At 44.0% G+C, this 284,233-nt stretch overlaps 8 protein-coding genes and 3 long non-coding RNA genes across 41 annotated transcripts; 4 read left to right on the top strand and 7 right to left on the bottom strand.

The window, feature by feature from the left end:
• Positions 1-39,394: 39,394 nt before the first annotated feature.
• LOC311441639 lies at positions 39,395-64,191 on the bottom strand. 2 transcript variants are annotated; one of them, XR_014696106.1, is made up of 3 exons: positions 64,063-64,191; positions 47,403-47,655; positions 39,395-40,453 (listed from the first exon to the last, which is right to left on the bottom strand). It is a non-coding gene; the product is annotated as an uncharacterized lncRNA (long non-coding RNA). The 2 variants fall into 2 exon arrangements; XR_014696107.1 differs by lacking the exon at positions 64,063-64,191 and adding an exon at positions 48,346-48,991.
• Positions 64,192-69,596: 5,405 nt separating this feature from the next.
• Positions 69,597-70,915, bottom strand: LOC311441646. The gene is made up of 3 exons (XR_014696109.1): positions 70,334-70,915; positions 70,026-70,170; positions 69,597-69,791 (listed from the first exon to the last, which is right to left on the bottom strand). It is a non-coding gene; the product is annotated as an uncharacterized lncRNA (long non-coding RNA).
• Positions 70,916-70,925: 10 nt separating this feature from the next.
• On the bottom strand, positions 70,926-75,156 carry LOC311441649. Its single transcript, XR_014696112.1, has 3 exons — positions 75,037-75,156; positions 73,940-74,008; positions 70,926-72,468 (listed from the first exon to the last, which is right to left on the bottom strand). It is a non-coding gene; the product is annotated as an uncharacterized lncRNA (long non-coding RNA).
• A 16,127-nt stretch (positions 75,157-91,283) lies between these two features.
• NUFIP1 (nuclear FMR1 interacting protein 1) lies at positions 91,284-114,482 on the bottom strand. The gene is made up of 10 exons (XM_084512099.1): positions 114,223-114,482; positions 113,989-114,077; positions 112,756-112,860; positions 112,077-112,139; positions 111,683-111,759; positions 105,465-105,557; positions 101,699-101,961; positions 97,891-98,019; positions 96,136-96,368; positions 91,284-93,488 (listed from the first exon to the last, which is right to left on the bottom strand). The coding sequence occupies exons 1-10, from the start codon at positions 114,452-114,454 to the stop codon at positions 93,153-93,155; spliced, it is 1,620 nt and encodes a 539-aa protein (XP_084368225.1). The 5' UTR covers positions 114,455-114,482; the 3' UTR covers positions 91,284-93,152.
• A 127-nt stretch (positions 114,483-114,609) lies between these two features.
• LOC311441637 (GPALPP motifs-containing protein 1-like) lies at positions 114,610-121,922 on the top strand. Its single transcript, XM_084529985.1, has 8 exons — positions 114,610-114,701; positions 116,042-116,186; positions 117,217-117,312; positions 118,928-119,036; positions 119,434-119,568; positions 119,801-119,965; positions 120,589-120,684; positions 121,595-121,922. Exons 1-8 carry the CDS (start codon positions 114,647-114,649, stop codon positions 121,811-121,813), a joined length of 1,020 nt encoding a protein of 339 aa, XP_084386111.1. The 5' UTR covers positions 114,610-114,646; the 3' UTR covers positions 121,814-121,922.
• A 5,644-nt stretch (positions 121,923-127,566) lies between these two features.
• On the bottom strand, positions 127,567-135,307 carry LOC311428764 (GPALPP motifs-containing protein 1-like). 25 transcript variants are annotated; one of them, XR_014687858.1, is made up of 8 exons: positions 134,241-135,300; positions 133,651-133,732; positions 132,544-132,758; positions 131,593-131,675; positions 131,129-131,263; positions 130,762-130,910; positions 130,096-130,199; positions 127,567-127,925 (listed from the first exon to the last, which is right to left on the bottom strand). XR_014687858.1 is itself a non-coding variant. In XM_084505611.1 (5 exons), exons 1-4 carry the CDS (start codon positions 134,472-134,474, stop codon positions 130,235-130,237), a joined length of 555 nt encoding a protein of 184 aa, XP_084361737.1. In that variant the 5' UTR covers positions 134,475-135,307; the 3' UTR covers positions 127,567-127,925; positions 130,096-130,234. The 25 variants fall into 25 exon arrangements, 3 of the variants coding, with proteins under 3 accessions (XP_084361737.1, XP_084361738.1, XP_084361736.1); XR_014687860.1 differs by lacking the exon at positions 132,544-132,758 and having other exon boundaries at positions 130,096-130,310; positions 134,241-135,298; XR_014687863.1 differs by lacking the exon at positions 132,544-132,758 and having other exon boundaries at positions 134,241-135,294.
• Positions 135,308-137,525: 2,218 nt separating this feature from the next.
• Positions 137,526-220,949, top strand: GTF2F2 (general transcription factor IIF subunit 2). 3 transcript variants are annotated; one of them, XM_084529940.1, is made up of 10 exons: positions 137,568-137,683; positions 137,980-138,125; positions 143,497-143,570; positions 144,074-144,092; positions 145,009-145,153; positions 153,145-153,183; positions 174,072-174,153; positions 206,165-206,264; positions 213,712-213,855; positions 220,074-220,949. In XM_084529940.1, exons 2-10 carry the CDS (start codon positions 138,072-138,074, stop codon positions 220,191-220,193), a joined length of 777 nt encoding a protein of 258 aa, XP_084386066.1. In that variant the 5' UTR covers positions 137,568-137,683; positions 137,980-138,071; the 3' UTR covers positions 220,194-220,949. The 3 variants fall into 3 exon arrangements, with proteins under 3 accessions (XP_084386067.1, XP_084386065.1, XP_084386066.1); XM_084529939.1 differs by lacking the exon at positions 137,980-138,125 and having other exon boundaries at positions 137,538-137,683; XM_084529941.1 differs by lacking the exons at positions 137,980-138,125; positions 174,072-174,153; positions 206,165-206,264; positions 213,712-213,855; positions 220,074-220,949 and adding an exon at positions 164,319-165,768 and having other exon boundaries at positions 137,526-137,683.
• KCTD4 (potassium channel tetramerization domain containing 4) lies at positions 164,363-165,604 on the bottom strand (the record flags this gene model as incomplete). Its single annotated transcript, XM_084529973.1, has 1 exon — positions 164,363-165,604. One exon carries the CDS (start codon positions 165,602-165,604, stop codon positions 164,831-164,833), a length of 774 nt encoding a protein of 257 aa, XP_084386099.1. The 3' UTR covers positions 164,363-164,830.
• A 2,756-nt stretch (positions 220,950-223,705) lies between the features above and the next one.
• Positions 223,706-227,261, bottom strand: TPT1 (tumor protein, translationally-controlled 1). The gene is made up of 6 exons (XM_084529922.1): positions 227,061-227,261; positions 226,771-226,844; positions 226,285-226,475; positions 225,463-225,568; positions 224,891-225,007; positions 223,706-223,935 (listed from the first exon to the last, which is right to left on the bottom strand). Exons 1-6 carry the CDS (start codon positions 227,254-227,256, stop codon positions 223,933-223,935), a joined length of 687 nt encoding a protein of 228 aa, XP_084386048.1. The 5' UTR covers positions 227,257-227,261; the 3' UTR covers positions 223,706-223,932.
• A 15,313-nt stretch (positions 227,262-242,574) lies between these two features.
• Positions 242,575-252,412, top strand: SLC25A30 (solute carrier family 25 member 30). Of its 3 annotated transcripts, none has more exons than XM_084529896.1 (10): positions 242,575-242,842; positions 245,364-245,442; positions 246,012-246,159; positions 246,869-246,963; positions 247,244-247,329; positions 249,028-249,123; positions 250,025-250,149; positions 250,547-250,685; positions 250,935-251,015; positions 251,792-252,412. In XM_084529896.1, exons 2-10 carry the CDS (start codon positions 245,379-245,381, stop codon positions 251,831-251,833), a joined length of 876 nt encoding a protein of 291 aa, XP_084386022.1. In that variant the 5' UTR covers positions 242,575-242,842; positions 245,364-245,378; the 3' UTR covers positions 251,834-252,412. The 3 variants fall into 3 exon arrangements, with proteins under 3 accessions (XP_084386022.1, XP_084386023.1, XP_084386021.1); XM_084529897.1 differs by lacking the exon at positions 242,575-242,842 and adding an exon at positions 243,274-243,581; XM_084529895.1 differs by lacking the exon at positions 242,575-242,842 and adding an exon at positions 243,281-243,628.
• A 3,582-nt stretch (positions 252,413-255,994) lies between these two features.
• On the top strand, positions 255,995-283,807 carry COG3 (component of oligomeric golgi complex 3). 2 transcript variants are annotated; one of them, XM_084529874.1, is made up of 23 exons: positions 255,995-256,196; positions 257,549-257,695; positions 258,217-258,278; positions 259,531-259,696; positions 261,214-261,288; positions 261,411-261,503; positions 261,790-261,915; positions 263,312-263,392; positions 263,573-263,616; positions 263,831-263,957; positions 264,428-264,519; positions 266,629-266,768; positions 267,989-268,149; positions 271,438-271,543; positions 273,447-273,571; positions 274,569-274,658; positions 276,524-276,644; positions 278,878-278,966; positions 279,065-279,199; positions 280,439-280,514; positions 281,948-282,075; positions 282,337-282,435; positions 283,622-283,807. In XM_084529874.1, exons 1-23 carry the CDS (start codon positions 256,050-256,052, stop codon positions 283,649-283,651), a joined length of 2,460 nt encoding a protein of 819 aa, XP_084386000.1. In that variant the 5' UTR covers positions 255,995-256,049; the 3' UTR covers positions 283,652-283,807. The 2 variants fall into 2 exon arrangements, with proteins under 2 accessions (XP_084386000.1, XP_084386001.1); XM_084529875.1 differs by lacking the exon at positions 255,995-256,196 and adding an exon at positions 256,426-256,444.
• The last annotated feature ends 426 nt before the right edge of the window (positions 283,808-284,233 follow it).

Below are 284,233 nucleotides of genomic sequence, written 5' to 3'. Positions count from 1 at the left end.
CCAGCAGTCTCCCAAATGATTCCTGAACGCAATTTGGGAGCAAGCTCAGGCCATTTCCAGCAGGCAGTTGGCTTTTGGCCCACCCTCTTTTGGAGAACAAGAGCGTTTAGGAGTACATGGCATGGGCTGTTCACTGCCAGCTGCCCTTAGTGCCAGAGAACTGTCCTGGGAATATTTAAGGTTGGAGTATAGACATCGTCTCTGGTATCTAATAGGAGCTACTCCTTTTCCTCGGGACTACTGATACACTAATAGGGCTTTTATTCATTAATTAACTGCCTATTTATACAGACCTGTTGGAAATGAGTGTGTTAGAAATCTCTGCTCTGCTGCCAGGTTCGGCTGGAATTAATGGAAAGCTTCACAGTTATTAGTAGGTGACGGACAGTAATGGGAAGGGAAATTCACAGACACCCAAATGTGCATTTATGTAGGGCCATTTGTGTATGTAGATGTATGTACGTGTTCCTGCACACAGGATGCAATCACAAACCTCTCCTAAGGAAATCAGGCTAGAAATATAATGGACAAACACAACGTGGTCAAACCTGGCAGAGTGTGCTCCATAACCAACCTATTTTGATGGTGTTCTGTGTTTGGTCATGCCCCTTGAATTATATCAGCTGAACTGAATTTTAAGCAGAAAGAAGGCCACTGTGAACTAACAGGTGCTTTTGAGCACATGCAACGTTTAACTATGTTGTGTAGCAAGAAATCGTTGTGACTGTATGTGTAGATGTGCGTGAGCGACTCTTAAACCAGCCTGGGGACTCATAGAAGTGTAATAATCTGAAGCTCAGCATTGAAGAATAGAAGACACTTGAATGGTGGGATCATTTCTTGTTCGGTGAGCCTGTCCTGGGCTATGTTAGCATATGCAGGGTGGTGAACACAAAGTTAGGTGAAAGATGTCGCAATATGCCTGAACGACCTGCACTGAAACAGTGCCAGCCATCTGCACGGTCTAAAGCTTGTGCTGTTGTTGCTGTCCATTTCCAGCCCAAAGGACCCTCCTGCCTTCTGAAGTTGCAAAGGAAATCTCGAAAATATGACCCGCTGCAAACTTGCATGGCAAATCTTCCCAAGTCTGCAAGCAGCTGAACCAAAAGTTTCAAGCAGCAAGAAAAAAATAGCTTGTATTTTCTGTAACATGAAAACCAGGATCCTCAAAAGGAGGGTTGAAGAGGTCAGCAACATTAGCTGGTTCACATCTGGTCTCTTCAGTAGGTATAGTTTACTCTCACAGTCTGAACCTGCTTCTCCCACTGCCCCTGATACAGCCTCCCTCCTTTCATCTGGCTCCCCCAGTGCCTGTTGATATGTCACCAGCTGGGACTGGTTTATTGGTCATGCCCAAGGAAAAGAAAAAAACATGTCAACACGGTGATTTTTCACCTGCCTTCTGAGCAATTTCAAACCAATTTGCTCTTGAAAAATGAAAGATTCATCATAAATTTCCATAAGCAATCATGAAAATCCAGATTTCTCATAACCGAGATGGTGATTTTTATTTTTATTTAAAAAACAACCTCTGTCAAGAAACAACATCAGATCAAAGTGACAGTCTTAAAGATTGGATGGTGCAGCTGGCATGGGTACAAGGCATTACGGGCTGTCTAGATTAAAGACAATTTTTCCATTACAAGGGCGGGCTAAAACCAAGACCTTGCAACTACAGAAGAACCTAAACATTATAGTAGGCTGGCTGCTAGAAATATCTCATTGACTGAATGTTAATGCATCTGTGGGATTTTCAGGAGTGAGCTTTGAGGGCAGCAGAAAATGGAATGGAGTTTAATCTGGAAGGAGACATGAAAATGATGTCTTTCTCTGTTAGAATCAAAGCCAAGGAGAATTTGGACGCATTCCATTACTTAGGACTGACTCAGCCTCTTTTTTGAATTTAGTGTAGTGTCAATTGCAGAGATGCCAACAAAGCTATCCATCAAAATGCTGGGAGGAAAAAGCACAGGTGCTCTCCTGCTCCAGCTATTTATAGGAAAGGCTCGCAATCACATATGATACAAATGCCCCGATTGAGTTTTTACGTTCCAGAGCCCTAAATCCATCTCTTTGGCTGAAAACACAGCTCAGAAAATTATAATTGGCTATCAGTTGTTGCTGTTTAGCAAAGCTGAAAAAAAAAAATGGGTAAGACATTAAATTTAGCTACAGGGGACTAAGAAAGTAGCAGTAAATTTGGGAAACTTTGTAGGAAGCATACTGGTTTGGGAGAAAGTTACTAAGGCACAGGAGAATTTGCATGGTATGTTGGTGTATAATAATATTTTATTTCAGAAATTACATCCAGTCTTCAGCGTATTTAGGATGCAGAAAATGCTATGGCTCCTCGATACAGGCTCAATACCTGGATCAGCACATCTTTTACTAAATATCCTAGAATATTTCCATTTATTCTCCCGCTGTTTGAGGAAATCTCAGGAAACCCAATATTTTTTCTAGGATGATTGGTGTTGCTGTGGGCTTTTGAAATTTCTCATACTTTGTTAGGTTTTCAAGATAAAAATTTGTAATAAGTATGAGAAATGTCTGGGATTAAATCAGAAGCATTTTCAGTATACCAAAGGAATTATTTAGACCTTTGCATATTTATGTGAACATGTTGCCTCTCTTCTCAACACGACTGCTGTTGTCTCAGTTGCCATAATAATTGTTTCAATATATTTTTAACCACTTCTTTAAATAAGCCAAAGCAGACTGCAAAGGCGGCAACAAATCAAATAATTTCAGATTTTTACCTCTTTCGGGAGTCTACCCGGAGTTCTGCTGAAACTGATGTGCAACACATTGACCTACTTTGGCAAAGATCACCACAGAGTCCTAGAGGACTCAAAGTCTGTCTGTTCTGTTGCTCTTTCTTTGTATATTCTTTGAGACAGTAATTTGTTAGAAAGCCACATAATCAGTTGCTACATTTCCAGTGGACAAAAAGTGCATATTTAGAGAGGAAAAAAAGGAAAAAAAAAAAAAAACATTAAAAAAAAAAAAAAAGGCTCTGCTATTTCTGTGTGAGGGCTTTTGTTTCTTCACGTCAGACTCCATGCAGACTACCTGTTAGTAGAAAAGACACTAAAAACAAAAGGTATGGGCAACGAATCTCAGGATATTCATAATTTTGTGGGAACCCCAGACATCTTAGAGCCTCTGCCTCAGCTGATCCAAAGAAATCATGTCCCAGCAGTGCTCCATCCTGTCTTGTGCAAAGCCCCATCTTTCAGAAAGACACTTGAATAGCTCCAGGGAGCTAACAAGGTGGCTATGACTATATTCAAGTTTTGGTGGCAACACACCACAGACATCATTCAGTCCTGTGCATCTTGTTTCCAGTGTGCTCAGTAACTGGAATTGTTACTGTTGGTGGGAGGTGCCCCTGCCATTGGGATGCCCAGCAGCATTGTCCTAGCGTTGTGTCTCTAAATAAAGTGCTGTGACCACTTTACTCCTTTTGTTCAGCAGTATGGTAGAAAGCCCTACATACAAGGTATTACTTTTTAAATCTACTTTCCAAAAGTCTTGGAATTTGGATAGTTGTCTTTCATGAATACTTGTTTTCCCATTATTTCTCCAAACCCCAGCAATTATTTCTGAGCTATGTGTGATTTCTGCCGTATTTGACAAAAAGGCAGAGGTCCCAAAAATCTTTGGTTTGAACAAGTGTTGTGCAAGTAGAGGAGAAATGTCAGAGTGCAGCATTCATTCCTGATTTAACATGAGGATGGAGAGAAGAGTGTAAAGGAAAGAGAGGGATGGTGTAGATCACAGAATCACGAAAACTCTACAGCCATATAAACTCCCAAATTTCGCAGAGGCAGCAGGAAGGCACACAACCACAAGGCACTGGGCTTTCCTCGCCCTGCTGCAGACCAGTTTGCAAGCCTGCACTGCAGCAGCTGGGTGGTTGTACAGCCACAACTAGCACAATAGCATGGGTTATGGTGGCTTTATAGTGCTGACGTAAGGTAGGTGGGGAGGTGACACGCCAAGCCCCACACCTACCGTCACGTCATACGCGGTGTCTATGGAAGGCCAGCACCGGTCTCCCGCAAATCCAGGGGCTGTCAAAATGCTCCGTGTGTAATTCTGTGTGAGATAAGCAGTGTGTACATTGCTGCGATGATATCAGAAGTCCTCAGGGCAAGTCATGCCATCTGGGAAGGGCAATCTCGGGTGAGTTTAACTTCTGAAACGGGAAGGTGAGCCCGGCACCGCCATCCCACATCCAGACCGCTTTTAAAAATTATGTTCCTGCAAAGATAGCACAGGTTTCCTTAGGTTGTTTAGTAGAAGAAAGGATCCTGTGAATTCAAGGTTCATTGGCACACGGTGAAACCCTGCCATGGTCAGGTGCAATGGCAGTTGTGGAAGGTTGGGGTACCAAACAGAAGAGCACCCCAGAAACCAGCTGCTCACTACTTTGGGCTTATTCTCTTGCCACCAACCTGATGCTTCAGAGAAAGTTTAAGCAACAGCCTGGGCAGAAGTGGCTATCAAATATGTTTGAAGTTTCTGTGTGTTTTTTTCTGTTGTTGTTTGCTTGCTTGCTCCTTTGGCTTTTATGCATTGCTTCCATAGCAATGATTCCAGCACACAAGGAAAGGTGCAAACCTTTGCTTTGCTGTGGTGAAACCGGCTGCTTTCATTTGGACAGCATCCAACGTGTCCAGAACGGATCCGAGTGAATCTGACGGGGTGTGACACACGTTGTTTTCCTTGGTGGAAGTGAGCCAAGCAAAGAGGCAGTCGCAGACAGAGCCTGTGGGTACCTTCAACCCTCGAGGAGTCTGGCGATCCCAAGAGCCTGGGCACGTCTCTTCTTGGGAAGGTCAGTTTGAGAGCTGGCCTTCATTTCTGCTGGGAGAGCTGTGCCGAAGTCTGCCTGGCTGAGCTTGCATGAGGGACAAGCAGCAAAATGTCCCACAGCTCTGAGAAATAAATATTGGCACACTGTATGTATCTTGAAATATACAGACCAAGAAACACAATATTCTGGGGGAAAAAAACAAAAAAAAACGTACTAATACTTCGGTTTCTGGAAGTGCTGAAATAGCACAACTTCCCAAATGAAAGCCTGGCACAACTGAAATCAGTGGGAGTTTAGTCTGTGACTTTAAAAAAAAAAAAAAAAAAAAAAAAAAAAAAAAAAAAAAGGTGATTTCACCATAAACTGTTTTATAGCTTTCACTAGGTAGGGACTACAAAGCGAAACCACATCCCTGTGTGCTAGATAGGTATTTGCCAACTGGGTTTGGGTCGGCTCAGAAAGGAATAAAATTTGCTCTGTTCTTTCCTTTCAGTCCTCTAATTAATTTGTGCTTAGCTCCACACTGCCTTCTTTTGCTGCGAAGAGCAGACATTAAATTGGGATTGTATGTGTTGACAGTCCTGGCTCGAGCCTTCACGCGGGTTGGCTGAGATTTAACAATACATTTTTTTCCCATGGTATTTTCTGTCACATATTTTTTAAACAAGCGCTATTCTGTCAGCTACAGAGGGCAGGAAGAAAAGATGTACTGTAAAGCAGCAAACAAAAGGCAATTTCAGGTTTAGCATTTGCAAGATTGTATGATTATATTGGCAACTCTCCTTCTCTGTAATCTCCTTATGAAATGTATAGTCTGTTTGCTGTGCTATCCGGAGGAATAAAGGAAATTAAGGAACACTTCATTAAAAAGAATGACTCAATTTACCTTTGGCCACAGCAGCGTAAGCTCTGCTGACATTTTACGGAGTCACTGCCAACAGATCTGGACTTTGGCTTCCATCTGGAGGAAATGGGCACCTGAAAACGAGCCCAACCGGGCACCTACCCTGTGCCACACCGGCTGCGAAACCCCTGGCTCCAGCTGGAAGGGTGCAGAGCTGCGTGGTGTGTCACAGGGCAAATGCTTGGACGGTGCCATCACCATGGTACCGCATGGTCAGGAGCAGTCTGATAGAGTAGCCCATTTTTCCACAAGACCAGCCTTACAGAGCAATTGCTGTTGACTCCGTCAGTCTGGGATCGTTCCCTTTGGAATCAGTGATAAAATTCCTCTTGTCTTGAACGGGAGCAGCACGGGGCCGTGAAGCCACTGGGCGAAAACGCTACGCGCTGCTTTGAAAGTTAAGGCAGCGTTAAGGTCGGAATAATAACTTTCATGAAGTGTGACAAAAACCAATGCAATTTGCACCGTCCAGCTATTCGGCCTGTACATGCAGATTATCAGAATCTGGTTATCACATTTAGTAATCCCAGCCTGGCACTGGCTGAAAAAGTGCTTTACAAAACATACAGCCCAGGGCAGGAGACTCCATAAAGTCAATGTTTTTATTGCTTTTTTTTTTTATTGATATAACCCTCTAGTCATGTAGCTTTTCTTTTCTTTCTTCTCGTTTAAAGACAGGGGAAAGAGAAGTAGATGATACGAGATGATAACGTAATGCAACGATTGCTGGTTGTCCGCGGAGAAGCACAAACGTGACCCAGGTCTTGGGATAAAGCCAAGAAAACTGCTGAGAAGACAGATCCTTGTTATCACGTGCTGCAGGTTATTGGGAACCCGTTGCAGAGCCTAGCTCCCCCACAGAATGGGGGAGAGGATGGAGGAATCATCCTAAAAGAGGAACCTGGACTCCTGCTACCTCAAAGACTTACCAGAAACAAAACAAAAACAGAAAGAGAGAGAGGGAATAGAGAATGCTGAATCCATTCCTAGACCAAAAGGTCTCTCAGTTGGGGTGGTGGGGCTGTAGCTTTTGCCACCAGTCCATTAGCTTTTGTGTTGCTCCTATTGCTGGTGCCATCAGCACTTAGCTTGAGATGGTGTCCATGCAAGGAGGAGAGAAAGAAGGGGAGATTTTCCTTGCTGCAGCTTGCAGGAGGGCCCTGAGACCCCATATTCCTGTCCTGCAATCCCATTAAAGACCATTTCTTCCTGAAGAACTTGCAGAAGAAATATTCACAGAAGAAATTATTTCCAGAAGAACCTCTGGGCTTATCCACAGGCAGTGGCTTCTAGGGTTGGACTCCTTCCTGGACAGGGAGGTGAGTGCTTGCAGGCTTTACAAGCTAAAGCAGAAGACCTGGTTAAACACAAATGATGAGGAAAGCTTGGTGGGGTGGGTCAGAAGGAAGAACAAACTTCTAAAATGTATGGGGCAAGGCCTCACTGGCACCTTGGACGGCTGCAAGGGAAAATGTGCAGCACACGGAGCTGGACTCCCCTTCCAGAGGTCACATACTGAAAGAGTCTTTCAAGAGGATTTGCACAAGCCAGACAGACTTATTTTATTTATCTAATAATGCTGGTATTTGTACCTAACCAATATAGGCCACGGAGTGGGAAGTGCTGAGGCACTTTGCTGAGGGCTCATCGTGGAAGGGAGGCCATGCAGGCCGGTTACATTTTTACGTGCTAGGAGCCTGCTGACTGTAGGATGTATTGAATTTCAGTGAACATCATGAAATGTTATAATGTACGAGCCTGCACCGACAGGGCATTTCGAAGCGGGCATCCCCTTCAGCAAGAGGATTCGGGCTGCCAACAGGGCCTTTATGCTCACCTAAACCCTGAGATAAATTAGCTCGTTATTGCTTTTTTCCCCAGGCACCACAGACAGGGCTTATTGGGTATGTCTCTGAGCTGAATGAGGTTGGTACTTTGCCAGCCCTGGTCACAGACCTTTAGCGAAGACATCTCATGCTCTTGCCCGTAAGGAAACCTGCTTTGTAAGTGGGTGATCATTACTGAAATACATTTGATAACAGAGGGGTTATCATTCAAACGCTGGGCTCAATAAAGATAGCTGAACAAGCATGGCTATGGCATTGGTGGAAATGGGAAAACATATCTGCGGCAGGTTTCTCTCTTTCTGTTTAAGGTTATAAAACATGAGATGTAATCAACATTTATTTTCCATACCAGAAGTAAAATGGCTTAAATAGTAGTATTCATTATTTTAAATAAGCAATGAAACAAGCAAAAAAGCCCCTGTTTTTCATGCTTTTTTAAGCAACAAACAAACAAAAAACAACTATCTGTTATTTATGGTCCCACCAGCATTATGTATTATCTGACCATGCAGCACAGCTTGGCTCTAAAAGCTAAATTTGAAGAGGAATACTTTAGGAGGCAGAACATCTCTTTGCACCTCAGTCTAGAGGGGTTAAAACCCATAGTGTCCACGTCCCAGCACACTACAGTCTCTGGCCTTGTTGGATATGAGCCATGCTGCCACATAGGGTCAGGGAAACAAGATAATAACACACCTGAAGGATGGCTCTGAAGATGCAGGGTTTAGGAGCAAAAGATCTCAGGTTTTGTGTTTTATCCAACATTAAATGCAGGTGCTGCCCTGGGATCGAGGACTTGAACCTCATGCTCTCATTTTCTGTGCTTTCCTTGGTCACCAGTGTTGTTAAGAGTGTACCTCCATGAGTTACACCATTTCACATATCATCAGCAGCAAAAAGACTTTCTTGAGGTCATTAATTACAACAGAGCCCAAACAGTTGATGTTTTTGGGGGGGGCAACTTCCTTTAAGCTAGAAGGCAGACTTACTGAATTATACCTCTCCTAAATCCATTTTCCCAGGAAATGCACGTTCAGTTTTTGATTTGGGGGAGCAAACAGCTTTGTTGTATCCTAAATGCCAGCCAGAGGTTAATCCATGATGTCGACCAGAGCATTTTCCATTTGCATTGGTATACTCCTGGAATCACTCTGCTAAGATGCAGCAACTTACGGTAGGGCTCTGTGCTCACAGTTTTTAAGCAATATCTGCCTCCATCCCAGCATTTCTCTCTTCCCAGCAGATGTAATACAAGCACCGTTCTGCAGGAGCCTGTCTATCCTCCCTGCCAGCTCGGGGTCCAGCCTGCCACTCGCTGCAGCCACTGGGAAGTTTTCCACGACCTGAGGACAGGCTGGAGCTGGCTCGCACTCTGCTCCTTTAAAGCTGCAAACTGGTTGAGCTAGCACAACCAGCGCTTTGCAGACAACTCAGCAATTACGGGATCATATAACTACAGTAAGAGGCTGAGCTGCAAATTACTGTAATTATGAATATTTCTGTTGCAAGGCAAATTTACAGCCAGATATGTCATGTCAAAATTATTTCATTTTGTGGGTAATTCTAATTTTGCAATACATTTCTAGAACTTCATTTTCCTGTTAAACAGCATATTAATTTGAAGAGTCTATTACAGTGGTTATAGTGGATTATTGTTAGAATTCAGAGGCAGATTATGAAATGCAAACATGCTCCATGGCAGGCTAAATCCTGATCCCAGACAGAATAGCTGAGATGGGAACGGCGATTAATATCGTCATAAGGGTGTTGGGCAGTGTCTGAGGAGAGGCTCGGTTCCCTGCCAGGGGACTATTTTTTAAGTACATCTGCCCATATCCCAAACCTTGCATTCAGACTCCTTCTGGAGTTCACCCAGGCATTGCTAACGATGATGCCTCGCAGGGGACATGGTGTGAAGGAGCTCTTGGCCTCTCCCGGCCCCATCCGTGACTGACACGGGGCAAATGCAGGGATTTAACCCGGCTCTCCCTCCCGCACCGGCTGCCAGTGGAAAGAGCCGTGACTCGGGGCTGACCGGGTCACCGCCAAAAGTAGGAACGACCTTGTCAACTTTGTCTTCGTATCTGGTTACGTGGCATGGGAGGAGGCCAAAATCACCCCCTCCCCTCTCCGGTTTGCTCATTAGCAGTTCACGGAACGGGCTTGACCCTCGTTTCCCCTGCAGACACCTCTGCCATGTACCAAAGCGGGTCTGAGGCACGCGTGGCATGTGGGGCCAAGCCCTGGGGTACACTCACGGCCAGGCCCAGGTGGAGCTGGTGACCGAGGTGGTTTTCTTGGGGAAGAGCTGTAGGTGAGATGGCTCTTCGGCCCCCGAGATGGTGGTTTGGGGTGCTTCTGCCCATGCGTTATTCCCCAGCGGTTCACAGCTGCTCCCTGCAACATGTGCGCTATTCGCAGATTATTGTCACATAAATATTTCCCTCTCCAGGCGAATGCAGATAAAGCCTCTGTGATCCAGGCTTTCATCTGCAACTGCCAGGCAACTGGACTTTCCATTCCCAAACACTGTGAAGTCCAAGGAGCCTCACAGCGGAGCTGGAAGTGGCCTTTGTAGGGTCCCTCTTGCCCCCACGGACACTTTTCAAGAGCTGTTTTGTTCCAGCAGCAAAATCAGGAGACCCTCTTCAAGAACAAGCGTCGCAAGCAAGTGCCTGGGATAGAGAGCTCTGCCAAGTGCAGTGGCAACTGGGTGGAAATGACTTTTTGGACCCTAAAAGGGTTTAATGAAGAGCAGGGAGTAAAATGGTTTATTAAAATATCGACATATCATTAACTCCTGCATTACGCCCTAGCCAAAGCACTTAACAACAAAACTGCATGGAGTCTGACATTACAAAGGATCCTCCCCTCCAAAGAGGATAATTCCCATCAGACCTTACGGTCCCCTTCATGAGGTATCAATTATTTATCCTGTGCACTCCAAAAGTCAGCGAGTCCTTTAGATACGAGAGAAAACTGCTAAACAAGCTGCTGATCAGGACGGTGAAATGTTAGTCTTTCCCCATGGGATGCTGCCCACGATTTCACCCAGGAGCTGGGCAAGGAGGGAAGGTGCTGGTCCCCCTAAAATTTCCTTCTGATGCTCACCTGCACGGCCAGCTTCTCCAGGGCATCCTTCCCCTGCCGAGCAGCTCCACTCAGACATAACTACTGTCCTTCTTCCTCACGCACGGCAAACTAGATTAAATTCCTCATGAAATTAACTAGCGATCTCTCACAATTAAACTCATAATTAATGTAAATAGTCAATTTAATATATACCCAAGAGGAGATGTTTATTTAAATGCGCTCTTACTGGTCATTTATATTCTATTGCATTACATTAGGCTGGAAGATCCATCTAAGCTTGCCCGAGACTTCTCATTAAATACAATTGTAACAGGAGTTTCAATGCAGATTTTTTTTTATGCCAATTATCTGCCCCAAGCAAGATATCCAACTATTTTAGCTACCTGTAAGAGTGAAAATAGAAAAAATGCAGGTGATTTCTTGTGACATAAATGTTCCCTGTATTCCCGTTGAACATGTGAGGGAAAAACCTATGCATTTTTTCAAGTTCCAGAGTGTAAAATGAGATTGTATAAATGAGATTGATTTTTTTGCTTTTGTCTCAGACCTCACATTTGCACTGGACTGCTCCGACTAAGGGGCAAATATCATGGTAGCTATTCTAGTTGTACAAAAAATACTCATCTCAGGATATGTCTGCTTGCTGAAGTGCCCATGGCCTATATCAGTGCCCATCGTCCAAGCTCACCTGCTCTCCGTGGAGATGTCTGAATACCCCCTGGACAACTCACTTAGAAAAATCACTTCTTTGCAGCTCAGGTCAGAAGCAATGACTCCACCCCAGGGAGTGATTCCACCCTATCTATCTATCTTTCTGTTTACCAATGAACCTACCATCTAGGACCATGCCTATGGAGGCAGCTTAACCTGCTCTCAAACTCCAAAAAAATCACTTTTGCACATTATTTATCTGCAAGAAAACTCTCTATTCTGAAAAGTGGAATTGTAGCTCCCAAGTCCAGGCCCTCTTGCATCCCAAGAGTGCTCAGAAACCTGCTTCTGGCATGGCACAGCACATCGTGTAGGCACAAAAAGTAGCCAGAACCTGGGACTTGAGCAGAAACACTTCCTAATGATGCTGTGTGCACTGCAAAGTAATTTCTGGAACCCAAACTATGTAAATAAAGTCTTCGTCTGACCTCTTTCTCCCCTCTCAGTTCCCAACCTTATAAATAACTCTTACTTCCACCTTCAGATTTTTTCCAGAGCTCTGCTGAGGCTTTTGGTCTGCCTATTTTTAGCTTTGCATTTATTGACAGTGGTTTCCTTCTCGTCTGCCTATTCAGGCTGCAGCCTGGAGAATCAAGAGGTTATTCTCTTTCCCCAAATTGGCTTTCCGTGGACAGATTTGTAAAATTTCTGAAGACAAAAAGAGAGGTCACCGTTTCTTTCCGTCCCACCTGGCATACACATCCTCTGTGAGCCACCATGAGACTCACTCACTGGCTGCCTCCAAAAACTTCCCGAGACACGAGAACATGCTTCTTGATACCCAGGTACAACCAGTCCTCTCTGGGGAAGGCAGCAAGGAAGACGTTAATGCGCATAAAGAGGAGTAGGAGGGCAGGATGTATTTTAGATAACTCCAGTCAAAGAAAAAAAATATATATTATCACTAATGGCTGAAAATGTGTAGGAAAACTGCTAGAATAATAGCAGGTATTTTTTCCTGTTTCTCAGCAGACGGAATCAAATAACTAGCTTCGTACTATGCATGTTAACTGGGTATAAATTGCTGTTAGTTGGGCAAATTTCTTGCTGGGTGGTTGGAGGTGCGTGATAGCCTGCGTGGGATCAGGCAGGTTTAGCGTGCTTCAAAAGTGAAAAGGGTATATTCATCCAGCTAACAGAGCCTGAGAAAAGACACAGGCAGATCCCATAAAATGTGTCTTTTTCTGAATCCCATTAACCAAAAGGAGGTTAAAAACCCCAAGCAGTCTTAGCAGCAGATTTTTATTTTTTTTACGGTGGTAGTCTTTCCTTGTGGGGTAATAATGCAGAAAAAAATGGAAAATGATGGTAGCATCAATTTAAGCCATAAAAAAGATAATTGTTTGATGAACCTACTCATTTATATAAACTGTTCTGTTTGCTCGGTGCTCTGCTTCAGGCACAAAAGTTTAGACAAATCCAACGCGAGGGCTAAAACGACAGAAGAAGTTGTAAATTGTTGTAAAAATTGATTTTACAGAGATACGTGCTGTAAGGCCCGATTTTCAGAGACACACTTAAAGTAGGACACATGATTAAAGAACTTGCTGAATCAGAGATTTTGTGCACAAAAGACCAGTTATGCAGCTAACTGGCTGTGCAAATAGACAGCGTGGTTTCCTTATGCAGTTGTAACTGCATACAGAAAAGCTACTTGTTCATCGCTGCTACAACTTGCATGAGCGCTAATTGGGAAAATGTGGTGTTTGGTATGGCCACAGATTCACAGATTTTCCACTGTGAGTTGAATTTTGGCTCCCACCTTGTCTCTCTACCAGGAAGTTCTGCTTTGAAAAGCCAGCAGGATAGCTGAAGTCTGTGGTAGATTGATCCTCCAAGACTTGAAGTGACTCAGGCGCTTGATCTGAGGAGTAACTGATAACAGCAGAAGGTAGCTATCCAGTCCTTGGACCTGGATATGGTGAGGATGATGGTGGTAGCACAGCTTGTGGGTGTGCTCCATGGCTGTTTCTTACCAACAAAGTTGTTAAGTTGGCAATTTACCAAAGTGCCAGGATGAATTTTGTCCCAGGGCCTAGTGGAGAACATGCTCCAGCCTCTCTCAGGTCTCTGTTTCTTGTCCCAATCTCTTAACCTTTCCAGCCTTTGCTATTTGCCAGCTTGTCAGCTCTTTACCCTTGGCCTGGCCTCTCCTCCCAGTCCTTGGTGTGGTCTCTGCACCACCCCAGCCTGCAGCTGGTGGCTTTGCTCCAGTCACAGCCTCTGTTCTTCTGGAAGGTCTCTCCCTTCCTCCCCTTGAGAAGCTCCTGGGTGGCTCCTTAGCCACTTTCTCCCCCACAAATAGGACTCTGACCGTAACTGGATTAATATGATGAGTGAAATGGAAGGAACATTAGGAAAGGATCAAACCTACCTCTGAAAATGACTTGGATGGTATGTGGTCAGTGGGGCGTTGGGCTATCCATTGAGCAGGATGGAAAACCACACACTGGGCAGCTGCTCACTTGGTGGACACCATCCTTTCTGTGCCAGCGGAGACAAGGCTGGGTGACCGGTGAGGGGTCGGGGTATTGGCAGTGGCTGGAGGATGTCACAGCTATCTGACTTCGGGGCCATGGAGAGGAAGAAGTTAGAAATCAAGTCAGCAGGGAGAGGTCGTGCCCATGTAACCTGAGATGGGAGGTGTGAATACTCCTTCGTAGGTGATCACACAGTCAATGAAGAGATTTCAGAGTCCACTTTCCTGCGGGCCCTTCCTGGGTGTACCCCACCTTGCAGCTCCACGTTCCTTCAGCATGGTTTTGTGTGTGCATTGTACAGATTCAAAGCAACACCTCCTACCACACCCTCGAATGAATAGCTTGGACAGACGATAAGGCAGATGTGTAAGACATTTGCGGTATGAAATGCTACTGAATAAGCAAGCAGCTGTATACTGATCTGGCTTCGTTTTCCAGATGGTCGCAGCAAGCAGCATCCTGCAGAGAGCATTGTAATGGTCAAGTCCTGAGCTGACAAAGGCTGAGTAAGTGTAATAATATCTGCGACTTGAAAGAAGGGATTGTACAATTCCTGCCAAGAACAGATGGCAAGATAGTGTTCTTAGCCACAGCTGATACCGACCTACTAGCAGGAACCACAGATCTTTATTGCAAACATATCTTATGACAATTGATGCAATCCCTTAATCAAAGAGCCTTGACTGTTCCTCTGGTTAATTCCCCCATCCAATTGACATTACCAGGCAGTGTCTGGTATAAGGCTTAGCCACATAAGCAGCTCCTAGATTCCTATCTCTTGAGGATGCTGGCTTGTATCGTGCATTACATCAGCCTGATCAGATTAGATGGAGAAAGGGGTTTTATTCAGACTCCTGATCAGAAGTGCCTCGCGTAGAAACTGTGATCCTAACAGATAAAAGGACTGATGAGTGATCCAGATCGCAGACCTCATGGCATCAAGAGACATTCTTGGGGCACATAAATCAGGCAGGTCCTCTTCTGAAAGTGCCTCACAGGGCCACAGAGACTCCTTGTCTCATACATCTCAACACAATCTGTGGCTAAGACTTTCCGTGAGGGTCCCCCTGGGAAAACCACGTGAGTCCCACGTCTCGATGAGCTCAGTGTAGGCACTCAACCAGTGTTGCAGGTCAGCTGATGAAGGGCAACTTGATCAGCTCCTACAGACTGCTTCCATCCATGGACTCGTGCCCTTCATCCAGGCAAGGGAAACTATTTCAGCAGTGATTAGCCAGCTAGAGCAAAGTTGCCTCCTCGTTAGCCTTCACTTCAGTCTGAGCTGTACCTTTAAATACAAGATAATGAATTACAATTAAAAATATTCTTTAATATGAATGTTAAAAGGTACTGGTTAGAACATGCTAACTAATGCATTTTAGAATAATACCTTTTGTCTTAAACTAAACAAGTACTCCCCAGCCGTAAGGAAACACCCCCAGTGCTTCATTCTCCATTCATTCTAGCTTTCCGTTTGGCTATACGTGCACTCTCCTTTCTTTTCCCACGAGATCTTCCATATTTATACTTGCTTTGGGAAGCTGTTGCTCTCCAGCCTACCATACATAATACCCAGCCTGTGAAATCGTGTTTGCCCTTGACCATTCACCCTGAAGCCAGCAAAGAAAGATGTGAAAGGTGAGGAGGGAAGGGAAGAAGGAATGTCTTTTAAAGAGATACCCCTACCCCTAAAATGCGCTTCAGCCAACCTCCAGCCATCCTCCCAGACCCCAGCAAATGCTGGAGAGATGCTGGTGGCCACAGGGAGAGCCCAGGGCTGCTGTCTGCTCTGGGGTCCAGCTCTCCATGCCCAGAGCAATGCCAGGCTGGGGGTGCAACTCCTTCAGGCTGTGCCTGTCTCAAGGACTCCACCAAACTGACCCACAAAGCAATCTTTTATGGCACCAAGGAACACACATTCATTTACAAACCCCACAAATTTAAAAACAAAAGCAGCACATGAAATGCCAATTGCAGTTTTAAGAGGGATGGCTGCTCCTCTTCCATCTGTATTGCTTTTTGTCTTTTCTGCCATGCATTTATACAAACAGTCGGGGCCGGGAGGGATGGGGGGGGAGGGGGTCATCATTGCTATTGTTTTCTTTTCAGATTAAAACCTTATCCTTGCAGATCAGGCAAAACATCAGCTCAAACACCCTCGGCGCCATCGGAGTCCGAATCTGCCTCTGAGGCTGCGGACAGGGCGTTCGCCTTCCTGTTTCTGTAGCTCAGCAGAGCCTTGGGTTCCCAAAAACCCCAGTGCCTGTCTTTGATCGCCTGCTCTCTGCTTTATTAAGATGCACAGACAATACTGCTGCAAACACCAGTGGGGATAGAAAGAGCCTGCACATACCAGCTGAAAAATAACAAAGTGACATTCACTCAGAAAATGAAACATAATACAACTGGGGGAAAAGCAGCTGAAACGCAGATGTTCAAGGGGATGAGAAACCTAGAAAGTCAGGGCTCTGGAGGAGAGCTGGGGGTGGCAGGAAGCGAAGGATGCATCGAAAGGAAATGCTGCAGATGGTTTTGACCTGGTGTTACGTGTTCCCCCACGGTGACAGGGTGGTGGTACACTCTGGAGCTTCTTGCTCGTGCACGATGCCAAGGCCATAAAGTTGGGTGAGGCTTCTCCATGCTGGAGCCAACCTGCAGTCTGCTTCCCCTGGGGCTCTTCTGGGTTACACACCTTCACTCTGGCAATCCAAGCACATCTCTTTTATCCTTCTTGAACAGTGCAAAGAGAGCTGAACTGGTCAAAAATGGTCAGGAAAGATGTCTTCCTCTGTTACCTGCTTCTCTCTGCTACCCATGAAACCCAGACTGTGTGTGTAGGGCCTGCAGAGCTCTTACACACTCCCTGGGGATAATTTATCACACCCAAATCTTCTGGTGAAACACGTCTGCTGCTGAACCTTTATGACAGCTGCAGGAGTTAGAAAACATCAATGAATCCTAGCCTGAAGGAACTGCTTTGCTTCCTTCTGTGCAGCTGAGGCGCATGCAGAGGGCAAGGAGCCTCATTTCCCAGGCCTACTTCAGCTCATTGCACAGGAGTATGCTCAAAACACGATAGGAAAAAAATGAAAAGCAGTACTAAAAGGTAAATGAAATGCATACTCCATCTCTCTCTTGCACCCAGAATGTAATATAAAAGGAAGAAGAGATTTTACACAGATCTTTTAATTTCTCTTTGCTGGAAGCACAGCCTCCTTTTCCTTGGACTGTCCTTGCTCACAGCTGAGGATCTCATGTGACACAAGGCACTCCCCGTGCCCACATGTCTGGATGTCTTCCCCAACGTCTTTAACTTGCAAGGGCTTTACAACGGCTCTGCTTACAGCCCTTCGTCTACATCTTTTGGAGCATTTTCCCATCCACTGCTGGTGTCCCTACAGCTGTGTGCCCATTCAGAGGACTCATTTCAGAGAAGTTTCTGAATCGTTTCCCATCCTCATCTACTTCTAAAAGCAGAACGAGAAGTGTTATGTATAAATACGGTTTAAGGAAGTTGGTGTAACTACCTTTGATCTCATATTTTTTCATACTTTTCCAGAGGAGCCTGGATAATATTTTCTGGTGGGTGTTTGCTGAGACTGTCAATTTTTTCATTGCGTGGTTCTGTTTTCTGGATAAAGATGAGAGAGATCCATGATTTTCCCAAGTTATTTTCATTTGCAGACATCTATCCAAGGGAGGTAACAGCACTGAAATAAAGAATTGAAGCCTACTAAGGGCTCGCCAGCCTTCACTGCTTTCTATGAACTTTTTCAAAGCCATTCCCTGGTGTCCACGAAAGCACTGGGCTTGACTCTGTTCTGGAAAAAAAAAAAAAATAATAAAAACAATAAAAATAAAAATAAAAAAACTGAAGATGGCTCCATGTTGTAATTGTCCAGGCCCAAGACATTTGAAGGAACAATGTCTTCTTTCAGATTCCCACCATGGTGATCTCGCGTCCGGCTGTGCGGCCGTGCGGGGGTCTGAGCATCGCATGGCCCAGATTCCTTCCCTGACTTGCAATTGTTCTGCTGTGTGACCTATCTCCGTCATCGCTCCCCATAGCCCTGATTGCTGTCGCCCTCGAGTCCTGGGAAAGGCACTTAACCTCCCCGAGGTTCAGTTGTGACCTCTGTGAAAGAAATTGCTCCAGAGCCTCACGCGAGGAGCACTCTGAAAGCTGGGAATGAGCTGCTTTTGCTCGTTAGCGGGAGCTGGAAGGAGTTAAAAGGGGAGCAAGGAACAGCAGATGACCCTGATAATGCTTTCTGAAGTTTGAGCTGGGCCAGGCTGTGGCATCCCGCTACCTGACCTGCCTGTTTCCTGAGCCCATGGCAGCTGCGCATCTCCCCGCTGTGCTGGCTGGCAGGGCCCCAAGCGTGCACGAGGCATTTCGGCTCCTTGCCCTGTGCTCTCACACCCAGATGTTCACAGGGAACATACCGAACATTTTCATTGCTTTTTTTTTTTTTTTTCATTTGTCCCCAGGCCTCGCTGGACAAGCCAAGTTTCTTCCCAGCCCTCCTGGTGCTGAATAAGCCCACCTTCTGGCGCACTATTGCATCGTGTGAATTCAGCCCCAATTGTCCGCCCTGAAAATTTCAGAATTGCTGAATGAATTCCTTCCTCCACATGAAGGAAGTTCTCTCCTTTGTTTAAGGACTGTGGCACATTACAGCAAGTTTCCTGTTAAAATGCCTCTCTCATCCCAGTAACCCTTTGTTTTCTCCAAAACTCGTCTCACAAACCGCGGAAGGAATGCAGTCTTACGTGTAATGCTTTTGAGCATTTCGTTAGTAACAACTCATTCCTCTCCAAGGAGCAGGCTAAATGCAAAGAGCAATTACCCTAAAATCATTTTCCACCAATAGTCTCAATTTCTGCATTTTATTGTGTCATGTACAGATGTGCTTCTGCTTTGCTCTTGAAGAATGAGATGAATCGGCTCAGGGAGAGGAAGCACGGGTTTAATTTTAGCTCTTTGGTACATTTTGAAACTAAATGCAATTGTTTTTATCATGATTCCTCATGTTCAGACTACTACTGTTTATTCACCTTGTAGGAAGCCTTCCATAATGTGAATATACAGTGATACATGACATTGACGGAATATTTCCTGAGAAGCAATCAATAACAATTTGTTAACACTATCACACTCTTTAAATGTCCTCATTTTTAAGAAGTCATCAATTATGTGATCAAGTTCTCATTTATTTCCTAAATACCATTTACAGTAACAAGATAGTGATTTACATGTTTTGGTATGACAAAAAAAAAATATAGAAAATAATTCAGCTTTGCTCGCATCCCTTCTGTGTGTGCTGTTTGACTCACTGCACAGTATCCTAAAAATGTTTTCCGATAATTCCATCTCTGGAACTATAAGTGAATGAGACCCCTGAATTTCTGAGAGTGTCAGCAAATTTTTGCTGTACAAGCAAAAGAAAAAATAACAGTAATTACATTAAGTGTCACTGAGACACAAAATTGCCAAAACGAGAGCAAAATCTCAAACAGAGGTATAGTTTGGAGGGGGGACATAATGGTGCTGCTGAAAGACAAGTAGCCATCATGTATATGCAAGACTTTTCTATTTTGATTGTTTTTCTCTTACTCTTTCCCATTTTGTTATCCAGCTTCACTGAATGTCAAGGAAGCAGCCAGTCCTATCACATATGTTAATACAGTACTAGGTGAAAGGTACCACAACATCACTGGGAAAAATAAAATAAAAAAAAAATAATAATAATAAAAAAAAAAAAAACATGAAAAATAAAATCTCGTAACAAATAAATTTGCTTCCCACTTGAAATACAATGAAAATGTTGCATTAGCAAATAATCTGGTGGCTTATAAAATATGTGCTTCTTAGCATTAAGAAGTAGAAGAAACATGCAGCATAAAACAACTTGAGGTCAATAAGGTATTATATTGCAGCTTATGGATGAAATGAAGTCTCAGGCTCACAGTTTTTAAATGGTGCTGCACTTAATAAAATATGCTTCTTTTTTTAAGTTATATTGCCTATTACATTTCAAAGGCAGAAAGACTCAAGTTTTAGAGCTTCTCATTTCAGCTTGCAATCTGCGTATTCTCTGCTTTTCCACTTTCATCCTGATTTTTGATAGCACTTTTGAGAAGATAATTAAAAGATCTGAATTAGCTGAGGGTGAACATTATGACCAGCAAGCTCGCTGGAGGAAGGTCTTTAAAACCACAAGATGGATGAGAAGTGATACGGATGCATGCTAACATTATTATTCTTTCCATTAAGCCATTTACTGCTCTTGATCTGTGACAGAACTCCCACTGATGTCGAATGAGGATGAGCACATTGATCCAGGGGGAAGAAAAGGCTCTTGCAGGAGGAGTATATATATTTTTTTTCTTTCTCCCTCTGTGACAGAGAATTGATCAAAGTGCCAGCTCTTGGGCTGCAGAGTTTGTCACGGCAAACTTGAGGCCTGATCCAACTTGAGGCCTCCACCAGCCTTCACTCATTCCGATGAGAAAAAAAATGGACACCACGATGGTGGATGGCTGAAACTGCTGTGTTGGAAGCACTCAGGATCTGGAAGTGGCCCTCAGGAGGCTGTGGTGATGGGTGTTGTAGGGCCTGGCGAGGAGGTGGCACAGTAGCGGGTGGCCACCAGGAAGGACGAGCTCCTTGTGCCACTCTGTGGGACACAGCAGCAAGGAGCATCATGGCCTGTTGCACAGACAACACGACCCAAAACATATCAGATATCCTGAGGTCTTTAACCACCAGTCCAGAAGGCTTGCATGGACTGGAAACCTGGCAATATTCAGCATTGGGCATGGCCAAAAGGGCGAGGTGGGAGCTCACCCCACTCCACACAGCCCTCATGCTCTGGAGGCTTCCAGGCCCAGCAAACTCTGGCCATTTTGCCCTCCGAGTAAAGTCTGATTTATACTCATCCCCCACATGTATAGCATTTGTTTATTTCTGTAATATATTAAAATACAGCAACATTCCATACTTGGGGGGGGAGCTTAGAGGGAGAGTAATGACTTACACATGTACTGTGCTACATTGGATGTCTTCCAGTATCATAAATAAGAAAGAAAGCAAGATTTTACAGCTCAGCCATTAATGAGAACAGTCCACTATCACATATGGAAAAATACTTTAGTCAGTAAAAGCTGAGACAACGCTGATGGCATTTAGCTGTCCAGCATGAATCATCTTCATAGAATAAATTCCAAGATAAAATATTATATCTTTAGTTGATTTGTAGCCTCATTGCAGGCAGATGCAAATAAATGTTGGCATTGGTATGTTCTAAAACTGGCTAGCACAGCTCTAGAAATAAGTTAATTAAACTGTAGGTACTGGACAAGCACACGCTTTCAAGGCTTAAACCTTCCAGGTGTTCTTTTGTGTTACCTGCAGGTGCTTTTTCCCCCCTCCCCATGCTAGGTGGTTTGCAGAATGGAAAACTGAATGAATGCTGCAGGTGAATCAGGGCTCTTTTAAGAAATAGGCATGGCTGACAACTTCTTTACAGAATTATACATATATATTAAAAAAAAAAAAAAAAAAAAAAAAGTCCTAAGGAAGGCATATAAACAGTGAAGTGAAAATAGTCTGTATGGCAGAAATGGAGATTCAAGAGCCATTCACCTCTCAGATGTGGGTTACACCGATGCCTCTATCCGCCACCCCCAGGGAGTGAAGCACTGTACTTTTTCACATTTTTTGCAGCTAACAGAAGTGTTTTCCAGCCTCTCCCACGAAATTCCTCTCCAGGCTTGTTTATGGCCCTCACTCTCCAGGACACCGATTATCTTCATCTGCCGTCTTGCACAGCGCTGAACCTGCTCTGAAAGCCTGCAGGCACCCACAGCTGCCGAGCTGGGAGCTTTATATTTGAAGCAGGCTCCCTCCGCAGAGAGCACGTGGAGATGTGTGCCTCTGAGGGGTGTTTTGGGTCTGAATCATGCCTGAAAGAGCCTCTTTCTCCCATGCATCTCCATGATATGCTCACTGCTAGCTGGGGAGGGCCTGGCCACCAGTGCCTACGTGGGCTATAAGTGCCTGAGCACCTGTGTGGATCCGAGCCCTTTGACCTTCCCAAATGAGCTGGTTGGGCTTCATGCCTGCCTCCACATGCAATGCTGTTAGTAAAATAAGAGCTTGCAGTCATCGATACTTTCTGCAGCTAGTCATTAACGTTGCTTGCATGCGTTTGCCTGTGCCTCAGGAGAATCAAAGGACAAGTTTTGCATAAAAATATTAGCACAGCCATCGTCAGTAAACTGCCAATTTTTCTTAGCATTCAGTGCATGCCTTTAAATGTTCTCCAAGCTGTGCCACTCTGAGCAGGTGCCAGCACACTCCTCTGACTGCAGTAACTTGCACCACAATAAATGTAAGCAAAGTCTGAAATCAGGTTGCACCTGTGGCTCAGCCTTTTCTCACTAATTTAATCTTACAAAGATGTTTTATTTCACTTCTTTAAAATATTAAAGAGAATTAAAAAAAAAAAATAGGTAGTGGTGTGCTGTGAAGTGCTTGTGCTAGGAAATAACATGTAGCTTTTAGAACCTGAAAAATCTGAATTCTTCCCTGGGCTTCCATGAGGAGCTGGTTTCATACCCTGCAAGCACTGATCTTCAGTCTGCAGCAAACAGCAGAGCTATCCTTGTGCTCCTTACCCATTAAGTGTGTTTTGGTGATACCTCAGGGGCTTTGAGCAACCTGGTCTGATGGGAGGTCTCCATTTGATAGGCACAATGAGTACCCATGTCACCTTTTGTGTTGACTCCATCAGATAAGGACTTCTCTGCCATGGACAGAAACCATGGGCTCTCAAGAGAGTTCCTTTGAGAGAGCACTGTGTCTAGAGCAGAAGCTCTCAGTAAAGCCAAGGTGAGCATTTCTAAGTAAGCACGATAAGTATGGGAGAAGGACTGATTCTGGAGAGCTATATGGGTGAGAAAAAGCAGGAACAGGAACAGAAAGGTTAAACATATAGACAAAAATAAATGGGTCAGTGTATTCGGCCAAGCCATCTAATTCAGTACAAACTTGTGTGAACTCAAGCCAGGAGACTGCAGCGTAGTGAACCTGATACATCAGTGAGGACAGGCATGCACTCAGCCACAACCCTAAAAAGATTGTTTTTCCTAAATATAATCACAGAATCATAGAATCGTTAAGCTTGGAAAAGCCCTTCAAGATCACCTGGTCCAACCATCACCCTACAACCAATGTCACCCACTGAACCATGTCCCTAATAGCTGCTTATGCTAAACAGGAGAGTTACAGCAACTTTCTAGCCCTGCCATACTCACTGAGATTTTCATCTGCACAGGGACTGAAGCATATTTTGGGTATCTGAAGCCTCTCTGTTCCTTTTCAGTTCACAGCTTTGCTCAGCAATGGTCTTAGTAAGAAGCGCGCAACAATCCATTTGCTTGGATACATAATTGCATTCTGACAAGATTTCCTTATAAAGCCATATTATTGATCAAATTAAAAGTATTTTTCTATAGAGTCATCGCTATATGTTATGCCAGACCTCAGATTTATTTTGGACACTGCCAGCAGGAAACTTTGTTAATGGAATAGAAAAGGGAATTGCACAAATTCTTACTTTATACTACAGAAAAAGATTTGCATCCAAGCCATATTGGATTTTGGGGAAATTCAAGCACTTCACCTCTCTTTTTGTTCTTTGTGAACAAATACCAGGAAGGAGGAAATTAGCTTCTTGACATGATGGAGCAGAAATTGCTGGATCATTTTTATACCACAAACGCCACGAGGAAACGTCAAGTAAATCAGTCAAAATACTCCAAAGGAATTGCTGCCCATGGCTCAGGCTGCTGGATACTCGGCCCTCCCACGTTCCACTTGGTGAGGATGTAGGGGCCTGGGGTTGACAGGGAAGTATGTTTTCCACCCAGACGTTTTTCTCACAAATGTTGCCTAGCTAATTCATCGCATAATTTCTACCCCTCTCTAGCCCCTGCAATTTGTTAGGTGCCTGAATGCGTTCCTTCTTTGATTAAGAGCGCAAACTTTGGGAGACAAATACAATATTCCCTTTGTTTTTGTGCAGCACCACACGCAAGAATAGGACTCGATAGGTAATTAGAATAATGATGTTAATGGTCTAGCAAAGAGAATGAGCTCTTGACTGTCATCGCGAAGTATCACTCGCATTAGGTATTAAGGGGGTACTGCAGAGTAGAGGTCATTGTCTCTGCAGGTGACCAGCAATTTAACAGTAGTGCATTACACTTGCTTTCCATCTCCATGAAGGCCAGGCATACAGTATATTTTTCATGAATCTCATTGAGGTGACTACAAATCTCTCCTTCAGATTGTTCAGATAAGCAGAGATGTCTTGGGGTGCCAGGAAGACATTCTTTTCTCCAGCCAAGTAATAGGTGGGGTGATAGCAAGGGCTTCCACAGGCTGGAGAAATGGTCCAACACTGATGAAGTCCAGCACAGAGGAAAGCACACCTGGGGTCCTGGTGGCCAGTAGCACCTGGTGGCAGCAGCAGAGCTCACCATCCCCTTGGGCTGGCGTGCAGCCAGCCCTCTTCCCTCCCTGTGTTTCCACATCGGGTGACCGGCCACATTGCCCATCAGCTGAGTTGCCACTTCCAAGCGTGATAAATATTTTCCCTGTCCACCGTGTGCTGCTCTGAGCATGGCAATCCCCTTCCAGCTTGTCTCGGTGGGGTCTTCAGGTGGGCTTGGGTACGTGACTCGTCCCGGGACAGAAGGAGGAAAGGGAGCTGCAGCAAACGGCGCTCGCTCGGCCCGCAGATTCCTTCTGCACGAGCTAAGTTTGGGCACGGAGCTCTTAAATAAGCTCTTGAACTTTTCCATTCCCTTTTTGGGCTAGATTATCCGAGAGGCTGAGGCACATAACTACCTGGCTACTCTCATCAGCAGGGGATGTTCAGCATCTTGCAGGCTCTTCGGGTACACATCTCACACGTGGAGGGCAGGCCAGTGTTCAGCAGACGTGGGAATTTGTGCCTACTGCTCATGTGTGAAACGGGGGGAAAAAAAAAACAAAAACAACACAAAACACTTCTATTCATATCTACTACCAATGGGATGTCACAAAAAAACATCAGACTAATGAGGCACTTAATAGCAAAACTCAGCTCAGACTTTTGTTGCAGACAAATCAGTCTCCGTTTTAACAATTCCCCGTGGCCTGTACATGCTCATGATTATGTGGGCATGAGTGCGGTCACTGACTCCAAACACTGCCGTCCATCTGAATACCCCAACTTGGAGGCATTCAGTCCTAAACCCCGGGTCTGCTGAGAACCTGCCACTGTGAGCTGGTCACTCCTCACATGCGAATGCAGGGAAGTGGAAAGCATTCAAAGCCACTTGGGTATGCTTGCATAAACCTTTTATGGCATACACTAACAGTCTGCAATTAAGTGCAAGGAGGAAAAAATAGACTGACCCCATGATTCAACAGCGATGGTGTTGTACAGAGTAGAGGGGGAGTTTCACAACTGACCTTGAGATGCGGGTGAAGAAGTCGCTCACTTTCTGCATACACTGAAGCGGGAGGTAAGACCCTGTCAGTCTGATTTAAGCACTTATCCTGTGCCTAGGCACCAGGTGTATGGTTTTGTTTGATCAAATGGGCATTGTGGATGCCTACGTCTGGTTGTCTGGATTCACAGAGGAGAGAAATGAGCTTTTTTTTTTAAGGCACGGTTGTCTTTGTACTAAGAGAGATGTGTGGAAGAGCTGAGGTGAATGGCTTTCTGAATGTGGCCAGTCTCAGCCATTAACTACAAAGGGTGGCTAGGTCAGGCACAGATGGCCTGGTAATAGATTTTATTAGGACACAGTTAAGAAAGATGAATCAGACCCGGGTCCTACGGTGTCAGCCCTTGAAGGATTCCGGCACAGTGGTCTACACTTAGATGCGATGTCCCTCTTGCTCTCAGTGGGAGCCTTCAGAGCAAATTCCTCCCTCTGTTACCTTTGGAGGACTGCTTCAATGGGTGCCTGCACTGCTGACACAAGCTAAGGGCCAGAAGGAGGCAGCCTGCTGAATGAAACAGACAGGAGATCTCCATCAGCTGTTCCCTTGTGCGAGGGATTTAACTGAGCAAGGGAAGCTAGGAACCAGAAAAGGTCAGAACTGTAGCAGGAGTTATTGGAAAAGCGCTCCGTCAGCTGAGGACCCAGTCCCCTAAAGCCTTTGCCACACATGTAGCCTTTATTCGTGGGGCTAAGCAGTTTATTTGACTGTGTGCAAAGGACAGCGTTTGCTGGATTGGATCCCTGTTCATAGAAAGATTTACTGAACTCAGCAGTTTGTTACGGCATCCTCTTGAGTGCAATCATACAGTCAAAGTTGCAAAAGCGGTTTCTACCCTGAAGCCTTGCCTTCGCGGCACGCCAGAAATGTTGCCTTTTCGGATGGGACGTCCCAAGGTTGATTGCGATCCAAAGGTCGCTGCTGAAAAGTCAGGGCAAAATGCTTTCAGCTGGTGATGAACTGCAACTGTCTCTGTATGTGCATGAAATTTGCTCCGTCGCAACCTTCTCCACCATCCTCTGAGGTATGTGCCACAGGCCAGCATGGCAAAGCTACGGGATGGGGTGACATGAACCACTGGGATGAGCTGGTGGATTGAGAACCATGCTCTCAAAACCCTGTCACATTTATAATCATATATATCCTGTGAACCCAGGACCAAAGCTGAAATGACAGGGAAATTAAAGTTCAAGACATTTTTCATTTTTCTTTCCCTGATAAGGTTGAATATGAGACATTGGCTTGTCTGACAGTGTGAACTTTAAGAGGACACTGTGTACAAATTATCCGTCAGCCTTACGCCCTTCCCATGGAAATCAGAAGTCATTCTAAAAAAGCCTTAAAAATGGCTTAAATGCTTTAAGCACCTAGAAGACTTAATAAGGATTTAAGTTGGCTTTAATGCTTACATTTTACTACCTTAAAGATTTAAGAAAGCTTAAATGCTTATGTGCCTTAAGAAGTTAGGGTAACAATTGTTTTGTCTGCACAAAGCCCAAATAATCAGGATTTACTGGGTGAAACCCTTCAGGGAGGTCTTCAAATCATCTCCTTCATTATTAAAATCACAGGAAAAAAAAATAAATAAATAATGGCTGAGGCTGGCAGGGGGCTCTGGAGGCCCCCGGCCCCAAGCCCTGCTCCAGCAGGGCCCCCCAGTGCAGGGTGCCCAGGACTCCCAGGAGGAGACCCCACAGCCTCTCACTGTCTTAGTATTCAAGGTTTATCCCATCCAAGTGTGTACGTTGCTGCGAGGTCTGGAAAAGCTTTTATCTCCATGTGAAGTTTTGCAGGACTGAAGAACCATCTGGCTGAGGGGCTTGCCCAAGAAGGCATAGGAATGGGCACTTGAACCCAGCCCACCAGGCCCTTGGCTGTTGGTTCACTCCAGACACAGCACCTGGGCTGGCTTTCCCACATTAGTTTCTTCCGTATTTCAAGGGCAGCCCAAACTGCTGGCACACCTGGTGGACCCATCTATTTCCTTGCAACCAAACCCATTTCCACTTCAGCCCCAGTCCCCTTTCCTTCCCCTCTCTATTTTTCTATAGAAAAGCCATGAAAGTAGTTTTTGCCATCTGGCTAGGGTAACCTCCAGCATCTTCTGAGAAGTCTTCTCCCATTCCCTCCAAGGAATCTCTCCTCGGGGCCCATTCCTGCTGCCCAAGTTTGGGGTTGTAGTTTGGATATGTCCCATGTGCCTTCAAACTCTGAGGAATTTGCAGCAGTTACAGAGAAAGCTCATTTCTAGAGCAAAATTCGAGATCTGCTAGCTAATGAGTGCGGTCAGCCCGGAGAGAAGAGCTTACAGCACCAGATAGAAATGCAGTGGGGTCCGGAAGGCACTGCTGTGGGAGTAATCACTGGCAATCGTCAGCCTGTCGAGTAATCACTGGCTTGCTCTTCTTGGATATATCTTTTGGAAATATCTTATAAAACAATAAGCCTAGCCCCAAAGAGTGGGACAAGCTCTATGCACAGGCAAAGCAGGCAGCTCCCCATGGGGAAGGTCAAGGTCTGTGATCCTGCTCTTTCCAGAGCCCTGGAAGCCAGAGACCACTCTGGAGGCTGTGTAAGGAGAGGCTGGGGTATCACTCTTTGTGGGGGCACAGCCTCCCCCAGCAGCAGTTGTTCTGACCAGCCCTGGTGTCCTACAGGCAGCTGCAGCAAATGCAGCTCTCCATCAGCCTTGATATTTCTCCCCTTGCCATGGCAGGAGCCTCTGAGCTCAGCCTTGGCCTGGCCTTTGTCCCTGATCCTTGGGGTGATACAGCACTGCATTCTTTAACCTCAAATTAAAATTACAGGGCCAGACTCAGCTCTATCACCTGAGCACTTTGATCCCTACCTTGCTCCTCCGCAGCATTTCTCCCTGAGGCCAGCAGAGCCATACCAGCTCAGCCTGGGGTGCACCCAGCACCCCAAATTTCATCCATCAGCAGTTTATTCCTCATCCTTGCCAGGCCAAGTAGGGGACAGGGAAGCCCTTGGCCCTGTGCAGCCACTTTGCTGTTGCTGGGCTGGCTGCTGACAGCAGACACCCCAAACCGGGGGCTGCCAGCATCGCTCGGGGCAGGCTGAGCCAACCCATTTAATTTGCACAGGGTTTGCTTTGCAAATGCTCTTTTGAATATGCTACCAAGAAATGCCCCGTTTCTCTGGCTTTTCTTCCAGGGCCCGGGACATGTCCCGTTCCCCAAACAGGCCCCGAACGGAGTCACCCAGCAAGCGCCAGCACCGTGAATAGTCGCAGCACGAATTCCTCGTGTCAGCTCTTCTGTAACTGATGTCCCCCCCGCGCCAAGCAGCGCCGGGACCTGCTGCTGCTGCTCCCAGCCGAGCTTTCCAAGGTAGGACAATCGCCCTGGTATGTAAACGTGGTATTTACCAGCTTTCCATATTTAATGTTGCAGCTAATATCTAAGAATGGTCGTTAGCTATAATTGTTATGAAGATGTCTTCGTTTTTTCTATTAGTGCCTCTGATATAACTAACTTTTCATGTCTTTTTTTTTTTTTTTTTAATAGGCAGCTTCAAAGAAGCAACAAAGTGATGAGCACTTCTAATGGCCTTACTTTGTGTGTTTCAACCTGGGAGATAGACATCCACTGTGCGGGCTGGGTAACAGGTGATGCACGCTCAAGTAAATATATACACACTGAAGAGGAATGTGGAAACCCTTCTAGGGTTTATTTAACATGCTACGGAGATACAAGGTTATGACTCTTCCAGAAAAACTAGAGGAACTAGCTCTAATCCTTCAGAAAAGAAAAAGGGGCTTTGAGTCGTTTACAAAAAATAAAGGCAAGAATTGAGACCTCTAAATATCTTTTATCACCTTCAAATACTGCGGCTAAGCTGCACAAGCGCAGATCCAGTTACACCCTGAACATTGCCTTTCATGCAAAACCCATCTCCGTATGCTTCAGGGCCCTAATTAGGGTGTTACAACCAAGAGAAAAAGAAAAAAAAATAGAGATGTGAGCAAGCATGGGTTCAGATAAGCTTTGAGTAAGGTGGGAGAGGCAGTGAAGCAGAGAGCTAATGTCATCTCCCGGTAGGGGTCAAGAATTTAAGCTCCGAGTGTGCAGGATGGGTGGGCCCAGGAGGAATGCCAGATGACTTTAAATAGCAGAAGGAGCTAACGTACAGATGAGATGCCATGGGGGAGAACACAAGCAGCTCGCAGAGCAAGATTTCTGCCGTCTTTTTGTAAAAAATGAGTTACAGAAGGCAGGGAAAAATACTGCAAGGTGAATGCCAAGGGGGCAGATTCGTGCAGACTCCTTACCTCTGTCATTGGATGGGCTGTCTCCTGGAGCACGCTACCGTATGATTAGTTCTTGAATTAATTAGGAGCATAACGAGCAGCCCATCCTCCCTGTGGTCAGTGCTCTGAACCTCATTAGCACCAGCGCACAGCCCATTAGTGGAGGGCTTGCAACATCAAACCCTCCGAAGGCTGGCTGGTGAGTAGGACGGGATTTGGCAGCCTCTAACAAGTGCAAGAGCTGCAAGCATCCCTGGCGATGAAAACCTGCGCATGCGAAGGCCTGACAGCGTGGCACACGGGAAGCACCTCAGGGACCATCCAGGCCCGTGGAGAATACCAAGCATTTTTTGCAGGCTTTCTCCTTCTGTCCTGCTGGAGAGCGCTGGCATCGCTTTGAACTGCTCGGTGCTCACGGTCTCGGGATGTGTTGTTTCCCAGGGGCCAACAAGAGAGAACTTGCAAATTGCTGATAGCCAAGCAAAAAGAAAAAAAAAAAAAAAAAAAAAAAATGAAAGCATGCAGTAACATTTGGCTTTGCAGCTTATTTTCTGAGGAAGGTGGTTTGGGGTTGCATTTTCCCCCTGCATTTTCACACATAACTACATTAGTATAATCTGAGTCATGTCTGCGTATTTACAAAGAAACAGATCCCCAAGGAGTTTATGGATTTGTCATCCCAGCGCTGAATCCCGGAGAATGATCCTTCCAGACCATAATGAGATATTGTGTTTGCTTCTGGAGACAAAGCTTGCCTTTGGATGCCCGTCCAGCTTTTCCAGAGACGTGAATAAGAGTCATGTGTACGTAACCCTTCTGCCAGGGTTTTGGGCAGCAGTGAGGGCTGGGTTCAAGCACTAAAGCATCACTGCAAAACCTCTAGCTTGAGCTCACACCTGGGAAAAGCAGGCTAAGCTATCTGATGGTCAGTCATCTCTCTGCTTTCTCACACAGGAGTCAGATGGGCAGCACAAAATATGCTTACTTATGCAGAAAGAAGTAGTTGAACAAGGTAAGTAAACAGTGTCACAATAACGAATTCCTAAACTGTATCGGTTTCAATTTCTCTTCCTTTGGGATAAAGCTGCTTGGCAGCTTTCCTGCTGCTGCGTCACCTTCACTGGTGATTTGAGAGTTGGTCTTGCAAAGACATGAGCCTGTGCTCTGCAAACATGTCTCTGCTGCATGCTGCTCTGCTGGGGCTTTCTGTCATGGCAGCTCCTGCACAGAGCACAGGGGGCTGATTGCAGAAGCTCTGAAGCCACATCTACACATCCCACACTCCTTGCAAGAAATGGTCACCAGTGGTCTCCTGCAATTGCTCTATCCAGAGCTGTACCTTCCTTTTGCAGCTCAGATGCTGAAAGCTGTGGGTTTAGGTTGAGGGAGCCACTCATCCCAGGCTCCTTCTGCAAGATTTTGTTGGCCACGCTTGTGCACATCAATGCAATCACCAACTTTCCTGCGTGTAATGTTATTTAATCAGGTGCACCTCTCAGGCATAATAACGCAGCACGTGCAAACCAAATTCTCTCCAGCCACGGCCCCTGTATCTTTGTTTCATTTTACCTGGTAGCAAACCCCTGGATTTGGGTACTTTTGCCCAAAGGACAAAGAGAAGCTTTTAAAATGTATCTGGCTTTCCGTAGTATGTGCATTACGTGCATTGCATCTCCACCTGAGACTGGCTAAGCATGCAGGACCTCAGCTCTCCAGCTGAATCAGTTGAGTTATTTGCATCTAGAACTGCCAAGAAAGTGCAAGGATCCCAGAATCAAGTACATCTGGAGCACAATGTTCATGGATTATTTTTTTTCCCTAATCTTCAGCTACTTCAGTTACTGATTGGATCACCCCTTGAAGTGGCTTGCAGACCATTTCTTTCTCTCGATGTTCCTGCTGGGCCTGTTGGTCACGTTATTGCCCGCTGTCTGCGGAGTCAGGCTGAAATATCAGTTCCAGCACTGCCTTATGGAAATCACTGCCATGAATGAAGCACTTGCTGCTGCTGTCTCAGGAGAAACAAGAAGCCACATATCCATGGTCCTGTGTGCAGGCAGAATGAGAAAATACCTGTTCAGTCATGGCAGGCAAAGCCTGCATTGTTCTCCAAAAGTAGCGCTTCACTCTTGAATGTTTATACCTGCTGTCTGTCATTTCCATCTGATGTCACTTTGCTCTGGTGTTAAATAAAAGCAAATAATGTGTTCAGCTGAATTTCTCTGTGTTACTTCAGCTGACATGTTTTGTACTATCTCAAGTCATCCTGTCAGGTTCCTTCATATTTGCCATCACTCCCACTTGAGTCTTTTAATCTTTCAGTCTCTTCCATGCCTCAGATCTTTTTATTGCTCTTTCTATAACCCTTCAGCCCTTTTTGGCCGCATCTCTGAAGTGCCTCACAGGTTTTTCTAGGTTCAATTATCCTGGGCAAATTGATGTCCTCACCATATTTTGCCATTGCCTGGTTTGTCCTCTTCTCTGCCATACCAGGCAGCTTTTTCTCCGAGCCTTCCTTCATTCATGGGAATATCCAAAGAGCCACCTATCAATTTTTATCCAGGACAGAACTTTACCCACATTGCTATTTATTTTTCTGAGGAGCATTTTTTAAATGCCAATGAGTATGTAAATACATATTTTTAACTGCCTCTGCTGCTTAATGCAGGTGACCTAATAGGACCTAATCTGGTGGGAGAGGCAGAGCCCATCCTCGCAGAAGCCCTGCTGCTGTCCTGCTGCATTCACCGAGTTGTTTTAAAGTAGCATTTCGGTTATCAGTTCAGCCAGTGCTTCCTGTTCCTGATTCAAGACTTCCCGGCCCACAGCGTTTATTTCAGAGGCTGCTACAATCACTGTGCTTTGGAGGGTCTTAGAAGTCCGGAGGAAAATATCCCAAATCCTTTAGGATTTAGGGGGGATGTTTTTACTGGCAACTCAGCCTCATGGCTGTTCCAATCCTTGCTTGTTTCATACACGGAGCAGGAAGGAGGAAAGAAAAGAGGTCTGTGGGTAACGAGCCTCAAAATGCTCAGGCTTTCAGGCTGGAAAACAACATCTGAAGTTCTGCCTCAAAGGCCATCCCCTGGGAGCGCGGGGTCATGATGGAGAGCATTTCTGAAGGCAGAGGCGGCTGCCCAGAGAGCTTCTGCAGAAGCAGCATCTTCTGGTGATGAGAACGTTTGGCTCCACCTGGGACCTGTGAGGATGCTGGCCAACACCGAGGTGACAAGACAACTGAAAAGCCACCATGCTTTGCTGGGAAGATGGGCCACAGCTGCTTCATCCATTGCGTTCCCTCTTCTGTGGCCCATGACAAACTCTTACCAGTTCCTCTGACATTGCTTCTTCCAGCCTGCCAGTTGCCCTTGAAAAAACGCACATCGTGATTTCTCGATGGGTGCACACAAAGGATAGAACTTCAGGGAGGGAGGAGACTCCTCAGAGTAGCTGGTGGTTATGTACGTAGGGACTCTGTACATGGGCACAAACACGGACATCTGTGTAACAGCTGAGATTGCCCGGCAGGAGACTCTCACACAGGATGGTTGGGTGCTGTGAAGCACTCTAGAACAGGGCACGGTCCTGCAGAACACTGCACAAGGCATCTGAGGATGTTCCTGCTCTTCCTTTATCATTTCCTTTAACATAAAAATAGATCCAAGACCACAGAGAACTGAAACAATCACTTCAACACACAATTGCCCATGGGGATGTGCAGCTGACATGATTGCCCTTGTGCTGGAGTAATGACAGGATTTAGCTCTTTTTGTAAACTCTCATTAAAACCTAAACCCACGTGCACATCCTGGTTATATGGTTGTTATAGTTCAGCATCTACTGTGCTTGTCTCATCTTGAAAGTAATTGTTTTTCCTCTGTCTTGTGGGCAGTTCCCTTTTGTTTTATAAGATACAGAGGAGTAGTAGAATGCATGCAAACTCCTCATTGCTGTAGTATTCAAGAGGTTTGGCTTTCCCGCATCTCAATAAATAACTAAAATGTTCCATCAGCCCAGTAGCATGGGGAGTGAGAACAATGTATGACCAGATAATTAAATGTCTTGTCTTTGAATGAGAAACAAAGTCATTCTCACCAGAGGCTGTTAAACCAGGCACCCTTGCTCATCTGACATGCTTCCTGGCCTGTGTTTGGTGTCTGTGACAAGTGATTGTGTGGGGGGATTTTGCTGGATGCAAATGATGAAAAAAATTGTTTATTCTGCTGTTCAGGCTTAGTCATCCCAGATAAGACTTTTACAGTCCTTTTGAGGACCATGGGTGTTAGAGACCATGGGTAACCCCTTCAAGCTCTGCCCTAGGTCCACACAAAGCAGAAACAAGACACAAGTGGCCCTGCATGGGCAGAGTATGCCCTGGTGTGAGAAGGTGATGAGCCATTCTCCATCTCCTCTACGTGTTGCAGGCCACACAGAAGCATCTCCTGGCCTGGCTCTACCCTATAGATGCCCCCACTGAGCGATGCTGAGCTGAACAGTAACAGCCTCTGGGGCCAAATGGGATGCGTCAAGTGAATCACTGCAATTTGACAATGAACTACTGACATAAGATAGAAACTCTTCTTCAGCTGGCCATTGTTATGACCTCCATGTTTCAAGCAGGTTTTTTATTTTTTTATTATTATTATTATTTTATTTTATAAATGTAGTGCAACAAAATTGGTCAGAGCAGGAGCTAAAATATTTAAAATCAGAAGGTAAACTAGAGATAAAGAAGGAAAAAGAGAAAATAGCTGTGAGGGAAGGACAGGTCCTTAACACGGGTCCTGCACTTTAGCTACAACAACCCCATGCAACACTACAGGCTTGGGGCAGAGTGGCTGGAAAGCTGTACAGACAGAAAGGATCTGGGGGTGCTAGTCTGGAGAAGAAGAGGCTCAGGGGAGACCTCATTGCTCTCTGCAACTACCTGAAAGGAAGTTGTGGGGAGCTGTGGGTCGGCCTCTTCTCACAGGTAACCAGTGATAGGACTAGAGGGAATGGCCTCAAGTTGCACCAGGGGAGGTTCAGGTTGGCAATGAGGAGACATTTCTGCTCAGAAAGAGCAGTCAGGCACTGGGACGGGTTGCCCAGGGAGGTGGTGGGGTCACCGTCCCTGGGGGTGTTCAAGGAGCGTTGGATGTGGTGCCTGGGGACATGGTTTAGTGGGTGACACTGGTGGCAGGGGGATGGTTGGACCAGGTGATCTTGGAGGGCTTTTCCAGCCTTAATGGTTCTGTGGTTCTGTGATTCCATGACAGCTGGATTTCACTAATCTGCTATAACTCTTTGCACATCTCAGCAAATTCAAGCAGATGTAGCATTTTGGCTTGGATATTTGTGAATGAACAGCATACACAAGCACACACACCCACACAGAGGGCCATAAAAGAGTTAAATAGTGAGTTGGCAAAAACTGCTAATTACGCTTTGCTTCCAGATGAGTGAAGGCTGTAGGGAATTATGCAGGGACTTAACAACTCGTAGTCACCAGAGCAGCACAGCGTTAAGTGAAGTCCCCAAATGCCAAATGCAGCCTGATGCACACTGAGAGGCACACTCATGCGTACCTCACACAGGGCTTGACGCTAATCAAAACCAGTCAAAAAACAAAAGCTGAGACTCATATTTTTCCTTCATGCTGCCTCAAAGCTTCCCATCATCCATGCAGCTATGTCTTATAAACCAAAAACTGAAAATGTCCTTTCAGTAATGTAATTTTTGTAAAAGGCAGCAGGCAACAGGCTGCTGGCACTGCTCAGTTCTGTCTCCATGTGGTCCTGCATCTGGGTTTGTTTCACTTCGTGATTGTGGTGGGTTTGCTCTGTGTGTCTACAGAACCTGGCTGTAGGAGCCCTGCTCCATTGGCTGTGACCCCTGGCCAATGCAGAGTTATTATTTATAATTATGCAGTTTTATTTAAACTGCAGGAAATTCAAGTACAGCAAACTGAAACATGATTTGAGTATCTTTTTAAGTATGATGTATAAGCAACAGACCACCTCGGACCACCATGCCATAAGAAAACGTTGGGATATATGCTCTTCAATAAGGATGAGAGGTTTAGAAATGAGAATATGATGTCCTTTCTTTCTTAAAAAGTAATTTTTTCTCTCATTTTTCCAATGTCAAGAAACCATTTGTTAACGGAGAGATAAGGAAACTTCACCTGAAATATTAATCCCTAATTGTCGCTTTGAATATTTCTTGCTTTTGCCTTTGAAATATTTGTCCCTGATAGTGCTCAAAAATTGGACACTAGGGTCTCTGTGTCCTGGCTCTGCATGACACAACAGTACCTCTTGTTTCAAAACCTGTTTGGCTGCATTCATCAGTTACCCCCTAAATTCCAAATTATCAAGTTATTTTCCAGCTATTTGAACCCCGTTTGCACCCGGAGCAGTCAGGAGACTGGCAGCCACAAAGAGAATTTCCTCCCAAGCCCCCATTTCCTCTCCAACCCCTCTGCGACCTTAGGAAAAGAGAGGGGAGGAAAAACCCCAAAACCTGCTGGATTCTCTGCCCAATGGAGCGATGTGGTGCAACATCTCTGGCCCGAATGGAGGAGATCCCGTGACCCCAAGCAGCCCCAGCATCCCGCGCCAGCTGCCTCGATGGGCTGAAGTGAGGCTGTCAATAAACACCCCAATGAAAGGAAGTTGTTGGGTTGTAATTAACATATGCCATTAGTATCTGTCGCTCTGGCCAGACGCAGCAGACAGGCTGAACCCATACATACAAATGAGTGTCTGCCCGAGCCGTGCGGAGGAGAGGGAGAGATGATTTCATTGTGAGCGTCTGGTGCTGTCAGCAGCTTTAAATCACGCTGGCACTTACCAGCGAAAACAGTAACGACCATTGTGTCCTGCAACAATAATACGGATTTAAAACCCGGCTTTATTTAATAAACATTTCTAAGCGCCTCTTTGCTCTCTTCTTTTGACCGGAGATGCTGAATTTAAATGATATTTCAAGGCAAGAAGCTCCGTCCCACCAAAGATAACTTTTGGTGAGACTCATTTTCGGGGCTCCTGCACCTACGTCTCTTTCTCAACTCTTTCCAGCGCTGCTGCCAGTGGGGAAGGCGATGACGGCTGTCCCATGGGAGGCGTTATCAGCCCGCTTCCTAAGAACATGATGAACAGCTTCTTAAAAGGTCTGAAGCGAGCCCCCATCCACCCACCAGCTGGAAGGTTTTCCGCCTAATTCGGGGTGGGAGCCGGGCAGCGGTGGGCTCGGGGTGCTGGATGAGCTCGTGCTCATCCTCTGAGGGTGAGATGGGGAAGGCTGTGGACAGCAGACACCTCCTCGCACCTGGGATGCCCATCCACACACACACATCCTCCTGTCCCATCAGGATGTGCAGGATGCCTTCAGGTACAGGGCACACAGCCGTCCCCAAAAACAGCATGCAGTAAATTAATTAAGTTAATGTATCACCAGATATTAGTTTCCCAAAGCGGTCACGATACTTGGGTGTGAGCCCTTTTATTTTTTCTGAAGCCGTCACGATGCCGTTCTTCTTTTCATTCCCAATAATTATCTTTGCACGGCTTTGCACAAATTCCTCTTTCTCTTAGGGGGATGAAAGATGAAAATGCCCGGACAAGCCTCAGCCCATTGGCAATGCCTGAGACCTCCCCGTTAATTGCTATCGCTCTGTTCTCACTCCAAAGAGAAATGTCAGGAATTGAAGGCTTAGCAGCTTTTTATCCCCTCTAAAAATAAAGCCTCGGTGAATTGGAAAAATAATAATAATTTGCAACCCCCTAATATATTACTGGAAGTTAATTGTAATTATTTTTCTTCGCAGTTGCCTCGGCCTTCCTGTAGGTTTTTAAACGTTTATTTACATAAGCGATTAGTTCAAGTCACATCGCTACCAAAACCAGTAGATCCGGGGCTGCAAATGTGATTCTGCTGAATTGCTAAACTGCAGCAAAAACCAACAAAGTCAGAAACATCTGGGCTGTGCTCCAAGACGCTGGATTTATGTGATCACATTCTGCATCTTGGTTCAGTTTGACAGAGTATTTTCCTACTTTCCGCATTAAAATAGCTTCAAAGGTCTCTGCAGGAGTTTCTTGTTGGAGGCATTTGAGATGGCAGATGATAATTAGACATTTCTATAGCGCAGAAATTATTCTCTTTGCATTTCCCCAGTTTGCAGGCAAAGCTGCGGTCAGCAACTGTCTGACTCATCCTCTCATCTTCCTACTTTTAAAACCCCACAGTTCTCCTATTTATTGGCAATTAAAAAAAAAGAAGAGCTTTACTACCTCAAAAAAAAAATAATCCTGTTTTATTGTCCCGGCTTCCAGCTTTCCGCAGCCAAATTGCTGTCACCTCCATTGGCATTAGTGTCCAGGGAGGCGCTGCACAAACCCCTAGGATTCATCCCTGTGGTGGTGCACCCTTTTTAAGGACAGAGGCATCTGGGCAGTCCGACTCTCATCCATCAGCAGACCCAGCAGGATGCAGCTGGTACTCCCCGAAATGCCCTGGGAGAAGCTGTGGGATGGGCCCCCTCAGCTGGCGCTGCTCCAGAGGCAAGGCCAAGGGCCAGAGGGGTTAGGAGGCTGCCAAAGGAGCTGTTTGCTTTGACAATTTTCTCACATTTCATACTAAAATCCCAAGAAGTGGTTGTAGCAACGCATCCTCCTGAGACGGTTTGGATGTGCCCAGCATTACAGGATGCTCAACGGGCACCACCAGCTTCTGGCCCTACCTGAAGCTAAACAATATGAACAGGCTGGTTTTGGTGTTTCCACCCAAACTGCTGCACTGGAAGGATGTCTTCAGATGGGGGCCTCTGCTGCCAGATCTTTGGATGGAGAAATAGCCCTGTAACGCCAGATCACAAAGCTGCTGCTTCTTGCCAAAAGACTGCAACAGCATCTTCTTTTTTTTTTTTTTTTTTTTGCTTTAGATATAAAGTGAGCTGGGGACGTAGCACTGCGACATTTGGCAGGTGGATGAGGACCTGCAGCTGGAGCCCAGCTCTTCTAGAGTCTTCAGCCAGGCTGGAAATAGGTTTCAAACTACTTCTGTACCATCAAGAAAAGGGACAGTCTTGTACTGTATTTTCCCCTGTATGAAGCCCCCCTGCCTGTAACAGGGTTTCCAGGGAGAAAAAATAATGTCTTAAAACAAATTCCTAGACCAAGACCTAAATTTGAGGGCGCTTTATGGAAACTGGTTTCACTGGTTTCATTCACCAAATCTATTTTCTGGATGCTGTGCATTTTCTTTAACCTTTTGATGATGAACTTACCCTAAGTATTTTGACTCAGGAAGCCGTTCCACCCCAAAGCAGTAGTTCAGCCGCCGAGTTCAAAGGCACGAGAAGAAAAGGTTACCAGTGAGAAGTTCCATTAGGAAGTAGATTTAATCTTCCGATATGTATATTCATCAGTGCTTAATGTATTTAGTACAGTGCCTAGGGCAACCCACTGCGTTAGCTGGGGATAGAGCTCCAGCCTTGTGCTTTTGCTTTCTGTAGGTGCAACACCCATCAGTAGGAGCTGGGGCTGCTCTGTCCTGCTGTCCCCTCCACCCATTCACATAGAAAAGGGAAGAAGAGGGGAGACTTAGGGAAGAAGTTAAAAAAAAATCCCTCTACATTTTTTCTTATTTTATTTCAATAGGGGAAACTAGAAACTTATGGAGGCTGGTAGAAGAAGCAGAGCAAGACAGAAATGCAGCAGTTTTGTATTAACATCTTTTCTTTATTAAGTTTTTTGTTGCTTGAAGAAAAGCTGAAGACCTTTTTGATTTGTTTGCATTTTTATAAGACAATCGTGTATCCAGTTTCCAGCCTCTAAACCTCACAAATTAAGTGCAAGTATCACAGCGTGACGGATCTCATAAGACATCATCATCTTGGATCACGGCATTACATAAAAGTCTTACATTTGATATTTCTTAAAATTTTAACTTTTTTCCTCCAAAGCTGTGACTCTGAGAGATACAGAGAGAAAAATAAATAAATCAGTTTTTTTTTTCCTTTTTTTTTTTTTTTTTCAGAAAATGGGTACTTTTTAAAACCCATTTCCTAATTTTGAAGGGATGTGACTCACATTTTCTTGCATGCCTGGATGTGACGGTACAGTTTGGTAGGACGCAGACATGAGTGTGGCAGCTTGAAAGCCCCATCCCGTGTAAGAAGCAAACCAGCCTTAGCGGCTCCCCTCTTCCTCAGTGATGTGGCCTTCTGCAGTTGAAGCATCTGGACATATGAGTGTGCATATTTTTTTAAATGGCACAAACTTTTTATTCTAGACCTCACTGTTCAATCTCTTCCCCTAACTGCATCTCACATACAAATAATCCTACAGCTCTAGGAAGTCCTGTGTTTCTCCCAGGCTACAAGTATATTAAGAGTAAATTATTCCAAAGAGAAAGCTGAATTTTGTAACTTGTCTGAGCTTTATTTAGCTTATTTGTGTGGAAAGGTTTAATTTCTCACTGCCATATTGAAGAACCTCAGTGCGACTTGACTTCTTCCATGGCATGCGTGTTCATCAGTTCCAAAAACCCGACCTCCTTTGAGGATGTCGCAAGATGAGAGGTGAAAATTGCTCATCACCAACAAAAATGCTGCCCTTAGGTGTTTTCTATACATGAGGACGATGAGGAGGGCAGCCACTTGGGTGCCATGGCCATTGGCAGGCAGAAGGATGTTGCTGGTGGCTGCAAAGCTCCTGTGCTGCTGGAAGTGATTCACCACTCGAGTCTTCCTGGGAAAGCAAGGGCAATCTAAATTTCTAATGTAGCAAAACAAGCAGGAAAAAAGAAAAAAAAAAAAAAAAAGAAAAAGAAAAATAAATAACCCACCTTCAAAGGCCCTTTTTATGCCTCATTAAAAAACTGAGAAAGACCCAAGTGAGGTCTCACCACTCAGTCCTTTTAATCTCCTTAACACTGTTGTGGGCTTGCTTGTTGTTTTTCCCCCTGTTTGTGACAGCGATAAGTGCTGACAGCCATGAGACAACGTTGCTGAGTCCCTGGTTCCACATTAAGCAGCACAGCCTGAGGAGCAGGAGCTGTGCCCCCCTCCGGATGCTCCTCTTCCCACCCAGGGCCACCTTTTAGCTCATGCAGGCTGGAGATCGACTTTCTGCCCTGGACATTTGCCCAGGTACTTAGCAGAATTCATTATTTTTGCAAGCTTTGGACACCTCCAGCAAGCTCAAAAGTGGTTGTGACACCATATCTGGGGGAAAAATAAAATAAAAATAAAAGTAGTAAATTCTTTAAGTATTGTAGTGGACACTGGTGCTCAGCAGAAAAGGAAAACTTCCAGTGGGCAGTCAGGAGGAGAGCTATAAATGTCATAGTTTGGCCACGAGAATATCAAAGAACCACTCTCTCCTACAACCTTTTTAAGTATATACCATTCACAATTTATTTGGCTTTTCCAGCTATTTTTTTTTTATATAGACCTGGTTTGACAGTCGCTTTCTTCCTCCTATTTTGGAATGCGTTAGCTTCACAAAAGTTCATTTCTACTCAGAGACCAGATGTATCCTCTAATAACAATTACGTAGCACAGAGCAATAAACCTATTGTTTAGCCCAGTAAATCAGGCTGTTTAATCAAAGAAGGCAGATTGTTATTTCTTCACTGTACATTTGTAATGCTTTGTTTGACTTCTTATATGCTCGGGCATATATACATACATAGGCAAATATATATGTTTCTGTGCTTCGGGCACAGGAATCTGCAGCACAAGAAGAGCAGAGCCCCCATGCTGCTGAGGGGCTGCTGATCCATCACAGGATTACCCATTCAAGCAAGTCCATGGGGTGCCTGAGTCCCCATCCTGTGGTCCTGAGGTTAAGCAGCTCAAGGTTCAGTGATGCTGCCAAACTGAACACCTTAACAGAAACGCCCCCCAAGATATAAGAAAATATTTCATCTTCATTAAGTGCATCTCCATAGGTTCACATCTCGCTCCTGTATGGGCGGCTCTTCTTCTTGTAGGCTTCCAGCACTGGGATTAGCTCAGCTAAGCTTTTTCTTACATAAATCTGCCTGTTGGCAGATAAACCACATGCAAGGGCCACATCCTGCCAATAACTGCTTGTTTCTGCTCTGAACATCCACCTATCCCTTCAGCAACTTGCCTTCCAACCATGCTTTTGCATGACAGCCTTCATTCTTGCCTTGCAGCTGTCTGTTGCAACTTTATAATATACTGTGGGAATGGGATGTGTCTGGTTCTCTGTCTGGGACTTGGCACTGCAGAAGGTCCCTGCCCTCTCTGTTCTGGCTCCCTGTAATGCTACTGGGCAACAGGCAATTAGCACTTGATGTGCTACCCCTTGAACATGCCCATATACTTAAATTCTTCCCCTGCAATTTTCATTTGGACCCCTGTAGCTACTAGATGTGTGGGTGAACTCATATTGGTCCCAAATGGACTGGAAATGCAGAGGTTGGGGTGCACAGCTCTGCTCGCAGTGGATTTTTATAATTTTTCCAGAAGCCACTCCAGGCCATTTCCTTACCAAATCTGCCAGCCAGTTGCAGCTCACGTGGCATGCCCAGCCATGTGTGTGGGTCATATCAAAAAACATCCCATGAGCTCTTTCAAGAGCCAGCACCAAAGCTCCGTTCTGCGTCAGCCTGGCTGTCCTCTGCCCTGGAGATAGGAAGCCTCCCGGATACAAAGCTCCCGGAGACTGGAAAAGTGTGTCAGGCTACAGACAAATAGGAAAGGGCACTAAGAGTCAAGAGGTTCAGGCTTGTTTCCCAGATTTTAAACACTTGTCCTTGTGCAGAACACTTTTTCTCCGCTCCCTCCAGGTCCTTATCAAGAAAACGGGAACAACAGCTTCCTTACTCCCTTCTCCCATCTTCCTTACTCTGAGCACTAGGGTTAATGGGGAAGGAGCTGGGTCTTGCTGAGGATGGGTACAGCACAATCCAGCACTACCAGGTCCCAACAGGGGCAGCACGGCTGGCAGGACCATGTTCTAAATGCCGAGCCCAAATCCCAGCTAGTCCTTCCTACAATCTCCGCAATAAACTCTCAGAGGTTAGAAGCAGACACTCTGTCCTTCATATTGTACTCTCCACTGTGTATTTGTAATTAAAGTCCTGCTTTTTCTTATCAATTGGAAAGTGCAGGGATTGTATTCTGCACTGAGAAGCTGTCCTGGGGTCACAAGAGCTGTATAGCCCTGCAACATTAGGATGCTTTGGGATCTCTGGCAAGGACATGGTTTCTATTGGATGAATGTTTCTGGGAGGAGGATGGCTTTCACCTGGCAAGGCAGGACACCAGCAGCAAAGACTGCAGCATTTTGCACCTCTGTTGTGCCCATCACACTACTGATGTGTTCTCAGTCCCTTAAGGAGAACCTCTTCAGGTTCCCAATTATTTCAGATATCTGCAATGCCCCTGTAAGAAATTACAGTGCAAATATCACCAGGCAGTTTTCCTGCCTGGAGCCTTCCATGTTCTTAGCATGTGAGTTTTGTTCCATGCTGGGGAACATGCCGGTCTCACACCTGGTTTCAGATCGAGCTGAAACACTGCTGTGGGAGGAGAGGAGTTTCTTTTTGCTGAGGTATTTATTGCATATAAATTACATTTATTGGTATTTATTCCTTGGACCAGGTGTTGGATGAATCTTTGGAGGAAGTAACAGACCTGCACATTGCCAGTCTGTGCTGGTGATGGTGGCATCTTGCTCTGAAAGTCATTCATCCCTGTTTGTCCAGCATCTCCACCACTGGTGAGCTGCAAGGTGCAAACATCTGTGAAATTGCCCAGGATGAGCAGCATTTTAAGTCCAGAGAGCCTTTTGGATGTCAAAATTGTAACGTCCCCAGCGAGAAACAAAACCATCCACAATAATGTGCCAGGCAGGGCTGCGGCCAAGTGGATTGGGAGCCGGAGCAGTAGGATTTCAATGGTCTATTAAAGTGCTGCTGCCAGAAGCCTTTGCTGTGGACTTGCTCACATACCACAGACCTCTGGAGAAGATCATCTGCATAATTACAAGGATCGCAGATCTTGCACTTCCCCTATCAGTGAGCATTTTCCTTTCGGGTACAGTATGTTCCTGCAGATTCCAACGATAAACTGCTCTAATGGTCTTTGCAGTCATCTGATTTAGCTACATAAAAATGTCCTAGCGCGGAGCTGGAAAGGCAGCTCCACTCCGCACAAATCTGCATGGGAACAGGGTGTGTGCAGCACGTCCCATCCACGGATAAGCTAATCCTTTCTGCAGATAAAACTTGCCAGCAAAACGTAGCCTGAAAAAGTAGTTACCGAGGTTGTTTATTTTCCAAAGGATGGATAAAATTTCAGAGCGATAAAATCACTTCCTAGAAATACTTTCATTCAAATAATTTACTTCCTTTTGAAAGGCTTAATCTTTCCTCTGGTGTATTATTTATTTATTTTTACTCCTAAGCATGGTGAGGGAGGGCAGAGCTGGCCCTGATGTGATCGGGGGGGATGTGCAGCTGCAGGCGTGTATTTTGTGATGGGGCAGCACGTGCCACGCCAGCTGCAGCTAACGTGCATGGGGGGGATGGCCAGCGCCCCATCGGCCCTCCAGTAAATGTCTCATTGTGCTGCTAAATGTCTCATTGTGCTAATTCACAGGAGCCCTGCAGACCACGACAATGAAAATTGTTGTTTCACACCGCTGGTGGGGATGCCTGCCTTGGTACTTGGGGCATGCTGGTGGGCTACACCTTGCAGGAAGGGAGCCTGCAGGAAATATGGAGAGGACATCGTGTACACATGGTGGCTGTCTCCAAGTTTTGGGCTCAGAGACCGGATCCTCCCGCTTCTGAGCTAAGGATGTATTTCTCAGTGAAGGCTTGAGCTTCTTTGATTAATCGCATGGAACTTCAGGCAAAACACCAAATAGCGCAAGATTTTCTATAAAGCCACAAAAAGCTGGCAGCGCCGGAGAAGTGGTGAAAAAATGAATTGTTTTTTCAAAGTCACATAATTATTTTAGGAAGGCCAGGAGCCAAAGCCTGGAAAACTCTACAGAGCATTAAATAAAAGCCACTAAGAAAAAAATAATAATAATAATAAAAAGAAAAAAATAAAGGATACATCTCTGGCTTAAGTGCTGGCCTGGGCTTTTGTATGGTGTTCTCTATCCCTGCCATGCAGCACAGGCTGACCTGTGGAAGGGGGAAATCAGCAGTGTTGTAGGAGCAGGCCAGGAGCCCAGAGCTGGTGGGCTTGTGTTGGCCGGCAGGATCTGAGGGCCCTCAGTGCCCCGAGGTTGTCATGCTGCAGTCTTGGTGGAGAACAATAAGGGGAAGCAGAAAATGTCACCCAGAAAATAGGTCAACAGAGAAAGAAGCTGTTGAAGCTTCTCCCTGGGCTGGTGGGCCCTCGCGGCAGCCTGCGGGACATGGGGAAGTCGCATCCAGCAGTCTTCAACCAGCAGACGTGTTACAGCTGGTTTGAGGGGCAGTGCCTTCCAGCAGGGGTTTGGAGTGGTGGCAAGGGGATGTAATGGGTCTCCCTGGGCAGGAACCAGGCCGTGGGGGACATTTGTTGTGGATGCCCCATCCCTGGAGGTGTTCAAGGCCAGGCTGGATGGGGCCTTGGTCAACATGATCTAGTGAGTGGCATCCCTGCCCATGGCAGAGGGTTGGAGTTAGATGATCTTTGAGGTCCCTTCCAACCCAAACCTTTCTGTGGCTCTATGATTTGCCTCTGGAATCACCTAATTGCAGAGGGTACCAGGCAGAAGAAGCAGGTGTTCAGCTCCTGCACATGAGCAAGGAAGGGATGGGGATTCCTCATGCTTGCTCTGTAAGAGATGTTGCAGGCTTACCTGATGGGACTGTCTGTGAATGCAAGCTTATATCGTAGCCTGGCAGGGACATAACAGGGGCTGAGAGGAGAATGAGGGTATTAATGCCTCCTCTGCCCCATATTAACCACCAGATTTCAACACCTCTCCACATTCCTCTCCAGTAAATGTATTGGCCATGTTACACACTCCCTCCTGACCCCTCCAGATGACCTGAAGTTGCTTATAGCTATTTTCGGATTGTCTGCTGGCCCATTGCTAGTACTCCCAAAGCACCCAGCAAGCAAAGCACTATATAGATCCCAGAGATGTAAAGAAATATGAAAAATAAGTGAAGAAGCTGAACTACAGAGACAAAAACTTAACAGGATTTGGTGGGGCTTGTATAAGGTTGGTTTTCTAACAGCATAGTTCCAGTGGCAAGTAACTTGTGTAGGCAAAAATCCTAACTGGGCTTGGGTCTGTTGCTGACAGACTGTGAAAGGAAAGCACCACGGGCTGCTGGGCAACTTTCATGTGTCCTGTTTGTTCATATTGTTATTTACATTATTGTTTTTATGTTTCTGTAAACCAGATGGACAGAGATGGAGAAAGCTTCAACAGAGAAAGAGAAGCAAATGCAATGAGAACTAAAATAAATAGAAATGCAAACGCATCTCCACAGGAACTGATCTGAGGCCACAGGAGAGTATTTGGGGGGCTTCTGGAGGACCAGGTTATAGATACAGGTTATCCTGTATCCCACAGGGAGGACAGCAAAGCAATCCCTGAAAAACAGGGGTTGTTCTTGGAGTGACTGTGTTGCATCAGCTTTGATTGTCTGAGGATGCAAATGAATCAAATCCTATCGGGAGAGGTAATTCCTGTCAGCAGATCAGCTAAATACCATTGAGAGAAAACAGCACATGAGTCTCCTGTGGGCACCTTCTCCATCAGGCACTCGTTGTAGAATATAAATTGGCTTAATATAAATTACATTAGGAGAACTAGGTGTAAGTGCCTGACAGGATGGTGGCAGGCAATTGGCTCTGCGCAAAGGCAATACCAGCAGTGATTTAGTTGTAACACTGATGGTCAAATCACATGAGGTGGGCAAGGGTACAGGCAGAGGTGATATTTTCAATCTAAATATATAAGTGCATTGTGTAGCCAGGTACACAGTCTGGTCTATCATCTCCTGTGGCAGAACCACATAAGGTTTTCCATTGTTTCCATCCCAAGATCTTCTAGAACAAATTTTCCTAGAAATGCAAAATTAAGTCAATCATCATACAAATGGGTAGCTACAGGTTAGGTGATTTCTATCTCTCTCTCTCTCTCTCTCTTTTTTTTTTTTTCCTTCAATAGCTTTTTAACAAAGCTTAGCATCAACAGTTCCAAATGTTTAAAGTAGGAACCCATCACTTTTCAAGTAAAACAGGTAAGCCGTTTTATGTGTTTTTGCAGATGAGAAATACAAAACTAAAGGAAGTTAAGACGTTTGTCTGAAGTCCCAGGGCAAGCCTGTGGGAGAGCCTGAGAGCAAACCTGAGGCTTCCCAGTGCCCTACATGCTATCTGGCTGTGTGCCCCTCTCTCCTGGAGACACTGTAACTTGCACAGGATTCAGGACTTCCCAGACCACTCCCAAAGTGATTTCCTATGTAAATCCCCATGTAAAAACTCTCTTTCTGTATTTCTGGAACTAGGAGCTCTGCAACAGAAAGGAGAAATAATTCAACCAGCCTAGGTCATGGGAAATCGCTCCTCCCCAACTTCTTATGTGACCTGAGTAAGCTTGAGCTTTAGTCTCATAAGCTCCAACTTCCCACCACTAAAATGCTATAAAACCATGAAACAGGAATGCTTTTAGGATAAATCCATACAAAATTCAGTGGTAGCCATGAATATACTTTATATGGAGTGGTTACCTCAGCACATGGTGATGAGATCCTTAGCACCAGCACATAAGAAAAAGGGAGATGTCCTTCTCAGGTTTTGGTTTTTGTTATCCTACGGATAACGATCTCTTTCATTTCTGTTTTGATTTTCCACCCATTTCCCTGTGTTCACCTTCTGCCAGGACTGCTTGTTAACATGGGCCATTAGCTGCAGTACTTGGATAGTAGTTGCTTCCTTTGGATTTCTTGCTTCAGCAACATGAAGAAAATGCAGCTTTGTGGCCTGCAATGACAAAGAATTTCCAAAAGCCTCTGGATTTAATTAAAAAATAAAATAAAATAAATAAAATAAAATCCTTCCCAAAACTAAAACCAATTTCTTCTGAGGGAGGTTTCTTTCAAAAAAAAAAAAAAAAAAAATCCTACACCTCCTGTAGACCCAATTCTCCATTCACAGAGCTAGAAATCAGCAATCATACCTAGGTCAGCACAATTACCACAGTGTAAAATTGCACCTATATAATTTGATCTCATAAAAACAACGAGCCCTTTTCCATCACATAAAACACAGCAAAGGCAGGAAAGGGCATGACAGAAGCTCTGCTGAATTAGACAATGCACCTTTGGCAGTGGACAGTGTCTGAGAATGAAGGGTGCTCTTTCTCGGCAAAGGAAAAGCGATAATTTTTTGTTTGCAATGAGAGAATTGCACATCAGCTCCTTGGAGCCACTGAACACACAGCACTCTGCCCAGCTTCACCCTTCCTAAGGGCAAAGGAAAGTCCCAGGGAAGCCCCTGGAAGCCACCTCAGCCACAGACAGAAGCAGACAACACAGTGATGAATGCTCAGAGTAACGCTGACAAGAAGTGTAGCAAAGTTTTTGGAAGCAAAGAGTGGAGCAGAAAGACTAGCAAACAGACTAGAACTAACCAACACCCCCAAAAATGAAAATAACTCCAAGTTCTGCTCACCTCTGTGGTTACTCCCACCATCCTGCCCAGGTGCACTGGGTTGGTGCTCTCGGACATGAACTCTTCCTAGGCTGTTGAGTCCCCGAGTGCGAAAGGCTAAGTGAGCATTAATTACTGCCAGTGGAAGGTCTGTTCATCATTAAAAGTCAGTTAAATGGGTTGCAAGGAGAAGTGGCCAGCAGCATTTCCTTCGCATCATGAAGGCATGAGGGAAAAATTATCATTGTCTCACGTGGCTCTGTAAGCAGAGCCAGAGGGACTCGGAGGGAGCCACCACCCTGTTGTGCTACAAGACAAACACAGAGCCCAGGGAGACTTCAGCCAGGCGGTGTTGGACACATGCACAAGCTCAGGACACACAAAGCCAAATAGTTCCTGAACAGAGCAAGGAAAAAAGGGGGAAAAGGCACTAGTTTATACCATTTATGTACATGATTCCTTACTTTATTAGGTATTCTTTTAAATTGTATAACTATGCAAAAATATCCCACCTTTCCCCTCTGCCTTTGGCTAGCTCCTAGTACAAACCCCAGAGCAGAGCAAAGCCAAGAGTCAGGTCAACCCAAATCTGATACGGGTTGCCTGTTGCAGAATAGCTTGGCTAGCTCCCACAAGGCAGACACGAGTGTACGAAGCAGATCTTGTCACCGGTGTGGGACCAAAAACATTTCCTGCTGCGCTGGAAGTTCAGGATCCCAGGGGCAGAGGAGCTGAGACAACATCACACTGCATCAGCTGAAAAGTGGCAGACCATGATTTGCAGGACGGTCCTTGCAGGGCAGACTAACCCAAATCTTTGTTGTGTGTAGGGCTGTTTTGAGTCAGTATGCACTTTTTACGATGTGTTTACACCACACTCAGTCAGATCAGACCAAAGAGCTTGAATTCATGACTGAGTAACCGGCTTGGCTTCTGAAGAAGTAGATGAACAGGATGTCTAAGCTGCAAAGAGGGCAGGGCTGTCCACGTCGTCTTGTGACACCAGCCGTGTGCTGGATGGCGTTAATGGAGAGGAATGGCAAAGGCCCATTTAATCCCCAGCAGTAAATCTGCTCCTGTAAGACAGCCAAGTCTCACACTGAGTGTTTGCTGCAGCATTTCTACCCCTGTGCAGAAAGGGCTTTGGTGGGAAAGAGGTGTTTGCCTGGCAGTACAGAGGCCATCCCAAGGCTTCATGGAAACATGAAAAGCCCCAGCATTGCTCAGGCAGGCCAAGGGATTTCCATCCAAAGGCCCCTCCAGACACTTCCCCAATCAGCAGGAGCATGGCCAAGCACACAGACACCCAAACTGTGCACCACTGCAGCGAGCCAGCAACCCTGCTAAGCACATTTGACATGGTAACTTGAAAAAAAATAATAAAAAATTAAGCAATGCTGTGAACTTTAATGAGCCTCGGAGTAGCACTCAGTAGCCCTTTGTCTGTGGCAGACAAAAGGGGGAGGTATCGGTGTGCGGGCCTTGGCAAGCAGAAACCAGCTTGTGGTAGGGGGAGCAAAGAGAGAAGAAGTGTTGGCTGTGAGTGATTAAAATGTGGTGCTCTCTGAAAGCCTATGGGAAGGGACAGCCCTGATGGAACAACTGATGTACCTGAGAATCGCTAGATGAGAGCATCATTTCAGGGCAAACAATTAATGTTGAGCAGCACCTGTCACACTGAAGACCCTCACAGTACTTGAAGAAAAAAAAAAAGAAAATTGTAAAAAAAAAAAAAAAAAAAAGTTTGGTCAAAGCAAAGAGCAGTTATAAATAACACCAGCAAGGGGACCATATCAAACAGGATTTTAATCATGCAGGGATCAGCAGCAGCCGGTTGGATGTCTGAAAGGCAAAGAGGTCCTGATGTTCAGTGACAGGGACTTGCCAGGGAAGCAGGGGGATGCGTTATCTTTGGGGATTTAAGCAACCTGCAGCCTATGCCATGCTGGATATGTGTGTGAGAGCTTGACAAAGACATCTAACATGCTTCCTGATGGGAAAAAGTCCTTGAGGCTGCTTCTCTTCAGGTTTGTGGAGCACTTTGTGATGCTTGGGTAGAAAGAGGACTCATGGGGACTGAGAATTGGTTGGTATTTGGGAGCATTTGTACCCACCTGCAGTTATAGCTGCCACCTGCAAGGAGAGCTTGCACTTCCAGCAGCTCAGGTGGCAGCCCCAAGAGTGCCCTGGTTGCTACCCAACCCTAGAAGCCAAACAGAAATCCAGCTTTTATTTCAGTGAGTATGGATGAAACCCTTATGTCCAAACCGCAGCTGAGCAGCTATGGTAGTTGCCAACATGCACAGGCAAACAAGCTTATCCTGGAGTCCTACCTTTCTCAATACTCCCTCTTTTCAATGGCCTGGTCACTCATCTAAAAAAACTCCTTGGCTCTCCAGGTTTGCACCCAAAAAAACTTTCATTCATTTGCCTCTGATTGCACATGGCTAATATCCACATAGCTTCTGGCAGTCTTTGTAACTACCACCAGAAACCACCATACTGTGGTGTGGACATACCCAAACCCACCTTCACTCCACTCCTTGTACCAAGCACATATTCCCTTGGTGAAGAGTCAAACAGGTCCTTCTGATTCCCTGAGAGCACCCATGAATGAAGCATGGGTCAGTCCCCACGCGGCCCTGACACATCAGTCAGGAGAAGACCAAATGCAAGCAGCACGTTTTGAGCTGGCCCTCATTCCTTTACCGTGGTCTTCCTCGCCACGTCAGAGAGATGCCTGCTCTTGCTGTTACCCCATTTTCTAGTCAATCTGGACCCCAGCTCCAGACTCATCCCATTTTCGTTTAATCCTTTTCCTTCATAGCCAGTGAAAGGCACAATGGTATCAGAATCAAGTGCCTTGGGTGACGCTCTCGCAGCGGTGGCATTCCCCGTGAGAGGAAGCAGCCTGGCGAACCTCACAGCAGGGCATTACAGTAATCTAATCAGACGGAGATAAGGGACTGGACGAGCTTTGCAGTGTCTGATATGGATAAACACCAGACCAAAGCTTGTCAGCGTTTGTGTGAGAATAAACCGAAGCCTTCAGATAGCAGCAAAAAAAATGACCATCCGAACGATGAGAGCTATTGCAACAAGATGTAGCTGGCAACTCCATCCTTAAAAGCAGATCAAAACTTGTTTCATCTGTGGCTCTGTACTTATCTGGTTCCTTTGGCAGCAGAAAAGAAGCTCGAGTTCGATGAGCTGACTTAACTGCACACCACTCCGAGATGAGAGAACACTTCCCATAGACTAATTTATTCCACAAATATAACATATTTTTCTGCTCTCAGAATAGCCACAAACACATTGCCATTTCCTTACATATTTTTCTTTGAATTTTTTTGGCATGTCTTCACGAATTGTTCGGGAGTTCGCTGTTTGCTCTGTTTAATGCCTGGAATCTGGGCTGTTGGTTGGTGGCACTTGGTCACGTACATCACATGCTATTATTTCTGCTGGTCCCTGGCTGAGACCATCCCTCGTCATGTCTGATTCAACCTCCTTTGATGTCAATGAGGCTCTTTCTCTTTGACTTCAGTGCACTTGGGTTCAGCTCTTTGTTAGGGAAGGAACTGGAAGAAGCCACTGGTCTTTTGAGCCTCTCAAACTGGGCTAAGATTTACTCGGGAACTCAGCAAACATTCATTCCTTCACACACAGGCCTTCCCCAGCTCTGTTCCTAAGAAAAACTCATGCTTTCGAACATTTATGGGAGCCAATATTTTATTTCCTTGCAACTTGCATAGTTATGCAGACCAGTGCAAAATGGACTTGAAATGGTGCCCTGCTAAACCCCTGGGTTCAGATTCCACACTCAGCAAATATCAGAGGAGTAAAGGATGAAGCTCTACAGCGTTTGCCTTTAATTTTATTCCAGCATTTTTTTGCCTGTACCTCAGTCCATGGAAGTCCACAATTTAGAAGCTCAAAATCCTTTTTTCTCACCCGAAAGGCACAGCCCCGCCAAAAACCTACACTTTTTCCCATCCATCTCTCCAGAATTTTGGTCACCAGTCCCAGGCACCTCCAAATCATGTCCTGACAATGCCTGGAGGTGAGCTGCTACATCAAGACACGCAACTCTGCTTTTTTGCTCCCTGGTCCACCGAGTGCTCAACATTTGGAAAACATCCCCCTGCTTTGGCAGGAGGGTGATGGGGAGAAGCTGGCGTGGCTGTGGATGCAGAGCAGCACGATCCCAGGTGGCTATTTTGATCTCTAGCACTTGTAGGTGCTGTGAGGCAGCAGAAGAACCAGGATGGACATGGAGATGCTCCTCCTGGGCAGTGCTGTGCTGGCAGCTCATTTATCTTTAGGGCTGCCAGCACGTAAAAATACAAATTGTCTTCTCTTCAAAATGTGGCCTAAAAATAGCACTATTTGAGGAGCGTATAAATAAATAATCATTTGGAACACAATATTAGAGCACCCTTCTTTAATTAAACGGTTGCTTGATGCATTTCAAAGCTCTCTTCTGCCTCAGTCCTCCTGCACCTCTGTACTTTTCCTGTTATGAACAGATCTCATCTAGCTGCACCATGAATTTGAAATCGAACTGGATGGCACAGAGTAATAGGACTATTAATATCCTAATTGCTGAGCAGCACTGGGGACTAGTCCATTCTCACACAGAGGCAGGCAGAAATATCTTCTCAGACAGGCTGCTAAGTAAGGATGGCTTCAGTGGCCATCATTGCCTCCGCTTGACACCTGGCTTAAAGAAGAACATGGAGAAAATATTCAAGTAAGAGGCTGCATATATTTTTCCTCTCCACTCCGATAGCATTTGTTAAACGCAGACAGGAATGCAATTCTGACTGTTCAGACCAACCTCTCTTCTGGCCCTAAATACCGCTAAAGGGTGAGCAGAAAGGCCATGCGCTTCCCTTTGTTAAAGTGCATTCTTCGTGTAATCCCTGTATCGGGCCAGGCTTTTTTTTAGTATCACAGAAGTGAGGAATGGGAAAGGCACGTGACGTGAGGCCAGCAGTTCACCCCATCCCCGAGCAGGATTATTGACTCTGTTTCATCCAGCAAGGCTTTGTCTTGTTCGGCTTTAAATTTTAAAATTCACACGGCTTTTGCTTTTCTCCTGGGGAGCTCTCAGAAAATACAAATTCCACTCTTAATAAATATTCCCTGGTTCAGGACTGACAAATTCCTTTTCTTAATTTCATCCCACTACTCATGCTGACCACTTAAAGAGTATCAAATGCTTTCCTTGGACTTTTAGGGGATCACTGTGACCATTTAGCTCCTCTGGATATATGCAGCAGTTCTTGTTTCCTTGCAGGTCCTTGTGGCACTGGGAATCAGATTTCACCAGCACATCACTCTTCACTTCTCATGCAGGCTCGCTAGCAGCTGCCAAACGAGCAGAAACAGAGCATTTCTTTTTCTTTCCTGACTGGCATGAGGGGAAGGACAGGAGGTCCAAGCTGGAAGAATGCAAGGAAAATCAAAACCTCCGCCTTTGGCTGGTTTGTTTACACACTTGCTTTTGGGGGAGGGGGAAAAGGAGAGCAGTTCAGGTTCAAAGATGGCCATTTCTCATCTCACATGCAAGAACTTAAAAATTCCTTGGGGGTCTTTCTCACAAAGGCAACTTCAGCTGGGTGTGATGTGGTCTTGGGTCCAAACATTGATGTTAAAGTCAAATTTGTCATCTAGAGCAGCCTTGGGAGGATGGAGATACTTCCACAATGGGGCTGGGAAGAAGACAAGACATACTTCATGGGAACTCGCTCGGTGTGATGTCTAACTTTCTACGGGACTGTCTGTGGAGGAGCACAACCTCTTAAGCCCTTTGGTGGCTCTCATCCTTCATTAATCCAGTATCACCAAGGAGTTTTTCTCCTTCTCCCCCACCTGAAGCTAATGCCCACCAACCAGACAGGTGCTGCTACAGCTCTAAACAAACAGCCAGCACTTCAGCCTCAAAGGACTGGACTGGTCTTCACCCTGCACATCATCTCCGAAAGCTGGCATGGTGGAACTGGGTGAAAGCTCATATGGGTTGTGCCACACGCATGATCCCACCCAGTTCCTTGAGAGGCTTTGGGGCTCAGCAGTCGGTTTGTCTTGGGATCTCTCAGAAGACCAAGTTAGTAAGGTCTGTGCTAAGATTTGCTCAGACGCCCCACAGAGATAAGCTGCTTCTGAATCCCATGCTTAAATCCCCTTTGAATTAACAGATGACTGCTTTGAGTTGCCAGTCACCTTCTTTTTGTCCTCTAAGGTAGGACTTCTGCTTTAGGATGATGCTCACACACTGTGTAAGTGTGCTACTCCCTTTCATATGTTTTCTTTTGAATTCCATTTGAACGTGCAGAGATATTCAACAGAAGTGCTGATGTTCAGAGCAAATACAGACACACATTTCTAAGCACACCTTGTAAAGCTACCTTGCATTCTTTGTAATCTAACCCCATCTACTTAGCTGCTTTAAACATAAATCTGCTTGGTGTCATCTTCAGGTGATGGAGAAGCGTTGGATGGAGAATTGGTCTGGGAGGGGATCATGCAGAGATGCTTTTGTCTTGGCTCAGGGCCTTCTTGGCTGTGTAAGGGGACAGTGACCGAGCAGGCAGGAGCAATGCAGCACCAGAGCACGTTGTGGGGCTGTGGCAGGGCTGGGAAGCAGCTCAGGCACAGAGGAGGTGCGGCTCAGGAAAGGAAATTTTTAGAGAATAAAAAAATGAGTTGGATTCATCTGAAAGCAATTCTCTCGGTTAAGCTTAAAAAGAGGACACAGAGGTACTGCCTCATTCACTTTGCTCCTTATTTTTGAGTAGCTGGCATCGAGTAACTTCACAGGAACATGGTCAACACCCAGAAGCAGTTCTTCTCCATTACACAGGATCTTCTGCTGAGTTGCTTGAGGCTTGTGTGGTAACAGCTTTATTCAAAATAACCGTGGCCTGTCTTTTATCAATTAGGAGAACAATGACAGAATCATCCTTCATTAATCCCTAATCCTCCCCACAACCGCTTTGGATTCCCATTCACAGAATCCTTGTTTTATTTATGTGTTTGTTAGGGTGGCAGCTGCAGGACTGGATCAAATATATTTCAGATTCTGGTACATTTTGAGCCTCATGAGGGAGCAAACAAAAGACTTCAAAAATGAAATGTTTAGGGAACGATGTGACATGAGTTCTGTTTAAGCTAGAAGTGTTATAACTGCGGTAATTATGATTTATAAATGAGGTATCAAGCACGTTCCACTTGTGCATATTTATAAAGACATCACTGGATTTATTTCCCTTCATAAAAGACCAAGCTGTGGCCAGCTAATTGTTAAGCACGTGTCCGAAACTGGCAATGAGACTTTTGTCATTACCACCTTTGGTTTTCAGACAGGGTGTAGGAAGTTTGTCTGACGGTCCTACAGAAAGAAGGATCGTGCAAGCACTGAAATCTACAGGCACTCCTTAATATGGCAGATGGGATTTAGATAGAAAACTTGGAGCCACTTGCAAGCTTTAGGTTTCCATCCCATCTCAGTTTTCGGTCTCCTGGCATGCCGTGTTACGCCAAAGTGGTATTTGGTATTTTGGCTGGGCGCCTTCTACAAGGTTGATGACCATCATTGCCTACAGACTGAGTAATGAGGGGCAAAGACATTTCCTGAGTGTATTTTGGAACAGCCTTCTTCCTTTTCTGGTCATAACCAATTCTGTAGGTTGGCTGGTTTGGAAACAAAGTCATCAAAGACGATGGTTCTGGCATTGCCCCTTAGCAGCTCTGTCAGCGTTTGCTCAGAAGGCTCTCTTCAGCTATTCTTTTCCACCCTGACTGTTTTTCCAGACAGATCCCTACTGAGCCGATGTAGTCACACAGTAAACACTGCTAGAAGCAGGCCAACATATGGTATCACTTAGGTACAGCACAGTCCCAGCACCATCATAATGGTATTTCATATCTCTGGTTCCACGACTAATCCCGTTCATTTGCGTGCAAAGTGGAAAAACAAAAAAAAAGGTGTTAAAGAAACTTCTGCAGCCCGTGGAAAGAGTTTGCATTTGATACCATGCTCCATGCCTTGAGGAGGGAGAGATTTAAGGTCAGGAGGAGCACAGTGCCCAGCAATCAGTTGGCTCTGTAGTCATCTGATTGCTCTGCTATGGGCTAAATCAGTGAGACGTTAAAAACAAATAGCTTTAAAGTCCTTAAAATTACACTTCTGTTCAACTTAAATAGCTTTGCTGACCTAATACAAGAAACGTGATCCACTGCAGATACAAACAAATCAGGCAAATGTGAGCCACTGGGACTTAATGGAAAACCACGAGTCCCACTGAGACTATTCCTCAGTTTTTCAAGCAGCAGCTGAAGGTAGGATTGCAGGCAATAAAGAAGGAATTTGATGTGTAAAGGGGAAGGAAATTCTGCTGCTCAGCAACAGAGAGCTGCCTGGGACCTTGTCGAGCCGTCTCCTCTGGGCTTGTCTGCAGGACTGCAGCAGCGTTATTTAAGTGACCCAAGACAGCACAGGGAATCCAGAAGTTTGGCAAGGGAAAGATCACCAGGAAGCAATGGGAGGGTCCCGTGGTGAGGAGCACTGGGGTTGCTACAGCACAGGCCAGGTCAGAAGTGGTAGGCTGATCATCTGTACCAGCGTGTGGTGGCAGGGCAGGAGCAAAGGCTGAGGAAAGGAGCGATGCTGTGTTTGGTAACCCCGTACAAACCAGCCCTCTGCCATTCAAGTTGCTTCCACCTAGCACGTGGCACCTGAAGGCTCAGGCTCTCCCTAAACCTTTAGTGGGATCCTGGCAAAGCATGGCCCTAAGTGATAGGAAAGTTTGAGGGGACACCTTTGGTCCTCTGGGTCAGATGGAAATGTGACCAGATGGAAATAGAGAAAAAATTCTTCTGGCAACTTAAAAACAGAGATGAGTATCTGTGGGCAGAAAATCCTTTGGAAAATCTTCCAGAAAATCAGTTTCCTTTGGCAGGAAATCTAAAGGTGCTCAAGGAGATCTCTTGATTTCAACAACGTGATGCTCACATGCACCCCAGCACACACCCTCAGGGGCATCACACACCAGATTTTCAGTTCAGATCTAAAGATATAGAAGTGCAACTATATTTGGATCCAAAAGTGAGGCACATCACAACTACTGAGCAGCACACACTTCTCTTTCCTGTTAAACTGAATTGTTTGCTTTAGCAGCATCAGCTTCCGACACCCACAGTTAAACTGTGAATTTTCTAAGGTTTGTTGGACATCCTTCCACGGGGAGGCCAGCCCAGCAGAATTCAATGAGGCACCTCCTGCACAACAAGATTATCGCTAACAAGAATGTGATATCCTGCATTTTTTGAAATCAATTATTGTCTCAGTCTTTTTTGGGTCCCTGACTTGGAGCAACTTGAAGTAAATGCAGTCTTCCAAAGACAGGTGTTCAATACCTTCTGAAAAACATCAGCTCATCTCAAAAGCACCTGATACAAGGAAAACAAAAATGGGAGCACCCAGAATGGGGGTATTTGGAAAGCTCTGGCTGTCAGAAGGGAACAGTTTGGTTCATTTTCTCTCCGGAGTGCCCTTATATTGACTCAGTGCCCAAGCAATGGGAGGCGCTGGGACCAGTGAGTGGTTGCTTAAACACAAAGAAAAGAGACGTGGTGATCTCAAACAAGATATGAGTGCCATAGGTTGACCTGTTATTGAGATGTTTACTGTACAGATTTTTTTTGGTTTGTTTAACTTCAGTCCTTAAAGAATAAAACTGGCTCCAGAAGGCTTTTAAGAGACCACATCCAGACAGCAAACTGCAGCCTGAGTCCTCACTACCTGAAGGGCTGCTGAGGACTGAGGCAGAAGGAAAGAGGAAAAAAATATGAAAATTATACAATTACACTCATTTTTAGCAAGCAGTGTTATTTCTGTATCACACAAGAGCCATACAAGTCACGCTGAGCCCCCATGATTGGTTTGCATGTGTTTAGACCGGTGTTTCAGGAGAGGGCAAGAGAGAGTCCCAGGACTGTGGGAGCCCTTCTACTTATAGCTATGAATTAATTCCAATTAGCCCTAGAAATGGGCTTCTCTGGCTCTTTGTTCTCTGAAATTGTGCTTTTCAGAGGCAGGCCTCTCAATTAGCAGCTAATTATGATGGTCTTGCCTCCTGATAGAGGGGGTGTAAAAAACCACTGCCCTTGATAGCCGTGGGAGATTTGCCTTCAGCTCGAGAGGCAGAATTATTGATATCGATTTCAAGGGTCTTTGGCTCTGGTCTGTAAATCCCTCACAGACCTGAAACAATGTTGTTTGTGACACTACTGAGAAATATTTGATGCTCTGAGCTCTGGAAAATACATCACGTTTCCAGCCCTCGCCAAACGCCGCGAAAGCAAAAATAGAGAAGCTGCATGTCTGTCGGTGTGTCCCCCCTCTCCCCTCATGGAGCAGCGAATGAGGAAACCAGACACACACCCCATCATGTTTTGGGGAACAGCTAGGTGCTCCCAGGCTGTGCTTTGCTGTCACCAACCTTCCTCTGTCACTGCTGTTGCACAAAGATGTCAGTAGAACTAAGTACCCATAACCTAGATCTGGCATCCTTTAGCACAATGGCCCCAGTTACCCATTTTCCCATAGGCCAGCTCCAGTTTTGTGAAAAAAAAAAAAAAAAAAAAAAAAAAAAACAGCAAATAACACTTTTTAACCCAGCAGAAAGTAGGTTTGGCTTTGAAGTCACGTGCAGGGCAGTCAGGATGGGAAGGAGATACAGCTCATAAGAACATCAGACCTGCTCTACTGAGGTGAGACCAGTGGCCCACCTCAACCCATATTCTGCCTCTGCTGGTGGTGGTAGGACATGCTGCATAAGGATTATTACGAGCTCAACACTGCTTATTCCCTTTGGTATCTCTTCACAGACCTGCTGCCCATGAATTTATCTAAGTGCTTCTTGAACATGCTGCACCCACAGTCTTCTGCAGGAATAAATCCCAGAAGCTCACTACTGATTGCATGAGAAATGGGCTTTCTTTCATCTAATATCCTAGCTCAATCCCCATTTTTTCCAGCGTGCATACCATTCTTCCTTGCATGCAGGGCGAGAAAATGATTTGTTTGTTTTTTAATCTCGCTCTCTGTACTAGGGTCTGTCTGTACAAGAGGTATTTCCTGAAGGACGTGACAGAACTGTGCCAGCGTCACAGTTTGCAGCTACTTGTAGATGTGCAGTTGCTCTCACATAACTGGAAATGCAGTCTGCTCTGCAGTTCTCACGTTCTTCTTGTGTGACTCTTTCACTGAGGATCTCCACGGAGCAGTTATCGTCTGATATTTCCTTGGTAATACCAGAGGAGGATTAGCAACACTGGAAGAACTCTGCAGAGATTACTCTTTTGAGATAAAATTTATTTGCAGCAAAGCTAGAGATAAGACAAACGCCAGCTCCAGTCAGCCACAGACTTTCCCCCACTGCAGATCCACCTCTGGATATGAACTTCATGCAGATGCCAATTATTTCCATCCTGCAGCAGGCAGACTCCCTAGACTCAGGCTAAATCTCAGCTCCAACTAAATCATACGTCCTTGGTCTAGAGCATGCGGCCGAGTAAGCAAGGAAGCCCAGCATGGGATAGGTACAAAACAGCACCTCCTTCCTCATACACCAGACACAGCTACGAACACAGTGAGTGGAAATTTGTTTTCATGTCATAGGTACTCAAGAAATGCAGCATATGCATTACTACTGTAGCATTACAGCTCCGGGTATGTTGTACATTCTCTCCCAGTGCAAAAATCTATGTCCTGGAGGAAAAACAATCAACTTTAGACTAAATTAGATTACAAAAGAGATATGCTGTCAAAACATCTTTATGAAGATTTCTAGCATTTCTCTCTCCTCCAGAAAACTGCAAGGATTGCAGCAGCAAATGAATGTAGCCTGGCTGGTTTGGGGTCAGCTGCATGTAAGCCGTCACATGCTACGTATTTTGGGTCAGATGGGGTGGTTACAGATAGGAAAGCAAACTTCAAGCTCCAAGAGCATGAAGTTTGCACCACTGCAGGGCTTCAAAAAGAGGTTAGGCAAACATCGGTCAGAAAAGGCAGTGATGTATTTGATCCCGCCCTGAGCAGAGAAAGGAACAAGATAAGCTCACGAGGTCCTTTCCAGGCTAATTTATGTGAGCCTGTTAAACAGCGAGGAACCAGCAAAGCAAAAGTCTCTGCTTCCATTTCACATGGCACTTGTCAGGTAGGTCTGCTAGGCGTACCTGCCAAATCTGCTGCCTCCCTAAGTGGCATGTTATAGGGAAATGAGTGAGGAACTTTAAAAGAGGCAACAAGCAGCATCCAGACATAAATACTGCTGCAAACAAAACACTTCCCTAAGTATTGTGAAATCCAAATGTTCGTTCTTAGCAACACAATTCAAACTGGTGATAGCAGTGGAAAAACAGCTGCAAAGAGCAGGGAGGAAGGATGGAGGGAAGGAAAAAAGCACATCAGAAGAAATGCTGAGCTCTGTATACCCCATGCATACCACCACCAGGAAGGCTCCACTCCATCAGCTACTGCTCATCACGGTGAAAGGAAGAAGAAGGCTCATAGCAAGGAGAAACAACAGCCTTACTGATGGCTATGAGAGATAATCAGAGGGAAGCATGAAGAAATGAGACAAAAAGGTTAATATACTTGAAAACACTAGCAAAACAAAAGAGAAATGAAAAGTAACTGTTTGTTCAATAGCATGCAGTGTTCTGTAGCGTACTTACTGCTATATTTTTTAATTACCATGTTACAAGCCTTTCCAAACAAAAACCAATGAGTTCTTTTCCAGAACTCACTGTCACTACATTTCCAATATATTCATACGGAGCCACTCTCCTACTGCCATAAGCATGTGAATTAGCACGATTTATATGTTTAGGTCTGTTTTCTGCTCCTCCTCCTTTGTCACCTCCCATTTTGTATGCCCAGATCTAACTGCTGAGCGCCAAGGACAAGTTTCCAGCCCTTCGAAGTCACCCCCCACCAGCTGAGCTGTAATCACTGACCTTATGCAAAGCCTCCTGCCTGCCTCCTCTGCGAAGTAAAGCACAAGTACTTAAGCAAGCCCATTTCATCCAGCAATCGAGGCAGGCTGAGAGCACGCACATGGTTAATTAGCATGGTTCAGCCAACAGGCAATAACTCATTAAGCTGCAGTAACTCGACTATGTTTGATCATGTGCTTTATGCCCCAAGGCACTTCATAAGTAAAGCAGTAAAGTCAACTTATCTGCCATCTCAATTTCTCTCTCCCTCTTTCTTTTTTTTTCTTCTAACCACACGAAATCATGGTTAAACCACAGAGGATAATTTCTGGACGCAGAATAGTTCACCACCTTCCTCTTTTTGGCAAGCTAAGTGCTCTCAGAGATTGTTATCATGTCTCCCTTCAGCCTTGCCTTCCCCAGGCTAAAAACAAATGCTTTCCTTCATCCCCCATAGCTGCAGCTCTGTATACACCCTCTCGGCCGTGTTGCTCCCCTAGGAACAGCATCCTCATCTTTCCTGAGGTGTGATGCCAGAAACTGGTCCCAGTGATGTAGCCGAAGGGATTAACCCTCATGACATCCCTGCCTGCACCACCCAGCCCGTTCCTTCTTCCTTCTGTTGCTGTGGCATTGCTCCATCACAGCCTCCAGCTGTGCTACCCCGGTGCTACCTGGCTGCCCTGTCCCACTGTGTACCTCTGCAGCTGATTATTTCAACCTAAGTGCAGATTTGCACTTGTCTTCGCTAAATTGCATCCTGCTTATTTACAGGCCATTCCCCTAATTACTGAGCTCTCCCAAGCACTAATCCTCTCCCCCCCTAGCGTCCCTTGCTTTTAGCTGAAACTCTAACAAAGGGGCTCTCCACTCCTTCATCCACTTTATTAATGAAAATACGGAACAGTTCTGAATTCAGGCCATATCTCTAGGGAAGCAGCTCGATAAATCCTCCCAGTTTGACAGGGCTCACTTGATAACAGCTCTCCAAGGACTCAGTAGTTTTGTATAACCTCTTTCCCCCTATTCTTCTTATAAAAACGCTGCCTCTCTAAAGATGGGTGTTGTAGTTACAGCTTCTGCCTATTATATGGGCAGCAAGAAAACGTATATTTTGCATAGTTAATGCTAATATAACATGTAGAAGGGAAGCTAACATCCATATGTCAGAGCTGACTTGAGCTATTTTCTGTTTGGAGGATTAGGATGTGGCCAAGTGCCGCAGTGCATAAATTGCAAACCCATTCCAACCTTCACCAGAAGCATCTACTGGTGCTCCCCACTGCAAATAGGATGATGGAAAAGGTGGCGTGGGGAATAATTTGGTGTAATAGCTCCTAGATCACAGGCTTCCCAACTTCCATGAGATTTTAGTCAAGCCCACGCGAGTCCCAGTTCACCTTCTGTCTCCAAATACAAGGGACAGGTTTTCAACAGTGATCTCCACACCTGCCCAGGTACAGCTGCTGGGCTTCAGAGTCAAGATCTGAGAGGGTTTTTTGTTTTCATGTGTCAGAAAGAGTTCCAAGGAGGGGGAAAGGGAGTCACCTAATTCATTCCCTTGAGCTCTGCTAACATGGTGATTTGCACGACAAAAGGCAGTGGATAACAAATGCAGACATACAGAGAACTTCTTGTACTTTTCACATTGTCCTGGAGAACAGGAGCATGCAAGAAGGTAAAATAAAAATGTAGCTCTAAACACCTGTTATATTGCACAGCGTGGTAATAAAATATTGCTCACTTAAGCAGGAGCCTTTGAACTGCTCTCTAGAGGAACCCTTCCCTCTCCATTGGTTTTTATAGGCAGCCCAGGGAGATTATGTGCTTAAGTTAGTCATTTAAATTTAGATACCTAGAACAAACACTGCAAACTCCCCTTCTCCCTCCCAGTATAAACACCTCATGACGACAGAAGTCTTTCCTTTTTTTTTAGAAAAAAAAAAGAACTGGTACCGCAAGAAAAAGTATTTTGCTCGTCTTTAGTGTGGTGGTTGTTTTTTGGGTTTTCTTGTTGTTGTCCTTCTTCTAACATCAATTCTGCCTAATAACTGAATGGGAACCGAGCAGATGATGCAAATGAAGCAAGTGCATTTCTGATTGCTGGCCGAGCGCTCGCATTGTGCTAACAAGAAACTGAGCTGTAAAATCAAGTCAAAATATTTTTTTCCGCAGCTCCCAGTGGAAGTCAAAGCACATGGATATTTGTGCTTCCTCTTGCTCCACAGGCGGCTTGGCGCCCCTTCCAGTGGCGACGAGTCCTGCCAGAAAAGCCCATCAGGTCTTTCAGGTTCCCACTGGCAGGAAAAGTACCGTGCTCACTGCACCAACGTTTGGAAAAGAGAGAATGTGCTGAGTCTCAATGTCCTTGGAGGCTCCATAAATCACTCATAGAAAAGAGCGGGGTTTTGGTTGGGCAGCGCATTGTATGCCCGAAACGGAGCTGGAGGAGGACCTCCAGAGTCGCTATAGAGGGATTTCATCACGAGGAAGGGAGGCTGAGCAAACAGCGAGGATGACAACAACATCCTGTCCTTGCAAAGAGGAGAACGGCTTTTGAAGGAATGACAGAGCTTTGGATCTCAGCTCCCCGTGGCAAGTTCAGGCAAGTTCAGCCTCATTGCTTTTGTGCGATGGAAGGTTGGGGTTTATTATTAGATCGAACTCGAAAGAGCCTTGCCAAGTTTGAAAGTTCATGATGTTTCGAGCAAAGAAAAGGAAGTGTCTTACCTCTTACAGAGGCTCGTTTCTCCGTTATGAAACAGGCGAGGAGCTATTTAGCTCTAGTTCCCAACAATGTCCGGAGCGTGAATGGAAGATGGTTGGAGGACAGCCTGCTGAAACCTGGAGGCAGCTCTGCCCTTCACAGCTTGGGAGCCAGGGCACTGCCGCGTTTCTCCTCCGAGTGAAATTCCCATTTCCCGGGTTTGTTTTCTCTGCCATGAGTGAGATAAACATTGATACAGCACAGAGCAAACAGAGTCCTCTGTGAGGCTCACAGAGGGATTACTGGCTACTCAAACAGGGGAAGACGAGGTGGGAATTAAATTCACACAGCCTCCAGGCTTTGCTTACAGCTCTTTCTTTCTCACCCTCCCCAAACCCTGTCCTCTGGCCATCTGGGCGCTTGCCTCCCTCTGAAGGCTGAGGGACAGCCCCGCTGCTCTCAGATTGGAGACATCCTCCAGTTCCCAGCCCTAGTCAATAACAGCCAGTTCAAACCCATTGGCTTTTGTGTGCACCATCTCCCCAGCTTATGTCCTTCCTTTGGGGCTAGACAGCAACCAGAGCTCCCCTCAGTTTCATTAAGGAAAACAAGCCAAAACCTTCTATTTTTCATCAGTTAGGTCGTTTTTTCCCCCAGCCCAGTTTTACATCCTTAACTACACTTGATCTCAGTAAAAATTATCTTTCCTGAAAGTGAGAAAATGGAGTTGGATCTGGGCTTGCCAGAACCTTCACTGCTGCTCCAAGTACATCCTTCTTCCATACCAGCCTGGTACCTACTGGGACTACTTTGCATTTATCATAGGCTCCTCACATTCAGGGTCCACAGTCAAGTCCGGTGCTTAGACCTCTCCAGCCTGGGTGACTTTCAGTGGACCGATTTCCCGGAGCACAGCGCAGAATTTCCTTTCTGCACCACTTTGCAGTCCTGTGCTATCCCATTTCATCTCACACGTCCTACCCCACCCCTTAAACTCATCCAGTTCTTCCCAAAAAAATACTCTGCGGTGACAATGCATTAAAGCACACTTCATCAGCACACTCCCATTTGTTTGTGCCAATAGTCATGTGTGTATTTAACAAAAGCAAACCCCAAATCAGTCTTCAAGGAATTCCGCCAGCTGGTTCCCTCTGGCATGATGCTCTCCTAAGGGACCAAAGCTGGGTTTCTCACCGTGAGCCAACTCCTTGCCCATCCCATCATCCTCAAACTAATGTCCATCTTCATTAGCTTCTTTGACAATTTCCCTGGTTTCTCTGTATGAAAATCACCTGTTGAAGTGCAATTTTGTTAGATCTATTGTTGGTTTCATGGTTTCATGTAGCCTGCTGGGTGAATCTTGAGAGGTCCTGGGATGGAGATGATCTTGCCTGCATGGTAAGGTGCATTGACCACACTGCTTTGTTTTCACCTGTGGCATGGCCCCTGGATTTTTCATGCCCTAATTCCTAACAGTTTCCATAGTTTTACCCAGAATATTTAACATTTTATAGAAAACTGAATTATGGTGTGGGTTTTTTTTTTTTTTTTTTTTTGTCTTGATGCCCTACCTGAGTGTTTCTAGTATCTGTCTCTTCCCTCACTGCCTTCACACTCACCTCTTGTCTCCTTTCTAGTTACACCACTGAAAGGACTTGTTGATTCTCTCCTTGTAAACTCCAACTCAGCTTGAGTTACAGCAGCTTTCTCTTGACATCAACCGTGGAGATCTCTTCACTTTTCCCAATTCTTTTTTTGGTCCCTCTTCCTCCCCTGTGTCCCTCTGTGGCTTGGCCAAGTAGATCTGGAGCATTCCCTTGCTAAGTCCCTGCAGTTTCTTAAAGTGATGCGCTGACTTTGGTGTGGCTTGTTTTTGGGAAAGCAGTGTCAGACATGGCAGAGGGGGATATCTGAGCAGCTGAGAGGACAGCACTGGCCTTGGTGTGGAGATCTGTGTTCTGTGAGGGTCAGGCTGTAAAAGGTTCATTCCTCCTGTTGCACACTGGGACCATCCAACAGAGCTGTGCCATGCATACTGCAAAGATTTCTCTCACCTTGTGTGCATGGGAAGCTCAAACTTAGAACACTTACCCCTAAACAGAGGTTAGATTGAATGACGGCTGACTCAAATCATGCAAGATTTCCTATTTACATAGGAAAGCCTACACCATTGCCATCACCTCCCTTTTATCCCAGCCAAAGCTATCCCTCCCATTGTGATATTTGCTCCTGCAAACTGCAAAATACAGTGGGGTTATTCTGGGAACCCCCCCATCCATCTTCTGCCCTGGATATGGAGAGCAATCCGGATACTTGCTGCTTGGAGCATCCTTCCCAGCACTTCTGTGTCTGCTGCACTGTCCCACCGTAGCATCCTCTTCTGGGGGAGGCAGAATTGCTGGAGCAGCAATTCGGTCGCTGCTGGGGTTTCCTTTCCAGCATGCTAACTCTGAGTGATGATGTGGCAGCAGCGCTGATGTTACATGCCAGATCAAATGAATGGGAAAGGAATATTTGTGTTATTTTGAAATGCCAAATTGAATTCACTTCCAGCTGGCGCCAATCTATCTTCTTCCTTTCTCCCCACCTCAACTTTTTATTAAATATGTACATGTATATACTGCCCGGATTGTTTCAGCAGCCCCTTCTGAGGGCTTTTCACAGACACACACTCACTCACACAAAACAAGGTCTGGGATTTTTCCTGCACTGACATTATTAGCCGCCCATCACTTCCACAATGAATATGCTAGTGCTGTCATAAGGCGTATGCTGTCAGTGGGGTTTTCTTCCCACCTCTGCTCTTTAAACACAGCAGAAGTTCCCTTTTCTGTGTAAAGAGAAAGAAAAGAAAAAAAAATAATGTCTGCAGGCACCAGCTGGGGCTGGCACCAGCACAGGCACCAGATACACCCAAAGCCGATCAGAAGCAAGCAACCAGGCTCAGAGGCAGGACTCACCATGAAATAAAGCCCAGATGCCTGGGAATAGGGTCCCAGATACCCTTATTTGGTGTATCCATCTGTCCCATCTCCAAAATGTCATTGACTTTCTTGTTTTCATTAGGCTTCCAGAGAGTTTATCTAATCTTGCCTTGAATACATTGGCTGTTTGGATCATAATTACCTCGCTAGGCAAAGTACTCCGTTATCTGATGTCCTTTCTGATAGGCATTTTTTTCCCATAATGTGGGCTCAGTTGAGCTTCCCTTAAGCACTGGTCATTTATTCCTTTTTCTGCTTGTGATACCCACTATCAGAAGCTGTTTTCTTCCACCCAGGTGGTATCTTCTGCTTGATTTTTAAGGGTATCGATGGGTGGAAGGAGACAATTTTTAACTCATATTTTTAAGCCCTTTGCCCCTGCAGGCTTTTTATTGAAAAACACAAGCAGGCAAAGCATCTTCGAAATGTAAAAGCCACACAACAGGCTGAAAACGAAAATGGACTCAAGCCTTTCACTTCTGTAAAGACAGGTGGTTTCAGACAGGAGGACAGGCATTTAAAAAGATGTGCTCCCACATGTTTTCAAAACATATTCATCACCTATCCCAACGTTATGCAAGTTGAAACTTCATTAAAAGAAAAAGGCTAGAGCAAAACAGACTGAGGACAGTAGCATCAAATACCTTTTCCTCCCCAAATAATTTCTGAGCTCTCAAGCTAATCCTATTAGAGTCCTCAAAAGTGAGCAGAAATGCTCTAAAATTAATAGGAAACTTTATAACTAACCAATGAAAGGATTTCAGAGCCCATGTAACCTGATTAAACACGCTGAATCCAGTTGGCATCCTCCCATATCATTCACTATCAGCTGCAATCTTTTAATAGCACAAGCTGCGAGGTACAAAAATAACATGCTACAATGGCCTACAGTTCTCTGAAATACAATTAAACATTCATTAGTTGAATTACCCCTTAAGAATAATCATTTTTGGCGAAATATGACCACATTACTTAGTCTTTTGCATAAGCCTGATCTAAAATATTTGACATGGTTAAAAAAAAAAAAAAAAGTAGAGTCAGAAAACCCTGTAATGTGGTTATGAAAAGCAGACGTTCCCTGAGGATGTGAGAAGAGTCAGGGAAATTACCCAGTGAAAGGCCGGGTTAAGCCAACGCCGTGTGCCCTTTTCATGGGCCATGTGCCTCCTCTCTGGAGCTGGAGGAGAAGGGACCACTGCATGCAGCACCTCTGCTTCTAGGAAAGCCTCTGCAGAAAGGGTGCTTGGAAATTCAACACTCCCCTCTAGCTTTTCTTTTAAATTTATTTATTTATTTTTTGATCAAAACCAGAGCAGCTTGAAAGGAAGGAGAGCTCCTACGTGCTCGTATTCTGGAGCCTCTTATGTGGGAACAGGGCTGTTTTCATAGTTAAGGTGTGACCCATGCACGTCCTCGAGGTTATAACCAGAAGGCTGGTACAGAGGCAAGCACACTGAGAGGACGTTGTCAAAACCTGGCATTTGGCACAGCAGGAAGCAGAGCTGCCTTGGGAAACACCAGCCCAGCCCATGAATGTCAAGGGGAAGAGCCCTGCCACCAGCCCCCCCAGCCCCATCCTCCTTTGTGGCCATAGTAGATAACAAGAAACTGGATTCGCCCCAGAACTTGGCAGTTTTACTAATTTTTAGCTGCCTCGCATAACTTCGGCAGCAGCTGATTGCACCTGTCATGGCTGGAGCTGCACGGAGCCTTTCATGTCATCGTTACAGCGATCTTCAGAGAAAAATACACAGGAATAAACACACCATGTAGTAGGATTTAAAAAAAAAAATGTAAATAAAGTAAGAGCTCCTAGACTTTGAGTGGGAATACATCAGGAATGGAAAGCTAAAGCACACCGGTTGTTTGCAAGTGCAGTATGAGGAGCAATGTGCAAATTGGAGGAGAATTGAAGCTGAGGAGGGATTTACTTACCCTGAATATTTCCTACCATGCTCATAGACTCAGGACCCACGCTGATATCAGCAAAAAGGGTAATGGTGAAAGTGGCACAAAGGGCAGGACTATTTTTTTCCAGCCCCCCTCAGTGCATCACAGGTATGTAGGATACACACAGCAGGTTCTTCCTTGCCCACACACCCAAAAACACGTGTCGGCCCCCCTGTTTACAATATTTATCCAGACATGTAATTATTTCTCCTTCTTTATGGATGACTGCAGTGCCTCGGAAATACACAGCAACTGCATGCAAGGTAAACAGGCAAAGGTCTGAGCCTGAACCATGGCACCGGACACCCAAACCCTGATCAACCCTAACCAAAAGCTTCATGTTCTGCCTATCCCCCACAGCACCCAACATTCCCCTGTTTTGCAAGATGCCTGGAGATCTCCTCTCCATGTGATCTCAAGGAGCCCCACAGAGAGCAAGTCAGGGTTAGTTTTGTCTAAGTAAACACGGAGACGACTGCAGCTTTGCCACCAGAACTGCTCAAGTGTTTCATATTTCATATTTCATATTTTCATTTTTTCATATTTTCATATTTCATATTTCAGCGTCCAGCCCTATTTCACCTGCAAAACATTAATGGCATATTTCTGCATGGATGGGAAAGATAATTGCTTTAATTAAATGTCAAGGATCACATTATTTTATGGCACATAGAAAATTCAAAATATGCAGCAGCTAAAGCATATCTTTTCCCATGGTACTTTTGGCAAAACCTGCGCTGGTTCCATCGACCTGGGGATTCCAGAATTAACTCAGGTCAGGTAGCTCATGTAACTCTGCTTCACGTCCATGAACACGCCTGGAACAAATCACAAACAATTTTGTAAGCGCTTGAAAGAAAATAAGGTGATTAATAACAGCCAGCATGCACCAAACCAATCTAATTGCATTGAGATATGTCAGACCGATCTAAATTTGTTACAGGATAATGGGAGAATTGGTAAGTGTCACACATCTTGATCTTTCAAACCGAGGAAAGCACAGTCTAGATTAAATTGTAAAATGTGGTTACAAGAGAGGCTAGAAAAATTACCACTGGAGAGTTCGCATGGCCATGGTCTCATCTCACAGTCATACTGAAAGGGCATACAGGCAGTGGTCCGTGTAGTCCGTCCCAATCCACATTTTCAATAAAAACTTGCAATGGAACAAAAGGGACGCATGCTGGTGACGTGAAGCTGAAAGAGACTGTGTGTAAATTAGTGCATAGATTAAGAATTAAAAATATACATGCTGAGGAAATCCCCTGAAAACCAACATGACTCATCTGTGACTAGTTAAATGCAAAGTTCTGCATTGCACAGCAGAAGCAAACTTCACAAAATCAAACCGGGCAATTACCAGGTCAGGAGCAGTTCTGGGGAAGTGGACTATGAGCTGAGCATTATTCAGTGGTACTTTGTCACTGTGAAAAAAAAAAATAGAAAAATAAATAAAAAAAGTCTCATACTGGATATATAAACACAAGTGTCCCATTGTGAAAACATGAGATAATTGTGCTCCGCTCTGCTGCATGATCTCTGAAAGCCCTCAGTGGAACTGAACCACCTGTTTTGGGTAATGGTACTACAAATAGGATCTGTATGACAGGCAAGCCAAGCAAGGAAAGGTCAGAGGAGGGCAGACAGGTCTAAAACAGTATTACCTAATGGTAGAAGTGAGGAGGTAGACATTAGGGCATGTAAGGCTTTCTAAAACTGAAGATGAGGAAGAATTGGAGAAGGTTGCCTGAGAAAGCTGTGGGTGAGAGCTGAGAGAGACCCAGCCCTGCAGACAGACCCCAGGCCAGTGCAGCAGGAGGGCAGGAGGTGCTCCAGGCAGGCAGCAGCAGTTCCCCTGCAGCCTGTGGAGAAGCCCCTGGTGGAGCAGGCTGTCCCCCTGCAGCCCATGGGTCCCACATGGAGCAGATCTCCACACTGCAGCCCCCCCCGTGGGTGGAGGAGCCCCCGGTGGAGCAGGCGGATGTGGCTGTCAGGGTGAAACCACTGCAACCAGAAGCCCTCTCCCTGTAGAGCAGGTGGATGCCCTGCAACTGCAGGCAGTTTTGGAGAGATCAGGGCATAAAGCTAGACTCCTGGCTTGAGGGGACCAGGATATTTAATGTAAAAATGCAGTGGAGGTGGTTCTTCCCTAACTTCAGATCTGCCTGTGCTGGATACCACAGCAGAGAGACCACCTCTGATAGACAATGTAGCTGGTACTGGTGGAGAAGAACAGATTTTAGCAGGAGGAAGGCAACAGCTAATGTTCTGGGAAGCAGATAATTCCTTTATGTCCCTTGGAATATAAAGTTGAGGAGGGCTGTAATGTACCATAAAATGTTATCAACAATAAATCTGTCTGTCTTGCTGCCTGGGAAAGCTGCAAACTCACGTTCATCAGTCTGTCTTTGGAAGGTAACTGTGAGGTCTCCCAGCTCAGAAGTAAGCAGCTTCCACTTCGCACCCAAAGAAGGAACTCTGACCCTGAATTTTTTGTACTTTTTCAAAGATAAATCAGTCTGCCTTACAAAAGGTGCTGTTTATACCCAACTATCACCTTGCCATCTTGCCTTGGAAAATTGAAGTCTCTATGTTTTCTGCAATAACTTAAGGAATTATGGAAAATGTCCTTTTGTCCATGGAAGGACATTTCTGGTGAATGCCCTTCTCAAACACTCTTAAAAATCTGTGGCAATGAAGATCCTGCACATTTCCAAGGCAGCCTGTTCCAATACTTCATTATCCTTCCCTGCAGACAGCTTTTCCTAACACCTAACCTTTACTTCCCCTGCTGTAGTCTAAGGCCATTACATGCTTTACACAAGACACTCCTGTGTACATAATACACTATTGATTCTTCTTTCGAAAAGGCATGATGATACTGTCCTTACCAATTTGATCATTCCTAAATCTAATGCTCCCTTTTACCCCTTTTCATAAACACCTGTGAGGACACCGTGCAGCCAGTGCACCCTGCAGCCGCAGTGATGTAGCCTTTGAGCCCTTGTAAAGTTGAATATGTAGTGAATTATTTCACCTCTTCATTGTCAGATAAAAAGGAAAGCCAAAGCTGACTCCAATTACACATACCAGCCATAGCAGAAAGAGCTGTCATCTCAGGCTTCATGCACAGCTGATTGAAAAGCTGACTGATGCACTTAAAATATGCATATATCAATCATTGCTGAGGTTAAGAGCTCAAGGGGAAAAAAAAAAAAAAAATCTGAAAGAAGGAAAATATTTCTTCTCACCTCAAAAAAAAAAATAAAAAAGCAAGCCATGAGCAAGGCATGTTGTGGATGTCCTCCATCCTTCTCTGCTCCATGTTCCCAGGAAGCTACTGACTGTCACATTGCCTTTCACGTGTCTGGTGGCAAGGTCCAACCAGCGAAGATGGGATGAGCCATACATCTGTACTGGGGATGGCCACCTGCAGCTCCCTCTGTGGTCTAACAACCCTGTCCTTATTCCACAGCTCGCGGGCCTCCATCTCTCCTATAAGGCAGAGAAATGTGATTGCTCAGACTTCAGACCAGGTCTGTCCTGTCCCAAACACTGCTAGGGGATCTCAGCTCGCAGAAGGTGGTGGTGGCTGGCCATGGTTCCTGCCCCTGCTGGGAGCTGTGGTGAGACCTCCTCAACCCACATGCACACCTGTGGTCTCTGCAATTCAAGCTGCAACAGGTACAGAGCACAGAGATGGGCAGAGCAATACGTTTAGCCTTGAATTAATGCTCAATAAAAGCCGTGGAGAAACTCTCATGACTGCGTCCAGATGTTTTTTCATCCCCAGAAACACCCCCAAACCGGCTCCGGTTTGGGAGGTGGAGATCATATGGTAGTTAGTTAAACAGCACACCCGATTAATAATTTACCCTGGCTGTTCAGGACTTAAAGCCTTTACCCACGGTGACTCCAGAGCCGTGCAAGCCATGCGCGCCGTGCTGGGGCCCGCAGACAAAGCTCTGCACGGGTCAGCCATGGGAATGATTTACAGCCGCTTGGGGCTGGAATACCACAAAGCCTGGAGGGAGTGGCAAACCTTGCTAGCTACGATCATTCATCTCTCCTGTCTCTTTGTAAGTCTCTAATTTTAAAAGTCGGTTTCTTTCAAGAGCCATCATTATGTTTTCAATCTTAAAACCTTTCAGTTTCTCTGGGGAAACAAATGAGGGGAAAAAAATAAAAAAGCACAACTTTTCAAATCTCAGGAGGAAATAATGGGTTTAGTCTGACAGTTTCCTTGTAGGAGAAGGATTGGTAAAAGATTTCCAAGAACAGACCCGAATCAGAGTGCATTTTGTGTTCAGCAGTATTCCCGGGAAATTTACACACCTGTCACCTAATTGCCACTTCCTTTGTAAAACAGAAATGACAAGCCCAAGTCATTTGCTTTTATTGTTGTTGGTGTTTTTTTTTCTTTCTTTCTTTTCCTTTTTTCTTACAGCGAAGTGCTCGACACCCCTTTGAAAAGAAATAGCAGATTTCCTCCACACTTTGGGATTCAGCAGGGGCTGCAAGCAGAGAGGGTTTCCTTCGAGTCACGGTGTCAGCCGGTACCATGTATTATTAAAATCCAATTTCAACTTCTTAATCTCCCAGGCGCCAGATGGCCAAACTATGTTTTTCCAGCGGTGCGCAGTCCCGGAGCAGAGCTGGGATGGGCTTGTCACATGCTTCAGGCATTGTCACGTCTGTCTAATTAGAAATTTCGACTGTCACTTTGGCTTATAAGTGGAAGCCTGTTGGCCATTTCAGCCCTAGCACATCTAAATGCTTTGCAGGTCTCCATCCCAGCGCACAAGCATTCCCGCGGCTGTAGAGATCCTGGTTAATTCTTGCAAAGCTGAGGTCGGCCTCAGCTGAGCGGTGAGAATGCAATTGGGGCTGGGCCTTAATATTCGTCCCCTGTTCCCCTGCACTAGTCACAAAGCCATGAGAAAACAAACAGAGAAGCAATACTCACAAAGAGATGACATTCCCAAGGCCTTCGCAGGCTTCTCAGCTAGAGACCGAAAATGAGGTTTGGAACAGTCTGTCAAACAAGAAAAAGAGAGAGGAATTGAGAAATTTCCCATATCTCCGGAGTGCTGGTTCTGCCAGGAAACATTTCTTCACTTTTTTTCATCCCTATGTCCTGCTCGCTGGCATTTTCTATGCTCTGTTACATTTCCCATTGCTTTGTAATTGAGGATTTCAGAAGACCAGACAACTCGCAAGCTGGCAGGGCAACAAGGACTAGAAAATTACATAGGACGTGGCTTGGACAGAATTTAGCCTGATGACCTCATGGCTGCACTGCAACCCCTTCCGAAAAACAGCAGCCACCAGATCACCTACGGGACAGGCCGCCCCCTCCAGAGAGCTGTCCTGTGGGTGTCCCTGGACACTGGGATGGGGCAGTGTGACCATGGGGGAGATGATCCCATGGGCTGGAGCTCCTCCGTGATGTACAACTGCACAGTGTCACCCCAGGGAAGGCTGTGCTGACAAAATAGCTTCACCACTGAGGGCTCCACACCTCTGAGGGTTCCCTGCATTTTCCCCAAATAAAGATGGAAATAAGCCCTCCCTGCGAAAAAGCCCCATGGGCCCTCCTGCAGGTTCCCTCTACGTATTCCCTTCAGAAAAGCAGAAATCAAACCGAGTTTCTCATCCACACAGAGGGGTAATGAGATTCCCGGTGGGAGGGAGGACTCAGGAGAACCCCAGCCATTACACGGGTCATCGCTCGGGGATTGGAAAGCACTTGAACTATTTGGAGGCACAGCCTGGCCCCGCCTCGCGGCTAGCTCATTGAGCTCAGTAGCATGGCAACATGACCGAGCCGTGCCTCTCCAAGCTAATACCGCGTGGAGAGATTAACTGCAAACAAACAGCAACAATAACGGGCTCATTGAAATGCAGGGAGAGCCCGGCCGGAGCTGAGACGCTTCCACCGCCCTGAAATACCCCTCTGTCCCGTCGCTTCCAGCTTCTCCTTGGGCTGCAGGTGCCCCAGCATTGCCCAGTCCCACGTAGCATGAAATCCCCCCTACGTGGTGGTCACCAACAGCTCCACACCTTGCTGACAGCAGCGTCGTGGGATGGTGGGACGATGGCAGGGAAGTCCTCAAACTGGCCCCAAGCTGGGGCAGGAGAAGGGGAACGGGAAGGAGGCGGGATGCTGGAGGCAGGTGGCAAGATGAGGTGCAATCACCAGCAGAGCTTCTGCAAGATGCTGACCGACCCACCACACAGAGGGGACTCATCCTTTCCTCCTCCCCGCAGGCCCCCAGCACAAGTTACACAAGGCCAAACTTCAGATGTTTCTATTTTCAGAGAAACCAGGGAGGCTGGCAACTGCAGAATGAAAACGAGAGGAGGGAAGAGGTTGTCTAGCAAAATTAGCAACACATTTTCCTCCCTGCCTTCCAGAGTGCGTGCCCCCTTCCAGCAAGCTGGGGTCTGCGCAGCATAAATTATTCCTGTCTAAATTTGAGCCTGTGCTGTTGTTCCTGCCAAGTGTTTACACTTGAAGGCCGTATTTTTTTATTTTTTTGCAGGCGCAGATGACACTGGGTGACACGTGTCATCACAGTGCGTGTCCTTGAAAAATATGTGCTGTGCGATCGCTCTGATGTCCTCCAGGACGTGCTGCTCCCATGCGCAGCGACAGCAGTCGGAAGGTCTTGGTCAAGAGACCACTCAGCGGGTACGCCGTGCCAACTCTGGGTTAGGAGCTGGTGAGGCTTCCCGCTGCCAAGTGTCACCGAGTTCACAGATCATCACGGAGCTGTGCGTGCCTTTGACTTGTACAGATAAGGCCTCTGGGCACCTTCCCCCTCAGATATCTCTGCGTTGTTGCTTCCCTCATGAATGAGAGCTGCCCCTCGCACTGCGGTCCGTAAGGCCACAAATTCATCCTCTGTCGCGAGTTCCTTAACATCCCGAAGCTGCTTCAGGTGTGCCTCTCACAGCACTATCCATGGCCCTAAGGGCAGAGCAGAGGTGCCAGCTTGTGCTACAACATTTGATGGCTGTTTCCATGCTCCCAAACTCACATTCCTCTTCACACTTTTTGGCCACATGCAGCACCGAGATGGGAGTGCTCCGAAAAGCCTAGGGGATCCCTTTATTGCTCACATTCAGATTTCTGATCGACACTGTGATCAACAAACCCAAAAATTCGATAGCTGTGCAGGTCTATTTTGGTTGTGCCAAGTAGCAGCCTTTTACGGCCGGGGATGTGGCAACTCTATCCTGTGATCAAAACAAAGATCTCTGAGTTGGGCAAGCTCCTCTGGCTCCTAATCAGCTTTGGCCTTTACCCTCTCGTAGGTCTCTGCCCGCTCTGAGGCATGCGGATTAAAATAAACACTACATTTAAAGAGAAATCTTTGTGCCCCCTGGTACGGGGAAATGTTTTAAGTTACTGTCTTAAGCCCCGGCGTGTCAAGGTTGGAAATGTTTTTGTTTCATTGTTCTGCCTCCCGATGGCCAAAGTCAACAACGGGCTGATGTGAGGGGTTGATATATGGCAGCCCAGCATGATCTCATCGTCGGGAGGTCATGGGATTAGTGCATAAAACGGTCAGATATGATTAATATTAGGCAGTACGCCTGTGCAGAGATGTAGGGGTCTGTCACTGCGACTACGGATGGAAAGCCCAAGCTGGACGAAGGTCATGCAGGGCATTGGGCCTTGCCATGCAGTCAAAAACCAGAGACATCCTGCCCCATGTGGTGCTACTGGAAGGAGAAAGCCACTTGTCCCAAAATGCCTCTCGGTGCCATCCGTCCACCCTGCACACCCATCTGCTCCAGCAGCAGGCAGCAAAAGGAGGAGCACACCTGGGCTGGGGGGCTGGCTTCTGCTGGCCTCGGCTATTTGTGCACAGTGGCTGCAAAAGCGTCCAGAATGAGATGCACGGCCACAATTAAACTGAGCGCATCTAATAGCAAGCTCTATCACAAACTGCAAAGCAAAACCACTTCATATTTCCATGGGGCTTGCTGGAAAAATAGCTCCAATTAATGAGGTACATTGTAGGCTTGTTTATATTCAGCCAACTCTGTTCAAGCAACAAATTATCTGTGTGTGATTATGAGGCCAAATTCACCCTGTAATTTTTCATTTAGCCTTATTTTACAGCATGGGCTCTTCCACTGAGTTGTTTGTGGAGCAAAACCCCCCTGGTTCCTTCCCTGTCCTCACTCACAAACTCCAAAGGCCTTGACACGCATTGCACACACAACACGCCATGCACAGACACCGCTTGGTAGTAGCTGCTCCCAGCTTCAGAGCCAGCAAGCAGAGGACTCTGTCAGCTTTCTGACTTGGTTTGCTTCTCCCTGGACTCGTTAATCGCAGAACCACAGAACCACAGCACGGCTGAGGCTGGCAGGGAGCTCTGGAGGTCCCTGTCCCCAAGCCCTGCTCCAGCAGGCCCCCCAGCGTAGGGTGCCCAGGGCCCCGTGCACGTGCCTTTTGAAGATCTCCAAGGAGGAGACCCCACAGCCCCTCTGGGCAGCCGAGGCCAACACTCAATCATCTGCACAATAAAGTGCTTCTTGATGTTTAAACAGAACCTGTTGTGTTTCAGTTTGCCCATCTTGTAAACCCAAAACCTCTTGCTTGCCAGAAACTAAGCGGAGATGATATTCTGGAGTTAGCTGAGAGCAGTACAATTCACTTCACAAGTGTGTACAAAATTGAAGCATCAGGGTTCAGAGGGCATGATCTTGATCTCCTGTACCACCTGCCTGCAAGCATCCACAGGAGGCATCATCCCCAGCAAGCCTGCTCAGGCAATCTGGGTCCCAGCGCTGTAATTGAAACCATATAATGGTAAAGCGCTCTGCCACGAAAAGCAGCAGAGGTTGCATTTCATCACTAATCTTGTGGTTTTGCTCACAGCTACAAGTAGCGTTCCCAGTAAAAACGGCACGAGCAGATTTTTGTGTGCTCTTCGTTCAGCCGAGTGGGAGGGTCTCTGGGCTGGAGCCTTCCCAAGCTTGAGTATTTTGGGGGTAATTTGGGCCTCATAATGATGTTTCACTGCATGTTTCAGAACAAGCCAAGTCTCTCCCTCAGCCACTCATTGCCGTGGGCACAGAGGAATTTCCGTGCAAGCCACAACGAGGAAGAGATGTTACAATCCTGAATTAGGACGAATGTCCTCAGCCCTTAAACAGTGTCTTCACTTGTGCCACATAAGCACAACCTTGAAATGTCAACCTCCTGTTTACCCTTCCCTAAGCCACTGGAAGGGACCTTCCAGAGCAGCACAGCAGCAGCAGAGCCCATTCATGGGCACCGATCCCAGATGCACACCTTGGCACCCAGTCACAAGCAAAGGGACAATGGAGAGATTCATTTCCACGGTAATAACTGTGCAGACTCCGTATATTTGTAACCTCCCACGTATGTCCTGAAGAGGAAAAGATAACATAAAAAGGCCAGCCAGAGAAACAAACAAAGAAGAGCAGGGCCGTGACTGCGGAGTTCCACTTGTTGCTCGGATGCCTTTTATTTTTGGTGTCTGTCCCAGCAGTTTCCAAGAAATCTCCTCCTATCCTATTTCTATGGGGAGGTATAGTGTTACAGTTGAACCCTTCAGGCGTGAACATCTGAGGACAGAGTCAGGCCACAAGGTCAAGCCTGTGTTTATAATACGGGATGGGAGCAGAGCCAGGTCAGTGGAGCAGGCTGCACTTCCCTGAAAAATTAAAAGATCCTCCGAGGGTCCATGGGACTATTAAGGTTTAAAGGATCAGAGCATGGCTGAGGTTGCAGGGGACCTCTGGAGGACACCTGGTACAACCCCCTGCTCAGGCAGGGACTCCTAGAGCAGGTTGCTCAGAACCGTGCCCAGATGGCTTTTGAAGAGCTCAACAGGGAGGACACCTCACCTCAATGCCCCCAGGCACACCGCACCCTTACCTGAGCAAATGAGCACCCATTGGTAAGGCTTATTGGCTTGCAGCACCATGCAGCTACGGTAATATTGATCCTGTGTTAAATTCTCATTAAATTGCCTTGGTGGGAAGACCCTCCTTTTATTACACCAGAAAAAGCCTGTCAGATAACATTCATCTTTACTTCTACAGGATCAAAGCACAGGCATCTTTTGTCATGTCAGATTTTTCCTTATGTTAAAAGTCATATAGCTTGTCTACTTCTACTTGGCAGCAAGGTCTAAACAGGACAGAAGGAAGACGTTAGCAGCACATATGGGGAGCAAACTTACTAAGGAGCATTCCTGTGGGCAGAGCTTCACCCAAGCCCTTTTTTTAATTATTTTTTAATAAATGTGTCTGAGACATTTTAAAGTGTGGAAAAAAACACCTCTTCAGTTCCACCTGTGGCCTGCTCATTTCTCCCATGGAGCCATAATCCTTTCCAGTGGTAACTAGTTGGGATGTCACAAACAAAGGATTATGCCTTCAGGTGAGGCAGAGCTTCTTATGAGCTTACTGCTAAACTATTATAGAGCCTGTTCTCACGCAGAAATTGCACACACATACAGACAAGTGTGTCATTTAAAACAGAGCAGCAAGACTGCAGATGGATGGATCTTCTAGCTTGGAAAAATAGGAGAGTTAATTATTCCTATTCCTGTGTAGTCATCCAATGCTGAGGTGGAGAAAATGGTATAGGGGGCATTATTTCATCTTTCAGGTGTACTCTTAAAGCACACCACATAGCAGGAGGGCAAAAGTTGGTGTCAGATGTGTTTTCTTCTGGTCAAGTGACCAACGCTGGGTTTGGTTTGGTGTTTCAACAGGCTGCCGCTACCAAGCCGGCAGTCAGATTGTTCCCTTTGGTTATTTCTGACCTTGTGCTAAAAATTGCAAAAACAAAGTGCACTTAAATGTTTAATGCACATCCTGCTGACACAGCACCTCTCCCTGCGGCAGAAGCCGTGCTTGAGGAGGGGCAAACGAGAAAGAAGATCAGGAATTTTTCTCAGTCGGATAAACACATTGACTTCACATGCACAAGATTAAGAAAAAAAAAAGACATCGATGTATGGTGTTTATTATTTGACTACAAGCCAAAATGTCACTTCTAAAAATAAAATTAATCTAGCATGGGAAGCCTCATAATTTTTATCACGATAATTGGTAAATCAGACCTCTCTCTAATGTTTCTCTTCACAGAAAATTACAGCTTTGGAGAAGAACACGTTATTGCGGAGAAGATAAAAGAAAGCGTTGAAGAGTTGACACCCCTGGCTGGAGAGGTTTGTTTTCACTGATAATGCAACCTTTTACCAGCACTTAACTGATTTGAACCACATGACAATCAAAGGAACATCATTTCTGGAGCTTAATCTCCTCCAGGACCCAAAGCGGCACAACAAAGATCGCCCTTTCACTGCATTTACCACCAAAACGTGTAACGTCTTTAAAAACACAAACATGAAGGAAAATCTGCCACAATCATGCATTTCCTACCACTTCACCTGTGGAGAAAGAAAACACAAAGCCATGACACCAAACAAAGTGATGTTTTGGGTCTGTTTTCTAGCACAGAGGGTGCAAAAAGGTGGCTGGGCCTGCAAGTGCTCGGAGCAGGCCCACAGCCTCGGCCACCGCCCCCATCTTGGATTCCCCCCCTCTCTGAAAGGGAAGCCAGACAGCTGGTTCAGAAGCTTTGAAAAACCTCATCAAGAATTTAAAAAGGAGGAGGAGACGGTGTGAGAGCGTGTCTGTGTGTGTCTCCACGTTTTGGCCTGTTTCCAGCTGGCTGACGGAACGGTGCATGCTCTCTTCTTTGTTCCCAATCTGTAGCATAACCATAAAAACAAAAACCTAAGCAATGCATTAATGACTTACTTAATTTTACGTTTTCCTACATATCCAGGTACTCAGTTGGCCTCAGAGATGTGTCACTGTGTTGTTACAAGTAAAAGAGAGAGAAAGGGCTAACCAAGCGATCTCCAAAGACACAGCGTGCACTGTGGAAAAGGACAGAGAAGCTGGTGCAAGTTCACCAATGACAAAAAAAACTCTATGTTTTCACACCTACAGCTCACAAAAATGAAAAAAAAAAAAATACATTTCAGTTCAAGAAGAATTAAGTGTTCTCTGAAGTTTCTTTCTGAGTGTCCGAGAGCATGAACAAAAAACAATTCGATGTGATGTGGTTGCAGGTGGCCTTGGGTACCCAAGAAAACCCCAGACCCTTCATGGCATCAATGGCATCAGATGCTGCGTGGCAGCAGAAGAGCTGTGGTGTTCTTTGATCCTGAAGGCATAGCCTTCTTTTAAGAAACTCTTTCCTTAAGAAAGCAAGGCCCAAGAAGGGCATCAGGAAACGGTTTTGGGTTTGTTTCATTACTTGGCTGAATTCTGTATAATATTTAAATAAACAAACAAACAGTTCTGAATCACTCAAAATCCATTCTGCTATTCAGATCTTCAGAAGCCAGTTCAAACATAGCATCTTGCCCTTGACCCATCACTTTGCAACCTCCCCATAAAAAAAAAAAGTTGCACTCAGTGAGGGTTGTAGCTCAGCATCCATCATCACACATGCAAAGACACACACACACACCTGCACGGCCAAATGCACACCCTGTTTTAAGTGACACAAGAAGCCACTGATGTGACTGTGTTAGAAGCTACAGACAAATATTTTTAGTGATGCTTTTCTTTCTCCTTCTTGCAAACGATGATTTCTCGTGGCCCTTTCCCAAAATATTGCTCATTTTCTATTACTGAGCTGCCTTCTGTCAGAAGAAATCAACAGAAACAGAACCTAAATCCTGACTCCTGTCCTTCTACGGAGAGAGATGGGGCTAAGAAAGTGGAGTTTGAAGTAGCCTAGTATCCAGCTGTATTTTGTGCTGTTTTTATTGGAGCTCCTGTCGTGATATATCTGTGCAAATCCAAGGGATTCTTCTAAAAGCTTTATTTGCTTTGCAGTGAATTCTTCACCCTGCAGAAGACCAAATTAACAGCAATGCTAAATGAGCTACCCAGTCTTTCCCAAGACACATCACGAGCATTTTCACCTTCAGTATCCACAAGTGGAGTGTGATGCCTTTGCCTTTTAATTAACCTATGCTAGAGGAAGTGAAGATCTGAGCTCCTGCTCTGATCTCTGATGGGAGAGACCAAGAGCTGAGGCAGAGCTGCTGCCACCTGCCATACCCCCAGCCATCAAGTCCCCATCGCCATGAAAAAGAATGTGCTTTCTTCCCATCAGTGGGTGAAATCAGAGCCCTCATGCAATTTCTGCCAACAATGACTTGATCGCCCTGTTTCCGTGAAGGTCTGATGACTGCAGAGTAGCGCCTCTGTTAGGGGATTAACCTGTTCCTTAAAAACAGAATGCAACAGCTAAGAAAAAAAAAAAAAATGAATAAAAACATGATAGAAGTACGTGATCTGTTTTTATATTGGAGTGCTAAAATTGCTTCGTATCAAACAAGCCAGGCTAATAGATAGGGCAAATTAAATGCTAAGTCAAGGCTGCCTTGGACGGCTGCTGCAGCTGTTAGTCTGGTTTCTGAAGGCACCAGCTTGCGGGGCCGGACGAACACAGTTTGCTGGATGCTCTCACGGCTCGTGGTGCAATGTAAGCACAACACTTGGAATACAATCCACCAGTGTCCCCAAGCCAGATCCCATAACCTACTTCCTAGGCCCGCTGCCAGTGTTGTGCTATGAGTCACGAAGAGAAACAAACACAAGGAATGTCAAATTAAATAGGACACAAGGCTTTCGCAGTATTTAAAAGCGGAGCAGTTGTGCCGCAGCGTACAAACCTCCCTGGACTCCTCTTGGACCGATTCTCATCTGGGTAATAAGAAACATCCCCTTAATTAGTTCCACCTAATGAAATTCATAAGACAGGGAGTGGGAGTTTTGCTCCTGGGTAGAAACCGAGAACTTCTCTCCGCTCGAGCTGCCCGTTTTCTGCAGCAGTCATTAGCAAATTTTATCAAATCTCTGTGTTAAACAGTAACAACTATTGTTTGCCCAGAACACAAGTCCATTTATGAGCTGCAACACGACACATTGTGGAAACCCCAGACTGAAAGGCACTTCTTAAAAAAAAAAATAATGGGATTGGCAAGAAAAAGTAGTTTCAAATTGTCAAGAACAAACAATGGGGACACTTCTACCTGATCTTTCAGGTTCCTGTGGTCAGAGAGTTTCCTGTATCTCTGTGGGGTAGGGAAAAATAATTTACAAAATTTATTCCTCTTTCCTGCCAGTTAAGGGGCATCTGTTACCTCTCCAGCTGAAGCTCTGGGTGGTTTGTGCTTGCTGCACTGAGGCCAAGCAGAAGAAATCCAGGAAGCCCCAGGACACGTTTGCTCCTATGGAAATATTGACCCAGAAGGGTTCATTTAAATCCACTTTGGTGACATGCCTCTTGTGTCAAAGTAATATCCATGGCAACAAAGAACTTCACTGCAGGAGAGAGAGTGCATCCAGGAGGAGCGTGTAATCGCTGCTTATCGATGACCGAAAGCCCGAAAGAACAAAGTTTGGACTTTCAGGCACAACACCAGAGCCCTTTATCTGGATGCTGCTTTGCAAGTGTAGATCACAGAAGACAGAGAGGGAAATGGAAGCCCTGCCGCCTGTTTTCCTTCCCAAACTCTTGTGCAAGGTGGCACGGCTCACTCTGCATTTGTGGTTGCCCTCCAAGAAGGTAACAGAGGAGGGCAGGAAGGAGGGAGCAGATACTCAGCTACCTTTGGAGACAGCAGCAGCACAAAACACCACTGAGACAGCCAAAAAAAAAAGCACAAAGCACCACTGAGACAAGCCATCGGGATGACCAGGATTCCAGCAACAACCCTTTTCAGCACCCACTGAGGCCCCTCGCGTGCCTTCCTCGAAGCGGCCGCTGACCGATACGTCCATCCTGTTGTTCCATGCTGGGTCCCGTAATTACAGAGCCTGACTTACGGGGTTAGTTATAGCTACTATTATGGGAAACTGCAACGCTGGGCACAGCTGCAGCACTCGCTGAAGGGGGAAGGAGAGAGGAAGAGGCACGCTGCAGCCTCTCTGCTGGTGCATGAACACACGCTGCATGGGGCAAGGCTAACGGAGGCAAAGGAGGAAGCCACAGCCCCCCAGGGTCTTCCCCAGGTTCCTTCCCGCTTATAAAGCCACCTTTGATTTGGGCTGCGAGGAGTAATTTTCCATTTTAGGGCTGTGGGGGAATTTTTTCAGAGCTTTCAGCAACAGCTCAGCCCCTGCTCTCAGGACCTGCTGGAGAAAGGCGCTGGCACAGAGCGTATCTCTCCGTGGTCCCGCAGGATCTAAAGGACTGCTTTGCAAGCAAGTTATCAATGAGTTTTAACTCACGAGTCTGTTACAGTGACCTGAATCCCTGCTGCCTGCTAGGACTTGCTCTGCTCTCCAGCCTCCTTGCTCCTGCTGCACGCTGTTGAGGTAAAAAGCTCCCACAGCATTGCTCAGGGCCTCCAAGACAAACTTCCTGGGGTGTTGGAGTCCTTCTGCCTTCAGACCAGACCCAGCACTCGTTTTTAGCCTCGAATACCTGCAGAGGGCGGTTACAGGGGAGCACAAGAGTCCCAAGGCTAAATTTTAGAGGCAGCGTTTTGATGCAATGCCCTGCCTAAAACACCACGTAGCCCCATGGAAATGATTTGATCAATTACAAAGTACATCAACGCCGCCCCACTGGACATTTTTACCTACAGTGGTGCTGACAGCACTCAACAGCTTCATTTCGGAGAATCCATAAAGCAAGAACCCCTTCCTGCAGTGGTTTCCTTTTCAGCTGCACCAAAGGGCGGTCCCTGGCCCTGCAGCAGCCGTGATGGATTTATTACCCAGCCAGGTACTGACCAGCCTCCACGCATCAGCTTATCTGCTTATCTGCCAAGGTCTGCTCCCATGACCCTTTGTCCCTGGTAGCCTGCTGAATTTATGTGCTTTCTCTGATGTATCGCTACATGAAACTGAAGGTGGATTTTATTTTTTTTTTTTACTGTCATTGCAGTTAAAACCATTAAAAAAAAAAAAAGTCTCACTTGACCAAGGACAGGTGGGATGCAACCTGACCCTCTGGTTTGGAATAGATCATACATCAGTGGATCAAAGCGGCTTTAGGAGTTGCATTTTTAATATAAATTTGAAAGGGCTACAAGGAAGAGCCAGTGCTGTCTCAGGGGACACTGGCCTGAATTTAAAGAAACCTTCCAGAGACTGGAGCTCAGCTACCTGAGTCACAATGAAAATCTCTACTTCAGTGATTCTCAGTAGGTTTAAAAAAAAAAAAAAGCAATATTGAAATATGTTTTTATTATGGTTAACTCTTCTGAGGCTTGCAGCTGGAATTATGGATTTAGACGTATGTTTAGATACAGTTGCTGGCTGCTGGTATAAACAGCGTTTTTTATTTTTTTTTTTGAGACCAGAAACTGATGGCTGGTTGCCATCTGCCTCTGGGGTCCTTTCTCCCAAGAAAGAGCAGGTATTTATAAGCCAGCACCCACTCAGTTGCTTGCCCTTAATAGGGCAACACACTCCCCAATCCATATATCAGAGCTGGGCTGGTGACAGCAACCGAGCCACCTCCTTCTCCACCATCCCCACCACCCTGAGCAAAAATCCCATGCCCATAAAATTAAGTAAGCCTTCCCCCCTGGGCACCCCTGAACCCCACACTGGGATGTTCTCAGTGAAAACCAGAGGCTCAGCACAATCCCTGTACGAATGCAAGCACCGAGATGCCCCGGTCCCACTTTTCTCTTGGCTGCAAAACGAGCTGCACCGGCTGCGGGCGTAGCACAGTAACCCATTGAACCAGATCACAGCAGCAAACTACAGAGAAGCCCAGCAGACCATGGGAAATTAAGCTAAATATAGCCACACATTAAGAAAGGATGGTAATTTAAAGCTCTGAGCCTAATTCATGAGAGAGTAGAGAGGCGTAACACATGGGATGTCCTTCAGATGATGCAACTGTGAACCAGGGAGCTTTAACCAGCTCTCTCCAGGGAGGAACAAAGGCTCTTCACTAGCCAGGAGGACATTTCATCTGGGGACCTTACCTACCAGATATAAAACAAGACCCTCACGGTGGTCCCCTGAGGTTAAATTAGCTTGCACAAAGACATCAGTGGTCACAAATGATCCTCCCTTTCAAACCCCCCTCCACCGTGTGAACCTCCTTCCCGTGATAAGGGCTGAATTACTCTGGGAAACTTCAAAGCCATCAAAGAGCTGGTGGTTGTTGATGTTTGTGTGCTTTGAGTGGATTTGCGCTGCTTTCCCCAGTCACCACGCGGCAGTCAATTAAAAGGCACTGCTCTTTGTAGCCTCTGCTGCAGCATCAAGTTTATTGTCCTATTTATCACCACCGCGCTGCTTTGGGCTGAATTATTTATAGCGCTGAAAAAGACGAAGAATTCAGTGGTAAATCCAAACTGGGTCACAGGGCTGTCTTCTCAGCCTTGCGCTTCAGAAGTCCGGGCTTTGTTGGCTTCACTGGATGGGGCACAGCCATCCTCACCCCCAGCTGCACGCACCCCAGTGTTCCCTTCCTGCCCATGCCCAGCGCTGGGTTGGATGTGTAGGAAGCATCCCCATGGCCTGAGACTTCAGTTCTGAGCATAAAAGGAAAACTGCGACTTAAGCCCAGGGTTTTTAAAAGCATTTCCAGCTCTAAATCCCGACTTTAGCAATCCTCCACCAAGAACAGCCAGTGCTCCACACCACCTCTACCTTGGATTCCACGTTACGTCTACCTTGGAAAATGACAACAATTCAATTGTTTCAAAAATTAAGAGAGTCGATTTTTACATGCAGGTTTTTCTGCACCACCACACATAAAATGCTCACACCTGGGGCTCTCCCTGTTTATTTTTCCATGCCACGAAGCGAGGATCCCTCCTGCATGCACCACTACCTGGCCACCCTCCTGGGGAGGGGGCCATTGGTGGCCAACCCATTTACCAAGACATCATCTTCATCTCCCCCGCCAGGGAATCTGGAAGCCGTCTGAAATCCCAGGAGAGGGCATCGCTGAGGTGCATCCTGGAGACTCAGGCACCAGGTAAGAGCTGGTGATGGCCCCACTAAGGGCAAAGAAAGATTAACCAGGGCTTCAAGCATGAATCATAAATAACATCAGGGTCAAAAATGCACTTTGGGACAGTGGACTTGGCACACCTTCCTCACCACTACTGCAGAAACTGGAAATGTACAGCAAAGCCTCCTGACCTAAGAGGTGATAAATACCAATTCGTAATGCCAAAAGAGGTTTTATTTTAATTAACCTCCTAAGCATTGAAGTTTTATACTATTTTACCAATACATGCATTTGCATGTAATGCATTTAAAAATACCTGCATGAAGTGAAGCGCTGCTCTCTTCACTCCTTAGAGAGCACCAGACATGCTGACTCTGGTTGTCATCAGATTTTTTTGGAGGGTATCACAAGGTTTTGGAGCTCTTGTGCATGGTTGAAGGTCACAAACAAACATTGGGTTCTCAGAAACACCCATCTGAAGATGAAAATGGAAAACATGCTTCTTGCCATGATATCAAGAGGCAATAGAAATTATTCTTTTTCCTGCACTATTGCCATTTTGTCTCCTTGTTGAGAGGAGAAGAGAATTTCATTCTCTTTTGGGAGAAAATCTGTAGTAATGGCATCATCTAATACAAAAGAAAAGACAGGCACCAACTTTATGATGAATTAGCTTATAGGAAAGTTGGGAAACAGCCTCCAGTTTTAAAGAAGCGCAATGATGTTTTGTGGCTGTCTGATGCAATCACCTTCACTCCAACATTGCCTGGTGCAATACTGACATCTTGCCCTCGACCATCAAAATCTCCTGGCTAAGAGACCAAACAGAAATAAAGAGGAACTAAAGAGCATTTAATGAGGATGAGTTTTAGCAGCAGCATGCTCGCCGAGAAGCGTGGTTTGAGTAATCCCATGGCTATTTTCAAATTCAGGCTGCCTCGAACAAGGGAGTGCAGACCAGATCCACTAACCCAGGCAGCAGAGGAGGCAGCAGACAGCTTTAATTAGCAGTCTAATTGGGCAAAGGTGAGCATCCCAAGGATGTAGACCATGGTCTTCCCTCCCAGGAGCACTCCAAGCAGCACACTTAGGGGGGTCACCTCCTCCCACACCAAGAACCTGCTCCATCTCTCTTGGCCTCTGTTTACAATGGTTGAACATCTTCATGCTACATCATATTGGTGATCTGAAGCCAAACCTTCAAAACAAATTTATGCTCTGAAAATAATCTGAGGTTTCTTTACAGCATCTCATGAATTGGACTACTTCAGGCTTCTTCAGGGCTTCGCTGGAACTGCAGAAATCCTGCTTGCACCAGTCCGTCCGCGAGCCATTCCCATGGGAAAGGCAGAGATTTGGCCCCACGTGCTTGCAGAAGGAGCAGAGTTAAAAAGGCACCCTGCCCCAAGCCAGTCACAGGACTGGCACAAACACTGAGAGCGGCGATTTTCCTTCATCCCCCCCCAAACCAGGGCTGCATTTACACCATCCAGGCAGATCAAGTCTTTAGAAAGCTAAGCATCGTCTTGGACTACAAAGTGGAGGAGGCTTTTTGTTAAACACCATGCTAAATCCTCTCACAACTTGCTACTGTGACCACTTAAGAGTTTCAGCACTTGATACACTCCCCAACATAAATTTATGTTACTCATCTGGCACTTATTTTACATGAGAGCCCTTGCCCATACATAGTCTATACAACTTCCTTCATGTATACATTGAAGGAAGATGGAAAAAATTAGACCATGCCAAAAAAAGCTGTCTTACTAGACAGGAGCCACTGCCTGAAGGGTGTATTTAGAAATCGGAGGGCAATTTAGGAACGGAGTCACAAACACAAGCCAGAAGAGGAAGGAGAAGCAGGGAGAGGGGAGTTTTCTTGTGGGCATTGAGCACTTCCAGACTACATCAATAAATAACCAGATGGACCCAACTCTTTTTCACCTCCCCAGGTAACAGCAATACCAAACGTGTCATTTTTCAGGTGCTAGAAACCCAAGTAGGACATGGACTCGTGTCTGTTGTCACAGATGCTGAGTTTGGACCCTGGTGCCTTCTCTTTAAGCCCGTGAGCAGTCTGTCAACCCCGTGTGGGCAGCAGAAGGGGGTTCCTGCAGAGCAGAGCTTCCAACACCATTGTCTACACCAAGAAGGAACTGCAAGCAATGAGGAATTGCAAGCAATGCAGCCACTTCAGCCCATGGTCTCACGGAGAATTGAGGCTGGTGGGCACCTCCGGGGATCACCCCATCCAGCCTCCTGCTCAGAGCTGGGTCAGCTGCATCAGGTTGCCCAAGGCCATGTCCAGGTGGCTTTTGAAGATCTGAGGACAGCAATGCCACCACCACTCTTGACAGCCTGTGCCATTCATCAAATTCACAGTTAAAGCTTCTTCTCATGTTTAAGAGAAACGTCCTGTGCTTCGTTTAGTACCCACTGCCCCTGGCCTGGCGCTGGGCACCCCTGAACAGAGCCTGGCTGCGGCCTCTTTGTCCCCTCCCTGCGGGGATTCCCAGCCCTGGGGGAGATCCCCCTGAGCCTCCTCTTCTCCAGGCTGAGCAGTCCCAGCTCTCCCAGCCTCTGCTCACAGGAAGGCTTTGTAAAGACAACAGGCAACATCCACATCCCTTCTTTCAGCCACTCAGCAAATCATCTCGTAGGAGACCATCCAGCAGATCAAGCACTTCTCCATAAACCCATGCTACTTCCTAACACCTTCTCATCCTTTGGGGATCTGGAAGGAGTTGCCAGACTTACCTGCCACACCACCTTGGCATCAAGATGAGGTTGACAACTGTGTCCATCTCCAGCTCCTCCTTCCTGAAGGTAGAAGTGACATTTGCATTTCTTCCAGCCCTCAGGAACTTACCCAATTCCCACGTGCTGTTAAAGGCATTCAAGAGCAGCCTCACACCGACACTGGTCCATGGCAGGCCAGATACGGCAGATAGCTTGGGGATTGCAATATTCCAGCCCAAATTTCTGCCTTTGACACAATGACCTGCCCAAATAGTTTATATTTGCTCCTCAACACCTTCAAAACACGCAAGACCTGCTAAAACCATATGACTTAATCCTAAATAAACCGAGTCATGCCGTGAAGTCATTAACACAAAGGAGGGGAAGCAGAGAGGCACCCAGCTGTGAGGAGCTGACAGGGGATGGGTGCTGACAGCAGGGACAGCACCTCCCTCCTGCACAGGGCCCAAACCATCCCAGGTGCTCCTGATGCAACATCAAGAGGCTAAATCAGGTGCAAATAGCAGGCCTGACCAAGCCATACTGGTTGGGACAGCACAAAAACACACCACTTGCTCCTCTTACTCCTCTCAGACAGGAGCCACCAAACCCTAGCATGACTTTGCACAGTAAAGCCCGGATTGCCTAAGTTGCACCATCACCAAAACAGAGTAAAGAGCTGTAAAATCTGATTTTTTCAACCCCTCTCAACTGTTCTCTCAATTGATGAGATGGGTTTAAAAAAAAAAAAAAAAAAACAAATCCAAGGGAACCGAATTTAAACTAGGCACTCACAGCTACATTCTCAGTGGCTAAGTTACAAAAGAAGAAAGGTAAAAATAAAATCTCAGAAGCGTGAAAGTTGTCACTGGAATATTTTTAGCTGAAATGAGTCACAAAGCCTGAGGAGGACTTCTTTTTGCAGTGCTGTTGGGGGGAAAATAAAGTCACAACACAAAAACAAAGTTAAAAGCTACAGAGAGCTTAAGACACTTGTTGCTTCTGACATGATGCAAAACCAAGTTTTTTACACAGAGGTATCTGAATGTAACGGATTAAACAAAACCCTTTCAATCCAGGAAAGAACAGGCAAGTCACAGGGACAGGAGAAGCCTGTAAGTATTTAACTGTACCTAAAAACAAAAAGGGCATTATGGCAGCTCTCCTAACCAGAGGAGGAATTCAAAGTTGAACATCAGGAAGGGCAACATGAAGTCCAAACGTGACCTAGAAGAAGAGGAAAGTAAAAGTGGGGAAAAAGAGAGAACTTCCACTTGTTGATCATGACTGCAATCCAGGGTTTAACAGGCCTGCAGCATGTCTCCGTGCATCTGCTGTAGGAAGTGACAGAAAAGGTTCACTCAAAACAAGAGCAATTTTGCATAAACCAACAATTATTTCCTAAGATCTGTGTTGCATACACAGCAACCTTGTACAGACCACCCCCAAAAGCCCACCTCTTCTTACCTACTCAGGAAAAAGAGACCATAAAAAAGATTTTCTTTTGACAAAGTTTTTTTTTTTTATGTGAAAGTTTAATATTAAAGTCTATGACAATGGTATAAAGAATTCAGATTAAAGTTTTTTGTTTTTGTTTTTTTTTTTTTACACAGGGCAGAGCATACAGTCACAGAAAGCTCCGCCATCAACTCGACAGGGATAGAAGCACATTCAGGGTTGATTAAAGTGCAGTTTCATGGCAATTCCAACACCTCCGTTTCCTTTTCCTGCATGTGTGCAGTTGTTACCCATGTGTTCGACAGCGCTGGTACCAATCCCCTCCGAAATCAGGTTCTGCCCGAGTGCCAAATCTCTGTGGCTGAGTCCCCTGCTGCTTTTTCCACGGCAGTAAAGATGTGAGAGCCGTACCCAGGACAGTGTGACTGAGGTGGCTTTGTGGGACCATCATGGGAAGAATGAATCATCTGCCTTGGAAATATGTTTGCGATCACTGCTCCAGTCTATTTACACATTCTTGAGACACGCAACTTGTACAAGGGTGTTGATATTTATGTAATTCCATAAACTTAGTGCATTACAGACACAATATGCAGTTGTAGCCACAAAGAGCAGAGCAGTGGGACAGTTTTCAGCTATTTCTCGTTTTCTATACGCCACGGATGAGATGTATGGCACAGGTTAAAAGTTAAGGAATTAAGAGGACAAAATACAGTTAAGCAACAACAAAACAAAAAAAAGCCATGTGAGTCTGTTTGAGGTGGTGGAATTGAAGGCTAGACTCCTACCCAAAAACAAACAACTAAAATCAATCCCTGAGAAGGTAATTAATCTCCAACATTTAACCATGACTAGAAGATGAAGTGCAGCAAAACATTTTGAAGTGGAGGATTTGTAATAGATCATGTTCATGACATGGTTTCCATGTCAGTGTGAAATTAACACCTGCACAAGGACTCAAATGCAGTGTTAAGACTGAACTCGTTTCTAAACCTTGGCTAATTGGTTTGCTTTGTTTTGGTTTGCTTTTTCCCTCACGTTCACAACCGTTTGTGTATGTACAGCCACACAGAAGGATGCAAGATTCATGGAAAGCCACGAGATGATGTACAAACAGCATAACAAACATCAGAACAGTGTGCCAAGGAAGACTTTTCTCCAGACTAAGAAATTCCTCAAGTATATTAAAGAGGGACAAACAAGTAACTCTTAGCAAACTTTTCAAATTTTGGTAAGTTAAACCTAGAGCTCTCAACACCAAGAGCTTGCTTCAAGAGTTAAATCTGCCTGGTAACAACAGGAGTTAAGGCCTGTGATTTAACAGTGGGTACCTGAGGTCAAACATCAATCTAGCAGTGACACAAGCAGTAAAAGTGGTTACTTTTTAATAATTTTTTTTAAAAGAAAGTTCTTGCATCAGTCTGCACCCTCATTTCTATTTCTCTGCTCAACTCAATTAGTTCAGAGAAGGGGAGACTCCTGGCGCAAGCAGTACTTTTAGAGCCAGGTCAGTTGTCTCTTCATTTATACTTGACCAATAACATGAAAAAATGCAGCAGGTACCGCTTCAGAGGAACATTCAGCTAATTTTAGACACTCAGATACTCACAAACACTCTAGGCCAGAATTTCACATAAGGAGGATCCACCCTAGCACTGCTTTGGCTCTGTTGATGGACTGATGCTGCCCACATCAAAGGAAAACACACAGAGCAATGAAGCTCCGAAGCAGGGATCCACACCTACTCTAGGGAAGCTCACCCTGTGTCACTGCTGCTTTCCAGCCATGGGGAAATGCAATTACCCAGCGCAGCTGCTGTTCTCACAAGGAAATGTGAACCTCTGGCAGAACAGAAACATGGTTTTAAGAGTTCTCAGTATACACCTTATTTTGTTAGACCGATGTCTTTCAGAAGTGTCGGGTAGAAAAGCTGAGCTTTTGCTTTATTGTCCAGCACAGATATCTCCTACGGTGCTTCTTCACACTGAATTGCTGGGGTTTCCCACGTCTCCTCATCTGCTGGGTGAGTTATCCGTGCTGGCTGATCTATGGGTGCTTCCTCACCACAGGCTGTTAATTCATCTTTTTCTCCTCCTGCTAACTGAAGGTCAGAGCTACAGGAACGATGAGATCCATCACGTTTGTCTGTCAAAGTCTCTGCTGTAGTTTTGGAGGGCTGGCCAGTCTCTGTTCCAGCTTCGGGTTCTGCTTTTAAGAAGAGTCCAAACACGTCGTTCCGTACGATGTACCGAACACACTGCAGGATAACATTCCTTTCGTGTCGGATGTCCTGGGCCAGCAACTGCAAAGCAACAAAAGACCCAATAACCAGGAGAAAATTAATCTGATTAATAGAAGCAACTCACAGCTAGGTTTCATGGAGTTTTTTCTTTTGCAAGGTGTGTGCAGGAAGGTAAGAGATGCACTGTCAGCAGAAGGCCTGGCACAGCACAAAAGAGGTGAGATGAGGCATCTGGAAAGGAGGCAAGGAGGGAGCTGCCCTTTGGGAAGCAGCAGCAGCTGCTACAGCAGCACAGGTTGATGGTCAAACACCACTTCTGCAATGAGAGGCTCAGAAGGGCCGCTATACTACTTACAAATGTTCCACTGAAACAGATGAAAACCCTGAAATGCCCAAAATGAAGGCGTTTAAGTGCCACTCATGTAGCACTGTTGATGAACTAAGGCAGCTTGAACATGCTGACAAGTCTCAGGTGGCATAGAAAGCCAGTGAATACACCTAACTACTGGGAATTTCCTCCTCAGTTATCTCCCAGAGTAGACCCAGATGATGAAATTCTCCTATTATGGACTACAAGAGACACCCAAACTAAAGAACGCCTTCTAGGCCATGGGCAGCACAGCAGGGTAGCAAGTCTGTGGGCATCTCTTAAGCTTTGCAGGCTATCCTGTATCTGTAATTTAATAGCCCATGCATCTTTTATTAGCTAATACCTGAGTGAAAGATATTTTAAATACACAGAAAGGGCATTTTTCAGCACCTACTAGACTGGGGGGTTTAAATAGCAGCAACTATTTTGGGATATACTCCACCAAGCTAGGTCTAATAGCTTAAACTGGGCTCGTAAAGTCACAGAGAAGCTTGCTGCTGGGAGTTTGTGGTCTACACCAGTCACTTTGCAGTACATATTTCTGTTTAGGTTTATTAAGAGGTGTTGCAAGCAGCTCTCACCAGGTATTACGAGCACTGGCACCTGTAACCAGCTTTCCTAAGCCTCCTGCCTCAAGCAGGAGGTGCACAGCAGGGCAGGGAGGGGGCAGTGTAATGGGATTCTCTCTGCAGGAGGAAATGCTGAGCTCCCCAACAGCCCGATAAAGGCACAGGTGGGACACCACCACACCACCTATTTTTTTTTTTTTTTACTTGCATTGATAGATAACAGCAATGCAATGCAGGCCTTATTGTTCTGGTAGCATTGCTAAACACACATCGTTAGCGTGACTATAATAAACACGCTTAGTAGTGCCCAAACTGACTGTCTAATGAGTGCCAAGACATCTCCACAGCTATTTCCCTACCTTCTACCCCCTCTCCTTTTCTTTTTTTGAAGCATTTCACTGAGGTGACATCTTTTTCTGAGCCATACTACTACTACCCTTTTTGGACACGTTTTCAGCGGTGATTCACTACCAAATTTCAGCCTCGCTTCCTCAAGGTTTTTATGCAGCAGAAGCCTACCTGCAAATCTCAAGCGCCCCTCTGTGATTCACAGCCCCAGCACACATCTCTGAACAACAATTTTAAACATTAGAAAGCCAAAAAAGGGCAATTTTAAAAGTGGGCTACACTGGCAAGCTACAATTCAGACTTCCTTGTTCTGCCAGCATCTCTAATGCCTCTCCCAGCATGCAGGACCTTCATATGACTTTTTTCCAGAATCTTCACTGCTTTGATCACCCACAACTTTGAAGAGCAAGAGATAAAGACAACTGCGTGCTCGGGGAGCTGCACAAAGGGCAAACACTTCCTTTTTCAGTCACTAGCAGCTTTAATTCTTGGCAGCAAATGCAGTATGTGCTAAGAGGACTATCAAGGGATTTCTCCCAGACCTGCAGCTTGGGATGTGCCTTCCCCAGTATCTCTTGCCTCAACATCCTGTGCTGTATCAGAGCCCTGATGTCAGTGGCACCCGGCTTTCTCCTGAGCTCTGCCCAGAGTCTTCCTTTGGCAGGGAAGCTTCATGCTGGCTATTCACAGGATCACAAGCACAGCCTACCTCCTCTTGCCCTCCTGGCCAGTACTGCTTTGAGCACTTACTAAAAGCTTTAGCATGGTTTTTATCTCTAACAAAGAGAGCTAAAGTTCCAAACAGGGTGCTTCACATCATTACTCAGAACTATGACACCTCAGAACTGCCCCCTACAAATATTTTGACCCTCCTGAGACAGCCTGCTCTTCAAGGCACCCGTGCTGTCACTTCCTCAGAGTGGTCTAAACATGCCTACAAGGAAATCCATGCATCTGCAGGCTGCAGCTCTGCAGTTCAAATCACCAACACCCTTAAGAAGATGTCTGACTGCAGCTGAAGAAGCTGTCTCCTCAGTCAGGTGGCTGAAGAGCAAAGCTGGGCACCAAGGGAGAAGGATCAGCACCAATCTGACAGGGTCACACACAAACAAATTACAGAATGTTACCACAGAAAGGGGAGAGGTAGGAAGAAAGGTCTTATTCTTTGTGCAACTCATTTTAGGCACGCAATTAAGTTGTCACCTCTTGCTCAAGGTCAGTCATTACCTGAACACACACCGGGATACTTGTATGTCTGTTCCAGCATCTACACTCGGAGGGAAACACTCCCTTGGCTATTTTAAGCCAATGCCTTTGCTCCAGCTAAGCTAACAAGGTGCTCTAACTTCCTGCAGGGTAGAGAACCACTCACACAGAGCTGCTCTGGTGCAGCAGCCATCGTTTTAGTGCTCACACTTACCATTTCCAGCAGGGTGGGGCGACGCTTTGGAAGGAGAGGTAACGTTTTCTTGGCCCGTTTATCAGGGCCTCTGGGGGAACCCGCGTTTGTATTTGAGGTTCTCAATGTTGTGTCCACAGATTCTGGAGGTTCTTGCTTCAGCTTTGGATTCTGATGAGCTTCAGGAGTTTGAGGCGTGTTTCTGAGCACAGCCTGTTTTTCCTCAGGTTTTGTTGCAATCCTGACAGAGACTTCTAAAAAAAACATAACAAAACCAACACTTATCTCCTAGACTTAGCATGCTTATATCCCCACACACTGGCAGCTCATTAGTACTCCTCTTACTCACATAACCTGATGTAAAAAAACATGCAAGGATTACTTGAAAGAAGGGAGGCTTTTGTTTGGCTTGGATTTTTCTGTTTTGTTTGGTTTTGGTGTTTAAATGCAAAGAATCTTCTCTAAACAGTCACAGAACAGTGAGATACTTTAATACTTCTGTCTTTTTTTCAATATACCAGAAGGGAGGTGTGGTTGACTTTGAGAAGTTGAATGAGATTTTCAGCTCTGCCTCGTGGAAGTACATTGCTTCCTCTTTACAGCATAGCTTGGCAGCTGAGAGAAGTCACTGCACAGGGGAGAAAATGCTCAGGTTCAATTCCCTGCTCAGTGGATGCCCTCTGTAACTCCAGGTAGACCATCTGGGGCAAGAAAGGGATGTTAATTAACTGCAGAACAAGGAGCAGCAGCTCTACCACACGCTGATGTACACACTCAGAGAAGCATGAAATCCAAGCACTACAGAGTGCAGGTCTTACTGCAAAACCCAGAAGCCTTCTGAGGAAAAAACCCTTAAGGGCATGGAAATTAGTTCACTGCAAGTGTGTAACAGCACTTTTTGGCTCTATTCAAACACGATTTGAAGCAAGACTCAAGACAGGCTGCTTTCCTTCCTCCCCAACAGCACACCCCTAGAAGCCTTGGGAAGCTTGATGATACGCACCCTAACCAAAGAAATTTACATCCACCCTTCAACCCAGGTCACAGTGCTGAGAAAAGGCAAACAAAGCAGGGGAAGAAACCCACTCAATCTTCCAGGAAACGCCATATGAGATGTTCTAAAGTATGCTGTAGGGCTAGAAAAAGGCCAGGAATTAAATTGTGGCACAGCCCAAGTGGACAAGGTCGTTGCAGTGCACCAGCTGACTGCACAAGTGCCCCACTCTGTCTGGGTACTTCTCCAAGATGAGGAGTTATTGCTGTACTTGGGAACAAACAACGGCTCACACCATAACGTAACCCATTTAGTGCTCAAACTGGGAGGAAGGAAGAATGGGGAAACAGACTGGGAGGAGGATGACATATGCTTTCACTCCTCCCTGCTTCTTTATGCAGGACTTGTACCAGTACCAGCATGCCACCGAAAGCACGCTGGAGAGATCTCAACACAGACTGCAAAAACATCCCCGAGAATAACCTTTACCAAGCTTATCTCTTCACTTTTATCTGATGATTTTTAAGCTTATACAAGACAGCTCTGAATTACAGCACCACCAGACAGACCCCAAAAAAATCAAGGCAGTTCCATAAGCAGCTGTTTTGGAGATGCAGCCAATGCCACCGAACTGGTATTATTTTGACAGCTTGGCTGATGTTCACAAGCTGCATTTTACCCTGCAACACCTATGCTTTATCAACAAGTTTTGAGTACTCAGTGCTTGCAGTTTACACTAGCACTGTGAAGGAAAAGAGAGCAGAGTATGAGCGTATACACACCTTCAGGCTCACTCTCAGAGGCACTGCCGTAGTTGGCTGACAACGAACTCAGGGCTGAAGTGACCTGCTTGGGAACAACTGTCATCCCCAGCTTCCCATCTTCAGCTGCTTCTTCATCCTTGTCAGACTCTGCGGGGGAAGAGAAGCCAAGATGATTTTTTCCAAGTTCTCCTGTATGAACAGCCACCTTAACTGATCATGACAGACTGATAGGCACCATTGCTCAACACCATGGATTGATAAAGAACATACCTGCCTACTCTCTACAGATATTCTGTGGAAAAGTTTCCTCACCACTGATTTACAGTTAGCAAAGCTATGGAAGCAAGGTGAAGTTCAAATTCCCTGAACAACAGCTTGGGTTTTCTTCACATATTAAACATAATTACAGGTTTTATTATAAAGCTCAGGGGAAAAAAAGAGAGGATTTCATAATATGTTTTGAAGTCTCGCTGGATTTAGTCCTGTGGAGGCAGGGGTGGGGATTCAGAAAGCCAATAATTTCACAACAACAGTTAGCCTCATGCAAAGCACAAGCAACAAAAATTCTTGGACAGTAAAAGAGATCATAAGGGACATTTTAGGGCCTACGCCACAAATTAAACAAATATGGTTTCAGCAGGACTTCAGGCTGATACTTAAATCCCCACAGAGCATTATGGATATGCATGAGTAAGTGAGGTACTGCAGCCTTACTGTAATATTACTGCTCCAAAAAAAGAATACCAGGAAGGCAAAAAAGAGGCAAGAAGCACAAAAGTGATGAAATGGCTACTAGGAAAAGCCTGGTTGCAGTCTTATTTTCACAAGGAAGTTGTGCCCTCTCCTGCCCCCCATCTGTTTAAGCTTGAATATCACACCCCACAGGAAAGCTGCCCAATACTTTGTAAGCAGATATGCTGTAATAAACACTTTTGAGATCTTTATTTTTAAATCACAAGTGTTTGGCTATTTTCTTCTAATATATCAACAATTGTCAACTTGATTTATTAGAGCTCATGTTGTATGCTAGAATAACTTCAGATAAATACACAGGTCTTTATCTAAAGCTACTTATCTGCCTCATTTTACTCCTTACGTTTTCTGAGAGGTTGATTATCTTTAGTTTAGTAGTCACATCAACTCCCAAACACACTGGAAGTTCAGGGAAACGCAGTGCATTTTCCTACCAGAACATACTGCATTCACATAAATTTAAGCAATTGTAAAGCTCTGACATTTACTCCAAATTATGTTGATTCATAGCTGCTCTTTACTTCTATCGCATTCAAACTGAAGTGCACGCTGGGGTCAGATGCCTTTTTACACTAAGCTTAAAAACCATCTAGCCACATGAAATGAAAAATGAATTAATGAATAAGTTAATGAATATGCAAAAATCAGTTTGTAGAAACTGTTAAAAGTGACAAACTTCTTTGCTTCTTGGCTAATTAGGAAGACACTTACTGCAGTACATTCTCTATTTGACAGTACCACCCTTGGAAGATGCGTTATGAACTACTGACTAGAATTGACTGTTCCGGGTCAGTTTTAGACCTGACAGGCTGATCTTACCTTATTTCTGTTTATAAATCAGGAGAAAAGTGTCCTTTTCTTCATCTCATTCAATTTCCTTAGCTTTGAAGGAACCGGCTAAGGAATAGAACTTCAGTGAAGGCATTATGCAAAAAAGGCATTGCCTCTAGAGAAAGGGCTGCTGCTGTTTGAAAGCTCTAAATACTCCAACAAAATGCTTCTATACAGCAAAATCATGGCTTTCAGTGGTATGATTTTAAAAGAAAATGTTTGTTCTACTTAACTGTATAAAAATTCAACTGCTTTTAATAACATGTGATAACACATTCCTTTTCTACCTATTATTCAGAAGTTACCAGCTGTACTTGGTATAATTCAAATTTCTATCATTAAGCAAAACACAGATGCTGGGGAGAAATGCAGTTCTATTTGATCACCCCTCTTTTCCCAACTAGCTGAGATTAGTGGAATAAACACATCACACAGGGATGCTGAGCTCTTGTTCCCACTAATTGGAGATTGTTTTCCAGAGGAGAAACTCAGCATCCAAAGTCTTTCCAGGGGATGCACTCTAGCCCTATTGCTAAAAATAGAGTACAAGCCAGCTTACTTGCCATATTCTAAGAGCACTACATCATCGCTGACTATATTATAAATAGTTGAATCAGTGGAGTTTATATTGCTGCCAGCACAGGGAAAACAAAACATGCTCACGAAAAACCTAAGCAGCAATACTTCAGAAAATATACACATATGGAAAATATCAAGAACAAGCTAGATAACTTAGCAAAAACTGAAATTAAGGGGAAAATGCTTGCATTTTAATGTCATTTTTAAATGATTTAACTCATAGAAGGCAAGACATTGTTTTCATGCTCTCAGTGTTAAAGGACACAAAGGGATATTAAATAGTCTTTAAAAATGATTGTTGTCACGCTGCTTGACGGTTCCAAAACGCCCTGGCTAGCAGGCCAAACTTCCAGTACCTTAATTCAGATGCTATTGTTTCTCCCCTACCATTGTGCCTAGCTCATGAGACTCCTCTTCACCCCCAAAACATAGGCAGCTAGTCTCCCAGTCAGTCTCCACCTTCCTGAACACCACAGCAAAAAAAAATTGTATCTTCCTAAGAAATCTAGCTCAGACCAAGGACAAGCACCAAACCACCAAGTGTACAGACATTTCTGTACATTGTCTTCGACACTGTTCCATTTACTGATGCCAATCCCTATGGTCTCCTTCCCAAAATTACTGATATCAATTCCCTAAGGCTCAAATCATTTTCCCTTTGCTGCCCTTCTTTTAGTGTTTTGAACAAAAAAGGATTCCTTATCTTTGGAGGTGATGGATAGAATAAGATTATGGTCAAGTATTTGTTTAACAAAAATAGAATTGAGGTGCTCCCTTAAGAGCACAGAAACCCTCTTCATTTTGATAGCTAAATATTGATTTAAAGCTAGTAACATATTTGGAAATGTGAAGCCAAGATAAATATCCAGCGTGGATATTTTTCATATTCAAGACACTCCTACTTCCCGTCTCCCCTCTTCAAATTAAGATGTTTCTGATAAAAGAAATCTGATGCTTCAAGCAAAAACACTTCAGAATAACTTGCTAGATTTTCCCTGTGTTTATATGATTAACTTGGCTTGCAAGCAATCTTATGAAGAAGTTCTTAATGCTGTCAGCATCTTAAACATTGTGTCAGCTTTTCTAAATCAGAACTTTTCACCTTCTTCATTGACTTTGGATTTTAGGTTCTTCACCAACTAGGCCTGTAACAGGAAAGTAGGGTAGAAGCTGCCTGAACTGCAAGATTTACCCCATTTCCTTTAGATAAAGCACAGACCCACTCCACAACATTCACTGAATTTTCTTAGAAGACCACGTCCTGAATCAGGATACATCTGTACAGAAGTCTCCAGATAAAAGGAAGTTCTAAACCCAACCTTCACACACTGGGATGTTGGCCTACATTCAAAGTTATAAATTTTTGACCCTGCTGACCCTAGAATTATTTTAGCCACAAAACTGGACTTTTTTGTTAATAACAATGAGAAGTATGACAACAGGCTCTGTTGTATTATTGTCCAAGCATACTGGAAAGCCTTTCATTAGTCTTCTACTAAAAGAATTTATAATAAACATGCCCAATTAGCCCTCTTTCCATCAAGGACTAAGTTTGCGTGGTGTGTTTATTATTTTTTAAATCCCCAGTTCTCCCCAGAAGCTGCTAGCTGCACAAGAGGTTAGTAATAACTTAAGCAGTGCTACATGAAGTTTTTCATCTTACCAACATCGCTGTTTGCCAGAAGACTGAGAGGGTCCACGTCCTTCATGCATGGCTGAGCCTCCAAAACAGGCTGCTTTTCCTGTTCTTTCTCACACGTGCTGTTCTCCGGTCCATTAGCTTCGTTTTGATTTCTTTGTGATGGTACCTTATCATCACCACCATTTTTCTTAAATTTCTTCCAGAACTGGCGCTTCTGTTTCCTCCTCTGCCTTCCTTGCTGCCCAGGCCTCTCATCTTCAGCTTTCCACATCCCCTTCATCTTGCTGGAAGAGAGAAAGGAAGTTCACAGAAATGACAACCTGACCACACACGCAGTCACAAACCATCTCACTGCCAGGATGTGACCAAGCTGGAACCTTAGTGAAGAGTTTGAAGTTGATGAATTTTATCTTTTAACAAAGGCAAAGGGCTAAGCAAGCTCCTTGATCACCTACCATGTGAAGACAGTGTTTTCATTTCAAATTACAAAATCAATAAACATTCACTGCACTTAAGCAATGAAGTCACTGAAAACAGGCAGAGCATATGTGGAATTAGAAAGTAGGCATCTACTGTTAGCATACTTCCAGTTCTGAAGTCTTTTTCCAGTTACAGCTCAGTGAAGAATTAATTTCAGTGACTGCCTACCCTTGCATCTAGCTACCAGGCCATTCATCTCTAGTAGAAAAGGAAGGAAAGCTTCCATCAGGACAGCAGGGTTTAAAGCAAACTGCAGAACTATAGGATGAGAACAGCATGCTAATTCCACTTGTCTTCTAAACATGTTTGTAGGAAGACAAACCTGGACAGAATAACTCAATCTACAGACAGAATAGGTGTTAAACAACAGAAAAGCAAATACAGAAATGAAAATGTAAGCCTCCAGAAGGTACTTATTTTCAAGTAACAGAAACAGCCACAACAGACAGGTCTGACAACCTTGACTGAGTCCCATGGTCGATTTGGCTCAGCACTCTCTCCCTCAGTCTCACCAACAGCATAGCAGAGATCCTGTTAGCTAGGACCTGTTGAGTTACCCTAGTCAACTGCGTAACACCATGCCTGGTCAAGAGCTTCTTCCTAACACTTCTCCCTGGTTCTTGAGCCATTTATCTTAAAGGACAGCCCCAAAGGTACATTTTCAACCTGGCACCTTGTCACTGATAAGCAACCAGCAGAAGATCTGGTTTTTGTGCTCTTCCTTCCCTCACAAGCAGTCACATTTCTCATCTTTTTCCAGCGTTCAGAAGCTAACTGCTTAGGGACCCTCTCCAACCAGAGATGCTCACAAGACACTGATAGTTTCGTGTCGTGCTGTGGGGTGCTGTGTAAAGCTTTCTATTTCCCAAAGACTTGCAGAAAAGTGCTAAATGTTGTGAAAAAGAATGTCCTCCAGTTTTCATTCTGATGAATAAGATGGCCATTTGACAACTACTCTCCCTGGAGTTAGAAGAAACACTAACTTTTCTATTTACCTCTTCACACCTATGCAAGTTTTCTTTTGTGATACCCTTCTAGGCTACCCACCTCCATTTGCACAGAAGCATTTCCATTTGTAACTCATGTTTCCCTCTTCTACACCTTTCCAGTTGTAAGCTCTTCTTGAAAGGAGAACAGGACCAGGTTTAGCATTCAAAATTGCTTTATATCATGACAAAACACTCAGTTCTCCAGTCATTTTTGACTGTCTAGCACTGATTTCTCAGCCATCATTGTTAACATCACCCACCTTAGCTCTACTGTGATTCAAGAGAAGCCACCTTCTTCCTGTGCATCAGTCTCTCATCCACGACATCAGGCTGATGTTATCTCCCATAACTCACCTCTGTTTAAGACCAAACTGCGTTCTTGAATTGTACAACAGGGCTCCATGTTCAGGATATTGTTATAAAACAGATGCTACTGAGCACGTATAGGCTCAATTAGACATTCCATCCTTGGCCAAGGGTTAAAAAATACCTTGGATTTCCCTGGGGCCCCAAACACCCAGGAGGAAGCCCCAAGGTCACAAATATCCCAACAAACCTCAGCCTGGCGTCTGCCTTCCTCTACTGCAAGCTGTACTCGTCACTTCCCATTCAAAGAGGTGGAAGAGCCACGCTCTATTAATTAGCTGTTGCGAGACACCACACAGACTGCCAGAGTGGTCCTTCTGCATCTCTAATCTCACACGCAGGGATGCTGAGAATTAGCAGTTGTAAAGCACTTCAGAGAACCACAAATGGAAAGTGCTGCAGAAGTGTTAAGTATCTAATCCTTTCTAAATCTTCCTTAGCTATTTGCTTTAATAGTACAGCTTGCAGAGAACAAGCTCTATTCTATTTTTGCCTCGTGCATCAGTAAGTTTGCCAGATAAGCACCAATTCCAGAATCTTTCCTGTTGATACACCAAGCAGAAACGACAGGTTTTTGGACAGCAGCTGAAGCAGACAGGGCTAGCAGTTCAGGGGAAAAAAAAATACCAAGTTAGTTTCTAAAATCAACCAGAGGTAAAAAGTCACAAAGTGGAAGCAAACAGCAACCTCTGGTTTTTAGGGCTTTTTTCTTCCCTAACAATTCTCCAGCTATAAAGTTCCTGACACATCTAATAGATAAGCATGGAATTTCTGACTGACATTTAACACTACATATGGTCTCTGACTCACAGTTCACCAGAAGAGCTACAAGAGTTACCGAATAAACCTGTAGACACCACACAGTTTATTACTCTGACAAGCAAAACTCATCCCTGCTTAGAAGAATCTCCAAACATAATTCCACATTTGTAGCTTTGGTCCCTCCCGCACCTTTTTAATCTTTTGAAGGAAGAAAAAGATGTTATTTCAGTCTTTTATAAGCCTTTCCTTCATAAGAGGCAACTGTGCACTATTGCCTTTAACAAATTATACTAGCCTCACACAAACCCTATCCTGCACTAGTTCACCTTATTTAAAATAGTGAAAGTTCTTTTTTTTTTTTTCCAAGGAGATGAAAAAGTCAAATGTAATTTAGCAAAAGTCCCTTCGAAGTAGGTCCACTCCTGCCTTCTGGCCCAGTCATTCCAGTATAAACAAGTAAACCAACAATCCACCACTCCTAGGTTATCTAAAAGTCTTCCCACAGGCCCTAAAGCAGAGCTAATGGAGCTGTTTCCATATAACACTGACACTGTGGAGAGTAGAAAATGAAGCAATAATAAAGTGAAAAGTAATTCACAGTATCAGGGAGACAAAAATCCAAGAGGACCAAGGACTGGGCCCGTAACAAAGGTAGCAAGTAGATAATGAAGATGGAGGGTAAAAAAAAGCAACAAAAGCACTGCTTAAGCTATGCAAACAGTTAATTCTTCCTCTGCTCTTCACTTGAAGTTTGATTTATCATCTGAAAGTAGAGCGCTAAGAAGCTAAATCCACTCCTAAAGTCTCCCTGGGCCATTTTCAGGCATAAGAGGATTAGACCACTAGATTCATTACGTTCCATCCCCATTATTTCTTTCTAAGAAACCAAGGTTAGGGTGATCTAACAAATGGCTGCTAGAATGGGCTTTTCTCAAACAAGCCGGAGTGCAGAATTCAGCAAGAACATCAGGTTTCTAGACCAATTATTGTTTAATTTCACTGAAGTGGACTGCGAAGCACTGTAAACAAAAGGAACACTACATCTGCAATTTGTCAAGTGGCCTGTCCCCTGCTAAAGTCAGCGAGATGGTGCGAACAGTGAATGCATTGAGTACTTGGACACCACAGTAAGAGAGCGTACCTTCCTCTTCATGAGCTCAGAAGTAACAGCTTTGTTTTGAAATGCTTACCCAAACTGTGGGGTAGTCAGAACTTCTCCCCTTTCTTCCTTCTCCATCTGCATCACCTTCTTCTTCTCGATGTTCGCTAACGTAGGAAAATTTCTAGGAGAAAAAAAAAAACATTCGTTCTTCAGATGTTCACCATAGCTGGTCAATTCACCCTTTATCAAACCAACATCCTCTAGAAGCATAAGAGATTTTTAAGGTGTTTCATGGAAAGGCAGCAGCCCGCTTCTTCCTTTAAAAGGCATGGCAAGGAAAAGAAGCCTGAGTAATTACGCTTACTTACATCAATACCAAGAAATCCCATAAATTGGCATTGTTAGATTTACATAAACAGACAAGCTACAGACACAGTACAGTCATGCTTCTGGTCCCTCAACCTGTTCCTATGCACAACAGGGCATGATTTAGTCCTGCAATTTCAGTTTATGGTGCTTTAATTGGAGTATTTGAGGGATCCTGGGGTATAACATTCCTTTAGCAAAAGGACAGCCAGACTCTTCTGCAGAAAAAGTTTGCAAGAACAGCTTCTGGGTGAAAACAATTCCCTTAATAGGATAGCTAAGGAAAAAACCTACACGCTTCCTCACTATGGGGCTTGCATACTGACCTCTATTACACCAATATTACTGCCCCTTTTTCTTCCAGTTTCAAGAATTGCTAAGTCATGCAGACAAAGAAAACAAACCTACTGTTATAATCATCTCACAAACCACCCCTCTCTTCCCACTCCCCACCCCCCTCACCATTCCTCCCTGCGGATGAACACCACACTGGTCCTAACATGCAAGGCCTCCTGTAAATTGCTGTCAGAGCCTTAACTGGCTGCTCTGTAAACACCAGTTAGCTAAATCCCTGTGCTTTGAGATAAAGGTAGGAAATGGGAAGCACCCCCACCCATCTCTGGAGAACACCACAGAGCATCAATATTTGATAAGTCTATTAAGTTTAGTGATATTCCATTTTCAAACAGCTCCTTACTATAAGCGTAGCTATCAAAAAGGACACCTAGCTTTAATTATTGAATCTTATCACATGCATCTCCTCCGTTTTACAGCAAGAACATTCAGCTTCACACTGATGGAAGACAGCTTCAACCACATACCAAGAGAAAAAGATGAAAAGTATTTTCTAAGACACACCTAAGCAGAACTTGTCTCGTTCAAGAGGATTTGAGTATGGGCTGTCAAAGTCTATTTTCATTGGATTTCTCCCAGAAATCCACCACACAGCTCAAATGAGCACAGGGACATGTCTCTTCTGTTCTTCCCCATTAGCTACATTCCTTCATCCACATTATAAAACTCCCAGCAAACAGCAGGTGTGGAATGAATTATTTAATCTTGAGAGTTTTACATTCAAAGACCCCTGTGTTTGGCAGCTCTCCACAGTTTTAGGATAAAACTGAAGATGCTTTCCTTCACATGAGTAAGGCCCACAGGAAAAGTGCTCTTTAAATGAGTTAACTATGCCCAGAAGAACCCCAAGCTTGTCTTAGGCGCATTTTTATTCTTTTAAGAGGACATATGGGAAGACCCTTAATTCTGGAGGAACAAAGTGTCTTCCAAGTGCTCCTGCAGTTATGCTGATTAACGACATATTCAGACACGCTCTCAAAACGTGGTTTGAGACACAACTGCCTCCCACTCTCATTCCTCTGAGTTACCACTCCCTCTACTGAGCCACCATAAAGGACTCCGTGAATGCTTTTAGTTCAAGATTCAGTGCCAAGACAGACAAACTTCCCTCAGAAAGCCTCTTCAGTTGACAGACAGGAGCTAACAGCTGTAGAAAGCTCAAATTTGAAGGCTCAGTGTTCCTGCAAAAGTACATCTGATAGCACCTGTACTGATTATCTTCTCCAACTTGGACTGAGAGGTTCAACAGCATTTTACTCATTATCTTTACCTCACTTTGTTATTGCATGTGCAAGCACATCGCAGCAGCTAGATCTATCCAAGGAGGCAGCAAGATCCACGTCATCCCAAAGTGGAGGCTGATGCCTGGTCTTGAGGTACAACTACATCATGGAGCCCCATGGTTTACAAAAAAATCAACAAGAACAGCTAGTAAATACTCAAGATAGGCCAGAAAGATTTTTTTGACAGAGTTCTTATTCAGGCAGGCTAAATTTACAAAGACTGCTCCTGAACGATGTGTGACAAGGGCCCATGCTCAGTGCCTCCAGATAAAGGGCTACATAACAGTATCTGATGAGCTGACCCAGGTTTATATCCTTCTCTGAAGGTATGCCCTCCTCCCCCTGTAAGATGTGGTTCCTAAAATGTTAGCTACAGGCACCACTGAAAGAGAAGTAACCCAGCACCCAGGTCCTGTAAACAGCTTGTCACAGCTTGACTACAGAAAGCCTCATCAGTCAACACAAAGGCTTTACAAATCCCGGTGACTTCTTGTAAGAGGGAGTTAAACCAGGCCCTGATGGACAGACAGTTTTGACAGAAGTCAGTACTGCCCAAGGCAGCAGCCGCATTTCGTAACAGCTGCAGGTTCCACCCAAAGATGCTTCTATAACCACGTGGAAGTTTTTCAGCAGAAGGTGTCAAGGTAACACTAGAAAACTCAAAGGCTAAGACTATATCTGCACCAACAAAATGATATGCAGGTAAAGGACACTCTAACCTTCCAGAGACAGGATATGGTAATACAGAAGTGTAACTAACCCAGTGTGCCTTAACAAATGATGATTTTTCAGTAAATGAATCACATATGACATTGGCTACTGCACTCATAGCCCAGCATACTCCATCTTGTCCACATAAACTAGCTCTAAGGAAGCACTGGTCAGAAAAAAGCTTTGCCAATGCCTAGCTGAAAACAGACCTGAGCTGTTTCTACAGCACTTTGCACTGAATTTGAGGAATTCAAACTGAGTTTGAGGAAGCTGATGAAATCCCCTTCCAAGACTCCCAGGCGTTTTATCAGGCAGTGCATCTCCAGGGTGATTTCACCATGAGGCAGTTTTATTACTGGTGCACAGCAGCAATCCCAAGTACTTCTCCCATCCACATCCACCTTAATCTAACAACGCATCCAATCCACTTGGCTTTGTCTTTAGCTTTATCAGACCCTAATAATTCATTTTCCTTATTATGTATTTAACTACTATGAAAGCACCACCAGGGAGGATGCCAAGCTGTTCTAGAACTATCATTATTCAGCTAGAGGATCACAAATTAATAAGAAGTGGTTTGGCTGACAGCACCAGCCCTCCTTCATTAAGCACATGCTCAGCCTATCAGATAAATTGCAGGCTTGGACTGCTGTATTTCCTGAACTGGACCAAAACCCAGCAGATTATAAGAAGCAAGGCAGGCAGGCAGAATTTAGAAGCAATACACAAGATAAAGTCATCCGGTGCTATATTAGAACCTAAAAAAGAAATATATTTAATCATTTGCTTCAGCATCAGAGCAGCTTTGTCATGTTTTCTGATAATCTTTCTAACCAGTTCTTCCTGAGAAAACAGCTGGCCTACCAGGACTCAGATTTCACTTGGAAAGAATGGAAGACAGCAATGCCACATTCTGACACACTAAGGAAATGCACTGCTGGTAATCCCCCCCAAGCTTGCATTTAAAAGTGCTGAAGACAGCACATTTCCCAGCAGTTACAGCAGACAGGACAAATCAGAACAAGAAAAGCAATTGTAATCACCGAAGCCAATGTCCGACTCCACAACCAGTTGTCTGCAAAACAGAAAAACCATTAGATCCTGCACAATTTTGTCTCTATCGCTGCCCATTTAACTTCAGATTGCCTGCCTTATCAGGTTCAGTAGGCCAAAAGCCATTAAAAAAAAAAAAAACTTTCAGGTAGAGACACAAAGACTGAATCAGCAACCAGGGCATCCTATAGAAAGAGTGGGAAGGAGCATTCTGACCTGGCATGCTTAGTGCAGAGATACTCACTCATTACCAGCTTGCCCCTCTCCCTTTCCTCATCATGAGTAATGCTGCACTGTAAACACAGCCTCTTTCCAATAGATGTTAGCAAGAGACAACTGAGCAGCACAGCAGCTGATTAAAGAGAAAATCTCAACTCTAAGTAATTTATGAGAGCTGAAAGAACAAGCAAGACAGAAATGTTAGGGATGCAACATGGAAATAAGTACATTGGATCTTTTTAGGTCATCAGTAGTTTGTTTCTAACTAGCTTGTGATGATTTATTCTTAGCTCTGACTAGAGCTTTTATAAAGAAAAAGGATTTCTCCTTTGACCACAAGCCAAAGCTGCCTACTAGTTCAGACTCCCTCTGGCACCCCCCTTTTCTTTACCATGCAGTGTTTACTGCCAGTCAACAGCAGGTCTTCAGTGCGAAGTTGCTGCTTTGCTGGAGACCCAATTAATGCCTCACAAAAGCTTCCTTCGTTTTTAAAAGAGAAAGTTGGGACAGCTTCCTCGCTGTGCAAAGAGTAACACAAGCCACCCAGGCAGTCATTCCACACACATCCCTTACAGCAAAGGAGCCTGCACAGCAGCAGAAGTACCGAATTAAGCCGCCGCACTGCTCCATCTAGTGGCCGCGGTTCGGAAGGCTCCCATCACACGCTGCCTTTTTCCTTGGTCATGACTACACTTAGGCATTTCCATTTGTTTTACCGTCCCACACAGAACGAAAAGCTCGCAACCTTGTACCACAGCCAAATCATACTCATCTGTATGAAAGAACAGTATCTACCAGAGTCTCTTGAAAGTCAACAGAAATATTCTCAGGCAGAGCATCATCCTTAGTTAACCATGGCCTTGAGTCACAGCACCCAATCCCCAAGCGGACAGGACATAAAACATGATCATACATTCAATTCCTGCTTCCCTACTGTCCTGGTACACAGTAGGGTGTGCACTCACACACCTTGAACACCATTTCAAAACTTACACCTTAGCACCATCCACTTTCCTACAACATCCCAGAACACATTTTTCAATTTACAAAAGTGTGTAAGTTGAAAAGAGACCCTGCATGTAAATATGCACTTTTCCCCTGAGGCCCACACTTCGTTTTTTAACAGTAGCTCTTAAGACAGAAGTCTAAGGACATTGTAAGAAATAAAGTCTTATTGGGATAACTAAAACAAAGACTGTCAGGGGGAGGGACATTTAGAACCAAAGGCACTAAAAAAAAAAAAAAAAAATACAGCCCATCCCTATTCTTTTGTTTTTGGTTTTTTTTTTAAGTACTTTTTTTGAGAAAAAGAAACCTTGGAATAAGAACTAACCCAACACCAAACCTGTACTTGCCCAGACCACAAGCAACTCCAGAATAGTTAACTAAGGCATTTTAAACACAGAAGAAATTTTTGTTTCCTGATCAACAAAAGCTGTTAAACAGATACCAAGCAATTCTCTTCATTTGAGAGAGGAAAATCACACAGGTGGTTGTTATTCTCTTTTAAAGAGACCACCAGTACAATGCCAAAGCTGATCATCAGTAAACTTGATGTGATTTATGTCACTTCCCACTGTGCATACAAGACTCTTGGCCATGGAAGCAAACTCACAAGACTGGATTCCAAGTCAGAGACAGAAGTGAGGAAAACCTGCATCATCTTTCATCAGCTGAAGATCAGACTTTTTCAGAGTAAAAGAGATGAAAAAAGCCACTGTAATAAGGTCTTTGAAAGTACAAAGATTTTTTTTTTTTTAACACTTAGTGCTGCTAAATAAAAGTTACACCACTCACATCACAGAATGTGAAATGAGAAGTAGCACTTCCATGTGAACTTAACCTGGTATCCCAGCTACAACGCGAGTCAGACTGCTTGAGGTATCATTCATGGATTCTTTTTTCCCCATGAGAAGTGTCAAGCAATGCAGGAATGTCTTGAAAGTTAGAACTCCCTAACAGAATCTACCGAAATGACTCCAACTGTGAAAGTTTGCACACAGGAGAAAATGTTACCAGTGCAGTCAGTACAAGAGCTGCAGATTTCTCAGCTATTAACACGCACACACAACACTCTTCTGACATAAATGTCTCTGATCAGGAAAGGAATGGATCATCCACCTAACCTGGGGCACCCAAATCAAACATTTGGGGAACCTCAGTGCCTGCCTGGCTTTCTACTACCTCCACTCAACCCATCCTGATGTGGTACCTCAGGAGTTCTGCAGAGCCAAACAAAGCTGCCTACTGTCCTTCTGGTGCCATCCAGTTACCACTCATGCTACATACATAAAACATGTTCACAGGTCACGATACTCACTTTTTTCTTTCTTCTCTCCATTTAGCAATCTCTTCCGGACTATCTAATTTTATTCTTTTAGCACCAGGTCCATGTACCTACAGAAGAATTTCACAGGTCTTTTAAGGGGGACAAGAAGAAAAAAAAGCACCCAAAAAAAAACAAGAACACAACAATTATATCAGCATCATATTGCTTTCATCTCCAGTAGTGCTGAGGCTCCAGGCAGCAATCACAGACGGAATCCATTAGAAAACAAAAGTATTGGATATTCTCATTTGTAAGATCCCTATAACAGATTCAACTCAGAGGTGCTACATTGTTATTCCAGACAGTGACAAAGCCCCAGAAGAACGAGAAGGGCAGATGGGAAGAGTGTACAGATCTGTATTTTAGGGCCAGCCGGGATACCTACGTTCTTCCAGTGAATCTGAACCAACTTCTCGTGGGCATTGAAATTGCAGCCTTCTTCTGTGCACTGCAAGATAAAGGGAAGAGGTGAACTTAAGATACCAGAACACTTTATGCAAGCAAATCAGAGCAAGCATTTAGGCAAAGGTCAGATGATTGCACAGCTAATTGCACAGAGCATAAGCCACAACTCCAACGGACATGACTAAAACCAGTTAGCAGTGTCAGTATACTTGTAACTTCCACGTGGTTTTTGAATAGCCAATGAAGCCAACATGCCTGGTTACTGGAGAAAATACAAAGTTAAAATAAGAGAAAGATTTGCAAGGCTGTCAAATTTCTAATTTTATTACTTCTTTGCAATAAAGGAACTCATTTTTAAAGTGCTTCTCCTGTACAGCATTTTCACACAGGTTTTTAACATGCTACACTGATATCACTGAAGTAATTCATAGCACTGAGAGGAATTAGCAGTGACTCATGAGAATGACATTAAAGTGAGTTTAGCAATAAAACCAAACTGAGAGCTCCCCCATGACAGGGATCACAAAAAGTCCTGGTATGAGACTTTTTCTAGCTCAGGAGTCTTTGCTAAGTCTCCCATTCAAAGCACGGCTGCAGCTATCTACTTAGGCATGAAATCAAAAATCAAAGTGTAAAGAAAACAAGCCAAGCTCATCAACCTGTGTATGTTGTGAAATATGTTCATCATACTTCTCCTGGTTTTTATAGCCACGGTCACAGGTATCGCAGTAGTGGGAGAAAACTGGCTCCTTTTTCTTTTTATTCTGGGAAGATAACATATCAGGACAGTAGTCAGAAGACAGTAAGACATTTTAATTAAAAATTATTTACATATTTCACATGTAATCATTCAAACATGCTTCAGAGCATCTAAAACAACACAAGGCAAAGTTCAAGTCTCTTATCTTCCAAACAAAACACACTGCACTCAGTCCTTTCCACCACCTTCACCAACTTCCTTTCAGTTATCACTTATGCAAACATATAAGGCAGACACAGATTCATCAGCAGCTGAAAGGAGGACAGGGTATAGCCCAAGTCTCCTGGCCATCTAGTCAGTCCATGGCTGTTCTCACATGACAGGCAAGAAGAGCTCAGGTGGCAGCAGAGATCCTTCCCTCTCCCACCACACACAGCAGTGGGACCAGGCTGAAAACACAGGGGACGAGTAATGTAATTTATACAACTGAACATCACCACAGTAAGAGCTTTTATGGACTCTACCTGTTTTAGAATGTTACAGATATGCCATTCCTTCACTGGGCTCAGGATTTGCAAGCTGATTCATGGAATGGGTTGGAAAAGGCCTTAAAGCCCACCCAGTTCCAGCCCCCTGCCATGGGCAGGGACACCTCCCACCAGCCCAGGTTGCCCAAAGCCCCATCCAGCCTGGCCTTGAGCACCTCCAGGGATGGGGCAGCCACAGCTGCTCTGGGCAGCCTGTGCCAGGGCCTCACCACCCTCACAGTGGTGAATTTCATCCTACCTTCATTTAGCTTCCCTTTGCCCTGTCACTACACTCCCAAAAAAGTCTCTGAACAAGCCTAACTCCTGCAGCCTGTTTTTAAAAGAGACATGCTTCAGTGCCTTGATCAACCTCATCCCCTCCTCTGGGTTCACTCCAGCACATTCATGTCCTTCTTTCGCTGAGGGTCCTTGAGCTGAACACAGTGCTCCAGGTGGAGTCTCATGAGAGCAGAGTAAACATGGAGAACTGCCTCCTGCAACCTACTTTCCATGCTTCTTTGGTGATAGTGTATTGAAAAGAAGGCACACGTGCCCACGAAGACAAGCCCCACGTGGCTGCCACCACCACCAGATTCACACAACAGCAAAGATGAGAAGCGACCCCTGGAGGAGGTCACACAGCCCAACCCACCGCCCATCCTTACCTTCTGCTTGGCATTGCCACCCGAAGACCGCTTACAGAACGCGGGCGCTTGCTCTCCTTGCCAGTCGTGAGGAAAACTACCATTCCCACCTTAAAAAAAGGAAGGAGAAAAGGGGGAGGCGTCAGGCACAGCCGGCAAAACCCACGTGCACCTCAACTGAGGGCCTGGAACGGGGAGGGACCGAGGTGAGGCCGCGGCTCTGGCTCCCCCCCACCGCCCTCAACGCCCCCTCACCAGCATGCGGCCCCCGTGGGGGCTCCCGGTAGGCGGGCGGGTACCACGGCGGCGGCGGGGCGTATCCATCGTGCGGCGGCGGCCAGAAGGCGGGCTCCCAGGGGGGAGGCGGCGGGCAGAAGAGCGGCGTGCGGAGGGGCGGTGGGTACCAGCCGAAGGGGCCCACCTCGGCCAGGCCGGGCCCGAAGCCGCCTCCCCCGCCGCCAGCAGCAGCAGCGCCGCCCGCCTGCATCGTCCCCACGCGCCGCCGGCTTCCGCTCTGCGCGTCACTTCCGGCGCGCGCGGCGCTTTTATAGGGGAGGCGCGGTGGGGGCGTGGCCACAGCCGTAGTGGGCGTGGTCTAGCACGAGTGGGCGTGGTCTCACAGCGAGTGGGCGGGGCGTAGCTGGCGCGCGCGCGCGGCCCCGCCCCCCCGGCGGCCGCCATGCCCCGCCAGGTGCCCGCCGCCCCGCCGGACCCGGAGGAGGACTGCGCCCGCGGTGAGCCCTGGGGGGGGGGGAAGGCTCTGTCGCGACACGTCCTATCGCGATTGAAACGTCCCCTGTCGCCCTGTCGCCGCCCGGCTGGGGAACAGCCCTGAGCGCGTAGGGCTGCGGCAGCCATTCCTGTGCGGGGCGGCGTTTGCCTGATTTTAGGCTCCGCGGCACGGGCGATAATTAATGAATTGTTTATTTCATTAATTAATTAACCGGGCGGGTAATTAGCATCGTTAGGCCGCGATTTCGCCGCACCGAGGGGTTGGGCAGCGTCTGGGCTCGGGCACACGCTGACCCCACCTGGGGCGGGGGGTGGTCCACTCCCCTGGGACCTGGAGAGGGAGCTTAAAAAAAAAATAAAAAATAAAAAATAAAATAAAAAATAAACCTAAAAAGTATGTATAAATGTGTATCTGAGTATTATTTGAGTTTGTAACTCCTCAGCCGGGTGCCTTCCTGCCTTGCCGCAGCGCATATTTTTAATGCCTTGTGTTCAGGGGTGTTTCTCAGCCCATATGGGAAGACTTTGAGTCTTTATATTCATTTGTTTATTATTTGTGTTTGTTTCTCTTATCTTGAACTTACTTTGCTTTTATAAGGTGGCGTGTTTTTTTATTTGGCTTTTTTTTTGCCCTCTTAATGCTAAAATGGGTCTGTACGTCCTGGTTAAGGTCCATCCCATTAAATCAGAGAAAAAGTAAGTGGCAGGTCTGTCTGGGTGCTTCACAAACCAGCAAGCTGCCGTCGTGCTGTGTCTCTTGCTAAAGACAGACAAAAGCTTTATAAAACTCCCCTGAAGGGCTCAGTTTCTGCCCAGCCTTTGTCAGCTGACAGTGGGACCTCAGCCTGCATCAGGTATCAATTTGTGCCATCAAAAAAAAACCTTTAGCTGAAGGGGTAATTTCCTGTTACCCTTCATTTTTGTGGTTTTATCACACCTCATCTTTTCATCCAGCCCTGTTCTGAAAGCTAACAATGCCTTTTCCCCACCAGGCATCTTTTTTGTCCCATCGGTCTCAGGCTCCATGCTCGAAATATTCAAAGAAGGGATGGTGTCTGTGCTGCAGGGCGTTACATCAGCCCTCGCTCAGCAGAGGCCTTAACTCTGTGCCTGCTGTTTGCTCGCTCCTGGGCTCAGCGTGACTAAAACTGGAGTGAGAAAACTCCTAACTGTTAGCCCGTTCTTAGAGCAGGAGGGCAATTAAATACTGGTAATGTGTGGTCTCTAGTGCTGCGTGTGTAAAAATGACAGGCTTCTTCACTAGGAAGCTTCAAATGCTTTGTTAATATAATTAGTTCTTGGAAATGTCTAATAACTGTTGTGCGTACCTCTGTATGTTCAGTTGCAGGACCAGCACTGCCTCCAGACTACAGAAGCAGCAGCAGCTCAGAAAGCCCTGACAGCGATGACGACTCAGGATCTCTTCCTCTACCCAGAGATGCACATGGAGACTCCGAAGAGGAGCCAGAAGGAGCTTCAGTGCCCAAGTGAGTCTCTTCTTAGGTTGTTCGTGTTGTTACATTGAAAAATTTTGCAGAAATAGGACTGAAATTTGTCTGTATAAAATGGGAGAAACTGTGTTATATGAACGAAAAGGTTAACCCTGTAGCTACCTAAAACATGGTGGTGTGTTCTCTGTGTTCTTTGGGGTCAAGAAGGCTCAGCCAACCTCTGTGACTTGTTAGGGTGGAATTTGGATATTTAGGGCAATCTCGTCTGTGTATTTTCATGTATGAATTTTGTTCTGCAATTAAAGTAATAAATTTCCTTAATGTTTTGATTGTGCTGAGGACAGGCTCCACTTACAGTGCATGTAAGTGTGTGGTGCTTGAGCTTAGCCTTGTTTCTATTACACTTACTCATAAAGTTAGAAGAACTATTTAGGGGCAGGGATTTACACGTTCAGCTAAGCCAACTTGAATCAAAATTGTTTAGTAAATATCAAGTCTGCACATGCTCTCATTTTGGGGGGGTCGATGACTCATGATTGCAGTGCTAAAAACTTGTGTGTTTTACACCTTGTGTAAGGGTCTTGAAGCACATCATTCTGTCTGAGAGTGTTAGAGTAAATATTGCTCACTTTTCTCCTGGTGTCTTACTCAGCAGCTTTTCAATTCAGCAGAATTGAACTGGGAAACCTACCAGCCAAAATGCAGTCGACATATAAAAATGTAAAAAGAAGTGTGCTGAATTTAAAATTACTTTGTGACTGGAAAAATGGTATTTTACCAGGCTACTTCTCTTCCTTCTACTGCAAAAGCACTCCTCATGTTGGCTGTTTTGTTTTTTTTTTTCCTTAAATGTCAAAATATCTTTGGAGTGAGGCTTATGGTCTCAAATTTTTAATTGCTTCAAATTATTTTGGAACCCTTTGTACTGTTTCCTTGGTAACAGCGAGACATTTAGTACATAAGACTGAAATCATATTGTTGGTTTTCATTTTTTTTCCCTTCTTAAAGCGTAGATAATTGCTGTGCATGTCAAGGTAATTAGTAAGTGAAATCTCTGTGTTTGCAGAAAGCCAAAAAGAATGGAGGAAAACGATGATGACGATGGCTTTTTTGGGCCTGCTCTTCCTCCCGGATTTAAAAAAGAGGATGATTCTCCAGAGAGGTAATTAAAACGGAATTATATTCAGGAACACGATTATTTTACATAAAATATTTTGTGGCAATGCTACAGAACGCTTCAATTGTACACTGCAGATTCAGGTGATTGGAATTTCTTCCTCAGTTTATGCTGAGGTTATTTGGGAGTGTCCTTTCCATACCTTTTTTGACCAATTTTCTCTGTAATCCACTTGTAATTGTGGGGTGTCCTGCTCAGTGGGCTCATTTGGTGCTTCCACAGCTCCCGGAGGAACCAGCTCTCTTCCTGACATTTCACATGCACAGCTTGTTCTTTGAATGTTATAAAATGTAGGCAGTCGCTAAAAAATAAAGAAGTCCCTAATACAGCACCACAAAGAAGTGCTTGGAGATTTAATATCAGCCAAGGTACATTTCCAGCTTTCTTGCATGAAGCCTGAAGTGGTAAAGTGTTACCTCAAAGTGTGCAAAGGAAAAGAGGGGGAAAAACAGGCATTGCTTGAAGGCTAAAGAGATGAGCAGCAGTCTAGGCGCTCACCTGTCCCAGAAGATCAGGGTTTTGCGTGCTTAGCCACTTTTTCTCTCACCAGGGCAGCTCTCTTCCAAGCTAGCAGAGAAGTTGCAAGCACCAGGCTGTGCGTTGCAGTGTATGGACGTCCTGTTTCTTAGATCAGTGTGACCTGTTTTTGTAGAAAAGCTGTTGTTCCGTGCTATCCTTTCCAGACCTGTCAAAGCAAGCATTCCCAATTAAGAGCAGACCATAATGAGAATAATTCAGTTCATGTCACGTTACATTTGGTTGCCCAAAAGCTCAGAGAGTGGAGATCATCCTAAATCCAGCCTCTGCCTGATGCATTGTGAGGCTTCTGTCACCTGGATATTTCTGCAGGTGATAATTGTTTGGGCTTTCATAAGCTTTGAGGAATATGATGGCAGATTATTAAAGAGCTCTTTCCAGTACAGCAGGCACAGTTTGTAGTCTGCTTTGAGCTGTGCTCACCATTGGAAATAAATTCTCACCTTTCTGTGTTCCTGGAGGTAGCTTAATTATCACACTGCTTGCTGAGTTGCTGTCCAAAAGTGAATCGGTGACGTTAAAAGGCATCACAAAACCTTTCTTCTCTCTTCCCTTCTCCAAGGGAAAGCAAACTGAAGTTGATAGCAGTTTGCTGATGCTGTGCCTTAAAGGGTAGTGAAGCTGTAGTGCAAGACCAGAAGGAGCAAACGTGGCCTTGGTGCTGGAGAAAGAGCAGCGTGCGTTTGGCCTCGCTCCTTTCCTTGCTCTGGAATCTGGTGAAGGAAGCTGGGGAAGAAAATAAGGGGATTTCCTTGACTACGTGCCACAACTTGCCCCGTTTCCTTGCATTCCAGCTACCTGCAGAGGTCCTCATGGGAAATGGAGAGAGACTGTTCTTACAAGTTCAGTCACTTCTGTGGTGTGCTCACAGGAGGCACACTTGCCATAGGAAGGACGGAGAATTACACTTCTCTTAAAACTTTGATCTTTATTTTTATATTTACTTTTTTTTTTTTCCTGCAGGAAATGTAGCCCTTTAATGTACCATCTGTGTTGGTTATGTTGGCTCCTTTGCTTTTTTTCAAACTTGAAAAAAATACTTTTTTTTTTCTTCCCCCTTGAGGCCCATTATAGGTCCTGCATTACCGCCTGGCTTTAGGAAGTCTTCAGAGGACACCAGGAGTGCCAGATGTTCCCCTGGACCATCAGCTTCCTCCAAATTCTGCAACGAGGTTTGTGAAAACAAAAGTCTTTTGTTTTAGTATAAGCTATCAGTGATGCTTAAGCAGGTAGGAGCCTGAAGAAGTCTACTAGGCGAGCTTTTCTGCATGACAGTTTAATTTTAGACCAGCAGGTGTCTGACTTATTTTTGCCTGCATCGAATGCGGCAGCTTAAGTAAGCCTAAAAAAGAAGCAGGCTGCTCTGGTGTGTTGTGATTTTGCTGTTAGACAGATGCAATTCTCCATGCAGCATGAAATTGGGATCCTTATGGTGGGGATGCATCCAAACGTTGCTAGTGATAATGAAGCTCAGAGCACCAAAGCTGTACGCCTGTGTGTTTCTAATCTATCTGCACTCTCAGGGGCTCCATGGCTGCATGACTGAGGGAAATGTTTTGTTTTTGGAAGGTATCAACTAGCAGTGAGGAAGAAGACAACATTATAGGCCCAATGCCTGCCAAAGGACCAGTGGAGTCTGATGTGACTAAAGAATTTGAACGCAGAGCTCAGAGAATGAAGGAAAAACTTACTTCAGCAGACAGTGTAAGTTGGGTTTTTTCACTCATAATATTTTGTTGCTGGAGTGTGTTTCTGTTTTTCTTTGCCTGTCTGAGTCTGCATGAGCCCTGTCACTGTTGTGCTCACAATGCTAAGTGTTAAGACAAAAAGAAGTTCCTGATTTCTGCTGGAAGCTGAAAAACTCAGACAGTAGGTTTTGCTTATCTGCTTGTGTTTTTTTCACTCTTTTTTTTCTCTCCCCATTTCTTTTGTAAAGGATGAACCCAAGCAGCTTACCAGGGAATCATGGATGACAGAACTTCCACCTGAACTGAAAAACTTTGGATTTGGTCCAAGAACATTCAAGAGAAGAGCTGATGACAAATCAGGTGATAGATCTGTTTGGACTGATACTCCAGCTGACAGAGAGAGAAAAGCCAAGGTGAGCACTTACTCATTTCTGTATGTGTTTATATATATAGAAAATATATGATCGCTTTATATATAAATATATTCATGTGCATATTTATATTCAAATATATGAACTATTGTTTGGAGATGTATTTTGTATGTGCATATTTATATTCATATATATGGACTATTGTTTGGAGATATATTTTGTATATATACACACATATACTGCCCTCAAGTTTATATATGCAGACAGTTATTATATGTGTTGTTGGTACTCTGTGAAAACAAAGCTCAGCTGGTCAAAGAAAAAATTCTTTTCATTTTTTTCTCTAGCGACTTGCTAAAACTCCTTAATTGAGACTTAAAAATGAAGGAGAGGAAATAACCATTTAAAGTAACATCAGTATTCATTTGCTCCCTCTCCCTTCTGCAGTAGTCACTTACTCTGCATCAGGTCATCAAATTTCCAGTTATCCATTTTTTTTCCCTCTGTCCAGCTGAGCAAAAAATATCCAGTGGTTTCTGCCCTTCAGATTTAATAAAAACTAAATATAGATTTTATTATCATTATCATCATCATTATTATAATTATTACTTCGGAAGTTCTGATGACTGTGGTGATAACTGTAGTCATTCACTTCCACTCCTCAGGAAAGGGAAGAGACAAAAAAGTCAACCAGTAAGGATAACGAAGTTGTATTATCTGGAAGAGACAAGAGACTTGCTGAGCAGGTGACTTCCTACAATGTAAGTGTAATAGCATCATGCTTCCTCTTACTGCATTTCCTTCCAGTCTTCACTCTCTTCTTGTTCTTGCTAGCACTGCTGCTTTATATGGTGATGCCACTACAATCTCGTTTAGGCCCTAAACCTACTGTTTATGTCATTAGGACATGTACCGTTAAGCTACATGACTGATGGGCTTACAAATCCAGAGCTATTAGCACACTGTCTTAAATGTCATCTTTATTTTCTGTCTGTACTATCATTATGAAGGTAGGGGAATAACTTTTATTTTATTGAAGGATAGGGTAAGAGTAACTGACGTCATTTACGTGTTCTTCTGCAAAGCATTTGACACTGTTCCTCACGATACCCATGTCTCAAAAAACTGGAGAGAGATGGATTTGACAGGTGGACCACTTGGTGGGTAAGGACTTGGCTGGATGGTCACGCTCAAAGAGTTGCAGTCAATGGCTCAATGTCCAGGTGGAGATCAGCAATGAGTGGTGTTCCTCAGGGGCCAGTACTGGGACTAGCGCTGTTTAACATCTTTGTTGGTGACAGGGACAGTGGGATTGAGTGCACCCTCAGCATGTTTACCAATGACACCAAGCTGAGTGCTGTGGTTGACATGCTGGAGGGAAGGGATGCCATCCACAGGGACCTGGGCAGGCTTGAGAGGCAGGTTTGAACCTCATGTGTTCAACAAGGCCAATTGCAAGGTCCTGCAGCTGAGCTGAGGCAATGCAAAGGATAAATAGAGGTTGGGTAGAGAATGGATCGAGAGACCCTTCTGATTTCCAGTTCCTCAGCTTTCTTCTTTCTTGGGAATTCCCAGACTTGCTAATTCCTGGCCAGTCTTTCCACTTGGAAAGGTTGCATTGTTAATATCTTGTAATACGTTTTTCCCTCCTCTTTCTTCCCATTTTTACAGGAGTCCAAGAGATCAGAATCTCTCCTGGACATGCATCAGAAAAAGCTGAAGAGCAGAGCATCAGAAGAAAAGACCAAACCTCAGGAGAGAAGGCCGTTCGACCGAGAGCAGGATCTCAAAGTCAATCGATTTGATGAAGCACAAAAAAAGGCCCTTATAAGAAAATCCCGGGATCTGAATAGTAAATTTGAGCACAGTAAAGGCAATATGTTTTTATAAGATGAAAGTGTGAAGCGTTTTGGAAATGAGTTAAAATTTGAATGCTTAATTTTTTAAGTATTTTTCTGTAAATATTTGTACGCAGAATAAATATCCTGATGTTTAACTAGTATTTCTTGTCTGTAAATACTCTACTATGGAGGACCATCTGTACTAAAGCTAAACTGATATAGGAAAGTGCTGTTTTTTAAAAGAAAGAAAAAAAACTTTGGAAGAAAAAAAAAATGTGAACTTGATAGATTTTTTTTTCAGTGTAAAAAGGAATTAATTAAGCTGTACACACACCAAATCATTTCTGTATTTTAGCAGGAAGAGATAGTGGTAGCAGAAGAAGCAGCAAAGCCTCCAGATTTGCAGATTTCATTATAAAATGCTGGTATGAATGAAGAGTGACTTGAATTTCTGTTTGCAGGGCCTATCATCAGAAAATCCATCTCTTTTAAGCAGATGCTATGTGAAAATTGAACCAAACTAAAGCTTATTTTGTCAGCTGCTTTGCAGAGCAGAACGGCTCTTTGGTATCAAAAAGGAAATAAATTTGATATTTTAAAAAATGTACGTCCATGCTAAGAATTTTTTAATTCTTATATGTGTGGCTGCTCAGCCGAGTTGTGTTACTTAAAACAGACTTGTTTTGTAGTCTTATTTTTTCCATCTGGAGTAATGTTCAGGGTCGTTTTGTAAGGAGTCCCTTAAAATATCTAAATGTGAACACCCAACAAGCCTTTTCTAGACTGAGCTGAATGGGATGGGCTTCTTTTTCAGCTCTTGAAGTGCTCCTGAAGGTGAAGATCCCTGCTGTGACCTCTGCTGTTCAGCCCCAGGTGCACGGTGTTTTGTTTTTCTCAGAGGTCTTTTGAGGGGAGAAATGTGGGGGTTTGGAGGAAATTTTTTCAAGACTGACATTTTGACATTTTTTCTAGGGGGCTTTTTGAGGTTGAAGGTTTTTTTTTTTTAGGACAGTTTATAAGGGACCAGCGTTTTGGGGGTTGGGATTTGAGGGGGGGCTTGTCATATTGGCATTGAGTTGATTTTTTTCTTTTCTTTTATGGGGGGTGAGCCAGCCATTTGGGGGCTGTGAATTTCAAGGGGATTTTTTTTAGGGGGACTAGCTTTTTGAGGCATTGAGTTTATTTGAGAGACTTTTTATGGGGCCAGAATTTGGGGGGTTGGGTCTTTTGGGTCCCCTTTTTTGGGGAGTTGGGGTAGCTTAGGATCCTTGGTGGAGGACCGGCCTTTTTGAGGTTGGGCTTTTTGTGGGGGACTGGCCTTTCCATCTTGTTTTTTTTTGCGGGTCTTTGTGGCATTCAACATTGATGGGGTTGTCTTTGGTGGGAGGAGGGAAGGCCCCCCCCCCAAAGTCCCGGCTCCCGCAAATTAAAGGAAAGGCCCAAATCCTTTTTAGCAGGCCCCAAAGCATATTTGGGCCCCTTGGAGCCCAGGACAGGCCTGGCCCTGGTGGCTGCAGAAGGTGGCAAAGCACAGGGCCTGGGCTTGACCCTTGGGACATGGTGTCAGGTGGTAAGCAGGGTGCTTCAGCATGCCTGTAATGGAAATACCCATAACTAGTACTGTACAGCGTGTGTGCACCCTGTCAGCCTGTTGATGTCCCTCAGGATGGCAGCACGGCCCTCTGCTCAATCAGCCACTCCTCCCAGGGATGAAACCACCACAGGTGGATGACAAGATTATCTGAAAAGCCACCAGGAGAGACGTTATCAATAGGTGATTCTAAAAAGTCACCTTTTTTGAGGTGAGAAATTACTGGACCAGGCTGTCCCAGAAGAGGACAGAGTCTCAGGCACTGAATGTTTCTGGCTTTTGTGCGGCTGGTTCTGCTCTGAGAAGGGCTGCTGCACTCAGATCCCCTCTGTACAGCCCTTTGGACTCGTTCCCCAGCACCAGGAGCTTTTCTTGATGTCTAGACTAAGCTTCCCCTGTTGTACTTGGAGCTCATTATTTCTTTGCTGTTCACTCTGGACGTGGAAAGCATTTGATTACCTTCAGCTCTGCAGTTTCACTTTATCCCTTTACTGAGACAGATCCCTTTGCTTTGTTGCCAGCGTACTCAGCCACCTCAGGTCATCCAATTTGGTCTCTCAGCTCCTGTTTTCTAGACCTCTGGTCACGCCTATTGCTCTCTGCATTCTCTGCCATGCAGGTTCACGTCTTCCTTGAAGTGTGTTCCACAACAGTGAAGGCCATATTCCCTCTGACACTATACCAGCACCAAGCAAAGCATAACCCTGGCTCAGCCTAGGGGACTGCTGGAGGAAAGCACTGTGTACTTTCCTTCAATTTTCATGTGTAAGTCCCAATAACAAATAAATGCAGTGGTTTCAAGGCTACAACTACTGCTGTTTGGATGTGCCCAGCTACCCACTACAGCACTTTTTAAAAGGAAAACTGAGATCCATGCATATAATCACAGGTTTCCAGGATCTGTGGCAAGCTCTTTTAGTATACCCAGCTGGTTTTGGCCATTTGCCTCTTCCAGGGGGTGACCTCTGGAAAACACTAATCAAAATATGTCACCGGTGGTGGGAATGAAAGCCATGCAGAGATGCATCTAATGGGATTGAAATCTGGTGGCCTGAACATGTGCACAGCCACTGTGGCTTTAACAGTGCAATCTTATGATAGATCTTTAATCAACATGGACAGGAAAGACCAGAATCTTCTCCTCCCAGTAATATTTCGTGGAAGACCTTATGGTACTACACACTCGTGTCTTCAGCATCTCTTAATGTGAATTTTGCAAATTTTTCACTGGAAGAGGGGCACAGCTGACACAGAGATCATCCTGCTGAGAAAGGGGCTGCTGCCTGGGCTAAGGAAGGTGGCCATCTCCCCATGAGGCTTTCATAAGGTTTCGTACATCATAAAAGTCAAGGACAAAGAGAATATGTAACTTGCCCCAAGGCCAGAAAGTCAAGGTCCTGGTCAGGTGGAGATGTGCAAGCAACAGTGGTTAAACTCCTGGGAAGTGGAGCAGGCAAGGGCAACATTAAACTGCTGGAACTCCGGGCAAGACACTTCTTTAAAAAAAATAAAATAAAATAATCTGATGATGAGAATTGCTTTTGCATATTTATGTTTGGATTGCTTGTTTGGAAGAAGTCACAGCTGCAGCTGCTCCTGCCAAAGTGATAAACAGTCTGAGCTGCTGTCTCCTAGAGACCTTAAGTTCCCACTTAAAAAGAGAGATTTTTTTTTTTTTTTTTTTTTTAAGGCTAGATTTGCCACACTGATTCAAAATCAGTATAATTTCAAGAGCAATGGGATTTGTTACTGGTATGAAGACACGGAAGGAGGATGGGCTGATGGAGGAAAGACTTGGCTGCTGCAGGGATGCACAAGTGCTGCTGCTGTGAAGGACCAGCTCTGCATGGGCAACACAGCGGTCATCACGTTGGGATTAAAGACAACATAAATGTCATGTTTGCCTGAGTTTTTTTGCTCAGTCCTCACCTCCCATTCCGCAGACAGAGCCAGAAGCATGGGGACCATGTGTCATGCAGGAACGAGTCAACTGGGGCCGTCTTTTTCCTTCCTTGCTGACTTCAGCTAACGAGACACTGTCTTTGTTAACAAGCAGCTGAGAAAAACCCAAATCTGCTGGCTGAGAGACACCACATAACGCCCCTTTTCCAGCTGCTTTCCATATGTTAGCTGAAATGCACACACTTTGCTAGCTGTGCAGGTACACCGTGCTACCCCCAGACAAAGCTGGGGAAAGGAGAGAGGAAGAAATGCCTTAGACTGTTCTTCCAAATGAGACTTTGGGTTTATTTAATACACACTAACTCTCCAGAAACAGGTGTTCAAATTAGGAGAGCAGATTTTTTTTCTCAGGCAAGAGTATTGCTAATCTATCACAATTTTCCTGGATCAAGCGTTAAGGTAGCTCAATACGGAATATGCCCTGAAGATAGATGTGAAAAAAAAATCAGTAAGTTTTCTTAAAATGTCTTTTCTGCCTTTAATTCTTCCTTGGTAACAAGGCAGACTCAGAAGGCTTTTTTTTTGTTTCTTTTGTTTGTTTTAATTAGCGTATAATATTCTTTCAAAAATCCCCTTAGACACCCACTGCAGCAATTCCTCGCCACCTGCCAGCCTCCTTTTCTCTGCCTTCACCACGAATTGCCTTCCGCACCCGTTTGACACCTCAGAAGGAGGGAACCTTACTCTCAAACAGATTTTTTTTTAAAGAAAATGCTTTAAGATACTGTCTAACAGGCTTTTCACATCTGGGAAATTCTTCCTGACATCCTGCTACAAACTGGTGTGTCTTGGTGTGCCCTAAGCAAAGCAGCCACTGGGCAGGCTGGCAGTGCACAGGAGCAACGAAGCCCATTAAACAGGTGTGGGGAGCTGCTTACCAGAATCATTACATACTAATAGCAAGAGCCTTCCATGAAATAAATTCTTTTTTTTTTTTTTTTTTTTTTTTCCTAAAGAGAATCTTGAAAAAATCACCCCCTAACATTTCTGCTTGGCCAAATTGTAGAGGACAGCTCATCTCTTCGCACAAAAGCTTACAGAGCTTGTAATTTACTGAGTTGCTGTTTATTTAAATGACTGTTCTCGGCAACAGCTTGGCATTGGCGAGAAGAGATTAGTTTGTGTATTAACACAATTCAGCAGCTCGCTCAGTTTACACAAGGTAATGAAAAGCTTCATTTGAACTCTCAACAGTTCCAATTTGCCCCTAACTCGCAACGCAGATTTCATCAAGCCTCCGAGAAGCTGCTTTGAAACAGCAGCAAGAGCAGAAAAGATAAAGCAGATGAGAGAAAACACATTCCTGACTCACATCCAGGCTTTGCTGATCAGAGCCGTGCACCCCACGGAGCGAGGGGCAGTGACTGCAATGTGATGAGCACCACACTAACCATGAAGTTGATGTCAGGGCTCCCTGACAGCTCTCCTCTGGAGCAAGAGTCAAGAGCTCACAGCCTTGCACTCACTGCATCCTCACAGAAGGACCAGAGGGCACTTGGGGGGAGCAGGAATGCAGCTGGACTGCAAGATTTGGCCATCTGCAACACCTGGTGACTGCTCCTGCGTTTGGACAAGGGAACGAGAATGAAAACAAAGTGCCTAACAGCAACAAGATCTTAATACAAGAAGCTGTCATGAGTGCAAATATTCCTGCTAATGATTTGTCTGACCAAGTGAAGACTGCTGCTTGTGACATGAGCTAAGCATTCAGCAACACCTGATCATGAACCAATTTCTCAAGGCAATCAGCTTTCCACAAGTGGGCTTGGGGATCATTCTTTCCAAACCAGGACACCCAAGCTAGCCCTGTGGTGCTCACCCTGCCCGTGCTGCGGCTGCCCACACAACCCCAGCTGAGCTGTGCTGGCTGCACATCTTCAAATTGCACTAACCCACCGGGTATTTCACATCCAAAATGGGCTTTAGTGTGGTTTAATTTTCACATTGTATCTGCCTGAAAGAGATGATAAGCCCTGCAAATTGAAATTCAAATTATTTTTCCCTTCATCTATACCAGCATTTTATATTGAAATTTGCAAATCTTGAAGCTTTGTCGCTGCTTCTGCTACCACTAGCTCTTCCTGCTACAATACAGAAATAATTTGGTGTGTGTACAGCTCCCCACAACCACCACTCACACAAACATACAATCTCCACAAGAGACAAGAAACAAGAGCTGGGGGGATGTAAAAGGTGTCCCCGTCTTTAAAAACAAAACAAAACAACAAACAACACACAGCACTTTCCTGTCAGTTTAGCTTTAATACACATGATTCTCCACAGTAGAGTATTAAACATCAGGATATCTATTCTGCATATAAATATTTACAGAAAAATACTTTTAAAATTAAGCATTCAAATTTTGTCTTCCAAAAAGCTTCATGCTTTTATCTTATTAAAAAAATGTTGCTTTCACAATACTCATATTGAGTAAGAAAAGTCAAGAGATATAAATACAAGGGCTTCTTTTTTTGTGCTTCATCAGATTGATCAACTTTGAGATCCTGCTCTCGGTCAAACGGCCTTCTCTCCTGAGGTTTGCTCTTCTGATGCTTTGCTCTTCAGCTTTTTCTGATGCATGTCCAGGAGATTCTGGTCTCTTGGACTCCTGTAAAAATGGGAAGAAAGAGGAGGGAAAAACGTATTACAAGATATTAACAATGCAACCTTTCCAAGTGGATAGACTGGCCAGGAATTAGCAAGTCTAGGAATTCCCAAGAAAGAAGAAAGCTGAGGAACTGGAAATCAGAATGGTCAATTTAACATGCAGAGTGCAGAAAGCACGGGTAATCAGTCTTGGCTATGCTTGGTACAACACCCATAACTCGCTGTGACTGATGTTCAGAATACCCACAACGTGCTTGTATCTCCACATCCAGAGAAGAGAAGTTATAAAACAACACAGAAGAGACATAAGATGTTCTGCCATAATTAGCAAAATCAGAGGCAACATTTCAAGACAAAGATTTGAAATTCATGCCCAGTTTCTTCTACGCTTTCCCTAACCATCTGGTTTTGGTCACTGATAGGAGCAGGAACAAGCTAGATATTCTTCTATTCTCACCCTCACACTCTTAAATTCTCGGTGTCTGAGTCACCTGCTACAAGCCCTGTAGCAGGGCACAGTCACAGGCTTAAGCTAACATGTATTTTGCAAAGTCAGGGACTTCAGTTGTGTCTGATAATGAGTATAGAACTATTAAGGTTGGAAGAAACCTCCAAGATCACCTGGTCCAACCATCCCCTACCACCAGTGTCACCACTAACCCATGTCCCCAAGCACCACGTCCAGCCTTTCCCTGAACACCCCCAGGGACGGTGACTCCACCACCTCCCTGGGCAACCCGTCCCAGTGCCTGACTGCTCTTTCTGCGCAGAAATGTCTCCTCATTGCCAGCCTAAACCTTTCGGTGCTCTCACAAGACTACGTGGCCGCTGCTTTGTTCAAAGTGTGTTTATGTACCCACATGTAACCAAGTCCTCAGACTTTCCAATCACTACTACTAAACCCATTCTCTCAGAGAGAGTATGAAACGAGCAGCTCTATTTTCTCATGAACACAACATCTTTATTCGGAAGGTTCATTTTCCCTTTGTCCTCTGTGCAAACCCTTAGTTCCTCACACACAGTAAGAATTCATATATGACAGAAGAAAGGTTCCTCATGGAAAAAAGAAAATGGACAATACTAACACACGGTGTAACTGAATCAACACTGACAGGATTGTGCTACAGAATGTATCAGCACTAGCTATGCAACGCTGAGAAACTATTACAAGAGTTAAAGCTTCTGTCTTAGGAAAGTGTCCTTGACTACACTCAATGAAGAAAAAGGAAAGAAGAGAGTGAAAAAAGCTCTATTAAAAAAAATAAACGCAAACTGGAAAGTTTGTTTTGTACAGAACGAAGCTCATAGCTTTACATAAATTATTCTTCTTTCTTCATAACAGTAGAGGCAGAAAATACAGAAGAAATGTAAACAGTATGCCAATAGCTCTGGATCTGTAAGCCTCGAAGTCAAGAGGGATGTGATTTAATGAACTACAAATAAATTATTAAAACTGCCAGATAAACTCCAAGCTTTTAATATAAGCCAAGGCTGCAATTCTCAAACTAATTACACTCTCAAGAAACCTGACTTCCTTCCTTAAGGCTTCAGGCCATAAAAACCAGGGAAGAACAGGTTAGAGCAGCTGTAAGGCAGGCAATGCTCCATATACCGGGTTAGTAGCCAGGAAAGTAAGAGGGAATTTGTCGTGGAATTAAGTTTTTACTAATCTGTCTGTGAAAATTACATGCTTCTGCAGAGATTGAGAAAAACTTCATGTAATAATGCTGTTACAGTGAGGTGGTTGATGACAGCACTGATCTACTTAGCCCATGCAGCTCCTTTTGAGTTACTGTGTATGTCATGCTAACGGTTCAACCTTTATTATTTTTTTTTTGTTTGGGATACTTGGGATAATATTTGGGTCGAAGTTATCTACTCCCAGCAAACAAGTCCTGATGCAAGGGTAATAATATACAGACAAACTGAGACACTAGACACCAAACCACAGTATCATAGTGTTTCCAGCAACTGCTTAAAAATGCAATCCCACTGTTCTTGAAGTCAGTGGCAAGGGTTCTGATGACTTAAACAGTAGGTTTGGGGCCATAAAGGGAAGACCATAGTGGCATCACCACAGAAAGCAGCCGTGCTAGCAAGGAGAACAAGAAAGAGAGAGTGAAGACTGGAAGGAAATGCACCAAGAGGAAACACGATCCTATTACACTTACATTGTAGGAAGTCACCTGCTCAGCAAGTCTCTCGTCTCTTCCAGATAACACAGTTCCTTCATTATCCTTAGATAATGGTGGTCTTCTTCCTCACTATCTGCTACCTTCCAAAAATAAAACAGTTCTCTCAATCATGCTGTTAAATGCTGAACTTTTTTGCCTCTTCTCTTTCCTGATGAGCAGAAGCAAATTAAACATTATGGTTATCAGAACATCTGAAATAAAAAGAAATCCGTATTTATTTTACTTAAATCTGAAGGGCAGAGGCACAAGATTTTGCTCAGCTTGATGGAAGAAGAAATTGGACATGTGTTGGAAATTTGATGATAACTGACTACTGCAGAAGAGTGAGGGAGCAAATAAATACCAACATTACTTAAAGGGGTTATTTCCTCTCCTTCACATTTCTGTCTCCATTACAAAGTTCGGTAACTCATTGGAGAAAAAATGAAAAGAACTTTTTTCTTTGAACAGCTCAGCTTTGTTTTCACAGCGTACCAGAAACATATGTAATAACTGTCTGCATATATACTTGAGGGCAGTTATGTGCATATACATAAATGTATATTTATATGAATATAAATACACATGAATATATTTGGACATATAAAGTGATCATATATTTCACATATATACAAATAAATGTACATATGAATAAATGCTCACCTTGGCTTTTCTGTCTCTGTCAGCTGGAGTATCTGTCCAAATAGATCCAATGCCCAATTTGCCATCGGCTCCTCTCCTGACTGTTCTTGGGCCAAACCCAACGCTTTTCAATCCAGGTGGAAGTTCTGTCATCCATGATTGCCTGGGAACTGGCTTGGCAAGAAAGTGAGTGTAAAAAACACAAGCAGATAAGCAAAACCTACTGTCTGCATCTTTCAGCTTCCAGCAGGAATCAGGAACTTTTTTTGTCTTAACACTTAGTATCACGAACACAACAGTGACAGGGCTCAAGCAGACACAGGCAGGCAAAGAAAAACAGAAACACACTCCAGCAACAAAATATTATGAGTGAAAAAACCCAACTTACACTGTCTGCTGAAGTAAGTTTTTCCTTCATTCTCTGAGCTCTGCGTTCAAATTCTTTAGTCACATCAGACTCCACTGGTCCTTTGGCAGGCATTGGGCCTATAATGGTGTCTTCTTCCTCACTGCCACTTGTTACCTTCCAAAAATAAAACATTTCCTTCAGTCACACTGTTAAGAATCTGAAGAAACAGGATAGTGCCTTGGAAGCAAAGCTAAGGAGCTGATATCTACAAAAGTGAAATGATGCAACCTGAGTGCGGGCGGTAGAGCAACAGGAGCAGGATGCTAACAAGGCTGGATGCTCCGGATGCACAGAGCTTTACTTGGGAACACGAGGTGGCAGCAAAGAAGTTTTAGTTCAAGCTTAATGCTTATGGCTGCTCACGGACAGCAACTCACTGCTGTTGAGGGCTTTGGGCTAAGGCAGTCAGAAGATAGCAGGTGTGAAATCACTCCTGTGGGCACCTTGTGCTACCCTGGTGTGCTGTGATGACACTGCTCCGAGCCAGCCAAGCCAGTCAGCTCCATCTGCCTGCAGCAGTCAGCAGCTGTGAAAAGAGCAGAGAAGGCAAGCCTGCAGTTAGCAAGAGACACAGCCACGTATGGACCCCAAGGCGCAGGAAGAGTCACAGAAAATTCAAATGCCTGTATCACCAGCTGCACCAAAAGGCTCTGAAAGGCTGCGAATGGTAAGAAATAACCAGGCATTTATGAACACGACCAAGGCGAGTAGCTAACACCAATTTCTCCTGTAAGTTTTCTCCAAAAGATTTACAAAGCCAAATATTCGCTAGCTAACCACCACTGCAATAGCGCTTTTAGAGACTGTGGAGCCTGCATTTCCTCTATTTTCTAAAGAAGGAGCTGGTGGAGAAGGGGAATAACTACCTTGAGAAGCCAAGCTAATAAAACAGTTCCCTCTCTGTATACAAACAAATGGAAAACTACAGAGATATAAAGCTTTCATAATAAATTGTGCTGTAAAGTAGTTAAGGATGAAAGACACTCCATGCTGGGTTTTAATTGAGGAACCACGTCTCATTTCCCTTCTTGTTAGTCTCAAGTTCAATTCACTCCATTATCACCTGCTGCAAATGAGATGCAATTAAACATTAAAAAATACAGCCCCATGTTTGAAGGGGAAATCGATACAAAGTCAAGAGTCAGCAGGGAATACGCTGTCTCTAAAGGTGTACTGAAATACAAAATAGTGAAATAAGATTAAAACAAAATACAAGATTACTCATCATAGTCAAAGGTTAGAAAAATAAAAATAATACATTATCAAGAAGAGGAAACAACAGTATCATAAACTAAGTTCTCTGCAGCAAAGCTGATGCTTGATTTGTTCAGGGGAAAAAAAGGCTTTTCTGTTGTTTGTAAAATACAGGAGCAGACCAGTTTTGACATCCCTACCTCAAGAGATCTGTCATGATGATAAATTGCTTAATCGTTATTTGGAGATACAAGATGATGTGTATCTTAGAAGTGTCAGACAATCATTCTTCATGATAGATTATGACAACTCTCACTGTAGGAGGCTGGTGAATGACACACATCACAGATACAAATCAAAATTGAACTTTCAGAGCAGCCCTCGTCTCATGCCTTCCTCGTATGTCCTGTAGCATCTGGGGGTTAAACCCAAACATTTTCAGTATCTTAGAAATAAACAGAATAGCAGCTGAAATATAAATTAATTGTCAAAAGCTTGCTTACGAGGTACTTCTCAAGAAGGTTGTGGGTTTCTCCGAGGTGCCACTCGCCATCTGCCAGCCCTCTGCAGGTGATACACATCCCTCAGAATGGTACCAGGGGCCCTACTTTAGGGAGCTGAGGCCAAACGCACGCTACTCTTTCTCCAGCACCAAGGCCACGTTTGCTCCTTCTGGTCTTGCACTACAGCTTCACTGCCCTATAAGGCACAGCATCAGCAAACTGCTGTCAACTTCAGTTTGCTTTCCCTTGGAGGAGGGAACAGAGAAGAAAGGTTTTGTGATGCCTTTTAACGTCACCGATTCACTTTTGGACAGCAACTCAGCAAGCAGTGTGATAATTAAGCTACCTCCAGGAACACAGAAAGGTGAGAATTTATTTCCAATGGTGAGCACAGCTCAAAGCAGACTACAAACTGTGCCTGCTGTACTGGAAAGAGCTCTTTAATAATCTGCCATCATATTCCTCAAAGCTTATGAAAGCCCAAACAATTATCACCTGCAGAAATATCCAGGTGACAGAAGCCTCACAATGCATCAGGCAGAGGCTGGATTTAGGATGATCTCCACTCTCTGAGCTTTTGGGCAACTAAACGTAATGTGACGTGAACTGAATTAATCTAATTATGGTCTCTGAGCTGACGGACAACCTGACCAGTGCAGCCCTGCTGTAGCGATGTTATGACCAGGATCTGAGGGGGGGGAAATCAAAATCCAGCCACAAGCACGAACGTGAGCTCAGGCCATGGCAAGGGCAGCGGTGAACCCCCCAAACCCAGAGGGGGGTTCAAGAAAAGCTCTAGCTTACCATGAATTAAGCTTTCCTTTAATACACCTGGGATTTCACAGATGCAAAGGACGCTTTCATGGTGTTGGGAACTGAGTCCTTCCTAAGACAAGCAAGAAGATGGGCGTTGTGGCATCTTCCTGATGGCTCACGTACACATTTTAAGATCACCTGTGCTCTTTACCTTCATGCACGAATACCTCTGGAAAACTTACAAGTACCGGACTTCTGCATAACATCGATAAACAACAATATCCCCTCTACAAGGGAAGGAAATCTATTCATACATGTATATATTTTACATTGGAATGATTCAAATACTTTTGAAAAGCCATAAATTGCCACTCGAGCTGCTCTTAAATTGGGAATGCTTATTTGAGAGATCTGGAAAAGGTAACACGGAACAAGCTTTTCTACAAGAACGGGATACAGAGCTAAGAAAAAGGATGTCCATATATAACATGGCACAGCCTGGTGTCTGCAACTTCCCTGCCGGCTTGGAAAGGAGCTGTCCCGGAGAGAGAAAAGGCGGCTCAGCACGCAAAACCCCGAGCTTATAGGAAACCCCTGGCTGCTGTTACAACCCCCCCGCTGTCAAATAAAGCGCTCACCTTGCCGAGCCACATGCCGTTGCTGTGCCTGGCCCCGCTCAGGTCCAGCTCTCGCCCCGCTCGCCCCATGGCACGGCCCCGGCCGATGGCGGACACGGGGCTGGAGGCTCCGAGCGCCCGCCCCGGGGACGCCCAAAATGGCGGCCGGGGGAGGGGAAAGAGGGAATAGGTTCTGTGAGATAGCCTGGTGCTCAGAGGGAGCCTCCTGCCTGCCCCTTGGTGCCCACTGCCCATGGCCTGGCGCTGGGCACCCCTGAGCAGAGCCTTCTCCAACAAGTCACAAGCCAGCTCCTCGTGCTGCCTTTGCTTGCCCCCATGCCACTCACAAGCCACGCTCTTCACCTGCAATTACCAGCCCTAGGGAAGGGATGTGGCATTCACAAGAGCAACCCAGCCGTAACAACACACTGCTGGCCATCTTATGTGGGCCAGAAAAATTCCTTCTGTCCTCTTTCTGGTTTTTAAGTGGTGGTGGGTGTGACCTGAGCACACCAACAGAACTGAAACAGGAGGCAGGGAGACAACTTTGTCACTAACTTGCTGCCTGTTCTAGAGGAAAATGATATTGCAGAGCTCCACATTTGTGCCAGACCATCCCTGAGCTGTTTTACAGCAGGGCAGGGAGCAACATGTCAGCTGGGAAGTGCCCAGAGAGGATTTGGGTGCAGTTGTGGGTGCAGCGTTTTGTGGAGTTACGCTGGAGGAGAGTGAGGTCACGGCTGCCCCCATATCGCCTTGGCTATCCAGCCATGCCTCTGGGCCTCCCTTAGAGGGATTGCGCCCAGGTCATCCTCAGAGCCCCCAGGAAAAAACTGCCCTATCACCAGCACAGAGCATCAGCGGGGCATGCCGCATCCAAAAATTACATCTTTGTATTTCAGGAGATGTTCTGAAGTGACTGTTGTCTTAATGAAATCTTAATGAAATCTGGTTTTAGTGGCAGCTGACTAACTGTATAGATTAAGCCACCCTCCCAGATGAATTCTACAGACACATATAGTTCTAACATAAAACTAAACCAACCCCAAATATATGAAACATAATTAATCCTTATCAGAGTATTTCCATGTTAGTTGCTGTCCCTTCAGGCATACAAAAAGCATTACCCTTCTTGGTTAGCTAGGTGCTTGCCTGCAATTCAAAAGACAGACTGCCCTACCTGGGATGTCATACTGAACCTGCTTTCAAGCCACGTGAGCAATGCCTTGCATAACGAGCCAGGGTTATGCTTTGCTTGGTGCTGGTGTAGTGTCAGAGGGAATATGGCCTTCACTGTTGTGGAACACACTTCAAGGAAGACGTGAACCTGCATGGCAGAGAATGCAGAGAGCAATAGGCGTGACCAGAGGTCTAGAAAACAGGAGCTGAGAGACCAAATTGGATGACCTGAGGTGGCTGAGTACGCTGGTGACAAAGCAAAGGGATCTGTCTCAGTAAAGGGATAAAGTGAAACTGCAGAGCTGAAGGTAATCAAATGCTTTCCACGTCCAGAGTGAACAGCAAAGAAATAATGAGCTCCAAGTGCAACAGGGGAAGCTTAGTCTAGACATGGAGAAAAGCTCCCAGTGCTTGGGAACGAGTCATACAGTAGGGCCCAAAGGGCTGTACAGAGGGGATCTGAGTGCAGCAGCCCTTCTCAGAGCAGAACCAGCCGCACAAAAGCCAGAAACGTTCAGTGCCTGAGACTGTGTCCCCTCTGGTGCAAGCAGATCCAGTGCTTCACGTCCTTAATGGGAGTAAGTGCCCTTTTCTGCTAGCCAAGCTGAATTCTCCACTTTCTTTCCAAGGGGAACCTGGAGAACCCATTTCCCTATTCCCTTTTCCCCTGCACACATACACATGTGAAAGCTATAAGCATATTCCTGTCCTCCTTTCCCCCACTGCCCTTATGCTGGGGAGTCCTATGAGGAAGAATTTGGTTTCACTGCTGGCTAGAGCTCCTGGTGTCCCTCTGCCTCCTGGACAGAGGAACTGGAAGTCATGGAAGGGAACATGCACGGCATTGCCATTCCCTGTCTGGTTGTTTTTTGAGGTTGTTGTTATCCACTGCTATTGTTCCATGTGGCACCAGTGATACTGCCAGGAGCAGTCTGAGGAGTATCCCTGAGTTTCATCAGGGACCCAACTTAAATGTCTCTATGGTAATGCACGTAGCATGGGGAATAACCAGGAGGAGTTAGAGATCTGCTTGGTAGAGCACCATGGGGACAAAGCCCTGGAGGGAAGAAGGACCCAAGAAAGCTGGTTAATATTCAAGGAACACCTCCTCCAAGCTCAGGAACAATGCATCCCAACAAAGAGGAAGCTGGGGAAGAACGACACATGGCCTGCATGGAGGCCTGCATGGATGAACAAGGAGCTCCTGGCCAAACACCAGGAGGTGTTGGTTGTCGAGAAGCTCGACATGAGCCAGCAGTGTGTGCTTGCAGCCCAGAAAGCCAACCATATGCTGGGCTGCACCAAAAATGGTGTGGCCAGCAGGGTGAGGGTGTGATTGTCCCCCTCTGCTCTGCTCTTGTGAGACCCCACCTGGAGTGCTGCCTTCAGCTCTGGGGCCTTCCATGTAAGAAGGACAAGGACCTACTAGAACAAGTCCAGAGGAGGGCCATGAAGATGATCAAGGGGCTGGAACACCTCTCCTATGAAGACAAGATGAAGGAGTTGGGGTTGATCAGTGTGGAGAAGGCTCTGGGGAAACTTCATAGTGGCCTTCTATTGCCTGAAGGGGGCCTGCAGGAAAGCTGGGGAGGGAATCTGTCAGGGACTGGAGTGATAGGACAAGGGGGAATGGATTAAAACTAAACGAGGGGAAATTTGGATTAGATGTTAGGAGGAGATTCTTAACTGTGAGGGTGGTGAGGCCCTGGCACAGGCTGCCCAGAGAAGCTGTGGCTGCCCCATCCCTGGAGGTGCTCAAGGCCAGGCTGGATGGGGCTTTGGGCAACCTGGGCTGGTGGGAGGTGTCCCTGCCCATGGCAGGGGGCTGGGACTGGGTGGGCTTTGAGGTCCCTTCCAACCCCACCCATTCTGTGATTCTGCAATACCCTCAGGGCGCACCCACCCTCCCACGGCCTGAAACGATACGAGCACGATGCTATTTATTAATATTTTTGTATTTATTTTAACGAATACATATTGTAACGCACATTCTCGGGGACGTGAATTCTCTTTGTGGTGTTTCCCCTAACCCCTCCCCTCCCGGCCGCCATTTTGGGCGTCCCCGGGGCGGGCTCCCGCAGCCTCCACCCCCGTCCCCTCTGTTGGCGGCCGGGGTCGTTTGTCCGCCGCGGGCCGCCGTCGGTGCAGGGGGGCCGGGGGAGGGCAGCGGGAGGAGCCGGGGCAGGAGCGGGGCCGGTGGGGGCCGTGGGGGCCGAGCCATGAGCGAGAAGGGCGAGCTGGACCTGAGCGGGGCCAAGCACAACACCGGCATGTGGCTCGTCAAGGTGAGCGGGGCGCGGGCCCGGGAGCCGCTCGGTGCCATCTTAGGGCTGGAGGCGGCTCCTGGGGGCAGGCAGCAGGCCCTGGGCGTCCTCCTGAGGGGATGTGAGAGGGGAAGGGGCTTCCCTAGTGCCGGGTCTGGGTGCTGAGGGGTGTGACACAGCCAAAGGGCTCGGTGTGCCTCTAAAATAGCGCTGGGGGGGGGGGGTCAGAAGTGCTGCACAGCAGGGCCAGGCTGGGGGTGGTGGGTTTCTACATCTTCCTTCCTCTTTTTTGCTGATAGCTGAGTGCTTGGTTTCAGGAGACTGCTGGAAAGTGCTTGGTGCTCTGCTTGGGAAGGATGTAGCTGGCCTAGAAGCAGCTCGGAGGACAGCATGAGAAGTGATCAGAGGAATGGTGTCTGTGCAGGGAATTCCTGAATATGCTGTTACCTTTCGTGCTAGGAAGGTGATTGATTTCTTGGTTATACATACAGACGGGGGGGTGAGAGGCTGAAGAGCAGTCCCACAGAAAGGGATGTGGGGGTTGTGGTCCCAGCAAGCTGAACAGGAGCCAGCAGCGTGCCCTGGCAGCCAGGAGGGCCAACCGTACCCTGGGGTGCATCAGGCCCAGCACTGCCAGCCAGCCGAGGGAAGGGATTGTCCTCCAGCACTGTGTGCAGCTCTGGTGCCACGGTGTAAGGAGGGCACAAAGCTGTCAGTGCCCAAAGGAGTGGCTGAGGTCCTGGGTTTGCTCAGCCCCGAGCAGAGCAGGCTGAGGGGAGGCCTCATGGCGGCCTGCAGCTCCCTCACGAGGGGAGGGGAGCGGAGGGGCAGGCGCTGAGCTCTGCTCTCTGGGGACAGCGACAGGACCCGAGGGAACGGCATGGAGCTGGGACAGGGGAGGGTCAGGCTGGGGGTTAGGGAAAGGGTCTGCACCCAGAGGGTGGTCGGGCACTGGGACAGGCTCCCCAGGGCAGTGGTCATGGTCCCGAGTCTGCTGGAGTTCAAGAAGCGTTTGGGCTGCGCACTTAGTCATAAGGTCTGAATTTTTGGGTAGACCTGTGTGGAGCCAGGAGTTGGACTCAGTGATCCTCATGGGTCCCTTCCATCTTGGGATACTTTGTGATTCTGTGAAATCTTACAGACGTCTGTAATGTAGTAAGTGACATTACAGGTGGATAGGAGAAACGTGCATAAGAGAAGGTGAGTAGGTTAGAGTCAGTAATACAGCAAGAATGAGGGGTGAGACAAATTAATTCATGTGGTGGACATGGAGAACAAACAAAGCAGGTACAGTTTTGCACAATATTTAAGCTTTGGAGCTTTTTTGCAGTAGGAAGGTGTGATTGACATTAGACAAACTTGTTCCAGGATAATGTATTGAGGTATTAAAAGTGAAGGTGCTCCCCTACTTCAAGACCACTGAGTCAAAGATCACAGAAAGCATCCTAATTCCCACATGCTGTGGAACATTCCTGTTCTTGTCATCTTCTGCTCTTCCTGAAGCACCTGCTGCTGGCCACGTGTGGGGAGAGGATGCTGAACTGGGCTGACCTTCAGTCTGCTATGGTTTGCTGGTTCCTGCGGCAAGGCGGGAGCTCTCAGGCGCATCAGAGCTTGCAGTTGTCACGGCTCTGTGAGCACGGGCTATTGCCTGCTTTAATGAGAAAAATGAACTAAAAGGAACGCTGAAATACAGCAAACTTTGCTAGACCAAAGCAAGGTGCGTGCAGGATTTTATCCTTTAAATCCTTCGGACCTGAACTTGGATACAACCAGCCTGTTACTGGGATCTTCAACACGCAGAGTGGTGGCAGCGTGTAGCACCAGTACTTGCTGCCCTCGCTAGGTGGGATAACGAGGCTGACTTTAGCCTTGCTTTCAGGGAGAGAGCAATCAGGTCTGCTGGAGGAGGGGGGAAAAAGCTTATTTAATCGCCCTTTAGCATGTATTATGCTAGCACGGGAAGTATTCCAGAGGGACTACTTAACAGGCAATAAAAAATGTGGTCATGAGTATTTTAGAAGCACGAGACACAAGAAACACAGTGGGCTGTTTTAGTACAAAACCAGAAGGCAACTTCGATAACTTTGTTTTGTGTTTTTAGGGAAAGCTGAGAGCATCATGACAACTGTTGGGTATGCATCGGTAGCAAAGTGAAGCCCATTTAGTGTTAGCCGTTAGGGTTGTTAATTACTTGCTCCCTGTGCGATGTGTTTGTGTTATCTTTATTTGTTGTAATTTAATCTGCTGTATTCATTTATATTTTAAAGGATGAGAGCTTTAACTTCTTGTTTATATGGTCAAAAGAAAACAGAATCACAGGTCCTGAGATCAGCCTTACTTGATTTCCGATACATGCAGCATGCAGATAACTAGATAACTTCATCGAATGCAGAATATAGGCAGGAGTTTATTAAAGGTGGAGGCTGCTTCTGTGTTTTGTTCCAAAGGTAGCCAAGCAGTTGAGAAAAAGCTGAGAGAAGACATGTGGATCAGGGGCCCTTTTGTTGTACAGCACCTGCAGGGCTCCTCGTGTGCCGGAGCCCTGGTGTTCCTGTGAGGTGAGCAGCAGGAAGAGAACAGCAGTCGTAAGGGGTCTTGAAATGGTGTTACTTAGGATGACAGATTTCTTTTTGTTGTTATCTTGTATGTTTTTTTGGAGAGAGTTTTCATCTAGAACCCCAGAATAAAGGCCACTTGCCTACAAGATTTCAAGTACTCTGTCAGAAGGGCAGTTCCTCTGTCCCCACATCGCTCATTCCGTGACACTGTGTTTTTCCAACTCCTGTTTAGGATTCTTTGAAATTTCTTTTTGTTCTGTATAAAACAGAACGGCCGCTCTCGTTTTCTGTACATTTATTTTCAGATGTTGTACATTGTTACATTTTCTGTACATCATTTTAAAGATTGTGAAAGCTGCCTGTTGTCAGGAAGTTACACTTTTATCATGCTAAACTTAAAAGAAACTGGCCAGTTAAGACTTCTGTAGCGTGTAAGACATTCCTTTCCTCTCCTGTGGTTGCTTACACCATTAGCATGGAGCTAGCAATTTCTGAGACCATTTTAATGGTTTTGAGAGTGCCATCTCATTTGAACTGAAGTAACCACGAGCAGATAGAAATAATCCTTTGATCTCAGCCCTTCACAACCCCTTTTCTTCTTTTTCTCTGTGTAGCCATTGAATCCCGATGGGCTGGCAGAAAGGTAATGATTAATTGCACTCTTTGAGGCAGCTGAAAGGCGCGGGATTGATCTGCAGCCTCCCAGCCTGAATAAATTCCCTGTCTGATCCTATTATGTGGCAAGTCAGCGACGTTAATGGCAGCGGAATCCTTCAGTCCTTCTCCACTGATAATGTGTGTCTGCCTTATCACCTGGCAGTATAAATTAGACAGAGATGAGGTGCGAGCACATCATAATATTGCCATTGAGTCAGCCAGAGCACGTGCCGCAGCATTTATCTTGTCTTTAGAGAGAAAATGAGGCCTGATTTGGCATGAAATCTGCTGTAGGAAGTCACCACTTCAAAAACTATGAAAAAATATATCAGTATAGTGTGCCCATTCAGTGCTTTGTCACGCATTTGTGACGGGTTTGACCCAGTGCCAGCCTGGATTGACATTGTTTGGGTGAATGGTTGGAGGGCATGAGGATTTCCTAGGTGTTCCCCAGTTATCGGGGTGCTGTGAGACTGAAGGCAAGTGTTAAGCCCCAGTACTAAGACGTTTTCTGTGGGTTTTGTTTGTTTGTTTTGATTTAAGGAAGGATGCAGGATAAACGCAAGGTTGTTATTAAATCAGTCAGAGCTTTGGGAACTTTGCAGGCTACTGTTTGTCAGCGAGTTCCTGGGATAGACTTCGCTTCCTTAGTGTGGGGTAAAACTTTGCTTACTTCTGTTCTCTGCAAGACAAAAATCAGGCTGCAGAGAACCAACTTGGTGCCTGAAACATACCAAGGGCAGCATGTGGTACGTTTCTTTTTCTCAGTGGCTGCACCTCACAATGTTTTTCGACATGGGCACGGATGTTTTCAGTAGCTGAGGACTGCGTGAGCTTTGTGGTACCAGGAATGTGAGCTAAGCCAGGACTGCGAAATTAAAGAATGTGAATTTGTCCAGGTGTGTCGTGAGCATGTAAAGAAGGAAGTTATTAAATTCTGGTGTTAAAATACTTTTTTGGTACGTGGTATTGGAACAGTACAGGGATTTCTCCTTTAATAATTCACTATTTTGGGTCTTTGAGGTACGTCCTTGCAGTGACTGCTACATCCTGAGCAGAGAGGAAGGGTTTCTGGGAAGCAGGAACTTCTGTTAGGCTGCTTTCAGCTATTTCCTTTAGAAAAGAAATACATAGTTCTCATATCACTTGAACATCTTACAGATAGCTGCAAACAGTGGGATGTGATTGCCCTTGCTGTCTTGGGTCTATTCCATCTCTTGATGGAATCAAGGAAGCTCCTTGTGCCCCTGGGGCTGAACTGGCCGGGGGCTGAAGGCACCAAATGCAGGGGCTGGGTGGGGAGCTGCTCCCCAGGGGGAGGCTGTGGCACCTTCTGAAGTCCTGTGGAGATGTGCACTCCTCTAGTCAGCGCTCAGCTTTTTTGCTAAACAGAGATGGAGGATGTTGACACAAACACTTAACCTTCCGATCTCCCAGAATAAATGTTATTCATCTGCCTCAAGCTCGTCTGCTCTGTGAGAAGAACCCGGTAAGGCTGCCGAGCGCTGGGCGCGTTGTCCTGGCATCCTCATCCCCAGAAAAACGAGGCGCTGCTGCAGAGGCACAGCCCTGCCTGCTGGGATGCGTGTGGGAGGCTGAGGAGCGTGGGTGGACGGACACCAGCTGCAGCGAGGCACGAGGCTGGCCGTGGAAGCGCCGGGTTTCAGAGCCTGGCTTACCCCGCAGTACTGAGCTGGTCTTTTCTGGCCAGGGAGCAGCGAGGCAGGCTGTGATTTCAGCTTGCACTGCGGTAGGAAAAGGAGAAAGCCAGCCTTCAGCTTGTTGGTTCATTACTTGTGCCCTGAGGCACCTTGCTGCCCACCAAGAGCCCAGGCTGCCTGAGGCTGCGGATACCAAAAACTTTGTAATTGAAGGGATCTGTGTGGCTCCCAAGCTCTAAACCTCCTCTTCTGCAGCACCTTTTGGTCTCTGAGCTGCCTGTCTTCTCACAGTCCTCATAGTTGTGGTGTTGTTTTTTTCCCAAAGAGATGAGAGTTTCTAGTGAATATTTAAAAGTATAGTTTTATCTGGTAGGATTACTTCATTTAAGAACACGATGCTGATCTTTTTTGCTTTTTATGATTGCATAATAGTATTTGAGATTCAAGATAGTCCAGGTTTTCCTTCATTTGGGACAAACGTACTGTACGCTGCCCTTATCTTTATGCTGCATTGTTGGGGAGCGAATCTGTCAGGGAGTGGAGGGGTAGGACAAGGGGGAATGGATTAAAACTAAAAGAAGGGAAATTTGGATTAGATGTTGGGAGGAAATCCTTCACCCAGAGGGTGGTGAGGCCCTGGCACAGGCTGCCCAGAGAAGCTGTGGCTGCCCCATCCCTGGAGGTGCTCAAGGCCAGGCTGGATGGGGCTTTGGGCAACCTGGGCTGGTGGGAGGTGTCCCTGCCCATGGCAGGGGGCATTGGAACTACAGTCCCTTCCAATCCAAGCCATTCTGTGATTCTTTTTGCTCTCCCTACTGGAATATATTGCCTATGATGTTTAAGTGATACCATATTTTGAAGTGGTCAGTGAGAAAGCATTTAAAGTATGTGCATGTACATAACTTATATAGAACTTTAAAATCTGCTTTTCCTGAGATCAGTCATCTTGTTTTAGGTCCCGAAATACTTGTCGCAACAATGGAGTAAAGCATCAGGAAGAGGTGAAGTGGGAAAACTAAGGATTTCCAAGTAAGCCTTTACTGTACCTTTCCTGGTTGCAAGTTTTAGACTGTTGACATTGCACATAGAAGAAGCCGTCGGCAGTCAAATAGATAACGTTGCACCTTTTATATTACATAGTCCTGTTTCTCACAAACACCGTGTGCATATTTCTCTGCAAACTGAAAAATACCTGCCTGTGTAGTGTTATCAATACCTAAATACATGAAATTATACTGGGGAGTGGCAGTGTGCCATCATGTGATGTCTGATTTCTTAAACCTAAGAAATATGCACATCTAACTGGAGAATCTCCTTTAATTTATGCTGTTTTGCTACTTCTGTTCTCACCTGCTGACTTCTCCCACTTATTCTTGGGCATCAGCATCCAAAAAAAAAAAAAAAAAAATTGAGCAGTTCGGGAGTGAAGATGAGTAACAAAACCAGAATTTGCTTTTTGCATTTTGATCAGGGAAGCTAAACTTGTGGAAGTAGATCATGGAAACTAAAACATTAAATATTTTCTTTTGCAGAAATCAAGGAAGAACAGAAGTAAGTAACTACCACATCCAAAGGCTGTGGATGTGTTATCTTTTGATTTCTAACAACTGTTCAGAGCTTTCTGGGTTCTAATATCGGATATTTTTTGTTACACCTGTAATTATACGTTGTACCAGTGAGTTGGGAGTAGAGAATTCTGTTCCTACCTATGCCCGTAAGTTTATTGTGGGACTTCTCTTTCAAGGGGGGTTCAGGTTGGAGGTTAGGAAAAGGTTCTTTATGGTGGTCAGGCAGTTGGAACAGTGTCCAAGCGCTCACAGCACTGACCCTGCTGGAGTTCAAGAAGCATTTGGCCAGCTCTCTGACACGTGGTCTGATTTTTGGGTGGTCCAGGAGATGAGAAAAGGAGTGTTAGTTAGAATTAATTAAAAGATCACCTAGGTCTGTCACTTTGAACTGGAAGGAACTCTGGACCAAGCAATGAGTCCCTCTGTAGGATTCTTGCTGCGCCTGGCACTGGGCGTTCAGCGAGTTCCTTTATGGGCATTGCTGTGTAAATATGGCAGGGGAGCTGGATTTGGAGTTCCCAGGCTAATAACGCTTGTGGTGCCCTAGCGCTTTTCTTGGGGACCAAGCTGGCTGTGTGAAACTGTTTAAATCACTGAATGATGCCTGGAAGCCTATTATGCCTTCCATTTTAATAAGGAAGATCAAATTATTCTCTGACTGCAAGAGAAAATAATATACTGAAAAGATGAGTAAATTCTATTAAATACATTAAAGCTTTGAATGCTTTATTTCAAAACGCAGTCAATGTGTTAAGATTCTTACCCACTCTTTTTTGGAAATGTTTTTGAAGTAGGAATGTTCTATACTACTTGTCTTTTCTCTCTTTCTGTTTCCCCATAACTCTTAGAGCTGTGTCACTGAGTCTGTTTAGTAACACTGTGGTCATTGTGACTGTTAGGTGTCATTTACTTTGAATGAAGAACTTGCCAGCATCAATGATATTGGAGGAAAACCTGCTTCTGTCAGCGCACCAAGGGAACATCCTTTTCTTCTGCAAAGCGTGGGAGGACAGACCTTAACGGTGTTCACCGAAAGTTCAGCAGGTAAGTCAGAATTTGTTACAGCCCTAGCGTACCTGATTTCAGTAAGCTGGGTGCTGAAAAGGCCAGAAGACTCAGAATAAATTTTGGCTTTGTTTTGTAGTAATCTGCATATGTATCGCTGTTGTTTTTGTGTTATCTCGTACATTTCACCTGTGGGTCTGCTGAGCAGAACACAGAGTGCAGTACATTGTGCGTTTCCTTCTCGAATTTACACTGGAAAAAAGTGTTTTTGTGTTGTTTCACCTCAGAAACACATGGGAACACATTTTCCTCTTGATCTCTACCTTGAATTTAGATTTATAAAAATGATGGTTCTACCTCTGCCCAGTTGATCAGGTCCATTTTAGCAAACACATCTGTTTACCACGTTTTCTTAGAATCTAACTGTGGTTTAAGCGTATTAAATCTGAACAAGGTCCTATTACCAAACACTGCAGAAGTAAGGTTACCATTTTTCTCACTGGATTCCAGTTGGTTGGCCTGTCTTAAGTGAAGCTCAGGAGCTGAATGAGCGGTTAGGATGTTTGAGGTAACATGTCCTAAATTGCATGTTAGATTTAAGGTACGTGGCAGTGTTACAGTGTACAATATGTTCAGCAGACCGGCTTGCATGCAAGTCCCACGTGTTGTAGGGTTTTCAGCTGAAATTACATGGTCATGTTTTGGATGTTGGAAAGAGAGAAGGAAAGTAAGATGTCTGCAGATCTCATCTTACTGTCTCTGTTTCAGGTACTTAGGTTTTGGTTTCCCTAGGAGACAAACAATAATTTTTAATACTTCTGCCTTCTGTGGGGCAGCAAACTCTACAGCTTCTGATGTTTTCACATTCATAGGCTGGCAGGTAATTGCTGTGATGCTTTATCAAATAAAGGAGGGTGCAGAATCATAACTCACAGGACAGAGTTAGAATACTCAGTAAGTTTGACCACCTCCTTTTTAAAATCTATTTTACAGATTTAATGGCTGGTAATAAGGTATAAGGAGCTCGACTGTCGCTGTTGGGCTGGAAATTTAAGCTCTTCACACTACGACTCAGGCACTTTTCAGTTGCTATCCCTTTCTCTGAAACTAATTTAATCTTTTAATCGTTTTTTCACTTAAAAAAAAAAAAAAAGATTGTATTTTCATGTGCATAACCTGCAACACGTAAATATTGTTTTTTATATTCTATAGATTATAGACGTGGAAAGAGATAGGGGGACAAGTTTTCATGAACCTTGTAAGCATTTCAGTTGTGCCTTGTGTCTTGTTTTTTTTTTTTTTTTTTTTGTTTGTTTGTTTCTCTGTGCCCTGACCTCAGAATGCTTGAAAGAAGAGAGCTACTTCAGGTGTGAAGATGTTTCAAATTTGCATTCTGAGATTTTTGCATGTTTGCTATCTCATGGGATTTTGTTTTCCAAGACACTTTTTTATACAAAATACTGCTTCCAAAATCTCTCATGGTAACTTGAACGTCTGCAATGACTGCAGTTTAACTTGAATATGGAATATTTGCCATCAGTTATAATGGAAGTCATTAGACTGTGGTAGCCAGAAGATGCCCTTTTATTTCTGTTTCACTATCTGTAATGCCATTGTCTTGAAGCCTTTAGGTACTTAGAAGCTATCCTATTTTTATCTAATCAATTAAAAGTTTGGCATTTCTTAGCAACTCCAAGATGTTATTCAAGGACCATCGACCTAGTGAGTGGAGTAGAAGTTATAATATTAATCAGGGGCAAAGGGAATTTATTGAAGTGAGAAATATTTGGAGTGAAGCACTGAATAAGCACAGAACCTGTCAAAGTTGTTTTTGCTTGAGTTTAGCAAGCATGGCATGCAATTAGTGAGTTTTCAGGAAACCGTGTTAAACTGTGTTGCTGTTGTGTTAAAGCTGCTATTGGCAGTACAATCCAAAATAAACATTAGTGTACTTTTCTTTCTTGATTTTGTTTGTAAAAATGAACGTGACAAATATATCCCGAATTCCAGCCTGGTTGCTTTCAGACACAGTGTTCCTGCAGCCACTCTGGTCTTGGAATGTGGATCTCCAATATGGTTTGAGCTCCGTGGCCAATTTCAGCAGTGTGAGAACAGGTGTCTGAAGAGCAGAACAAACGCATGGATATACTGCCCAAAAGAAGGGCTGCTAAACTATTTGATGCCAGAAAGTCCACATGGAAAAGAACTCTTAAAGTTGTATCAGCCATGGGAAAAAGGCTCAGTAAAAGCTTATCCCTCTTTACACACCAGTCAACCCACAGTAAGAGGCAGTCCTAAGAAACTGAAAGGCATTAATTCCTATTCTCACAGACCAATGCTTGTTTTCAAGTTATAACTGGCATATTTTTGTGGAAAGCACTGGTGATCTTGCTGCTTTGTCTTTTACAAAGTGTGCTGTGTTACAGGTCTGATATGCCAGCTTGAACCATGGTTCAAAGATTAAGCTGGTGTAGAACTGCAGGTGGCATTTCTGGTGATGTATCTGGAAGGATGTATTTGACGGATAATGGGGGTGAAAAATGGATAAAAAAAAAAAAAAGTGCTTTGTGTGCTGTTGCTCTCAGTCAGTACCTTTCTTGAGGACTGAGCTCAAGATTCCCTCCTAAAATGGAGGGAATTCATATAACAGTTTCATTTCTTTTATGAAGAGGGTTTTGTTTTTTTCTGCAGCACATTAAAAGCCCTAAGGTCTTTTATGTCTGCTATCCTGATATGCTTACGTAGTGACCATCTTCACCCAGAGGGTGGTTGGGCACTGGGACAGGCTTCTCAGGGCAGTGGTCACGGCACCGAGCCTGCTGGAGTTCAGGAAGTGTTTGGACAACACTCTCAGACACATGGTCTGATTATGGGTAATCCTGCTTGGAGCCAGGGGCTGGACTTGATGATCCTTGTGGTTCCCTTCCAACTTGAGGTACTCTGATTTTTCTGATTCAGAAAATGAATGAGAGATGCCAAAGTTTGCTTCTGAAATCTTCAGTAATCAGAGAGGATGCTGCAGGGTGTCCACCCATCTGGCCAGTTCAGCACTTCACGTTGACTTATCCAGCCACTTAGAGCAAGCAAAAGAGATGAAACTTACCAAGTAATTTAGTATTTTCTGCATGGTGTGATTTCCAGATTGCTGAGTGGGTCTCCTGTGGCTTTTGTTTTGTCTGAATCGCAATTGGTTCTAATACCTGTTGGAGTTGGAAGAAATTTGTTCTTGCATTGTAAATCTCTGCATCCTTGGCAGTCCCCAATTAGTTAATGGATGGAAACAGGCTTTTCTGAGGTGCCATTTGTTACATCCAAAATCTAATGAATTGCAGTTCCTTGGTCTTCTACTGCTTGTACCAGATCTGAGCTAATACAAAGTTGGATAAAGTGGATCCCATCCCAGATACTGCTGAAAAGCTGGTCTCTGCTTTCACACACGGCACTCTTTCTGTGTAAACTAGCTCTGTTTTTTCTCTTTGTTTCTTTTCTTTTGCTATTTGTGTATTTTGAAACAGCTCTAGTGAATTACAGAGAATGAGCAATATGCATTCAAAAATACTGGTTGCAAAATAACACGTTCAGCTGCTGCCCGGACAGCTGTGAGGAGTGGTTACATCGCAGTTGTGTTGGTCCAGGTTAGGAGCAGATGCTCATTTCCCACAAATGATCCTCGGCTGATCTTCCGAAGCCTCTTTTTCTCTCCCCATCTCCTTTGCAGTGCTGTTTGCATCTGCGAGACATCGGAGTCCTCATTGCCAGGCAGATCACCGAGACCTGCAGCGGTGTTCCTGGCGATCAGTTCAGCACAGCTAGTGGGAAGTGTGGCTTCCCTGGTGACTGCAGAGGGACCCGAAGCACGGTTGCCTCTCGCTGTCTAGGTCTTGCCGTCTAGGCTGATTTCGGTATTATTTTTGCATTAGCTCTGAACTACATTCTGTTCCATAAACATCACCATATGTACATCAACAGTTGCTATGCAACAATGCTATTTGTGCTTCCAGGCATTTTAGCTTATCTTTGTCATCAGCTATCACAGTTGTAATTTTTTGGGCGGGAGGAGAGGAGAGCGTTTTGCATATATTTCAGTGTTCTGTATCGAACAAAATGAATTTTCCTTCTGTGTATGGCTAAGAACTATGTAGGGGCAGATCATGAACTTGGTATGGGATATGCTGGATGAAAAGTGTTTTTTCTGAGCTTCCTACTGGCACTCCCCCTGGCATGAGGAAGTGCTGTGATTTGACAGTTTCTGTCTTGGTTGAAGAAACGAGAACGTGCTTTTGTTAAACATTTAACAGCAAACTTTTCAGATTGGGGCTATAAATTTATTCCCTTAACTGCTTTAATTGCCTCCTGCTTATTTTTCTGTCAGCAGGTAGCTCAGACTTGCTGGCTCTCAATACAAACAAAAAAACACAGCTACGTTACAGACAGTGAGAAAAGTTTCGTACTGAGTTTTTTTTGGGGGGAAACGTGTTACTAATGTGCCATGGGAAAACACAGACCTTGGCAGGCGGTTGCATCCCTCCTGTAAAGGACTGATGGATGGATAGAAAGATTTCATGCCACAGGAAAAAATAGTGTTAAGATATTTCTGTGAAGTTGGGTGAGATGACTCATTTTATTGAAGTTTCGAATATATATTCGCAACTCCCCCTTCGTAAGTGGGATTGCCTTGATGCTTATTTTAGCGATGTTCAATTCCTTCCTACTTGCCCCAGCTCACTGCTGTTTGAGTAAAATGTGTTCAGAGAAATCCGTGAGGTGGCAGAATGACAGGCAGACCTTTGGTTCTTTCCGAGAAGCAGTCGTGCATGGGCCGTTTCGCTGTTTCATGCCTCGCAGAAGATCGCTGGCTCGTAACGTGACATTCATGTCCAGTTTTCTGTGTCTTCCTTCTCTTCTTTCAGAATCTCATTTCATGAAGTGCAACTGTTTTTTTTTTTTATGTTTTTGTAACGCCGTTCAATAATACAGATGAGTCTGCCTGAATACCAGCTCCTGGATTCCCACTGCCTTCCAGTATTCTCCTCTTGTTTGTTTTGTTTTAACACAACCACTAATGTGAAAGTCCCCTTTTTGGGCTGATACATGAATCATGCCTACTGCATGGCTTACAGTGAGCCATTGTATTCCAGTGAAAATAATTATTCAGAGTTTGAGTTTTGAAAGCAGACGTATCTAGCCATTTAAAGAAATGTTAAGGGGAGCAATGGCTAATAACAATCTGGGAAAGGTGTTTCTTTCTTTCATTAAAGCAGTTACTGCTGTAATTACATTTAATTATTTCCATAGTACTCAGAATCTTGTGATATGACTTCCAGTCTTATTAGATGCATGTTTGACTCTTCACACTTTCATCTAACTGTTATTTGGGAAGTAAATGCCCTCATCTGCTGCCTTAGTTCTGCCTGGTCAGGTGTTTGGCACGTACCCGTGTACCTCGCCAGCACTTCCTGATCTCCTCTATTTATTTGGGCTGTCACTTAACCCATATTCCAGACTCCAAAGTGCTTTGCAGTCTTACTTGATGCTTCCTTCTTCATTTATGTACTTCAATCTTTTATGGGCTGGCTGGAGAGTAGTCAGGTAACAGCAAGAGAGGAAAGCCTCTTGGCAAGCCTAAGATCAAAAGAAATACAAACAGCTGCTGCCTTTCAGCTCTCTGGCATTTATGCAAATTTCAAAGTATCTGTGAGGATCACGGAGAGGATGCAACCCATCATCAGAAAACCAGAATATGTGACTTGGACTGGTCTAATTACAGACAGCAGCTTGATGGGTCAAGATTTCATAGGTATTATTGTGACACATTGTCCGTTAATAAACAGCAGTGACACTTAGAGCATCTTTCTTCTGCATCTCTGAAAAATGGAAATGATACGTGCTTACCAGCATTGTGAGGATTAGAAAATGAATGTAAAGTGGCTTCAGCTGGTTGTTAGGGGTAAGCTAATTTTCTTTTCATTTTTGCTACTAAAACTATAGACTGTTAATTCCCGTACAAATATAAATAAGTGTTTTGAGGATATAATTCAGAGTATATGGAATAATAAATTAAGTAGACATGGTACAGCTGCCCTTACCTTCTTTGTGCTATTTGTACTCAGAAGATTTGTAAAGCAGGGACACGTGACCCAATCATAACAAAAACAAATTGTCTGATGAGGAGGAAAAAAAGGGCAATTTTTTGCAAGGTTGAATATTTATTTATTGTTTGTCTCTGTTAAAGGCAAATTCACCTGCTGCATGCAGGCAGGCTCACTCACTCCTCCTGTAGACATGGTACACATTTATTGTTATTTGAATCAGAGATGCAGTAAACAATTTTTAAGTGTGATGGCTTCTTATGCAGGAGTTACGGTTAGGTGGCAAGTCTTTCATTAAAACAAAATTAAAAAGAAACAGAAGCAGTATCTGAATTTGAAAACTATCTCAGCCCAGTTAAGGGCTGATGTCTCAGTGTGTTTGCCTGTTCTTCTTTTTGCTTGTTAGGTAGGTTGTGAATGTTTCCACAACTAAATTAAAATTGAGTTAGAATATTGGGTGGGTAATAACATCATGCTGCATAAATATGCCAAATACACTCAAAAAAGTAAGTCAGTGAAAAAATAGATGCTTTTCTTCAAACAGGCTGTCCTGCATGTATGTCTGGGATGTTACCAGGGTTTATAACTCACTTAGTGAATGCTTATGGGTGGGAAGAGGCCACATACGGACATTTTCTGAGTGAGAAGATGTATGCCTTCAGCTGCTAGGACTTCACAACAGCCTCTGCTCGGGCAGAGAAAAGCAGCATCTCTCAGATCCTTCTATTTGCATCAGTCCCCTGGCTGTCAGCCTTTTCAATGAGAAAATAGGGCCGTCAACCATGAAAGCCAGCAAGAACCAGTGGCATGAAAAAGGTTCTGTAAAACATCTCATGTTTTCAAGTTCTGTTAATACCCAGCCTGTAAATGGCAGAAATGATCAAACTAACAACTCACAAATTTCTCTCTGGATTATAGCAGTAAGTCCTCCTCGCCTGTGAGTAAATTGTCCATAATGATAGCTGTGACACGGCTGAGTTGGAAGCAAAAGACAAGTATATTTTACCATTTTTAACTGTATTGCAGATAAGTAGAAATATTCTTCTTGTTCTCTGCCGTAGAGGAGGTGCAAAAAGAACAAATAATAGGAGAAGCAGTTGAACTTGAGGTTGAGAAATTTATGTAGGAGTGTATCTTCATAGGACTTTGTAGGTGTTAGAACTTGGTTTACCAAAATACATCTATTGGCTGCTGTCTTCTGAAAGGCTGAACTGAAATTTAATGTGGAAGCTGTTCCTGATTTTCACTCCGCCATTCACCTGAGTGATAAGTTTTATGGCAAGCCACTTTGCAACATGTGTCTTTTTTCTTTCATGCATACTGTGCATGAAAGTGCATGCATCATTCTCTGTGGAACAGGATGTGTTTCTGATTTTTAATCAATATATTTTTATCTGACAAGTCAGGCTCTAGTACCAGCTGTGGGCCAGTGATGAGAAGGTAAGAAGACTGAAAAAAAATAAATCCTTGTGTGATCTAGAAAGCTGCAGAAAAACTAGAGAGGAGGTTGCCCATGTTCAAAATTGGTCTAGTGACAAGCACGTTCTTTTGCAGAACTTTGTTTTTGTTTTAAATACACAAAAATGATATTTATTTGTCTACAGAGACTGGTAAGATAAATGGCCATGGTTTATTACTTAAGCATAATCCCACAACTGATTTTCTATAGCTGTGTAACTTCGTTTGTGCAGAGCTCAATTAGAGGTGTAATGGAGTTTATCCCATTTAAGTCATGAGTTTGGGTACTAAAGGGGACTTCTTGTTGCTCTGTGTGGTAATTTTTTCTTCAAAAAGCACATCTATAAACATTAATCAAATCCAGTAAGTATGGTTTTTATCCTTCTTTGTGGCCCACTTTTTAGTTGTAATTTCAAATAATCAACACAGAAACGTTATGTTTCCCTTTTTGTTCATTTGTTTGTTTTTTTTCTTTTTTTCCAGAAGGTCAATCAGACGAAAAATCTGAAAGCAGCGGTGCTGGTGAGTGCGAACACTTTCTCTGAAACACTTAAGTGATGACTTATAGCTGCAGCTTTTCAGTTTTACTTTCCAAGAAATTGGTAGCTTAAAAAAATGGTTCTTTTTGTTATATTTCTCGGGCAGAGTGTCATGAAATTGACAAACAACTTAATAAACTGTATGCTGTAACCAGAAGCTTAAATTATTAATATTTTTGATTTTAATGGAAAAAATAGAATTCTGAAGGAGAGCATTAGAAATGTAATGTTCTTTAGAATGTCATTGTAGGTTTTTATTTGGTGTTTCTCATCTATTTTTTATGTTCATTGACTCACAGATGAGTTTGGTTTCTTTCCTCTTGGTTGGAAAGTTTGTAGCCGATTTCCAAATCTTTGTTATCTGGTTTTAATTGCATAGGCTAATCAGTCAGAAAAATACTGTTCTAGTATTGTGCTTTATTCAAATTGTCTACTGCTTGCAAAAAATTTATAAATTCCTTGGAAAGAGTGAAAGAAAAAGTTGTTCACTTGTGTCACCTACCAGTCGCATGTTAGTCAGTCTAACAATGTCTTGAATGCAGTTAGTACTTCTAAGGCTGCTTCCCAAACTGCAATTGCTCTAGTAAAAATGGTTCTTTGCACAGTTCAAAGAAGTATTTTTTTTTTTTTTTTTAATGAAATGGTCACCATGCTTCTAGGAGATAAGATATCAGGCAGGCTTAGGAGTGTTAAGATTTCATTTCAGGTCTAAGCTAGTCTGAGCAGGCTTCTTTCACAGTGAGGAGGAAGGAGACAGCTCCATGAGGTATCTTAGAATGAGACAGGTAGGTGCAAGTGCAATTCCCCAGCAACTCAAGCAGAGCTCTCTTGGGGCTGTGAGATCCTAGGCTGCTCCTATCTCTTCTGCTAAATCCTTTGGGCTTACATTACTGAAATTGCCAGGTATTACATGACAGTACCAGAATCTTGGTGTCAAGCAGCATTTAATAAAAATTCCCCTTTTTGCTTTTATGAAAGATGTTTCAAAAATATCACTAATGTACTAGCACGAGTAAGTGCCAGGGTAAGCAAGAGCCTGTGATCCTGGGAAACTAGACGCAGCTAATGTAAAACACATAGACAAATTTCAGGCTTGTTAGCAGAAGGATTACCCAGGATGCATGCAGATTAGATAGTACTGGCACTTGGAAGTAGTAATGGCAGAGACAGCAGATGGACTAGAAATAGTCTTACAACCCTGTCCTTCTTAAAAGCACTTCCTAAATATAAGTCTAATGCTAGTGGCCTTTCCAAATGTCTTCTGGAATGTAATTTGTTATACACTGGAATATGGAGATGCTTGTTTCTTCTGTGTTCTGTTTTATTTTTCATGTATTTGACTTTTATTTGAACTGCATTTAAGCTTCAGCTGCTGCCAAAAGTGTATACTTTTTGTCTTTTTTTTTTTTTTTTTTTGGAAGGAATTCTTTTTAACACTGAGATGCTTTTATTGTAGTGGCTTAAATCAAAAGATTTATGACTAGTTTTAGAAATGTTATATCTGCATCCTCCTACTGAATCCAAGGTATGTTTCTAGCTTGCAGTTTTCCCCATTGTTAAAGCCTGTTCCCTCTGATTATCTGGCAATAGTGATGTGACTTCAAGGTGATGAAGGGCGACTTTCTAGAGATCAGTATTTTTATACCCCTTGAACAATGAGACTCATTGCTGTGGGATGTCACATTTTAAGCAGATTTTAAGAGTTTAACTTCTGAAATGAGTCAGAATTTTAATATTTATATTGCATTTCTCTGCTGGTTTTTTTTTGTTGTTGTTGTTGTTAGCACGTGTGCATGTTTTTGCTTGGCTTTGGTGTTTTTTAAAATCTGTTTTGCTTTGGTTTTGCATTTTGAATGACTTACAATTGATAAGTATTGATATGAACGATAGTTATAGATCACCAGTATTATGTAGGATATTTGTAATAACATTTATCATTGGACCAGCATTGCCACACTTCATTCCATATGGAGGGAGACAACGTGATACAGATTCAAACCAGAGTTCATGTACCCAGTATCTTGTCCTCAGTGGTGGCCGGGAAGTCTTGAGAAGAGTAAAAGAACAATGCAAAGCGTAGTGGTGCCTTCCCCAGAGTACTTCTTCCACTCTTCAATGATTTGAAGGTCAGAGAGATAGAGCCAGGGGTGTTGGTTCTTCTCTTTAATAGGACTTCATGGATTTTTCTTCTGTGAAGTATCTCTGTTGGTTTTTGCGCCCATGTAAACTGTCAATATCCATAATACCTTGAATGATGCTAAGGTTACAGTCAAAATATTCAGGAATTAAGACATAACGTGAAACAAGTTTACCTAAACAAAATAAGAGCTCCTTCTGCATATGCAGTTTGATAATTCGAGGTCACTCTTTCCATACAGAGATCCTATTTGGTTAGTGCATGTGGTAACACTGCTTAGGGATTCAACCAGTGCCCTAAGGCTGGGTTTTGCTGAATGTAAAAGAAAGGAGCAAATAAAGTGTCAGCTAAAGGAACGAGAAATGAGAACTGGCTCTGCTTTTTCCCATGTGATGCCAAGCAGCACCATACACTTTCTGAACAAATAATTTAAATCCAAACGTGTGTATATAGTTCCTGTTTACTTATGGCTTCTCTTGCACCTACCCGTAAGTGCTGTCAGTGGTGACAGAAGCTGTGAAAACCAAGTGTTTACGCCACTTAAAGTCTGACCTACCTCCCCTCACCCCAAAGTGAAAATACCCAGAAGCTGCTGCCCTGAGTCTGTGTTGTCTTTGAAGAAAGGTATGGTAAAGAAGTGTGTTCTTCATGTGCTTATGCACTGTCCTTGTGGAAGCATGTTCAAGTAATGTTGCACAGCCAGCAGTTATTATTTATACATCTATCTATCTATCTATATAAAATCATAATATTATTATTCATAATAATACTATTATAATATTTAATATTATAATGTTGCCTAAGCTTTGAGAACATCATTTTGAAGGCACGCTATTTCTTTCATAGGGGTGTGTGTTTGTTTCAGTGATGCACACAGACTACAGATGCATATTTTTCTTCAAGGATGTGTGCATCAAGCAGCATTGCATGTCTCAAACCTGCGTCTAGCCAATTGCACTCCTGTTCTTTATAAATTTCCTCTCTCAAAGTCTTTGACATTAGTTGATAGCGAATAGCAGCCATCGGTACTTCACAAGCTTTAGGACAAGGTGTTAGTCATCTCTTTCCCTGTACGTGCTGGTGAGTAATACTAAAGCCTTCTAGCGAGGGGAGAGGAACCGCTGGGACCATTTCTTATTTAATTTTGTGTGGAAGGAATAAATTACCTGAGATACTGCAGACAGTGGAGCACGAACCTAGAATTAGCATTTTGCCCATTGCGAATGTACACGTTTGGCTGCATACACAAGTATGTAATGCTTAAACTGTCTGAGGATCACACTTGCTTCATTTTTCAGTGTCACAACAAAGAGTTTCAGGTATTGATTATACATACGTTGGTATGCTCAACATTCAGTGTAAGCACTTTGCTTAATGCTGAGCAGCGTTGCAGCGAAGTCAGCAAGTTTTTGGTAAAGGCACAGAGTTCTCCTGTTAGGACACAACTGCAGGAAGCTGCAGAGCGCACACTTGATTTCATCCGCTTCCAAGCAATTAATGTATATTAATTGCACTTCAAAAGCAAAATCTAACTAAGGACAAAAAATATAATCAGGAGGAGTAGAGCCGTAATTCTTAATTTAAATATTAGCGCAAATCTCAGTGTTGAAGATAATTACAGAACCTGCCATTCTCAAGCTGCGGAAACAGTTTTTGTCTTGGAAATTAAACTTTGCTGTTGGCAGCTGAATGCAACAAAACTTAGATAACGGACCTCTTGGTGGTATTCCAAAAGTCATAATCAGTAATGAGGCTCCATTTGGTGCTGTTAAAACAAATAAAGACGCAACCATTCCTGCGTTATGGTATGTGGAGTCAGTCTATCATCCTGGTTGTAACAGATAATCTGGAGAATTAGGAAGGGTGCACTGGTAGAACAGCAAAAAGGACCTACAACTTGATGTAGGTCAACGCTAATTGGAACTAATTTTTTTTAAGAAACTTGCATAAATATTGCCCTTAATGTCTATTTATTTTAGAATACTGTATGAATATTCTAATATTTGCTTTACTGAGCAGTCCTGATGAATTTAGCTTGCTTTTGATTGCATTTATGATTTGTCTCAAATATAATGAGAACAGAACCACAGAACTGAAGGGGTTGGAAGGGACCTTAAAAGATCATCGGGTCCAACCCCCCTGCCAAAGCAGGTTCCTTGGAGCAGGCTGCCCAGGTAGGCGTCCAGACAGATCTTGAATATCTCCAGAGGAGAGTCCACAACCTCCCTGGGCAGCCTGTCCCAGTGCTCTATCACCCTCACCGTGAAGTTCTTTTCACATCTTGGTGTGGAACTTCCTGGGCTCCATCTTGTGGCCATTGCCCCTCGTCCTGTCCCTACAAACCACTGAAAGGAGGTTGGCCAAATCCCTCTGTCCCCCACGCTTCAGATCATTGTGACTTTCAAGGAATCCCAGGAATTTCAACCACGTCTGGCGTTGCAGAGGATGACTCCACAAGTTGCTTTTCATCTTCTGTGAGGGATTTTGCTGCTGATTGGAGTTCGCCCTCCTACCAGCACGGTCACATCGCACGGGCTCCATCCTCAGCCCTTTGCAGTGCTCCAGGACTAAACCAGAGCCTTGAGTGGTGGCGGATCAGAGGGGCAGAGGGAAATCTGCTGTGGCCAGTGCAAGGCTGGTGTGTAGCAGCTGTGAAGCTGGCAGGAGGCAGTTTCAAATAAGAGGTGGTTCTGCCCACAGAACGTAATTAAGCTATTAATTGCTTGCCAGAGGATATGTACATGAAGATGGGGTTTACGGGGCTTTAGAGGAGACCACAGAGGTGCAGGGAAGAATATCCACTGAAGGGCAAGCAGGCTGAGGAGACGTCTGGTTTGAGAGAGCTTTTTCTGTGTGCCTGAACCTAGGAACAGTCTAGCAGAGCTCATTTGGTGCTTTCTCAGAGCTAGAAGGCTTTTCCAGCCCCAGCACCTTGCCAGCAGGAGCAGGGTGTAGCTGTGCGTGTTGTCTTCCACATGCAGGCTGTCCTGGGAATTTCTGCACTATAATCTGTGGGCAAACCCTAAAATCATCATCTGTGCACAGCAGAAGAGTATCACAGGTGGATTTTTATTGTCCTAGGAGAAGGCATAAAGCAGTTTATACGTTAGATTTCTGCAGTGTAGGGGAAGAACAGGACTTGCTATTCATTTTAGAAAACGTGTAGGAAATCTCACGGGACCTGGCAGTGCTGCCGGCCTCAGATAAAGTCAGCTGGTAACCCGAGAGTGCCTTTTTCTCTGTTTAGCTGATTCTTATCTGCCTGGCTTGCAGGACCTTCAATTTGTTTCCTACGAGATGACCAGGTTCAGATTGAGAAAATGTACTGCTTTATCCCTCGTGCTTGCCAAAGGCTTTATTTAAGTAGGAAAGAGGCAATAAACGACTGGGTTTGGTGTTACAGTTGCTTATTCTGTTTACGTTTTTTGATGCTTAGGCTGTTCATTGCTAGTTTGTTTGCCTAATTTCTCCTTCCTAATTGGGAGAGTCTGTACCCACCTCTGACCTGTGGGGTTTTTTATTCATCTGTTCGCTGTGGTACAAAATCAAGAACCTTCTTTGAGTTAACAATCAGCTTTCTGCGGAGCTACAGCAGTCGCTTTGTAGCTTGATATTTTTCTGTTAAATAAAGAAATGTGTTTTTCCATTCCTCTTATTGCTGCAGAAAAAGAAAATTGTCCTCCTGATATGTGACACGTGAAAAGCCAATGGAGAATTATTAATAGCAGTAATTTCAGGATAATTAGAGTTAGTTTCTGGTGTTGTCCAACCTCACTGCTGTCCTGTGCCTTCTCCGTCAACCCGAGGTGGCTGTCACCCTCACGGAGTCCTTCTCCCCTCCTCGGTCCTTCTGCTCAGGTATCGTGAGCTGTCTCACCGCACTGCCTCCTCCCAGCCCTCGCTGCTCGGGCAGCCCCTGTGGAGCCTCATCTTCCTGGAGCTGCAGCTTTCCCTGGCAAGCAGCCTTGGATTTTAAAACCTGTTGTCATCTCCTTGCTCTTTGGTCTTCATCTCCAAAAGCTCCTGCAGCGGGTAAGGTGCCACCCTCCCTAAAGAGGATGCTGCTGCTTCTTTCGGTGTCAAGAGTGGTGGTAGTGGAAGTGTCTTGGAAAACCATATGGATCTAGGTTTTCAGGTACCCGAAATAATGCTTGGAGTGGAACTGTGGGAGTCCCCTTTTAATGTCCAGACAGATTGTGGGCTCTATGAGTGCTCCATACACCTCTTGGATTCCCCAAAGCTGTAACGCCAGTAACCAAGGCAATGCTGTACTTATTCCTAGCATTAGCACAGGTTTTGCAGACCTGCAGAATGGCTTCATTTTGAAGTCCTCTTCTAATTGCTTGGTTCTTAAACCTTTTTGTGCCGAACTCGCATGTCACCGTGTAATAATGTTTTAAATGAGTGGCTGTTGTTTACGGCTGTAATTATTGTACCAGTTCCCTGACTGGTTTTGTTTCTGAAGCAGTCGAACAGTGCTCCTTTCTGAAGCTTAAAATGAACAAACGTGGTGTTAAATGATAATGGCAATGATGTTAAGCTGTTACCAGCGCGGATAGAAACAGCTTTTTGGTAGACTGTTGCTTTTAGCTGTGTGTGCTACTCCTACCACACACATTTTTAGGAGGAGAAGTCAACTGTCTCGTTCTGCAGGATATTATGCAATTTCTTTCAGAAAGGAAGGCAAGTGTGTTTTCTTTTGCAGAGTGCTTGCTCATCCAAGTTCCTCAGGTGCCATTAGACATCTCCCTCCTACCGTCCTTGCCGTGCTGCTTATTTTCTGACATTTTATTGTGAATGGTGATTTATAGAGGCAGTGCTTTGAGGCAGTGTTCTGTGCGATACCTCGTGCATGGTACTTACGGAATGGCCGTTTCAAAAGAAGCTGAAAACCATAATATTTTCTGATCTTAAATTCCTTCTACCTTATCAGTTGCTTTTGTTTCAACCTAACCACTTATACAAGCTTCTCTCTTCATATGAGGATACCTTTATTTTTTAACTAGTACTCACTTTCCTGATAATCTATGAGTTCCTGCCCTGTGTTATAGGACAGCAGACAAGACTTGAGGTTAGGTAATAGTTATTCATCCAAGATGAATTAATTCTTGCCTAAGAAAACAATGTTTACTTTGTCATAGACCCAAATGAACCTGCCTCTCCCATCCCTGCTCCTCATTCATTACTTGAATCAGGACACCATGACCCTTCTACTTAAAAAAAAACAAATTAATGGATGAGGCACTTCCAGTATTAAATTGCAATAATTTTTGCAATTTGTCCTTATTCTGCATGTATGCTAGTGGGGAGGGGACCTGAGTTTCTTCATATCCTTCCATCTTATTGAATGGAAACCTTGCAATGCTTGCAAGAAAGAGGTGAAAACAACATCACTGATTGCTGCAAATGAGGTTGTGATACTTTTTTTCTTTCAGGATCTAAATAAATATTATCTATCTTAGAAAAGAGATGGCCAGTTGTCACTTGCACAGTCATACCAAGTACAAATGCAAGAATACAGTTAAAAATACGACGCAAGTACATGGAAAGGTCAGTAAGGCAGTTAGGGTGCTGGGAAACACTGCTCACAGGGCAAGCAGGTACTGACAGTAGGGAGAGGAGAGCTGGAGCTTGACCTTGATGCACAGCCTGTGGGTTTCAGAGCATCAAGGCTCTCTGTAGAGACCACTCTGGAAGTGGCTGGTGATGAAGTGACTGGCTCTAGAAGTCACTGGGCAGTGAGCTGTTGGAGTCTGACTTTAGGGGGGCATCGCATGTGTTCCTCTGCTTCCTATATTTTTTTCTAGGCACCTGCTTTTAGCCACTGTCTTTACTTACTTGCGTTCTAGGAGAGGGGAAGGTCAGAGGATCAAAAATGGGAATCGTCACCAGAGGTATGAAGAGATGGAAACAGAGTTCACAGTTATGGGTAGCACTGGGCTAGACACATCTTAATCTGACCTAGTGCAGCCACTCGGAGGTTATGTCCTCACATAAAAATAAACCAAATAGGTGAGTGCTATAATACCATGCTGCCAAGTGTGATCAAACAGCTGTTGCTTGCTCCTCCACCAATGGAGAGTATGGGCATGCAAGCGTGGGAGGAAGCAGTACAATGGGTGTTTTGAGCAAATTGACATCAATATATACATATATTTTTCCACGAGCATTCACAGGGGCCAGAAAGTTTTTTTTCTGCAGTGTGTGTTGGTCAGCCCTGCCTCCAGCTCCCTGGCCTTTCTCAGTTGCCCACTTGATGGCCCTTTTCTCACCAGGAAAAGAGGCAGGGAGGCAAGTGGAGGTGTCTTAGAGTGAGAACAGGTTGAACCCCCTCCGTGGGGAAGTTACTTTTTATTCCTACCACTGCAGTTGAAGGTAATTCACAGAAATTATAAAAATTACAGTTCCTACATGATGTTATGCAGCTTCCAACTGGAAAGACAAGGCAGAAAAGGTAAGCATGCTGTTTAACTTGCTTCCTTTTCTGGCAACCCTACAGCGTTGTAACACGAGCACCCACCTGAGTGAACATATGCAAAATAGATTTGTTATATTAAATATTTATGGAGCGAAGAGGAAACATTATGGAAGCTTTATGTGGTCATTTTGTTTATATATAAAGCAAGCCGCTGCCATCCTGGTTTGATAAATTATTCAAGTTCATCACTAGATCAAAGCATCTGATTGAACAAAACCACAAATACATCGAATTATCTCATATCAGCTACAATGTGAACTGGGAAGTATTCAAGTGTTCTTTTTTTTCGTAAATTAAGAGGGAATTAGGTACTCTGAATCAAACGCCTGGCAAATGAAAGTTTTCCAGTAAATCTTGTAAATACAAAAGCTAAGAAGATATTTCAGGTGTTTTGAATTTTACCTGTGATTACCAGCTTGTGAATAGCTCATATTCCAAAAGTATTTCCTAGAACAAATGCAGAACTGTCAAATTCTCTGCTGCTTTCTCACGGGTGAAGTCACGCTACGGTGACCAAGTGGCACTGCTTTCTGATACAACCGTGCTAACGGTTCCTAAGAGCCCAGCTGAAAGGCAAGCAACCACAGAAGGTTTTTATTAATTGTTTGGGATCAAAATTGATTTTATTCTCTTTTTCTTTCTTTTCAACTCTAATGGCAATTTAAATCTCAATCAAGAATTAATTATAAGTGAAGGTTATAACCAAAAGCACTTAAGTGAAAATGGATGATGTGACATCTGAGGAGCAACAGCCTCCTCCAGACTTTGTGCTCATACAGGCTGTGTGTTTGACAGCACTGAGAGCACACTTCTTTAAAACTTGGAGATTAGTTGAGAAGCTCATTAAGATTGTCTCGTCACTTTTTTTTTTTGCTCATGTAGAGAAATGAGTCCACGAAGGGCTTTTCATGTCATCGTTCTGTGTGATGACATTTCTAGTTCTTGTCCTAGCAGATCAGCAGGAATCTGAGTTTCTCTCAGGTGAGCTTTCACATTTACTTTCTGCAGAAGTCCTAGAGATTGTTTTAGGTACAAGATGAATGGTTAATGAGAATTTTTGAAGGCACCACTCTGAAAACAATTTATTGTGGTGTGTGGAGGGGAAGGAGAAGGGATCATTATGTACACAGTGATAGAGTTCTAGTTGGTATGGCTTAAGAATATAAAAGAGGTGAGCATGTAAAGAATTGTATTTTTCTATGTATCTTTTGTAGATGGCAAATGTATGTGGACAAAGTCAGAGAAGTTCTGGGACAGGCAAACTCTTCTTCAGTTTGCATGCCTGAAATTTCAGGTGATTTGATTTTTAACAGTTTGGGAAAACTCAACTTAAAAGCACGTATTTTCTGATCCTTAACTTTGTAATACAGAGAGGTTAAAGAAGTTGATAGTTTCTAGTCTGTGGGTATTCCGGAGGGATCAGACTTACCCACTTGATAAAACCATAGTGGATTGTTTTGCAGTCACTGCTGCCTGGTCTCCCTCTGGGAATTCATCCCAGCAAGGGACCCAGTTACCTACAGTCATCGTGTGTTACAGGTGAACTGGGGTTTCACACAGAAGGATAAAGGGACATTGAGTTTGTATTCCCAGTCGCTATTACTGAAAATGGATTTGTTCCCTCTAAAAGCCGAGACAAAATTGTTTTCAGCCTACCAAATGTTATCTCTTTTCCTCAGTTGTCACTTCTGGTATGCATTGCAGTGCATTTCACTTGGACAGTCCTAATGTTTATTTCCTTTTTTCTCTACAAAACGAATATTCTGGGAAAGTTAAGAAACTGCTTGGTTGGATTTTCTGTCTCTAATGATATTTTACTTGAATTTTTGATTTCATTTGAGCTGTGAATGATGGTAGAGCCCAGGGTTGGACGAAGCTTAAACTTTGAGTTAGTGCAGCTTCTTTTTGTGTGGCATGTTGATTTTTCAGTCTGCTTCTGTGGAGTGACTGGTTTGTAATGCTTGTGGTTAAATTAGAGCTGTTCCGCCGAAGCTATTAAAACCTTGTTTAAAATATAAATTAGCAGATTTGATAAATTGTGAAGATGAGGAGAAAGAAGATATTTATTCCATTACTTATATTGATGCATCCTAAATGCCAGCAGGTGGTCTATTCAAAACTAATATTGCGAACTGCTTTTAGAAAGCTATTGTGCAAAGCAAGGGCTCTGTTAATTGCCTGTCTTTATGAACACCAATGATTAGTAGAAAATAGTAACTTGAGCATTGTAGGATGTCATTGCTGGAAGCCTGTTATGTCAAACTTTCTGCCAAACATTTTTATTAGCCGTCTGATAACTATATGGAACCAGAAAATGTTACGTTCTCTGCAGATTCAGCTCGTTTCCCAGCACAGAAGTAATCCCTCCCCAGCATTATCTGTTGGTTCACGTGCTTTAGCAATTGTTAATGCAGCAGCACCGCTGTAAATTTGATTTTAAGTGAGTTGAAATAATGAGTTCAACTTTCAAATCGAGTTGATTAATTTTTGAACCCTCTTTCAGTGTCACGTTTTTGGCAAACCCAGTACAATAGCATGAACACTAACGACCGTTCAGAAGAATTTATTCCATTTCAAATCCAGTCTGAGAGACTTGTTAGAAGCAGAACAGATTTTCAGCCTGCCTGCTCTATGGAAATACTCTCCCTACTGCTTAGCAGAGCAGTTAGGTGTGTGCGTGGCAGTCAGACAGGTACACAAAAAACCCAACTAGACTCTCCGGCTGAACGACAGCATGAAGAAAACATATTACAAACAGCACAAAGCATTCAATCTGCGTTTACAGTGGTTAGCAGGTAATTTTTTTTATTAAATTCAGGCATAAAATTCTCATTCAGCTTTAAGTAAGCCAGAGATGGATGTCGTTATGAGATTTACATACCATTAGCTCACATTAACTGATTAGCAGCCGAGCTCTGTGGCACGGGGCTGGTTAGATACGGTGTTTGTGATGCCAGGACGCTGTAGTTACAGGAGGTTTGCTGGCTGCATGCTCATTTCCTCTGCCTTTTGCAATTACTTGATAAAATGAAGTGCATCGCTGTGAACAATAGACCCTTTCGAGCAATCCAGGCTGGTCAGCAGTCTAAACCCACATTTTAAAGCCATCATGATAGCCTCAAACTTAAGAGTCTCCAGGGTGCAGACAAAGGTGTTGTCCTCCTTCAGCACGAGCCGCGTACCGTTTTCGGACTTGATGAAGTATTTGAATTGGATGATATTCGAAGACACAGAAAACTCCTCGGGAAAGCCATCCAGCCTGCTTTTGGACACCAGCACGATGCGGGATTTAATTTTTGCTATGAAATCGGGAGCGTTACAAAAGATCCTGAGACCCTGGGAACGGTCGTGGCTGTCAGTGATCTCCAGGAAAGTAGTCTCTCGAGACGCGAGCTGCTCCTTCTCCCACTTGGATTTCACTGCGTCTGATAACACCTTAAGCTGAAAAAAATCTGCTTCGTGTGCCAAAAGTTGATTTTCTCGAAACCCTTCCGGGAGCAGAAGTTCTCCATTTCGGAGGAAGTTCAGAATGTGCCTGAACAGGAGTCCATCTCTGTCTATGAAGTAATGTCCATCTGCATCGAAAGGGCACATTATCTTGCCGTTGATGATACCTTCAAGAAACGAGTCTGGATACTTGGTTAGCGTCTGTTTCTGCGTGATGTACAGATAGCCACCGACGTTCAGGGTAACCAGAGACGTTTTATAGTCCTTGTCTTGCTCCGAGCCTTCGGAGGCACCGTGTTTTTCCTCAGATTCCTTTGCTCTTCGGTTTGATTTTCTCTCCATTCTCCAAGCGAGCACAAAAAGCCAGCAGTCCTGCTTTGTTCCCGTCAGCCTGAAAAGACGATTTTTTATTTTTTTTAAAAGCACCTTTCTTCAGCTCCGGCACGATGTTGGAATGGAAATGCTGCTAGCATTGCTTGGTCTGTCAGCTGGCTTTTGCAGTAGGTGGCGTATCAGCTGTGTATGCAGGGAGATAGCAGGAATATGACTGTAAGGGGGAATTTGCATTTAACTGTGTAAGGGAAGAAGGGCATAGAAAGCATTTCTCTCCCTCCCTTACCTTTAAGTCTCAGAAGTTTTGAGGGTTCCTGACTGAAATGAACAATGCTGTTCTGAATGACACCTTGCTTTTAGTACTTTGAATGTATTTGTAGTAGCAGCTGGCCAAATCATGTGCAGTGCTTATGGTGTTAAACAGGACAGCTTCATTTATGTTTCAAGGGTTTTAATCTCCCGTTTTCCTTGTACTGCTTATGGCACCTGATGGGTGCACCAGGACAAGGCTGAAATTAAAAGCATCCCCCTTTGTAGGAGGGCGGGGGGGGGGCTCATTTATCAGGTGTGTGCACATACTTCTCACTTACAGCACACGTGCATGGCACCAGGATGTTTCCCCAGCAGATGCTTTGGAAGGGATGTTGAAGACGTGTTGGGCTGACTGGTTTTAAGTTCGTGGCGACAGCTTCCATCCTCACTGAGGGGAGCATCTGCACCAGTACAAGAACTGCAGCCTAATGAGGTTTGGCTTCTTCCCTTCCCTATGCCATAGAAAAAAACTGTTTCAGGGAGGAGATAGGTTTAAAATGGTGATTTTCTTTAACCCACCAAGGCTGTCGAGCATCAATTCCTCCCCTCTCGGTAGCAACAACTGTGGAACAAAAGGTTTGTGTGCCTACAGATCCCGTGGAGCATCGCACAGCGCTATAGCTTAGCAACACTTCTGCACGGGGGGGAAGCAGCAGAGCACGCGAACCAAATGGCTGGCTTCCCTCTGCGAGACTCTGCTCTGGGGCTCGCCTTCGGTGCCTTTTAGAAAAGGTTTCCCCTTTAAGCACTGGCAGCTCGGAGCAGGGAAGGGCAAGCTCTGCACTCCTCTGTGTGTGCATTTCCTTGGGGACAGGGAGGGGGGAGCTGCATGCAGCCAAAGCAGGGGCAGGAGCGAGCACCTACCTCGGGCTGGACGCGGGGAGGAGATCCCATCTTCTTCCAGATCTATTGTTCACTTTTACAGGTAGATTCCTCCTGCTTTGCACAATTAACGACAGAGAGACAGATTATCCCTTCAATTCTTCTACCCTATTCCTAAAGATATTATTCATACCGCTCCCACTGTCTCTAAGGCTGTTTATTGATACCGTGGAGTCATCACTGTAATATTTTATTAATTGGTAACTGAATCTAGTAGAAATAAATGCACTTTTTTTTTTTTTTACTCGCTATTCTACTTGCCAGGGTGTCCCTAGCACTGATACGCTATTTTTTTTTCTGCTGCTGTATGTGATATATTAGGAAGATATTATTCATTAGATTTGATTTATCAGGAATTAGTCATGGTTTTATTTTTAACTCTTTGATGCCATTGAAGTGTTTAGTATTGCTTCAGTCAGAGATTTCAACTAATTTCTTCCGATTTTTTTAAACATTTAGACTTTTTTCCAAAATTAACTTATTTCGTAATTATTGAGTGAATAATCAAGGAAATGAAAGAACAGAATAGTTTTAAGTATTTCTTTTTTTTTTTTTTTTTTTTTTTTTTTTGCATTACAAGAGGCTTCTGTTCAAATTCAGTTTAATGTCAAATGATGGAAAATTTGGTTAACGTACTTAAATCATATAGAGCTACAGCATTGAACCACGTTAGTGGCTGTTAAACCCTAAGAAAATCATTTTTATGACGTTTTTGCCTTACGCTGTGATCTTAAAATGCTTTGGAGCTGAAAAGTGATGTCCTGGCAGAAGTAAGCAGGGATTTCGAAGGAGAGCTGGGGTTTCTAAAGGGTATGATTCTTTTTTTTTTTTTTTTTTGTGGCAAGCTGATCTCTCTACATTTTACATAATCTTCTGAATGTTTTAACACTTGCAGTTGAAATTTTCTACTTTCCCGAATGAGTACGTATTCTTCGAAAGATCACGCAAAATCATTTTATCATATGAACCACTAAAATATTCAAAGTCTATCTGATGTGGCAAATATGCTGTGGAGATCATGAATATTTACATTCAAACCTTTGAGGCTTGAAAAATGTGGAGTTGACGTAAAACTTTCATTGCAACAAACCCCATGTAACTTTACTTCACACGCGTCTGTAACATGAAATTTGAAACAGGCACATCTCTGTGAAAAGGATATTTTGAAGGTGTTTGTCTAGAAAAACGGAATTTCCTTTTTTCCCCTTTTTGTTCTCCCTCTAAAATATTGTCCAGAAGTTCATTTTGGTAAAGGTTCACAACTTTAGAGACGTTTTCCCCAGTCTTTTCACCCCAGAGTCTTTGCGTGGTGCACCGGGAGAGCAGTGAGATGTGCTCGGTGTGTCTTGGTCCTTTCTGCTTCCAAATGGATCGGGAGGGAGCGACTTGCTGCTGAATGCTGTCCCGTGCCGTCAGTGAGCTGCCTGTTTCTGCCCTGTACAGCTGAGTTGTGCTTGCTGCTGTGGGTAGGTAGCAATCCCAAAATAACCATCGCTTCACAAATCGCTGCTGTGTCACCTGGTTGCTGGGGTTGGCCATTCAAGCGGCGCTATCACACTAGTTCAGCTTCTTCTCAGGCAAGCCAGCCCAGAGACAGTGAAAATTGCAGTGCTGCTATCTGTCAGCTACACAGAAAATCAAATCTGAGAAGCAGGGCAGGGATCTGCCCCTCATTTTGTGATATGTGCTTCCTTTTGGAGAAAAACCAACCTTGCTCCTCCTCAGCTTCCTTCTCCTCCTGAACCTCCTGGTCTGGAAGTAGCGCTCAGTGGAGCTGAGGATTCAGTGCTGGAGCACATGACAGAGAAGTCAGTGGTTTACCAAGGGTTGAGCTTACTCATGCATCTGAACAACATCAGCTTCACGGAGAGACTGTTATCAGGGCAAATGACCCAGGTTACAGAAAACAGCTATTTTTATTTATTACAGCACAAAAGGCTATGAGGAGAACTCTACAGCTGAAAGAGGTGGGGAATTTTAGAAGTGTGTTAGGAAACCCTCCTAATAAAGTCTGTTTGGGTTATCAAGGCAATGTGGTAGTTATTTAATGTCATAACACAGAAAATTGGCCAGGTTGTGGGATAATTAAACCGTTCAATAGTTACTGTCTCACAGTAACAGTAGCACAGGCATTCTCATCCCAGTAATAACTCCAGGATGTTGCTTAACAGCTGTTGAAGACAAGCTCTACACGCTAATTAAAATTGAAGAACTTCAAACGAGGAAGTCTGAACAATTTGCATTCAAGAGTTTTAAAGGAGCTGTCTAGGAAACTCCATCAGCAGTTGCTGTTGATATTTTTCAGTAAATTTTGAGCACTGCAGTGCTCCAGGACTGAAGAAACAAATCCTGTGCCAGTGTTTGAAAGGTAAATCGGACGACTCAGGTACTCAGGAACAGAAAGTGACTATGAGAAACAGTAGAACATCTGACTTGGAAGTCAATTAGTTGAAGATTAAGGGAGAGTAATATAATGCTAATCAATGTGGGTGGAAGGAAAAGGGACTGTACCTTTTCCTTGTTGTTTTTGCAATTTGTTCAGCAAGGAGGTAGTGTTTTTTTTTCCCGTTAAATCTCTGAGTAGGTCCCATTTGTCAAAATACAAAAATTATATAAATTACACAATTACATAAAATACCAGAATTATCTGCCAGGTTTCAAACTGGTGCATTTAAGCAGCGAATTATCTCTAAAGTGTTGCTGTGGTTTGGGTTCTCAGTCCTATTTATTTTTAGTCAGCAGGAGACAGCTACTGATAAAGTCTGGAGATGATATAGACTGGGAATGTAGTAGACAAGGAGACGCTTACTGATGCACAATCATTTGGGTAGCCGGGTAGGGTATCTTAATATGGCCAAGTAGGAATTTTTATGCCTAGGAATACACCATAGGTGGAGCTTGCAGTCCATATGCTTGTGGGAGAGGTAGGGCAAAGGCTCTGGCCTGTGGGCAGTGGATGCGTCCCCAACAACTGAAGGGAACTGCTGTGGGAAGTGGTCAGCAAACTGGATCCTGTCCCATCCACCATCAAGCCTGCCTGTGAGGATGACGGCTCAGGAGAGATGGTAATAAAGGGAAATTTCTCAGACCAATTAAGCTGAAAAACATGGCTATTAGAAGATTTGAGGAAACATGGTTTGTTAGGCTTAATAGAGGGTGAGAGTATGTAAGTGCCTGGATGGGCAGAAAACTTTTATTCCCAGCTCTTCAACTGAGCAATTACAGGTCTAACAAGATCTAGGGGCTGAAAATTAGAGCTAGGTGCAGTCGGACAGAAAAATTACCACAAAAAATCTGCAAGGCAAGCTGTCTCTTTCTTTCTTTCTCTCAAAAAATAAAATAAAAACATCTTCTGCATCGTTCCAATAAATTTCTCCAGTGCCTGTTTACTAAGATTTCCTTAAGTGTTTTCATGGAACCATGGACTAAGTGGGCTTTGGAAGGGACCTTAAAGATCATCTAGATCCAGCCCCCTGCCATGGGCAGGGACACCTCCCACATGCCCAAAGCCCCATCCAGCCTGGCCTTGAGCACCTCCACGGATGGGGCATCCACAGCTTCTCTGGGCAGCCTGTGCCAGGGCCTCACCACCCTCTGAGTGAAGGATACCTGAGGAACTGAGGTATTTTTAAAGGGAAATTGCTACTTTCAAGCCTTATTCATCCTTTGGATTCTAGGTTAACGTGATACGAAAGTGTCAAGGCAGACATATAGCACTTTGCATGTCTTTTCATTGCAGCTCTGGCCTTGCAGCAGGTGAGAGGAGACCTGTTTCTGAAGTTACCAAGCATCAGTTGGTGATTTAAGGCTAAGTAGGCTGTGAAAGGAGTAAAAATAGTGTTTCCTCACTAGATCCTTGCATTTGGCAGTTTGCGTGCATCTTTGCAGATTTATTCCAATAGCATCTCTGGATGTTTTCAAATCCCCAGGAGAGTCCAGGGGAAGTGGGACACAACCCTCAGCTTCTGGACAGGGGATGGGTTTTGACAGCAGGCTGGGCTAGCTGGAAGGCCACCTTGTCAGACACTGTGGGCAGCCTTGTACTGGGAAGCAGCTGGAGCATTAAAAACCAAGTCCAGACCATTGGTAATTAAAAGAAGTTATCTCTGAAGACATAAACCATGAGGTAGTACTAAGGATAAGCATGGTTAATGGGTAGGTTCAAACAGCTGTTGCTTCACTTCCTGAATAGTTGGTGTGGGGGACCTATTTGGTCCACTGATACTAATTCTTCAGATTTTAAGAGTGTGGCTTCAAAATAAAAGATTTAAACTTCTTTACCGAAATGGTTGTGAGGCATTGGAACAGGCTGCCCAGGGAAGTGGTGGAGTCACCATCCCTGGAAGTCTTTAAAAGACCTTTAGATGTAGAGCTTAGGGATATGGTTTAGTGGGGACTGCTAGCGTTAGGTCAGAGGTTGGACTCGATGATCTTGAGGTCTCTTCCAACCTAGAAATTCTGTGATTCTGTGAAAATTCAGCAAGAATTTTGTGCAGAGATCGACAATGGCTTGTCAGTATTAGACAACTGGCCCAGATGGCTTGGGTAAGTACGGGCTAATCAGCCTTTTTCCATGCAAACCAAGGGAAAAATTGTCATTGAGTTGAGTGGATAGAAGAGAACAGCAATAAAACGACTAGCATGGCTTTACATGAAGGTTTTCCAGTCAAGTATTTCATTTCTAGTTTCAAGTATTCAAGTCAGGTATTTAATTTCTAGTATTTTATTTCTAGTGTCGTTTATTTTGGAGCTGACAAGTCCGTCTCATGAAGCACCAGCACGTTTGCAGCCTGCTTAGCATTTCGTATTGCACGTAATCTGAAATCTTAAAACGTTCTGCTTTTTGTTTAAAAAAAAAAAAGAAATACCAAGCATGGAATAAGATGAAAAACTCGCTGACAGTGATCAGAAGGCAATTACCAGTAGGAAGGCACTTGGGTTGTAGTTTGAAGGGCTTCCTCCAGCATTAGCAAGGGGGACAGCAGGAAGTGAAAATGCCTGCTTATAGGATGTGTCGTGGTTGACACAAACGCTGGTCAGACGGTGAATAAATATGGCAGGACTGTCACGGTGTGACCTGGATCACTTAATTCACAGAATCCGGTTAAAGAAAATGCATTTTAACCAAGCCAGAGGCAATTACATACCTAGGAACGGGGAATGCAGAGCACAGAGGTAAAACACGAGGTTTTGAAAGACTCCAACTAGATGCATTAGTGATATAATCAGCACTCAGCTCCATCGAGCTTGATTTTCAGAGAGCAATTGATCTTGGGGGGCAACCACCAACACGGGGCAGTTCATTGAATCCTAAAAGTGATGGGGGAATTGCCTTCTGAAAGTCGTCCTCCCTCTCTTGAATTCAGTCTGCTGAATAACCTTACGAAGGCTAAGGTGAGGTGAGATAAATTGCAACCTCATGTCCTCTATCTGTTATTTTATATCCATCTCTCGTTTAGGCAGGACGAGTACAGGAGTATTACATCCGTTTTCTGGCCTCCATATTCGTAAAATGTCAGCGAAAGATTGAACAAAGCGCAGATATGAACCACAAAACTTTAAGTGTGGCATAAAGTGCCTTATGGGGAGATAATGCACGAGCTTTAACTACTTCATTTATTGAAAAGATGATTGAGAAGTGACTTGATTACAACGTCAAAGCGCTTTCCCAGGGTGAAAATACCAGGTACTAAAAGGCTCTTTAGCATAGTATAGAAAGACATAATAAGAACCGAATGCCAGAAGCTGGAGACAAATTCCTATTAGAAATTAAGCACCGATATTAGCAGCACTTTAGTCACATGCAGGTTGCTAGGTTCTGTGCAGAAGAAAGAAGATAAAATTTAATTGCCTGTAGTACACGGGAGTTCAGGCAAATTGGCCGGGTTGTTTCTCTTCCTCATGAACCTCAGGAATCAATAACAACAGAAATGTTTTCATAAAAATGTTGCTTTGTGTTCAAAACTACCTGCAAAAGCGTGGTATTCTTCTTCCTTAAAAGGATCTAGTGAATTTCTAAGCCAAAGCAAGAAGTTTTAAATTAAATCATTTTTTAAATAGTTGGTGTTGAAGTAATTGCTGTCTGCATTATTCAGGGGGAGCAGGCTTAGATTTCCAGATGTGGTAATATTTCAGCCGATAAGGCATTGGAAAAAAATTACAGGCATCTCAGAAAGAGCCTTGTGTTACGTGACATCACTTCTTCTACATGTTTCTGTCCTTTCGGTGACATTGTCAGCAGGAACTGGCAGTGACGATGTGCTACCCTACGCCAACAGCAAGACGAGAATGCCTTTTGGAAGGAAATCTCAGATCATGAGAGTTAATCAAGCTATTAAAGTGAAGAAACTCATATTTTCTTGTTATCCAAGGCTATTCCAAAGGTGTACATTTTACACATATTGCACTGGCTATACCCAAAAGAAATGGTAAAATTTGACACCACCACCCCCGTCCATGCACTAGAACGTTGTAGTAGAAATACAGACCCCAGAAATATTTTGCCACGGCCATTTCTTTCTTCCTTTCTGCATAAAGTTGCTCTCAGTTTTCAGACTTTTAAACTTTTTTTTTTTCTTTTAGAGTAGGCTGGTACTATCTTACTGCTCTGGTAGGCGTTGTTGCTTTAGGCAAAAAGGTGTTCACATCGGATGACAAAGTGACTGTTAGAGAGGTGAATGTGGGGAGAGCAGTATTGACTAGAACCTGGTGGGTGATCTTCTGTTGTGAACAGCAAGATTTTATTTCTTTTTCCCCAAGTGTTAGCATATGTATTACTTGTTTTTTATCATAATAAGATGATTATTTTTTTTCTGAAAGTAAAAATGAAATTAAAACTTATCTTTTATGCCGTTACTTTAGGATATTTTGGTGGTTAGGTTCTCTGTGTTTTGTTTTTTTTTTTTCTTTTCTTGGACACTGTGACTGTATTCAATGCACATTTTTGGAAAACTCTTCCTAGGTAAGTTGAGTGCAACAATCTAAAGAAAGGAAGACCGCCCAGTTACCAGCCTTTTATTTAAAATTTCATCTTTGTGATTCATTCTTGCTATGTAAAACATCTGATGGCCAAATAAAGATGTGTTGGGGATACCTGCTGTGCAAGCATGTTTTGCCTGCTTCTTTCTTCGCTGTCAAAATAGCAGAGATTTCAGAATATGATTTGGGAACTTACATTATATTTCCTAAATGCTGAATTAGAATGCTGAAACAGAATTCAAATATTGACCATGTTGGTGACTTTTATTTTAATGTCCAATTTTGCTTTGTTTTTTCCTACTAGATAAACTTTCCCTGGAAGGAATAGTGGTGCAACGTGCTGAATGCAGACCTGCAGCTAGTGAAAATTACATGAAGCTGAAAAGGTAGGACAGCGCTATTAGAAATGGATATGTAATATCTTACGTTGATGCTTTTATTATTGTCTTCCTAGGGATGGACAACTTCAGCATTTTAGTGGTTTTATGTAGGATTTATATAGGATTGGAACTGTTCTTGATTTTGGAGTGGATTTACGGTAAAGGAATGGAGGCTGGCGTGAGGCTTATGCCTCCCTCTGGTGTTGTCTGGTGGGGTGATGTGGACTTGTGTGTTTCTTTGTGTACAAAACTCTTATTAGAGCACTCGTATAAATGCATGTCTGTATTTAAATGTGATCAAAACAGAATTTACTGAAGCCTTAAGGGTTTGTTTGTCTGGTTATAGGACCAGCTTCTGGTATATAGGTGTCTGTGTGGATTGTCCAAAGTCAATTCCACTGAACACTTAAAACTCTGCTATGCTAGACAAAGAGCACCTCTGGGAAGATATTTTAAATAGCCGGAATAGGAAAGAATTTAGGGAGAAGTGCTCAACCTAAACTGGGATGCTTGATAGAAAAAGTAATGGAGGTGACATGGAAATCACAAGACAAATTTTACAGTCTCAGTGACTTTGGAAAATTTCATGCAGTGCATCTAGAAGTCACCATGTGATTCATGTATCATTTGCATAATTAACTGGCGATGCTCTCTATTAATAAATCAGATTTGGGATTCAATCATGCACTATATTAAATACATACTTACATATTTTAAATGTGAGTTTTCATTACATCATCCTCTTATGTTGTTAGTTGGTTGTATATGGAGAAATGCAAGGCAGGACATTTCAGAAAGACAATTGCCAGTGTTACAGACTTGGTTTAAAGACCTTCAAAATAAATGCAGAAAAGGCAAAATGATGTTTTGATGTTTTTCCCCAATTCCTGATCTGTTTGCTGTGCATCGTATACCACATTTACAGTATCTTATGTTTTATTAACTTCCTCTGCGATCCAAACTGCTCCAGTATTTCCTGATTGTGTTTATTCAATTCGGAGACGTTATGTTCTAGCTGCTGGCACATCAGTGCCATAACTTTGCTCATGTGCAGTGAGCTAGTTCATTTCAGACTGTGTTCTCTGATTGCTGTCATGATTTTTGTCATCAGTGTGAAATGGAGTATGAAGCAAAGGCGATGTTACTAGAACAGGACTCATTTCAATCTGGCTAATTTAAATGTATATGAATATCGTCTGTGCAATGTATTTGCTTCATAATTGTTTTAATCACAGGTTGCTTGATCCAAGCGCTTTTCTGCATTTTGTACACAGCCTTCTGTTCCTCAGCAGAAAAGCTTCCATGGTAAGGCCACAGCAGGAGGCCAAAACCAAACTGAAACATTACCCAAACTTCACATTTTTCAACACATGCGTACCCCTTCTGATCTCTGATTTTCTTTGTGTGTGGAGCTCCTACAGGAGCAACAAAGATACAAACCATGAAAGCAGGTTTTGTCTTTGGAAGCACTGAAGCACTGAGAAGCTGAAAACTGACTGCACCCTTTTTTTTTTTTTTCCTTTGCTGTGGAGGAATTGTCAGGCTGTCTATGCCTAGTTTCTAACTTTGCACGTTGTTAGAAGAAAAAAATAATCTCATCTGGTGGAAATCAGCGTGAGATTTAGCAGATCTAGCAGTCAGAGCCTCAGAAGAAATTGGTTTATGTCCAAATACCGTTTCTGGTATTTCAGCAGCAGAATCTAACTTTTCACTCCCTTCCTATTCTCTCCCACCCTCAGCATGGTGCAGTGTGTATTTGTACTGGGGGAAAAAAATAAAAGTGAGAGCATTGAAGATAAACCACATAAATTATAGAATTGTGTTATATTAAACCATTTTTATTCCCTTTTTTATTTACTATTGTGCTGTACGTGAGAGAGACTCTCCAAAGGTGGAATTGATAATATTGAGAAAACAGCAAATCTGTTGTGTAGGCTTCGAGTGCTACAACAGCAAATTGACTTTGGGAAGGAAATAAAATTAAATGATAAGTGCAGTTGCTTCAAACTTAGGAGACCTGGAAAATGAAGTTAAGCTGCACACTCCAATAACTCTCATCGTTTGTTTTCCGAGAGCTGGCAGTGACCAAAAGGAATTAGATGCCTCCCTGGTATTGAACGAAGACACGGATCCCTTCTCTTTTACCCTCTGGATCTGGGTCAAGGAAATAGGCTAATGGGGACGACGTGCTGCCTCCCGTTTGGTTTCTGGCCTGTTTTGTCGAGTTTTGACTGGAGGACGGAGCGATGGTCTTGTGACGGGCCTGCCAGCAGTTAGGTGGGAGATGAGTGTGATACGTGGGTTTTAGGATGGGTAATGAAAGCACAGAATTAGACACATGCATAGGGGTGCAAACGTTGTCAAGCCTAGCAGATGATGGCTGGTTTTCCCTTAGGTTTGATTATGGGAAGGCTGTAGACAGCTTCAGTTCAGAACCATTTAAATACAAGGTGCAGAGGGGTCTCCTGCCAGAAAGGTTGAACAGAAGTTGCGTGACCTTCACTTGGTATTACCTGTTTTGTTACTTACTATCAAGCTTTGTTGTTGGCAGATTTATTTGTTCCATTTCCCTGAACTTCAGGCCCTAGAAGGGGAACAAATGCCATGAAACACTCGCAGCACCCTATGCAGGCTGCCTTCCCCTAGGCAGTCTCCAGATCCGCTCAGCTGGTCCCACCCAAACTGGATTATGTTCTCCATCTCACCGTGGTCGGCTTTACACCACGAGGAGGTGTTGTCTGTCACTTAATGTTGTCTCTTAAGCTTAAGAGATGTTCATTTGCATTACTTTCATTGTGTGGTCCCAGCGTTTCATTGCCTTGGAGTTAATGACTTCCCCAAGAGAGAGGGCCCCCAGGAGGCTAGAACTGGGCACAGGGAGAGAGGAGGCCCCCAAGCAATTGCAAGGTGGTAGCTGGGTACCAGACTAACAGCTCTCGGAGGAGGCTTTGAAGGCACGTGCAAGTGCTGCTCAAGTAGATGATGAATGTGGTGTTTGATAGAGCTTCCCCAGCAGCAGTGCACGGCATGCAGAAACTAGGAGAAAATCCCAGTCCCTGTTTCATTCTCAGTGCTCTCCTCAAACGCTGATTGCCTTTCACAGGTTTTTTGGAGGCTCTGGCTCAGGTATACGTAATCTGAATTACTGAACTCTCCCAAACTGCGTGCCGGATTAAAAAAAAAGGAGTCAGAAAAAAGATTTCGGAAGGCGAGACTTGACATTTAAAACTGCAGTGGGGTTGTAATCTCCACGATTCTCTCAAACAACTTAAAATACAACTTGAATTATTAGTAGTGAAAGCGGTGTTTGCCAGCGTGGCAGCTCGTAATGAGGTTACACGAATTTTGTGTCGTCTTGCTTTTTCTGTTCAAAGGTTTCTACAGAGAATGCGATGGAAATCCATAGAAAAAAACTCCTGGAATAAACACGTATTGGGGGCTTTTAGGCAAAATACACTGTTCTGGAATAATTTATCATCTTCCACCTTCGAAAAGCCACATTTCTTTATAATCATATTAGATAGGTTGCCAGTAGTCCTGACATTTGCTGGTCTAGGCCAGGCAAGTGAAATGTAATTAGTGTAGACCAGCTGAACTATTTGCTTGTCTTCTCAAAAACTACTGCTGAGAGTATTGACTGACAGTTCAGAATATTGCTGAAAATGAACATTAAGCCAGCTTTTTCTTTCCTCCTTTTTTTTTTTCCCCGCGTACCCCCTACTAGGAAAAGAAAATGAATAATTTGACCAGCATGCCACTTCGTATATATTTTGGTAGACGTGCTCAGTTGGCTGCGCATTCCCTTTCAAAATAAATATGTATGAAGAAATGCGTGCGTTTTGCGCAGCAGCTGACGTGCTCCTCAGGTTGCCTGCAGTGGGAGGCCGTTCTCACGCCCAGCTGAGGCTGCGTCTCCTGGAGTCGGTGTCACCACGATTTTCGAGCACTGGAGATCAGTTTCTTCGGCTTGAAATGAAATTCAGCTTAGTTCATGAAGGTGTTGCCTAAGATGTTCTAAGCAACTCACCCAATACCGTTCTAGTTGTGAACCATTGGACTGCGACGTCTTAAATGCTTAATTTCTTGGTCCATTTTTTTCAGATTTTTGGAATAAAGGAAGGAAGAGAAGCAAGTTAGAAAAAGAGGGTCAAAGTGAGATGAGTGGAGCAGCATGGAGGAGCAGTTATTCCTCAGTTCAGAGTTGGTGGAGTTGATTTTGTTGGTTTGCTACGTATTGCATTGTAATCTTAGGATCTTTTCTCTTTTCCCTTCCATTTTGTGTGTCATCTTCTACTGTTCTTACAAGTGCTTTTCAGAGATTGGATTTTAATAGGCCTGTTACATTACCATGCTATTTGGTGCAGTGATCTGAAACAGTTGTCATTTTGGATGCTGCTTCTGCCATTATAATAATGCTAATAAATTAGGAATAACGTACTGTTTGTAACACAGCAGGTAATTTTTAGGAATAACGTACTGTTTGTAACACAGCAGGTAATTTATCACATTTCTCTTAAACTCGCATAGGTCAACAGAACTTTTATGCCCCATCATTGTCTTCAGCTTCTCTTAGCCCGGTGTATACAGGCTATTTGAGGAGAAGAAAGAAAAAAACATCAATTTCTTTTGTTCAATACACTGCCTAGCATATGAATCATATTACTTATGGAAAGCAGCTACTCTCTTAAATTTTGCATAGGTAATTGTCGGATCTCAGTTTCCTTCCCCTTGCAAATGCACGGAGACACAGGATGAACAAAGCGGGATTCCTTGCTGGGTAACCTCCCCTTCTCCTTTCTCTTTTGCCTTCAAATGGCTTTGTTACCGTGCAGCATGAAACGTGTCTTCTTCATGGCTTAAAATGTTATCAATTCCAGGTGATAGGCATGCCTGCATCTCTCTGGAACTGCGGTCGTGTGATGAGATACTGCTGGGATGCTGTCGTGCGTCTCCACAGCTGGCATACAGAATGTTGCCTGTGCTTTTTGGAGGAGCCTGGCATGAAGGTCATTTTCAAAAAGAATTGAGATGTTTAGGGGCGGGCATTTAAGAAGGGCTTATGGCAAATATTGCATGGATTTTTCCTCATTCTCTGGGGAAGGAAATCGATAGTTGAAACTGTGGAGCTCTCCTCACCGTGTTTCTTTCATACAGGCTTCATGGAACAGCGCTCCTCTTCTGCTGGTTGCTCTGCTCCTCTTCCCCTGCTAGCACGGGCGTTGCATTTAAGAGCATATCTAGTTTGCCTTTGTGGTAATTAGCCAAAAAGCATCCATTTCCTTGTTATCTGCTGAAAGGGGCAGGGCTAAAAATAGTCCCTCTGTAATATGTTCCGGCTGGGGTCGTAGCCAATTTCTTCAGGCTGAAAAAAGCCGCTTTCAGTACCAGCACCCAGCACCACAAGTTCTGGGTACTTGTGTTTCCAGCAAGCCTAAATGTCACTGACACAGAGTCCTTCTCTGGGAACTAAAATCTTTGGGGTCATGCAGCGCTGGAGGTCTTTTTACCTTCCTGCTACCAGCCCTACAATACTTAGAAAGACGTCTCTTCCAGTAGGGTGCTCACCAAATTTCAAGGAGGTATTTGGTTAGCAGGAGGGCCACCACTTAGGGACATCATTCCCAGGGCGTAAGCAGCACTGATTCCTTCTTTTCATCTTCCTTCCCATCTGTAGCGTGGATGTCACAGCATAGTGGGTGAACACCTCTAAAAGGGAGCGTCATGACTTACCCCGTGTGATTAGCCACACTAACCTTCTCTTTTATTTGTTTACCAGCATGACTGACCCTGTCAGGGGAGGTGGGACAGCTCGTTGCTGTACCGAAGGCCATTTCTCCGTCGGGGGCAGAGTTCAGATGTTAATCTCAGGTTTCTGTGTTGCAGAGCAGAGCCCGGGGAAGCACACGGATCTCTCCCCAGCCACCGTGCCAGATGCTCCCGTCACGCTGAGCACCGCGGGTGTTCTGGGTTCTGCAAAACTGCTTTGGCAACCACCAGCCTTGACGAGCTTAAATTTACACAATATGTAGAATGTCAGCACCACAGTACGTCTTCTATTTTTAAGCAACTTTGTTCGCATACTACCGATGGTATTTGCAATTTGGGGAAGATCAGTAGACTGGGATCATCCAACAGCTCCCCTGCTGCCAAGGAGCTCCAAAACTGGGGTGATGTCACCGAGTACTAAAAAGTTACCCTGGTGCAAAATCACCAGGTGGCGAGCTCTGTTGGTACCGTATTGATTTCCTGTCTTATTCAAAGATTGCTGATTTTTTTTTTTGACAAAACGACACCGAAACAACTGTCAGAAGAGTGACAGGTAGCACGTACCCTCCAAGTAGCGCTTGTTACTTGGGGTATAACCGTGTTCAGAACAAGTTCACGGATGACAAACCATCCATCCTCTGTTTCTGGTTCTTTTTTTGCAGGAATGTCTGTTTGTAGAGCTCCAGTGCTTCTCAAACTGGGGTTCCCTGTGAGCTAGAGTGCTTTAATTTCTTGAGACATGGGCAAAATTCCAGCAGGAGCTCAACTGCTCAAGTCCCATAGGGCCAGCTGCGCCATGTGGGAAGCAAGCGGAGGTATCTCCTGTGCTCCTCACAGGCTCTGTGGGTGGAAAAGATCCCAGCTTTAGAAATTAATTACAGCATTTCTTATTATGGGAGAATCTTTCATTCTCCGAGAACCTCAGATACTCATACATGATGTTGAAACACTGCGTCAGTTAGTACGCAGACACAATCCAGAAACGTTTGCAGAGGGAGAATATTATGCAGTCACCTGCCAGTGCCCAAGTCTGGGACGTTTTTAAAAATGTCTTGGGAACTGAATTCAAATGAAAACCATAAAGTGAAAAAGAATAGTAAGTTTTGTGGGGTTTTCTTGTTTTGTTTTGTTTTTAGAGTTGTGTTGTAAAATACCTTAAATTTTAGTAATCCAGAATTCTTCAACTCACTTTTTTTACCCCCAGATTAGCTGGATAGGGAAAATGAGACCGAATTATCAGAGGCCAGCAAGTTGTGCTGAAAGTTGCCAATGTTGTAAAAGGAACTTGTAAACTCTAGTGTGGCACAGATCTACCTTTCTAGTTAAATAATTTTCAGTGTTATTTTTCACAAAATCTCTTCTGCAGAAAGTTACTTTTCACAGCTTGAAAGAAGCATAAATGACTAGAAGGGACAAATGCCTAAAATATTTCTTACGTAGGTTCGTTTTAAGCAAAATTTAACAATTCCATAAAAATGATGGTTTTCAAGCTTTCTATTTTCCACGTCTTCACTTACATACAGACACACCAGCTTATTGCCTTAAGGGAAATACACACTGCTATTTTAATTCTGTCACCACTGCAGAAGTAGCATGGCGGTGAGAGAACGAGACGATTTCTCTTTCAAATGGTATTTTATCAACAGAATGTAACTTAAATGTCAATGTTAGTGATGTGCAAACCATGAAATTATTCTTTAGTTATGAGTCTATATTGAAGCTTGCAAGTCACTTTATTTATTTATTTATTTTTAATGGAATGCATTTCTTCAGTGAACCTTGTAGAAAATAATCCTACAGTTCCTTATTATGAACGACTGCGGTATTTCTGCCAAGCCATCGCCTCCTTTGTTGGCAGTTAGTGGTTTTGGCTGGGATCTAATCATTGTCGGGTCAGTATCTGTGATGCTTCACAGAAAATCTTATGCTCTGTACCGTCAGTGGAGCTGAACACGTATGTATCTGCAGTGGTAGAAGGAGTTACTGCAAATCTGCACGAAGGTATGTTTGCCATATAGTACAGTGTGAAACCATCGTGGGGCTTTATCCATAGCTGAGGACGGAATGGGAAGTTTTTCCTGAGCTACCCTTGTGCCTTGAGTCATGTATCCTGCCAGGAAAGCGTAAGAACACTGTGGGCTTTCTGCTGCTCGGCTCCTTCCTTTCCTGCTGCCCGTGGCACAAAGCTGGAGCTGAGCAGTCTTCTGCCAGCTCCACATCTCAATCTCCATTGAGCAAGAGATTTCCAGAAGCCTGGCTTGATGCTTTGCAGTGCCTGAGGCACTTCTGGAGAGCCTAGCCTGCAGGTCAGGCACTTTACAGGGCATACCTTCATTTTCCTTTTGTGTCCTAATAGGTTAAAAACCTGATTAAGACAGTCCTGTAATTGGTACCAGTTCTTCTCCTAGGACCTTCATAAGGAGATCTGCCAGGTGTAGTGGGACTCACGGCAACACGTACACAGAGAGGGGAGTTCCTTGTAGCACAGCAGGTGGAGAACACGAGCATCTGTCTGCACTGCTGCTGAGCACAGTTGTGTTAGGGTTTGTACTGGCTCAAAACAGCCAGCAGGCTGTCTCCATCCTTTTATGTTCTAAGACATGCACTTTGAGAGCATCTAGATTTTGGATATGGGCCTAATCGATGGTGGTGGCAACAGTAATCCAACCGTTTGTTTATAAAGTGTACACATTTCCATGTTTCCAGCGAGATCTCTGTAGACAAAATATACAGAAAAAAAACAGTTTCTGGATAGTGCAAAACTAACATTTTAATGGTATGTCAGATTGTGGCTAGGAGAATCATACTGCTTGCATGCCTTGGACAGCAATGTCACAGCTGCACAGAAATGGTGAAGGGGCTAGAAGAAATACAAGGTTACACACTGTACCTGCTGGGAGTTAGATGTTTTTCAAACTTTTCCCGCCGTGCATAATAATCAAAGCAGGTAAAAACAGTCCATTAAATGTATCTCATAAAAATAAATGTCTGCACCTACATTTTTTCCTCTACAAAAGCTGAGCATCCAATTTATATGAAAGCAGGGGTAGATGATCTTTTCTGACAGACCATTTCTTTTGGTCAGTGGTCATTATTATACTCCATATTTTTGTCTTAAGGTACAGGTGGTTTTATAGTTCTGCAGAATTAGTGGTTTCTCAGTGTTTCTTCTGTCAGCTTCATACATTAAATGAGTACCCAAGTAAGACACGAGGGTATTTGACAGGTCTGAGTAAAAGAAGACTTCTGAGTGAGCAAGCTTTGGAGGCAAGGTATAGTATAAATTGGAACAGAGATTGCGTGCTGGTATGTGAGATTAAATTTTCTAATAGAGTATAGTAAAGCAAAGCTGCTAAATGGAAATAGCAAAAAAAAAAAAAAAAAAAAAGAGAGAGAAATGTGCTTATTTTCATCCAACTTTCCAACACACCTGAACGTTGATAATGTTCTGCATCCAAAGTGATTCTCCACAGCTGCCTGCATATGCTATTGATATCCCTATGTATCATTATATATAAACATACACATATGGTCAACTGCTCTGTCAAAATTATTTCATTTTTTTCTGCTTGGGATGTGTTCTCTTTATTAAGGTCTTGTAATTTAGCTCTCTAAAGCCATTTCCAGCTGGTCCATCTCTGAACATCCTATGTGTAACCTTGCGAGGCAGAGGTGGGTGGCAGGGCAGGAAAGGGACTAAAATTGGGGTGTTTTGGAGCACATGCAAATTTTTCCCTTGCGCTCCCTGTCTGGCTCTTTTCTTCTGTCCCTCGCTTTTCCTTTCCTTGTCAACCTCCACAGTTATCTCACTCAGCCTTTAGGTGTGCCAGATGCTCCCACTGTTGCCAAGCAACACCAAGATTTGCTGATAGGAATTTTGGGTAGCCCTTTCTTTACTCGGATGGAACTGCAAGTGACTTTATCCACGTTGACTCCTACAATGTACTTTATTTATGGTTCATATTTCATTTTACAAATTACTAATGACAGAGGTAACAAACTTCCAACTTTATTAATGTGTTAGTGCAGCCATCCTGGCAGACATTGATTGAGAGCAGCCCTGAGGAGAAGGACCTGTGGATGTTGGCTGGTGAGAAGCTCACCATGAGCCAGCAACGTGTGCCTGCAGCCAGAAACCAGACGTATCCTGGGCTGCATCAAAGGACATGTGGCCAGCAGGGTGAGAGAGGGGATTGTCCCCCTCTGCTCTGCTCTTGTGAGACCCCACCTGGAGTGCTGCCTTCAGCTCTGGGGCCCCCAGCACAAGAAAGACATGGGCCTGTTGGAGTGGGTCCAGAGGAGGGCCGTGAGGATGACCAGAGGGCTGGAGCACCTCTCCTGTGAAGATGGGCTGAGGGAGTTGGAGTTGTTCATCCTGGAGAAGAGAAGGCCCTGGGAAGACCTTATAGCAGCCTTCCAGTGCCTGAAGTGGGCCTACAGGGAAGCTGGGGAGGGATTCTTTGTAAGGGAATGGAGTGAGAGGACAAAGGGCTCTCACAAAGTTTAAAGAATGGCTTTAAACTAAATGAGGGGATATCTGGATTAGATGTTGGGAGGAAATTCTTCCCTCAGAAGGTAGAGAGGCACTGGCACGGGTTGCCCGGAGAAGCTGTGGCTGCCCCATCCCTGGGGGTGCTCAAGGCCAGGCTGGATGGGGCTTTGGGCAACCTGGGCTGGTGGGAGGTGTCCCTGCCCATGGCAGGGGGGTGGGACTGGGTCCCTTCCAACCCATATAATTCTTTCATTCTGTGACATCCCACAGAATCCTTTCTGCTGCAAGCCCCAAAAGACCTGCCAGAAATTAACAGGTACATCACCATCTTTCAGGTCCCAGACACTCAGGAACAGTAACTGAGAGAAGCGTGAACAGTCTCTTTCATGCAGTCCTCGCCAAAGTTAATGCTGATTACGTGTCTGTGTTAGGCTTTTGAATACTTCAGTATTTTTGCAGAAATATCTAGCTAACCCTGTTTTAATCCTAGTGGCAGAATCAGGAGGCACTGTACCCTGCGACATGTAATACAAATTTGAATTACTGTCCTGCTGTTCCCTCAGATTGTGTATGTGCCTGAGTGCTGACTGAGACCTTGCCAAAGAGGAAGATAAAAGAAGTAGTAATGCATTAGGAAAAGAAACAGCTCACCCAAGAGCTTTCCTCTGCTCCTTCTGCTCTTGGACTGTTTTCAATTCCGAGGCTTTGTACAGAGCTCCCATTAATAGACACAGAAGTTGGGGATTTTACAGGATTCATTTTTTTGACTAACTTAAGGCTCTGGCGTTAGGATTCCAATCTACAGATCATGGAGACAAATGGGACGTCCGTCCTCCTACGTAATCAGCTGAACTGCCTTAATTCAGGTTAGAATAAGGTAGAAATGTGATAACAGCTTTAATATGAAGAAGCTAAATGGAAGAAATAGGCCTATATAAGAGCTTGACTTCTCACAAGTCCAGCCTCTTTTTCATCCCCAAACCATCTCAATGACAGCAACGTGACTGCTTCGAATTCAAGAGCTGAGGGAGGTGGAAAAAAGATGTGAAATTGTTCTGGTTAAAAAATAAAAATAAAAAATGGTTGGGGCTAGAAGCAGTGAGACGTCTTCTGGATGCCAGGCTTATTTTTAAAAGTTCTGGTGTCACGTCTGAAAGAAGGAAAAGAAAGGAGCCTCGTTGTCTGACACTGTTAACTATAGCTCTGTTTCTGATGTGAGGAGAAAGCCCTGTGTTCAAAACCCGGTATAAGGCTGAATGTTACCTGTATTGTAGTTCATTTTTTCCAGCTGGAAAACAGACAGGAGAAATGAGAACAAAAAATCTTCGCGGCTCGATTTCTTTATGTGAAAAATGGAAGAAAATCCCAGCTTTCTGGAAGATGTTTTGAATTGAGAAGTCATCTTGAAAGAGACATTTCAGTGTATGTGAGTGTAGGCGGGAGTATAAAAACGTGCGATAAAAATAGCAGACTACATGGAAATCAACACTGATATGTGGATACATACCTGGAGATGTTATATGGCAACATCTGAGATAGAAACATGTCTCGGGTCTGTATTTGTGAAAGATTTTGTAAAATGGAAAGCTCAAATTATTAAGTCTCAAATTATATTTGAAATCATTTATTTTGAGTTCTGATTTCAGCTCCGACATTGGCTCCTGTTGTCGCTTTTGGGAGCTATTTGGAAAAAGCAAGATCATTGAGCAACATCACATTTGGTGGTCCATTGTGGAAAAAGGACTTTTCAGAGAAGTTCTTGAAAAGTAGGTGCTCTTTCTGGGAACGCAGGGAAATAAGTACGGCACCTTAAAAGGCTGAATCTGTGATCAGGTTGCTCAGAGCACTGAGAAATAGCTGCGGTGGAGAAATGACCTTTTGGTTGACAAGAGGTAAATAGATCAAAATCGTGGCTTTCAAAACAAGTGGATGTTTTTGTAGGCTCTTGTAAAGCCTGTATGGATGCAGCAAGCGGAGGCTTCTCATGCACGGTATTTTTGGTATCAGGAGCAAAAGGTGATTTCTGTAGATAGATGTAACTTTGTGAAACTGGAAAAGGTTGATTTGTTTATATTTATAAAATAAGCTGCCCTTCAAGTCGATACGGTAAACCAACTGGGAAAAAACTATCGGTACTTTTATTCAGCACTGCTTAACGATTCTCTTACTGTAATGTCTTCAGAAAAACACATTTCAGATGATGTCTTCAGTGTCAGTTGGTCTTTGTTGTTATCAGTGTGATGCAGTAGCAGCAGCTGTCCATGGGAATGAAATTTATGATAAAATATTGCTAATTATATCCCTAGGGAATTTATATTCACACATCTGATGAAACTGAATCATACCAGTACTTCTTGCTAAACTGTAGCAGAATTAAAGCGTCCATTTTCATTTCTACCTATGTAGCAAAAGTCAAATGTGCACCTAACGCCTTTACCCTGTCACAGAACCACAGAACCATTAAGGTTGGAAAAGCCCTCCAAGACCATCTGGTCCAACCATCCCCTACCACCAGTGTCACCGCCACACTGTGTCCCCAAGCACCACGTCCAACCTCTCCTTGAACACCCCCAGGGACGGTGACTCCACCACCTCCCTGGGCAACCCGTCCCAGTGCCTGACTGCTCTTTCTGAGCAGAAATGTCTCCTCATTGCCAACCTGAACCTCCCCTGGCACAGCTTCAGGCCATTCCCTCTGGTCCTATCACTGGTTACCTGTGAGCAGAGGCCGACCCCCAGCTCCCCACCCCTTCCTTTCATGCAGCTGCAGAGAGCAATGAGGTCTCCCCTGAGCCTCCTCTTCCCCAGACCAAACACCCCCAGCTCCCTCAGCCGCTCCTCACAGGCCTTGTGCTCCAGGCCCTTCACCAGCTTTGTAGCCCTGCTCTGGACACGCTCCAGGGCCTCAATGTCCTTCTTGTAGTGAGGGGCCCAAAGCTGAACCCAGCACTCACGGTGCGGCCTCACCAGAGCTGAGCACAGGGGGACGATCACCTCCCTGCTCCTGCTGGTTGCACTATTCCTGATACAAGCCAGGATGCCTTTCTACCACAAATCAAAAGTAATATAAAATTCACTTTATTACTGTAACACAGACCAGAAAAGATACCCTGGGTAACATGAAGAGGAACACCTACAGCAATTACACTGCTGCATAACGGAGTAGGAGTAATGGTGTAGGTTTTATAAATTGGTGCCTAAATCATCCAATCCAAGTAGTAGATTATTAAAACTTTTTATTGCTTTTTAAAGACTATTTTTAGCTCTATTTTGTATTAGTAGATAAATATCCAATGCAGTGTCCGTTGCAGGCAGAAGATGCTTCCCACAAACTGCATTAGTTTGTGGCACCATAGCAAAGAAAATGCTAGCAAATAGTTCTTTCAGATTTGAAACATTTAGTTATGAACACATATTTTTCCTCCTTCTCTGTCCTGAGGACTGAAAGTTCCATGGTGTGGCACCATGAATTATCAATTAATACATCCTTCTGTTAAAAGAAAAAAAAAACACACCTATAACTCTGATTTTTTATCTTTTTTAAGCTTTAATTTTAATTTCATTAACCTCTACGTTAAGTTAGGTTAGGAAATATTTTGTGTACGTGTGCTGATTGTTGTTTTGAGTGTGCCCAAGAGTCAACACGTGGAAAATGATCTGTATTTTTATGTATTCAGTGAAGTATATTAGCTGCTGTGTAGCCTGTGCCTTTATAATCAAATTTGTCTGCACACAGATTGGAATATGGGAATTATTTCGTTTCATTACTTTGTTCTTTTAACCTAAGAAGTTGTTTTCTATTGCACACCTCTTCAGATTTATAAATGTTCATAGTACAGCTGGGAGGTTTCACATGCCTTAATTATCTAAGCATATAATTTGTGAAAGTGTAGAAGCTGGCAAAATGGAGGAGATGGAATACAGTTCTGGGGAAATAAATAGAATTGTATTTTTATCTTCTGTGCCTGCACTGGGACTTCCGATGGATGAAGGAAATCAAAATTTGTGAGGGCTGCTTGAAAAGCAGCTGCCTGGCCTGAACAGGGGTGCAGTCATTCATTGAAATTGATGAGAGGAAAGCCAGTAAGTTATGAACTGACCTATTGATACTGTTTTCCAACAAAGATTTCAAACTTCAAAGAGGTAAAAGCAGAGGTAAAAGAGGTAAAAACAGATTTTTTAAAGATAAGTAAACAAAAAAAAATGTAAACCAGTATTTTTAGGCATCACAGGTAAGGTGTTAGCAGCCTTAGTTAATTAGGTTCTAGATAAATATACACAAGTTAAGGAAATAAAATGGCATGTATATTTTATTTGTGGTCAGTAAACTCAAATGAATTCATGCACCTCAGTGACTTCATGGTCCCTGAACATCTGGGCTGCGAGGAACAAGGCCCTTGAAAACAATATCCTCTCTTGTAGAGGAATACAACCAAATTAAACATCAGTAATTAGTGATATGTTCCAATCTGTACAAGGGCAGCTGTGTGATCGGTGCTGTGTAAACATCACAGAAAGAAACACGAGTAACGAAAACAAGGAAGTGCCTAATTATGCATGAAGTAATTTGGAGTGGCACAGATTATGGGTAGATCAATTTCAGAAACTAATGGATGGAGTACAGGTGTCCTGTATATCATCCAGAGAAGATGATGTATAAACATATTTGTCCAAGCCTTGCATAGGCAATTGTTTTAATGAAATAATAAACACAGAGTTCAGGCCTGGGTTTTAGGAGGTGTGGAGAGTGCAAAGTAGAAGTGATATTTAGTAGAAATACTTGAAAATTGCTAGAAAACAAGCACACGAGCTCATACTAAATTCAGAAAGACCAATGTCCTTTGTAGAAGTAAGGGAAAAATCTTGTTAATCCATTGGCTTGGATGTTTCTGTGGGCCTTTGGTGTATTTGTATGTCTCTATATAAAGTGACTCATGCGCAAGATATTCGTGTGGCAAAATTTAAAGGCAAAGATTAAATGATGTTTTGAATTTACTGCTGTGTCGTGACATCCTGCACCAGTGAAGTGGTTTTGATCAAGGAAAACTTCCATCAGCTGCAGCAGGTATTTAGTCTAACTCTTCAGTGGTGGTACAGTCACACACCTGAGATGTATTTCGTGGTCGTACAGTACATACTGCTGTCCGTACTGGTCTGCCTCCACGATGTAAGTGAAGAAAATAGTGCTTTAAGGTTGTTGTGTTTTATTTTTTTCCCCTGAAACAAACTGCAAGATTGAGGCCACCCGTGCTGCAACGCAGAATGACTGAGCATTGCTTTGTCACCCGAGTGCTCTTCAGATAATCCGGCTTCTCACACTGGCTTGACAGATAATGTCTTTTCTCTTCATTGATCACTTCAAACACAAGCAATTGCCCTGGACTCGGCTACTGTCTGAAGCAAACAGATTGAACCTGGCTTTGTTTTCAGTTTTGAGTACGAATTGAAAGACCCCAGCGAGAGGAATTAAGGCTGAAAACAGTTATCTGATCGGAGCTCTTGGGGAGCAGGCAGTTAGCACATGCTTCCTTATTGCCCTCTATTAGGAGAAATTAGTGGGTTTCATCCAAATAATAGACATCTTTCCTACTTAAAAAAAAAAGTAAATGTTTGGTTTCGTTCAGAGTGTTTCCTAAGTTAAAGAAAAAAAAACCATCCTGAAGGTTTGGCATGATGGAGAGGTATTTGCACTTCATGGCAGTATTAATAAAAAAAGGGAAAGAAAAGTCAGGCTTTAGCTATACAAAACCCAGCTGACAAGAGAATCCCTCCCGTTCAGGCATAGCTCCTGCCTGCAGCAGAAAGGAGCCTTTTGGAAAAACTGTCAAAGTAAATGACTCAAAACAAGCAGCTAGTAGGTGATCCCCACAGAAAATGAAGCTGTGTGTATATATATATATATATATATATATATATATATATTTTTTTTTTTTTTTAAATAAACAAGATTGCAAGAAAGGAATATTTGATGCCATCAACCATTCCCATTCCTCATTAAGAAAGCCTCCAGCATGCTGCATTTTGACTTCTGGGTGGAGAATAAAGGGCAGCAGCAGCTTCAGTGTCTCTACCTCCAAGTGGATGTGTTTCTCCTAAGAGCCCCTAGTACAACACAAAAAATCTGTCTGATCTCCCCAATCTCCCACGTGAAGTACAGAGGATTAATATCCTACAACTGCTGCCTGTTGGCCCCTTTCTCTATTTGTTGGTTATCTTTTCTCCTCCTTATTGCGCCGTTACTCCTTTTAGAAGAAATTACCCTTTTTTTTATTTGCAGCATTGTTTCTTGGCTATTTAAAAATGCTCTTCTTGAACTCCTAGTCTTCTGCAGCATCTTCTGTCTGCATTTTCATTCTTCATGAGGCTCCTGTCCTGAGGAGATTACTGGTGAGAAGCCACGCGGGTGTCTGCACAGATACACAGGGTTCCCTGCTTGAGGCATTGATCTGGTTACGAGCATGGTGCTTTCTCCTACCTAAATGTAGTAATTCTGAAAGTTTTGTTTTAAACTTTTAGTTCTTTGTCATATCAGAGTGTAAATACCCAGTGTTGACATGGATGTACGCCCTGAGCAGGTAATTTCATTCCTTTACAGTTTCATTGGCAGGCAGGAAAAAAAAATATTTCATGTTTTTATCCTTCTACTTGGTTTTGGCTGAATTCTTTAGCCTGCTTGTTATTCCAGAGTGGTATCTGTCTATTCACTTAGTCAGGGCATGGCCCAGTGGGGGTTGTTAATGCTCTGTATCGTACGGCTGTGTTCGGGGGTCAGGAAAGGCATCGCGTTTTAGGTGGTTGATTTTGTGCTGCCTTTTCAGCTGGGGAAATAGATGCACAAAGAAGCCGACCAGACCAGATTTGAAGAGTGAAATGATGGTGTTCCTCTGCATGTCTTACCAGCAGCTCTGTGGCACAAGCATTTCCAAGCTTCAAGCAAAACCAGATTCATCTTTTTTTTCTTCTTTTTTTTTTTTTTCCCCTTTGTCCATCTGTGTCTTCTGAGATTCTTCCCTCTAAGACTCCCAAGTCAAGAGCCACGCTTTCAGAATAATGCTTTCCCAGCTCACAAAGGCTTCCTTTCAACGTCACTCTCAGATTTATTTCCAGCCATAGGACTGCAACAATCTAGGCCTTTGTATCCGTGTATTAGATCCCGTGCTTCTGTTGAGATACCTCCGAGCAGCAGCTAATTAAATCCGCCACACATTTGGAATGACATTCAATTCTTTTTTTTTTTTTTTCCTACTCTACTGTGGCTGTTTATGACACTTGATTACTGGCCCAGTAATTAACATTTCTCAGGCCTGTCATTTCAAGTGAGTGAGAAGAAATCACATCGTCTTAGGCTTTCTCTTTCTGGACTGCCAGCTTTGTGTAGCCGGAGTGAGCACGTAGCACGTCCAGCTCGTCAGCTGCTGCTTACGGACCCGCGTGGAGCTGTGCTGGAGCTACAAAGGAGGCACCGAGGTGGATTTGTGCTCACTTTAACTACATGATCACTGAGTTGTCCCAGTGTTTAACAGCCCTCTATACTGTTGTCCCCTCTTATTTGTCTCTTCTCCAGGCCTGAACAGTCCTAGTCTACTCTGCTTGCTCTTACACCACTTCTTCCATACCTTTAAGACTTCATATTTAAGAATTCCTAAAAGTGGATTATTTTTTTTTTCTTCACTGCCTTTACAAAGAAGAGAAAATTGCCATTCTTAATGAAATACTGTTGTATTAATTAATCTTCCTGCCCTATCATCCCCACTACCGAGAACACACAGAATAATAACCTTGAAATCTCACCCTGGCCTCTCAGGTGTTTAACTCAGATGCATTTTTGCAAAGCTGGCGGATCAGGTGAGCACTTAACCAACACATCAGCCTGCTTTCTGCAGCAGGCATCGAGGTTTCTGAAATGATCTGGCCAGCTGCCCTGGGACCGCTGGGCTCTGGCATCCCTGCGCAGCTCCTGCGGTGGGGACAAGTCACCGTGCTGGGGCCAGGCTGGAATCTAACCCACTTTTTGTCGCTTTTGTCACCACAGCAAGCCACGGAAATGACACTTGTGAAACGACAGGAATGGCATTAATTTCAGTCGGCAGCTGCCGAGGATACTGGGAAAGCATATTTTGTTTTGGGAACATCATGTTTGGGTTTCCAAAACAAAATTTTGAAGGATTTCTGTTCCATGAAAACTTTAAATGTTGGCTTACCTCCTGATTCAAGATTATTTTTTTTTTTTCTTGAAAACACAAAAATCATGTAATAAAAATTCACATTTCCAGCCAGCTCTACTTATGCTCCAGTTGGGAAATTATTTCTCTTCTTTTTTTCCCTACATGTTATTGGTTAAAACTTTATTACATCTATGCTTCTTGCACTTGTAGTTCTCTCATCAGTGCAATAATGGGTAGTATCCCAGCGTGTTTCTTAATTTATTTTTATCTTTTTGCCTGATTTCCTCTCATTACTTCATTGCACAGCTTTCACATAACCTAACTGCTTTTTGTGTGCACCCCTGACATCCACAAATGATAATGTTTCGCAGCTATTCCGTAGCCAGGCTCTACCTATTTATCTCGCAGACTTCTGATTAGAGAGTAAATAAGCAGCTATGGAAAATACACATTCTCTAATGTATATTAGTAGAAGCAGATGGTGCAATCTGTTCATCGATGGAGTTCAGTTTCGAGAACTGATCCCAACTCATTTGCAGCAAATACCACTCTGGTACCGTCTGTCGTGGAACATGTGCAAAGAGAGAAAAGTCCCATTTCAGGTCGTTTGCGTTTCATGGCACTAAGGTGTTTCTTTTCTGTGTTACGCTGGGTGTTGCATGCGAAAATACCCATTGTAAAGGTATGTTATTTAAATTCACAAGTGTGTTCTTTGTAATTTGGCGTTTTCTTACTCTATTTCCTTACTCTTTTCTGCTTAAAGCTGTGGATTGCCAGTCGCTTTTTCAGATTTAATTTTCATGCAGCCATTAATAGAATTTGCACTTGAGAAGAAGTGATGGCAAATTATTTTCTTAATTTGTGGAGAGAAATTTTAAATTAATTATAACAGCGTTTCACATAAGTTTGGCTTTTTTCTATAGTAAAAATAAGAAGTTTCCTCTTTCCTTTGCAATGGAGGATTTTCCAAAATTATTCCATGACCCTAAAAGCTGTTTGTGTTCTGTTTTTGCTAAGGCAAGTACAGAAAATAATGCAGTGTATAGGATCTATTTCCTGCAGCTCAGACAGATCCTGTGACCTCTAAAGCAGGAACTACTTAGGCTGAAATGATGAACTGCCATAGAAGTCTTGATCCTGGGTGTAGCTTAAAGAAGCAGGCTGGCAGAGACAGCTTTCTCTATTCCCCACTCACCACAAACACAAAGTGTTTTGCAGCTCTAGATACAGATGTTGTAAGCAATACAGCTGGGAAAGCAGTACATGATAAATAAATAAATAGGTGATTTATTATCCATTCCTTTCAGCACTGAAAGATGTAAGAAGCCTCCAAAATCCTGGGTAGTTAATAAAATTAAAGGATGGCGGTGGAGTAGAGCAGGTACTCTGAGAAGTATTGCAGAAATAGTACAGTACGAAAAGATCTAATTGGAAGAAACTTGTTGGTCTTTTAAAACTATTTTCTGCATTTTCAGAATTAAATGTTTGTTGCAGCTGTTTCTTTCTTTTAAGTGATTCTGTTTTCCAGTTCTTTCCTCTAGAGCATCCTTAGCTCCTCTGGACTTCAGGCTAGAATTTAAAATTTCATCTCCCACGCAATTTCAACACTGTCCACCAGCTCCAAAGCTGTCAAACATAACAACTTTGGCCAAAGGTGCTTTGCTTTCCCTGTTCTCCTAGAGATGCTCTTAACTTTATTTGCGTACAAAGCCAGTAATTAATCCAGGAGGAACGAGTGCTTTAAGCTGATGGCATTGTGTAAAAAGAAAGGAACGTAGCAGGGGACATAATGAATTGGGAAAATAAAAATGGTCATTTTGTTAAGTGGCAAGTGTATGGGATATATAGTGATTGTTCATAAAAATATGTAATGTATGCCACTGGAAAGAGGAATTCACGTCACTTTGAGCTCACAAAACATTTTGATAAAATTTACTGCCGTGTAACCTCTACAGACAGTGTATTATTTAATACAGGATGCTCCTCATGTTGGTGTTAAATGTCTCAATATCTCGAATCCCAAGATACTTTTTATGAAGTTACACATCAATTAGCATTTCTAAGATGCGCTGCTTTAGGCTGCCATTTGATACAGATTTGCATTCTGAATTAAAAATTGAAGAATTCTTATTCTCACAAATAATAATATTACAGCTTATTATATTTCATGCTTGCATTACTGATTGCTAGATTTGATTCCATACAGTTTTGTGGCAAACAAATGAAACTTCCACAAAGCATCTCTTTTTGTATACATATATATTTTGAACTGCAGCTGTAGGTGTAATTAGGAAAAATTATGCAGAGCACTCTTTAAAATACAACGGTTCTGAAGCTACTTTCTTCACTTCTTTGTCTTTTTTTTTTTTTTTTTTCCCTTCTGTGGAGGATTTACTCAACTGAATTATCCTTGCATAGAGTCTGCTTTCACACAGATCTTAGGGACAAACCCAATTATACAGCTTCCTATTCGGGAAGCTAGACAACATTTGTGCCTCAGCCATTAACTGGTTTTGGAATTTGTCATGCCAGATGAATCTGTAATCAAATCTGTTGGTTTTTTTTATTTAATAACAGAATAGGTACAGCTTCACAAAGTCTGGGTGAGTTTCAGTGTATTCACAAATAACAGACACTCTTCTGAAAGTCTCTAATTAAGAGGAGAATACTGATGTAGCAGAGCTGACTAGAGCATGGAGCTAAGTTTATTTCTTAACAAATAAGCTCCCTAGGGAGTGTTCAAAAGATAATATTCTGAACTACCAAGCTCATGTTGTGTTTTTTTTTTTTTTTTCCCCCAAAACAAAGGCAAAGTTAGTTTTAAAAGTTATATTATTGAAATTCAGAATTTTGTCTTATGCTTCTGTGCTCAGTTGCCAGAAAACCTAGCCGTTTCTTTGTCGTGCCTTCTGGTCATCGGGGCGTTTTTTAAGAAAAAAAAAGCATTGGAAAGCTTTTTTAAAATAACTTTGAGAGTTGCAGCAGAGCTTGAAGCTGAAGTCTTGAGCCAGAGCTTCCACATCCTGAAGGTATTTTCAAAATCTTTGGGAGATCTTGTAACAGGGCTAGGGTCGGTAAAGCTGTGGCTGTGATGAGCACTATATGCCTCAAAGATGCTGCGCAAAACCCAAAGTTTTTATTTATTTACTTTTTAAAAGAAAATAACACTAACATTTGCCCTCTGCAGCAAGATTTCAAAGAGCAGACCTCCAGGAAGGTGATTGAAGCTGGGTTGAACGATGCAAGGCTGGTGTAAAACCTTTCACGTAACCCGGAGGGCAGAACATGTCCCCTTGCTCTGCTCGTGGGAGCACGGTCCCCAGGCAAAGGACAGGCGAGGAATGGCACGGCAGCGGCTTGCAAGCGGAGGTGGGCAGTGTAGTGGGAGAGGGAGCTGGGGAAGCGCCGGCCTTGCAAAAGAGGAGGAGGTAAAATGTAATTAAGCCATTTGAACAAATAGAGCACAGCGGCAGAGTGCTGTACAGTTGGCAATGGACATACAGTTGGCTGAAAGAATGACGATCAAATTTAAGAAAAAATCTCCTCTGCTTAAACCGATGCGTCTTTCAGTCTGCTCTTTGGTTTGCTGTGCTTCGTTTCTTTTTGGCGGCTAGCACCAGAAACTGGTAAGTAGTTTTTCCCATTAGAGGATAAGCAAGACTGCTTTTTCACATGGACTAAGGAGAAGGATGGGTTTCTTTCCCTTTGTGTGTTTGCTCATTTATAGTGGAGGATTCCTAGGCTTGCTGAGAATACGCACCTCGTCTTTTAACCTAATGCTGATTTTGCTTTTAAGGGTGTTTTCACAGCTCAACAACTGGGTATCTTTGCTTCCTGCAAAGTGTTGGGTGGGTTAATTCAGCAGCTTAGTATGAGCATAGGATTAAGCTATTGAACAGTGATGAACTGTGCAGGTTTACCTTTTCAGCTACCAACGGCACGATGTAGTCATGGACACATTTACACACATGCACGCAAAGTGCTTCCTTGGAGCAGCTGCATTTCAGTGCCCTTTGCAGCAGCCCCTTGCTGACTGTATCCAAGTCTATTTTAGCAGAAGTGAGTGGATGTCCTCAAAAAGACAATCCGCTTATCTGGCATTTTTAGGTCTGCAGGCTAAGGAAGGAAGAGGCAGGGGAAAACCTGAAGTGTTTGGAGGCAGCGAGGTTTTCTAGGGCAGTAATCCAAATGCTTCCCAGCTTGCCACAAACTGTTAAATTGTTTACAGTAAATTTTAACTGGAAGATCCCCAATGGAGCCAGATGCTGTGGCTGTTTGCAGAGCTACAGGGGGAGTGACGAGGTATCTGGTAAGTGGCATTTTAGGGATGGAAGTGCCTAGCTGGAGGCAGAGCGCTGGCAGCTGCAGCTCCCTGAAGACATTGCTGAGCGAAGGGGAGCGCTGTTCCTGTTGTCACTGGAAGAGGAGAGGTAGCAGAGATGCTGTAGATTTTATACATATATTTTTTTTTCATTTGGGGACTCTTAGCCAACAGTCTGTCTCTTTCATTATAGCTTTTCTTCGGATACCTGAGCAATTTCGTCAAAGAATTGCAGAGCGACTTGACTGAGCTTGTAAACCATCTACCTTTTTACCAATAATTTTAGTCTTAGGCTTTTTAGGATTTAGTAAAGACATGGCTCTTCTGTCTAAAAGACTCCTTCCTAAAATTATTCTTTCCCGTTGCCCATAGCGAAATGAAACAGCAATTCTGGAGCTGCAGACACCAGGTTGGGGGCTAACCCTGGTAGCAGCTAAGCACCAGAGAGCCGTTCATCCTTGGTGGGATGGGGGAAGGGGAAAGAAAGAGTAAAAGCAAGAAAACTCATGGGATGAGGTAGAAAATGTTTAATAACCAAAGGATAAGTGGAAGAAGAGAGAAAGAAAACAAAACAAGGCAAAAGTGATAACGCATCACCTCCCACCAGTAGACCGATGCCCAGCCAGTTCCTGAGAAAAAGGTTAACCTACCTAAAACCCCACTTTTCCCTTTTTTATTGCTGAACATGATGTTGTATGGCCTGGAATATCTTTCTGAATAGTTAGGGTCATCTGCCTTGCTTTGTCCCCTCCTGATCTCTTGCACACCAGAGGGTGAGAAGCAGGGATACCCGGGTGCAGTGCAAGGACTAAAACACGGGTGTGTTATCAGCTTTGTTTTGGCCACAGAGCTAAACCACAGCACCATACAAGCCGTTATGAAGAAAATTAGCTCCATCCCAGCACACTGGCAAGAAATGTGTAGCTTTTTGTTGACTGGATTTGCAAGTCCCTGTTACTTACTACCACAGTTTTCCAAGCAGCAAGTGAAAACAGATTAGTTTGGGCAAGAAAACTATTTATGATTTTTCAGACTATGGATTTTTTCTTACTTTTTAAATTTTAGAAATAACTAATAGTTAAGAATTTAAATTTCATCTTCTAAACTCTGAGTCTACGTAGTGTTTAACAAAACCACCCTTTGTTATGAAGAAATTTGGGGACTGAGGAAAATGGGATCGGGAAAGGAAACTACATTTGAAAATGGAAGTGGGAAAGGAGACTATCTTTAAAAAACACAATAAAAAGGCACAAGCATATGGTGATTCTTCATCATTTTCATTTTTTTATTGAATCATGACAGGACGTTTTTCTAAAAATGATGTAGCATAGCAAAATTGACATAATGAGCATGAACTATCACTAGATACTCTTCAGTCAGCAGTACACCAGAGAAAAATTTAGATTATCATTTCATGAATATAATGGCTATTTCTGTCTTTAAAATAAATAAATACCTGAAGGTAACTTCATTTTTATAGATCTATTTTGTCTTGGTTTTTACAGCAGGAAGTCAGTGTTTTCCTCTTATCTCCTCAGACATCCAGGTCTAATGCTGGAATCAGTTGCTTTATGATATCCAGGAAACTCTTCAGGTTGAAGTTTTTCTTAAAACAGTAAGTGATTTAGAGGTGCTTGTTTCCATTACAGGCACACACGCTTTCAAACAGGTTGTTTATTCGTGTCAATGGGAATCCAGGGTAGGATGGGCCTGAGGCACAGGGCCTGGTGCAGCTGCCAGGGCAGGGCCCCTCGGGTCACCTCTCCTGGCCTTCAGAGGCCTCCTCGAGGGGTGGCAGAGGGGGAAGGGGACTTTGTGGTGCAGAACACATCAGTGGGAAAGGCTGATGGAGGGAAAAGGGTGGGCTGGGGGTGGTTAAAAATGAACTCAGCCCTGCCTTTCCCCTGCTGTAGGTGGGGCGGATGGGCAGCTGCCCCTGACGGGAAGGGCAGGGTAGTGCAATGCAGCTGGTGGCCATTGTCTCATAGCACAAAAGAGGAAGAAGTGGTGTTGAATAGTTACCTTTTTTTTTTTTTTTTTAGTAGGAATGACTGTGAAATCTATGTGTTTGGATATGTATGAAGTTAAAATTGTATGTCATCCTTTCTAAAGGAATTCAGAAATTTCTGATGTCCCAAATCCCACCTTCACTCTGATTTCTTCCGACGTGTTGCCTAATTCCTTCTTCCCGGCACACCTTGTCACCCTGCCAGTTTTCTGCCTCGTCTCACGTCACTGCTTGAGGTTGCCTGCGTGCGCTGGGCAACACAAAAGCACGCTGCTTTTACTTCAGCCTAGTTTTTAGACCTTTTTGTTGCTGGAGCGAGTGACAAACGTAACAACCCAGTACAGAAATGCATTGTGTCCTGCAGCTTTACCTCCTTAGAATTTAAGATGAATTGCAAACAAATTTGTATGCACGCAATGGTGCTTGCAGGGATGCACCTGTGCCCTGGTTTAAGCCTCAGAGAAGACCACCCCCTCTGGTTCTGCTTTTGTTTGTTCTTGAATTTGCTTTTCTCACTTCTGTTGGGATTTGTATCAGGCTGAAGACTGGACAGAGACATTTGTGGTGTGTGTATTAATAAGAAAATGTTGAAAGTATGGTAATAAACCAATAAAAAAGGTTTTGTTTCCCTTCTGGGCACTAAATGATTGACTGTGATGATTGTGGTATAGAGAGGACTGCAAAATCTTGACATTTACAGCAATTACCAAGCCGCAGACTTCTCTGCCCTTCCAGCATATGTGAATCATAATAAGAAAGTGTTCATTTCTTTGCAGTAAGTATGACTGACTGCGACAGGCCTTCCCGTTGATGCACAGCACGCATGACAGCTGTGGAAGGGGCTTTTCACGTGGCTCAAGGTCCATGCTGGCTTGAACCAGGCCCTCCAGGGAGGACAGGGAGGGCACAGAGTGTTTTACAGGGCTGAAGGGTCATCAGGAAGGCATGTGGATGGAGAGAGCATCTGAAAAGAGTCCTTATTATCCCAAAGAGGGATAATAAGCGAAGGGGGGAAGCAACAAACAAAATGGCTGAAGACAGCAGCCACTTACAGCCTTCATTAACCTTCATTAACAGTCATATTTCAGGAAAGATAGCTGTAAGTTAGGATTCCTTCTTAAGCTTAGCCTCAGATGATAAGCCTCTACCACATCCCCAGTATGGACCAGCAACCACCAGAGCCCATCTCCGTCAGTATCCTCCAGAAGAATACAAGAGACATACATGAGCTTGATTTCAGATATCCAGGATGCCAAGCATTTTCTTCCTGCTGGTTGCGTTAGGGCATCGCTTAAAGTGTTTGAAGTTGAGCATCAAACACTAGGGAAGGTTATTCCATTGTATCATGCCTAGAATGCTAAAGGCTGTCTTACTTTATCCTTGCATTATTTATCTTCACAACCTCAGCCCAAAAGGTTTTCAATCCTTTGCAATACTAAACTCAGAGGAAAAAATGGGAGGTTGTTGGTTTTAATCAATTATTTCAATTTTATCAAAACAAAACCCAAACCATATAAGAAATGGCTACTTCTTGACAAATTGTCATTCGTATCATCTTGTGTTCTGTGCTGGAGAAAGATACAAAGAATTGGAGTCTCAGTGATGACTGTGGTGCCTGTCTCAATATTAGGCCTGAAAATATCTTATGTTCAAATGATTCATTGCTCAGCCTTCAGCATACATCCTTGGAGATGACAACTTCAGAAAAACCTTACAGGTTTCCTGAACGTAAAATAATCGCAGCACTCTTCTTGAAATGCCAAGACTTCAGGACTTCAAATTAGTTACAAATCATGTACCGTGCTAATAATCTGAAATGTTTCAGTACTTAATGCTGGCAAATGCACTTCATAACGCCACTTCCATTCAGCTCATCCTTGTCTCTGTCTGTTCCTTACACCCGGGGCTGGGCTCACGTTGCCTTGACTCGGTGTGTGCGCTGTGTCTGAAAGAGAAGGATAGACAGAGCTACACAGCGGGCTGCAGTCACCTGCTTCCATGTAACAGGGGACGAGAGGATTTTTCTGCTTGCAGCGAGACGAGACGTGCTGAATTTGCATCTCGCTAGTTGTTAGCTTTCAGAATAAATGACAGATGGCTTCGCGTGGCAACAGGTTGTCGTCGTTCTGGTCTGCTCGCGTGCGTTTCTGCAAATGAAGTCATTCTGGTGGTTTCTGGTGCTGCTGCTGGTGGTTGGGTGCTGCCGTGTATCAGGAGGATGAGCCCCACAGAGTGATGAGTTTCCTTAATTCCCACAGAAGTACAAAAACTTTGTGAAATTTCAGCATCTCTTAGGAATATTTGTCTCTTCTCTGCCATTGACTCTCATGCAATTTACTCCTCCTTGGAAGAAAAGTCAGAAAAGGTGCTACCTGAACCTAAGCAAGGTGTGGTCCACATAAACACAAGACAAGCTTGTGGGAAGCTATATTATTATTATTACACATATATTTAACTTCTTAGCTTGTTTTCTACATGATTTTGCAGGACACAGCTACCTCTGTCACGTTTGGGGTGCTTAGCAAAGTATGAAGGCAAAGAGAAAACCTTGGTTGCCTTTTTCAGGTATTGTGAAGCTCATGTAATGCAGCTGCCTGTGTCTTGTTCGAGTACAAAATTGGTACAATAAGGTTCAATAAAGTACAGTAAGGTTGGCTCCTTCCTTGCTAGTGCCCTGTATAAATAAAAGCAAGCCCAAAAAGGTATAGAAACTTTTCGGTCCCATCCTCACAACAATTTCTTTAGAAATGTCAAGAATTCAAACGCTAGCAATGCTTCTGATTAATACCTGTTTCTAATCTCTGAAACATTTGTTGTGTGACAGAAGATTAATCAGAGGAAATCATATATTCTAAAGGTTTACTTTAAGGCTTATCTGTGTTTTATTTTCTTGATGCTGAAAGATTCGTGCATTTAAAAGCCAGTAAGCATCTCTTCATACGAATGTAAATATTGCCTTCATCTGTCTTCCCCAGAGAGTCTGCTGCATGTTGACAACTCCTATACAATTATTTCCAGCCTGCTTGAATATTTTTCCCTTTATTCAACTCTAGTCACAATGACAAATCAGAGTTGCGGTATAAAATGTATTTTGCTGGGAAATGACTGTGGTGAATTTGATGCCATGCTGCTTACTTGCTGGATTTCAGGGCAGAAGAGCTATATTTGATTGTGGGGGTGGAAGAGAAAAGCCACAGTGTGCAAGCTGGTGGCTGCTGTATCATTAATTTTTTGGCAGTTTTAGAAAAAAAGATCTGCATTCTCTTTTTATTTTTTATTTTTTATTTTTTTTAGGCCAGATACTAGCATGAGTTATGGTGTTAGCTATTGCAACAAGAGCCATGTGGAAAATTTAAGTCCTCGGAGAGTTGTGTGTAGTTCTGCTCCACGGCTAAGGCTTTTAACTCTCGCACGCATGCAAATCATAATCAAGAGTAATAGGTAAAAAGCCCCTGCTCCTTTAAATCAGTGCCACCAGTGACTCAGAAAGTCTATAGATTTTTTTTGTTTTATTCCTACCAACAGCTTCAATTAAGATTCAGCAGATCCACTCTGAGAACACCCTGTCTAAAATGCTTCATAATATTTTTGGTTTAATGTTGCTTTTTAAAATTCTGTTTAGGAAATGAGCACTCTGAAGTAGTGTTATCTGTTACATATTTAAACAGCAGTCTGAAAGGCAAAACTAATGTGTAATTCACAGCTTTTGTTATAAATTTGTGTAATTATTAGAATATGTGAATATATATGTTTCCTTAACTTTCTTCAAACAACGGCTGTACAAATTAAAACAAAAACCAATTATATTCACCCAGACCTACTACTTTTTGAAAATGGGAAAATGATGTCATAGTTTTGAACCCCCCACACCACATTTTCACCACAAAGAGCATCTCTACCAACAAATTGCCTGGATAAAGCGATTGCAGGGTATTTGTTTTTACCCCGCAATGCACTAAGCAAATTTCAGCGCTTCAACACGCCAACAATTTGGTAATTTGTGACCATATTCAGCCCGGAAATCTGGCAGAAAGAAGGCAATGTGAGGCTCTGTCATCCTCCAGGAGATTGTGAGCACTTCAGAAATGAAATGAGAAGGGCAGCCATCAGGGAGACGAAGAGCAGCGTGCATGGGTAGAATAAATGCATATTAATAAAAAGGTTTGCCTCGTGAGTCACCGTGCTTCCCATTTAGATTTCCATAGTGGCATGTGGCAACTGCTGTAATTGCTGGCATTAAGAAGTGATCCCAGGGATGTGATGTGCTCTTGCTTTTCACCACAGCAGTTTATCAGGTGGGAAGAGGAAGAAAAATCAGCACCGTAGTGTTGGCCAGCTTCCTGAAGATGGGCTGAGATCTTTGGATTAAAATTTGAAAACCATTGGCACAAATGCAAGAAATTTTGAAATCTAACACTGATATCTCTGAAATTTCCACCTGAGATGGCAGACATGAGATGTAGATATTTTTGTTAGTTGGCACGTGGCCATCTTTGTGATTTTTTCTGTCATTTCACACACTTAGATACCATTTTATAACTCGGTAGGCTTGCAGCCTGTTTCCTCAGAAGGCCAGAAGTTTTCCTTTACTTTCTCTGCTGTGTTCTGGGGAACTGTACATGTTATGTGTAACTTAACTGCCAACAAGCCTTTGGAGGCCTCTCAGAGATACACTAGTTCGACACTTTTGGTTTTCTACGTTTTGCAAATTAGCAGTTTGCAGGTTAAAATAAAAACACTGAAATGTGCTTCCTGCGCAATGAGTCCTCCTAAGTGAAAAATGTGAAGAGATAAATTGCTGGTGTTCTTCTATGCAAAAAAAAAAAAAAAAAAGAAGTAGGAAAAAAAAATTAATTTATGGAAGCTTCACTGATGAAATTTCCTGTGGTGTAATTTTCAAATGCCAGAACAGGGAGAGCCCTTTAGCATTCGGCGGTGTGAAGCTCTCATTACAGGCTCTAGGCTAAAGAGCTCTCCGTTGTTTGCATGCTTAAATATCTAATTTATTAAGAAGTTAGAGGGGGGTTGACACTACCATTATAAAGCATTTTCATCTAAGGAAATGTGTTCGGTCCGTACTTGCAGTCTTCTGGCATTTCGTTATGGAAGGGCTAATATTCTCTGGCTGCTTTCCTGAGGAAATGGCGGATATTGGACGTTGACCCTGTTAAGAGGAATGAATATAAAACCCTATGAAAGGGGATTTAATCATGGAAAAGTGCCACCCTCCTAAGCCTCGTGTTCCTTGAGAGCATGAAGGAGACTTTCTGGTGTACTTCAGTGGTGTCGTGAGCCTGGTTTGTCTCTTATCTGTGTTGTAGTGAGAAGGGCTCTGCAACAACATCGCCAGACAAATATAAAATTCTGGGCCACGTGAAGGTGGTGCAGTGGCCTAAAAATGAAAAGGAGAGACGAGTTTCCAGGCTGGGGCCTTCAGCAGTCACGGCCTAGCTCTTTGGTTTTGTGTGAGCCATCGAGTGGCACTGGGGTGTGAAGGAAAGAAGGGGACGGCTGGTTGTTGGGCCTACTAAATGTCCTACCAGAAACTTAAAGCGTTACGTAGGAGTTCCTAATTGCTAATATGGAAAATCTTGTAAAAAATGGATAAATAAAGTTTGTGGCTTAGTCCTCACGGTGGCCATCCTGATGCTCCTGATGCTCTCCTTCTCCTCTCCTGTTTCAAAGGCTACCCTGGAAGGCTGGAAAAGGGCAGGGAGGAAAAACAGAAGAGAAATTAAAGCTATTAGAGAAAAAGAAGGATGCTAGGAGGTCTGGAGAAGGTTATTTTGGAGGCTTAATGGTGGATTACCACCATTAGTCCTTTGCAGTCAGGTGATGGGACATTTAGATGCGTAATTCTTCTCCAGGAGCCCCGGTCTCGTGAACAGAAGCAATATCTGTAAAAAGGTTTAGCAGGAAATGTATCTCTGCTTCCTACACTGAAGGAAAAGACGGAGACAGGAGAAGTGAGGTAAAAGATAGGAGGGAGAGGGAGAACAGAAAAACTCCCCGTGTAACAAAAATTGGAAAAAAGATAACTGCAAGAGAAGATTTTTTAAAAAGACACGTCATATAACCAGGCTTTTACAATAATAAATAATAATAATTAAATATATATATATATATATTTATTGAGACCACAAAGAAAAAATCTGGAGATGAGGACATGGAGAAAAAAAATTTGGACAATATTGATTTAGCTTTCCTGTAATGTCTGTGCTTCTTTCTGAAAGCTTAGAGTTCAGGAGACCTTTGGCAATGAGGTCAATAAAATCTTTAAAATCATTTAGTTAGACTGAAGGCCAGATGATAAACTCTTGTGATAAAAACTTCTACCTTTATTTCCTAGAGCAGTAGTAAACCCACTCATTTACCTTCAGATTGATTTTCCTTCAAGCTTAGAAGAAACATGCTACATTTGGGCAGAAGAAGGCATTGATGTACCTTCTGCTGATTCAGAAATCTAGAGTACAAGGCAATGGTCCATTAAGGCTAATTAAATCTATAGAACAGATGACGAGTTTGCAAAGATTTTTCAAAAATTTTTCTTTTTCAAAACCATCCTAAGTAATCTTTAAGTTACAAAGAGATGAACTTAACAAAATCTGTTCAACCTCTCTGCTTCTTATAGTCCAAACAGGACTAAAGGTCACCTTTTGTCAGCTGTTTCTTTGAGACTTGATTGCACGTTGTTTTGAAACTGGGTGGATTTCTCTGTCTTCATGTTTGTAAAAGTGCTTTTCAAATAGTTATTTGTGCTCTGATGCTATATTAGAGTGCCAAAAGAAAGGTCACGGAAATCTTTATTTTTACATTAAAATATCTGAGAGAAGATCATGGAGTCTGATTTTGCTGTTGTCTGGCTGTCAGCAGAGGTAAATTGAAAGCTTCTTCAATTCTCAGCCAAGTAAGCTGATTTGGGGTTCATTTGCTTTGGTTTTGATAATTTTTATATACAAGGGCTTTGTTTCCATGTGAATGTGAGGCTTTTGAAGTCTGTGTTCAGACACAGCTTTTAGTATCTTCCCTTCACAACTGCTTGGTTTTCAGTATCTTCAGTAACATCTAGTGTCCTAATAATCCACAGTGTCCTCAAGCAAAAGGAGTAGGAAAAAAATCAGAAGTGTTCTTTTATTTTGCCTTATTATTTGTTTGCAGCTCGCCTTCGATAAGGGATGGTTCATACTTGCAGATTTGGGGAATTCATTTCGAGTGTGTGCTTGTCTGAAGATTTTTATTAATTCTATTCTTCTTTTCTTTTGAAGATTACAGATAGAAGAATCTTCTAAACCTGTAAGGCTATCACAGCAGCTGGACAAAGCAGTAACCACCAATTACAAACCTGTGGCTAATCATCAATATAATGTAAGTAGCTTTGAATATTTGCCCTTCTTCTGGCCAGGAGGTGTCTGGCTCAGGACTCCCAAATCATGGTGCTACTGTTGGCAGTCCAGGCTTTTGCTTACAGTAGGACAAAGTCTTTGGAAATCTTCCATGTTATCTGTTTTCTCTCATTGTTTTTCTTCTGGGTATCTTCTTTCTCCTTCAAGACCCACACACCCTCTCTTGTTACCTGGTAGAGGATAGACTGCCTTTACCCAAACCTTTTCTAATATCTTTACTGCTTTCTTCCTCTAGTCTTTTTTTTTTTCTTTTTTTTTTTTTTTTCTTTGAAATGTAATTTTAAAGTTTGGGGATAAAAGGCAATTCTTGCTTTGTGCTATAAGACGTGGAAGCACTCCTTTGAGCCAAATAAAATATCACATGGAGGTGGGCAAAAGGCTTGAATCTTTATTTTCTAGTCCTCTGCAGGAACTGGCATGAGTAGGAAAGAATAACAGCTGATAATTTTTCACAGTTTCATACCTTCATAGTACGTGTTATTTGCATCATTAGCTTTGTCAATATTACACCCACGCTGCTGTTCCAGATCAGTTGATGTACATACAAACTATAATGTCCTTTTTCTTAAAGATCCTCTTTGAGTAATTTGTATGTATGCATGTATAATCACTGTTAGTGTTGAATGTGAGGAATGTTAAGTCATACCAAAAATGAGTCAGTGTGTTAGTCATTTAAACTTTTACACTTTTTATTAAGATTTTATTTACATAAAACAAATGATAATATACTGGGTGATATTTAAGCATTATTCTGAAAGGCATATCTACAGAACCCAAAATAATCATTTTTCTCTCATGGGACTGTTTTATAGTAGTTGCTGTACAAAGTCTGATCTATACGGAGATGATCAGAGCAATAAAGCTATTCCAGCTAAGGGAATGACATTTAATCAAAATAGTCACACTGGTGTATATACAACCGTATAACTTCACCCTGTAGTCAGTCTTCAAATCTTCCTGCCGGTTTCAAACAGCTTTGGTGGTATTGTTACAGAAATGTAAGTCTTGTGGATAATTCAGGCAATATAACTGGGATGTAACCAGGCCTCTTAAAAAGTTATGATGCCCTGGTGTACTAATTGTAATGTTCTTAGCAGTTACATAGCTGTCCCTCTCCATATCCATCACTGGTTTGGTTTTCCTATCTGCCTTAAAGATGTTCTGATGGGAAGAGTCTAATGGGACATTCACTTGAATCATTCTTGGCCTTGCCTTGACTCTGAAGACCCAGGCGGGACTACTTCCTACCACATTTTTCTTTTCATTAAGTCTTTTATTAAGGTTCAGCTTAGATGACTCAAAGGATATAAGACTGGGAGAACAAGTCCATGGACTTTTTAAACCTCTTCATTACATCTTTCTGGTGGTTTCAACAGCAGGTAGTTCTTACACTTACACAGACCTGTTCGGGACAAGACTTCTCACAAGAAAAACAGGAAAAATGTCCAAACTGCTGTACATGCTGATGCGTTTGGTTATCTTCCTGGGTGTTTCTGAGGAGAGAGTGAGCATCTACTATAGTAAGAAACAGGTAAAATTTCCTCAAGAGAGAGGTGATAGAATATTAGATAGGGCTTAAGTGTGACTGCTCTGTGTACTCCTAAATTAACATACAAATGGAAGGAAGAAGGAAAAAAAATACTTGTAGATGAGAAATCACAGAATCGTGGAATCACAGAATGGTTTGGGTTGTAAGGGACCTTAAAGATCATCGAGATCCAGCCCCCTGCCATGGGCAGGGACACCTCCCACCAGCCCAGGTTGCCCAAAGCCCCATCCAGCCTGGCCTTGAGCACCTCCAGGGATGGGACAGCCACAGCTCCTCTGGGCAACCTGTGCCAGGGCCTCACCACCCTCACTGCAGCCCAGACTGCCTCCAGGCTAAACCTCTTCAATGAGTTCATCCCCACTGGTGAGCACCAGGCCCAGTGACGCTTCTCCTCCCGTTGGGTTGTCTCATACCTGGGCCAGGAAGTTATCCTCAACACACTCGGGGAGTCTCCTGGATTGCTCATAGCCTGCTGTGGGGCTTCTCCAGCTCACAGCCAGGTGGGTGAAGTCCCCCATCAGCTGAGAGCATGTGAGCATGATGCTTTTGCAGATAAAGCAAGAAAGCCTCGCATGGTGGGGTTGCCGTTGCCTTGCATAGAGCTGAAACCTCTGATATTCAGTCAACAGAGCAAAAGAAAAATGGTTTCAATGATTATCAGGTAATTCCTTAGTTTAAAAAAAAAAAGAATGAAAATTTAAGACCTTTTAAAACTTTCTTGAGATGTCTTCAGATGAAACTTCATATTTGGTCTCACTTATCAGGCCTTCTCTATCATCTGTGTGCTATCTGTCTACCAAAGAAGTGTAATGCATAAGCTTCCCTATTAATGATACCTTCAAGAAGGCAATTTTGGCAGCTTTTCAGCAAGCTTAGCAACATACTGCGAAGGTAAACAAAGAGAAATTGATTTCTCTATGAAGTCTTGCAGGGATAAGCTAGCAACTTCTCCATTTGACAGCTTGTTTTAAAATGGTTCGTCCTTGAAATCAAAGCGTATTTTAATGCTCTTTAAATTTAAAATCTACGCAGTTTTAAATAAATCTAATTAGTTCACGGTGCACATGTATTCTGTAATGTGGCTCTCAGGAAGTGTTTTAAACCTGCTGCATAAAACATCTTGTTTACACAGAAAACAGAAAGGGGAAAAAAAAATGAAAGGATGCATTGTAACTTGCTAGGAGCAGCGTGAGTACAAGACAAAAGAAGAAAACAGCAACACATAACCATGTTTTTTTAAAACACACTTCACAATGCACTCAGTGTTTCTAGACAACAGTGGGAGCTGTTGCTGAAGCTGGAGGTAAACGCCAGTGTTGCTAATTAAAACACAGGCGACTGAGACACCAGTTGCAAATAACTTGTTTGCAGCCAAGGAGGGGGTTGACAATCAGTTTTGTGTGCGAGTTGTTTTTATACATTAAAAGTGAAGAATTTTAGAATATTCACGTTGCGTTCTTATAAAAAATGCAAACACTTCTCTTTGATTTACTTCAGATAATCCAGAGGATGTAAAATAGAAGCTCCTACCTACTGGGGAGGGTTTGCTGAGCCACTAAAATAATAGAGAAAGAAGAATGCTGAGCAGTAGTCTACTAGCAAAAAAAAAGATTGTGCTTCAGTTCGAAATACCACTTTGTGTTATTTTACTGGGGACTTTTATTCATATAATTAGGATTTAATACCCAATCGTGAGATAATCCTGTCAGAGACCTAACATCAGCGGAGACAGTTTTGAGAATTTCCTTATTGTTACTTTTTCCCCATGCGTAGGAAGCACCAATTTTATAAGGATTATTTTTTTCCCTCCACATGGAGAGAGTTGTAGCTGGTTGCTAGCTAGGCACATTTTCCATGTCTCATTTGGAGAGGTATGAACAGCCCTGTGGATTTTTTGTATTGCTTTTAGAGGTAGTCTTGAGAGTCACAGTAGCTTTCCTCTTTGCCCCTGTAACTTACCTGCTATTCCCATAGCTCTGCCACGTACAGAACAAATAACCTCTGAGCCTGGCTCTTGTTCTTTCTCCTTAAAAACAAACCAGAAAACAGAAAGGGATGAGATTGGTTTCTTCCATCCCTTCAGCTTGACTTTATTGAGGAGGTTGCAATTTGTTTCTGGTTTTCTTCTTCTTACTCATTTTGGTTTTGTTTTTTTTTGGGGGGGAGGTAGAAAATCACAGAAGGGTTGGGGAGGACAGACCTAACAGCTGCTCTTGCAGCAGACTCATGCAGCCTGTAACGGGCTGCGTCTCTCACACCACATCTTTCAGCTGCTGTACTGTGCAGTCAGAGAGAAGGCACTAACCTCAGAAACAAATTCAGAGGTCTTTAGACTGAAAAATGTCCTCAAGTGTTTGCAGGGACCCAGAACTCAGTCAAACACCGCAAACAGAAATGCCTTCATCTCTCCTACCATCTTCTGAACTTGACCTTTGAAGTATCAGCTCTTTTCTGGCACGTAGTTAAAGCTGGATGATCCAGCTCTTCCTCCTGTAAAACGTTAGCATGTGGCTATCTCCAAAACCTTGTGATGTCCCCATAACAGCAGCGTCTCAGATGTAGTAGTGCTCTATTGACAGCTCAGCAGAGTGTTGTTTACTGCTGCCAGCCATGACCTGATCAGCAGCTGCACAGAAAAGCTGGAAAATATGTGGATGCCTCAGTCAAGGAAGATTGAAAAGTCAGGCTCAGGAAAGCCCCTTGCGGTTGATTGAAGAGACTGTTCAGAAAAGTCTGCTGCCAGGAGGATACAGTGGCAGCGTCTCGGTTTTTGAAGAGGATCTCATAAAGGCGTAGCTCTTTCTTTCCTTCGGATGTGGAAGGAAACACACAATACACCCTACGGAACAGCGGATCCTGTGCTTGACTGTGAACTACCAAAGGGAAAGAATCTGGACCAATTTTTGAAGAGGAACAAAAAATATTTGGTGTACCCAGCTAGATTAGTGTATTTTCAGCAATATTTGGGTCGCTGCTGTTTACTGATTTTCTTCTGAGAACATAATATAACACGGCACTGCCTGCAACTTTGTGCTTGCCAGGTATTTTCTCCATCTTGGTCTCATTCCATGGAAAATGCTGCTGCTGCCATATTTCATGGTGATCTTACTCATTAGGAAGCAATTTCAGTCTCATTACCTACGTTACAATGGGTTTTGCCATTGGCTCTCTCCAGCTTACAAAGCAAAGAAATGGATTTCAAATACAAATGCCACTAAAAAATAGAAACCCAAATGGTTGCTGTGGATGGAGATACGGCTCCCAGGCTAGACATTGTGATGGGGTTCTGATCACAAACAGCCCCTTTTCAGCGCTAGCCTGGAGTATAAACTTTAGACTGTAGCCTGGGATGTGACATTCATGTATTTTTCAAGACCAAAGGGACAACTGTCGTACTAAAATAAATTAAAAATGCATGTCCTGAAGTCTGCATGCTTTATTGCCCTCAGTACCCACACACGTTCGAGTGGCACGTCCCTACGTTTCTGCACTGAGTCAGGACTGTGGAGAGCTGGTTTCTCTGGCAGGAAAAACACATCATAGATCCAAATGTATCTTAGGAAATTCTGACTTGAACCAGGTATAAATTAAGGGGGAATAAGGAGAAGCCCGGGGCTTGCCCAGGTGCCCAGGACCCCGTGCAGGCGCCTTGTGCCGCTCTCCCAGGAGGAGCCCCCACAGCCTCTCTGGGCAACCCTGAGTTCCTGGTAAAGAATGCAGCCTTCCAGCCACAAAAACATTGTCATTTTATAAGTCGTATAATTATTTTCTAATATATGAATGGATCCTGACTCTTTTTTTAGGCTTGTAGTTTTAAAACATCTAAACCGAGTAGACTTTTTAGGTACATTTCAGCATCTCTGCAGTTTTGCTTCCTGCATTTGCAGCGAGACGCAGTCTGCTTGGCACTACCCTCGGTTGTGAGACGACACCAGCAGAAGAAAGAAATTGAATCCACAACACGGTTTCCAAAGCTTATAATTAAAATCTTTCCAAGGTCAGCGGAGGGCCCAAATGATTTGTCTGCTGGACTTTGAGAAGAAGCAAATGTTTTGACAAACTGTTATTTATAGCAAGACCGATGTCCTAGATTTATGTTCCTACTCCAGTTTCTGTGGTGTAGCAGCTCTGTTACAGATCATGCCAAGCGAGATGATGTTACGAAAGCTGTTTTATTTGATGCTGCAGTTTACTATCACTACAAAACTATTACTGTTTTGAATGGCTTTTTTTTTTTTTAATGAAGAGGCTAAATAATTTAAATAATTGCCCCAAAATGTATCAGTGGATGAAAATGAACTGGATTTGAGCAGAGATGCTGCATCCTTCGTAGCACTGGCATAAAACTGGAAAAGCAGATGAGTATTTGGATGCCCGAGCCCACCCCCAAGTTTTAAGAAGAAGAAACAACCTTCAAGTTACAGGTTGGGAACCATTGCGCTGCATTCGATTTAGTGATGACATCTGCTCCAGAATTTGAAAGGAAATTTGGCTGGCCAGAGACCTGTGAGCAAGGGCAAAGGTGGTGATAGTCTTGAGCCTCTTGAGACGGATACCAAAAGGCAGGATATTATCTCTCAGAGAGCAGGAGGGAGTTAGCTGGCTGTGAAACACAGGCCATAAAACTGATGTCTCTCATCAAAAATACGATTTCTAGTATCCAGAAGAACGTTAAAGTTTCATTTTTAGCCTTCTTCTCTGAAGGTCTTCCTTGAGGATCAGGTTGGAGACACAAGAGGCAGGATGACTCCTGTATAAAATTACCCTGCTGGCAGCCAGGTCTTTATCCAGTGCCTAGATCTGTTCTGCTGTGTCACGCCGGTTTGCAGCCAGCCATGCAGTTTGTCTGCAAGCACCTGCTGATGACATTAAATATATTACATTCTGGGACATATTCGTCATTTCCATGGAGTTTGGGGGTTATTAGGGGTGTCGGGGGGTGGATGGGGTGATGGACGGGTACATTTTGCACTCGGTGGTTGGGGTTGGTTTGGCCTGTGCTGGTCTGTGCAAGTCATGCTTTTGATGATGGCTTTGGTGAATGATGATGGGTTTGGTGAAATGCAGGACGTATTTTTGGAGACTGGCAGGGATAAAAGTTTCTGCAAAAACCTTTTTTTTTTCTGCAAAATAAATCTTACACAGATTATCACAGTTATATATTTTTCATACACATCCTGAAATAGGATGATCATTGGCAATGAGGGGCCCGTGCTTGCTCAGAGGTCTCTTTTTGGACAACAAACAGTAAGTTTGTGCGTCTTAGTCACATTTCCCCTGAAGAGTTCCCAGCCGATTCCTAGAAGTGTGCTGTTACTTGGAGAAGGTTGTTGTTACCTGGACGGAGTGGTTGTCTCGAGTGCCATTTCTGGAACAGATGAGGCAATGGCTAGGGGCCGTCGGAGCGTGCTCTGAGCAGGTGATTGCTGTGGTTGTGGGGAAGCTGTTTTGGTCTCTGGATTTTCCTGGTCTTGCAGGTTGTTTATTATTACTCTGTGATATCAACAGAGTGAAAACAGCAGCTCAGTTCAGATTCCTGTATTAATATGAATTCTCTCTTCAGGTTTGGGCACATCTTGCAGGCTCTGTTTCTGCTTTTTTTGTTATCCTTGTTGGTTTTTTTTACTGCTTAAAGCAGAGATACATATCTGAAAGGCTCATTGTACTAAGGACAAAATGCTTAGTCTGTGTTCATAAAAGAACATTTGAGTGCTCAAAAGAAAAAAAAATTTAGATGAAAAGCACTGAGTCATTGAACAATGTTTTATTATAGTTTTTTTATGTCTTAATGTTCAGCACTAAGAATTATACAGCTTTCCATATGAATGTCTTTAAAACATGTTTTGTATCTAATTGGTAGATTGAATACGAGAAGAAAAAGAAAGAAGATGGGAAACGGGCTCGGGCTGATAAACAACAAGTGCTGGACATGCTCTTTTCTGCCTTTGAGAAACATCAGTATTACAACATTAAAGACCTGGTGGACATAACCAAACAGCCAGTGGTACGTACCTGTAGTCTTTTAATAGAAGCATTTTCTGTAGTTGCTCTTATGTTTGCTTTCCATACCACATCTCTAAATGTGTTTACAACAAATGGAAATCTCCAGGTTTGAAGTAGATTCTGGTAGAACTGTATAGGAGTACACTGCAGTGAGTACACTTTTCCTTGGCAGAGGTGGTTTAAGTAGCCTCAGTTGTCCCTCACTTGTTTAGGTTCTCTTTAAGACAAGAAACCAAACTCCCTAATGCTGTGATGTCTCCCGCGAACATTATTTGTGTTAGGAATGTATGTTAGGAGATCGGGCATCCCTAAAAGCACTCAATTTCCTTTCCAAACAAAAGAAATCTTAGAGTAGAGTTCTCCTTTATGAACATGAACGTCCCAGTTCTTTCCTTTCTCCCCCCTCCTCAAGCTTTCCTTGTAGACTAGGCAGGAGTGAAGGGAGACAGCAGCAGACGAAGTGGGTGATTGTTGCTTGCCAACCAAACGCAGCTGTAGTTCTTGAGAAGATGGGATGACAGGTCAGGAAATTGTATAGCTGATGCTTTTATCTCCTTCTGTCTGCTGGCTTTATCGCAAACAGGCACGCAGAAGAGATAAAGTTCTAGCAGAGTGAAAATTAGAAGAGTTTGCAGGAGCTGTGTGCTTTTTCTGCATGCACAGGTTATTTGGTAGGACTACCAAAGACTTTTTCCCTGTGATTTGCATTACCTTAGCCTCACCCACCATCGTGCTCTCAATCCCTGCCCACATTCCTGGAGTCGAGTTTGAAACTGGCCTCGTTTTATGGGTCACTGGCTTCTGTTGCACAGCATTTGTAGCAGCTGCTATTGCTTGTTTTCTCCTAAGATGTTGGTATCTTTTGTACTTTTGGATGTGTTGCACAGCTGGCTTTGATGTCTGCCCACAACCCAGCTGCAGTTTGCAGCAAACTCAAGGGAAATTGATTATGTTTGAGTCTAAACGGAGCAACAATTTCAAAAGTTGTTAGAGCTAAGGGCAGAAGAAGGAGCAGTGACAGCTGGATTATGGAAAAATCCATTGCTCTGAAAAAGAGGAAGGAAAATGGAGATGCTTACCAGTTTTGCTCATTTTATGCTGAGGAGAAAGTATATCCATACCAGGGGATTTGTGTAGTATAAGGTGCACAATCCGTGTGGTTATGAAGCTGCACAGAGATGTTACTTAATTCAAATACATGCAGCTTCACAGTGCTGTAGTATCCTGGAAGAAAGTAGCTGGATACTTTATTCATTTTTTTCTATTCCATTCATTTATCTAATGAGTCAACTCCTTATCTGTGTGGCAGAGGCGGCGGGTAGATCATGGAAGCTGAGAAGGAGGAAGGAATGGGAGGAAGATACGAAGGCAGTGGCAAGAAAATGTTAGGATTTTTCTTTTTAAGTAAGAGATAGGTGTGACAGTCACTATCTGGATAATTTGGAATGCAAGTAGATGCAGATTTATCCCACCAAACATGACTTCAGCTAGAAATAGTCTTCTGCAACTCCCACTTAAGCCATGGGAGAACAAAAGTTTTCTTCTCCCTGGGAGGCACTTACCTCTGGAACATACCTGGCGCTGCGTGAACTCAAAGCAGCCTGGAAGAACTGTGTTTCTGACACAGGTTTCTTCACTGAGCACCAAACGTGGGGCAAGATGATCCAGCTTTTGTCTTAGTCATCTCCCCAAGGATTAAACATCAAGGGTATTTTGTGTTTGGAAAATACCTCAGATGAATTTTATTACTTGATAAATGATTTTATGATAAATTTCCAGTCGTGACTGTGGATCTCTGCTGTCAGTAGATGCTCCTGAATGCCCACAGCATGGTACACCAGCTGCATAGGCAAGGTCTAGATGACAGCCCCCCTGTTCTTATTTACCTGGGGGTTCCTACATCGTTCCAGCTGTTAGACTTTTTCCCCTGAGTGATCTGTGCAGTCTCAGTTTCATCCTGTGTGCGAGGATTAGGGATCTGCTGTTAATTCCCAGGTGGATCTTTGCAGTAGGTGTCAGTGTCCTTCCAGCATCCTCATGCCTGGATTCTCTAAACGAAGCAAATCTTCCTGATGTCTTTCTTCATTCAGTGGGTAGCCAATACGCTGATAAAATCAAAACTAAGCTGTCACAATTTCCTAACTGGACTCTTTAAAAATTTCTGTAGGGACTTGCTGGTGGCATTCATTTCCATTTAAAAATGCTGGCTGTCATCTCCCACTGCGCTGCCAGCTTCCACCCTGTGTGCATATTTCCCTGAAGCTGAGGAACTTCAGCCTCTGGCCTGAAACTTTTTTTTTATTTTTACTTTTCTGAAAATAAAGTATTAGTTTCTGGCTCCCACTGTGACCCCATTGCTCTCAGGCTAGCAGGGCCTCCTAAAAAACCATGCAAATGCCAACAGGTTGAATAGGCACGCCATCCCCGTGCCGCACAGAGGTTGGCTGTTAATTAGTCTCTGCTGGGTGTTCACTGCTTTATTTTCTGTCAGAGTGTCTCAGATTTTCTGTAATTTCTCCTCTGGTTTCTAAATGTTGAGGTTATTTTCAGAAGTGAGAAAAAAACGTTGCTGCTGCTGTCTCGGCAGCTCTGGTTAAAATGAAGTCCTAGGTGCCTACATCGCTGGTTAATAGTATTAAAAATACTCTTCTCCAAGGGAATCAAAGTCTTTTTTAGGGAAATAACAAATAAATAAGGGTATTTTTCATACCCAACGGTAAGTGCAAACAGCAAGTGGAATCCCTGCTGCAGAATACATTGCATGTTGCATGGGAAGTTGCTGCCATCTTTATTTTGAGACCATGATCTCCCAAAGCGAGTTGTTCCTGAATGCAAACTGCTGTTACGTTAGGGAAACCCGGCTTTATTTGTTTCTCTTTTTAATGAAAAGTAACGATTTGCATTAGTGGGCAAATCTGTTGTCATCTACCCAGATGAAAATACAGAGTGCTCCCTGGAAACGTTGCGGTAATTCCAGATTTGGGCCTAATGGCTGAGAACAAAACCTGCTTTTTATGTCAGCAATCAAATATTTATAAGAAACGGAGCCAGTGGTCTAATAGGAACTGTATTTTTTCAAAACAGCGTATACTGGTTGCAGTTTTTTCTTACCTTTCAGCGTTAAGTAATGGTTACGCTCAGTCTGTTTGGGGTTTTCTTTTGCTGAAAGTTTCAGGAGGGTTTTCAGAGCTTGGAAGTTAATGCCTCCTTCCGCTTTCCAAAAATGCTTTTATCTCATAATTCTACAACAGCGTTTCATTTTTTATGTAAAATAGAGGATGTGTAACAGAGCAGAGGCTGCCTTAACCATACAAACAGATTACCCACAGATTAATTTATGTATTATGATTACATGTATACAAATACATAGAAACTTTCTGTGAGAAGCAGTTACAGGTCCCTGATCAGTGCTCACCAGGTTCAAACGTGTGGTTTTTGGCACTGCGGAGGAATGTGGAGGTGAGTGGCTTCTCGTGATGCTGTAGCATCAGGCTGAGCCTGCCTGAAGATGCAGGTGGGTCCTGCTGCCTGGGGAAGAAGGGATCCCACGGGAGGAACCATCGTGTCCTCTGGGCACGCCGCTTGCTCTCCGGATGGGTGAAGAAGAGCAGGATTATCCCTCGTGCTCCTCCCATCCCACCTGGAGCCCTGGCTCCCAGCTGAGATCAGCTCTCTCAGCACAGTAACTGCATTTTGCTCTACTTCACCTGCCTAAGTGCATTTTTATTCATTTTTTACTCTCACGAAGCCGTCTGCATGGTGAGGAGTGGAGCTTAACCTTGAATCTGAGTGCCTTTCTCCCTCCCACATTGCCATCTCCTGAAGTATCTGGCGGTGGCACCAACAGCTAGCTCACATGCACACACGGGGATGGCAAACAAAGCCAGGGAGATGCAAGCAAACACAGCTACACATCAGTTTTGGGCCCCTCGCTACAAGAAGGACATCGAGGTGCTTGAGCGGGTGCAGAGAAGGGCGACGAAGCTGGTGAGGGGCCTGGAGAACAAGTCCTACGAGGAGCGGCTGAGGGAGCTGGGCTTGTTCAGCCTGGAGAAGAGGAGGCTCAGGGGCGACCTTATCGCTCTTTTTAGGTACCTCAAGGGAGGCTGTAGCGAGGTGGGGGTTGGCCTGTTCTCCCACGTGCCTGGTGACAGGACGAGGGGGAATGGGTTTAAGTTGAGCCAGGGGAGTTTTAGGCTAGATGTTAGGAAGAACTTCTTCACTGAAAGGGTTGTGAGGCACTGGAACAGGCTGCCCAGGGAAGTGGTGGAGTCACCATCCCTGGAAGTCTTCAAAAGACGCTTAGATGTAGAGCTTAGGGATATGGTTTAGTGGAGGGCTGTTAGCGTTAGGTTGGAGGTTGGACTCGATGACCTTGAGGTCTCTTCCAACCTAGAAAATTCTGTGATTCTGTGATTCACCTGCTCTCATCACCTCTTAAAAAACACGCTGGGCAACAGCAGCGTTGTCGCACAACAACGCTTGCACCCTCCTTGCCGCTGTAGTGAGCACATTTGTTTGAGCGACCCGGCTGCCAAATAATGACAGCAGCACTACATCAGCTTGCTCTTGGAAAGGTGTGCAGGGACAAATCGATCTCCTGCTGCCACCTGCTGGGCTTTGCATGCTCCAAGACTGAAATCATCCCAGCAGTGAACACCCTCGTCTCCATTTGTGGCCACCTTGGTTGAAGAAATACCCTAAGAAACCAGAAGTGCATCCCATCTGGTATATAAATCATCCTGCTGGACAAAGTGGTCTCTTTTGGATAGCCCTCGATGCTCTGGGACAGGTTTTTAAGGATCATTTGACTACGTGCACCTAAACATCATTGTTAGTGTAGGATCAGGATGGTTTGGGTTTCCTAAATTTTCATATGTAGCACAAGTGAGAGTAACAATCCCCTTCTCTAAAAGACACTTGGATTTTTAAAGTGTATTTTTACTCATTTCCCGGTTTTTCCATTTGGCAAAGCACAAGCAGAGTGTAAGGAAGAGCCCGGGCGATTCTTTTTTGGGGTCATCGGCAAAGCTTTGCCCTGTTACAGCCTGGAGTCGGTGCAGCCACAGAAAGCAGAAGGGTGCCCGTAACTCCTGCTCAGTGTAAGCACTCGCAGAGGATTAAATTGTTCAGACGAAAGCAATTATGAATTCAACGTGGAGATGCTTAAACCGTGGCCTGCGGTTGCCATGGCGATCAGCCCAAGTCAGCGCTGATTAATATTTAAACAAACAAGCAGGCAAATGGCTCTTGAAAAAAACTGCAGCAAATTGCCTGTGTTTAATACAAGGAGGAAAGGAGGGGGGGAGCTGGGAGCTGTCTGGTGTCAAAGTTCATACTACTGGTTAGCAGACCTCTGCTTTTTTTTTTTTTCCCCCTAATTTCCCTTAATGTTTGAATTTCCCTTCCTAGTCTTAATATTTGAGTGTGTTAGGAAATGCTCTGGCACCTACTCAACCCTCCTCTAAAAACGAGGCAGCAATAAAACGCCTCAAGCTTTGCAAAAAGGCACAAAACCCAACAGCTCGGGGCTTGGGTGGGATCAGAAGAAGACAGGGTTTTGAGATACCAAAAATCCCAGTGCAAGGGAGCTGATTCCTCTACCGACAAGCCAAGAGCTTTTAGCCGGGCTCATGAAATCCCAGCAGGATTCTCCCTGCCCTCTGTGGGAGAGGGGAGCCTGGGTGAGATCTTTGAGCACCTGGTTGGGTGGCATCTTGAAATGTCTTGCAATATCTGGTGGTGTTCATTTCACAGTCACAGAATCACCTAGGTTGGAAGAGACCTCAAGATCATCGAGTCCAACCTCTGACCTAATGCTAACCAGTCCTCCACTAAACCATATCCCTAAGCTCTACATCTAAACGTCTTTTAAAGACCTCCAGGGGTGGTGACTCCACCACTTCCCTGGGCAGCCCATCCCAATGTCTAACAACCCTTTCGGTAAAGAAATTCTTCCTAATATCCAACCTAAACCTCCCCTGGCCCAACTTTAGCCCATTCCCCCTCATCCTGTCACCAGGCACGTGGGAGAACAGACCAACCCCACCTCGCTACAGCCTCCTTTAATTTCAGTGGGGTCCTCATCAAAGCAGTGCTGCTCAACTGTGTAAAGAAATGTGGTTTTGCTGTCTTTTGGGTTATTTCCTAATTGGTCGTGCTAATGAAGTAAGCGTGCCTTTATAGCTTGTTCATAACTTGGGTTTTGTTTCCTTTCAGATATACTTGAAAGAAATCCTCCGCGAAATAGGCATCTACAACGTGAAGGGGACCCACAAAAACACGTGGGAGCTGAAGCCGGAATACAGACATTACCAAGTGGAAGACAAGAGCGATTAACAAAACCCCTACAAAGCAGAAGAGGACTACAGAGGAGTGACCGCACCGAGGGAGCTGCTGTAGGTTTCCAGACAGAACTGAGCACAGCCCAGCTGCGCAAGGCTAAATTAAAATCCAAACAACCAATCCTTTGTAATTTTCCGTAGCCTCGTTTCTTTTTCACAGGAATATTTCTTGTAAGTTTCTATAAATGTTTGTCTTTGGACAAAAAAAAATAATATTTATAGAGTAAACTTGTATTAGATTTATCTTTATTAGAAATCCGGTGAGTTCAGATCTTGCTTTTTCTGGATAGCTTCGTGCTTTTTCTAAGCCTCGATAACTCAGGAGGAAAACGTGTCCTGGAGGAAGCTGTAACTCTGTTTGTTGCCTTCCTGTAGAGCCGAGTTCCTGCTCTTTGCTCCTGCTGGGATCCGCCAGGGCTTTAGCTGCGAGGCTGCAGAGATGCTCAGTGCTTTGTGTAACGTTTGGTGGCACGGACGCTGTGCTCCTTTTGGGAGAAACGGCCCAGGCGTGGTGCTCAGCACAGTCCTCAAGCTTCGTGGGAGCAAATAAATAAATAAAAAAAATAAAGGAAAGGCAGTTTGTGGGGGAAGGAAGACAATCCCTTCTGGATGGCTACTGGGGAAAAAAAAAGGCAATGTCTGTCTACTAAGTACATCAAGGAACAGATTTATCTTTTTTTTTAATTATTAATATTATTTTATCTATGTTTCATGCTTCAGCACACCAATAAAAGCATTATTTTAATTTGTACCCAGCACCGTTCTGTCTCATTGACTGAAAGCAAGTTATGATCTTGATAATTTAGGTATGAATTTAAAATCAAACATGTATTTAGTGGTGGCGTTGTCACAGGGTTTCTGTGTCTTTGGGGGAAGATTTCTTAAGGTATCTGGGTCCTAATTCCCCAATTTCTGAAGTGTGCCTTGCAAGGTTGTGCATTCGGCATCCTGTAGGGGTGGAGCAGGGAGGGAGGTGGCACAGGACCGCTGAGTTGTGATCTCAAAGCTCGTGTGTTAGAAAACAGAGCAAAGAAAAATGGAATGGCAAACACCTCGTTGGTGTGCCTGTAAATGAAACAGGTGAGGTTTTGTAGCGTGGCTCTCACTTCCCCCTGGTCCTTCAGACATGTGCATCACTTCTGCACACGGTAATAAAATAATTGGGCTATTGTAAAAGCCAACACACCACTACTGGTGCACTTGGAAGGAATAAAAGCTTGGGAGGGGGTCCAGTGCCCTAGGAGCTTTGTAAAACAAACGCCCCGCTCTCTGTGCATGTTACACGTTGTGGTTTTGCTCGGATCATGTTTTTCAGAGCTGTTCATCTCAGTCCCTGCCTGCTTCCTGCCGGTGCCCAGCCTTCTGTCCAGGCTTCAGGAACAGCTGAGCGTGTCCCACGGACCCGGAGTGATCCCACAGATCCTGCCAGTGCCGCGAGCAGGAGGCCCCAGCCCGCCGGCTGCGGCGGAAGATATTTGAAAGCTGTGAAAAGGAGCCCAGGAAGCCGGCGGTCACGGTACGGCGTGTGCTCCCCGGGCATCCTCCAGTCCCCTGCAGGGATATTTATATCTATTTCTATTTATGCTAATATTTAGCATTTTGGGCAACCTGGTTTGGAGCCGGCAGGTGAGAATGAGCCCAAACCTGCCGGGTCTGCACGCTGCCAGCCAGGGGGGAGCGGAGCACAGAGCCACCCCCAGGGCACAGGCAGGCAGTGAACCCCCAGGAGCAAATTTCCAGGAGGTTTCTGAGTGTGACAGCTGAAAAAAAAAAGCAAGGGTACGGAGGTGGAGAGGTCAACGGGAGGTGTCTTGCCCACCCTGGGCAGTCAGCAGCAGTGCAAAGAGCTGAGGTGGCGTGAGGCAGGCTTTTCCCAAGCACATCGCTGCACGCAGGCTGGAGAGATGTATTAAAAAGGGAAAAAATGACCCAAAAAGTGGACTTGCAGACAGGGTTGGGCCCAAGCTATCAAAACCCAGGTGGGGAGGTGAAGCTGTGAAGAGGCACGGAGGGGAGAAGCCGAGGAGAGCCTCAGGCACACCCAGCACAGGATTTTCTTCCGCCAGCCGTGACGCGCCACGTGGTCAGGCACAGAAGTAGGAAATGATGAAGGAAGGAGGGAGGCTGCTGGCTTTTTTTTTTTTTTTTCTTTTTATAACCTGTCAGCTGGCTCTGGGCTGGTGAAGGCGTGCGGGGCTGAAACCTGAGCTGCCAGGGCAAAGATTGCTCCTGGAGCCTCGTCACCCGCTCCGGGGGTTTGGACTCTTCCCATGGCAGAGCCCTGCAGCTGCAGAAATGCTTTCCCGAGGAATGCAGGGTACAAGGCTGATAAGTGTGTTTAAAACAGGAAAACAAGCTGCAGCTGCTGCCGAGCTGTCCTGCAGTTCCGTCTTTTGCTATCAGGGTTGTTTGTTGTGAGTGGGGACTCCTCCCACAGAAGCAACCCCAAAGCACTGCTACAAACCCTGGCCTTGCCCTGCCCCTGCAGTTAGCAGCCACAGCACTTCCACACCACCTTAATTGTTAATTAACCAAGCAAGCGCTCACTCCCCAGCCTTTAAAGGAACTCCTTTTTTCACTGGTGTGATCTTTCCTTTTTCCTCAGCTGGTAAACGAAGCCCTTTGCTGGTGGAGCAAGGACCAGCTCGCTGATTTTTATTTTTATCCCACATTTTGAGCGTACCTCCCCTTGGCTGAGGGCAGGGGAGCGTTAATCCCGGCTGCTCAGGTTACCCCACACTCGTACTGCAGCCAGAGCAACAGCTGCCCCCAGCCCTTCCTGGGCAGGGGCTGGGGATGTAAAAGGAGTTCCTACAACTGCAGCCGGGTGTGTTTCAGATGGGCACCCCTCAGAGAGCTCCTCGGGGCGCTCTGCTCCCACCTCCAGCCCCTATCTCACTCCTCCCAACCCGCTCCTTATCTGACCGCTGCACAAACCTCCCTCTGCTTGCACTTGGGATATCTGTGAGGCTGTGCCCGGCCCCGTTCAAGCCCTTTCTGTCCCCAAACCCCTGCTGGCACTGCAGCTCGAGGCTGCCTCGGGGCCTTTGTGCTCCCTTCTTCAATCCGGACTGCCACGGGGCGGGCAGGCGGAAAGCGCAAGGAGCCGGTTGCTGTCGCATCTCCACAAGAACCCGAGAAGCAACGGGTTTTTGCTCCAGGTCTGTCAAAGGATGCATTTCCTGGCAAGAACGGCGAGCTGTGAGCACCTGGGTTGACCCCAAACCCTGCCCCACACCCAAATGAGGTCTGCTCAGCGCGCTCCTGGCTGCCTGAGAGGAGCCAGCGCCACCGCTCAGTGCTGGTGTTGGGCTCCTGCTCCATCCTACCTTAATCCCGCAGTCTGAGGATGGACCCAAACATCCTCACCTGACAGAGCAGCTCAGCCAGCACTTACTCGAGCAGCACATATTCCATCCTCTTTTTAAATTTTCCAATTACTTCTGGTGCCTCTCCCAGAGGTGGAAGTCTCTGCGCAAGCGCTAAAGATGAAGGTCCGCGTCACGATGGGTTTAAATGAGTTTTATTTTAGACAACCTACATGACAGATGTTTTGTTTTTCTTTTTTTAAAACAATGCCTCCACTCCAAATCAGGGTCAAAATTAAGTGAATAAAGCTCAAGATGACATCAGTCCAGTTGTTAGACATCGCCGATTCCTGGTGTTGTGCTGATGAAGAAGAAACAGCAGCCAGCTATGAAGACGGGTGATCCGAAGCCAAACTGTTTGATCCGTTACTGCAACGAGAGCAGTGAGCATTAGCTCAAGGTCGCGACCGGCACAGCGAGCTCCTGCAGCTTATTCCTGTGTTCCCCAATTCAATCTGAGCTGCCACGGCCAGGCAGGCAGAAAGCACAAGGAAGTTCTTTTCGCATCTCAGTGCAAACCAGAGAGCCACTGGGAAATCGCTCATGGTCTATCAGAGGATGCTGAGCGTTTCTGTCACCCCGCGGAGCAGCTGCCACCAGCTGCTGGCCAGGCCGGACCAAACGCTCACTCCCAGCCTTCACACACCGAGTTTGGGATTTCCTCTCAATTTTAGGACAGGCTCTAAGCTGTCTCTTACAGGAGCACTCCCAGAATAAGCCAAAACATACTGGGATCTAAATAATGTTTCACTGCTATCATATTCAAACCCAAAATTAAAGAGAGAGCAGAGCAGAGGCGCTGCCTGAGCACAGAGTAAGGCAACACAGTCAGGTGTTACCACATTCCCAAACGCAGGGCAGTATTTAAACAGCCCTCGCATAACAAAATAAAGGGCAGATAAAGCAAAAGAGGGAACCACGATAAAGTGCAGCGCTCCAGAGTTAACCTACAGCAGAGGGATCCAAAATGAAAGCGCTCCGTTTCAGTCAGGGGCATTGTTTCCAGACTGACAGTCTGAGGACACGGCCAGCTGCACACCGCTCCCCGCGGCGATTCGATTCCTCCCGCATTTCTCGGCGGTTACGTCAGGGTGAGTCACGGCGTGAAGCCATGCCCCCCGTGAAGCCATGCCCCCTTCGGCGTGATTCAGTGGCACACAAGGGAAGCCTCGGCCACTTTACCACTTTACGTAACACAGAGCAGCCACCAGCCCGTACTTGGGGGAACTTCATGTTTTTAAAGCTACCCTTCAGGTTTTAGCAGAGATACTGAAGAGCCAGTGACATATTTGGGCACGTTGACCCGCTTCAAGTCAGCACTTACACATTTCTCGATTTCTAAGCCGTCCTTAAAGAAGATCATATAGGGGGTGACGCCGTCCTCGCGGAAATCCAGCAGGGCCACCATGCCGTCTGGATTCATGTTCTCTCCTACGAAGAACTTCAGAGAAAGGCGTTACTGAGACACTCTGTGAGCTATCACCAGCAGACACTGCCCAATACACAAAAAACATCTCCAAGCCAAGATTAAAAGCCTCCCCGACCAGCTGCAGGGGGGTTGCTATCTGAGAGCTGTCCATTTTAGTACCACACTGCCATGAACATTAAAGTATGAAACAGGGGCCAGAGTGATTCACCTCCCACACCTTTAAGCCCACAGAACTTGTAGTTGTCACCACAAGCACCACAAAAGTTGAAGGAAGATCCCCATACACTTAAAAGTCCTCCAACTATTTCTCCTCCCTGACTCCCAGGACCCCAAACACCCTCAGAGTGAGTCCAAGTGAGACGTCCCTACAACAGGGGCCCTCAGAACTCAACAAGCCATCGAGCAGATAAACCAATCTCAGCTTGTATGACCAAAGCACTGCTGTGAGGAAGCACAAGTTGTGTTACCTGGTAGTTTTTGAAGTTGGCGAGGATGTGTTTGATTTGTTCTGCAGCCCCTGTCATGAAAGGCTTTACTCTCTCTGGCTTGTGTTCCTCAAGTCTGGCTTTGATTCTGGGAAGGAGAAAAGCAAGCTTTGAAAAACACATTTTAGCCTGTTGACTTCAGCATCCCACCATAGCAGGAAGTTACCAGCAGTCACTGGTTTTGTTGTATTTCCCCCCACTCCTCCAGAAAACCAACCCACAAAATTTTAACTTCGTTTTGCTAGGGAATTAGAAGAACAGTGCCTACCAGTCACATCAAGCTCACTTTACTTGTAGCTTTGTGCTAGACAAAAAAAAGAAGTCATTTCCAGAGCACCAAGAGTGTTATCCATCAATATCACAGAAAAAGCACTTTCACCTGTAATGCCAGCCCACTGAAGTCTGAGCAATAGGAACTATGTTTTAAACTAGGAAACAACTCCTTTTTACACACAGCTTTGGGCATTTAGGTTGTCCAGCTCAGGAAGCTCTCCTTTGCCACCCCACCCCCTCCACACAAATGTTTGGCACAGAGGAACCAAAGAAAACAACAAGGTTACAAATAATACCCAGAGCACATGATCTGCTCTTCCACCTCAGCCAAGATAAGCTTCGATAGTCCAGTATTGATTCTTTAGAGCTTCAGTTTTGCCAGGTATTAAGACATCACCGAATTTCACAGCCAGTTTGGCACCTGCACCAGAGCTAGCATCCACTAAAAGTAAAGCTCAATGCTATTTTTGAGGTCTGTGCCCTAGAAGCCCAGCAGTCCTGCCCAGAGAACCCCCCCAACCCCAAACTTACGCTTTCATGTAGTCCTTGATGTACTTCTTGTACGACTCCTTTGTGAAGCTGGTTTCCTGCAGGTGGTGGTTTATCACTATGTCCACACCAGTTATGACCGTGGCTTCTGTCCCCTCTCCCTCAGGACCTTCGGCAGAGGCATTGCCACCAATTAGAGAGTCATCAATTTGACCCTCTGTCCTGGTGACCATCTAGATTTAGAGACATCAAAGAACTTCAAGGCTCTGCGGAAAAGCCCGGCCCTCCTGCCCTTCTCACACACCTACAGACAGCAGGGCAGGGCTGCAGAGCCACAACCAGAGGCAGGGGCTCTGCAGCCCGAAGGGGGGTGCCCCGAGCCCAGGTCCCCTTTTGGTGGCCTCACCACAGCCCTGTGGCGGGCTGTGGGTCCCCCCAACCCCTCTGAGGCTACCCCATTAAAAAAAACACCCTAAAAACAGCTTTTCACCTCCCCCTTAAATAAAAAAGGGCGGTGTGCGCACTCACCTTGCCCTCCACTTCCAGGCACAGGCCGTTCGCCACCTCGCGGATCTTGTAGATGTCCGAGAACATCTCGTCCTCTGCGGGGACAGACGGACAGACACACACACACGGACACACAGACAGACACACACCGGGCCCGTCAGCCGCCGCCATTTCGGGGCCGCCCCCCCCACCTCAGGCATGCGCGGCCCCGCTCCCGGCCTACACCCGAGCCTCTCCCCCCCCTCCCTCTCCCTCTCCCCCCCCTTCCCTCCCTTTTTTTCCTTTTCCCCCTTTTCTCCCCGTCCCCTTACGGCTGATGCAGTCCCGGTAGATGATCATGGTGGCGGGGGCGAGGCGGAGGGCAGGGCAGGGCAGGAGCGGCCGGAGTGCTCTGCGCGGCGGCGGGCGGGCGGCGGCGGGCGGCCGGCAGCGAGGCGGAAAGGGCCGAGTCAGCGCCTGCCGGGGCTCATATAGCGGGCACGGCCCCGGCGCGTCACCGCGCCGCATGCGCGCTCCCGCCCCCTCCCTCAGCCGCCCGCCCGCCCTCGCTCCCTGGGCCCCGCCGCGCACGCGCGCGCGCGCGCCCCCGCGCGGCCGCCATTTCGTGACCCCCCCCCCAACTCCCTCATCTTCCCCTCACGGCGATGCCCCCCCCCTCGCCAAGGGGCTCGGCTGCGGTTTGGAAGTGACAGTAAACGGTTGTAATGAGCGAGTTATGATAATTAAATTAGAATAATCAAATTATAATAAATAATGATTAGGAGGTCGTTAGGCTCCTCCTCCTTCCCTCAGATACGTCGGTTTGCACACAGACACGCCACTTCTTGTTGATGGAGTGACTGGGGAAAGAGAAATGTTCCTTTCCTTTCCTTTCCTTTCCTTTCCTTTCCTTTCCTTCCCTTCCCTTCCCTTCCCTTCCCTTCCCTTCCCTTCCCTTCCCTTCCCTTCCCTTCCCTTCCCTTCCCTTCCCTTCCCTTCCCCCTTCCCTTCCCCCTTCCCTTCCCCCTTCCCTTCCCCCTTCCCTTCCCCCTTCCCTTCCCCCTTCCCTTCCCCCTTCCCTTCCCCCTTCCCTTCCCCCTTCCCTTCCCCCTTCCCTTCCCCCTTCCCTTCCCCCTTCCCTTCCCCCTTCCCTTCCCCCTTCCCTTCCCCCTTCCCTTCCCCCTTCCCTTCCCCCTTCCCTTCCCCCTTCCCTTCCCCCTTCCCTTCCCCCTTCCCTTTCCCTTTTCCCTTCCTTCCAAGGATTAGGCCCAGAAATCTGCCTGAGGTGAAAGGCAGAATACTACGGGCAGTGATGCTGCCCAAGGCCTCATTTTACCCCCCTTGTATACACTTCCACATCTCACCTCAGCTCCATTAAAATAGACATAGACCTCCCTTGAGCCCTGATTCTTTGGGGACGTTGACAAAAGACCTTCAGAAGACATCATGGGGCTTAAAACACTTCATGCTGCTAGCAATCCCAGACTTAAAGGAGCTCTCAGAATCACAGCATTGATATACAGAGTACCAGGGCACAGGGTGCAATTCTTTGTCCCTCGTCCTCCTCACAGGTTGCAGTTCCCTGTCCCTCACCCTCCTAGGCAGTAAATAACTCATTGCTTTCTTCGTGGGGGTCAAAAGAGCTCCTCTTTATATCTCCTCCTCCTCTGCTATCCCTTCCTTTGCTTCATATCCCAGTGCCTTTTATTTTTTTTTTCCTTTTCATTTTTTTTTTTCAGATGGCCCAGCTGCTTACATAATCTAAATCTCTACGTGGTTGTTCTCCACCGTGTTTTGCTTTCTACGACCACTTCAGACCCAAAGAAGGGGCTTCTGCCCCCAAACTCGTGCTTTTAATCGGTGTCAGCTGGCCTGATAAGAGCTATTCCCTGTCTTTGCGAGCCTTGCCACAGTGGAAGAAGAGCAGCTTACGTCTTTAGCAGTGGGCTGAGTGATGGGAGAACATTTGGCTCCTTCTCCGCAGCTTAATATGCAGCTAAAAACATCCACTTTGTAGGTGTACGTCGACTTGGTTTCATCTTGAAGAGACTGTTCTAGAAAAAAATGAATATTTCTATAGTAGCATCAGTTAACCTCGTACAAATTCAGTGGTTGCCTGTTTATTGGAGTGAGGGTAGAAACCCTTTGGTGCTCCTGGTAGAGTATATGGACCTCCAGGTGGTTTTGCCTGCAGTATTCAGACCTGCAGCCATGAAATGGGAGGATTTGTTTAAAATGCATCAGTTAAATAGGTCAAGGCTCCGGTGCGAACACCAATTTGATGTGGAGTTAAGCTAAATTGATGTCAAATATTAAACACTTTAAATGAAACCAGGAGCGTTGACAAGGTTTTGCGTCCTGTTAACTTGAGTTGCTTCTAAAACTGATTTAAATGCAGACAACTGTGAATAAATTCTGGGACTAATCCTGGTGATGTTTAAATTGCTGTAGGCTTTGCTGTGGTCTAACCCGGGTGGGCAGCTCAGCGCCATCCAGCCGCTCGCTCAGTCCTCCCCCAGCAGGATGGGGCAGGGAATGAGGAAGGTGGAAGTGTGAGATCCCGTGGGTTGAGATAACGCCAGCTTACCGGGGAAAGCAAAAGCTGTGCGCACAAGCCCAGCAAAACAAGGCGTTGATTCACCGCTTCCCATCGGCAGGCAGGTGTTCAGCCACTTCCAGGCGAGCAGGGCTCATCACGTGGATCTGTTTCTTGAGAAGACAAATGCCGTCTCTCCAAACACCCTCCCTTCCTCCTGTCCTCCATCTTCTATCGCTGGGCGTGCTGCCACATGGCGTGGGACATCCCTCGGGCCAGTTTGGGCCAGCTGCCCTGGCTGTGTCCCCTCCCAGCTCCTGGGGCACCCCAACCTCCCTGCGGATTAGAAAATGCAATAAAAACATTTTTTTATATATATATTTTTTTCTAGAAAACAGCATTGTTTGAAGAAAACTTTAGTGTTCCTCACGTGCTTTCCATGTAGACACCTCACACATGGAGCCAGGGTTAACACATTTCAAAGCAGTTGTTGAAGGAGTCAGTCCCTCTGCAGCAGGGGGCATTTTAGATGCTGATTGACATCTAAAATGACATGACAGGTTTTCCCGACAGTGCATCTCATCTCTGGAGACATGTAAATCCCCAGAGGCTGGCAAATTCCTGTTTTTTATAGATAAGCCTTTGAATATCGCTTGAGCAGGATTTTCTAGGCAGGTGCCTACAGAGTTGTGTGAGAAGCCTCTTGCATGGAAGATGCATCTCAGCTAGTCATGAATTGCTGCAGTGCTACTCAATTCCACTAAACATTAGCATCTGGATATGGTTGTGCTCAGCTAATTACTTGTGCCTTGGATTAAAATGGCAGATGACAGCTGCTACTTTGCTATTCTTTCTCTAAGCAAACAGTACGCTTTCAGCCCATCATGGTGACTTGCCTTGAATGGTCTGGAAAGCGAGGAGATCCTGCCCACAACTGAGCCTCCTGCAAGGTGCAGTGTGTTAATAAATGAGATGTGAGGCTGAGGAAGAGAGGTGAAGCAGGGCAGTGTGTTCTAACCTTTAAGGAGGCTGTGAAAGTCGCGTAGGAGTGATAACGTTTTGTGTCCAATACTGGATGTGGGGAGAGGGCCCTGAGATGTGTATGGCCTGGTGGAGAAAAACTGAAGGATTGAAGACGAACCAACACAAGACGAGTCAGGCAGTCACCATGGTTCTTTACGTAGGGTTTACACTAGACTTGATAGGACATTTTTGGTTCCCCAGGACTTGATGTCAATACCCTGGACCACCAGTCCCTGCCCCCGTGAGGCCACAGCAGGGCCGAGCCCCAGCTCCCCACAGCCCTGCCCTGCCCAGCCATGGCCCCACCGTGCCAGGCCCACGTCCAGGCCTCGGCTCATTCCCCAGGGAGGTGCCTGGGGTGCCCCCCTTCAGTCCCTGTCAGTCATTGGGAACTTTTGGATTTCAAACCAAAATTTGTAACCTGGCGCTCCCTTGAGAGCATACTAAGCCAGAATCCCAGACCACAAGACAGGCACTGGAAAGAGTTGTGCTGACTGTCAGTGTAGTTTGTCTGGTTCAATGTACTCACAGTGGAATATGGATTAGATAGATAAGGGACTGGATAGATAAAGGATTGGATAGATAAAGGCTCCACTTTTCAGAATGCTAGAAAGGTCTGTTAGCAATCCCACCTGCACTCAGAAGCAGTGCAGATGCCCATTTGACTAGAACTGTGGTAGAAAAGCCTAATTCTGCTCCTGGATCTTGGCTGATTTTGACACATTGGACAAACGGCCTGGATAGGCAGAAGACACTTTATCGAGACCATCAGGCCAATTTTCTAAAGGAAAATCCATTGAGGGCTTTTAAACACAAAACATGAGGTTGAGACAGGCTGTGAGCCACACGCTGCGGGGGTGTGCTGGGGGAAGTGCCACCTTATCCTGGCCCTGGCCCTCTGCTCCTCCCCAGCCTTCCGCCGCTGGCAAATGCCAGAGGACAGCAAGCAGATGCTGCACCAGAGGGATCTCGGTTTGCCTCCGTATGGCTCCTCTGGTGTCATGTTCCTGAGCGCAGAGCAGGAACAATCAAGTGCAGGCACAGGACGGAGAACTGGGCAGTTCCAGGACTGTCAGTAGAGAAGCAAGGAGTCAACAGCATTCCCTGTCCCTGCAGGCTTCTGAGGACAGGCTAGACTAGAAACTGCCCGAGGTGAGATCAGGAAGCATGGCAGATCCATCTTGAATGCAGATAATATCCGATCCTGCCCTGCAACACAGAGACAGCCTGCCCCCAGGTCCTGTCTAGCCCTATTCTGTGTGGCACGATGACTCTTAGATGAGCCATATGCTGTCATTTACACCTGTTTAGTATGGTTACACAATGGGGATAAAAATAATTCCCTCATATCCCTATTCAGAATGGACAAGAGGGTTTGGAAAAGGGATGTTGCCAGAGAGGAGTGTGCTCATTGTCCTGCATGGCAAGATGGGTGTGTGTGGAAATTACATGCACAGAGGGAGAAGCTTTCAGGTTCAGCAGTGCCCACAGCTTTAATCCTGTTACAGTTTCATATTTTAGCCCTATTTGAACATAAAATTATACGGTCCTTTGACTCAGATTAGAGATATGTGGCAGAAAGGGCTCCTTCCACACCAAACTGAAGGAAAAGGGGAGCTGTGATTTGACTGCTTGTGCTTGCAGTGGTCAGACTCTGCCCTGTCTGCATGCAGCAATCCCTAAACTCACCGGTTGGTCTTACAGCAGAGCAGGAGAGCTATAAATTCATCCACCAAAAAAAAAAAATAAAATATATATATATATATAAAAAAAAAAAAAAATCGATGCACACCTGACTGACTCAGCTGCTTTGCAAAAATAAAAATTAAAAAAAAATAAAAACGAGGGTATAATTCATCCATTCATCCAATTTAACATCACAGCTCCATCTCACATCTTAGCTGTTTTTTTCTGGAGTTTCACCCAAGGTCATGACTTCTACCTCCAGATGCGAACAGCTTTTTTTTTTTTTATTTTTTTCTAAGGCCAAATAACACCTCTGCCTACGCTGATTTGTCTCCTTGGTTAGCCAGGCCCGTTGGGAGGACTTCAACAAGCCTGTCCACCCCCACTAGGTGTCTGTGTTTGCCCTCCAGATGCAAGGCTCCCTGCTTCTCGGGGTGCCTGTGATGTGCAGAGATATCCCACTAGGTGGCAGGACAGGAGCCGGAGGATGGCAGGCAGGGCACTCCTCACCCTGGGAGGAGGCCAAAGATTTTGCCACCTCACTCCCACATTACCTGGAATGCCCCAGGACCAAAGTAAGAAGAATTTAATCTTGGGCCAGTGACTGGTGCCACCTCTCTGGGCTCCTGGCCAGGTGGATGCTGCGCACAAATAGCAGTCTCCCCAGATAATTAGTGTCCTCATGGGGTCTATCGAGCTTTTAACCATTGGAGGGGCTAGTTCTGCCCTGTTAAAATCACCAGGTTGTGATTTAATGAAATGGAATTTGCTCCACAGGTGTTTTCAAGCCTGAAATCGAGTTCTGCGAAATTTTAATTCATTCATTGTTATGAGGTGTGAGCGCTGGGAGGATTCGTCAGTAGAAAAATAATCTGTAGAGTCTCTAACATGTTGTTGGTGTTGTTCCTAAAATTCCGACACTGAATTCGCCAGCAGGCAATAAATAATATTAAAAATAAATAAATAAATAAAGGTGCATTATAAGTAAAAGGGTAGATTAACTTTTAGGTCTTTCCACTTTAAAATAGTATAGAGGAAAGCAGGGAAGGGGACTCAAAGACGGTGTTTTGGAAAGCAGCTTCTTAAACTTCAGTCCAATAACTTGAGTTCTTGATGCTTGTCAACTGCAAAAACAAACCTGCTGTTGTTTTCAGTGCCAAATCTCAAGACAGATTTATTATTTATTATTTTCTGATAAGGATTTTTTTTTGTGTTCTCTATTCCCATGCCCTGTTAAAATCAAAAGGGGACCTGAATGAAAAAGGATACATCTGAGGGTTAGGAGATATTGCCCAACTTCTGAGAGATTTGGGTTTGTTCTGGTTTATATTGTTTTAGAAAGCCACAGAGACATTATGAAATGGGAAATGTTGATGGAAGGATGGCAGAAGAAGCTCTTTGCAAACTGTCCCCCACAGATGTGCTCTAACAAAACAAGGGTTTATCTGTTTATCTGTGAGATAATCTCAGGCACGTCCAGGCTGGGGGAGGAAGAGACCTTGAGAGGGTCAATTGGGCAGTCTTCTTGCTTCAGGGGGATTAGTCAGACATGCACCACTCTGGAGAGATGTTTGTCTACATGGTTTTTCAGGTCTCCTGATGATGGAAATTTCCATGCTCTACAGCACAAACATCCACTGGAAAAGGGGCTGGGAGCTGGGTCCTCCCATTCCGCTGCTAGTGTTGGAGATACAGGCTGGATCCTGAAGTGGATTTAGGCTTCTGTCTGATGCTCAGATCCTGATGGAGCTCAGCCAGCCTGGACACGTCTGCCCAGTTTCCATATTTACCTGAAAATTTGCTGTATTTTTTGTCAGCACTTTGCCACAGGATGGACCAGGATGTCCCCCACTATTTTGTTCCTTCTCTGGGCCCACAGGCACATGGAAGCCCATCTTCAGGGTCATGATACTGCAGGTAGAGAGGACATCCCATGTGCTTCTACCAAGAAGTTTTACGTATAAAAATCTTGTACACAGAGTAAATATATATATATATATTCATTTATATATGCACACACAGGTTGTGTGCTCACATATCAAATGGTATGTGGAGATCTGGCTTCCCTATGTCAAAAAGGGTGCGATGAAGGTCGTAACAGTACCAGAAGAGAGGCAAGGAGTGAAATAATTGACCAGAACAGGGCATAACACCTTTAAAAAAGGGTGTGATGGGGGTCCTTGAAATTAAAAGTGGCATGGAGAAAGTTACAAAGGGCCAGTTATTCACCGCTTCTGCATAGAGGAGTTGCAGGAACATGGAGAGGATTGTGAGGCGACAGGCTCAGACCAGCCAGAAGAAGGTCACCTTCACCCAGGGTGTGGTTATGCTGTGGAAACTACTGCTCCCGGGCGCTGTGGTTATTGCAAAAGCAATTAGAGAGAGTCACGGAGCTCTTCCATGGAGAGTTAAGGCCTGGGGCCTACAGAGGCCACTGAATTACGGCCTACAAGGACCCCGATAAATGCTACCACCGTGAAGGAGCAGCAAAGAGGATGAGGGAGGCGAGGATGAGGGAGAATAAGGACATGAGAAGCGCAGGGAATCGTCTCTGGCCGCCTGCGTGGCCTGAGATCACCCTCGGCGAGCTGCGGGGCCGCGCTGAGGTGAGGGGGGGACACCTCTGCCGCTCTGCCTCGCCAGCTCCCAGCTATGCTGACCATGTTGGCGGCTGCCCTGAGGACTTTCCGTCGGCTGCTTTTGCTGTCTCACAGCTCTGACCTGCTTCTGACATTTGAGGGAGCAAGCAAGCCCTCCTGCGTGTCAGGTGCACCGGCCGCCGCCAGCTTCCTTGCTGTTTAATTAAAGTGGCCGAGAGCCCGGCCAAGGCGGTGTTGGATATCCCTGGGCAAGCGAAGGATTGCAGGGGTGCTGTGAGGTCAGGCTGCTTTGTTTGAGCCCTGCCAAGAAATCATAGCAATCCTTCACAGACTTTTGGGCAGCCACAGGCTCCCTCCGACTGGATTATTTTTGAGTTCCTCCCTAATATCGTCTACCCCTGTGTTCTTTTACACTCCCCACCTGGACCATCCTGACACACACGCACACCTCACCCCACATACATTTACATGTGTGCAGGTGAAATGTGGTCCACCAGAGATAGAAAAACCACGTATCCATACCCAAGCTGAGCACACACATTTCGCTGCTGTAAATGAAACCCGCTGGGGCCGTGCTGCACGTGGTAGCTGCCGTGTTTTGTTTTTTATTTTCCTTTCTTTTTCCTAAAAGCTTATGCTGTCCTTCAGTTTCGAAAAGCTCAGCAGAGCATACCCCTGGGAGGCCACAAAGCCATCCCCGTGTACCCAAACCGGTGCCCACAGCCGCTCGGCCCCGTGCCTGCAGCCAGCACACCGCCCCTCTGCCTCAGATTCCCCATGCGTGAAATGAGGCCAGTAATGTTTATCCACCCACTGCGAGGGCTGATAGGACAAATCATCGTCGCTCTGCAGGGACAGAGAAGCAGGAAGAAATCCCGTTGAAATAATTAATATATACGGGAGAAAAGAGAGGCCTGGGGGCGTACGCTCTCAAGCACAAAGCAAGCTCTTCTCCACTAGGAATGGCATGAATATGGAAAGCACACACCAGATGCAGCGTGCCGCACATCAGATGCATGTAAATTATTCCCATCATCTTTTTGGTGCATTTAGGTTTCGTGCTTAACACCCCAGAGAGAATCAGCAGGGCTGCTTTTGGTCACGGCGGGCACTGCAGGCACACAGGACGGTGCTGCCCGGAGCCGTGGTCGACCCCAGGAGCACCAGACCCGCTCTGCTTTCAGACTCAGAAGAGCTCCTCCGTGGCAAGGCAAAGGACTTGAGTCATGTCCAGGCTCTTCAGAGTGATGGCACGGGAACGAGGGCTGGTTTTCTTCCCGCTAATCTGTTTGTTATCTGCTCCTTTGGATCCCCCCGCTGGTGGTCAGCGCTATTTAGAGACTCTTGGCTGTTAGCCAAGGCCTGCGCTCACATGCTTCATATAAGAGATGCTGGCAGAAAAAAAAAAAAAAAAAAAAAAAAGAAAATTCTCTGTTGGTTCCTCTGCTGCTGAACACAAAAAACACCATTTCGTATTTTTTTTTCATGCATCTTCCACTTAAATAGAAGCAACCTCCCTCAGGGTCAGCTTCTCCACTGGAACGACCTGACCGCTCCTGGTGCCACGTGGCAGTACTGACACAGCTGCCTGTACACAGCCAGTGATTTTTATTTTATTTATTTATTTATTTTAGGATTTCACATGAAAAGCACCCCCACAAAGACCGCATCTTTTGATTGTCCTTCACTGAGAGGTTGGATGTTAGGAAGAACTTCTTTACCGAAAGGGTTGTGAGGAACTGGAATGGGCTGCCCAGGGAAGTGGTGGAGTCACCACCCCTGGAGGTCTTTAAAAGACGTTTAGATGTAGAGCTGAGTGATATGGTTTAGTGGGGACTTGTTAGTGTCAGGTCAGAGGTTGGACTCAATGATCTTGGGGGTCTCTTCCAACCTGGATGATGCTGTGACTCCGTGAAAGTGAAGGGCCATGAAAGTTCTTCATCACTTCCCTGATTTCTGCTGATATTCCCTGTGCCTGAAAACAACCATGGCAGCCAGCAGGCACACTGACCTCACCTGCTTATTCATTCACAGCCTCTACTTTGGTTTAACACAGTTGTGACGAATTATTACATTTTTCCATAGGCAGGGAAACAAAAATGCAAAGATCACAGTTATTCAAGGATAACAAGAATGTGAAATGCTACCATGATGAAATTTATCAGGGGTGCTGTTGCAGGAGTTAAACCTTCAGAGAGCTGCAGTGTTTTCACAGTGTGGCATGTGGCCTTGCATAACTAACATTCAAAAGGTTAATCCTGAAAGAGAAGGCTGAAAAGAGGGCTGGGTTTTGGGCTGCCAGCTGGGAAGTCCCACGTCTCAGCCCTGCTGGAGCTGCTTTCTGGGGGCTCGTAAATCTGTGGTTAGGAATTAAAGTAATTTTCCTCTACTTGGAGGTGGTAGGGGCTTCTTGTGCTGTTTGGATCTTGCTCTTGGCACTGAATCTGCCCTTCCTTCTTTTGGTTTCAGTCCCTTTATTCATCAAATGTGCCCGTTGGCAGCAACTTTGACCACACAGTGCCCTGAAGACTCACTGCTGGCAGCTCAGAGGCGCCGTGTATCGGATGAGATCTCCCTAAAGCCTCGAGGCAGAAGGCTGAGCACTGCCAAGCCTGTCAGACGCTCCTCCTTCATCCATGCCCAGGTGCAGAAATGTGAAGAGCAGCGGGCGCTGCTCCAGCCTCTTTGCACTATTCCTGAGATCTCAGTCATGGTCAGGGTTTTGAAGTCTTCGATCTTTTAATCTTTTGAAGACTTCAATCTTTTAATGCAAGTATCCAGTAGAAGCCTGAGAGAAGGAATGCTGAGGAGATGTGTTTTGTTTTCGTCTGGTGTGTGATACAGTGGTAATATTAAAGTCCTTTTATGATTTCCTGCTTGTTTTTCTATGCTTCTTCTGCAAGGTAGTGTATTTGGGCATTTTTAAGCTGAGCAAAAGGTCTGAATTATTACTCTGTTTGATCCCAGTTGTCACAACATGTTGGTTGATGCATCATCATTATTGCCACGGTTATTTTTAATTAATACATTGAATGGCTTAAATGTGGAATGAGTTTGTATTCCGTATACAAGGTTTATGCTAAAAACATGTGGGATTAATGTACAGCTGATACAAAACCCAGCACTACATTACCAAAAGTCACACTCCATTTGCTACGGGATCTGGTGCATTCCCTACAAGCATGAAAACAGCTTTAACTTGCACAACTTGTTGCAGTTATCTCATGCTCACACTTTTATTTTGTAGGTGCTGTATTTACTTCTCTTTACCCTGCTTGCAGTCACCCAGACGTGGATCTATTAATGTAGTTACACAGACGTGAGGCAGAAAGCAAAAGGCTTACTTTTTAATGTGCCAGCACGGAGTGACCCACCGTAAGGTCACGGCGCTTGCACTGGCTCCTGCCTGTGGTCGGGAGAGGTCTCTGGGAGCCGGTTTTGGAACCTGGCACAAACTCGCTCTGTCATGTGCTACGCGGGGAAAAGTTCAAAGATGCAAATCTGGGCTGAAAACACAGGCAGCAGGAGAGAGATGCAGTCCTTAAAGAGAGGGCTGATTGTTTATTTTTACCTGTCCCACGGATCTCCTGGCTGCCCTTTGGAGGCTGTGCCTTTTAAAGTTCATGTCTGGAAGCACCTCTTCGAGTGTGAAGTAGGTTGGGGAGTGGGGTGGAGAGTATCAGTGTCTGGGAACGTGGTGTTCAGCGGCGAGGAACATCTCAGGGAATGCTCCAGAAGATTTGAGGATGGAGACATACAGGAGCCCACGTGGACCAATGCACTAGCATGAATACAACTGGCCAGGCTCTGCCATCAAACAGCCAAACCTCAACTAGAATCCACAGAGCAAACCCTCTGTGGGCTGTGTTTGAGCCTACGTCCCCGGATTTACAGCGCAGGACTCAGTGGTGGTGCAGCAGCGTGGCTTCAGGCTGAGTGTAGGCGAGGGAGGTGCAGCTGCCCTAAAAATTCATCTCCGTCTTCTGCAGCAGCTGCTGAAGTGTCAGTGCACGTGAAATATTTTAACATTACCATTTCTAAAACAGTATTTGAATATCCTTGGTTTAGGATGAGTGGTGGTTAGCATCCGGGCAAAAAGCTTTCCCTGTTTTCACTCCCGAAACTTCTGCCCTGAGAACTTCACAAAATAATAATCAGCTTTCTGCCTGATTATTAAGAAATTATTAAGAAACGTTTATTATAATGAAAGCTCTGACTTGCCAGGTGTTCTTGCAGTACGCTCCTCACAAGGCTAAGAGAGATCAGCTAAAACTAGGTATGTTTAATGAGCCTTTTGTTCGTTAGCATTTACGTTGCCTGTTGTTGCAGTGCATTTGATGCTGATGAAGTGGGAAAAAAAAGGAGAAAGCAGCAAACGACAGCGAGAAGGCTGAGGGACCGATCCCATCACCACTGGCCAGCAAATGGTAAAAAAACCTTCAAACCTGGCAAATGTGCTCCATTGCTAAAACTATTGTGAGAGAGCACGGGATGGGAGAAAAAATGTTGTGGCCTGTTTTCCAGACAGCTCATGCGTTTTGCAGTGGGTTTAGAAGACTCAGGAAGGAAAGAAGCTATTCAGCCCAGCTTTCTGAGTTAACTTTTGACCAAGAATGTTGTTCACGAGGATGCCAAATGCTCTCGTTGTTTCTAAGGCAAGACACCAAAACAAAGACCCGTGGCACAGACAGAGGGGCTTTGATTGTAAGAGCCCCAATTCAGATTTCTGCTGCCACGAGAAGTGCTGCACTGATGCCAGCGTGCCGAGGTGCTAATGCTGTCCTCTTGCAGCATGTAAAGGAAGTTTTGGAGGTCTCGCTGCTGCCTTTTATTACCCTCCATAGGGCATCACAGCGCTGCTGCAGGAGCTACGATGTTTTAAGTAAGCTCTTTGAACCATTTCTGGGCGGCGATCCAGAAGGCAGTGTCTGACTGAGCTTGTAAATCTTTTCAGGCACAACTAACCTGCTACTCGACACCCTTTGAATGTAGGGGTGTTAGCATTTAGATCAGAAAAGGCTGGCACATAGGAATGCGTGGCATGGTCAGATGAGAGGGCAGCTCGGTCTGCGAGCCGTATCCTTCTGCGGTGGTGACGCAGGCAGGGCTTAAACAAAGATCTTTTTTGCTGATTAGAGACTTGCTGAGCTAATTGAACGAGCTCTGTTCAGATAAACCAGATGGAGCTGCAGGAATCTGCACCCCACTGAAGCTTTTCCCCACCACCTACTCTTTAACCAAACCATTTTAATGCCTGTGCTATGTGCCAGACAGCATGGAGAGGATAAGACCATCTATACTGTGCACTACCTACATCTATCTACCTGCCTCTCAGGTAGAGATTGCAATTTAAGATACAAAATAATAAAAGCAGTGGATATACATCTTTTGGAACCGTATAAAAACCCTAATGTATCAAACTACAAGAGCTGGGCTACTTTCCCTTAAAATTTACAAATATTGCAAATCCTCTAAGTTTATCTCCAATCCAGGAGGAAACACATAACTTATTGCTAAGTCCTGCAGCCTGAAGGGTGGCTGTGCTGGGTCTCCTGAGGTGTGTCTGCATGGTGCTGTGGCCCTCTAAGGTCCCTCAGGAGCTCCTCTAAGATGTCCAGCTCAGCCTCCAGCCACTTTCCTTGCTGTATTTTGGCTCTCAGACTGCAAAAGAAGTAGCTTTCACCAGTAGTGCTTTCCTCTGGAGCAAACTACCTAAAAACCTTGATACTCATGCCACCTTTCGCAGATCTTGCAGCTTACCTGTTTTCAAAAGATCCCTTATTCTTTTCCTTTATGCAAAGCATCTACTCTTTTGAGAGTCTAACACCACTGAAAGCTCCTGCACAATTCATGCATACCTGTTCCCCTCATGTCCCCTGACACTGCCTTCATTTGCACTATCCAAAGACTTTAGCTGAGGTTTTAAACCTGCTCCAGCTGGTAGCCTACAGGCTCCAAGCTGGCTCTGTCTTGTTTGCAGTCACTGCTCTCACCTTGAAGATGGTCGGAAAATGTTAGGCACTGCATGAAGTCTGGTGGTTAATGCCACCTCCTGCCCAGCCAGGAGGCCAGAGATATCAGGACGTGGCTTTAAAGGCAGGATGCACACTGCAGCCCCTCAAACTTTTTCCTTTTTTTTTTTTTTTGTTCTCTGCCAGGCACCTGCAGCTAAGTCCTATGAGCTGCTGAGTCAGTCTTAATAGCGAGATGCTTCCAAAAAGGGTGAACTCAGTGCAGGTCATGCACTCCTGCTGCTTCTGTTACACCGGCTCTGGTGCCAATTTCAAGGCAATTCAGGTCCATCAACTGGCAAAAGGCTATGTTGCTGAGGGGAGCATAAACTTAGGGAGCTGCATCTGCTCACGTATCAGACCAGAGCCATCTCTGGTATGAGCATAGGGTCAGGACTGTGTCTGGGAATAATGGCTGAAGAAGGATAGTGAGGTTCTTTTGTACCCTTTAAAGTTCAGTAACAGCACTGAAAGTTTGAAGTTTTCCTCCATATGCGTTTCTGCAGCCTAAATCCGGTACTGGGATGGACTTGGCTTGGGGTCATCTGCCCCCACATCTTTCTGTCTATTGTCTTATACGAGTAGTTATTTCTGTTCTTGCAGAATTACTTCAGCTGCAACCCTGCTTTCACAGGACTGTCAAGAAATGTATTTCACCCAGCAGTTGCTTCCTATTCCCAAATACTGAGTGCTGCCAAGAAAGGGGTAAAAAGTGGCAGAAAACACACCATTTGTGCCACGTGTTTTGTGGCATAGCACCGACTCCTCTGTCCTTCGTTCAACATTAGATCATCTCCTCTTGTGCAAAAGGCTGGGCCGGGATCTGACACCATGTGATGCCTGGCTTTTCGCAGGGCACAGAAACGTGTTTGCTTTCCTTTCTATTACATCTGCTGACATTCAAGTTGGCAGCATTTCGTCCAGCTGCTACCTGTTCAGCTGCGGTGCCGTGCTGGACAAAAGCTTCCGTGAAGCAATTGTGATTGATCTTTATTTGACAAACAGTCAGAGGACAGCAGCATTTCTCAGATCGCCCGCTGGAGTTGGAAAGCACTGGATAGTAGCGAGTAGACCTTCTGTCACACCTTCCTATTAGATAATCTTTAACACCTTTTCATTTGCTCATTCAAATACCATCAAATCCAACCCTGTGACATACACAGGAATTATTATCTCTGCAGGGAGTCTCCGAACTGAAGAGAAATCAATCTCCTAGGACCTGCTGGATGATTGCAACACTTTCAGAAAATTTTGTCTGGATTACAGGTTTGCGTTTACTAGAATTGCCTTGCTGGGAACTCATGCTGTATGACCTCTTCCACTGAAAGCCCAGAACTAGCCTCAGTTCCTTCATCCTCTACACATTAAAAGTGAGTTAACACGTTCCTGTTATATCCACAAAAACAGGACATGATAAAGATTTTTGGCTCCTGCCAATGCAAGAGCACAAATCAGGTCATCAATATGTATTAATAAACAGGCTGTGAAATAGCATTTACTGCTATTCCTGCTTTCACTTTCCTTTCTCCTTGAGCTCTGTCACTATGTCAGAAACTGTAAGATGGCATCCACGGTATGCCTGCATGACATACGTGAGAAGCTGGAGCAGAACACCAGGCTATTTAACATTATATATTTTTACATATGCCAATAACACATCAAAAAAAATATATATATTTTCCCAACAAAGTCATTTGCTGTATGACTAAAGGCCAGATTAATTCCTTCTCAGTCAATGCTGTGGCAGGGCAGGGAGCACTTGACTTCCGTGTGCCAGGTTTGCTTTCACCATGCAGCCAACGTGACATGAGCAAAGCCAATGAGTTATCTGAGTAATGGTTATGATTATGATTGAAAAAGAAACATAAAAATGTGTGAGGAAAACCGGGAGCAGTAAGGCTAGGGGCCTGGGAACCGGGAACCAACGGGTCAAACCGTAACACCTACACAGTCCTGCAGAAAAGAGCTGGCTTTTGGACAAAAGCACTGTAAGAGCGGGTGACCAGTGGCACACAGGGATCGTGCAGAGCCATGTGAAGAGATGCTGAGCACCAAAGTCAACTGCTGATATGGCCCTGATGTCAGGCTCGAGGCAGCTCGCCAAGATCGTTCTGCTGGCGGCTGATAAAGGCATTACGTATTTTGTAGCACAAACTGGGCTGAAAAGGCAGGGAAAGAGGTGATTCAGAGGACCCATCCAAAAGTCGGTGAAAGCAACACGAGGTGGCCTGAATTCCCTTTTATCTGGAATTACGTGGGTGAGTATTAATGGGAACTTAAGAAACGCAGCCAGGTGCAAGCTGCAATGCCTGAGTGCCTGAGCAGGACCCGCTTCACATATTCGAGATAATAAAAACCGGCTGCCTGCAGAAGGAGCTGACTGAAACCCCAGGGACAAATTAAGGTCAAACTGGAAGCCAACCCTTTCTTAAAAGGAGGCAGCAGCCTGCAAAGTCTGAACACAGCACCCTACCGCTCCGTGTGGTGCCCCCAACCCCAGCTCCCTCAGGGCCACCCCAGCACGGGGCGGGGGGGATCCTATGGGCAGGATCCTCCTCTGGAAGCCGTGAGGCGAGGCAGGGGATGGGGACAGGGCTCCCACAGGGCAGCCTGCCCCACATGGCCCCTTTAATGTCCCCCTCCTGCTCTCCCCGGGAGGCGGGGAAGGGGGCACGGCTTGGGGCGGGCGGGAGCCTCCAGAGGCCGCCCGCTGGCGGGGCAGCCGCAGCTTGAGGGCGGCCGGAGCACGGGCTTTGGGGTTTTTTCTCCACCTCTTCGTGTCTTTTAATCACCGACCCGGCGGCTTTGGCAGAGGCTGTGTGGGGGAATCTCCCCGTTCCCAGCCTGCTGGGGACGGCAACACCGCCCTCGGCACCTCAGCTCTTCCTCGGGGGGCTAAGAGTGACTCCTTGAGCCGCGCATTTATTTATTTATTTATTTATTTTTGTGGGAAAACCCGAAGAATCCGCTGCGTTTGGAGGCTGAGAGGACGCTTAGGTACTTCGCCATTGATGCATCAGACGTGGATATTTTGGAGAGGCTTAGTACGTTTCTGAGCAGTGCCGGGAAGAAATTCAGACTGAACGAGCAAGAATTGGGAAAATGAGAGAGCTGCAGCAATAGGGCTCGGTGATATCTGTCTGTTTGGTCGTGTGTCTCGAGATAAGCTCTGCTCTCTGCTTTAATTCCTTCCCATACTGCTGGGCGAAGGGCTGAGAGGCTGAAATAATCCCAAATTGGAGGAGAGAAGAGTGGTGCGGGGAGCCCCTGAGGGGCACGGGGCTTGACAGCAGTCTGTAGGGTCTTGGCTCTGTCAAGGGAGCAGCACACTGTGGGGTTTTTGGGGTCAGGTATCCTATGTGTGTATCAGGACTAAAGCCAGCGTTAGTGAGTCAGTGTGTTAGTGAGTCAGTTAGTGTGTAAATTAAATCTTATTTGGTGGGGCTTGCACGCTTCTGTGTTGTGTGATTCCAGTGGGCTGACACAGAAACTGAGGAGCCTTCATTGCTTGGGCAGGTTGACGTACGATGCAGGCAGAAGTTGGGCTATATTTTGGCTTTATATCAGTTAAATTATATCTGTTGTAAGTAAAAAGTTTATCGTGATGTGTTGAGAGTGGGGGGAAGTTAACTGCTGTCTTTAATTTTGGCAGTGCAGCCTTAAAGCGAATGTTGTGTCTGTGGCTGGTAGTGGGGAAGCAAAACTTGGTTTTGTTTTAATGAAGCAAAGATCCTCCGATCCTGATGGCAGGACAGGGGGCTGTGAGGAACTTGGAGCTGGATTTGCTCCTTCTCTGGCACCGTGTCGTGCATTCCTGTGGCTGTGGCGCTTTCATGCGGAGGTGCTGGTGGTTCATCTCTGAACTGCACTGTTTCTGACAAAGTAGTGGGTGCCCTTCTTTGCTTGTATTTCATTTTTACATCAGCAGTGTGCATTGCAGAGGCCTGAGGAGTAAGCTGGATTACCCTGGGCTTGGTGGCAGAGTATTTGTTTGGACTTCTATGGTTTGAGTTCCTTTGTGCCTCTTTTGGTGTGTCGTGTCAGAAGAGAGAAGACCCAGGTAACTTCCTCGTGAAGGAAAGATGAGAAAAGGAAAACCAGGGCTGCAGTAACCACTCATCTACCTTCGGTACCTGCAGCTCGTGCTAACTTCATTTGCACGCTGGATTAGCAGCATGTCTAGAGGGAGGAAGTGGCCCAAAGCAAGTTCATCTTTCTGCCTGGTTTTGCACTGCTTCCTGATAACATTAGCAAGAAGGAACCCTGTAAGCTGATAGCAGAAACAGGCCTTAGCAGAAGCAAAATGCCTTCATATCTTCTGTCTAAGCCTACCAGGTCATGCTAATGTTGATAACATCGGGAAAAAGGGGAGAGAAGTTTAATGGTGACCGTGTTCAAATGCCATTTGATGTCAGATGTAGTCAAACTAGTTCGGCTTGGTGAGAACCACTGGAGGTGCTTTGCTGCAGTGCTCCTTGAAATCCTGCCCGAGGGGCAGACTGCTTTCCTCCTGTATGATGGGGGTAATGGTTGTCCAAATACGCAGTGGAGACAGATTTGAACTCAGATGCCTTTAAGTGTTATTGTCTTGTGGTCGTCAAAGGTATTAATTAAACATTTCTACCCTTAGCATGTTTGGAAGGTCCATCTTAAGAGGACAAGGCACAGCACTTTATTAAATGTTAGCATATACATTCATGTAATGTATATGCTAACGTAGTTTTATTTGTAGAAGTAGTTTTATTTGTAGAAGCTTTAAATCCTTGCTTTCTTTCACAGAAAGAAGAATCAATAATGTCAGCACTGAACTGGAAGCCCTTTCTCTATGGAGGTTTAGCATCAATCACTGCAGAATGCGGTAAGCATTTCTGGAGCTGTCTACATGATTTCCTTAATTGATATGGGTGCTTTTAATGTAAGCTTGGTTCCCAAGCTATTAATGACACAGTATTATAAGGTGTTTTTTAGGGTACAACACAGGAGTGTTGCTTTAATGCTGTGCGATGAGTTGCTCAGAATTTTGTTAAAATTTTAAAACTTCAGTCTGTAAATTCATATACCTGTCTTGTTTTAACGTGACCTTTGTCTTTGGATTCTATTATTTGGTGTGTACAGATTTGGTCATAAGTATGCACAGCTTTTGTTTTGCTAGAGTGGATAAGCTTGTCATGTTGCCTGTAAACATAGTGAACACAACAATTGGATAGGAAGCAGGCATGGCCTCTGACAAGCTGTCTAGGAGAAACAGGGTGATGTAGAATGAACTGCTTTAACAAAGTCCTGGTAAGAGACTGTATGCTTTTCTTTTCGGGACTGTTTTTATATATTCTGGTATTTAATAAAAGCTGCAGTTTCTTAGGACATGTTCTTTGTCTCCTTTGGTTAGGTAAGTCCTTGCTTAACTTTCTCTAAATTTCTCTCTTTAAGGTACTTTCCCAATTGATCTGACTAAAACACGTCTGCAGGTTCAAGGTCAAGTTAATGATGCTAAATATAAAGAGATCCGCTACCGTGGAATGATGCACGCACTGGTCAGAATATGCAGAGAAGAAGGACTGAAGGCCTTATACTCTGGGTAAAACAAACTGACTTGTAGTATTAGCTTCTGAACGCTTTATTGCTGATTATAAACCCATAGTGGTTAAGCTCATGGGTTTCAGATTGACAGGTATTTAGAGAAAATGCAATGTTCTCCTCAGTGTGCAAGTGGAAAGCCCAAGCTTAGATTACTTAAGACTTCGCACTCTGCAACAGCACTTGATGTTTCTAAAGAAAAGTAGGTTGACTTGAGAAATAATATAGTGAAGCATAAAGTTCTTCTGTACAATAATGCCATGGTTTTTCCATCTATACAATGCTACTATAGTGGTTCAATCATGCAGCTGGAGAAAAATGGCCTTAACCTTTGTTAATTTACTTTTTTCTGCTTGCACATATATTAGTGTGCATGCTTCTCTTTAGAAGATGTAAGATGGGGGGGGAAAGGTGTACTTTGCAGCTGTCTGGGACAAGTTTGCCAGCTATTTTAGAGATCCCAGGTTGAGGTATGCCCTAACAGCAATCCTGCCAGAGTTCATTTATGTTCTTACAGTCTTTATTTAAAAAACAAACAAACAAAAAACCTTGCTTTGTCTGCAGTGAGTTTAAAGTATAGATTTAAATGAACAAACCTTTAATACATGTCTTGTGTTCAGTCCCCTGCTTAAAAAAAAAAAAAAAAGTAGTTTGCTAATCAGTCTTTTTTCAATTTTGAGCATAAATATTATCATTACCTATTTTTACAGGATTGCACCTGCAATGCTACGGCAAGCTTCATACGGAACTATAAAAATAGGCACTTACCAGAGCTTAAAAAGAATGTTTGTTGAGCGTCCAGAAGGTGGGTGCTTTTTTCTTCCAGTTTAATTGAGGACTGTTTTACTTGAAGCTGGTTGTTTACCATTTGCAGTTTTACTGTAGAAGTTTGAAGAGGTCTTCTAAGAAGACATTCCTTGTACCATTTAGAACAAAGTGAGCCAGCAGGGAAGTGGCAGTGCTGATTTTAAGGCTTTTGTAGTCAGCGCTCTTTCTGGTTAAAGTAGAGGTGGCATCATCCTGCCTGGATGCATCTTAAACTTTGTAAATCTGCAGCTAATCCCTTTCTCTTGTTTTTGGAATAGATGAAACCCTGATGATAAATGTTCTATGTGGCATTCTTTCGGGAGTAATTTCATCATCTATTGCCAACCCTACAGATGTCTTAAAGGTAATTAATTATGCATTCTGTAGATTTTGTCCTTAGTTTCTTCTGTCTTTTAATCGAGGAAATACAGAAGTTGATGAATACAAGATTTACTGTTTAGTAGCACCACTAGTTATAGTCTCTTATATCTTCAAAAAAATAAGTAAGGCTGTTAATTCTTTGAACCTCCTTCAGATCCACACGTATTATTTGGAAGTATGCACTGAGAAACTAATGGTTGGGGAGGTAGCTCAATGCATATTTTTTCTTGGGAGTGGGCTGGGGAGAGAGTCATATAAGATGACTCTAATTTTCATGCTGTAGTGTTCGTGTGGAAGCTCTCCTGTGTCTTTTATCTGTATGGGTTGATGCTTGGTAACATTAAAAAAAAAATAATAAAAAATTCTAGAGTGCAAAATAGGTAAGCATCAATTCAGAGGTAAGAGTTTCAGCATGTGAGTGCTGTTGTACTATATTATTCCTGAAATCCTGTAGGAAAAGTTGTTTCTCTTAGAGGCTTTGCAATCCAGTGTCCTGTGGAAATAGTGCTGCCACATCATTCATTCAAAAGTGAATTTGTGAAAGCATCACCTCTTTAGAACCTGGTAACTTAATGGTAGATGGTCGAGGACTTCTTTTCCATGTACCTTAAGGGGTTGTTGGTATTTAAATTATAAAGCTATAGCATTTGAGTTAATGGATGCCTCTAATGAAAAATTAAGACAATTCTTCAGGTAGTAGTTTTGAAGATATTCTTCTAAAACCACTAAAAACTGAACTTAATCCTTCATGGGGCTAGTGTGGTTATTTAGAGGCATTTCTAAATAACCAGCTTGTGGATGATCCTAAATGAGGCAGAGCTGTTAGAGGGTGCCCAAAGGAGGGCTATAAATGTGGTGAAGGGTCTGGAGGGCAAGGTGTGTGAGGAGGGGCTGAGGTCCCTGGGTTTGCTCAGCCCCGAGCAGAGCAGGCTGAGGGGAGGCCTCATGGCGGCCTGCAGCTCCCTCACGAGGGGAGCGGAGGGGCAGGCGCTGAGCTCTGCTCTCTGGGGACAGCGACAGGACCCGAGGGAACGGCATGGAGCTGGGACAGGGGAGGGTCAGGCTGGGGGTTAGGGAAAGGATCTGCACCGAGAGGGTGGCTGGGCACAGACTCCCCAGGTTTGATTTCTGGATGGTTCTGTGTGGAGCCAAGTGTTGGACGTGATTATCCTTGTGGGTTCCTTCCAACTCAGGATGTTCTATGATACAAGAACTTGGTTGTCACCGAACTTGTATTTGGTTGTTACCGTGCCAGTGTCCAAAGGACATTCTCAGAAATCCACAGGGTTGAAGAACATGGCTCCTAGTAGCTGAAATCTTAATCTTTTTAACCTTTCATTTTAAGGTGCTCTTGTGAGAACACTGTAAAGGATATCCTGCAGAACCCAGCTGTCAGTCTAATCTAAATGGCGTAGTGTGCAAGTACGGAAATAGAAGTGACTTAATGCAGCTAAAAACTGCAGCCCGTAGTGATTCAAAATTAGCAGCTGCATTTAGATGGCGAAGGTACTTGCAGAGATTGCATCATGGCAATGGTAATGTCAGCTGTTACCTTGTATGCAGAGAAATTGACTTTACTGTTTCAAAGATTATAATTTACCATGTTTGTAAAATTGTATTAAACTGTTACTGGTCTTCTGCTTGAAAAGCATTTTTCTCTTTCTCTTTCAAATAATCTCAGATCAGAATGCAAGCCCAAGGTAGTGTGATTCAAGGGGGAATGATGGGCAACTTTATACAGATCTACCAAACAGAAGGCACTAAAGGATTATGGAAGGCAAGTTTTTTGAACTACTTTTTTATCTTACTCAGGTGAATTTCATATATTTCTACAGTATTCTCTAACAAAATATGGGTAAGTCAGTAGCTAAGAAGTGCGTAGTTTGTGAGGACTACTTCACTGCTGGCGTCTCGGTGCATTTTAACAGTGTTGCTGCAAGTATTGTATTCAAGCATTAGTCCAGTCTTATTTAAAAAAAAAAAAAAAAGTTAGGGTGACTGGCTCTAGCATTAGTTAAAGAATGCTCTGTAAAACACATCTCAATCTGTATGCTCTGCTCTTTTTATTAAAAAAAAAAAAAAAAGCCAAAACAAAACTAAAAACAAACAAACAAAACAACACACAGACATTTGGAATATTTGGAGGTGAAGATACTAATGAACATCTGCTGGAGCTCAGGAATTCGTGTACTCAGTCTTGTAGGTTGTTCTGCTGATTACTGTCAGCGACTACAGTAAGTGAAGGCTGTAAGAATGGACGATTGTTGTGAAACAGCTGGAAAGTAGAAAAGATTTTGCAAAAGTTTCATCATCTCTGTGTTGCTTCTCTGTTCATGTTCATCACCTTGTCAGTTTTTCAGGTAGTGTTAAGGGGAGCTGCTACCACCTGGCTGTTGAGGTCTTAGTTGACAATTGATGTACAAATTTGGAGGTTAAGCAGAGAGATGGAGTAGCATAAAGGAACTGGAATTAACATTCAGTGTGGGCAAGTGATTTACCTATTAATTTGAATCTGTATTTTTGAGCACATATGTCTAAGACTTGCACTACTTAGTGCTATGTGAGCATACAGTGTTGTAAATCTATTTGTTGTGTGCTGTTTTGTAGTAGAGAAGCTAGGCTTGTCTGCTGGTGCATGAATGTAAGCTATACTTTTTTTTTTTTTTTCCCTCCTCTAGGGGGTGTCCCTGACAGCACAGAGAGCTGCTATTGTTGTTGGAGTGGAACTGCCGGTGTATGACCTTACCAAGAAGCACCTAATCATGTCTGGCTATATGGGAGACACAGTGTATACTCACTTCCTGTAAGTTTTTATAATGAAAGCTGCTTGCATCACTCTCCTTTGGTTAGTAGTCGTTATGTGGAATGAAACTTCATTTTTTTTCTGAGAAGATAGGTATTCACCAATCCAATTCTGTTTTACCAGTTGAAATGTGTTTGTACACCTTAGTGCAATAAGACTTCAAATAGCCCATAATGTGGAAGCTAATTTTATTTAGGATTTGAATTTAACCTTTCTCAAAGGTTCAAAATTCTGTATTATAGTAAATGAAAAGGGCTTTCCAAGTCTATTAGCTGATGTAATTTTTAAGCATTAAAAACACTCATTGCTGCACTTTTTTTTTGGAGGGGGGTGGAGTGATTCTTGTGCTTCTTTAAACGTAGTAGGTGAACCTTTTATTAAAACCTTCTTTTATTAGCTCCAGTTTTACGTGTGGGCTGGCTGGAGCCCTTGCATCCAACCCAGTTGATGTTGTGAGGACACGCATGATGAATGAGAGAAGCCAACAAAACGGGGCACACTCAAACTACAAGGGCACTCTGGATTGCTTGTTACAAGTAAGTAGCTCGTGTATCAGCTTAAGTAGAAACTGGTGCCCAAGCAATAATTCTGGTGTGGAAGTTGAAATTGTTCTAAGTTTCACTAAAAATGAAAGCAAATCAAGATTACAGCACTAAGCCATCATTCAGTATTGTGGATTCCCTGTAGCTGACATGATGTCTGGATTTCTCTCACTAGTAGAGTTCTGTAAATGTGTTCTTGTTGTTTATGTGGCTTTGTTTATTTTTATTTTATATTTTTTTCAGACCTGGAAGAATGAGGGCTTTTTTGCTCTCTATAAAGGGTTTTGGCCAAACTGGCTAAGACTTGGTCCTTGGAATATCATTGTATCCTTTTAAAAGGCGTTCAAAAGTGATGAAACAAGTCATACAACAGCAAGCGTTGACAGACAGTTCCAAAGCTTTGTATGAAAGGTGTCATGTCAGCATCATTTTTTATTAATGGAACATCATCTAGTTGCCCATTTCCTTAGTCAACTGCTTCCAGTCAGATTGCCTATGTGATGTGTTACACAGTGAATCTTCTCATAAGATCCTGAAAACCACTTTTCAGTTACTCCCTCAATTTCCTACCTGTCCATTTCCTTAATTTGGAGCTTAGTTTGAAATAAATGAGTCGGGAAGGGGGGTTGTTTCTGGACCTGAGGAAGCTGTAGGCAGCCTTCCATTTATCTTGGCCTAACACAAGTTTGTCTAGTTGTGCTTTAACGGTCAAGTGGTCAGAGCCCTGCCAAATGAGTTCCTGGTAACCATGCCACCATGCTCTTCCTGTGAGCAAAGCTACTTAAAGCCAAGTAAAGAGCCTGAGGGCTCTCAGAGGGGTCCCCTGCCTCCTCAGTTCTCTCTTGAAGATCTGCAGAAATAGGGCTGAGTAAACAATTGGCCTGGCCAGGCTTGAAGCATTCCTTTTACTGCATTGCTCTGAAGCAGGTTGAATTACTCCGCATAGAACTGCATGACAAAAATGATCAACCAGCACTACCACAAAGGAGGGAACTAAAAGGAAGTTTCCGTGTTCCAGCACGTATGCTGCTGTCCTTTAGTAGTGAAATAACCATTTTGCACTGAGTGAATGCAAAAGTTTTCCTTAATAATGGGTTCAGTTCTTCCTGACATACGAACAGCTGAAGAAACTAGACTTGTGACGTACTGAAGCCTGTACTGCATTCTTCTACCACGCTGTTTGAATGTAGAGCAACTTGTAAGTTATCTCGAGTATCTTCTCTTCTTCCTGCCTGAGATCATGACCAAAGGAAGAGGTCATCACAGGACTGTGGCCAGTCACCCAGAAGTGATGTCGAGGCTCCTGTACCATTGGCTTGCTCACATGATGAAGTGGATGACGTGCACTATTTTCTAGACTGAGCCAAATGGGATGGTATTCCTTTCCAGCTCTTGAAGTATTCCTGAATGTGAAGATCCCTAATGTGACTTTCGCTGTCGAGACCCAGATGCACAGTGTTTTATAAGTGTCAGAGGTTGAAAACCATTTTTATTTTTCTAAAGGAGGATAGGTACTACCAAAGCATCGGGCTTTTACTGTTTTCAGAAGAGTACAATATTTGACTGCAATAGTTCAGTTCTTATTTAACTGCAAGTGCCATGCAATGTCTTTACAGCCTTCCATTTTACCTGCTGCAATACAAAATCTGCTTCTGATTTTATAGATTACCTGTGTTGCAAGTTCTGCTGAACTTGCTGGGAATAAACCAGCTTCACTGGCAGGTGGGGTTGCTACAGCTCTCGGTTGTGCGTGGCGTGAGGAGAGCTTTTTCCACTGTATCGTTCTTGGTTTTCAGAGTAAGTGGTTTTTGAACATATTCGTATGTAAACTTGAATTAGGAATGAAGTTCAGACAAGCCCATGCTCATCTGCCTGTCCTAGGAGGACATTTCTGGTGTTGGGAAGAACTGCTTTGATGTATAGCTGCTATGGGCAGTTACAAAGGTGGGGGGAAAAAAAAATTCTGGATGGAGCAGTTCAGGCCAATTAATGTAGGTGCAAATGTGAAAAGAAGAAAGGTAAGTCCAGGAAAGACTGCTTTGATTACTTAAGGAAGTAAAAACAAACAAAAAAATCAACACCAACAACTAACAAAAAAAAAATAGATTTTGACCCATCCTGGAAAAGAAAAAACAAAAACTCTTACAAATCTGCCAAAAAATCTTAACAAAAAAAGGCTGGTTCCCCTGCAGGAAAAAAAAAAAAAAAAAAAAAAAAAAAAAAAAAAAAAAAAGGCAAGAAAAAATTGAAACAACAGAATAATTGCATCAAAAAAAAAAGACAATCAAAAATGTGCATCAAAAAATGAATCCCCCAAAAGACTTAACCAAAAAATGTCTGGCCAGACCAGAATAGTTCCCCTCAGAAAAACTCAACCCCCAAAAGGCCAGCCCCCTGCAAACAACTCCTCAAAAATACCCAACCCCCAGAAGGCTGGGACCCTGATGAAGACACCCAAAAATATCCCACCTGAAAAATGGAAAGACCAACAAAATCTCCCCAAACCCTAACCTCCAAAAGGCTGGACCACCATCAACAATCAAAAATAAATAAATAAATAAAAATCCAGAAACCTAATCTAATGTAAGAAAAAAGCCCAGCCCAAATAAAAATTGAAAAGGCTGCCCCCAAAAATAGACCCCCTCAGAAAAAAAAAAAAAAAAAAAAAAAAAAAGACCAACCTAAAAGGTCTGCCCCCAAAAGACTCAAAAAAAAAAAAAAAAAAAAAAAAAGAAAGTGCCCCAAAAGGCTGGTGACTGAAAGAAAAAAAAAAAAAAAAAAAAAAAAAAGGCACTCCCCCAAAAGACCTGCTTAAAAATTAAAGAATAATAATACAAAAAAGGTCGCCATGCAGAAAGAGCTCCTTCTCACAAAAAAAGAAAAGACCCAAAAAGGGCAGTCCCCTCAAAAAAGAGCCCTCCCCCAAAAAAAAGGGAAAAACTCTTTCCAACAAAGGGCAGCACTCAAAAAAGAACCCCTCAAAAATAGGTAGAATCCAAACAAAATAGGGCAGCCCCTCAAAAAAATAAAAGGACCCAAAAAAGGCACATCCCCCACCAAAAAGAGCCCCTCAAAAACAACAGAACAGAGACCCCAAAGGAGCAGATCTCCAAAAACAGCCTCTGGGGAATAAATAAAAGAATTGGCTCTTGGATTATTCCCCATTATTGATTTTTCAGGTAGGCAGTGATGAACTTTTGCTCATAAATAGAGAATGACTTGGTAATGGGAAGGTTGGAGGCCGTCTTGGGCACAGTGATCTTGAATTAAGTGTTTTCAAGTCTTGGAGAAGTAAGGATTGGGGTTATAAAACTTCTGGAGGGCAGATTTTGGCCTGTTAAGGAGTCCTGGCGTGTTGGTGGAGTCCTGAATGAAGGGCAAAGGAGGCCGGGAAGGCTGGGTGCTCTTCAAGAAAGCCTGCTCCTATGCTTTTAGGATTTGTCCCCATCTGCTGAAAGATGAGCCGTCTTGGAAGATGACCGGCCTGGCTGAACAGAAAGTTTGGGAAGAAGAAGAGGGTCTGCGACCTTTGGAAGGGGTGGGTCACTCAGGAGGACTACGAAGATGTCGTGAGGCTGTGCAGAGACAAAATTAGAAGGGCCAAAGCCCAGCTGGAGCTCAATCTGGCTGCTGCTGCTAAAGACAATAAAAAATATTTGTATAAATACACAAAAAAGGAAAACTGAGGAGAATCTCCATCCTTTATTGGGTGTGGGGGGAACTTGGTGACGAGAGATGAGGAAAAGGCTGAGGTGCTTCATGGCTGCTTTGCCTCGGCCTTTGGTTGTTCTCCAGGTACTCAGCCCCTGGGCTGGCAGGTGGGGACAGGGAGCAGAATGAAGCCCTCAGAGCCCACGAGGAAATGGTTGGGGACCTCTTGCTCCACATAGGGGTACGCAAGTTGATGGGGCCGGGTGGGATGCCCCCAAGGGTTGTGAGGAGCTGGCTCCTCTCTCCAGGCTCAACAGCCCCAATTCCCTCAGGCCATTGTGCACCATGTTCAGCTGGCTGTGCCCATCTCCCCCATTTCCTCATCTCCCCCAGTTCACCACTTCCCCATTTCTCCATCTCCCCTATTTCCCATTATCTCCCCTGTTACCCCATCTTCCCCATTTGCCCATGTCCCCCGCTTCCTAATTTCCCCCATTCCCCCATCTTCACAACTTCCTCATCTCCCTTATTTCAACACTATCTCCCCCATTTGCCCATCTCCCCCACTTCCCAATTTCCCCATCTCCCCCATTTCACCTAACTCCCCCTTTTCCCCAATTCCCTGTTTCTCCCATACCTCCATCTCCCCAATTTCCCCATCTCCGCCATTTCCCCATCTTCCCCATTTCCCCATTCCCCATCTCCCCCAATTCCTCATCTCCCCTATTTCCTCATTTCCCCCAATTCCCCATTTCCCCATTTCCCCCATTTCTCAATCTCCCCTATCTCCCCATCTCCCCCATTTCCCTTAATTCCCCATTATCTCCATTCCTCAATCTCCCCCATCTCCCCCATCTCCCCATTATCTCCCTCATTTCCCCCATTTCCCCATTATCTCCCCAATTTCCCCGTTATCTCTCCCATTCCCCTATCTCCCCCATTCCCCCATTACCTCCCCCATTCCCCATTATCTCCCCATTATCTCCCCCAATTCCCCATTCCCCAATCTCCCCCATTCTCCAGTCTCCCCCATCTCCCCCATTTCCCCATTATCTCCCCAATTTTCCCCATTCCCCATTATCTCCCCTGTTTCCCCATCTCCCCCATTCCCCCACTATCTCCCCCATTCCTCATTATCTCCCCATTTCCCCATTATCTCCCCCAATTCCCCATTTTCCCAATTTCCCCATCTCCCCCATTCCCCCATTATCTCCCCCATTATCTCCCCCATTCCCCATCATCTCCCCCATTCCCCATCTCCCCCATTTCCCCATTATCTCCCCAATTTTCCCCATTCCCCATTATTTCCCCCGTTTCCCCATTATCCCCCCCATTCCCAATATCCCCCATTCCCCCATTATCTCCCCATTATCTCCCCATTTCCCCATGATCTCCCCAATTTTCCCCATTCCCCCATTATCTCCCCATTATCTCCCCCATCCCCCATTTTCTCCCCCATTCCCCATCTCCCCCATTTCCCCATTATCTCCCCGATTTTCCCCATCCCCCATTATCTCCCAATTCCCCCATTATCTCCCCGATTTCCCCCATTATTCCCCATTCCCCCATTCCACCTCCGACCTCCCACCACCAGGGGCCGCTCCCTCCCCCTTCCCCTCCCTCCCCTCCCTCCCCTCCCCTCGCCACGCGTCCTCCCCGCGCTCCCCCCTGCTCCTGTCCCCCGGCTCCCCGCGTTCCGCCGCCGCCATGGCGGAGCCGCCGGGCCGGGAGCCCCGGGACCGCCTGAGCCTCTGGGACCGCCGCCCGCAGCCCCGCGCCCCGCTCAGCGAGCGCCAGGCGGACTCCGTGCTCCGGCTGAAGGCGGCGGCCGAGGCCCTGCCGCTGCCAACCGAGGTGAGCGGGGGCTGAGCGGGGCGAGGCGCCGTGTGCCGCTCCCCCAGGAGGAGCCCCCGCAGCCTCCTCGCCTCACGGGGGGCTCAGGGGGTGCCCCGCGCCCGGGGAGGGGTCTCGGGGGGCTGAGGAGCCTCAGGGGGGTAGGGGAGGGACCGGGATCCGCCACGCATCAGATCCTGGCTGTGCCTTCCTGGGCAGAGCAACGCGACCAGGAAATCACGATTTTTTAATTAGCGAAGGACTTGCTGGTGAGATACCGGGTTGTTTTGAGCTAGCACTTTCTGGTTTTATGCTAGTCATGTGCTTAGCAATGGCACTGCTGTCAACTGAATCCAAAAGCCTGTTTTCCTAATATCACAGAATCCCAGAATCACAGAATTTCTAGGTTGCAAGAGACCTCAAGATCATCGAGTCCAACCTCTGACCTAACGCTAGCAGTCCCCACTAAACCATTTCCCTAAGCTCTACATCTAAACGGCTTTTAAAGACCTCCAGGGATGGGGACTCCACCACTTCCCTGGGCAGCCTGTTCCAATGCCTCACAACCCTCTCAGTAAAGAAGTTCTTAACATATATAACATAATCATAATAACCATATTCATATCATAATCATATAACAACGTTTGTGTTTTTTTTTTTTCACTTGTTTTCACCATATAGTCATCTCCAGTTATATTTAAATACCATTTCTCTCGACTTGCTCCTTTCCATATTTTTACTGCTTAAAAAATAATCGTGGCTGCTGATTCCTATCAAGCCAGCGCTATTTGATCTTCTAAAAAAAAAACAACAAACTTTAGCTTGACTTCTTCACTAAAAAGTCTTGGAAAGAATCTGAAATGGTATTCCCCAAATGTGTAAAGTTACAGATTTTCTCAGGACATCTGGCAAGGAGATTTGACCATTCCTGTGCTGTGGTCTTGCTGTGTAGCGTAGACAGTAATGGCATTTATTTTCGCTTCTACGTAATTCTGAGTTCTTAGGTTCTCAGATACTTTGCTAGGACGTTTCTCTGAGTGTATAACCAGTTAAATTGGAAACTAATGCATTGGTATGTCAAGTAGATGCATATTCAGTTTCGGTTCTTACACAAATAAGTACTTAGATAAATTCTTTTATTTTTTTTGACGCTAAGCAAGTACATTTGTTGGGTGTTTCTGAGTATATAGCTGTGCTGGTGGTTGGTGTGTTATCATATTGATTAATAAAACATCCATTGCATCGATTACTTCAAAAGTAAATGCTGGTAATTTTCTTAAATTGACGCTTTGGATTCTGTAACTGTAGTTGAGCTGAATATACGCATTTTTAATAAAATGCCTGACTAAAGTTTGTGCGTTTTTTGTGAGCAGCTTCCAATCGAAGACTTGTGCAGCCTGACATCCCAGTCGCTGACTGTTACGCTGACGGCCGCGGTGCCAGAATCCACAGAGGATGTTCTCCTGAAAGGATTTGCCATGCTGGGGATGGAGAATGAAAGAATTGAAACAGCACAGCAGGTAAATGATTCCGGATAACGTCCAAGGTGCAGTAATCTTCTTCAGAGGGTTCTTTGATTTTCTTTTTTGTCTCTTGCTCAGCTTTTGGTGGCTTCATTAATTTTTTTTTGTCAGTTATTAAGAAACCTGTGGAAAAAATCATTGGAGTCTGAGCTCTTAAGTAACAGATACGTTCTCCATTTTGAGTGGAGCCTTATGTGAGAGTAAGGTGCTGTGGCTCCTAATGTAGAAGAATGGCAGATCTCCCCCTTTTTTACTGTTAAAACCTTGCTTCTTGCATGTTCTTGTGCAAATAAGAACAGACAAAATTCAGTCTTTCATGTTTTCCTACTGATGGTGTATTTTTTCTTGATTAGTCACTAAGTTCTCGAACCTCTCTATTTTTAACAAAAGCTTGTCTTCTGAATTTCTGCTTTCTAGATCCGTTGTTTTGAGGGGTGAGAAGGAGGGTGGCTTTTTATTTTTAAAATTAATGGCATTGCGTGTGAGGTGAGTTGTTCACACTATAAAATCTCTTCTAGTTCTTCTCCTGGTTTGCTCAGCTACAGACGCAGATGGATCAAGATGAAAGTGCCAAGTACAGGTAAGTGTTCTTCCGCAGTTTCTTTAATTGTGAGCAGTTTAAATCCTGAAGGACTTCATCTTGTCCCTGTAATCTTAGCATGCATTGGGGTCACCTGCTGGGGAATGTGTTGGAACAGCAGAAGCTCTCTGAGGCCGAATGCCCCACTCCCTTTCTGAAGCCTGTTGCCCTTGTGACAGAGCAGTTAGAGATGCAGATTTCCTAACGAACTGCCTAGTATATTAAGAAAATTTGGAGTTAGTTCTGGCTTACAGCTCACTAGCGCCTGTATCTGTGAGGGTGTAGCTGCATTGCCAGCATTCCTTGACACTTTGTTTGGCTCCGCTTTTGAGAGGTGGCATTCTCATCTATTTTTGTCTGCCTGACTTTTCCATCAGGCTCCGGAGAACCCCTTTCCACTGGCTTTCGTGAGAGTCTGTAGCAGGGCTGAACGGCGTAGCCAAACCTGCTGTGGCTTCTGTGGGAACTGGGCCTGGGTTTTGAAACTTTACCAACCTGCCCTTGGCTATAAAGAGATTGTGCTGAACTCCTTCTCTTTTTTTCTATTTATCTTTGGTCTGTCTCTTCTTCTCTTGCTCTGACATTTGAGGATGTGGCATTTCCTGAAAGCAGAGATTTAGGCATACTCTACAGCCCACGTTCAGATCATTAACACCCTGTAGAGAGTGGCAGCCTTGCCCTTTGGTAGTCGGCACGTTCATGATGCGCGCAGACACCTGTGTGTGTCATGAACGTGGAGTGGTTTGTAGGATGGCCAGGGGGAGTAGTTACATGCAGGAGGCCAAAGAACAGGAAAAAAATAAGTTGGTTCTTTGCCTGTTGTATGTTAACGGTGAGTGGTTCACCCTCTGGTGAAATGCAACAACTTCGGGAGGGTTCTAAAAGGAAACTGAAAATTGTGTAGAAAAAGAGACCCAAATTACTATGCCCCTGCTGGACACAAAGCAGGTAGAATTTGGCTGCTAGCAGCAGCCTGCAGTAATTGCTACGTTTGTTCTGTCCATTTAGGCGTTATTTGCACGCTCTAGACAGGCTGCTGTTCCAAATCCTATAGCTTTGTTATTTCTGCAGGTCATGAAACATCTGCTTACTGTGCACGTGAGCTTGGTGCCAGTCTCTTATTCCTCGAGTTAATTTGTCTCAGGGAAAGGTACCGCCAGCGTCCCTGTGGGCAGCTGAATTTGTAAATACGAACAGTGAAATTGTGCTCGTTTTCTGTTGATTCTCCCCCTTTCTTCTTTTTTTTTTCTAGGCAGATGAGGGATTACTTGTCTGGGTTTGAGGAGCAGTGTGATACTATACTGAACGACGTCAACAGTGCCCTCCAGCACCTGGAGGCCCTGCAAAAACAGTACCTCTTTGTGTCCACCAAGACAGGAACGCTGCATGAGGCCTGTGAACAGCTTTTGAAAGAGCAGGTAAGCTTCCATGCGAGGATTACTGGAAGCTTCCAAAATACCATAAACTAAAGTTTCTTAGGCTGAGGAAACTCGTGAGCTGTGGTGACAATCCCTCTGTTTCCTCTGGAGCACTTTTTCAGTGCTTCACCTGCAGCTTTAGGGTGTAAGGCTCTGCCTAGTGAAACGTTGAGCATGTGTTGATACGTGCTTCAATCAAGAAGGGAGGCTAGCTGATAGGAGCTTTGGTAAGTGGTGCCTGACAAGTACAAATCTTACTGAGATCAATAATTCGTGTCACAGAAATATTTTGAGCTGGTTGCTTTAGAGAAGAATTTCTCCAGTTATTAGCTTAATTCCAAGGTACTCTCTTTCTCTTTCCCTTTCCCACAGGGATAAAAGCAAGCAAGCTTTCTTAGCCCTCAGAACTTTAGTGATACAAGGTTATTGAGGCATGATATCACACGTAACTTCTAATTATAAAATATCCTGCTCTGAAGTTACTCTCAATTCATTGTTGCTTTTCAGGGGGAGGAGAGGGAAGGACAAATCACAAAACTCTTTGCTTTTACTCATAAACTACAGCCTCGTTTTAAACAAGGCATGATTATCTTTAATAAATAGCAGAAGCATAACACATACTCATGGTGGAATCAGAATTTCTTTAAAGGAATGGTAAAGAATTACCTTGTAAAAGAGGGCTGGTAGAGAAGATGTACTTGTCATCTCTTTTGAAAACAAAAACTTCAAAGCAAATTTATGGTGGTGTGTGCTGCCCTCATCCCCACCTGCTGTAGTAGCTCTACATCTTTGTGGAAGAAACAATACCAATTTCAGATGAATCAATAGAATAAAGTTCATAAATACATAGATGAGAATTAGAAATAATGCTTACAGTGTTGAAATTGCCATTTTTGTACACTCTGAGGAATTTTTGTTTGGAGAAAAATAATCTAAAGACCAAAATGTAGTTCCAAAAACCTTTGACCTTTTCCATGCTTGCTGGATACCGTGGGCTGTTTTGATGTACAGGGAAGCAGGATTTACAAGTTCAAAGAGAAAGCAGCTTCCAAGTTACTGTCTCTGCATCTCTGTGCTGACTTTTAAAAGTTCTCCATTTTTGTGGGTGATCTGAGATGTTCCAAACTGGTAAAGGGAGAACTTTTAAAGGCTCCAGTCCTGAAATACAAGACTTGGAGTTCTCTGAAATACGGATGTCAGCACTGCTATTTGTATGCGGGAGTACCTGTGGAATGGTGACAAACCTGCAGAATAGACTCTTTAAAGACACTTCTGAGGGTAAGGTGTCTTTGATGAAAGAGGGAGACAGAGAACGTGCACTGTTGTGTTCTGTATATTTTGTTGTATTTATTTAGGTGCAAGTTATTTGGAGATAGTTAATATTAGTGTGTGTTGAGATGCTGAGAGCATTTTATGTCTCAATTTTGGGGAAAGGGAGGCTGATTTTTTTTTCCATATTTAAATTACTTGCTGGGTTATTGGTTTTCTGTAATTTATTGCTTTTTTTTTTTTAACAGTCAGAACTAGTTGACCTGGCTGAAAACATCCAGCAGAAACTTTCTTATTTTAATGAGCTGGAAAACATCAACACAGTAAGTATATTATTTCACTGGTAATAGTTTTAGAAAATGAAAATGTACTAATCTTTTGAACTACATCACTAAAACTAAGTTACATTGGTTGTTGCAATGATGCTTTGTCTTGTTTTCCAAAGAAACTGAATTCCCCCACGTTGTCTGTGAACAGTGAAGGATTCATTCCCATGCTGGCTAAGCTTGATGATTGTATTGCATATATTTCATCACATGTAAGTAATTCTGAATTGTTTCCAGTTAAATTGAGACTATGTATTCAAACCATTGGTTTTTTTTTTTGCCTCTACAATATTCTGTTTGCCAAATACAGTCAGAAAACAATGATGGCAGTTTATATGCTTAAGAATATATATTTTTTTATTGAATATACTCAATGTTTTTTATAGACTACTGCTTTTAGTTTGTGTAAATCAGCATTTCTGGCTAGCAAAAGTATCTTTTGATAAGCTTTTGACTCTTTTTGTTCTTATTTTAAAATGGATTTCTTGTTTCTTTCAGCCAAATTTTAAAGACTATCCTGTATATTTGACCAAGTTTAAACAATGCCTTTCTAAAGCTATGCACCTTATCAAGACGTACACTGTGAACACACTACAGAACCTCACAAGCCAGTTGATGAAAAGGGTAAGGGGGATCAGTAAGTGGTGACTCAAGCTGTACTGAAATGTGTGTTGTAAGTCTATACTGTTTTCTTCTATTGGTTTTATTTTGAGGGTGGAAGGTGTCAATAATTCTGTGAAAATAGGCCAGTCCTATCATGGGTACCACAATGTTTATGTGGATTGGCCAAGTTTCAGCCAAAATCTGGCAGAGACTGGGTGATCCAAAAGGAAAAAAAGAAAGAGGGAAGTTGGAGACTAAGCAGATGAACTTGCCAAAGGCCAGGAATGGCTAAGCAGCTGAGTTAAAACTGCTGCGAGGCAGCAAGCAGCTTGCCAGACGGCTTGCTTCCCTGAACTGGTTTGTGCACAGCAGCTCTGAGTCAGCCACAGCACGTGCTGCTGTCTGTGTTGACAAATGGGGAGGTGAACAAGAGAAGTATGGTGCTGTGGGGATCAGCTCTGGAGGTGAATAGTTAGAGACGTGGAGAAGTTGAGGGGAATATTTGAAGGGTGAATGCAAGAGCCGGGAATCAAAATAAAACCTGTTTTAAAGCACAAAAGATTTGAATTCCTGACACGAGTCTTCTACTGCCATACCAGAATCTTGCAGCAAGAATTTTGGGGTGCTTTTGGTCATCTAAATAATTCTTTTTTTTTTTTTTTTTTGGTAAGTCTGCGGTGCTTAGCGTAGCTGCAGAATAACTGACAGGTTCCTCTTGGTTTTACTCATATCTTTTGGTCAGTTTTAAAACGTTAACAACGATGTTCAGGAGTCACAGGGAACAGTTAGGTGCTTCATTCCCACTCACTCCAGGGAGTTCAGGCATAAAGGTGAGTAGGGAGGTTTTTTGGTCTTATTAAAATGTTAATAATCGTGACGCAGTATTTTAGCAGAGCAGAAAGGAGAGGGGAATGTCATTTTCTGTCACAGCTTCTGCTGGGCTTTTTTAGTGCTAGAGTTTTAGCTGTCTACTGAGATAATGTAAGGAGCCACAGGAGCAAGCACCTAAAAACCTGATCTTCTGGTTGAAGCTCAAATGTGAGTTGAAATTTTTCTTCCCGGGTCCGGGACTGAGAGGTACAAGGGAAATTTTGTTCCATTGTAGTACCATGGGTCAAAGAGCAATACTCAGCAGTACTGTGGCAGGTCCAGAGGAAATGGTTGTCTCAAACGGAGAACATCCTAATTACTGGAAGTTACTTTTGCTGTAGAGACTGCTGGTTGGAGCTTTCACTGTGGCTTTTGTTCTTCTATCTGCCTTATCTGAGTTCTGAAACAAGCACGCCTTTCTAGGTGGAAGTTGTCAAGGACTGTAAAAATCCAGTTCCCTGTTTTAGAGCCTGATTGTCTCAGATGGTTGATGCTAGAAGCCAAATACAATTTTCCATTTTAACCAATTATTCACGTCTTCTTCCAGGATCCTTCATCTGTGCCAAATTCTGACAATGCCTTCACGCTGTTTTATGTAAAATTCAGAGCAGCTGCTCCCAAAGTCAGAGTAAGTAGACTGGTAGTTAACTGTTGGACATAAAGCTTTGAAAATGGGTTTTGAATTTATTGGTAGTGTGAATACAAGGGCTGCATATTAACTGTCCAGGGAGAAGATAATTCTCAACTATTGTGCAATGATAAGAAAAACTCATTTACTGCTAATAACTTTTTTCTTTTTATTGATTAGACTCTTATTGAGCAAGTAGAGCAAAGATCTGAAAAAATGCCAGAGTGAGTATATATATGGAATTTATTTTCAACTATTTTAAGGTTTGAAAATCTTTACTATATTAAAATAGTTTAACATGTTATTTGCTCAAAAGAAAGATTTAAAAATTGAAATTGTGTAGACTTGAAAGAGGATATTAGAATTAATTTTTTATTTTACCAGAAAATAAATGTTAGGATGCAGTCAGTGTTCTAATCTCTCGATTGTTTGGCCTAGGTATCAACAAGTTCTCAATGAAATCCATCAATGTTACCTCGATCAGAGGGAGCTTTTGCTTGGTCCCAGTATCGCCAGCACCGTTACAGAATTAACCAGTCAGAACAACAGAGATCATTGTGCTTTGGTAGGCAGAGATGGTCATGTGTTGCATTTTTGTTTGTTTTTTAAATATATTTTCATTTTCCCTTTCTCTCAGTAAAACGCATTTATTTAATTTAAGTATTTACACACACAGTTAACAAGGTTTTGTTTGTGGTTTTGAATCATATGAAGTTCTTAGTGATTTTTTCAGTTAATGTGTTTTGTGAAAGATTCTTCTGTAGAAACTGCTCTGCTACAAACCTCAGAAAAGGTTGTTTACAGAGAAGCATGAGATGTGGTTACTTACATTGCATAAGAAACAAAAAGGGGCAGTAGCTGCACAATGAGCTTTTATTTGGCTGGTAAAAACTTCTTAGGTTTGTAGTTGATTTCAATTTTCAATTTCTTTAAGCTTCCATTTAATCACAGCTGTAGTGATATAATCCATGTCCTTTGGTATCGATGCAAGGAAAACCATTTAATAATCAAGCCTTTGTATTTCTCTGAACACAGGTGCGAAGTGGTTGTGCCTTCATGGTCCATGTCTGCCAGGATGAACACCAGCTTTACAATGAGTTCTTCACAAAACCAACACCAAAACTGGAGTAGGTGGTACATGCTGTTTTTGTTTTCCTGCATATAGAATTTACTGTGTTGTGGTGTAGCAGCCAACGTTATACGGCAAATAGGGTGGTATTGAAGTGGTTTGGTAAGAGCCAGTGTGAAAAAAAAAAATATCTTGGGTTCCTTTATACATCAGAATTTGATGTTCTTGTGTTTCTTCCTTCAAGTGAAGCTGATAATTGACTTTGTAGTAATCTGAGTAATATAAATGGTCAGAAATAGGTAGAGACACACAATTTCTGTGGAAGTAGCTGTACAAGTTTTCAATTTTAGAGCCAACAGCTGTTTTTGTATTAAGCTGATAAAGACAAACAAAGCCTGGCTAAAAATCCACCGTATTGCAGGGTTCTGAAAGATGTCTGAACCTTACGGATGGACTCCAAAGCCTAAGAAATTCATCAAAGCATGGAGGTGTATTCCTCTGAGCAGGAGCATGGGAGAAGGGGTCATAGATAAGGGGTCACGGTTACTTTTGAAATATATATCTCGGGAAGATAAAGTTCTTCTCCCAGCTCTCTCATTCCTTTGTTGGAAGTCTGAGCGAAGAGTTGCAGTAGTTGTGATGCTGCTCTTTTCTTTTTCCTTCCCTGAGAAGGAACTGTTCACTGAGAAGCTGAGGTCTCATGTGAGATGTGCTCAGGATTTGAGGAGACCTAACTCAGTTGACTTAAGAGCCAGTTTAATCCAACTCCTAAAGTAAATTTCAAGTCCTTGTTTGAAATCAGTACAGAATATTGTTCAGACAGAAGTTTTATCACTGTTGCACTACATGCCAAGAATGAGAATAAACTTCTGATTATTTTTGAGTCAATGGAACGTAGTTATCCCCTGTCATAAAAAAAAAAACAAAACCTGTTTCCCTTTCTTGCTTATATTTGAGGGAAATGTTTCAAATACATTTGAAACATTGTACCCTTGGTACAAAAGTACCTTTTTAGGTTTTTCTTAAGTGCATAATAAACAACCTCATTTTTTCTAAAGTGCTGAGATACTGTGAAGAAATAGTAGTAAGGTGTCTGTATACAGTTGCAAGAGTCTTGACAAGAGATGTGAAATCGAGTGATCTGTTTAATGATGCTGATGAAAGTTTCTCCTTTGTTCCTGCTTTTAGCGTAAAGTGGGATAGTCTTTTTTCAAGTTCCTTGTAAAGCTACAGAAAGCTTGATGGAGACATTAATTTTTTTTTTTCTGTGAGCATTCACTTTTTTTTTTTTTTTTTTCAAACCCTGAAAGGAACTTGGAGTGTCCTGTTTCTGTTGTCAGATATTCTTACTGAATTAAAAAATGTGTACAGCGCAGTAAACTTATTAACTGTAGTACACTGTGAGTGCTTACATTTTCTTAGTCTTTGTATTTCCTAGTCCAACTGGGAGATTAGCTGATAAAGCTGCTGACATGATCTGAACATTTAAATAATCTGTGACTAATGAAGGGGTCACTGAGTGGCAAAAATGTCTAGAATGACTGCTGTTCGTATCTTAACCAAGACACCCATCTATGTGAGCAGGAAAGAAATATTTAACAAATGGAAGTGGAATTTTTGTGTTTCGTACTGCCCTGATTCCATAACTTCTGCTAGATTGGGAAGTGTGTCCCGCGATGTTGGAAACAGTTATAGTAGAGATTACCAAGATTTTCCTCGTGTATTTCCCCTTCATGTGCTCGTGGTTCTAATGAACTGTTGAGTAGTTGGACTCGGATGAGTCTGTCCTCACTGGAGAGTGGAATGTGAACTCGACAGGAACATTTCACTACACAGAATCAGTCTGGGGTACCTGCCCTTTTGTGTGTCTTTGTGTGTGTGTGTGGGGGGGTGTCAAGGTTTTTTGTTTGTGCTCTTTGTTTTTAGAATTCAAAATTGTACCCCTAATTTAGGGTGCCTTGACTTTCTGAGAAAACTTGCTAGGAACTTGGGCTTGTTTTTCAAACAGTCCTTTATTAAGACTTTTGTGATAGCATTTTGCATTGTTTTCTCATGCTCATTTAAAAAAATAATCCTTGCCATAAAATAATCAGTATTTGTGATACGATTTTAGGTTGATGCTGAAGGATCCTGAAATGTTTTGCTGTGCTTTATTTTTTCTTCATAGCGAGCTCTTGGAGAAGTTGTGTCTTTCGCTATACGATGTCCTGCGGCCAATGATCATTCACGTTATCCACTTAGAGACACTGTCTGAACTCTGTGGGATCCTTAAAAACGAGATGCTGGAAGATCACGTCCAGAACAATGGTAACTCAGAGATGGAATCTAATTGCTTTTAACTGTCTTCCTAACTGATAAAATTATTCAAGTGCACAGGCAACAAACTCCCTAGATTTTTTTTCTCTCTAATGGGTCTTAAACATGTCAAAGATGAGGTAAGGTTATTTTAAATAAATTATGGCTTTTTTTTTTTAATAATAGAAAGGTCTGTGTTTTATCTTCACTTAAATTAATATCCCAATGTTTTAGAGTCCCATTTTCAGTAGATTGTACAAATACAAGCAACCATTCACCCAGCGAATGGCTAACTCCAAGACTGGTATAAACGAGTCTTTTCAAATGAATAAAGTGCTTCATTTGGCTCTGCTGATGCAGCATTCGTACAGCTTTCTGTATTTCTTGTCTTTTATCAATGTGTATACCTGATTTTTGTTCATTTTCCTCAACGGAGTGGTTCCCAGGTTAGAAATTGTAACTTCAGCAGTGGAGTTGACAGAGGTTTTGGAATTTTAAGTGTTCAGTGTCCATGTTCTATTAGAAGTGGGCTGAAATTCAAAAATACCTGGTGACTCATTTCCTTTCTCATTACCTGTGTGTGATGGAATAATTTTACAGTCTTAGCCTTGCACCAAGTGATAAATAGAGATCAGACTTGGTAGCAGGTATATAACAGGGTAGCTCTGTCTCTGAACTGTGCTAATATCATGAAAGATTGTAACACAGTTGGGAACAAGGAAAAAAAATTGTAACATAGTCTTTAGGCAAATCTTAAGAAGTGATTGAATACTGTTAAACACAGGCTGATACAATAGTTGTGAAGCTGGACTTGAGCTGCTTGGGATCATCTGCTCTGTTGGGTAGGTAGGTGAGTTAGCGTGTCAGCTCTCCGTGGTCATACTGCAGGCATTGGCTATGATAAAACCAAAGCACAAAGGTCTGGTATCCAGGCAGAAATGCCCCTCTGACCAGCTTTTAAGTAAGCAGAACTCTTAACTCTGACATGGTGTCTGATATTGTGAGTGGGAGATCGCGTTTTCACACATGATACAAATTTGGAGAGCTACAACGACTGCAGTATGGAGTTCAGCAATTCCTCATTTGTCACCAATTTGTCTGCATGCCACTAGTCCAAAAATGGTCTGCCTTCTGCGGCAAGTCAGTTTTGTAACGGTTCTAAATGTGATGCTTAAACTTCTGCATCTAGAAACTAGCTACGTAATGAAATTAACTTTTTTTTTCTTTGTAAGCTGAACAACTGGGTGCGTTTGCTGCTGGTGTCAAGCAGATGTTAGAAGATGTACAAGAGCGCCTTGTCTATCGGACACACATTTACATTCAGACTGACATCACAGGCTACAAACCTGCTCCGGGGGATCTTGCATATCCTGACAAGTTGGAAATGATGGAGGTATCCGATCAGCTTTTATTGTCCTTGATTTGGCTTTCTTTTTATATGCAGTATATACATTTGTATGGTACAGTGCTTTGCAGATGGGATTTTCTGTTTTTTAGGTGTATTTAGTATTACTGGCGCTATCAAAGAGGCACCTGCTGATGAAATTATGACCCTAAACTAGATGTCAGAAAGCACTTTATGTCATGCTCGATAAAACTGGTGATAGTTGTCACTGTTAATGGTTTCATCGAAACCTGAAGCTTCTAAATTTTCTCTCATCACAGTAAATTTTTATTTACTTTCAAAACTAGTAGCTGGAATTTGGTGTTCTTCAGTGGGAGCTGGAGTTGAGGAGAAGCTTTAGACAGGCACAGTTAGCTCCTGGTGTGTTTTCAGAACTACTGGTCAACTAGTGTTTGGCATGAATGTTGGTATGCTATGCACAGATGATATATGGGGAGACTTGGCTTTACCTGTAGATATTTTAACATGTTATCAATGGTTTTCAGTTGCGTTTTTCAAATTCTTCCCAGTATCAGCCATTTTAGCAGTCATCCCAAGCCCTTTGACTCAGTGGTCCTAGTGAAAGGAATCAGACTAACTACTTAGTTTGAGAGATCGATACTATATTGATGAAATATTCAGAATGAGAGTACTCACAAGATTAAAAATGTGTCCAGTGAAAGACTTTAAAATTGATTTTTTGGCTAGAGGAATCTGTGTTTTGATATGCAACTGGAAGGTAGCATTACTTGGAAGGGATTAAGCATCACAAAAATCCCTCAAAATAGCTGTTGCCATTCATTTCATAATGAGGCTCCGGAGCTGTCAAAGGATGGGGCTGGCAAAGAATGATAATTCCAGCCTGGATTGGCAAGATGCAGATTTCTTTGGTCCATTCTGCTTCCCATTATCTACCAGAACAGCTGCTGGTCCTTAGAAAATCATAGGACTTAATTGCAGCTGATGAGTCAGTAGAGAAGCTGTTGTTTGACTCTGGAATCAGATCATAACTTAGCTCTAAAGCTTCCGTGTTTTACGTATATGTACACATACAAGTGTGTATTTCTTTGGGCTGGAAGACATTAACTTTGTAGAACTGTATCTTACTGTGTTCAATTCTTGCCTCTAAACATACAAACACAGTGAGAAACCTCTTAGTACTGAATTTGCATCGCTATAATCTTGTCATTATATATGTTTAAAACTTTCTGCTATGTTACAGTTTGTGCCTTTGTGACTATAAATGGCATTTGTAGGTTTTTAGGAAAAGATTTACAAATCCTGAAGATAGTAAAGGTCAAGGAGTCTACAAAATTAACTATGAAAGTTCAATGATCAATAAGTTTTTGAAGAGGCAAAACTAGTAATTGAGAAGCCCACCACACAAAACATAGCTAAATGGGATCCCTACATTCAGGGTAGCTCATGGTCGGAAGTTTTACCAGTATGAGTACTTGTAGTGCAGTATGTTTACTAAATCTGAGTGCATATAGCTGAATGAAAAAATGTGATAATTTTCTAATGTTAGCTATACCTTCCTTAGGCTGGGTTTCTGTGTTGTTTGCTTACATAAAGCCTTATTTTCATAGAATCTGAGAATGGTTTAGGTTAGAAGGGACCTTAAAGCCCACCCAGTTCCACCCCCCTGCCACGGGCAGGGACACCTCCCACCAGCCCAGGTTGCCCAAAGCCCCATCCAGCCTGGCCTTGAGCACCTCCAGGGATGGGGCAGCCACAGCTTCTCTGGGCAGCCTGTGCCAGGGCCTCACCACCCTCTGAGGGAAGAATTTCCTCCTAACAGCTAATCTAAGTCTCCCCTCTTTTAGTTTAAGGCCATTCCCCCTTGTCCTATCACTCCATTCCCAGACAAAGAGTCCCTCCCCAGCTTTCCTGTTTGCCCCCTGTCGGTACTGGAAGGCTGCTGTAAGGTCTCCCTGTGGCCTTCCCTTCTCCAGGCTGACCATCTTCTGACAGGTCCATGTCCTTGTGCTGGGGGCCCCAGAGCTGAAGGCAGCACTCCAGGTGGGGTCTCACGAGAGCAGAGCAGAGGGGGACAATCCCCTTCCTCACCCTGCTGGCCACACTGCTTTTGGTGCAGCCCAGGATACGTCTGGTTTCTGGGCTGCAGGCACACATTGCTGGCTCATGGTGAGCTTCTCACCAGCCAACACCCCCAGGTCCTTCTCCTCAGGGCTGCTCTCAATCCATTCTCTGCCCAGCCTGTGTTTGTGCTTGGGTTTACCCCAGCCCAGGTGCAGGACGTTGCACTTGGCCTTGTCGAACCTCATGAGGTTCGCACAGGCCCAGGTCCCCCTGGGTGGCATCCCTTTCCTCCAGCATGTCCGCACCACTCAGCTTGGTGTCACTGGTAAACGTGCTGAGGGTGCACTCGATCCCACCGTCCCTGTCACCAACCAATATGTTAAACAAACATCAAGCAGTGCTTTTTCAATTTTCTAATGTGTTCTCTGGCCATTCAGTTAGGAAGAGAGAGAAAGTGTGCTTTACAGCTCGTTCTACAGAGAACTGTTTGCTGTTGAAAGTATGCTGTTTTTCATTTGTCCTCATAAGACTGTTTTTACCTGGTTTGGGACTCATTTTGCTGTTTGATTGCTTTTAAACCTCAAAACCTTACTATTTAGGGAGGCCTTCTGTCTGAGTAAATTAATTATTAAAATGTTAAAAGCATGGGGCAGAAGTATTTCTTGTGCTGGTCTGCTCAAATATTAATGCAGTTCTCTGCCCATTCCCCCTGCCTGTAGTTGCTGTGACGCAGACCAAGCGGTGGCAAAAGGTTGAAGCATGCAAAGGTTGAGTAATATTAGCGGGAAGCTCTTTCTTGAACTCCTGCAGGGAATAAACTAGAGAGCACTTCAGGACCATCTGCACGTAACAGTCGTAGGAATAAAGCCATCATAGAGATGGTCTCTATGAAATCCAATTAAATGTTGAGCTGGGTTCCTCTATTCTGAGCTTCTCTTTCTAGGTGTCTTGGCTGGTTAATCTTTAGAGATCAGTTAAGACAGGCAAAAATGGAAAGAACAGTACTTTGCAGAGATCAGTTCATTGCTTGTGAATCTTTTAAGTTTGTACTCTAATATTTCATGTACTGTTTTGGAAACCGCTGTCTTTACTTTGTTTTCATTTCTTTGAAGTACTGGTGACAGTCAGTATAGCTGACTCCTTTTGCAATTTAGTGCTCTTTACTGTATTCTAATCAAAACATAATGCTGCTTAAATAATATATATATTGTATCTATATACATATATTTTTTTGTGGTGTGTCTTCCTCTGCAGCAAATTGCACAGAGCTTAAAAGATGAGCAGAAGAAGCTGCCGTCTGAAGCTTCATTTTCAGATGTCCGGCTAGAGGATCCTGAGTCCTGCAGTTTAGTGAAATCTGGTATGAAATACATCTCGTGTTGTCAAATGAACGCATAAAGCTCCCAGAGAGTGCGCATTAACTTGAATCATCAGTGAGAAACTTGCACATATCTTAAAGGGCTGTTTCCCTAAAGGTTTGGAGGGGAGAGCTTTGTCTTGGAGTTCTTAACATTTTATTTTTCGAAAGAGGAACAACTTATTCTTGTTCCTTCAGTGGCTGTGGTGTTTCCTTGTGCCCTCAACTCAATCAATTCTTTGCAGCAATTATTTTTGTAGTTGTATATAATTATTGTTCTTGGAATAAAATGGAGCTTAGGTATTCTTTACTGCAAAGTAGCCCTGCCATCAAGATGTATGCTTAAAGGGTGATGTTTGTTAGCTGTGCTAAAATGAAAAAGGTGGTTTTGGTGTCAGGCATGTCTCTTAAATTAATGCTTTTAACATTTAGGAGTGTTTTTTTTTTGTGTGCCTTTAACTGGGAAGTCAAGTTCTTTCTTTGAATGCTTTTCCACTTACTGAAATCAGTTAGTAATTTTAGCTGTTACAATAATTCGTGGTGCAGTCCTTGACTTTTTAAATGTGAGCTGTGTGCCTGTAAATTACAGTGAACTGGAAGCGTATTCCATGAAACCCAGTTCTTTTAATGCCAGTGATAAGTGTTACAACCCTTTAAATTTTTCCCTAAGGTCCATGAAGGATTTCTTCCTTTATTTTATCAGCGTTCAGAACGGTGTAGTGTTGTGTTTCGCACAGTCCCATATGTTTTCCAGAAGATCTTTCTGGCTGTTTCTAGCTGGACTCCACAAATGCTATTAAGAGCAGAGTCCCTCTTGCTTCATGCCAAGCGTGTGGCATTAACAAGCCCTGTAAACCCCACCTGCGGTCAGGAGGAGGAAGGGACCTGTGTGGTGTAATTTGTCCCATTACGAGATAAGTGCCTGAGATAACTGGGGTTATTGGCCCTTCAGAATTCCTCACTCCCACTTCAGTGCCTGCAGGAGTAGCTGAAGTAACTAAAAAGTAGCTTCAACCTGATAGCTGAGGTCTTACGGGCCTTCTAATTAGTGACAATAAATACATGGTTGCAAAAGGGAGAAAGATATTGCTGATTTAATTTAGACAGTTCCCACACTTACAAAATCAGCACCACACAAATGCTTCTTCCATCATTAGGTAAAACGTCAACATTTTTACTTTTTGAGTGGTTGCTGATGGCAGTCTGAGTTACGACGCTATTGGCTTAGCTATTTCCCAAAATTTTAGGAGAAAACAAAAATAATACAAGGCTTCTGTCTGGCAGGTGTTGTGGAAATCCATCTTGAGCATACAGAGGTATTACAGAGGTTACCCAGGAGGTGGGCTTTCTTATTTTTACAGTCCTACCCCTGCCCGCCTCTCTGAAATGTTTTTGCCATCAGTTTTGAGGTTATTAACATGATGTTCAAACCCTACACTTCCTACAGCTCTTTAATCCATGTAGGATCATCCCCAGCAGAAAAGAAAACATGAAGAAGTAAAATTTATGGAATGTTTTTTTTTTTCCTTTTTTTTTTTTTTTCTGACCATCCCTTGTGGTTTCATGATCACTAACTATTTGTTTTTCCCTTCTACACCTCTCAGTAATTGTTTGACCATTTCAGCTGTTGAGTTAAGGCGGGGGAGCCACTAGAGACATGCCTGTAAAACTAATTCATTAAAAAAGATTGAGCGGGGCCATTGCTGAAAGCAAAATTGTGTCTTTCACAGCCATGTGTGCTCTGTACACGTCAGTAAACTAGTTCTGACCTGCTCAGAAAGAGAAAAGCTAACCTGGTTGGGTGCAATATGTCATGTTACTGTGGAGTCGGTATGAAGTGAGTTGATATTGCAGTTGAAAGGACAGATGGATGAGTTTTTCACATGTGCATTTTACTTTTAAATAGGTTCGGCGGAATCCCTTAATCCCAGACACCAGTCCACGGTTTCGCCAGCAGATCTGCATGGGATGTGGTATCCCACCGTCAGAAGGACGCTAGTGTGTCTCTCCAAACTGTACAGATGTATAGACGTATGCAAAAATTTCTTTATCTAATATTTTTAGGGAAGTTATGAAGCTTACAGCATCGGTTCTGAATATTTTTATCTAAGAGGAACGGACAGTTACTGGCCCCTGTTATCTCCTATTAGGCTTTTTGCTGATATCTTTACATAAAATGTGAACTGACAAATTTTGGTCATTATTTCCAAGACAATTTTGGAATTTTGTAGAATTAGAAAAAAAAAATAATGCTGGTTTATCCATCCATTCCTTTTGCCATTATGGAGATATTTCAGTATCTGATGCTTAAGTTATTTACCACACCAAAACTGAGGAATGAACAGGAAAGGATAGAAAACTCAGGCTCAGTTATACAGAATGATCTTATTGCTGAAATCATTGGGTGAATATATTTTTTGCTTTGTGCTTTTCAGCACATCAGACAGGGTGATGTTTCTGGTCTTAAAAATGCTGGCTCTGCTGCTTCTACGTTTTGAACGTGTTCCCAGTTTTTTTGTGTTGCACATCTTTGAAAAAGTAGGAAACTGACATACCAAACAATGTTTAAATTATCCAGAGTTTAAGACAGTAGGAATCCTCATGTCTAAGAGAAACAAATGTGTTATTTACTTCACAAGTATTTTGAGATTTGCACTTTAAAGTCTGACTTTTGTCTGTCACCTAACAGAGCTAGTAAGTCTGAGAAACGTAATGTAAATGGTTTTGTTTCTCCGTATGTGTTCTATCTTACTTAGTACGTGCTTAATACCCAGGTACAAATTCAGAGCTGGATGGTGGTGGACACAAGCATACGTTTAGTGTAGACCTGTATCCAGTCTAAGTGCTGTAACAAACTTTTATGTATCAAGGCTTTATTCTATTGGATTGCATTTGTCAGTATGTTTGTAACTAACTAATCTAGAGTTTTATGTGTTGGTAAGCATAACCTTCACAAGCCACAACTCTTAAATTCTGTTTAGGCTTTGCTAATGTTTTATTTTTTGGTCTGATTTCTTCTTTCCTGCAGAGGGCAGTGTTTCAGGGATTATCGCAAGAGGCCTTATCTGCCTGCATCCACTCACTGCTGGGAGCTGCTGATTCTATCAGCAAAAACAAGGTCAGAGTCTGTGCTTTGGGGATAGGGTGGTTTTTCTCCTTTAACTTTTCCCCATGTACGTGTAAAGCCATGAAGTAGTCGTTCCAAATTCCATTGAAATCTTAGTGAAATCATGTGGCTCTGACCAAATTCCAGACTTGATGGAATTGCTAGCTGATTAATGTATTCTAAAACGTGCAAACCTATCTGAAAAGGTAAAATACAAATCACAGCAATCATGTTTACGGGCTGCTATTACTCATGTGAATTCATTCAAGTGATGCCTGAATAAAAATAGTGCTGGAAGTCTATTCTGCTACCAATTTGCCTGTTAATCTTTTTTTTTTTTTTTTCCTGCTTCTTTTTTTTTTTTTGAGTTTTCAAAAATCTTTCCAAGTATTAACTTCACTGGCAAGATTTGATAAGTCTTTTCTGCTCAGAACTATCTATGAATAAAAAGCTTTGATCTCGTATGTGTTGTTCAGATTTTGATGCAGTTTCATCAAGTCATTTTTACCTTACGTGTTACTTTAATTGGAGTAAACCTGTGTGGGTCTTTTTCTCTTGCAGTTTCTTGAATACAAATACTGTAGTATTTACTAATTCCTAACAGCCAGGAAGTGAAATTTATTAAAACAACAAAAAAAAAAAGAAAACTCTTGATAGGATAAACTTGCTGGATTTGTATAAGCAATAAATACTTAGCAATGAAAACAAAATAGTTGCTATTAGAAATGAAGAATTATTTAGAAGTATTTGTTTTGAGTGTCTCATGAAAAATATCTGTTACATGTAGCACCTCTAAAAAGAAATTCAAGCCACATTTTCCTCTCGCTTGAGCATGTAACTATTTGGTATGTAAATGATTCAGATTTATACAGATCCATTCCAGCATTGTACATCAGGTCAGACCACGAAACTGATCCCACAGTGAGCCCTGAACAGACTGGCCTGGGACTAGGATCTGTACCAGTTTGCTGTTGGTGCATGTTAATATAACATTATCTGATGAAATTCTGCATATAAGAAAAAAAAGCCTCAAGAAACCAGTGCACCACGTATTTTTAGTGAACGCTTCCATTTGTTAAAACTGTAGATTTAAACCTATTTTCTTGACTTTCTCATTTAACATTATATCAAGGAAAGATCTTTTCCAGCTTGCAAAGGCAAATACACCTTTAATCCTCCTTCATTTGCCCCAATGAGCCATGAACTTGAAAGATTAAAAACTGCTTGTGGTGTATAGCATAGCTGAAATAACAAGCAGTGCAAAACTGATCATCTCGGTGGTGTGAACCTGGCCTTGGTTTATTCTTTCTATCTTTGCCATACAGTATAGAAATTAACTAAGCTTTGTGTTTAATGATATGAGAAAAATGCCTCGTAAGACCTTTGCACAGTAGCAAAGTTAATGTTTCTGTAATAACCTTGATTATCTGTCTTTCTGGCTTTTTTAAATCATCTTAACGATGGCAAAAAAAAACACCCTTGCAATTTCGTATTTTTCAACCTAAATCATATGAATTACATGAAATAATTCCTGGCTTTTATGAAGAATAAGTTTGTGTCTTTCAAATACTGGATACCTGTACCTAATGTGGACATTTAGAAATAGAGCTGTATATAATCCAGGTCTAAGAAATAGGAATAAAGTCAGCTTCTGCAGGGCAGTATATTCAGAGCAGTACAGAAGTGAGTCTTGTTGATCCTAGAATGCAGTTAATGGCACTACAGACTAATGTAAAAAGCTTGTTTGGAAAATTATTGGTAATAATTTTGTTGCAGGAAATTAACTAATAAAAAAGTGAAGGTGTTGAAATTGTGTTCTTCATTTAATGGTTGCTTTTTACATGTAATGAGTATTTTTTTTTTTCCTTGTGCTGTAGACCCAGGTTGATGGACAGCTTTTCTTAATAAAACACCTTTTGATTCTTCGTGAACAAATTGCTCCTTTCCACACTGATTTCACCATTAAGGAAATTTCCCTGGACCTTAAGAAAACTAGAGGTACTAAACAGTTGCTGGCTACAGAACGGGATGGCGTTGTCATCCCTTCATGTGCTAGCAAAAGTTCTGGGTTTATTTTATGTTCACCTGCAATGACCTGTATGCTTGTGCTAATCTCTTGCTTTGTTCTTACCTTCTCTGAGAGGAAAAAAAAAAACAACAAAACAAATGTTCTTTTTTAAAGGGCAATTCCAGATGTATCTAACAAGTTCTTTATTTTTGTATGGAATGCGTTTGACTGCCTTTTGCTGCTCACCTAACTTCTTTATCCAGTCGTTTTTAAGAACAGCTAAATAACCTCTGTTTCTGCACAGAAGTGTCTCTTCCCTCTTCTGATCTTTTAAATGAATATCTGTTGTTATTGCTGTTTAACAGGCTAATTTAAAAAATACATAGCTGACTTGCCTGGAACAAATTAAGATTTCCTAAACTTTTCCGTTTTATTTTGTTTAGGAAAGAATTCTTTTTTATATTGCAAGTCAAATAAGCAGTATTGTTGTATGTTTTTTTGTGACAACCATGTCTGTTTTTAGGAATAATAGAAACTATGTGTTTGTTTTTTTTTTTTTTTTTAAATTGTGCTATGGCTCCTTTGTGAAATGCAGGAAAAAAAAAGCCCTACAAAAATAAAAGCGAACAGTTGTGGAGTTGTCAGGTTTACAAAGATAAGGGGAAGAGTAATGGGAAGCATGTCAAGTTTCTCCTCTTCTGTTCTGGAAGAGAAAGCTGAAGAAATAACTTTTCTTTCCTGCCATCTAATACGCTGCTCTTCTAACTCTGAAGCGAGCGATTCCCACACTAACCATTTCATCTGTTGCATTTGAACATCAATGAAACCACGTACCTGTTGAGTAGTTTCTAGTTGACTGGAGGTTAAAGGGTAAATACGTCCTTTTGGTGTCTCTTCCTGGCTGACACACAAGTTTGTTCTCCCTCTTTAATTAACTGAATAAATTTTTGTGCCAGCCAGTGCTTCGCACACGGTAGTGGTAAGTAATGGGAAATGCTTTCTTTATGTTGGGGGATGGAGGCTGTTGAAAATGTAGACTGAGCTTAATTCTTAATGTAGCGTGGCACAGGCCAGCAGGGCTGTTATATTTGGGATGAGTTGTAGTAGAAAGATAGCATGGCTAATAAGAGTTTTATTGTCTTCCAGCCAAGCTCTCTGCACATAGATTGTACTTTGGGATTTATATCTGAAAGGAACACTGCTTAATGTAAAAGTCATGCTTCCACTTTTTTAAAGTAGTTTAATACTAAGGTTATTGCAACTGGAAAATATAGCGGGGAGAGGTGGCTTTCACACTCTCTGGCTTATAGGCATCTAATGAAGAACTTAGGCTCTCTTTGGAATCAGAAGTAATTCAGAGAACAGAATGAATCTTTCTCTGCAGTCTCCTTTAACTGCACGGAGTTCTTAGTTTAGCATTTAAGTGCCTGGCATTCCCTCTTTGTTTAATGCACTTTGACAGCACTTCTTTAACTCACACATCTTCTTTCCCTCCCGTTGTTTCATCCAGCACCAGAGGCACAGAATTACTTTTGATACGAAAGAAAGCAGATGGAGGTGTAGGATGGTAAACGAATGACACTGGGGCAACAAGCTACGCAGAAACTGTATTGATGATTTTCTTTTTCCCAATTTGATTAGATTTCAGGTTGACAACATTCCCTTAATTCAATAGGAACAATTTCAGGATGACGTGTTAATTGCAGGCATTGTTGTTTTTATTTCTTGGTACCATAAATATGAATGTATTTCAATATGTTGATGTTTTTGGTTTAGTCTTAACTAAAAAATTAAGCACACAGGAAAAGAGTGCCAGTTCTGAGTCGCTTTGTGCAACCATGCTTGGTTTTCCCAGTTTAACTGCTCAACTACGTAGCTTATGTAAAAGTCTTTCACTTGTAGATGCCATTACAAAAGGAAAAGAGCTCACACACTTTGCGTGCTGATAGCACTACAGTTGTTATCAATCATCTTTTAGTTTGATGTAAAGTATTTTTCTGTTTGAACTGTGTTAATTGTTAGATCCAGGTGTACTGTGTGTGTTTCTGTGTGTATGCATTTGTGTGTGCACGTGCATGCACACCTACTGGTCGTGGGATCTGTAGTGTTACAATGATGCTAATGAGGCTTGGCCATCTTAATGAGTAAATAAGTGAATAAAGCTTTGTGTTCCTGGAGCTGAAGCCCATTTACTTACAGTGTGAGTGATTTTCTGATTCACAGATGCGGCGTTTAAAATCCTGAACCCTAAAACAGTTTCAAGATTTTTTAGACTAAACAGCAACAATGCCTTGATACAGTTCTTGCTGGAGGTAATACGGAGTCTCGTTGCATTCAGAAAAAATTGGTCGTTAAGCGGGTGGTGATCTCTGGCAAATAAAAAGGAGGGATTTGTTGTCTTCTCTTCAAGGGTACTCCAGAAATCAGAGAACATTATATTGACTCGAAGAAAGATGTAGATCGTCATCTGAAATCAGCTTGTGAGCAGTTTATTCAGCAGCAAACCAAACAGTTCATAGAACAGCTGGAGGAGTTCATGACAAAGGTACAAGCATGTTGTATATTTGTTAACTTAACTGAAATACTGATAGGTCAGTGAAATTAGTATTTAAATTGGGTACAGGAGAAGCTGTTAGATCTCTCTGATTAGCTGAAGATGTTGGCATTTCCCATTTTAAAACTGTGATTCCTTTTAAGTTTCAACAAGGAACTGTCAAAGCATTTTCAAAATTAATAGATTAAAAGAACAAGGCATAGTTTGTTTTTAAAAGCAACTCTTACACTCTTTTGTTCAGAAGCTGTACCTGTTTCAGTGAGTTGAAATAGGGCTATGAAAGTCAGCAGGAGCTTTTCTGTTTGCAGGAAAAGCACTCTCCAACCTTGACTGAATTTGTAAGCCCTCAATAAAAGTCTCAGGTTGTGCGTGTTCTTAAGAGAAATCTCAGATTATGGCAGCCATGCTCCGGTATACTCTTAGCAGCCAGCTAAGTTTGCTGAAGGCTTTTATTTTCAGCATATTTTACAGCAGTGAAGTGATTGCTGAGCAGGGCTTTCCTTCCAAGTCTTGTTTTGTCAGGAATTTCTGTCACAAACTGAGGCAGGAAGATTGGGCATCCTAGAGGACAGGAACAAAAGCTGTCCTGGTACAATACACTTTTTTATAGAACCTATCCTAGGGCGCAGGATTCGAGACACCTTGAGAAAAGCACGAAGTGTGAGCTATTATTTCTGGAAAACAAAGCACGATGCGGATCCATGTTGCACTAAGATGTGTTTTTATAGCACAACAACTCAGAAATTGGGTCCTACAGCATTGCTGGACTTCAAAAATCTTCCAGCTGCTGGCTTTCTGAGAATTTAGAAGATTACAATGTTAAATTTTCTGATGCCTGTGATGATGGGGCAAGGGGCTAGTACCATGCCTAAAATACAGGTGATTAAAATGCAGATGATCAACTGAGATTGCTAGATTGTTGAAGTTATTCCAATTTGGGGAGTTTGACTAACGTGATGAAGTATAATTCCCTTTTGAGGTTTCTTTGGCACCTAAGGACACAAAGAATTTTTGTAAATTTAATCCCATTTTGATTTTTTTTTCAAGACGTGTTTATGATTGTAATTTTGAACTGCATTTCTGTCAAGCTGTTTCCCCTGTGTATTGTTAAGTCAGGACCTAGAAAAAAAGAGAGTTCAGTAACTAGGAGACTTGTGCAATTGTTACTTGGTTAGTATGTTGTGACTTCAGCTGAAAGAAACATCATTTTGTTGACTGTCATTGTTTTAGGTGGCTGCTTTAAAAACAATGGCTACTCAAGGAGGTCCCAAATACAGCCTTTCACAGCAACCTTGGGCACAACCAGGTATTTGCTTTGTTTTACTTTCATACTGCTTCAGAGATCCTTGTAGGCTGCTAAAGCCGTGATCATTTACCTGTTTGAGACTCCCGCAGGAAACTCATCTTCAAAAGATGACTTTCTCTTCAGAACTTTCTCTTCAAAGTCCTGGCTTATATTTTTACTTGCGTGCCAGTTTAAATGTCTTCAGATACTTCTAAATCAAAACCTGACAAACTTAAGAATATGCGTTTAATTGGAACAATAGCTGAATGAATCGAGTGTTTCTCAAGCTGTGAGTGCTCTTGCATGAAAACAGCATTTTCACAAACAGATGCAGAATGTGCCTACGGAATTACTTGATCACGTTGAGATGAAGCTTTGGCTTTTGTAGAAAAAAATCCGAGTCTGTATTGAAGCTTTTATTGTCTGTAGCTGTGGCAAGTGCTTCCTTTTCAGAACTCAAATGCTTCGTAGGAGCATTTGGAGTAGTTCAGATGTTCCTGGGTTGCTTTGCTGTTCGCATTACCAAGTTGAGCTTCTCGATGACACTGAGAAATCTGTTTATTCCAATTCATACATCGAAACCTTCTGTTGCTGCATCACGTTCTTAAAATGCAAAGCCAGCCATATTCATTCATAATTCAGTGCTGCTCCATGGTCAGACACTCTCAAGGGCTAACTTGAGCTTCTGCTTAATATTTCCTGCTTCTTCAGGGGTGTTTTTAATGTTTGTCTGGAGATAATTATGTGTGTAGAGGCAGATCTAAGCAGATCTTCTGTTGTTTCTTGGAGTCATTTGTGTGGGAAGCAGGAGTAAGTAGGAGAAAATTGAGGCACAGTAGAAAGAGAGGAAAAACAAACATAGGATCCTAACTTGGGGGATTTAAGGCTACAAAATGTATGTTACCCCTGCCCTTTAAGCAAAGATCTTGTAAAGCCATTAAAATACCTAGCAATAAAGAAAGAAGGTCTTGTCTGAGAGAGGATTCCTGTCTGCTTGATTCAAAATGCAGAAGGCTGTGCAGCCCTTCTTCTTCCAGACACAGCCTGTGGACAGTAAGGAGAATTGGTGCTGCGCTGTTCTGTTTACTAGCAGTATTTATTCCTGGCAGTTTGACGTGGGGGTGGCCTGTGTAAAACTTTGTTGCTCCTTCAGTTGGAAGGCTGCAACTCCAGGAACCTGAGGAGTCTGCGTTAGCTGGCAGAAATGGGTTGGGTGCTTTTGATGCAGAGTAAGAGGCTGATGTCTCGAGGAGTTCCTGAGAGGCGAGCCTGGTCTGGCGTGTGCTCATATGATGGAATGATGCTGTGCTGCCCAGTCTGCCCCCCTATTTCCCCTTCAGTCCACCCCGTGGTTGTGATCACCCCTAGTACAGGGGAGATGCTGTTCAGTGACGTAGATTTCCAATTGCAGCATGATCTTCTGCTTCATTAAGTATGTTTACTCTTATTTTCAGCAAAGATCAACGATATGGTCTCTTCCACTTATAAGACAATAAAAACAAAGCTGCCATCAACGTTACGAAGCATGTCCTTATACTTGTCCAATAAAGATACGGAATTCATTTTGTTCAAGCCAGTTAGGGTGAGTACTGCTCTATGTACCTCAGCATGATTTTCTCTGGGTGCGAAACCTATTGAAAAGGCCTGTGAAATCAAAAAATCTCACGGTATCTTTTAGCCTAAAACCAAAATTGTCCTGTTTCCTCTTATATTCAGCCTGCATAGTATACATTGCAGGGACGGAGGTGGGTTCTGGTACTTATTCTGGTCAATGTTTGGGGTGAGTTCTGTGCGTTTTTGTTTTTTGTTTTAATAATGACTTTTTCCTTCTTTCCTTTAAAAGAACAACATTCAGCAAATGTTTCAGAAACTCCATGCTTTGTTAAAGGAAGAATTTAGTAATGAAGATCTCCAGATCATAGCCTGTCCTTCAATGGAACAGGTATGTACCGAATATATTGAAGATCCCTGCTTTTAATTGCTTTTTCATGTGACTGTCTTTATTTTTAAACATTAACTTTTCACTTTTACTATTTTTAGTGTTCAGATATTTTTTTTAAATCCTCCTTAATCCTGGTTGATTAAACTCAGGACTTTCTCTGAACTCCAGGGTGTCAGATAAAAGGTTTTGCTTGTTTGTTATGAATATTCAATACATTTTTTTAAAATTGAAGGCAGTGACTGATGTTGTTGTGGATTGGTTTGTACAACATCATGGCAGAGTCTTGCCATTTTTGAGCAATGTCTTTTTGAAGAGATACCACAGTTAGTGAACAAGCTTAAAAAAAAATCTGTGTACGTGAAGTTGGTCTCGCTTTTGACAAATAGGAGAAGCAGCAACTTTTTATGTTTGGGAAGTAGGGGAAAGAGTTACAAGGGTGCATTTGGAGTAAACTGGATTGGGAAAATGTGCAGTTTTTTAATTGAAATTTAACCTTACATAACCCTTCTCAAGAGGTGAGTGGGGTTGAGAATTCTCTGACAAAAACAAGGAGGTTTTCAAAAATCTGTCTTTGACTTTAGGAGTCAAGGGAGTGTGGTTGAATACTGGCAGCCCATGATATTAAGATTTTAAACTGAATGTGGTAGAGGAGTTTGCCCACAATGAACGTGGCCACAGGGATGTGTGTTAACTATCCTAGAGCACAGAGTAGGTGTGATGCACTGGAAAAGGTGGGGTTGTCCTAGAGCAGTTGGCTTCTTCTAATGTTGTTTATCTGTTGATCCTGAGGATCATTTCCACAAGCTGAAGTGCATCAGAAGCAATATTCTAGTTTGTGGGAACCAAGGATTGCAAAGGACCCCAACTGTGTTTCAGATATCTAAGATGGATGTTGACATTTTCTCCAGTGCACAGATTTTTATGGAGTTCCTTCACAATGCCAGAAGTTATCCTAAAAAAAATCTAAAACAATAGGTCGTGACTGCTGAAAAGACTTGTCAACAGCTGTGTTTTACAAAGCCTGTGAGTTGGGATTTGACTGGAAGTTTTGACCAGTTCTATGGGTGTTCTGCTTCATATATGTCTCTGTGTGCTTCCATGAATTCCTGCCTAAAGGTTAAAATATGAGACATCAGCTCCTGACTTAGCTGTTCTGTCTAATGTGGGCTTTTGCTTTGTCTTCCAGGTGAACTTACTTTTGTCGATGTCCAAGTAGCCAGTGAGGCTGCTTCAGACAAACTTCAGCTGAGTGGCAGACAGTGAAGGGGATGTGAAGACATTTGCAGACATTTTGAAGTAAATGAAGGATCCCCCCGTGCAGTCCAGTCTGCATTAAAACCCTCCAGGCTGTTTCTCCCTGTTTTAGGAAAAAGTTTAAAAAAAAGAAATCAGTTTTATTGATTTGTTAAAGGTCTTCCTATTTGCTGGCGTGAGAAGGGGGGGGGGAAAAAGCAAACAAACCAAACCTTTTGCTGATCACTCTTATGGAAGCTCAGTTACTGCCTTCTCCAGATATTCTTGAAGTCCTGTTTTGTTTTTTTTTTTTTGTATGTAAAATCCTTCCATACTTTAAGCTGATGAATGGAGTGAAGAGAAGCACTTTCAAAAAACCCACTGGAAGTAGAGTGCAGGGAACAAAATGGGAGCAGTGGTAGGTATTTGCAAGGCTTGGAGATAAGCACGTTGATACGACCGTTTGACTTAAGCAGGCATGCTCCAATTTTTTAACACCCCTGAGAATCCTGATAACTTACCAAGTGTGTGAACATAATTCAGAGGTTTTTAGCTGGGAAAACTT

Source organism: Aythya ferina, assembly GCF_964211825.1.
Source record: "Aythya ferina genome assembly, chromosome: 1".
NCBI classification, from domain to species: Eukaryota; Metazoa; Chordata; class Aves; order Anseriformes; family Anatidae; genus Aythya; species Aythya ferina.
This window is presented reverse-complemented; position numbering and strand designations above follow the sequence as displayed.

Bases quoted from the DNA above. Each gene is read 5' to 3' on its own strand.
- NUFIP1 (XM_084512099.1), bottom strand. From the start codon at position 114,454: ATGCAGGCGGGCGGCGCTGCTGCTGCTGGCGGCGGGGGAGGCGGCTTC. The intron at 105,558-111,682 runs GTGAGTATCGTG...TTTTTCTCCTAG, and splicing joins TGGAGAGAAGAAAGAAAAAA to AAATTTTCCTACGTTAGCGA. The intron at 101,962-105,464 runs GTAAGCATTTCA...TCTCTCTTCCAG, and splicing joins CTGACTACCCCACAGTTTGG to CAAGATGAAGGGGATGTGGA.
- LOC311441637 (XM_084529985.1), top strand. From the start codon at position 114,647: ATGCCCCGCCAGGTGCCCGCCGCCCCGCCGGACCCGGAGGAGGACTGC. The intron at 116,187-117,216 runs GTGAGTCTCTTC...CTGTGTTTGCAG, and splicing joins GAAGGAGCTTCAGTGCCCAA to AAAGCCAAAAAGAATGGAGG. The intron at 117,313-118,927 runs GTAATTAAAACG...TTCCCCCTTGAG, and splicing joins GAGGATGATTCTCCAGAGAG to GCCCATTATAGGTCCTGCAT.
- LOC311428764 (XM_084505610.1), bottom strand. From the start codon at position 134,474: ATGGGCAGTGGGCACCAAGGGGCAGGCAGGAGGCTCCCTCTGAGCACC. The intron at 130,915-131,128 runs GTAAGTTGGGTT...TTTCTTGCCAAG, and splicing joins AACTTACTTCAGCAGACAGT to CCAGTTCCCAGGCAATCATG. The intron at 130,200-130,761 runs GTGAGCATTTAT...TATTTTTGGAAG, and splicing joins ACAGAGACAGAAAAGCCAAG to GTAGCAGATAGTGAGGAAGA.
- GTF2F2 (XM_084529939.1), top strand. From the start codon at position 137,618: ATGAGCGAGAAGGGCGAGCTGGACCTGAGCGGGGCCAAGCACAACACC. The intron at 174,154-206,164 runs GTAGGACAGCGC...TTTCTTTTGAAG, and splicing joins AATTACATGAAGCTGAAAAG to ATTACAGATAGAAGAATCTT. The intron at 213,856-220,073 runs GTACGTACCTGT...GTTTCCTTTCAG, and splicing joins ACATAACCAAACAGCCAGTG to ATATACTTGAAAGAAATCCT.
- TPT1 (XM_084529922.1), bottom strand. From the start codon at position 227,256: ATGCGGCGCGGTGACGCGCCGGGGCCGTGCCCGCTATATGAGCCCCGG. The intron at 226,476-226,770 runs GTGAGTGCGCAC...CTCTAAATCTAG, and splicing joins GCCTGGAAGTGGAGGGCAAG to ATGGTCACCAGGACAGAGGG. The intron at 225,569-226,284 runs GTAAGTTTGGGG...TCTCCTTCCCAG, and splicing joins ATCAAGGACTACATGAAAGC to AATCAAAGCCAGACTTGAGG.
- SLC25A30 (XM_084529895.1), top strand. From the start codon at position 243,596: ATGCATCAGACGTGGATATTTTGGAGAGGCTTA. The intron at 243,629-245,363 runs GTACGTTTCTGA...TTTCTTTCACAG, and splicing joins GGATATTTTGGAGAGGCTTA to AAAGAAGAATCAATAATGTC. The intron at 247,330-249,027 runs GTAATTAATTAT...AAATAATCTCAG, and splicing joins ACCCTACAGATGTCTTAAAG to ATCAGAATGCAAGCCCAAGG.
- COG3 (XM_084529874.1), top strand. From the start codon at position 256,050: ATGGCGGAGCCGCCGGGCCGGGAGCCCCGGGACCGCCTGAGCCTCTGG. The intron at 256,197-257,548 runs GTGAGCGGGGGC...TTTTGTGAGCAG, and splicing joins CCCTGCCGCTGCCAACCGAG to CTTCCAATCGAAGACTTGTG. The intron at 263,617-263,830 runs GTGAGTATATAT...TGTTTGGCCTAG, and splicing joins AGATCTGAAAAAATGCCAGA to GTATCAACAAGTTCTCAATG.